Here is a 288,358-nt window from a genome sequence, read left to right on the forward strand (position 1 = left end):
TGTACAAAAATTAACTCAAAATGGATCAAAGACCTCAATGTAAGAGCCAAAACTATATAACTCTTAGAGGAAAACAGGGAATAATCTTCACAGCTTTGGACTTGGTGATGATTTCTTGGATATGACACCAAGAACACAGGCAACAAAAGAAAACAGATAAATTGAACTCCATCAAAATTAAAAACTTTTCAGCATCAAATGAGACTGTCAAGGAAGCAAAAAGACATCCCACAGAATGGGAGAGAATATTTGCAAATTACACATATGATAAAGATTTTATATCCAGAATATATAAAGAACTCCTAAAACTCAACAATAAAAAGACAAGTCAACTACAAAATGAGCAAAGGATTTGAATAGACGTTTCTCCAAAGAAGAAACACAAAGGGCCAACAAGTACATGAAAAGATGTTTAATGTCATTAGTTATTAGGGAAATGCAAGTCCAAACACCACGCGATACCACTTCACAACTATTATGACGGCTGTATTTTTTTTTTCAAGTGGAAAATAGAAAATCCTGGAAATAATGTGGAAAAGCTGGAACCCTTGAACATTGCTGGTAGGAATATAAAATGGCGCAGCTGCTGTAGAGAACAGTTTGGCAGTTCACATAGAATTACCCTACGACCCAGCAATCTCACTCCTAGTATATACACAACAGAACTGAAAACAGAGTCTCAGACAGATACATGTGCACACACGTTCACAGTAGTGCTACTGACACTAGCCAAAGGTATAAACAACCCAAAAGAGTATCAACAGATGAAAGGATAAACAAACTGTAGTATATCCACACAATAGATTATTACTCAGCCAGAAAAAGGAATGAAGTACTAACACACACTACATCATGGAGGAACCTCAGAAACATTATGCTAAGTGAAAGAAGCCAAATACAAAAGGCCACACAATGTATGATCCTATTTATATAAAATATTCAGAACAGGTAAATCCTTAGAGGTAGAAGGCATATAGGTGGTTGCCAGGGATGGGGGGAGGAGGGAATGGGGAGAAGCTGCTTAACGGGTCCAGGATTTTATTTTCACCCTGGAGTTATGAAATGTTTCGGAACTAGATGGAAGGGGTGGTTCACAGCATTGTGAAGGTATCAAGTGCCACTGTTCACTTTAAGATGGTTAATTTTATGCTCTGTGAATTTCACTTAAACCAATTGTTTAAAAAATGATGAAGAAATAAAGACTTTCTCAGACAAACAAAAACTGAGGGAATTTGCTGCCAGTAGACTTGCCTTGCAAGAAATGTTGAAAGAAGTTCTTCAGAAAGAAGAAAAATGACTTAGGTCAGAAACTCAGAAGTATTTACAGAAAACAAGATTGCCAGAGAAGGAACAGACGAAGACAAAACAAAACCCTTCATTTTTCATATTCTTAATTGACCTAATAGATTGATTATTCAATATAATAAAGAGGAGCATTATATTGAATTATTACAGCTTATGGGTAAGTGAAATGAATGACAGGAATGTTATATGGGACAGGAGGGAGGAATTGGGAATACTCTGTTATAAGGTACCTGCACTACCCATGAAGAAGTATAGTGTTGTTTGAAAATGGATTTAGTTGTAAATGTATATGGGAAACCCTAGGGCGACCACTAAAATAATTTTTAAAAGTATAATTGATACACCAACATGAGAGAGAAAATGAAATCATATAAAATGCTCAGTTAAAACCAGAAAAGGCAGAAAAAGAGGGGAAGTTTAAAAAGAAGAAACAAAAAGGTACAAAAAATAGAAAACACAAATATGATAGACATTAATCTAACTATATAATAATCACTTTATATGTGAGGGCCTAAATACATCAATTAAAACACAGAGACTGACAAAGTAGATAAGAAAACAAGACTCAACTATATGTCGTCCATAAGAAACAGACTTTTATACAAAGATGATGCTAGATTAAAAGTAAATAAACAGATAAAGATATACCATGCTAACAATAATCAAAAGAAAGCTGGAAAAACTACATTAATTTCAGACAAAGCCAACCTCAGAGGAAGGAAAATTATCAGCGACAAAGAGAAGCATTACATAATGATAAAGGGGGCAATTCCACAAGAAGATATAACTACCTTTAATGTGTATGCACCTAATAACAGTGTCAAAACACGTGAGGCAAAAACTTATAGATCTGAAAGAAGAAATAGATAAATCCACTACTATAGTTGAAGACTTCAACACCCTTCCCTCAGTAACTGACAGATCCAGCAGGCAGGAAATCATTAAGGAGACAGTTGAGCCAACCATCAGTCAGCTGAGCTTAATAGACACTTAACGGCTACTGCATCCAACAACAGCACAATGTACATTCTTCTCAAGCTCACGTGGAACATTCACCAAGATAGAGCACATTCTGGGCCATAAAACATACCTTAACAAATCTGAAAGAATATAAAGCATACAAAGTATGCTCTCAGACCACAATGGAATTAAACCACAAATCAATAATAAAAATATAGCTGGAAAATGCCAAAATATTTGGAGAATAAACAACTCATTTCTAAATAAGACAGGAGTCAAAGAAAAAAATCTCAAGAGAGATTTTTAAAAATATTTTGAACTAAATGAATATGAAAGTAAAATTTATCAAAACGTGTGGAATGCAGCAAAAGCAGAGCTTAAAGAAAACCTTACAGCATTGAATACCTATATTAGAAAGTAAGAAAGCTCTAAAATCAAGAATCTAAGCTTCCACCTAAGAAAACTAGAGAATGAAGAGTAAAATAAACCTAAAGCAAGCATAAGAAAAGAAATAATAAAAATTAGAGCAGAAATTAATAAAAGTGAAAGAGGAAAACAATAGAGAAAGTCAACAAAACCAAAAGCTAGCACTTTGAAAAGATCAATAAAATTGATAAACCTCTTGCCAGGCTAACCAAGAAAAGAAGAGAAAAGAAAGCTGGAGTAGCTACATTAATTTCAGACAAAGCTGACCTCAGAACAAGGGAAATTATCGGGGATAAAGCGAGACATTATATAATGATTAAGGGGTCAAATCTACAAATAAAAATTACGAATCTGAAATGAAAATGGGATTATCAATGGATCACTACTGACCCCACTAGACATACAAAAAATAGTAAAGGAATATTATGAACAACTCTATGCCCACAAATTTGATAACTTAGAGGAGATAGACCAATTCCTTAAAAGATACAATCTAACAAAACTCATAAATAGAGAAATAAATAATCTGAATAGGCCTATAATTTAAGATTTTGCATCAACAATTAATAACCTGCCAAAAAAAATAATAAAGCACCAGCCCCTTGGTGAATTCTACCAAACATTTAAGGAAGAAATGATACCAATTCTCTATAATCTCTTTCAGAAAATAGAAGCTGAAATTTCCTAACTCATTCTATGAGGTCAGCATTACCCTAATACCAAAACGCAGATAAAGAAAATACAAGAAAAGAAGACTACAAACTAATATCTCTCATAAAAATAGATGTCAATTCCTCAAAACAAATTAGAAAATAGAATCCAACAATGTATAAAAAGAATTACATACCATGACCAAGTGGGATTTACCCCAGGTATGCAAGGCTTATTCAACATTTAAAATCAAGTAATGTAATCCATGACATCAACAGATTAAAAAAGAAAAACCACATGATCACGTCAAAAGATGCAGAAAAAGCTTTGGGGAAAATTCAACACCAATTCTCAATAAAAATTCTCAGCAAACTAGAAATAGAAGGGAACTCCCTCAACTTGATAGAGAACACTACAAAAATCTACAGCTATCATCACCCTTAACGGTGAAAAACTAAGCACCTCACCCCTTGGATGGGGAGTAAGGCAAGAATATCCTCACTCACCACACCTATTCAACATCATACTGGAAGTCCTGGATAATGCAATAAGACAAGAAAATGAAATAAAACTATACAGATTGGGAAGGAAGAAATAAAATTACCTTTGTTCACAGATGACATGATTGTCTATATAGAAAATCCTCAAGAACTGGTGAAAAATAAATCCTGGAACAAATAAGCAGTTATGGCAAAGTTGCAGGATACAAAGTTAAATGCAAAAGTCAATCACTTTCGTATACACCAGCAACGAACAGGTGGAATGTGAAACTAAACACAGAATACTATTTATATTAGCTCCAAAAAATGAAGTGCTTAGGTATAGCTCTAATAAAATATGTACAAGACCTATATAATGGAAACTACAAAACTCTGTTGAGAGAAATCACAGCTCTAAATAAATGGAGAGATATTCCACGACCACAGATAGGAAGGCTCAATATGTTTAAGATGTCAGTTCTTCCTGACTTGATCTGTAGATTCAACACAGTCAATATCCCAGCAAGTTACTTTGTAGATATGAACAAACTGATTCTTCAGTTCCGTTGAAAAGGCAAAAGACCCAGAATAGCCCACACAATACAGAAGAAGGGGCACTAAGTTCACGGACTACACCTCCCAACATCAAGACTTATTATAAAGCCTCAGTAATCAAGACAGTGCAAGAATAGGCAGATCAGTGGAACAGAATGGAGAATCCAAAAATAGCCCCACACAAACACAGTCAACTGATCTTTGACAAAAGAGCAAAGGCAATTGAGAAAGGACAGTCTCTTCAACAACTGGTGCTGATGCTACGGGAAATTCATGTGCAAAAAAAGACAAAAGGAATCTAGACGCAGACCTTATACTTTCCACACAAATTAACTCCAAATGGATCATACACACAAATGTAAAATGCAAAACTATAAAAATTCTAAAAGATAACATAGGATAAAATCTAGGTGACCGTGGCTTTGGCAATGATTTTAATTACAACACCAAAAGCACAATCCATGAAATAAGAAATTGATAAGATGGACTTCAATAAAATTTAAAACCCTGCTCTGCTAAAGACACTGTTAAGAGAACGAAAAGACAAGCCCCAGACTGGGAAGTAATCTTTGCAAAGCACATATCTGATAACAGACTTGTATCCAAAATATACAAACAACTCTTACCACTCAACAAAAAGAAAACAACTTATTTTTTAAAATGGGCAACAGACATGAACAGACATCTCACCAAAGTAAATAGACAGATAGCAAACAGGCATGTGAAAATGTGAAAAGATGCCCAACATCATATGTCACTGCAGAATTGCAAATTAAAACAAAAATGAGATAGTACTACACACCTATTAGAGTGGTTGAAACCCAAATAACTTGCACATCGAGTACTAACAAAGACACGGAGCAGAGGAGCTCTCGTTTACCGCTGGAGAGGATTCAAACAGCACACTTTGGAAGACCATTTGGCAGTTTCTTAGAAAGCTAAACACAGTCTTCATATGATCCAGCAATCATGCTCCCTGGTATTTATCCAAATGAGTTGAAAACTTATGTCTACACAAATCTTGCCCACAAATGTTTACAGCAGCTTTACTCATAATTGCTAAAACCTGGAAGCAACCAGGACGTCCTTCAGAAAGTGAGCAGGTAAACAAAGCGCGATACACCCAGACAATCGAATACTGTTCAGTGATAAAAAGAAATGAACCATCTTCCTTGACGTTGGTCTTGGCAATGATTTTTTGGATCTGACATCAAAAGCAAAGGAAACAAAAGCAAAAATAAACAAGTGGGACTACACCAAACTAAAAAGCTTCTGCACAGCCAAGGAAACCATCAACAAAACAAAAAGGCAATCTACTGAATGAGAGAAAATATTTGCAAATCATATATCCAATAAAGGGTTAATATCTAAAATATCTAAAGAATTCATACAACTCAATAGCAAAAAACCCAAACAATCCAATTTAAAAATGAGCAGAGGACCTGAATAGACATTTTTCCCTAAAAGACATACAGGTGGCCAACAGGCACATGAAAAGATGCTCAACATCACTAATCACCAGGGAATGTAAGTCAAAACCACAATGAGAAATCACCTCACACCTGTTAGAATAGAATAACTATCATTAAAAAGACAATAAATGGGGCCAGCCCTGTGGCCCAGTGGTTAAGCTCATGGGCTCCACTTGGGCAGCCCGGGGTTTCACCAGTTCGGATCCTGGGTGTGGACCTAGTACCGCACATTGAACCATGCTGAGGCGGCGTCCCACATAGCTCAACTAGAAAAACCTACAACTAGAATACATTGGGGCCAGCCCAGTGGCACAGCAGTTAAGTTCCCACGTTCCACTTCAGCAGCCAAGGGTTTGCTGGTTCGGATACTGGTGCAGACCTATACACCATTTGTCAAGCCACACTGTGTTAGGCGTCCCACATATAAAGTCGAGGAAGATGGGCACAGATGTTACTCAGGGCCAGTCTTCCTCAGCAAAAAAAAGAGGAGGATTGGCAGCAGAAATTTGCTCAGGGCTAATCTTCCTAAAAAAAAAAAAAAAAGAATATACAACTATGTACTGGGGCACTTTGGGGAGAGGGGAAAAAGTAGGAAGATTGGCAACAGATGTTAGCTCAGGGGCAATCTTCAAAAAAAAAAAAAGACAAGAAATAACAAGTCTTGGTGAGGAGGTGGCAGAAAGGGAACACTTGTGCACTGTTGGTGGGAATGTAAATTGGTGCAGCCACTATGGAAAACAGTAGGGTGATTCTTCAAAAAATTAAAAATAGAGCTACCATATGATCCAGCAATCCTACTTTTGAGTATTTATCTGAAAAAAAAAAAACAGGAAAACACTAATTCAAAAAGATACATGTACCCCTATGTTCACTGCATCATTATTTACAGTAGCCAAGATCTAGAAGCAACCTAAGTGTGCATTGATAGATGAATGGATAAAGACATGGTATATACACACAATGGAATATTACTCAGCCATAAAAAAGAATGAAATCTTACCATTTGTGACAACATGGATGGACCTTGAAGGCATTATGCTAAGTGAAATAAGTCAGATAGAGAAAGAAAAATACCATATGATTTCACTTATATGTGGAATCTAAAAACAAACAAATAAATCAAAATAAACAAAAAAGACAAATTCACAGATACAGAGAACAGATTGGTGGTTGGGGGATGGGCAGTAGAGGATGAAGGGGGTCAGAATACAAGCTTCAAGTTATAAGATACATAAATCACGGGCATGTAACGTACAGCATGGTGACTATCTTTAACAATACTGTGTTATATATTTGAAAGCTGCTAAGAGAGTAAATCTTAAAAGTTCTCATCAGAAGGAAAAAAATTTTATAACTACACATGGTGACGGATGGTAACTAGACTTATTGTGGTGATCATTTTCCAGTGTATACAAATGTCAAATCATTATGTTGTACACCTGAAACTAATATGTCATTTATACTTCAAATGAAAAAAAGAAAGAAAGAAGTGAACCATCAAGCCATGAAAAGCCGCGGAAGAAGCTTAAACGCTTATTATGCAGTGAAAGAAACCAATCTGAAAAGTCTACACACTGTATGATTCCAACTCTATGACATTCTGGAAAAGGCAAAAGTATAGAGACAGTAAAATGATCAGTGGTTGCCAGGGGCACTAGGAGGAGGAGGGGAGCGATTTTTAGGGCTGTGAAACCATCTGAATGATACTGTAATGGTGGACACGTGGCATTATGTATTTGTCAACAGCTTTAGAAGTATACAAAACAAGGAGTGAATTCTCATGGAAACCATGCAGTTTAGTTAATAAGAATGTATCAACATGGGTTCACCAGTTGTAACAAATATAGCATACAAATGCAAAATGTTAATAATAGGGGACACTGTATATGGGAACTCTGTACTATCTTCCTAATTTATCTATATATTTTATTAAATAAATAGAATATATTAATTTAAAAAGCTTATCTGGATGCAATCAGGAAACAGCCTCCCCTGCATTGAACACTTCAGAGCACCAACTGATTCAATTTCAGAGAAATTATGCTTTAGCTGAAGTCGTCAGAAACCAGCACACCCTTACTTCCCAGGTCACTTCAGAGGTTATACTAGTAACCTAGCATTTGTAATGCTTTTACGCACCTTGCAGAACTCTTGATTAGGGCAGAAAAATCACAAATGTCTCAATAGTGTCCACATTACCCAATCAAACTCCTTCAATACAATGTCGACACATAATTGCTCTCGGCAAGATTTTTACAGTGTCTGGTACATGGTGATAACAGCATACTTAGCACCAATATCTTTATCATGTCCATTATTAGATAACAGGACACTGTTCTTCACCAAAGTGATAAATTGCTTCTAAATATATTGGATTCAACAACAAAGAATGAATTTGCTCCATTTTCTATTCAGAAAACAAGTTTTTAAAGGAGCTCTTTTGGGGGCTGGCCCCGTGGCTGAGGGGTTAAGTTCACACGCTCTACTTCAGCAGCCCAGGATTCGCGAGTTTGGGTCCTGGTGCAGACCTACACAGTGCTCATCAAGCCAGGCTGAGGCGGCGTCCCACACAGAAGAGCTAGAATGACCTACAACTAGGAAATACAACAATGTACTGGGGCTTTGGAGAGAAAAATAAAAGAGGAAGATTGGTAACAGATGTTAGCTCAGGGCCAATCTTAAAAAAAAAAAAAAAAAAAAAAAAGAGCTCTTTTGTTATGCCCGTGATGGTAAATTACAGGCAAAGAACTGAAATAGGATGGTCCCTCCTCCCTTTCTCCTGTGCGGGAGGTGTTTTCATCAGTGGTACTCTATCACTGTTTCAACATTAATGGGAATGATGTCATCATCATGCCTCTTGTCACAGATATTATATATGTGTGTGTATATATATTTTGCCGGAAGAGTTGAAACAACTAGTCCTAAGCTCTTTCTCATTTCTTTACCAAAAACAAAATAAAACTCTAGTATAATCTCCAGGAAAGGACATGTTTTAGAAGGTCTCACGGGTACACCTGAGTCTTTACCGCAACTGCCGCTGCAGAACCAGGAGCGACTGCAGATCTGCCGGCTACTGCGGGACCTCACCCATCGCACAGGAAGGACTTTGAGTTGTTTGAAAAAAGAAGGATTCTGGTGGAGGTAAATTTAGGAATAGAAACAGTAATAAATCTAGTGTTGGTGGAAATTTAAAGGCAATACTAAAGATTCAGAAAAATAAATGGAAGAAAAGGTGTTTTCAGTAAGAGTTAAAATTGAGAGCTAAATTAAAGAAGATGGACTCTATGCCACTGATTCCTGCTCCTCAGGTTCATTTTCAGTGGCAGGCACTGTGTTAAAGAGAGGCAGGAGAAGAATGTGCATTGAGTAGGATTAAGAATATTTTGCAGATAACAGGGAGAAATGCGAGAGCATTAAGATATTAACTATACGAGGAGGTGGATGCGGAACCGAGAAGAACCATCCTGAGCCTGCCCAGGTGTCCGTCAGCGCAGTGCATGGAGGCTACGGTGGGCAAAGCCACACCCTGTGGGCAGGCTGCAGTAAGGACCCATCCACTCCCAGCCCTTGTCTCTAGTGTAATCATGGGAAAACCTCATCTTCAACCAGAGGACAAACTCCAACTGCCAATTCTAGTATTTGGACACGTTTCCTGCATCGTTCCGACACAAGCAAGACACAGTATAAGATTCTCCCTTCATACAAATGTTTCCCACTTAAATAGCCAGCCCCTCCCATCCTTGGCTGCCTCTCCTCTGAGACGTGCAGGCATCATCTCCTTTCCTGTCACAATGTTTAGCCACGTATCTCTTAAATATAGTACCGCACATGACAGCTTATTGCACAAGCACTGCAGAGAACAGGAGCACAGCTCGTTCATTCTAAGCACATCCATCTCCTTCCCCAAGCAGCTAAGCAGAGCAACCAAACGCATCTTATCATCTACATGGACCTCTGATTTTCTCTTCGGGCTTCTTCAGCCCTTTCTCTTCAGACCATTCCCAGAGCCTCCAGTTCATGTTTCTGAAATTCTAAAATAATCATGTGTGACACAAAGGGCACCAAACAGTACCATGGAGAATGTACTTGATGAGGGTTTTCCAGAGATGCAGACGTGCTCCGCATACATGCGATATCCTAGGCCCATCTGTAAACCAACAGAAAAGCTAAAGGTATAACATTACAATATAAATCACGGAGAGCACAGTTTTGGGACAAAGACAGGTGAGGTATGCATGTCCTTGAACTCTGTCCAAGAAGGCTGCATTCTGATGATGTCACTTAGTCCAAGGATAGAACACACTGTCTTGAAGAGGGATGAGGAACATGTTCTTCAGAGCATCTTCTTCAAATATCCATGTCAGCTCTGCTTTTGTCAAGAATGACAAAGCAATAATTACAGGGTTAAATTTGCAAGCAAAAGCCTGCAGAAAAAAATTCTGTGTAGCTAACAAGAAAGACCAATTTCTTTTGGGTAGAAAACATGCAGGTATAAAACTGTCGTGAAACTTTAAACACTTGGATGGAGAGAAGGAATTAAAAGACGTGACTTTTTCTTAGAATTTCATGAAGTTCAAGAAAAATACCTTAACATGGATCTAAAGAGCAGCCATCACTGCACCAAGCAGTTCTCATACAGATGACACTTCAACCTCCCCACAGCCCGAAGGTGGGTATAGTGCACCTATTTATCACTTGAATTCTTCCTGTTACGGGTAACAGAAAACCAGACCCAAACTGGCTGGCGCGCACAGGGAATTCATTTACTCAGGTAAATGGGAAGAGCGGGAGTAGGGCTGGCTTCAGGGCTTCAACTACATCACTGGGGCTTGGACTCTGTCCAAACCTCTGCCATTTCCTGTACAATCCTCCTTCTAAGGTTGTGGGATGGCCCTCAACAGCTTCAGGCTCTCACCTTGTGAAGCCAAGACAGCCGCACAGCTGCAGCTTCACGTCCTTCCTTGTTTCTACATTCAGTAGGAGAATTACAGGAATTTTCCAGGAGCTCCCACAAACAGACTGAGTCCACGTGATGGGCCTCGCTAGGTCATACACCCATCCCAGCTAAGTCTCTGTGGCCAGGGCACTGTGACTTTCTGACTAGCTTTGATCAATGATCAAGTTTCAATCAACTTAAGTCAGTAATTTCTTTAGACCTCACTTTCGGGGAAGTTAAAAAAAAAAAAAAGACCATTTGCATTTTGTATGTTTTCTTTGCACTTTCAGCTGAACTTTATTTCAATAAAGGACAAACATAAGTTTAAATAGCACAGTTGAGTCACTGACATTAAAAAAGAAAAATCTCTATTGATTTCTGCTTCTGGGCATGATGGAGTGTCAGGGATTAGATTTCAGCTCTCACCTCAAACAACTAAAAAATCAGACAGAACATACGAAACAATGGTTTTCAGACACGACAGCAGGCAGCGCAGGACTGTGATCCTTAAGACAAGGGAAACAAAGTGAGTCAGGAGAGTTTTGGTGCTACAACCAAAACAGGGGACAGCAGTCTTATCTGAGGATGATACAGAGGAAAGAATTCTAGGAGGCCACGACAGAACGCCAGAGAGGAAAGACCCTCAGACGGAGAGCTCCGGAGACCTGGAGAAGACCCGTCTTGGGTCTGTACCTGAGATTTAACGGGGGTAGGCCTGCAAGGAAACCACCCACAGCTGGGGAACCAACCAGTGATGGGGCCTGAACAGCCCTCAGAGCTCACACAGGCCGGAACAGCCCTACAGCCAGCGCGGAGGCAGCTCCTAACACGTGGGCACTGGGTAAAGCACTTCCAGGGGTTTCGCTCAGGTAGTGGAAACAAGGTAGCCCAGGGCTAAAGGGAACAAACTGTTTCCAGGTGACTTACCTGTGTCACCCACAAAGCTCGAAATGAAAATCCAGCGCCCAAGAACATAAAATTCAGTGTCTGGCATCCAGTCAAATACGACCAGGCACACAAAGCAGCAGGAAAACACAACCCATAACGAGAAGAAAAAGGAATCAACGGAAAGAGGCAGACTATTAATGGGCAAGTATATAAGGACTGCGGGTATAAACGGATTCCACGTTCTCAGGAGCTGGAGGAGAGCCCCAGCATGGGTGCATCACCAGAGGGACGAAGACGTAAAGACCGGCTCTCGACTTCCGGGGATGAAAATCCCTCGAGATGGCACTAAATACTGCAAGAAAAGGTGAGCAAACTTGGAGGCATAGGAATAGAAATTACCCAAAATGAGAGGAACAGCAAACTTAAAGGTGCACAGAGCATCAGTGAGCTCTGATACGTATCTACATATCAAGAAGTCCGATATAAGCCTAACCAGGGAGGGTTGGGGCGGCAGGCAGAAAAGATATTTGAATGAGGACGGCTGAAATTCTGTCGAATGTGCTGGAAGGCAGAGATCTAAGCAGCTCAGTGGCCGCCGAGCGCGAGGCTCAAGAAGAAACCGCCGGGCTGTGATACGCACACCGCCCAAGACAGCGCGGCGGGGCGTGTCGCGGCCCGGGATGCTCGAACCCGCCAGCCGCACCACGGCCCCTCACCAAGAGCATGCGCGGTGCCGCCGTGCGCGGGGCGCAGCCCGGGAACATGCGCACTGTGGGAGTGCCGCCCCGGCAACTGAGACAGCGGTACTGTGCGCGAAGCGGGGCCAGCGAGCATGCGCAATGGGGCAGAGCCGCCGCTGGCGACCGCAACCTCGCGCCGAGCGCGGGGCGGAGCTGAGCGGTTGAGCATGCGCACTGGGGAGTGACCGGCGCGGCGGCGGTTGCTAGGCAACGACGAACTGCCTCGAGGCAGGGGCAACCGCAGCGTTGAGTGCACCGAGGGCGGTGGTCTGTACCGCCCGGGCACAGGTAGGGAGGAGGAACAGGAGGGGACGTCCGGGGGGGGCGTCCCGTGGGGCAGGGGTAGGAGGAGGGGCGGGGAGGGCGACGTCCCGTGGGGCAGGGGTAGGAGGAGGGGCGGGAGGGGACGTCCCGTGGGGCAGGGGTAGGAGGAGGAACAGGAGGGGACGTCCCGTGGGGCAGGGGTAGGAGGAGGGGCGGGAGGGGACGTCCCGTGGGGCAGGGGTAGGAGGAGGGGCGGGAGGGGACGTCCCGTGGGGCAGGGGTAGGAGGAGGGGCGGGAGGGGACGTCCCGTGGGGCAGGGGTAGGAGGAGGGGCGGGAGGGGACGTCCCGTGGGGCAGGGGTAGGAGGAGGGGCGGGAGGGGACGTCCCGTGGGGCAGGGGTAGGAGGAGGGGCGGGAGGGGACGTCCCGTGGGGCAGGGGTAGGAGGAGGGGCGGGAGGGGACGTCCCGTGGGGCAGGGGTAGGAGGAGGGGCGGGAGGGGACGTCCCGTGGGGCAGGGGTAGGAGGAGGGGCGGGAGGGCGACGTCCCGTGGGGCAGGGGTAGGAGGAGGGGCGGGAGGGGACGTCCCGTGGGGCAGGGGTAGGGAGGAGGGGCGGGGAGGGGGGTGCTGTGGAGCGCCCGCAGTGATGACAGCGTGCGTGGGGCGGTCCTCCAGTCCCGCCTCCCCCCCACTTAGCCTACTTAATTCCTGTTTCTTGGGAGGGCCCAAAAACGCTCAAGGTGTCTGAAATGGGTAGTTTTTAAACCTAACACTACCGTTACTAAAGGGAGCCCAGTCCGAAGGTATGGTTGAAGGTTTGACAGAGAACTTTAAGAATATAATTTTCCATCTGTTTGTGTGCTTCTGGCCATCCTAGGTGGAATCTCGTCAAAAATGTGCAAACAAGGAATTCATAAGTTATGAGAGATAAGAAGACACTGTGTCGAGCTATATTTTAAAAATTGTATGTTGCTCGTGTGTGTGTTTAATTAGCATGTTCATTAATTAGTTTAAAGTCACTTAGACAAATTGATAACTAATTACTTTGGCTCCACAATGATATTTTTTGTTACCAATCACGACCTCTTTTAACTAGTTGTTAATAATGGAATTTACAAAGAAAGTACATTCCTATTAATTTCAGTTCTTAATACGGGACAAGGATGAAGTTTCTAACCCTGCCATTCCACAGACGCATTATATCATCTTGAAGGAGTCACTAATGTCCCGCTGTGTTTTCTCATTTATAAGATGGAGCTGGACTAAATATTTGAACAGTTTCCAACTCTGAAATAGTGATACTATAGGACATACCAGGGGCAGGTCTTATCTTGATACTGTGAAAATGAGTAAACAGAACCTCATTAAAATGGGGTTGGGAGGCCGGAAGGGGGAGCCCCCCAACAGGACGAAAGACTTCCTCTTCTTGACCAAGAACTCAGCCAAAGAATGAAAAGCCACCCGGCATCAACTCTCCTGTCCTCCGGTGGACTTTCCTCTTCCCTCCGGAGTTCCTCCTCGCCTCGCGGCCCCACACGTGCAGGTTCCTCACCGTGGTTGCAGAACCCCAGCTGCAATTCTTTGTTGATCCCAAATAAACCCATTTTTGCTCGAGAAGTAACTGGCTGTCTTTTTGTTTAGGGTCAGCACTGTTACTCACCGTGGCCTGCCGTGTGGACACCTGAGATGAAACGGTAGAGCGGCTAGCCAGCTGTTCTGCCAGGTTACAGGCACTGTGGAAGTAGGAGATCCTGCTAGTGACCTTCCAGCCCTTCTCCAGCCTAGGCTGTTGTGAGAGATGTTGGATGGAAGCTTCTCTCATGCGTCTCTTGATGCCAGAACGGAAAGCGACCAGGGGAAGGTCGCAGTACAGACTACCCTCTGGCTCCTAAAGGGTCTTAGCAGCTCCTAAGCCCCGAGGTCTCGTTGGTTTGTTCCCACTGTCCTTCCTTTTCTGGTCTACACTCGCTCCTTAGTAAGTTTACTCTCCTGGACTAGTTTAATGCATGGGTTGATCCTGAGAAATATATTTTTGATTAATTCCTTTCTTGTCTTACAATTAGGCCCTCAATACTATTTCCAAGATTACTTCAATAACTTACTCTTTCTCCCCATTCCAGTATATTTTGGACTCTTGTCTTCATAAAATATACTCTTGTCTAAAAACTAAAAGGGCCAATTCCAAATGCTTCCACCAGCTTCGAAGGGAAGGGGCAAGAATGGCCATTTACGGAGTATCTTGTGTGTGAGCGGATCCATCTTAGACACCTCACAAAGGCGGCCTTCTGTAACCCTCCCCACAGCCCCGCAGGGTGTACTGTTACACCTGTTGTAAGGGGACTCAGGCCTGCGAAGCGTCTTGCCCAGCAGCAGGGTGCAAGGCTGGAACCCGGTTGGTCTGCTGCCGTGTTCTCTACCCCGTGCTCTGGGCCGGCGGAGGCCCCCCAGGCGCGCCTGCACGCCAGCCCCTTGCTGCTCCTTTCTCCCCAGAAGAGCGAACGCGCCCGCGGAGCTCCTGACGCCGTGCCGTTGCTCTCCTGGTCCCCGTGAGCGGCTCGCCGCGCCCCTCTACCCGGCGCTCCGGTCCCAGTCGTCTCGTGTCTTTGGGGGGTGTTCACTCGCGACTCGACGCGTGCACTCTGAGATTTCGTCGTTCTTGCGTGTGTCACGACGTCCAGCAGTGGACTGTTCTCATTCGCGGTGATACGTTCCCCCCAGCTGGCCGGTGCGCTGCGTGCGGGGGGGCTGCTCGGCGGGACTGCTTCCCTTCCAGGCAGCGCGCCGGCCTTGGTGCCGCCGGCCGCCCCACCCTGCGCTGTCACCGGGGTCCTTCATCTTCCCAGAGACCTCGTCAGAGTCTTCTGTCCGCTCTGACTCTGACTTTCTGTTGACTCTTTTTACAGGAGAAGAATTAGAGTGTGGTGTGACGTGATGACGTAATTTGACGTAGCCAAGCAAGAACTTTTCCTGATTCGGCATGTTAAAAAATAAGGTACACACACCTTCCTGAAAACATACACGTTGTTTTACTCATGAGTATATTTTAATTCAGCTATTTGAGAGTATAAAGAAATAGTTTGCAAACCTTGCTTCAGCTGTAGTACTTACTGCAAGCATCTCTTAGGTGCATGGCAATTTAATCCTGTATAAGTTTTCACCAAAAAAAGCATATATTTAAATGCAAGATTCTCTTTAGTATAATAGAGGCAAGATTTGCCTAGAGGCTAAATTAATTATAGTGAAACGGAATGTGTTCAGGAATGCACAGCGTTTATAGGTCATAATGAATTTATTCCTATTATGATTAAGGCCTCACTAATTAAATGAAAAGATATTGCTATGTCGTTAACATAAATGGTGAGATGGGCTTTGCTCCGACTCGGGTCACGGCGGGTCTGCTGCGCCGCCAGGCTGCGTAGACCCGAGCTTCCTTCTGAATGACACGTTCCGTAATGCTCTGTCTCTGCGGCTTTTTCCTGCTTTCCAGGGTCGTTCCTCTAAACGAGATACCTTAGCAGTCACTGCCGTTGCTTTACAAGATCACATTCTGCAGGATCTTCAACTGCGAAATCTCTCAGTAGCAGACCGTTCCAAGACAAAGGTGCAAAAGGAGAACCAAACCAAGTGTGTGAAAGGGAGTGCGAGATCACTAACAGACACTGGCCTTAAAAGACTGACCCGGGACCCTGCGGCGGAAGATCCAGAAAGAGAGTATGTGCTTGATCCCAAACCGCCACCATTAACTTTAGGTATGCTCATCTCGTCATTCATACTTTGGTTTGTTAAAGCTAATGAACCTCGTTGAGATTAATAGGATAATCTTTTCTGGTACAGAAAGAACTTATTTTAATTTACAATCTTACAGAAAGGTATATATGTACCGAAGTTTAAAAATGATGATGGGGACAATTTGAGCAAGATAATAAAGATAGCAATTATGGTAGAATAAGAATAAGTAAAAATAGGATAAAATAAATGTCCATTAATCCACACTGATAGAATAAATAACTGAATAAATAAATAAACAATGGAAAAGAAAAAGCTCTTTCTTATAGTAGAATGGCAATTAAATAAATATGGTAGACAGGGACTAGACGTAGAAAATCACCATTTGGCAAACACCATAGTAATGACAGCCATCAGTGGATGCTGGCATCAGTGGGGAAAGCACACTGACACACGGATGTGGACGTGATCCCACAGTGTCTGCCCACAGATGCGAACCCACAGCCAAGGGCAATTGTGGCTTTACAGTGGTGCACTGGCTAACAGCCCCTTCACCAAGTGGTCAAAGCTGCCATCACTGCCAGTGACAGAGGCCACATCATGTGTCTGCCGCCCGCCCCCACGCTCTGAGAAAGGGGCAGCTCCTCTTCTCTCGTATTCTTTTTTTCAAAGATTTTATTTTTTCCTTTTTCTCCCCAAAGCCCCCCAGTACATAGTTGTATATTCTTCGTTGTGGGTCCTTCTAGTTGTGGCATGTGGGACGCTGCCTCAGCATGGTTTGATGAGCAATACCATGTCCGCACCCAGGATTCGAACCAACGAAACACTGGGCTGCCTGCAGCAGAGCGTGCGGGAACTTAACCACTCGGCCACGGGGCCAGCCCCCTTCTCTCGTATTCTTGCCCAAGATGCATATCTGAGTTTAATGGTGAGGAAACGTCAGACAGACAAACCCAAACTGAAGGATATTCTACACAATTCCTGGCCAGTAGTCTTCAAGGAAGCAAATAAAGACTGAGGAACTGTCCCAGATTACGGGGGACAAAGGGGACGTGACGAGCGAGTGCAGTCTGTAATCTGCCTCAGGAGAAACGACCCCAGTGGGACAAGAAGGACCCCGGTGAGCAATGTGGGTTGGCTGACGGTGTCAGAGCAGCACTGACTGCCTGGTCTCGTCATCGTCCAGGCTATGGAAGATGTTAGCACTTGGGGAAGCTGAGGGAAAGGCACACGAGGATGCTTTATACTGGTTTTACAAACTTTTGCAAGTCTGCAATTATTTTAAACTGAAAAGTTAGAAATAGAAAAGATTTTTAAATGACGCTGGACATGGAAAAGAGGTTTGGCTGTGTCCCAGCGCAAGTGTGATGGAGCCAGGAGGCCCGGCGGGCCTGCCACAGTGACAGCCACTCGAGAGGTTAGTATTTCCCTCTGACATGCTCACAGTGCTGGCTGTCGTTTAGAAAATGGGGTAGTTCAAGACCACACAGAGGCCTGGGAGAGCGTCGTTCAATATAGTGTCTGTGTTCCACTGTGCACGTATGGTTTGTGAAGGTGATCAGACAGCTTCATCCTAGCCAGCCTGGCAGGAAAGATTTAAATTAGACATTAGGAAGAACTTCCCAATTTGGAAAATAAGGTTATAAAGGAGAGGAAATGAATCGTTCTTTAGGGAGCTCTTTATGAAAAAAATTATTTAAATTTTTATGCATATTTGTTACTAATGAGGGTGGACCATATGTTCTCCATTATTATCTAGACATCATATTGCACTCGGATTTTCTGGCTTTTCTTGCTGATTTTCTGGCGTTGTCTGTGTACTCTGCATATTAATCTCTTGTTGGCTTAGCCCGTGAGAGTATCTTCTCCTGGTCTGTCACCGTCTTTTAACTTCGTTTGTTATTTTACACTGAATAAAATCTTCATTCTGATTACTGTTAAACCCATCAGTTTTTCCCTTTATAGTTTATGCTTTGGGAGATTTAAGAAATGCTTACCCATTCTGAGATCACAAAGGTTTCCCCTCGTTTTCTGTATTTACCTTTAAACTTTGGCCTTTCACACTTGGATCTCGTCGTGGTTTACTTTGCATTGGTATTGGGAAGATCGATGGGTATAAACGGTTGTTAGATCGCTCCCTCAAATCATAATCCATCGTTTCTTCACTGCCTTGTGGCAACAGCTCTGCAAATGCCAGGTTTTCCACATCATCTGAGAGAGAGGCACAGAGACCGCGCGAGTGATTCGGGGGCGACTGTTTCTGTGTCAGTATCTCACCATGCTAGTTCAGTTTTATAATATGTCTTAATAACTGGTAGGAAAAGATCCATAATTCATCCCCAAAAATCTTCTCCAGAAGGATATTCTCTCAATACATTAAAATACTGTAGGCGATCCTTTGATTTTATCTTCGTGGAGACATTCCTTCTAGAACCTTCCATCACTCTCCCACCTGGACCAGTTACTCTGTACGTGGCTGGCGCAGAGCTGTCACCCCGGGCTCTCTTCACAGCCTCGTCCGTCCTGTGGATCGCCTGCCTTTGGCTCTCCTGCTGTTAGATCCTCATTCCCCGATTGCACAGCTGCTTCCTTCTTGGTTTCCTCCCTCATTGGGTGAAGTTGCTCCTCCAGGAGCTTCCTGAGACAGAGTGCATAAGAGACCAAAGTCCAAGCTTACAGACGTAGATATTTTACTCTACCCTCACATTTGATTGGTAGCTAATAAGGAATTGCACTATGGGAATCTTTTTCTTCTCAGAATTTTGAAAGACTTGCCTCCTGGTGTCCGTGTTGCTGTGGACGAGTCTGATGCAATGCGCTTCCTCACCCTTTGACAGCTGTTTTCCCTGCTCTCTCTGAAAGCTTTTAGGATCTGCTTTTTCTCTGCAGTTCTGAGTGTACGGTGACACGACTCGGCGGGAATCCTTTGCTCTCGGCCTTGCTGGGCCCGTCAAACCAGAAACACGTGGAAATGTTTGGGACTATTTTCTTTAAATGTTTCCGCTCCGTCCTCACCGTGTCCTTTCAGACGTCAGGCCTCCTCAACTCCTCCTTTAATTTTCCGTCTCGTGCTTTGTTTTATTCTCCTACTTTCTGTGAGATTGCTTTAACGTCATCTTCTAGTCTTTGAGTTGACTTCCACGTTTCTACTATAAGAATTCCAGGGGCCGGCCCGGTTGCGCAGCGGGTAAGTGCGTACGTTCCGCTTCTTGGTGGCCCAGGGTTGGCCGGTTCGGATCCCGGGTGCGGACATGGCACCGCTTGGCAAGCCATGCTGTGGTAGGCGTCCCACATATAAAGTGGAGGAAGATGGGCACAATGTTAGCTCAGGGCCAGTCTTCCTCAGCAAAAAGAGGAGGACTGGCAGTAGATAGCTCAGGGCTAATCTTCCTCAAAAAAAAAAAAAAAAGAATTCCAGTTTTCAAGAGCGCTTTTTTGTACTCGGAGTGTTCCTGTTACAGCTTCCTCATGTTGTCCCGTAGATGTAACGCTTGCTTCTGTCCCTGAAGACGGCCTTGCATGACGCTTTATCATTGGCCCTCCTCTCGGGCTTACATCCCCACCAGTGTTTTGCCTGGGCTTGTGGCCGAGTGAGTGTTCCCACTGGAATGTAAGCTCCAGGCTTGACCCAGAGGCGACAGGTGGTGGGTACTCAACTATTGATGAATTAAGGAATTGACCCTGACAGTAATTATACATCATAAGAGATTTTTCGCAAAGGAAGAACGTGATTGATATCCATGTTGTGAAGGTAACTGGTGGCAGGAACAAGCTACATTGGAAGGAGGCAATTCTGAAGGCTGAGAGAGAACTCAGGGAAGCAATGATGAGGACCTTTGGCCAATACCTGTGAAAAATTAGTATTCTTCAGTCTTTCTTCTGTAAAATTGGGTATCAGTCCCGCTTGCCTTGTAGAACTATTGTGAAAATGAAATAAGATATGAGGAATTCTTTGTAAATAAAAACATAAAACATATGTAAGGTACTATTGCCTTCTATGCGCCGTAGAAAAGTAGCATTCTATAGATGGTGGAGTACGGTACAGTCATGTGTCGCTTAATGATGGGGACACGTTCTGAGAACTGCGCCAGGCGATCTTGTCATCGTGTGAACATCATGGAGCCACTTACACAAACCTAGATGGTACAGCCTACCGCACACCTAGGCTGTGTGGTACTAGTCTATGGCAACACCGTTGTGTATGCGGTCCGTCGTTGACTGAAACCTCGTTGTGCAGGACTTGACTGTATGTGATATAAATGTTTTGCTTTAATATTTGTTTTCAAAATAATGTCATTAAAATTATATATGAGTACCATATTCTAAAATATATTTTAACTCATATTTTGTGTTGTTTTAACTTTAGCACAGAAGTTGGGCCTGTTTGAACCTCCCCCATTGCCACTATCATCAAATGAATGGGAAAAAGTGAAACAAAGATCCATCGTGCAAGGGGATTCCATGCAGCCGTGCCCGATATGCAAAGAAGAATTCGCGCTTCGCCCCCAGGTGGTTAGCCTGAGATGATATAAGCAGGCCTTCGCTAGTGTAGACTCAGAACTGGGCTGAGTCCAGACTGCTTCTTCCAGTTTCTTCCTCCTGCATGACCCTCAGACACTCACATTTTCTTTTCCATCATGTTTGTGAGAAAGAGCTATAAACACCCTCATTAAACAGTTTTATTTATTGACCAAATGATATTAATTTACAGGGTTTTTGTTTTTGTTTTTTTTTTGAGCAAGTTTAGCCCTGAGCTAACATCTGCCACCAATCCTCCTCTTTTTGCTGAGGAAGACTGGCCCTGAGCTAACATCCATGCCCATCTTCCTCTACTTTATATGTGGGATGCCTGCCACAGCATGGCGTGCCAAGCGGGACCGTGTCCACACCCAGGATCCGGACTGGCGAATCCCAGGCCGCCAAAGCAGAACATGCAAACAACTGCTGTGCCACCGGGCTGCAGTTCCCAAGTATGAATTGGTACAAAGGGGGTGTTCCCATCCCACTGGCCGTAAATAGCTGAGAAGCAAGTTGAGACACTGATGGGAGGAGACAGACGCATTTGGATCCCAGTGTGGGAGGGAGGAAGCAAAGAGGAATTTTTAAGTTGTTTTGTGAATTGAAATCATAAAAGAAAAACTATGCTTGAATATCTCCAAAGAATGTGTAGAAGAATCTTTAAGTAAAATCTCTCAATAACCTCCATTCATGAACCTTTACCGTAGTAGGACTGACGATGGTGCGTGTCACGTACAGTCTGGGTCCAAGTGTTCTCTGTACAGACTTGGCCTCGTTAAACTATCATCTCCTGATCGGAAAGGACACTCCTAGTCTTGGGATTTTTTTTTTTTTTGAGCTAATGGCTACCCTACAATGATTTCTCATGTATGTAGCATTATGCTTCTTACAGAGCAGGCACACGGAGGTTTGCTGAAAAACCACAGCAAATAGTTAAAATTCATAGCCCGGGAACCCCAGGCTCCGCTTACTACCCTGGCACAAAAACTCGCAAACTTAATTTGTTTTAATAAGTTTCATCATTGACAAGTTAGTTCATAGTCATGAAACTTTTGTTCTTTACTGATTTGAATTTACAAGTAATTTTAAACACACTTATATTCCAGCACTCTATCAGGGCCTCATCATACATAGTGAAAGCTGGGTATTTCGTAAAGATTTTAGACCTTAAACACAGAATTATCATCTAGGATAATTTAGTATTTTAGTGTAGCAAGAGTTAATAAAGCCACAAGGAGTCCTTCTGGCCCCAGCAAGCTCCTTCTTGATTATGCTATAAATATTTAGCCTGGAGAATGGAGAACTTAAATGTTGAATTACCCTAAGAGGTGGGATCAGGATGCATCGTGTCCACCATTTCTTCCATTCGGATTTTTATAAATTTCTCACTAAGTTCTGTATTTTTGTTTGGTTATAGATACAGACACTTGTGTTCATTTTGCATTTCTGGTTATTGTTCTCATGTTTAGGTTTTTCCTTAGTTATAAGCAATAGTTGGCATTTTCCCAACATTTAATGGTTTCATAGGTCTTCAGTCAATCTCCTGTCTCTCTGAGGTGGGCATTATATCCATTAACAGATGAGGAAATAAAACGATTCGAGTGATCCACAGTAGGCCAATACAGGAAGTGTGCTCCAGTCCAGCTGGAATCTAATCCTAACTTCTGGGACATCTTTAGTGTGTTTACCACCACCTCATCATTTATTTTTATCTCAGAGAATGTTTGCCAATAACAAATATTTATGCATATTTAAAAGTATGATCTTTAAATATACAGAAGTGTAATGTTATTCAATATAGATCATCAAATACCTGTTGATAAAACATTCTGAAAGATTATAAAGAATGAGCACACAAAAGATTGCTATTAGATTAAACAGTGATCATTAAAAAGGAACCATATGACTGGGTTTAGGCTTCTTGTTGGCAATAAGTTTTCCAGGAAAGGTTTTAAGAACTTTCTGAGTTCTATTTAAGCCAATTTTCTTCCATTCTTCCCATTTGAGAAGAAAAGTGTAGACTGACCGAAGGCGGGGGATGTTCACTTTGAAAGCTGGACAGTTTTACCCAGATCAGGCAGCCGGCCCCGGTGTCTGATGAGCTGCCAGCCTCACGCAGAGCGTTGGAGACTGGCTCCCCGAGGTCCGATCCCTGAGCAGGGACAGTGCTTCCCCTTGGGCCAGCGCTGCAGAGGGAAGCGGCGGAGCGCTCGCTCCGGGGCCACCTGTGCACGGCCTCGTGTCCTCAGCCCACAGTGCTGGCTGTCCTGGTCTCCCCTCCGTGTCTCCTCCTTCCAGAAGAACCACTACGTTTGTCTTTATTCAGTCTAAGCTTCTGTCTTTTGTCACAGCCCAGAATATCACTATTTGGTGGGGAATTTGTGCCACAGAGAAATGATACTTTCCTCTGAGCACACTTTCCCTGCATTTAAAAAAGAAAAAGTGATTCATATGTCTAGGATTCATTGCTATTTAAATCTGAATGTCTGAATTATATCTCAATAAAGCTGTGATTTAAAAAACATTTCCGAGTGCAGTTTCTGAACCAAGGCCTGGACAGAGGTGTCTGCCCCTCCTCCCCGCCAGTCTGCGTCCCGCTCGGGGCTGCCCGCAAACACACCTCTCTCCTAACTGGCCTCTCTAAGGATGCGCTCATTCTAATGGCTAATAGAAATTAGTGTGTTTGACGGTTTAGATTGTTAAGCTAGTTTCTCTTGTTGAGATTATATACCTGTGCTGTGCTAAACTTAAGCACTAAATATTATAAATTCGAGGTTATTAATCTGCTTAATTTTTCAAAGAAACACACTTACCTTTTAAGCATTCAGAGTTTTTCTTTTAATTAATGCATTTACGCTGCTTCTCTTTTAAACTAATTTAAACTTCAAACATTTTTCATCTTCCCGTGCACAGGTGCTGCTTTCATGTTCCCACGTGTTTCACAGGGTGAGTAAACCCTGCCTCCCCGCCCTCGGACAGCGTGCCACACGTCGTCCTTGCAGCTCGGAGGTGGAGCTGCTGTTAGTCAGTCAGTCTCCTAGAAAGAGCCACTTGTCTTATCCATAATCACCGTTGACAGTTAGAAATACGACGTCAGGCTACCGTACAGTTCATCCTGTTTTGAAAATCATGAACATTATGTGACAAGAGCCACAAATGTCTGTGTGGCCGACTGTTGCTAGTGACGGGCATCCGAGTGGGTGGCACCCCCTCCCTGTGAGTTAGCTGCGTGGCAGCCCAACACACGGGCCATCTGCCTTCACCCGGGCTGTCTGCAGGAGTTTTTGATGTAGCTGCATGTATATTCTTGTAAAGTATCACTTTTGGAGCAAGTTTCATGAGGAAGGTGTTAACATCTGATGAAACTTCTTTGCTTCATAAACTAAATTGGACTAAGTCTCATAATTATGAGAGAAAAGAACACTATAATTACATTAGAAGTAAAAAAGTTGTTTATAAGTAATCGCTCATAAAATTTTAAGTGAAATGTTTCTCTTCAGGCATGCCTTCAGGCTTTTGAAAAGTTCACAAATAAAAAAACCTGTCCTCTCTGTAGAAAGAACCAGTATCAAACCAGGGTGATTCACGACGGGGCCCGGCTCTTCAAAATAAAGTGTGCGACCAGGTGAGGGGAGCCCCTGGTCCTGCGGGCCCAGCCCGCGGGGACACACTCCACTGCAGCGTCCGCGTGGACACTGGAGGTCAAACCACAGAACTGGCTTAACAGGTGGGGGGTTTGACCACTCCCCATGGCCGTCGTCGCTGGGGGCTTCACAGCGCAGGCTCCTCGCAAGTTCTGGAACGCTTGTTAAAATAAAGCATCCTGAGTGAGTCGTTTCAAACGTCCGTGTTCTAGGATCCAAGCCGCCTGGAGGGGACACGTGGTTAGAAAGTGGTACCGAGAGCTGAGGAAGACGGTGCCTCCCACCGATGCCAAGTTGAGGAGAAGATTCTTTGAAGAAAAGGTAGGCACAGACCCTTAGTTCTCCCGACGGTGACTCGCTGGGTCAGAGGCGAGCAGAGGTGGGGAGGCTCCGAGACGCGCTTCCTGTTTAGGCTTTCGAGACGTGACTGAGACGCTGCTGCTGACCCTCTTCAACTGAAACTGCCTTTCCAATCCACATGGTAAACTATTTTCAGATTCTTTTCTAGTTAAATCATAAAATTCAAAAAATTGGAATAAGGTTAAATTCAAAGCAACTTTTGTTTGGCCATTTCATGACAAATGTTTAAATAAACTGATGTTTTCAGATAAAAGAATGGAAGCAAGCTTAAGTTTTTCACATCCCCTGAACTGCACGCAAACAAACGGAAGGAAACTTAGAACAATAAAGACCCACATGCTACTGTTTTATGAAGTGCCTCCTTGGGCCTCATGGGATCACCAAATTTGAGAGTTTTAGAAATGAATTCAGTTTCTACCCTTTTAACCATTTTTTTCTTTTATTTTTACTTTGTTTTGGCTTAACAATTTTCCGTTATTGTACCCCATGCAAAAGGACCGGCACGGCTGTGGAGGGAGTGGGGAACGGCCCACTCCCAGCCCCTCGGCTGTGGCATCAGCTGGCGCCAGCTGGCTCACCTGCCGCAGGCGGGTGTGATCCTCACCTTGCCGAGCTGTGCTGGGAGTGAGCACACTGTTTACTAAGGCCCAGTGCCCAGCAGGCACTTGAAAATGTGTTTACTGTAAATGCTAATATATGGTTTCAGTTCTTTCCGTCCGTCGTTAGATGTCGTGATGCTCCACGTTGTTCCACGGCGCTCTGTGAGAGATGGCATTAGCTAATATACGGTTTCAGTTCTTTGTGTCCGTCGTTAGATGTCGTGATGCTCCACGTTGTTCCACGGCGCTCTGTGAGAGATGGCGTTAGCTAATATACGGTTTCAGTTCTTTCCGTCCGTCGTTAGATGTCGTGATGCTCCACGTTGTTCCACGGCGCTCTGTGAGAGAGGGCGTTAGCTAATGTACGGTTTCAGTTCATCTTTCCGTCCGTCGTTAGATGTCGTGATGCTCCACGTTGTTCCACGGCGCTCTGTGAGAGATGGCATTAGCTAATATACGGTTTCAGTTCTTTGTGTCCGTCGTTAGATGTCGTGATGCTCCACGTTGTTCCACGGCGCTCTGTGAGAGAGGGCGTTAGCTAATATACGGTTTCAGTTCTTTCCGTCCGTCGTTAGATGTCGTGATGCTCCACGTAGTTCCACGGCGCTCTGTGAGAGAGGGCGTTAGCTAATGTACGGTTTCAGTTCTTTGTGTCCGTCGTTAGATGTCGTGATGCTCCACGTTGTTCCACGGCGCTCTGTGAGAGATGGCATTAGCTAATATATGGTTTCAGTTCTTTGTGTCCGTCGTTAGATGTCGTGATGCTCCACGTTGTTCCACGGCGCTCTGTGAGAGAGGGCGTTAGCTAATATACGGTTTCAGTTCTTTCCGTCCGTCGTTAGATGTCGTGATGCTCCACGTTGTTCCACGGCGCTCTGTGAGAGAGGGCGTTAGCTAATATACAGTTTCAGTTCTTTGTGTCCGTCGTTAGATGTCGTGATGCTCCACGTTGTTCCACGGCGCTCTGTGAGAGATGGCGTTAGCTAATGTACGGTTTCAGTTCTTTCCGTCCGTCGTTAGATGTCGTGATGCTCCACGTTGTTCCACGGCGCTCTGTGAGAGAGGGCGTTAGCTAATGTACGGTTTCAGTTCTTTCCGTCCGTCGTTAGATGTCGTGATGCTCCACGTTGTTCCACGGCGCTCTGTGAGAGAGGGCGTTAGCTTCAAGTTGCTCAGACGAAACTCCTCACAGGCACTTTCTTGAAATGGTCATTTGTGGAAGTGCCCCTGACACATTTCTTTGGATCTTTTCTATACATGTTTTTAGCTCGCACTCCCATTTGGAACAATGAGTGATAGAAAATGACTCTTTATTGTTTAAAGGAATCCCTTTCCTCCCCCAATGATGACTTCCTTGAGCACGTAGCGCATGACGAGCCTCCGTCCTGGGCTGTGGGTGGAGAAGCCGACGTCCACAGCTCGCTCCTGGTCCTCTGACTCCCAGTCTGGCTGAGGTGCTGATCCCTGTGCACCCTCATGTGCACCTCAAGCCTCACCGTCCCTCCACGTACCCGGGCTGAGGGGGCTTCTTGAAAGTGTCGCAGACCTGCTTAGGGCATGCTAAAAGTAAGTGATTTCAGCTGGACTATAAAGCAGTGTGATAGCAGATTTTTTCCAGTTCCCTTCCTAATCACTTAGGTGATGGTTCCAAGCAATGTAGTTTTCAATACGTGCAAAAGAAAATGAGAATCGTGGCTCGCAGCGGTTTCAGCACACCTCAGATGCGACCAAGAGAACACGCACGATTGTCCTCAGGAGAAGGTCGCCAGTCAATGCAATATGTGCACAAATTACCTCAAAATACTGTGTGTCTCAAAGACACAGAGGCTCACCCGGTGGTGGAGAGGTCAGCTTCTGCGGCAAGGGCAGTCTCAGCACGCCTAGAGGCACCAGAACCGCTGAGCCCGTCCTGGCCTTGCGAGGGGCCCTCCCTCCTGCTGTGGGGGCGGGGGGGGGGGGGGCGGACTGTGACTGGCTCTGGCAGGATGGGCGGCTCCTGCAGCGGCTCTGGCTGTGGGGGAAGTGGAGGGAGACAGGAGAAGGGGTGAGAGGCTGTGGATAGAGAAGCTGCAAATCTCTTTTTTTCTACATTTATATAAGAAAAGGTACATCCTCCAAGTCATTCATGCCCCTTCCAGCATGAATTGGGGTGCAAAGGACTTTCAGGGAAAGACAGAGTCCTGGGAAAGACCGCTTCCTATTTCTGGTTACAAGTGGTCATGTGAAAAGCTTTCCATTGTTCCGCGCCACCCAGTTCTTTTTCAAACATCCCCATTTTACAAAAGCAGCAGCAAATCAGCTGAAATTGCTGATAATTTGCTGGGTGAGAAGAATGTGTGCCACTCTCATTTTTTCATGGTCAGCGAGCCTTTCCTCTTTAAAAGCTAGACAGCGGGGCCAGCTCCATGGCCGAGTGGTTAAGTTTGCACTCCGCTGCGGCAGCCCGGGGTTCAGATCCTGGGCACGGACATGGCACTGCTCCTCAGGCCACGTTGAGGCGGCGTCCCACATCCCACAACTAGAAGGACCTGCAACTAAGATATACAACTATGTACGGGGCGGTGGGGGGGGGGTGGGCGGGGAGTTGGGGAGATAAAGCAGAAAAAAAATAAAGAAGATTGGCAACAGTTGTTAGCTCAGGTGCCAGTCTTAAGCTGGACAGCAGCACGCTGGCCTCCCTTCCGGATCTCAGCTCCCCTGAGTTTACCGTCTACATTTAAAAAGTCGTTGTCCATCGACCAGGATAACAGTTTCAACCTAACCTAGAGTCTCTATGCTCACTCCCTGTAGTCAACCTGGTTTTTGGGGCCAATTAGCATTTTCTCAGCAATGTCTTTCATCTCAAGGACTGGTAATCTCTTGTGTTGTCAGTCCTTCTCAAGTCAGGAAATGACTGCCTTCCACAACTGTTCTTCATCCTTCTCTTATGTTTTTTTTCATGCTTTTCTATATTCTGGACAGGAAGTCTTATTCTCTGAGTTACTTGTGGCAATTCTAATATATAATAGTGCATTGGATCTCAAATCAGAAATTATTCATTGTTTTCTCATACAAAATTTTAATTACAGATTTGATAGTCATTTTACTGTATGTGTATAAATATTTTCTTATTTGCATGCATCATCGTATAACTTTTGAAAATACTGGCTACACTTTGCTTTCACATAAAGAGTCAAGAGGCTCAACTGATTATACCTACACCATAATTCAGATCATTCTTCCCCGAAAGCATTTTAATTTAGTGAAGTTAGACTCATAATTTGTTGCATAAATAGGCATTTTATAATTGACTCTGCTTTTGATTTTTTAATTAACTCTAGAATCCCCAGCTCTCTGCCAGTTTCCTAACCTTCTCTGCAATTTCTTCACCCTCACTCAGCTCACTGCTCCCATGTGGCCGTAAACAACTGAAATCTGTAAGCTCCAACCTTCACATTGGCAGTAGGTACATACTCTTGTCACTGCTCCTGGTTGCCCATATGGGTATAGGCCTTAGATGCTTAAATGCCTATGTAGGCAGAGCCCAGAGGCTGCCCTTTAGGATAGAGTTCACTTCTTATCATTACTGAGTGACTCTTGCAATTTGACAATTTTTTCCTACCTTTTTCAACTTGATGGAACTCACTTGCTGAGCTATAGGCATGCTGTAGGAAATGTTAATCTACAATTTTAATCTATAGTTTTAAAATACCAATATGTTTTAATGGAATCTGAAAGATTTTTGAACTAGTTTACTGAATTTCACATGACCCAGGATTCTATAGATGCATCAAAACTATATGGATGTATACACAAAGGATAGTTTGAGAACTGAGGTCAATAAGTTAGTATAAACTATTGGGTGAAAGATTGTTGAGGAATAGGATATTCTCACAGTCTCGAAATATCACCCCACAGATCACTTATAATTTACAAAGAGAATGAGAAGTCTTTACATTGGAAAAGTGTGGTAGACATACTCTCAGCCCAGTGACCAAAATTACCAATAATTGGACAAATTGACACCATGCCCCTAATATACAGGGTGTACTGGGAGAAAACACTGCCTTTGCACCTTCATGCCAAAATGCTTAACCTGAACCTAATCATGAGAAAACCTGTAATCAGGTAAACCCAAAATGAGGAATATTCTGCAAAACAACTGGCTTCAGCTATAAAATGTCAATGTCATAAGGGAAAAAAATGGCTGCAGAATGTTCTAGAATAAAGTCTGAGAGATATAACCTTTAAATGTAATGAGACATCTTTGATTGGATCCTGCATCAAAACCAAAATAAAACAAGTGCTGTAATGGGGATACTTGGGAACGTAACTGTGGATCTTATACTATGCAGTGGTGACACATCACTGTGACATCTCCGTAGCTGTTCATGGCATTGTCACAATCAAGTAGTGTCCTGGTTCTTAGGAGAGGACACATGCTGAAGGGTTCAGGGGTGAAGTGTTGTGATGTTTGCAACTAATCCTTAAATAGATTGTGCACTCACACATATATACAGAAAAGAGAATACAAGTGCAGTGAAATGTTAACAATTAAAATGTAAAGATAAACTGTAGCAGTGTAGACATAGGACACACAGTTTCTAAATCCCAGGGAGTTGGGCTTGGCTAGGAAATGAGAAGGAAAGGGAGGATGGGAGAAGAAGGGGAGAGGGTAAAAACAAAAATGACATTCACCCTTATACCAAAATATATTCCATATGGAACAAAGAGTTAAATATAAAAACTGAAACATAGTAATTTTAGAAGAAAGCATTATAAAATAACTTATGATCTGGAAGTAGGAAAGACCTTTCTAGTAGGATTTTTTAAACAACACACACACACACACACACACACACACACACACACAAATACTAGAGGAACTGATTGGTAACTACATAAAATTTCAAACCTTATGTATAGGGAGAAAAAATAAAAAGACCAATGACAAAGCAGAAAAATTTGTATTTGTAATTAAAGGACTAGAAGCAAATTTCCATAATATGTTACAAGCAGTTTACTGAAGAAGGACTACAGATGTATGATTACTATATAAAAAGATGCTCAACCTTATTAATAGTTAAATAAAACTAAAATAAAAAATAACCTGTTTCACCTATTAGATTGGAAAGAATTGAAAAGTTTGATGATAATTATCTAGTGCTGATAAGAATAAGAGGGAAATGGACATTCTTATACGCCATCAGTAGAACCAAGAATGTACCATCCTACTGGCTGATCCATTCTCTAGAAAGTTACCCTACAGATAATACTCATAAATGTTTGCTATGGTATATTCATGAGTATGTTTAATATAGCAATGATTATCAAATAGAACCATAAACAACCAAGGAGTCCACCACCAAGGAAACATTCATACAATGATGACAACACAGCAGTTATAAAGACCAAGGTAGATATGTATGTGGATATAAAAAGATTTCCAGCAAAAGTCAGGAAAAAGCAACAAGAAAGGATAATGAGTAGAAAAAGTAAGATGATAGGATTAAAACATAACCGTAATTACAACAAACATGACTGAGATAAACTTCCCTATTAACAAACTCTTGAATTACCTTGCAAAAAAATCTACTAATAGCTGCTTCTGAGAGACACATTTTAATCAAATGAAACAAAAAATGTTCTATATAAAGGCATGCTCAAAAATAACTGAGGAGGAGTGGCGTCAGCATGGTGGCGGAGTGAGCTCTTCCCTTAGACTCTCCCCCTAAGGTACAATGAGAAGGACACTCATAAACCAGCAGAGGACATTCACACAACACAACAGATGTCTGAGAGATCCATGCAGCCACCCCTCTGAAGGTGGAGGTGCTGGACCCCCCAGAGGAAGAGGAAGGAGATAAGGGGATCTCCTCTCCCTCCCCAGCTGCGACCCAGGGCATGGGACTGTGCACAGCTCTGAGAAAAGGTGGGGGCAGCTCTCCATGGGAATGCCATTGCTATCTCAGTTTCCTGCCAGCCATGGGAAAGCTCACACAGAGGAGGCTAAGCTATTGTGGGGGTGTCTTCATCAAGCCAGCACCCCAGAAGGGCAAACAGCAAGGGCAGAGCGAGAACACCCCTGGGATCATGCACATGAAAGAAAGCGCCCCTCCCCCTGCCCAGTGCACCAGCTCGGCTGGTCACCCAAAGCAAGGGAGCCCCGCCAGAGCACATGCACGTGTGTTAATAAATCAGCATCTGCCAGCAGGCAATTGCAGACAGGCCCTCTCAGCACAGATGCCAAAGGACAGGCACTGATGCCAGGGAGCGCCACAGGTGCAGAATACACAGCTCCTGCCCCGCTTCCAGTGGTGGCAGGTGGAACCTGTGACCAGATACTACCACTATGCGAAGGCACAAATCTACCCCATCAAATAATATGAGGAGGTATATTAATACTCCAGACCAGGAGGGAAATGACAAGCACCCAGAATAAATCCTGAAGGCGCAGAAACTTACAATCTAAATGACAGAGAATTCAACATAGCTATCACTAAAAAACTCAACGAGTTACAAGAAAATTCAGAGACAGTTCAATGAAATCAGGAATACAATTAGTGAACAGAGGGACTTCTTCACAAAAGAGATTGAAACTATTAAAAAAAATCAGAAATGTTGGAGATGAAAAACACAATGAAGGAAATAAAGAAAAATTTGGAGTCCTTGAATAACAGAGCTGACATTATATAGGACAGAATTAGTAATTTAGAGGACAGAAATATAGAAATGCTTCAGATGGAAGAGGAGAGAGAACTAAAACTAAAAAGAAATGAAGAAATTCTCCAAGAAACACCCGACTCAATTAGGAAAGGCAGCATAAGGATTGTAGGTATTCTAGAAGTAGAAAGGAGCAGGAAGCTTGTTCAAAGAAATAATGGCTAAGAATTTCCAAAACCTGAGGAAGGAGCTGGAATTACAAGTAAAAGAAGCTAATAGAACTCCTATGTAAAAAGACCTTCTTGGGGCCAGCCCTGTGGCCAAGTGGTTAAGTTCACTTTGGCGGCCCAGGGTTTCACCAGTTTGGATCCTGGGTGCAGACTTGGCACCGCTCATCAGGCCATGCTGAGGTGGCGTCCCACAACCAGAAGGACCTACAACTAGAGTATACACCTGTGTACTGGGGGGCTTTGGGGAGAAGAAGAAGAAGGAAAAAAAGAAGACTGGCAACAGATGTTAGCCCAGGTGCCAATATTTGAAAAGAAAAAGACCTTCTCAAAGGCATATAGTAGTAAAACTGGCAAAAGTCAATGACAAAGAAAAAATAGTAAGGGCAGCAAGACAGAATAAAATGACCTATGAAGCCTATCAGGCTTTAAGTGGATTTCTCAGCAGAAATCTTAAAGGCTAAGAGAGAGTGGAATGATATGTGCAAAGTTCTGAAAGACAAAAACTTTCAACCAAGAATACTCTATCCAGCAAAAATATCCTTCAGAAATAAAAACTCTCCCAGATAAACAAAAGCTAAGGAAGTTCATCACCACAGACCTCCCTCCCCCAACAAGAAATGATCAAGAAGGCCCTCATACCTGAAAAAAGAAAAAAGGGTTTACAAAGCCTTGAGCCAGGAGATAAATAGGCAGACAAAATCAGAAAATTGCAGCTCTCTATCAGAACAGGTTAGCAAACAATTATAACATTAAAGATAAAGGGAAGGAAAACATCAAAAATAAGTATAATTTTGTCATTTTAACCACAAACTCATAGCACAAAAGAGAATAAGTTGTGACAACAGTAACTTAGAAGGGGAAGAGTAAAGGGATGGAACCTGCTTAGATTAAGGAAATAAGAGGCTATCAGAAAATGGACTATCTCATCTGCAAGATTTTACATACAAACCTCACGGTAACCACTAAGCAAATAATTAGAGCAGAGACGCAACTGCTATATAAAGAGAAAACTGAGAAAACCATCATAGAGAACTACCAAACTGAAGTGGCAGTCTGAAATAGACAGGACAAGAAACAAGGGAAATAAGAACGACCAGAGAACAAGGGACAGAACGGCAGCATTAAGCCCTCAGCCATCAAGAATCACTCCAAATGCAAACGGATTGACGTCTCCAATCACAAGACACAGCGTGGCAGAGTGGATTAAAAAATAAGACCCAACACTATGCTGCCTCCAGGAAAAAAAAATCTCAGCTCTAAGACAAACACAGGCTCACAGTGAAGGGATGGAAGATGATACTCCAAGCTAATCGCAACAAAAGAATGCAGGTTTTGCCATATTTATGTCAGACAAAATAGACTTCAAGATAAAAAAAAGGCAATGAGGCAAAGAGGGGCAGTATATAATGATAAAAGCGACACTTCACCAAGAAGACATAACACTTATAAATATGTATGCACCTAAGACAAGAACACCAAAGTACATACAGCAACTATTAACAAACCTAAAGGAGATTTTAACAACAACACAATAATACTAGGGGACCTTAACAACCACTTACATCAATGGATAGGTCATCCAGACAAAAAGTCAACAAGGAAATAGTGGACTTAAACAAAAATCTAGACCAGGCGGACTTAACAGATATATACAGAACACTCCATCCAAAAACAGCAGAATAGGGGCCAGCCTGGTGGCTCTGCAGTTAAGTTTGCACATTCTGCTTCGACGGCCCGGGATTCGCTGTTCACGTATAAAGTAGAGGAAGATTGGCATGGATGTTAGCTCAAGGCCGGTCTTCCTCAGCAAAAAGTGGAGGATTGGCAGCAGATATTAGCTCAGGGCTAATCTTCCTCAAAAAAAAAATGATGAAAAGCAAAAACAGCAGAATACACATTCTTCTTAAATGCACATGGAACATTCTCAAAGATAAGACCATATGTTGGGAAACAAGGCAAGCCTCAATAAATTTAAGAAGATTGAAATAATAAGCATCTTTTCAGACCATAATGCTCTGAAACTAGAAATTGACTACAAGAAAAAAGCTGGGAAAGTGAAATATATGTGGAGACTAAACAACGTGCTACTGAACAACCAATGGATCATTGAAGAAATTAACAGGGAAATAAAAAAATATCTGGAGACAAATGAAAATGAAAATACACCATACCATCTCATATGGGATACCGCAAAAGTGGCCCAAAGAGGGAGATTCATAGCACCGCAGGCCCACCTTAACAGACCAGAAAAATCTCAAACAGTCTTAAACTACACCTAACAGAACTAGAAAAAGAAGAACAAACAAAGCCCAAAGTCAGGAGAAGGAGGGAAATAATAATTATTAGAGCAGAAATAAATGAAATTTAAACAAAAAATACCAGTAGAAAGGATCAATGAAACTAACAGCTTGTCCTTTGAGAAGGTAAACAAAATTGACAACCCTTGGCCAGACTCACTAAGAAAAAAGAGACAAGGCTCAAATACAAAAACTTAGGAATGAAAGAGGAGAAATTACAATGGATACCACAGATATACAAAGGACTATAAGAGAATAGTATGAAAAAACTATATGCCAACAAATTGGACAATCTAGAAGAAATGGATAAATTATTAGACTCATACAACCTCCCAAAACTGAGTCAAGAAGAAATAGAGAATCTGAATAGACCAATCACAAGTAAAGAGATTGAAACAGTAATCAAAAACCTCCCAAAAAATAAAAGTCCAGGACAAGATGGCTTCTCTAGAGAATTCTACCAAACATTCAAAGAATATTTAATACCTATCCTTCTCAAACTTTTCCAAAAAATTGAAGAAGATGGAATAGTTCCTAACATGTTTTACAAGGCCAACATCACCCTGATGCCAAAGCCAGACAAGGACAGCACCAAGAAGGAAAATTACAGGCCAATATCACTGATAAACATAGATGCAAAAATCCTCAACAAAATATTGGCAAACTGAGTACAGCAATACATTAAAAGGATCATACACTATGATCACATGGAATTTATACCAGGGACACAGGGATGGTTCGACATCTGCAAATCAATCAGTGTGATACACCACATTAACAAATGAAGAATAGAAACTACATGATCATCTCAATAGATGCAGAGAAAGCATTTGACAAGATCCAACATCCATTTATGATAAAACCTTGCAATAAAATGAGTATAGAAGGAAAATACTTCAACATAATAAAGGCCATATATGACATACCCACAGCCAGCATCATAATCACCAGGGAAAAACTGAAAGCCATCCCTCTGAGAACAGGGACAAGACAAGGGTGCCCACTCTCACCACTCTTATTCAACATAGTACTGGAGGTTTCGACCAGAGCAATTAGGCATGAAAAGAAATAAAGGGCATCCCCATTGGCAATGAAGAAGTCAAACTCTCGCTGTTTGCAGACAGCATAATTTTATATAGAGAAAACCCTAAAGAATCAATCAGAAAACTATTAGAAATAATCAACAACTACACCAAAGTTGCAGGGTACAAAATCAACTTACAAAAATCAGTTGCATTTCTATACTCTAATAACAGACTAACAGAAAGAGAACTCAAGAATACAATCCTATTTACAATCGCAAAAAAAATATCTAGGAATAAATTTAACCAAGGAGCTGAAAGAGCTATACAATGAAAACCATAAGACAGTATCGAAAGAAATCGATGATGACATAAAGAAATGGGAAGATATTCCATGCACATGGATTGGAAGAATAAATACAGTTAAAATGTCCACACTACCCAAAGCAATCTACAGATTCAATGCAATCTCAATCAGAATCCTAATGACATTCTTCATAGGAATAGAACAAAGAACCCTAAAATTCATATGGGGCATCAGAAGACGCTGAATAGCTAAAGCAATCCTGAGAAAAAAACTAAGCTGGAGGCATCACAATCCCTGATTTCAAAATATACTACAAAGCTATAGTAATCAAAACAGCATGGTACTGGTATGAAAACAGACACACAGATAAATGGAATAGAATTGAAAGCCAAGAAATAAAACCATACATCTATGGACAGCTAATCTTTGACAAAGGAGCCAAGAACATACAATGGAGAAAGGAAAGTCTCTTCAATAAATGGTGTTAGGAAAAGTGGACAGCCACATGCAAAAGAATGAAAGTAGACCATTATCTTTTGCCATACACGACAAGTAACTCAAAATGGATTAAAGACTTGAAGGTAAGACATGAAATCAGAAAACTCCTAGAAGAAAATATAGGCAGTACGTTCTTTGACATCTGCCTTAGAAGGATCTTTTCAAATACCATGAATACTCAGGCAAGGGAAACAAAAGAAAAAATAAACAAATGGGACTTCATCAGACTAAAGAACTTCTGCAAGTTAAAGGAAACCAGGAACAAAACGAAAAGATAACCCACCAACTGGGAGAAAATATTTGGAAATCGTATACCTGACAAGGGGTTAATCTCCAAAATATCTAAAGAACTCACACAACTCAACAACAAAAAAACAAACATCCTGACCAAAAAGGGGGCAGAATATCTGAACAGACATTTCTCCAAAGAACATATACAGATGGCAAACAGGCACATGAAAAGATGTTCAACATCACTAATCATCAGGGAAATGCAAATCAAAACTACACTGAGATATCACTTTACACCCATTAGAATGACTACAGTTTCCAAGACAAAAATAACAAATGTTGGAGAGGATGTGAAGAAAAGGGAACCCTTATGAACAAAGCTGGTGGGAATGCAAACTGGTGCAGCCACTATGGAAAACAGTACGGAGACTTCTCAAAAAATTAAAAATAGCAATACCATATGACCCAGCTATCCCACTACTGGGTATTTATCCAAAGAACTTGAAATCAACAATTCAGAGAGACTTAATGCAGCCCTATGTTCAGTGCACCACTTTTCACCATAGCCAAGATGTGGAAGCAACCCAAGTGCCCACCGACTGATGACTGGATAAAGAAGATGTGGTATACATACAATGAAATATACTCAGTCAAAAAAAAAGACAGGGGCCGGCCCCATGGCCGAGTGGTTAAGTTCGTGCGATCTGCTGCAGGCGGCCCAGTGTTTCGCTGGTTTGAATCTTGAGTGCGGACATGGCACCGCTCATGAGCCACGCTGAGGCAGCATCCCACATGCCACAACTAGAAGGACCCACAACTAAGAATATATAACTATGTACCGGGGGTCTTTAGGGAGAAAAAGGAAAAAGAAAAATCTTAAAAAAAAAAAAAAAAACAAGACAAAATCATCCCATTTGCAACAACATGGATGGACCTTGAGGGTATTATGTTAAGTGAAATAAGCCAGAGAGAGAGAGACAAACACCATATGATTTCACCCCTATGTGACAGATAAACTAACACATGGACAAAGAGAAAAGATTGGTGGTTACCAGTCAGGAAGAGGGTTGGGAGTGGGCACAAGGAGGAAAGGGGCACATCTATATGATGACTGACAAATAATAATGTACAACTGAAATTTCACAATGTTATAAATTATTATTACCTCAATAAAATAAAAAATATATAAATTTTCAAAAATGAGGCAAATGAAAAAAATGAAATAAAATAGAAAATCACAATAAAATGAATTTTAAAGTGTATTTGGAAATTTAGAATCCAAATTAAACACTATTCTGGTGTTTGTGACAATGAGAACACTAGTATTCTGTGTAAATAGTTAAAAATGTACTCAGAGGACAGTTATTAGTGTCAAGTACATTTACTATTGAACAAGAGAGGTGAAAAATAATGAAATAACAGATCAGAAAGTTAAATAAACAACACTAAAAATTTTTAAATGTAGGAAGTAGAAATTATAAAGATAAAAAAAGTCATTTATTAGGAAAAATGTAAAACTGTTAAGTGAAGCCAATAGCTAGTATTTTGGGAAAAAGAAACTATAAGATAAATATCTCATCAGAGTTTAAAAAACAATAACAACTACAAGGTAAATTCTCACCAGAGTTAAAACAAATTAGATAAAGCAGAATGCAGACACAGAATGGAAGGCATAACCATCTATGTGGAAATCATTTTAAAATTATAAGAGACTATTGTATACAACTTCATGCCATTAAATCTGAAAAAACTACTTGAAATTACTTCCTATAAAAATAACAAACATGGAAAGAAGTATAAAAATTAGAAAAATTATATTAAAGCATCTCCATCTTTACTAAAAAGATATTAACTTTAACAGCCATTCCTAACAATGAGAATCAGCAAACTGGAACTAAATGAAATTCCCTTGTCATAATAAAGACTATATATCAGAAACTAAAAACACATTATTTTAGATAGTGAAACCCTAAAGATGCAAAATAGATTATCCACTATCATCACACTTTGGCCAATCCTTGCCAATGCCGTAATACAAGAAAACAAAATACAGTGTGTGTGTGTGTATAATTCATATATGTTTCTATACATATGGATTTAAAAATCTATAAAATCATTTGAAAAATTATTAGAACTAAATTATTACAAGATGTGCAAATTCAAGATAAATATGCAATAATTAATTGTTTCTTGTAAAGCAACAATAATCAGATATAAAATGCAATGGAACTGGATCCCTTTCATAATCATTAATACCTAAAAATAAACTTAACAAGGAATGTACAAGTACTGATAAGAAAAAATTTTTTTCTAGGGGTGACATCAGCAACGTAGCCAAATAAAATATCCCTTGCTCATATCCCCACCCCCAGCAACAACAGTTTAGTATCCATCCATGGGCAAAAGTGCTTTTGCTGGAGCTCTGGGATCCAGCACCATAGACCAAGGGACCCAGGAGGAGTCTCGCCCAGCCATCTGTCAGGCAATAGGCATACACACCCCAGTCCCCGCTGTGGGCCCTGACGTGGCCCATGGACCTGCTCCAGCCCCTCTCTGCCACAGTCTGGGAGCCCTGGAGAGCAGTGCCTTAGACTGTCACCCACAGATGAGAGAGCCTTAGTAGAAGTCCAGGTTTTCTGAGGAAAAGTTCCAGCACACAGTTGGAACAAAAGAATACAAGTTTGGATGCATTAGAGAGGGTCAGAGGAACAATTTGACTTTACCAACATCACCCATCCCCCAAGGAAGCTCAGCTCAACGCCGAGAGAGATCTCACCCGTGATTTCTCCCATGGGGGAAAGTGAGAGCATGAGTGAGCACCTGGCTTCTCCAGCTATGTGGGATGCTGCCCAAGAGGCTCATCTTTCTCTTGCACCATCCAGACTACTGAGTCATGAGCTGCATGACTAGGGGTGGGAAGAGGCTGGGATAACAGCAAATAGGACTCTCAGAGGACATTAAAGAGATGTGGATCCTACTGATGGTGTTGAGGACTCCATCAAGAAGCCTGCCCATGACCTGCTGGGCATACCTCACCTGCAGATCCCCTGCAACTGGCCCCCAGTGCTCCAGGCACCTCATCCACACCCTGTGGCCTGCTCCCTGTGCACACTCCTGATGTGAAAGCAAGCTTTGGCATACAGCTAAGTGAGCACATGAAGAAGCCAGCCCAAATCTGCAGGCCAGGGAGAGACCACAAACTTGGGCTTGAGCTTCACCCTTGGGAGAGCAAAAGGGAGGCTGTCAGTGTCCACCCTGGTGCCTTGCAGGATCGAGAGAAGACACACAAGCTTAAGAATTCTGCTAAAAGAGGGAGCAAGAAGCGTGGAGCAGGTTCATCCATGGAAGGGCTGAGAAAGGTTCAGAATACTTAGCAGGGCTGATGGAAGTTATCCCTCTCCTGAAGTCAGTCAGCGAAGACTGGAGGAAGCAACTGCTAATTCATATGCAAAGACAGCAACACAAGACTTTAAGGAACATAAAAATCAAGGAAACATGACACCACCAAAGGATCACATTAATCTGCCAGTAACAACCCTGAGACATGGAGATCTGTGATTCACCTGACAAATAATTCAGAATAGGTGTTTTATGGAAGTTCTATGACCTACAAGAAAACACAGAAAGACCATTCGACAAAATCATGAAAACAATACATGAACAAAGTGAGTTTAAAAGAGAGATAGAGACATTTAAAAAGAACCAAACAAATTCTGGAGCTGAAGAATACAGTGAATGAAATGAAGAGTTCAATAGAAAGCATCAACATCAGAAAGGATCAAGCAGAAGAAAGAATCTGTGAAGTAGAAGGCAAAACCTTTGAAATTATCCAGTTAGAGGAGAACAAAGAAAAAAGAATGAAAAAGAGTGAAGCAACCCTACAGGATCTTTGGGATACCATCAAGAGAAGCAATATGCAAATTATTGGAGTCCCAGAAGGAGAAGAGAGGGAGAAGGGAACAGAGAGCTTACTTAAAGAAATATGGCTGAGAACGTCCCAAATTGGGGAGAGATCTGGACATCCGAGTTCATGAAGCTCATAGGCCCCAAACAAACTCAATTTAAAGAGATCTTCTCCAAGATTCATTATAATAAAACTGTCAAAAATCAGTGACAGAGAGAATCTTAAGAGCAGAAAGAAAAAAATAAACTTATAACTTACAAGAGCATGCCTATAGGCTATCAGCAGAAACCTTACAGGCCCGGAGAGAATGAGATGATATATTCAAAATGCTGAAAGGAAAAAACTGCCAACCAAGAATACTCTATCCAGCAAAGTTGTCCTTCAGCAAGACAGAGAGACAAAGACTTTCCCAGACAAACAAAAGCTGAGGGAATTCATCACTACTAGACCTGCCTTATAAGAAATGCTCAAAGTTCTTCAAGCTGAAACAAAAGGACATCAGTTAGTAACATGAAAACATACATGACACACTGGTGACAGTAAGTATATAGTCAAATTCAGGATACTCTAATACTATTGTGATATGGTGGGTTGTTAACCACTTAACTTTCTTATAAAGGTTAAAGGACAAAAGTATTAAAAACAGCTATAGCTACAATAATTCATTAATCAATGCACTATATAAAAAGAGGTAAATTGTGACATCAAAAACATAAAAGGGGGCATAAAAGGGTAGAGTTTTTGTATGTAATTGTATTTAGGTCATCATCAGTGTAAAATAGACTTATATCTTTATGATGTTTTATGTAAGCTTCATGGTAACCACAAAGCAAAACTCTATAGGAAATACACAAAGACAAAGAGAAGGGAATCAGAGCATACTACTACGGAAAATCATCAATTCACAAAGAAGGCAGCAAGACAGGGAGAAAGGTACAAGGGAACCACAAAACAATAAGATCACATTAGTAAGTTCTTACCTATCAATGATTACTCTAAACGTAAGTGGATTAATTTCTCCAATCAAAAGCATAGAATGGCTGGTGGATAAAAGACAAGATCTAACTGTATGCAGCCTACAAGAGAGTCACTTCAGCTTTAAGGACACACATAGGCTTAAAGTGAAGAGACAGAGAAAGATATTCCATGTAAGTGGAAGCCACAAGAGAGCAGAGACAACTGTATTTCTATCAGACAAAACAGACTTTAACTCAAGGCTGCAACAAGAGACAAGGTCACTACAGAATGACAAAGAAGGCAGTTCAGCAAGAGGGTATAACAAAAATTAACTCAAAATGGATCACAGACTTAAACTTAAGACCTGAAACCACAGAACTCCTGAAAGAAAACATAGGGGGAAATCTCCTTGCCTTTGGTCTTGGCATTTTTTGGATATAACACCAAAAGCACAAACAAGAAAAGCAAAAATAAGTAAACACGACTACATCAAGCTAAAAAGCTTCTTCACAACAAAGGAAACAATCAACACAGTGAAAAAACAACCTACAAATTGGGAGAAAATATTTGCAAATCATATATCTGATAAGGGGTTAATATCCAAAATATATAAGGAACTCATAAAACTTTAAAAGCAAAAAAACCAAAAACTAAACATCTGATTAAAAAATGGGCAGAGGAGCTGAGTAGACATTTTTCCAAAGAAGATATACAGATGGGCAACAGGTACACGAACCGGTGCTCTACATCACTAATCATCAGGGAATGCAAATCAAAACCACAGTGAGATATCACCTCACACCTGTTAGAATGACTATTATCAAAAAGACAAAGGGCCGGCCCCGTGGCTGAGTGGTTAAGTTCGCGCACTCTGCTGCGGTGGCCCAGAGTTTCGCTGGTTCAGATCCTGGGTGCAGACATGGCACCGCTCATCAGGCCACATTGAGGTGGCGTCCCGTATGCCACAACTAGAGGGACCTACAACTAAAATATACAACTATGTACTGGGGGAGTTTGGGGAGAAAAAGCAGAAAGAAAAAAAAAAGATTGGCAACAGTTGTTAGCTCAGGTGCCAAACATAAAAAAAAAAAAAAGACAAGAAATCACAAATACTAGGAAAGATGTGGAAAAAAGGGAACCATTTGCAATGTTGGTAGAAATGAAACCTGGTCTAGCCACTGTGGAAAACAGTATGGAGGTTCTCCAAAAAATTAAAAAGAGGACTACTATATTCCAGCAATCCCACTTCTGGGCATTTATCCAAAGGAAGTTAAATAAATCTCAAAGAGACCTGAACCCCCATGTTGATCATGGCACTATTCACAGTAGCCAAGACATGGAGACAATGGAAGTGTCTGTCTATGGATGAATGGGTAATATATATTGTGGAATATTATTCAGCTGTGAGAAAGAAATCACACCTTTGCAACACATGGATGGACCTTGAGAGCCTTATGCTGAGTGAAATAAACCAGACAGAGAACGACAAATACTGTATGATCTCACTTATATGTGCAATCTGGAAAAGTAGAACTCACAGAAACAGAAAGTAGAATGGTGGTTGCAAGAGGCTTGGAGGGGAGAATGGGGAGATGTCGGTCAAAGGTACAGACTTCCAGTTATAAGATGTATAAGTTCTGGGGGTCTAATGTACAGCATGGTGACTATAGTTAACAATACTGTATTATATACTGGAAAGTTGCTAAGAGTAGATCTTAAATGTTCTCACCACAAAAAATAAATGGTAATTATTTATGTAAGGTGATTGGATGTGTTAACTAACCTCATTGTGGTAAACACTTTGCAATATATACATGTATCAAATCATCACATTGTACCCCTTAAACTTACATAGTGTTATATGTGAATGTCATATCTCAATGAAGTTGGGAAAAAATAATTATAATTAAAAATTTTTTTCTGATGAAATAAAAGCCTTGAATAAAATGATTGACATTTTATTTTGGATGTGACTAAAATGTGTTTTCCCCCATTACATAAATTTAATAAAATTTCTAACTCCCAAAGGAATAGGATTGACCATGCATTTGGAATTTTACGGGCACCCTGCCTGCACTCTGCTGTGCTGAGCAGCCCCAGCACAAGCTGGCTGTGCACCGTGGGCACTCCAGCCTACGGGGCAGCTGCCATGGCTTTCCCTGCTCTCCGAAGGCTGGTTTGTAGAAAAAAACACTAAGAAAACACTGGATGGTGATCTGTCCTTGTTGATAAGACAAAATGCACATCTTTATTTGAATTTTTCATAACAATGGAATATTTGCTTATACATATATTAAAGTCTAGGGGTTTTGACTGTTTTCTTGTGCTTTTTTTTGGGGGGGGGGGGAAGATTAGCCCTGAGCTAACATCTGTGGCCAATCCTCCTCTTTTTGCTGAGGAAGCCTGGCCCTGAGCTAACATCCGTGCCCATCTTCCTCTACTTTCTATGTGGGTCATCTCCACAGTGTGGCTTGATAAGTGGCATGTAGGTCTGCACTCAGGGTCTGAAGCAGCAAACCCTGGGCCGCCGAAGTGGAGCACGTGAACTTAACTGCTGTGCCACTGGGCTGGCTCCATCTTGTGCTTTTTTAAAAATGTAATCATGTGAGAAGAATAAATATTTTACAGTTAGAAACCAGAACAGCCTAATAACAAATAAACATTAGACATATGAAACGCCTGTCCACCCTGAGTTAGGAAAAAGGAATCCTCACCCAGAAGTGCCTTTAGAAAAGACTTTTATCATAGTTTAATAGTATACGCTATTTTATAAAAATAATTAAATAGCATTTTTCTAGTGATAGAAACAGAATTTTATTTTCATCAAGAAACAAACGTGTTTCCGTAAAAAAAATGTTTCAACTGATTGTTTTCCTTTAAATACCTATAAAAATATTTTGTTTAACATAAGCTTGTGTGTAAAAAGTGACTTTTGAAATCTAGAAATCACAGATTAAGATATTTCAGATAAAAATATAATTCTTGGTCTTGGTTTCTCATTATTTTCCTCCTTCGAGTTTTCCAGAACTGAACATGTGGGCTAAAGTCTAGCCTCCGAAGAATCAGCGTCTATAGGTTTCCTAGTAATACACCCATTAGAAAAACAAATAAATTCCAAAGCCAGAAGGAACAATGACTTTATCAAGACTCCTGTGGGTGGGAGACTAGCTTTGTGACATGGTCAGCAACATTCCAGAAATGCCAGGTTTTCCTACAGAGGCTGGCCTTTCAGCTCTGCCTTTTGAGACTCGTCTTTTCACACGCCTGTTCACCCTGTCACCCTCCGTACAACGTAAATGTGCACGGAACGTGAGACCAATGAACCACTACAGCTGTAGTGTTTGAATTTTAGAAACTGGAAAGTTTACAGAGCAAAATGTGCAGTAAATAATAATATTGGATATGATAAACTCTTAATTATCTGTGGAACAATAGTTCTTTAATATGGGGGTGACGTGCCACGAGTCACATTTCTAAGCTGTATCTCCATTCTGACTATTGGTGAATGTTAATGCGAATTCATTTAATTTTTAGTCTAAATAATTGAAATTTTTTAGTCAATTTGGAATGTCCAAATTGAGTTCCAAGGTCAAAGATAGATAAATGTCAGATCGCTGCCCCCATTAGTCAATGAGATCAAGAAACTGCAACAGTCTCCTTTCTCTCCCAACGATCCATTTCATTTCTGTATTCCAAAGGTTTCCAGATTTGGGGAGTCTAAAGAACTGTCAAAGAGAAATTTGGGGCTCCAAGAAAGTCATTCCCACTTTTAAAAACTTTCTCTTGCCAAGTAAGAGTTAAAAACCATATATTGTCAGAATCATCTCATAAAAGGAAGACTATTTGAGAACCAAAAGAGTAGGAAGCACTTGACCACACACTAAAGGATATTCCTTTACACTGAAGACATTTAGCTTTATAAAAATTTCACTCCATTGACTTGTTTTTCTTTGCTAGAAGATGGGTGAAAATGTCCTTGCCCTCCTTGGAAACCACTGTTTTAGACCAAAGATAAGTTACCTTAAGGGAAAAAGCAGTCTAATTGATAGAAAAGAAGGGCAAAGAGGGATAAGAGTGTGATATTTTTAGGCACAATAAATCAGGAAGTACTTCTTTCCTTTAAAGTTTCAAGATCTTGCCAAGATGGATTTGTTTTTAATAGTCTAGATTAGATTAGCTCCAGCCATTCTATTTTTATAAATTAATCTGTCTTCCTTGTCAAAGAACTGTGGCCTTGCATCTTCACTCCTCTGAAGTGAAGGGATTAACGAAGTCTTTGCTGACTTTAGTTGCCATGCATCTATTGGGGGTTCTAATTAATAAAAACAGAGGCCATCTTTTCACAAACAGTAATGCTTCCATACACTGAGAATGTATCTTCCCAGGTGTGCCTGGCTTTAAATATCATTGGCACGTTCCCAACGAGACTGAACCCGAGCAGTGATGTCGTGTTGCAGTGTGGTTCTTTCAGATAGATTGCTCTCCGGTGGTAGGAACTGAACAGGTCAAAGAGCGGGTTTTGTCCCCATGAGTAAGTGTCAGAGAATTCACCCTGAGTCAGCAGTGCCTTTGTCAGAGCGGGCACCAAGCTGTCCCGGGATGAGACAGTGGTCCTGTGCACTCCTGCATCCCGTCTTGGGGACTGAGATCAAAGCCCCCGAGAGGTCAGGGGAGACCTGTGCTCATGCCTGTCACCAGTGTGTACTGAAAGCCCAAGTGTTGCCCAGAAGGCAGTGGTTGGTCCTTGAATGCCTTTGATCCTTATCTAGAAATTCTGCTAGCGTATGTCATATAATTGAGGTATGGTCTTTTATTGCTGCAATTAAAACTTTTCAAATGCATTATATTATCTCCACCCAAGCTAAAAGTCCTGCCCATTGTTTAAAAAGTGAGGTTAGTGACTTGTCAGACTGTGGCTGACTTTAGAGGCTGCGCCCCACACCCTCGCAGGAGGCTGCTCTTGCTTTTTTCGTTTACATCTCGCCAAACAGCGTAATGGTCTTAACGTTTGTTTAGTGCTTTGACTTCCTTTATCACATAGAGATGGCAAACATTCTGTTGCTAACCTGAAGGGGCTCCAAGCAGGGACACTGGGAGGATATGAAACCAGTAAAAGCTTATCAACTGATTCATTGATATGCTGTAAATTCCAAGCTTTTCATTTTGCTTTTGAGGGTGGCCATAAGTCAACACATTAGTAAGCAATTTGCTGACATCAAGATGGATCACTTGGAGAGGCCTCCTGGGCAGACAGAGTTCACCTGGGTACTTTTGTTATGTTACTACATTTTTTTAACTGTTTAGCCTGTATGTTACTTGTCAATGACGAGTAATTGCTTTACGTATCAATAACCTGAACTCATAATTACTTATCAAATATCTGAAATATAAGACTTAAAAGGGAAAATATGTGAAGACATGCATTCTTTTGAAAACGGAAAATTTTGTGTATTGTCTGTTTCTCTAGAATTAATATTACCCATTAGTTTAAAAACTAGAACTCAATGGCCTTTTTTTTTTTTTGCCAGTTCTTGCCCTTTCGCTTACTAGGGGCATCTGACCCATATAACACTGAGGGAGTAAATAAACAAAGAGGGGTGCTGAACACATGAGACTCTGACATTTAAGAAATATTTAAGAATCGCTACACCTGGGACAGTGCTCTGAATTGGCCACAAAAGTATTCAATAAAGGTGGTTTCATTTTTTTAAATATTACCCTTGCTAATTTTCAAATACTTGAAGCTGCTTCAGAACCAGGACAGTCACAGCAGTTCACTCCGAGAAATCTGGCATGAGTATATACCGAAGGATTTGCAGTCTGTTTATTAACAAGCCAATGTCAGTGTAACGATATAGCTAAACGCCCAGGCTTCACTGAATCTGGCCACGGGAAGTAACTTCAAAGTCACTCCGCCCAGGCGTTGTTCCTTCTCTAACCCCCGGAAAGGGCCGTGTGCTTGACTCCGGTGGAATATGTCCTGTGGGGCGTACAGGCGTCCTCCTCTCTAACCTTCCGCAAACCTACAGGCAGAGTTCCTCCCTGCGCGCTCCGGCCTCCCCAGGATGAAGCCCAGGGCTCCTCGGGGCGCCGCTGAGCGCGGGAGCAGCCGGGCCGGCCAGCAGGAAGCCGCTGCGAGGAGGCTCCTTCTGCGGCGCCGTCGCGGAAACGCGGCCCGGACGCCTGTCCTGGGGACCCGTGAGCCAGTGTGGCCAGACGGTGGGAAAGCGGTGAGAGGAGAGGCGCGCAGGCCCCAGGACCTCAGCCTCCAGGCGGTTCGGGAGGGGAGGTGTGATGGAGCCGGAGGGGGCAGGCGCAGTTTGGAGGAGGCGACGCGGGCGTCGGAGGAAAGCTGGAGGAGCCTGGCTCCGCGAGGGGGTGCGCGTCTGCCGCGGGCCCCTCCCCGGGCCCTCCCGCTCCCGACCCCGACCCCGACCCCGACCCTCCGCAGGCGTCTCTGCGCCCGGCCTTCCTTCCGAGCGGAGGGGGCAGGTGACAGGAGGGCCCCGGCTCTGCCAGGCGCCGTCCCGGACGGGGTGAGTGGTTCCAGAGGCGCGTGCGGGGAGCAGGTTCAGGCGGAGGGGCCATGGGTGCAGAGGGTGCGAGCACCTGTAGGGCCACTTCTTGATAAGGTGAGAGCTGCAGGATGCTGCCCACCTTACCCACAAGAATTTTATACTGTACGAGGCCAGTTTTAAGTGCAAATATAAGAGCATTTAATTCGCATGTGGAATCACCAGAATCCCACCGTTGGCATTTCTGCCTGGGACACACATGTATTTCATTCTCACCAGAACCGCTGAAATGCTGAGGAACCCTGACTCCACCGAGATTTCACTCCTCAGGGCGCATGTCCTGCCAACACAGGGCCCTCGGCTTGCTGCTAGGGAGGCTCAGATGGCTCGTGTTCCCCTTTCCTCCTGCATTGGCATTCTCAGTGTTAGTGGCTCCAGGACCTGGATGTGGCTAGGAAAGGACCTGAGGGGTTCCATCCAGGAACTGGAATTCAGAAGGGAAGACAACACTGGGGCACAGGAAGTGGTGTGAAGCAGAAAGGCTAAGAATTTTCCAGAGCAGAAGGAAACACAGACTTAAGAAGCCCAAGGAGCCCCAATAAGATTTTTTTAAAAAAAGAAGGCATGTCCAGTGAAGCTGCAGAACACAAAGGGAAAGACGCCAGAGGCAGGCGGAGCCGAGGGATGAGGTGCAGGGCAGCAGTCCTCGGAGGGCAGGAGACAGAATTCTACAAACACCAGTGAGGGTCAGTCAAGAACAGAGGCAAAGGAAAGCCTGTTTCAGACAAACAAAAACCGGGAGAGTGCCACTCCAAGGCCTTGTGACAGGGAATTCTGTAGGACGCTTTCATCAAGAACGAACGTGATCCCAGATGCCACGTCTGTGACCTGAGAAGGAGGGAGTGGAGGGCCGTGGTGGAAGGGAGGGTGAGTCTGCTCCATACCACTCGGCAACACCAGGGTCCTGACGTCTTCCAGGGTCAACTGAGGCCGAGAGCGAGTGAGCAAGCTTAAGTACACGACAGTCACATAAATCAGGAGAAGAAACTCAGGCTGAAGCGCTTGAAGATCCTTGTGTTGAGTGAGAGGATAAAAATTCTGACTGACTTTAGACATGAATGATCTAAGTACGCGTTTCTTGGGTAGCAGCTAAAAGAAGAGAAACGGAGTTTTAACCTTCAAAGTAGTAAAGAGAAAGACAGAGATAAAACATGTCACTTGAAACGAAGAGCAGAGATAAAAACAACCAACGGCCGGACAGTCAGCAAACAGAACAGGCTGCACGCACCGTGGTGTGTCAGCCCCCACACAGACGCGTGACAGAGTGTGCCGGTCACAGTCAGGTCCGACCACAGGCTGCTTAGAGGAAATGCTTATGCATGAAAACGTAAGAATACAGTGTGTGTAGACACATATATTTACCAAGAAAACTCGACACAGAGAAAGCTGGGGTGCTGATGTCAGACAAAGCCGCTTTCGAAGCAAAGGCCTGGACACAACGTGGAACCCCGCAGCTCGACGCAGCACACGTGGTCTTTCAAGTACAGACGCGTCGCCTACAGAACTGACCGGAAACGTCGTCATCGTTGTCTGCGCTTAGAACACGTAGACCACAGTGGACTTAAGCTGGAAATAAAAAATGTTTCAAATAACTCAAAATATCTCACATTTGGAAATTAACAAACAGTTGTAAATAACCCACTCGTTAGTCAAAGAAGAAATTCTAGAAAATGTTTTGAACTGAATTCATAGCAAAATAGATATCAAACTTGTGGAATATAACTAAAGCAACATTTGTTTCTTCTGTGCTAGGTATCTTTGCAGAATCAGCTACCTGAGCACAGAAGGAGTCTGTGATTCTCACGTAGTCTAACATATCGAAGCATTTATTAGCTTTTTTGCTACGTGACACCAACTGGCATTAAGATTGGGGTATTCAGCATTGGAGGCACCTCCCCAGTGTTACCTGTTGTATTTGCAAAACTGACAAGTCCGTTTTGTCAACAAGTATTTATTAAGTGCCTGCCACTTCAACGCACCTCGAGAGATTTAAAGATGGGGTGGAGACCCTTGGAAAACACTGTAGGGTGTTATCAATATGAAGTACAGGACTCCCAGCCCCAAATTGACAATAACAAAGGAAACATGGCAAGGTGAGTGCCAACAGCACTGCTGAAGCAGATTCCGACCCAGTAGGGCTGGGCAGGCCTGAGAATCTGCATTTCTAACCCCACTACCACCACCACCACCACCAGGGATGCTCATACTCCTGGTCTGGGATGCACTTAAGAAGAATACTGACTGCGACCAGGTCACACTAGCGCGTCTTCTCCAGATAGCACTCCTGTGTTCGGAATTTGAGAACAGGCCTCTTAACCTAAAATACTTTGTAAGGTCTGGAATAGAATGTGACCTCTTTTTCTTCTGAGATCTAATTTTGGAGGAAGGAAAGATCTTACCTTTCAGGTATATATGGGAAATATCTCACAATTCAAGAAAACCCAAGGTAGAGAAAACTTGATTATAAAACATTAATTGGGGACTGCCTGTGGCGCAATGGTTAAGTTTGCATGTCCTGCTTTGGCGGCCCGGGGTTCGCCAGTTCAGATCCCGGGAGTGGACCTATGCACCGCTTGTCGAGCCATGCTGTGGCAGGTGTCCCATGTAAAATAGAGGAAGATGGGCACAGATGTTAGCTCAGGGCCAGTCTTCCTCAGCAAAAAGAAGAGGATTGGTGGCTGATGTTAGCTCAGGGTTAATCTTGCTGGAAAAAACCCTACATTAATTGGAAGGCAATTGTATATATTTCCAGGTAATTCTTCCTTTTACAAAGTACAGAGAACTCTTTTACTTTCAATAATTTAGAAATTATCAGATATTTGAAAGGCTGAGGAACAAAGAAATGACCATCAGAGTCCTGGGAAACACTGCCCGTTGAAGACCGTAAATTAAGAGACAGCTGCCTGGCAATTATAATTAGAGTCAGCGTGAAGCAGAATTTGATTCATCACAGGAAAGCATCTTTGCCCAGTATGCAAGTATGGCTAAAAGACAGTTGCCCACAAAACCCCAGAACACAGGTGCCTGGCTTCAAACTGCCAACTGTCAGCCATCAGGGCTGCATCACAGCATGGCCCCTCACTGAAACCCAGCGCCCACCCTTGTAACAGCCCCGATGAAGGCCAGGACAAAGGTCAAAGGCCAGGCTGGGGCTCGCTCCCACCGCCACTCCCTCCCTGAGCCGTAGGAGGGAGGAAAACTGGAAGGAAGCACCACGCCCAGGAAGGACCTTCTGAAGTCTGACCTTAGATACACAGCTTCTGGAGGGGACTTAAACACTGCACTCTGCCAGGTTGCTCCACATTAAAAAAGAAAAAAAAATACACGTGGGATGTCCAGCAGATTGGAATATTTGAAAGCTAGAAAGTCCTACACCATCTAGAATGTATCTTCTCCATATCACACACACACATCTAAATGTCTTCCAGATTCTGACAGGCTTAGTTCATTTCATCCAGCCCAATTCCATGAAACAGACGTAATCACTGAATCAGGATACTTCTAATTGCTGGAACAAATAGCCCCCGAATTTCAGTGACTGAAAATAAAAGCTTTGGTCTCACCTCTGAGTACAGCATGCCCCTCTGTGGGATGCAGGCACTGTTCCCTCCATCTTTTTGCTCTGCCATCCCCCGAGCCTCAGGGACCTGTGTGTCATGCTTGGAGACCCCATTCCCATTTGGATGGGCTCTGTCATGTGGCCCCACCTAGGACAGGGGGATGGCAAATATGGTTTCTGGATGAGACACCAACTTCTATAGACAGCTCCATGCTGGGGAAAGACGAGCAAGAGAGCAAGAAGTTACAGCCACCACTGTCACGACCCTTTACCCAACAGATCATTCTATGCCATTCTATCAGTCTTCAAATGTTGAACCAAGGAGCTGGCCCTGGATTAGCGACCTCTTGGTGCCTCAGATGCCATGGTCACTCTGCAATGATCCAGTTCCTTCTAGTTCATTTCTTCCTGAGCCTTCAGGCTGTGCTGTCCTGTCCAGAGAGCCACGAGCCACGTGTAGCTGTGAAGCCCCTGAGGTGAGGCCAGTCCAGATGGAGATGTGCTGCAAATGCACATGGGACGTCAAGGCCTGTTTAACGGGAAAAAAGAACGTACAAGATCTCACTGATAGTTTATTCAATTGATACCTTTTGAAATCATATATGTGATACATTGGGCTAAATAAAATATATTATTAAACTTAATTTCACCTTTTTAAAAACTTTTTAAATGTGACTCCAGCGAGTTTTAAGATTACAGATGTGACTCCGTTACATTCCTGTTGGACAACGCTGATCTAGAGTGGCTCCTAAGTCTTACATTTTAGAAAGTTCTAAAACAATTATACTAAACGGTTTTTTCTAAGTATATCATACACCACTTAGAGAAGATTAGGGAGGGGAAAATAAAATCAAACACAGTCCTACCCCCAAATCTCTTTAATAAAAACCATTCACTCTGCCCCCACCCTTGCCTTAGCTGTTTCTAGTCTTTTCTCATAAGATTCCCTCAACAGCGATGCCCTTCCTCCTACTCTGATCATCCAGATCCTTACAACTCAGTTGAAATCCATGAAGCGATTCTTCCTTCCCAGCCCATCGAAGGAGATTGACTCCTGGACTCTTGAAGCCCTCTGTCATCACAATATCAGTTACCTATCCAGGCATTTCTGCTAAGGTGTGTGGTCCTGAAAAATCATGCAGGACTTATGGGAAAACCATCTAAAACCTGTACAACCGTAACCAGAACAATAATTATCTTACTAAAATCCCTACGAAAGTTTAAGACACTTTAAATTTCTAATAAACCAATAACTACAGGATTTTCCCTTTTTAAAAAAGCAGTGATGGCATCTTGACAAAGGGCATATATAGAAGGGTCGAAGATTCCTAATTTTGGAGATTAAAATTCACAGAGATGAGGGGAATCACATAGTAAATATTTCCACATTGGAGCACCAGCCAACCTGAGAGGAGGGAGGGACCTCGGCCCCGCAGTCAGCAATGTTCCCACTCAATGGTGCAAAACCAGCGTGCTGGGGGCCCCCGTGAGTCCCGGGACTCCACGCCATCCAGGCACATCTGTCTTTATAGACGCATCTGAGTGGGCTCCCATGGCACATACATGCTTCGGAGCAGCAGGGTCTGGAGCGACTTTTGGTCGTCCTGGCAATTCAGGCTTGTTGCCATCAGGAGGCAACAGCACGCCATGCCACCACCGCCAAGGACTCCAGGTCAATCACACGTCATAAGATCACTGTGCTTTCCTAAATAATTTTGTATCAAAAATATAGTACTTTATAAAAAGAACTAGTATGAGGGAACATTAGAGACTGTATTTAAGGCAATGCTTTGAAAGCAAACTTTTTAAAAGTTTGATAAAATGTAATATGCTGCCTCCATATTTATGGTAGCAGTGAAAACAGAATTTTAAGTCCTAAAGATGTGTTCTGTAGCAAGGGGGCACACCACTGTCCACAACTGATCACCTCAGCTCATGAAAACATATTTTTAACATCCTTAGGCAATGGGGGTTTTCAAATTATGAGAAACGCAGAATGAATAACTAGCTTAAAAGAAAACGATAGTCTTTGTCTTGGATTCCTTTTTTTTCAACGGCCACACCAAAGTGCTAATCCGTAATCTGCAAGCACGGGGGAAGACGGCTGGAAGCAGAGCCATGTGAACCAGCTCTAGTTACGAAACGCCTGGCGGTAGCATACCTCGTCAGTGACAGTCCTCCTTAAGATTAGAATAAATGATGCCCAAGCAGGATGATAATGTGACGAATTGTGTAAAGTTTTAATTCCTCTCTCTCAACTATTAATCCCAGTTCCTTACTAACAATAACCAAGGCTTACTGGTTTAGATTACAGATGTGACTTTTGTGGGAATCTCTCTGCACAAATTATCTGGACTTGGAGTTATTAAGTAAATAAGCATATGTCTATTTCCCCAGAAAGTATTATCCGGAGGCAGAGAATTGAGGAAAGTCAGTAAAAGGGGTAGTGAGGACTCAAGAAAGTGCTTCGCTTGCACCTGCACCCGGAATTCTACTCTCGGCCCGTAAGCTCGTTCCCTCCTCTGTCCTCCTCAGTTCACAGAAATCAGCCACCGAATGCTGTGCTCCTACCACACGGACATCGACGAGCTCTTCTCAGAGATCGACCACTGCCTGGCCGTGAACCGAAGCGTGCTGCAGCAGCTGGAGGAGAGGTGCGGCCACGAGCTCACCGAGGACGACTGGGAGAGGATCCAGACCCAGGTAGGCTGGGGGAGCCACGCGGCCACCAGGCCTGGGCTCCCTGCCCTGTGTGCCTGCACCCGCGGGGGTACCCCTGACCTTGGTCTTGTGCTCCGGGGTGAGTAGCATGGCCCTTCAGTTTGAAATTCTGCTTTTTTTGTGCCATTTTGCGAACAATGAAAACACCAAAGGGATAACACTGCCTGACGTGTTACCTTCCTGAGGGGTTTGCTGCCAGTGCTGGCCGGCCCTCCCCTGCGTCTGCAGCAGCCACGGAAGAAAGGGCGACTCCAGATCCCCCCGTGGAGAAACTCACTCAGAAAATCATAGAAACAGGGAAATCTCTAAGGTAGTTTAGCAGCTACATAGTTAAGTATTTTGAAAAAGACTACTCTGTATTGTTTAATTAAAAGGAATTCTATATTATTAATGTTCAGCATTTTACAAACCATTTTTGTCTTAAAATTTTTTATCACAGGTGGGTTTCCATCCATTTCCATTTTTCACAAGAGTAAGAGTATAGATATAATTAGTGTTATTTTAACACAGAAGGAAGCTGCTTTATTTTTGGAAGATCCTTGCCTCTTGGTATACAGTTCTCCTGAGATCTAGGATGCGTCCTCGGCGAGGATCGGGCACCTGCATGACGCCCCGCTCTCTTGTTGCAGGCTCTGCGCCGTGAGGCCCCCGAGTGCCCCATCTGCCTCACACCGCTCTCCGCCCGCAGCGCCGGTGGCCGCCCGCCCTCCCGGGAGACCGCGCTCCTGTCCTGCTCACACATCTTCCACCACACATGTCTCCTGGCCCTGGAGGAGTTCTCCCTGGGGGACAGCTCTCCTTTCCACGCCTGTCCTCTCTGCCGCTCTTGCTATCAAAAGAAAATTCTTGAATGTTGAATTCATAGTCAGGAAAAATTATATAATTCTGGGGCAAAGTTACCTTAATTCTGAACAGATTGTGTGAGTTTGGGGTTAAATACTACAGTGAAATCTGTTCTCCAGTGAAATAATCCCTTAGTAGTTGTAACTAGAAAACCTAACTATATTTTAAAAGCTGACAACCCATCCAGTTTTAGTCTTTAGTTTAATGAGTTGAAAAAAGTGAGGAATGGATGAAAACTTGAGTTTGAGAGGCTCCAGAGTGAACTGACTTGCTACGCGTCTGGTTAATCAGTTGGGATCGCTCCTAACAGTGGAATGACCCCGTTTCTTTCGCGGGGATCTGATTGACTGGCCTATCTACATGCAGCTCTGACTGGCACCGGGAGGGCCTGCCCTAGGGTCCAAGCCCAGGTCTTCCCCGGCTCTGCCGTGCGCCTGGTTCCTTACACAGCTAGTGTCCGACAACAAGCTGGTAACCTGACAACACTCTTGAAATTAAGTGTCTTACGGCCTCTGCCATTCCTAATGCTTTTCTTGTAGTAATTGCTTTATTTCTATGTGATAAATTGCTGCTGTTCTTCAGCGTTTGAATCTGTAAACCCAAAATATACAAATAAAATATTCAGTAATCGTCAGCATCAGAAGATGGTAAATCACCTTGTATTGACTGAGAGCCACACGTACTGCTTTAGCTCATACATGAAGAAGTCCATGAAACTGCTTTGATCAGAGCACTCTGACCCTGGTTTACTCTTCCTGGGATCCTGGTCGTTTACAATAACCAAGTACAGTTGTATCTGTTACGCAGTCCCCAAGGCCCCAAATCTCAGTGGCTTAGAAAGAAGCCTGTTGTCTCTGAGCCACTCAGCCCGTCAGCAGTTGGGTGAGGGGCCAAGTGGTTGCTCCAAGTGGCCTCTGGCTTTGTGGCTCCTTCTGGCTTGTGACTCACAGCTCTGCATCACCCTAAGTCCCAGTGAATGCCCTCACCTGCTGGGGAGGAGCAGGCAGAGATGCTGGCAGGCCACGCTTGGGCATACGGGCACCCATCACTGCAGCCCCAGCTAACTGCAGGCCAAGGAGACAGTAAGCCAGCGCCCAGGAGGAGAAAGACACACAGGTTGCCAAGCCTGTGTCGGGGTGCAGAACACTCCCGAGACCGTGTGGGAAGAAATACAAAAATGCATATTCCTATTATCTCATTCTTTTAAAATGCTCATCTGGTATGTTTTATTTATATATAGCTGTATATATATGTATCACTTATGAGTAAATACACATATGTTGGGGTGTGCTCAAACATTCTTTTTTTTTTTTTTTAAAGATTTTACTTTTCATTGTTTTCTCCCAAAGCCCCCCGGATACATAGTTGTGTATTTTTAGTTGTGGGTCCTTCTAGTTGTGGCATGCAGGACGCCACCCCAGCATGGCCTGATGAGTGGTGCCATGTCAGCGCCCAGGATTTGAACCAGCGAAACCCTAGGCCGCCGAAGCAGAGTGCGCGAACTTAACCACTCGGCCATGGGGCCCACCCCCTCAAACATTCTTTAATGATGCAGTATCCCATTACAAAATTTGGAGACGAATTTGGAGGAAGCTTTAAGCAACGCACAAACACTTGGGTTGTGAGGTAGCAGAAGAAAGCTAGGTCGCGGATCTCACTGTTCCATCAAAAGGCCAATGAGGCACACGCTTCTCTCCCCGTGCCCTGACAGGCACAGCAGAGCCATGTGACAAGGCCTGGGCAGCGTGACTGCACTGCTCCAAAGCTGGAGCCTGGAGGGCGGGCCCCAGATGCAGGAGTCACTCAGTGACAGTGAGAGTCCACTCAGGGCCGTGCATGGCCACGTCCCAACTCTTGTTCCTGGGCACGACGTCTGGGGGTTGCTGCGCAGACATCCTGCATTCCTGCCTGCTGCTGAGCCCATTTCTCAAGCTTTCCCACTGAATCTGTGAGCTGTCACATTTCCAGTAAGTTCTTTTGTGGCTCAAGCGGGCAAAGTCCATTTCTGCTCTTTGCAACCAAGTACCTTACTGACATAGGAATTAGTTGTAGGCAACAGACACTCAGGAAACTCGGGGTGCTGGAAATTGGGGATTGGTCATCACTGGGAATGAATGACGAAAATCCTGTAAGTGTTCAGGGATGAGTCTCAGGCAGCTGTGACAGTCAATGGCAAAACAGGTAATTTTCTTATTAAAAAGCCTTCTGAAATGGCAAGCCCATCAAAGGCTTGAGGAATCCAAGTTGTGCCCACAGAACCATTAAAAAGGGACTTCAGGGGAGTAGCTGCTCCTCTGGATGGTTTGAAGAGGACAGCACATTCTCAGGTCAAGTCACAAAAACCATGCACACTTTCATATGATTCTATCAGAGCCGCGTCAGGTCTCTCATATGAAAATTGGGTCACTGACCAAGAAAGAATTGAGGCCCTGAGAAGCGTGAGTTGGTGGAGGACTCAGAAGAGGGAAGATGTGTGATGCTATTTAAGTCCACTGTCATAATCCATAAGTCTCTGGAGTTATTTAAAAATATCATTTTGGGGGAGGGGGCCAGCCCCACAGCCAAGTGGTTAAGTTCATGCGCTCCGCTTCAGCGGCCCAGGGCTTCACCGGTTCAGATCCTGGGCGCGGACATGGCACCACTCGTCAGGCCATGTTGAGGTGGCATCCCACATGCCACAACTAGAAGGACCCAACACTACAAATATACAACTATGTACCGGGGGATTTGGAGAGAAAAAGCCAAAAAAAAAAAAAAAAGATGGGCAAGTTGTTAGCTCAGGCGCCAATCTTGGAAAAAAATATATATATACACATCATTTTTACATTTCCAGGTGGTTGGGTATTTATTATCATTCTGTTAGTAAATTCCAGTTTCGTTTCATTTGATGAGGGGATATGATCCTGTCAGTCCCATTGCTGTGATAATGCTTATAACGACAAGCGTTTGTCTCCTGTTTGTTGGATGAGGTTGGCCGGTCTGTGGTGGGCTCAGCTGGGCTTGGCTCCAAACCTGAGTTAGACCCGGATGTGTTCCCTGAGCTTTGTGAATTTGCTTTCTGGCACCTGCAACCTAGGAGTTCTGATGAGTAAAAGATAGCACAAACCAGGGTGGAACCAAAGAAGAGGAAGAAACAAGAGTGGGAACAAACCAGGGCAAGAAAGAGGCTGAGCTACACACTGAAAACACGTGTGCCCGCTTGCTTTGGGAGAACTGCACGTTTGGCTCTGAGCTTCCTAGTCATGCACCCAGAGGAAAATCGTGTCTGCTACACAGTCCATCATGTCTGTGAGTTAAAAACAAGGCAAGTATTCAGGAAACAGATGACTACTCTCTGTTTCTCCCTGAGAAAAGTGTCTTTCTCTTTTATTTTTTGAACGGGTGACTGGAGTGGCCATGGAGGAGCATCACTCAGATCTCTTTTCGAGAGAATGGCTGTGGGAAGTTAGCTTAGTGCTCACACCAAGGCCACGTGCTCCCGGCTCCTCTTGAGCACAGCAAGGGTCCAGACCCCCACGGGGGTGCCATTCACACCAGTGTATGCTTTCCTCTCATGGACAACCTCTCCTTATACTCAACCCAGACATGACTTTTCCCATAAAAAGGCCAGTTATGACATAATAAAATGGCGCTCACCTCAGTGTCCCTTGGAAGATGCAGTGGTGAGCTTCAGGGGCAGATTTTGTAAAATGTTCCTCAGTAGGAGGTGATGACCCCACAGCAAGGTCAATGACAGCAGCTTCTCTGGTGCAGTCTGCAGGGCGTGCTCTCTGTGTATCACGCTTGCTCCAGGACTTTCTCTGGACTATCTGTAAGGCTGTGTTGACTGCGTGTCCTTCAAGTAATTCTAATGGAAAATCATTCCTATTGCTTTTTGGATAAATACTGGTTAGCAATGCCTTTAAAATTTACCCCATAGTAAGTACCAGGAGTGCTTGCTTCTTCCATACAAGACTATTTGTATGTATACTGATACGCCTTAATGGACAACAGGGTGTGGAATGGAGTCAACTCCTCCGGAAAGCTGAAAGCCTAGAAGAACACCTGCTGACAAGACCATGCTGACTCTCCTCTGGGGCGAGCCACAGGAGTGCCCAGATTCCCATTTAAAACAAATAGATAACACACGGATCTGAGCTCTTATTTCTAGCGGTGGCAAACTCAAATGCCTTCTGCGACCAAGCAGGCAACAGACAGTGAAGAAGGCAGTTGGTTATTGCCATGATTTCTAAATGTGGAATTAATGTTGCCAGATTTTCTAATTTTTCAAGAGAATATATCTCGTTCAAAAGACACCAAATCTTTTGACACTGACAACAATATAGTACTGGGATAGAAACAGGCATATAGCTCAATAGAACAGAATACAGAGCCCACAAATAAACCCACACATATATGGTCAATTAACTTACGACAAAGGAGCCCAGAACACACAATGGGGAAAGGAGAGTCTCTTCAATAAATGTTGTTGGGGAAACTAGACCACTATCTTACACCTCACACAAAAATTAACTCAAAACAGATTAAAGACTTGAACATAAGACCTGAAACCATAAAAGTCCCAGAAGAAAACATAAGTGGTAAGCTCCCTGACACAGGTCTTGGTGATGCTCTTGGATTTGACACCAAAAGCACAGGCAACAAAAGCAAAAATAAATGAGACTACATGAAATGAAAAAGCTTCTGCACAGCAAGGAAATAAGATGAAAAGGCAACCTACAGATTGGGAGAAAATATTTGCAAATCATCTATCTAATAAGGACTTAACATCCAAAATATGTAAAGAACTCATACAACTCAATAGCAAAAACAAACAATCTGAATGAAAAATAGGCACAGGATCTGAATAGACATTTTTCCAAGGAAGACATACAGATGGACAACAGGCACATGAAAAGGTACTCAACATCCCTCATTATCAGGGAAGTGCAAATCAAAACCACAATGAGATATCACCTCATTAGAATGACAATCATCAAAATGACAAGAGATAACAAGTGTTGGCGAGGATATGGAGAAAAGGGAACCCTTGTGCACCGTTAGATGGGAATGTAAATTGGTGCAGCCACTATGGAAAACAGTATGTAGGTTCCTCAAAAAAATTAAGAAATAGAACTACCATATGATTCAGCAATTCCACTTCTGGGTATTTATCCAAAGGAAATGAAAACACTAACTCAAAAAGAAATCTGCAGCCCATGTGCATTGTAGCATCATTTATAATAACCTAGATATGGAGACAACCTAAGTGTCTATAGGTGGATGGATGGATAAAGAGAATGTGATACATACACACACACACACACACCCTGGAATATTATTCAGCCATAAAAAGGAAGTCCTGCCATTTGCGACAACATGGATAAACCATGAAGGCATCATGCTAAGTGAAATAAGTGAGACAGAGAAAGACAAATACAGTATGATCTCACTTATATGGGGAATCTAAAAAAAAAAAACAAAAACCAAACTCATAGATACAGAGAATAGATAGGTGGCTGCCAGAGGCAGGGGTTGGGGGTGGGCAAAATGGGTGAAGGGAGTCAAAAGGTACAAACTTATAGTTGTAAAATAAAAGTCCTGGGATGTAATGTAGAGGATGGGGACTATAGTTAATGATCCTGTGTTGTATATATATGAAAGTTGCTGAGAGTATATCTTAGTTACCATCAAAAGAAAAAAAATTGTAACTATGTGTGGTGATGGATGTTAAACAGATTTATTGTGGTGATCATTTCACAACACATATATATATTGAATCATTATGTTATGTACCTGAAACTTAAGATGTGAATTACATCTCAATTGAAATAAAAGAAAGACACTGAGATTACAGTAGTAAACTAAAACACCTATGCTCTCACACAACTATGGCATTGTGGAATTTTTGTGATTCATTAATGTTGACTCAATTTTAAAAATGTTGAACTGGCAAAAACACATGTTTGTAAATTGAGCACAGCCCTCAGCCCACTTGTTTGCCATCCATGCCTTACAGAGACACGCTGGGGACGGAGGCCCTACAACACGACCAGAACACCCTGGGCTTGAAAAAGTTTTCTTCTAGATAGAAGCCCACTTTACCACAATGAAACCCTAGTAAAGTATCCACAGAATAACTGGTTTTGAGTAATGCTATTTCTTAATGTACTTTTCTGAAACCATTTACTAAGATAAACCAAAGTAACTTGTTGGATGTGGTTATTAAAAGTTGGGAAACACCGACCCCAAAGAACTTAATTTCAGCAGAGTTGATCAGTAGCCAACAATTAGGTAGCAAGAGCAGTTGTCTCTTCGAATCCATCTTGGATCAAGATGATGAAACTTTATCAACTGCATTTAAAAAGTGTGTAGAGGAGGAGAGTTTTCCCTGACGCTTTTAGGGTCCCCAGCTGGGTCTGAAAACTAAACTGGCAAAGACGATTAACAGGAGAAAAGCACACAAATGTATTTAGTGTAAGTTCACGTGCCACGGGAGCCTTCACAAAGAATGAAGACCCAAGGAAACACACCTGAGGGTTTCAGGCGAGGAGTGGGCAGCCGCCGGGGAGGGTACCGCAGGCTAAGGAGGGTGAGGAGCGTGGTCAACGGGCTTCAGCAAGACCTCCTTGTCAGCATTCTGCAGAGAGAAGGACGCTCCTCTCCTCCGCTGTTCAGACGGCATCCCCACAAGGGGGCCTTAAGACCTGCGTCAGGGAGGGGGGGTGAAGGGCAAGGAGGTCTGAGAGAAGGTCCTGCTTCTGGCGTTTTCGAAACCTCCTTCAGCTTTAAACAGTCGACACGCCGAGCCGCTATGTCCTGGGGTCCTGAACGCCGCCAAATGCTTACTTGACACTTGCTACAGGGAGTGACGCACACCTAACTTATCTAAAATGGTGCAAGAATCTTAAAAACCTTATTCTTGATTATCATGCTCATGTTATGGGATAAAGTTCTCTTGAAGCCCCAATAATCAGGAGTAATGTGAAATTCACGAGCCTAGGCCACGATGTATTTCCATCCAGAGTGAGACCTAAGATCAAAGATTACACTGTCTTTGACAGATTCTCTGTTAGTTTTGTGGAAAAATAGCAAGGTTCTCAGGCCTACATACGGACACACTGCCGTTTGTCAAGGAAACAGCTGGGGCACAACATGAAAGGAACAGCTGATGAGCAGTGGAGCCTGTGCTGGGGGGTGGCGAGCAGCACCTCGTCTTTTTTGTGAATATATGATCACCTCTGTTTGGATTCAGCCTGGCTGGACCACATTTTCAGGGCTGACACTCCGCCCTGGAGATCACGCACATCTTTCTGCTCCACCCTCCTCAAGTGCATGGCTTCCATCCTCAAGGGCACCTTGCAGATGAGTCACAATTTTTAGTTGAGGTGTTTCTGAATTGAATTATTTTACAGCATAATTCTTTGTTACACAATGTCACTGGGATTTTGAAATAATTCAGATGTACCAAAAAAGTTGCAAAAATAGAATTCCCACGTACCCTTCACCCAGCTTCCCCTCATGTTAACAAACCATAGCAAAATTATCTAAACCAGCAATTAACATTAATACAATACTGTTAACTAATCTATAGACTTTATTCAAATTTTGTCAATTGTCTCTAGGATGTTTAGTGACTAAGAATCTTCTTTGCCGACATGAATGCTAATCTGTTTAAAAGAATGCATCTTCCAAATTATAAGCCAAGTGTACATAGTAAAGTCACCATATTAACTGGAAGTTTCCAGATAGAGGAGAATGAGTCACTCACAAGAACTCCATGAAACCAAGACTCAGTTTAAGCATTCATGATTCAAAACACAAGCTTACTGTTTGGTACACTGAGGAGAATGTTCTTCAAAATCAGTTTATAAGATACACTAATCAGAGGTTTAAGATACAAAGTCTAGAAATAAACTCGATTTTTATGGACATTCAGTTCATGACAAAGGCACTGGAATCGCACATAGTGTTTAATATACAGTGTGGCCACAACTCGCCTGTCACTTGGGGAAAAGTAAAGACGAGTTGAAACTGGATTCAGGTGCTCGTATCAGACCAGACTGAATGGCCACACAAGCAGTCGCCACCTCCTCAGAAGCCCAAGGAGGGCGGGCAGGGCAGCGTGCCCTCAGTGGGCCCCCCAGCTCTTTCAACTGTCGGTCTTCAAGGCAGTTCATGGTCCCAGGTGGCTCTTAGCGCCCCAGCTTCACATTGCCACATCCATGGTCAGAGGAGGGCCCAGGGGAGGTGGAACAGTGCTTCTCCTGGCAGACTAGCTTCCTTGAAGTCATCTTTCTGGAGGTGCCACCCAACATGTCTGCTGAGTCTCCCTGGTCAGATCCAAGTCACATGGTCACACCCGCCTGCAGGAAGCTTGGGTACACTGCCACCCTGAATAAACTAGAGTCGTGTTGCTTAGCATGAAGGAGAGAACAGTTGTCATGTGCCAAGTGACAGTCTCTCATTCCTTTCATCAAGATAAACTCCAGGGGGCCAGCCCGTGGCCGAGTGGTTGACGTTCTGCACACTCCACTTCAGCAGCCTGAGTTTGCAGGTTCAGATCCTAGGCACGGACGTGCTCCACTCATCAGCCATGCTGTGCAGGCGTCCCACATACAAAGCAGAGGAAGACTGGCACAGATGTCAGCTCAGGGCTAATCTTCCTCAAGCAAAAAAAGAGGATTGGTAACGGATGTCAGCTCAGAGCTAATCTTCCTCACACACACACACAAAAAAGGTGAACTCCAGATAAACTGATGATTGATTATGAAAAAATAAAGTAAAAAAAGTAGTTAGGCTTGGGATAATGAAAATGATCTGGGACTAGATGGTGGTGATGGTTGACAACCTGTGAATATACTGATTTTATATTAGTATAGAAGAGAATGAATTTTATGGTTTGTGAATTACACCTCAAAGGAGGGGCAAAAATAGGTAAATATTTTTTTAAATCTTCAAATAGGGAAGGCCTAAGTATGACACAAAAAAACTTATGAGAAATTGCACATTTTGACTATTTCAAAATTTAAAATTTCCATATGGCAAAAAACAATGTGGACAAGTTAAAAAAAATAACCAGAAAAAAATATTTACAAAATATCAGAAAGACAAACATTTAATATCCATAACACGTAAGTTTTATAAAATAAGAATATATTAAATACCAAAAAAAATGGGCTACATATGTTTAATGATAATTCACAAAAGCAGAAATAGCTGCTAAAATTAAAAATGTCCCCTATTAGTTCTATTAAAAATTCCAAGAAAACCAATTAAATATTTGTGTCTCAGTACCACTACTGTGAAAGACTGGTGCAATGCAGTGCTAGCTAGAGAAAGCCATCCTTGCATGCTGTTGATGGGAGTATGTATTGATACGGTCTTTCTGGAACTAGTTTGGAAATGTGCATTGTCTTGGATCCAGAACTTTCATTTCTAGGAATTACGTGAATTTGTGATTTATTATAAGACATATATATTTGGTCTTCCTCCCCATTCCTGGGATAGAGCTCCTAAAACTCGTTCAATTTCTTAAGTGATACGAGTGATAAAGGTGTCTTTGATATTTATAACAAGCCCCTTTCAACCACACGTCAGCTTCTGTAAATGAGGTGACTTTTGGAAAGTCCCACAGGATGGCCAGGGGAACCAGCCAAGTGATTAGAGGGTTGGGACGTTCAGTCCCACTCTCCTGACCTCTGCGGAGGGAAGAGGGGCTGGCGGTTGAGCCATCGCTGATGGCCCATGATTTAATCAATCATGTTGATGTAACGAAGCCTCCGTAAAAAACCCTAAGTGAAGGGGTTCAGAGAGCTTCCGGGCTGGTGAACACTAGAGGCACCGGGAGGGGGGCGCCTGGAGAGCACATGGGAGCTCTGTGCCCTTCCCACATGCCCGGCCCTGTGCCTCTCCTCCATCCAGCTGTTAATAAACCAGTAACCTAGTGAGAAACTGATTTTCAGAGTTCTGTGAGCTCCTCTAGCAAACCACCAACTCCGAGGAGGGGCTGTAGAAACCCCTGACTGCAGCGGGTTGGTTGGAAGCACCAGTGACAACCTGTACTTGGGATTGGCATCTGAAGTGGGGTGGGGGACCAGTCTTGCGGACTGAGCCCTTAACCTGTGGGGTCTGCACTAACTCCACGTGGATAGTGTCAGCATTGAATTGAACTGTAGGACACCCAGGTGGTGTCCACAGAGAGTTGGAGAATTGCTTGGTGTAGGAAAAACCCATACACATTTGGTGACCAGAAGTGAAGTACTGAGAGTAGAGAACAGAAAAAGGAGTTTTTCAGTACAAATTTCTAAGGAGACAGAACAGTATACTAACATATCTGTAGAAAGCTATTCGTTAGTACTTACTGTAGTTAGAACTTGGGAATAAACTAGAGACCATTACTAAGGAGTTGGTTAAAATAGTGGTCCGCACGCACCCAGAGGAACACCAAGAGCCATCCCATGTAGTGACGTAAATCTACATCCACTGGAGGGAAGGAAGTCCACAGACAAAGGAGGTCACACACATACAACACTATCCTGTGGTGGCGTTTGGTCTGTCACCGAGCAACTACATGGAATGACAATGGCAGACACATTTAAACACTGAAATTTAAGAATCAGATTAGGTGAATCAAGGGAAACATTTCAATGACCCAATGCCATTGCCCTTTGCAGACTTACATTTGGCTTCTAATTCAAAGACAAAGCCACATAAGGAAACGAATGTTTGACACATCTAGACTTTCAAGCATAACCAAATAAAACATAATCAGCACGTAGAGACTCAAAAATGTTTTCTTGCTTGTTACAAGCTTTTAATATAGACAACATCAATCCAAAATCCTCATCGTAATTTAAGACACTATGATTTAGGAAATTACAGTAAATGAAAAACTTCCATTAAGGTACTGAGGACTCAGTCTGAAAAGCCTCCTATGAACTAGACAAATGCTGTGTGACTTCTAAGGAGGTGGCCTCAGTTGTTTCTCCACAGTCCCCACTGTTAAAAATTTAAAACGATTATTTCAGTCCCTTATAGTATCTGCTACAACTAATTGTGACATTACCTTAAAAATGTCAAGGAACTATAAGAGAACATTTAAATAAATTATTTAAAATAACAGCTAACACTTACTGAGCACCTGACACTTCAGGCACTGGGCTAGCGTCTGGCCCGTCAGGCGTGGTCAGGGGGTGGACATGTCAAAGCCAGGCAGATATAAAAGCCACCCAGCTCCCACTGCACAGCACACATGGCACACAGACGTGACTTTTTCTCCCCGTGAGGTCTGGTCACTACGGCTGCTGTTTCCTAATACTTTCCCATAACCCCAGGCACTGCCCCATTTTACACCTGGGAAGCAGAATGAGGAAATCCTGAGAAGCTGAGGCCCAGGATGCGTGAGGCTCTGGCCAGCTTGCCCCGGAGCTCAGCGTCCCCAGCCCCAGGCCCGTGCTCTGAACCAGTAAGCACAGTGCTCGCGGCGGCTCCGTCTATACCCTCCCCAAACATGGAGCATGCTGGCACGCCGGGAGACGGAGGCTGAGAGCTGTGACAAGCAGAGCAGAACCCTGCTCTTAAACAACCTCTCCAAAACTGTTTTTCTTCCTTTCAAGGCAATCGAGCCGAACTCTTAAAACCCAAGTATCTCACCCTGTCCTCTTACCTGGTCCACTGTCCTCACCAAGACAGGGTGACAATTCTAAAACAAGTCCCTTTACTCAGTTCTTAAAGGAACTAAAGATGTTCTGATCTTAGATAAGGCTCTCCCATCCAGTCATGGAGCACTCCCGTATGAAAATAGGTGCTTTTGTCTCATAGGCTATAATTGACAAGTAAAAGATATCTGAGAAGCAATACATATAAAATGGTTAGTGGTAGGGACTCAGGAGTCAGCCAGCCAGCCCAGGGTTCAAATCCCAAGTCCTGTGGGTCCTTGGGCATGTTACTTAACCTCTCTGTGCTTTAGCTTCCTCATCTGCAAAGTGGGAATAACAGTCCCTCCCTCACAGAGTTATCATGAGGATTAAATAAGTGACATAATTAAATAAATACACACGCACATACATAAAGAATGTCAGAACACCACCTGGCACAGAGAAGCACTATTGAAGTGCTTGCTGCTGCTATTGTTGCTGCTGGTACCATGTTAAAGCACCAAGTCCCTTTTGCAAGCTATATACATAAAATTGGTCTGTTAGAAACACATCTTAGATATGTATTTATGTTATCTGAATAATTAAATGTTTAGCTGCATTTATCTAGAAAGAAGTAAGTTTGCTTGAGTTTATAAGGCCTGGAAATACGGAAACTGGGGCTCTGCCACTTTTTCAATCCCCTATCAGCACATAAGACAACTAGGAAGAGAGACAGTGTTTAAACACTTGATTATATTTTCTGATGAATGATTCATTATCTGGTTTTTGAAAATTCTGAACCAGCTGATGGGAATCACTAAGAAATCATAAAGCCCCACACCAGGCAGGGGTGAGACTGGACTGGTACTGATCTGGTTCACAGCCAGTTCTTCAGTTCACTAGTTGGGTGACCTCAGGCAAACGTCCTAATCTTGGTGTGTTCTGGCCTCTCATCTGTAAAGTGAGGGGATGCATTTTCCCATCTTCCAGGTGATCCAACGGTGAGAACTAGAGCAGAGAATGTCCCCACCCCCGTCCCCACTTCAAAGTCTGAGGAGATGCCAAAGTAAGGACTAAAAAGGAAAAAAAAAGTGAATCAGACTGAATTAAAGATAGGGTAAGCAAGAGAGAAGGTAAGCAGAAACTCTGAATACGGAAACATAAGCAGGGGAAGAGATAGGCATTGGCATCGGCAATAATATCTTTGTCATCTCATTCTCCAATTCTACTGTTAGGCCAATACAGAAAAAATCGTGAAGAATTTCAAGAGGCTGTGACAGCAAAGGTGCAGAATCAATAGAACAGCTATGGTAGTATCCCACAGCTTCGACTCTCAGGTATCATCGTCTGTAAGCAGTACATTCTTTTAATAATAGCTTTTCAAAGGAAAAGACATTACAACATTCACATAGCGTTTTCAGTAACCGATAAAACTCTCCTCTGTCAGATGCACAGCGCACGTGTGAATCTCTGCCTCCCCACATTCAGGCACCAGAGCCCCTTCTGTTGCACTGCAGTCCTCAGAAGTCACGCACATCGGGTGCTGCTGCCCCGCTCTTCCTAACCCGCGCCTGTCGACCTCTTCAGGACACTTAGAAGAGCACAACACCAAAGTCAAATCTGAGAATAACAGTGTTTTGTCTGAATTTCCTATTTGATTACATTTCAACTTGTAAAATTTTTACCTAATTTAAGTATACAGAATTGGAAGTCAAATAACTTCTCTCAAAAACTAGCTCCCAGCTTTACTCCTTCAACCACGTAGTTTTGAAGTTTTATAATCCATTTTTTAGTTTTGGCAATTTCTACTGATTTTAGTTACATTTTTTGCAATGTAACAAGTAATTTGCATACACTTTTGCTTCAGTGATATTTATAATAATGAATTTTACCTGAACAATATTCAAAAGCCAGAAAAAGGTCTCTGTATTCATTCATCTTTCAACTGGATTCCAGAGTCATGTTTACCAAAGTTTCCCATCCCTTAGTGGGTCAGCAAATGACTTGGCGGTTTGTGTCTAGTATTTTGAAAAATAAGAACAAAATAGAACAGAAAATGCCAGCATGCATTCCACATAGTAAAAGCAGGCACTATTTTGTTAAATTTTTGTTTATACGTGTAGAAGCACGTGTGTCTGTGTGTACAGCTTACACTGTCAAACATACTTCTTCCTCTAGTCAAAAAGCTTGAAAGCCACTGGTGTAATTGTGTCTGTCACTGAATTAGCCCGATGCTGACGGCACCCGCTCTTCAGAGAACTCGGGATTAAGCTGTCCAGACCAGTTAGGTGTGGCTCAGTCCTTCTATAGGAGAAATTAGAGACATCAAACAAATCTAAATAACTCACACAAATAAGATAACACACATTTCAGTTATTGATGCTGCATTGTAGGTTGCAAGAAATTGATCTACCAGTAACTCCTTAACAAAAAGAGAGAGAAAAATATCTACTTCTTCCTCAATTCGACATTCTGCCAGAATAATCACTGCCCTTCATAGAACTGAAATGAAGTTTTCTATGTATATCCTTAAGTTTCAGACATGATGGTATTTAAGACAAAAAAAAGCCTATTTGAGTGCTTGTAAACCAAAATAGGAAATCACTTTTTGTAAAACTTTAATTTCTAAGACATTTAAAAAGTCACACTAAAAGTATCTCATAGAAACAAACAAGACCGACAGATAATTTGTAAACAAAACACTCTAAACAAAAATAATTTACCAGTGCATCCAAATATCATTTTAAAAGTAACATCATACCAGTATTTTTTAAAGTTTAACAAGTCAGTACTGCATAAAAAAATTATCGTAAGAATTCTGCTTGTATACATTAAATACTGTGCTAACAACAAAGAAAACCACATAGGGCTTTCAGACAATGTAAGCCTATGTTACTGCAGACTGAGTGGTGACTGAGGCCACAGGGAGGTCTGCTGGGCTCCAGCAAAGTGAGGCAGATGGCGATGCCCCTGAGATCAGGTGTAGACGCACCTTTCAGGCATCCGAAAGTCAAAACCACACGGAAGGGTTCATCCTTATCCACTAATCAACCCCTCAGTGTGGCAGTGAAGGAGCTAACATCAGTGTGTGTTTGTGTGTGTAATTTTCACATAAAGTCTCATATTGAGAGCAGGTCTGTTCTTATATAGAATGTACATAAAGTTAAGTAAATATTAAATCTAAGAAATATCTTGGAAAGTCAGTAAAAATCATTACAAATGCTATCTGTAAAATTTACAATTTAAAATAATTTATTTAAATATTGCAGAACCAATTAAGGATAAGAATTGGCTAACTCTCCTCAAGAAACTTTGTAACTACAGTGCCCAGGGCCCTTTTAAGACTGATTCCGGGGAGCACTGCATTTAACTCAGTCACTGATGTACTGCGGTCCAATCAGAAGGGAAATGGAAGGTCAGAACCCCTCTGACCGCTGGCATCTGGAGCTCTCACGGCAAGTCTGGCTGCGTCCTCCTTCACTAGCACACCAGCTGCAATAAAGGGAAGACCCCAAGGCGCCTGTCCTTACCAGTCCTCACGTGCTTGGGCTCAGTGTGCTGCCACCCATTTCTGCCATAGGTTTCATACAGCCAGCCTCCAGCATGTGTCCAATAGAAACACCTGCATTTAGAGTCGGTCTCTCACTCAAGATTCTTATGTTACGTGACCAGGAATATACAAGCTGTCTGTGGGGCCTCAAGTGATAGTAATTATGCCACAGACTGAGTATATAACCACCTGTATTTCTTTCCATAAAAGGCATCTGAGACCCAAGGTTCAAAACCGTCTCTCCATGTGATGTGTATCCTCTGTTTCAACAGCAGTGAAGGCGCATCCAATAAGAGCTTTAGGAATTTATAATACACTCCACTGCTTATTAATCCAAACCAGGCTTAAGTCCTCAGATGGAAAGAAACTTTCAAATAAGCGGAGCTGATACAGACACTGAAAAGTTTAATATCTTACTCGAAAATTTCAGACATCTCACAAATACCCAGGAACTCTTCCTCTGGATGTGCCCTGAAATTGGTAGAAGTTAAAACGGATACTCTTTTATTTAAAGAAGTTTCTTTCTCTTCTCCTCTTGATCTGGTCTGCTCAAAGTATGGACTGCAAGCAAGTTTCAGTAAAAAAATCAAAGCTTGAAATTAATTAATGTTGAAATAGGTATAATTACCAGAGAAATTAGAAAGCAGCCAACTTTTATTAAGTTTTTCAGTATGCAGTAGATCTTATGCTGAGAAATTTACCAATACTAGACTGGGGGTATTTACTGAGTATTGTTTAGAATCACAAAATCTTCTTTTATTTTAAAACTAAGCTGCATTTTAATAAGAAGAGAAGCTCAGAAGGAAATGTAGACCTACAAATAAAAACTAAGTATATTCCATGAAACTTACAAATATACAGATTAACTTTTCTTATTTTGGCTTTAAGTGGAAATTTTTTATGTCAAATATATACAGCCTGTTTTTCATAAATTTCCCCCAAGAAAACCTTTAAATTCAACAATTTAAGAAAAATGTTCTTTTACTTTTGTCTGAACACAGACAATCTATTGCCATACACATAGTGCATATGATCATATGTATTTATAGAGACTGCATAACTCTAAGTTCTGTGCAAATGGGCCTACCTCATATTTTTGCATGCACAATTTTCGATACTCTATCCTAGTGGATGGTAACACAGTGTAATTTTATAGTTTTTATTCAGTCAAGAAACCATCCCAAGAATTATTTACAATTTAATAACTGAATGATTATCAGATGCATGATACACTGCAAAACTATTCTTACATTGTGAATGCTGATCCTGTGCGTTTTTGGTGTTAAACGGGTAACTTTTATAAGTCTGAGGTTTAAATTGACATATACAAAAGTAACCAAAGCCTGAAGAATGTGGCAAAAAAAGGAGCTGCTACCACAGAGCATTTATATTTATAACGGACACAGGAGTACAGGGAATTAAGGGATTTTTGAAAAAAATGATTAAAAATATGGAGTGTACATATAGCCTATAAGGCAAAATCTAAGTTCCAAGTGTACTCAACACTGGCAACTCCATTATGAGCAGTAACACTGAAGTGTATGCACACACACTGCCAGAGAACTGGTTCCCACGATTCCCACCACAGTGCACTTCACTGCACAGTAGAAGGTACTCCAGGGGCGTCTACCAAGGCTCACGTTTGAAAAGAATCTCCTGTTTTTCCCTTGACTCAAAGTCCAATCAATATCATTCATAACAGAAATCAGAACTATGCTTTTGGGTTTTTTTTAAGGAAGTGAAAAATATAATCTGCAACCATTACAGTTCTAACGCACCCACTATAATGATAATCTATCAACACGGATTTTTTGCAGAACTTTCACTCACATCCAAGTACCAAGGAAGCCTTTCATGTAGCCTTCTACATTTTGAATAAAACACATAATCGGATTTAAGTGAATCCTTAGAAAGCTCCAAAGTCTGCCTTTTCTAACATTCTCAGATGGGTGATTGTATCAACAGATGCAAGCAGATGTGTCCACAGAAGAATGTGCTGCCCAAGGAACCTGCATTTGGCTGGAAACTACAGGGTCCACCACAAAGTTAAATTGAAAGAAGACCTGTGATGGCCAAGTTCTTAGTAGACTATGAAAAAATGACAGGCTCAGGCCCTAACTGCGAAGCCCAGTCAGTGTGACGCGTTCCTGACTGACAGGAATGTCGTGAGTTTGGGACTCTCGGGGCTCTTGATTGCAGAGTGCTGCTGTGTGTCTTACAGTGCTTTCTGATGCCCGTTTGCAGAAGGCTTTGTTGTTTCTGAATCCCGTGAAGTATCTGATAAGTGAAGTTTATGAAGGCCTGCAGGAAAATGAAGAAAATGGTGAGGAATGCCGTATTGTTGAGTGGTTGAGCAAAGGGTCCGGAGGAGACTAACAAGGCAGAACATGACGTGTTACTGTGCAAAGTGTGATGCACTGGCCAGACCCCCTTTACGATGAAAGACCTCTTCCCCACTGGCAGCTCCTCGGGGAGGCCTAAGCTGAAGACAGTGCCCATCAGGAAGTCATGCCTTCTCCTCAAGTCAGTGCAGCTCTGGGGACCAGCCCTTTGTCACAACGTCCCATAGGGCCAGCTGAGGCCTCTGGTGAGATGCATGTAGCCACTTCCTCTCTCCTCCCCTGCCCTGCCATCTGCATTGATCCCAGGAGTGCCCTCTAATAAACCTCCTCCTGCAGGCTTATTGCCATCCCAAAGTGCACTTCCCAGGGAACCCAACCTGAGACAAGTATGACCCCATTTTTGTTAAAATACACACAGACATATATACACACAGGAAAACATATGGAAGGACACACCAAAATATTAACATGTAAAAAGAAAAAGCAAAACTTTACCAAAAAGAAAGGGCAAAAGAACAAATTGAACATAAATTTCATTACCCAAAGATACTTCACAGAATAAAAAATGATCACTCTTTTTAAGTGATATTAATTTCCCTCTACATCATACAGCAATTATTTACATAATATACCAGATATATAAAACAATATCGTGCCCCCACGGGGAGAAAAGGTGGAAGAAAGCTCAAGAGTTTATATGGCACTAAAGCTCCAAGCACTTTAATAAAATGAAGCACAAAAATGTTCAAGAACACAAAAGCAGAAATCTATGGAAAAGATTTTGAGGAAACAATTTTTATGAGGCTCAGACCTTTGTGATACTTCAAAAACATACTTGAATAAGATTATTTTTCCCCTAAAATTCCAGATGGTTATCTACCTGTTATGCAATTTTACACCAGTCTTAAACCAACATAGCACTCCAAATTTTAAAATTTCTATCACCTGCATATCTTAATGAAAGAAAATGTAAAATTGAGCCTGTCTGTGCTGGATGATTGGGAAGGAAAAAAGCAAGCAATCCAACATAGTTCTGGTCTCAGGAAAGGCCATGCTGCTGAGTGACAATAGGAGCCCACCGCTGTTAGAGGTGGGAAGAGTGTCGAACAGGGCCTGCTGGAGAGGGAAGTGGGCAGAGGGAACCAGGGAGGTGAGCGGCACCCTAACTGAAGCGGAATCCCCTTTTAAGATAGCTTATTTCAGCTAGTTACTGCGAACCCCTGGAGCAGGGCAGGCTACGCACTCTGAAAAACTACAGTGTCTCCCTTGTGCAGTGACAACCGCCGCCTCCACACCCCGCAGCTAAATTCTGAGTGTTCACTATGTGCAAGATACTCTATGACACGGGTACTGTTACTGTCAATGGACAGAGCAGCAGAGGGGAAAAGCCTACAGAAAAAGAGAGAAAAGGAAGGAGATAGTTAAATTTTATAATCAAATTATGATTCCCAGTGAAATCATCTTAAGATCTCAGATCATTCAAACATTCTATGTACTTAATGGGGATCTTTTTCTATGTGTAAGACATTGCTGCCTTGGAGCATTCCAAAAAGTACAAGAAATCACTTCAAAAGAATCTAAATCTATCAATTAAAAAGTTTTACACAGGGCCAGCCAGACGGCCTAGTGGTTAAAGTTCTCGCTCTGCACCTCAGCAGCCTGGGTTCACTCCAGTCGTGGAACCACACCACCTATCAGCTGCCACGCTGTGGTGGCAGCCCACACAGAAGAACTCGAAGGACTACAACTAGGATATACAACCATGCACCGGGGCTTTGGGGAGAAGGGAAAAAAAAGAAAGTCAATTTACAAAGCAAATAAAAAATTTCATAAAAAAGTTTTACACAACTCTTAATAACTGCACTGCCTCTCATGATCAACGAGCTGACACAACAAACGTGACCTTCTCCTGAGGTTAAGTTATATTTTACTACTTTAATAAAAGCTTCCTGAGCAAGAGGAGATCCAGGATACCTAACTCAAATGCTAAACTGGCTGCCATTCATTCACAATCATCTCATTTTAGTGAGTGGTAAGTGGGGATTTATCTGAGACTACGGCTAGCTAATCTTGCTGATGCTACAACAGGCTTAAAAATGAAGTTGTAACTCTAGACATTTGGCTGAAAGGACTATTTGATTCCCACTCCATCCTGCAGATGGTAATCTGGCCAGTATGATGAATCCAGACATTAAAATCCATAAATTACCTGATGCTTCAACTGAAATGAAACCTAACTTTTCCCTTTCAGGCCAATATTTCATCAGCCACCCCCTCAAAAGGTGAATTTAAAGTAAAATACATATGAATAGATAATCTGAAATCTTTTTTCCCTTCCCAAAGGTCACCCTTCAATGATCAGGTCTGGAAAGGCTCAGTGGTGTGCGAGGCCTTACCGTTGCTCATAGGGTTTAAGTTATCTGAACACAGGACCTTAATGAATTGATCATTACGTTGCCTTCTGCAGTAGCTAAAAGCCACAATGGAATATGAAGTATAAGCATTCAAATGATATCAATTCAAGTAAATGAGCTAACATAAGGACTTGCTACAATAAATCACTGCCTATCCCTTCTTTCATTATAAAATTACATATCCCAAACCCAAGAAGATTTATATAGCAAGATAGTCTATATTGTCCTGGTATTCCTAAAATATAAAGCCTGAAATATATTTAGTACTAATATTGAAGCAAGCATAAAAAATACATTCATAGATTACATTTATAACCTTTATATGTTAGACAAACCTAAGAGTTTTCAATACTGTCACAATGCATATAACTCACAGAATACATGATAATGAATGCCCTCTCTCCTATTAATGCCAAGAATACTAATATTTTTATCCTGAATTATTATTTGGCTTAGTGAAGAGAATTATGGGTCAGTCTGATACTTGTAAAACCCAAGCCTCAAAAAATCTTTAACTAAAAAATAGCAAGTGGTATCATTACCGAAAAATAAGCCTTTAGCCTATTATCATCTTCACCTCTCCACAATCACCATCATCATAACAATAAAAAGAGCTAATATTTACTGAGCTCTTAAAATGTGCCAAGACTATGCTCAGGCCCTTACGAGAATGATTTCAACTTATACTCACAACAGTCCCCAAAACAAGAAATTATCACCATTTTACAGATGAGGACCCCAAGGCTTAATGACATAATTTTACAGAAGAGGATAACCAGTAAGAAGTGGGTCAGAAATGTGACCTCTAAGGTTTTACACATTTGGAAAAATGATTAGGTGAAGACTTAAAATGAACTCACATGTCAAAACTATTAATTAGTAGAAAGAGAGAAAAATACCCATAACCCTCAGGATTACCTAGGGCCTTGAAAAGTTCTTCTCGTACAGCAGAGGTGAATTTTCTGACCAGACACAATGTTGTCACAATAGCAAAAAGCAAATTGTAGGATAACACAATATAGAAATTTCCCAGCCAATTAAACCTTCCAAAGTCTCCAAGCAGATCAAATCTAGTGATTCCTGTTAAAACAAATAAAATAGCCCTTAATAAAATCAGGTATGATATATTTATAAAGGTTACAAAATAAAGTACAAATCAGATCAAACTCCACGAACTTTCTCATTCCTGTTAGTGGGCATCCTAGTTTAACATACACAATTGTTATCTCATGGGACACCCTCAGCCAACCCTAAACCCCTTTACCAGCATGCCACAGTCACGTGGAAGTTAGGAGCAATGAGGCTGGAACGAGTGCCCTGTCACTCAGAATTGACTCCTACATGGACAAGAAACCTCCCATCCTGCTCACAGGAGAGGATGGGCGCAGCAATGCTCCACGGAAATAGGAAAGACAGCTGACAAACCCCCACCACTTGTCCCCTCTCTTCAAACAGGTCCCTGTTCAACTGTCACCTCCACGGAGAGGGCACCTGTTTCCTCTACCTAAAATAGCTGGACCCTCCATGGCCCTCTATCCTAATTATGTTTCTCATAGCACACATTACCTGAAATATTTCTTTTCCTTTTTGGCCTATTTGTTGCCTACCTTCCTTACCAGAATGTAAGTTCTATAAGAATGAGGACTTCATCTTTTTCACTCCTATAATCCCAATGCCCAAAGCAATGCCTTGCACATAGTTAATACTTATTACATAAATGAATAAACATATAGGGTGATTCCTTTCCAGGAAAAAAAAAAAACATTATTAATCTGAATGCTACATTAAGCTGGATGGTACAGGCTCGTGGAGTAAAATGGCAAAGCTGAAAATGCAGTGTAGGTCTATCACCTATGCATTTAGGTTAGTTCAATTCACCTATACACATTCTTTTAACAGTCTTTTTATTTAGAAAAATAATTTAAACAGGCATTCTATTCAACGAGCATGTGCCGTGGGCCCGATACTCACTGGAAAGCATGTGTGAGTGGCAGGACTTTTCTGACCACTGGTAAATAAATACAGAAGTAAAACAGCACTAAGTGGGCTGTCAAGTGAGAGATGACGGGGTTGTGGATGTTCTTCAAGGAAGAAGCTCAACAGCTACTTGGGGCCATACAAGTTCTAACCACAAAGGACTGCACACACAAAATCATGTGCTTTTGTTTTATGGGTGGTCTAAGGATCTCAAGAATAACTTTGATAGGGGCCAGCCCCGTGGCCAAGCGGTTAAGTTTGCGCGCTCCACTGTGGCGGCCCAGGGTTTCAACGGTTTGGATCCTGGGTGCGGACACGGCACCACTCATCAGGCCATGCTGAGGCGGCGTCCCACATGGCACAACTGGAAGGACCCACAACTAAAATATACAACTATGTACTGGGGGGCTTTGGGGAGAAGAAGGAAAAATAAAAAAAATCTTTAAAAAAAAGAACTTTGATAAACTCAATTTCACCTTATCAGCTGCCTTTGAACTTAACCCTCATCCCCACCACCCCAAGGCAATCCCATCACCCACCAAAGGGATACACTCCACAAAAGCAGCTTATAGAAACAAACAGAAAAACCTTCATATCTAAACAGTGTCGTAAAAAATAGGAGGTTTCAAAAAGCAGTTCTTTCATAGCCACATCTACCCAGGGCCCATGTATTTGAGTTTGAGAGACAATAATCTACCAAAATATTTTAAAAAGATAGAAGACTAATGAAAACATACAACAAAGTAACTTGTTAAAGAAGGTGAAAGGGACCCAGACCACAGTGTCATATGTGGCACAGGTCACACATCATGAAAGCACGGCAACACTCGTGGCTGCAGTTTCTCAGATGGAAGCCTTCATAAAACTACACTTTGTTAAAAGGAATACATACACCCAGTTATATATTTTATTTTTCAAATCAAGTACCATTTAATTTAACCTAGGAAGTTACTGTAAACAAGATATAGTTATTCCAAAACAAACTTCAGTGGTTTCAGCCCAGGGATCCCAAATAAGTCTTTTAGTTGATCTTTAGGGTCAAAGACTCCTTTGAGGTGGCTGGCCTGGTGGCACAGCGGTTAAGAGTGAAGTTGGGCCAGAATGTACTTGCACAGTGAGAACGAAAGGTATACTATGAACACTAGGAAAGTGATTTCACTAGAACTTGTGAGTGGACTCAATTTAGTATCTGGAGAGTCAGGGTCAAGACCTGATTTGAAATAGCAGGCAAGAGCAATCTCTCTCATTAGATGTTTGGGTCCCCAGGACATCTCAGGTTGACCTCACAGACAGAAATCCAAGAGCCTGCTGCACTAAGGCACTAGACTAACTATTACATTATAGGCACTAGTTCTAAAGACATGTTGTTTCAAAGTTAATTCAATATTTTAAAAATCTAATATTGACTGACTAAAAGATTACTCTGGACAATATGCACAGCTCTTCAATTATGGAAATCTTCTCTAAGACTGAACAGCAAGAAACCTTAAACAATCACTTCTCTAAACTTCTGTCTGAGAGGTTTTTGTCACGGCAATAATTAAATTGTAGAGTGTTCTTTTCTATTAAAAGCACCAACACTAGGCGCCAGCTTGGTGGCGCAGCGGTTAAGTTGGAACCTTCTGCTTTGGCAGCCAAGGGTTTGCCGGTTCGGATCCTGGATGCAGACCTACACACCACTTGTCAAGCCATGCTGTGGCAGGCGTCCCAAATATAAAGTAGAGGAAGATGGGCATGGATGTTAACTCAGGGCCAGTCTTCCTCAGCAAAAAGAGGAGGATTGGCAGCAGACGTTAGCTCAGGGCTAATCTTCCTCAAAAAAAAAGAAAGCACCAACACTTAAGAAAAAGTAACAGTTAAAGTTTTAACTGAACACTTATTATATGCATACCTCTTTTTATTGTGCTTAGCTTTACTGCATTTCACAGATACTGCATTTTTTACAAATTGAAGGTCTGTGGCAACCCTGCATCGAGTAAGTCTACCAGTGCCGTTTCTCCAATAGTGTGTGCTCATTTCATGTCTCTGCGTCACATTTTGGTAATTCTCTCAATATTTCAAACTTTTTTACTTTTATTATATTTGTTACGGTGATCTGTGATCAGTGATCTTTATGTTACTCCTGCAATTGCTTTGGGCTCCACAAACTGCTCCCATATAAGACGGTGAACTTAATCCGTAAACGTGTGTGTTCTGACTGCTCCACCGACTGGCTGTTCTCCGTCTCTCCCTCTCCTGGGCTTCCCTGTTCCCTGAGACACAGCAATATTGAAATTAGGCCAAGTAATAACCCTACAATGGCCTCAGAGTGTTCAAGTGAAAGGAATAGTCACACATCTTTCATTTTGAATCAAAAGCTAGAAATGATAAAGCTTAGTGAGGAAGTCATGTCGAAAGCCAAAACAGGCCGAAAGCTAGGCCTCTTGTGCCAAACAGTCAAGCTGTGAACGCAAAGGAAAAGTTCTTGAAGGAAGTTAAAAGTGCTACTCCAGTGAACACACGAATGATAAGAAAGCAAATAGCCTATTGCTGCCGTGGAGAAAGTTTCAGTGGTCCGGACAGAAGATCAAACCTGCCACAGCATTCCCTTAAGCCAAAGCCCAGTCCAGAGCAAGGCCCTGGCTCTCTTCAATTCTGCGAAGGCTGAGAGAGGGGAGGAAGCTGCAGAAGAAAAGTCTGAAGCTGGCAGAGGTTGGTTCGTGAGGTTTAAGGAAAGAAGCGTCCCCAGAACACAAAAGTGCAGGTGGAGCAGCAAGTGCTGACGTAGCCGCTGCAGCCAGACGTCCGGAAGATCCAGCTAAGATCACTGATGAAGGTGGCCGCACTGGCAGATTCTCCATGAGGATGGAACAGCCTTAGTGGAGGAGGATGCCGCCTAGGACTTCCATAGCTGGAGAGGAGAGGTCAACGCCTGGCTTCAAAGCTTCAAAGGACAGGCTGACTCTCTTGTTAGGAGTTAATGCAGCTGGTTTGAGTTGAAGCCAATGCTCACTTAGTGTTCTGAAAATCCTAGGGCCCTTAAGGACTATGTTAAATCTACTCTGCCTGTGCTCTATAAATGGAACAACAAAGACTGGATGACAGCACATCTGTTTACAACATGTTTTACAGCCTATTTTAAGCCCACTGTTGAGACCTACTACTCAAAAAAAAATATTCCTTTCAAAATATTACTGCTCACTGATGATGCTCCTGGTCACCCAAGATTCTGATGGAGATGCACAATGAGATTGATGTTGTTTGCATGCCTGCTAACACAACATCCACTCTGCAGCCCATGGATCAAGGAGTAATTTCAACTTTCAAGTCTTCTTATTTAAGAAAGACATTTCATAAGGCTGTAGATTACACAGTGATTCCTCTCGTGGATCTTGGTAAAGTAAGTTGGAAACCCTCTGGAAAGGATTCACCATTCTAGATGCCATTAAGAACATTCGTGATTCATGGGAAGATGTCAAAACATCAACATTAACAAGAGTCTGGAAGAAGCTGATTTCAACCCTCCCGGATGACTTTGAGGGGTTCAAGGCTTCAGTGGAGGAAGTAACTGCAGATGTGGTGGAAACAGCAAGAGAACTAGAATTAGAAGTGGAGCCTGAAGACGTGACTGAATTGCTGCAATCTCATGATACAACTTTAACAGATGAGGATTTGCTTCTTATGGACAAAGGAAGTGGTTTCTTGAGATGAAATCTACTGGTGAAGATGCAGTGAAGGTTGTTGAAATGACAACAAGGGATTTAGAATATGACGTAAACTTAGCTGATAAAGCAGCAGCAGCAGCAGGGCTTGAGAGCACTAACTCCAATTTTGAAAGAAGTTCTGCTGTGGGCAAAACGCTATCAAACAGCATCACACGCCACACAGAAATCATTAGTGAAAGGAAGAGTCGATCGATGCTGCAAATTTCACTGTTGACTTATTTTAAGAAATCCCACAGCCACCCCAGCCTTCAGCAACCACCACCTTGATCAGTCAGCAGCCATCAACATGGAGGCAAGACCCTCCACCAGCGAAAAGATTACAACTTGCTGATGGCTCAGATGATGGTTAGCATTTTTTAGTAATGAAGTATTTTTTAGACGTAATGCGATTGCATACTTAATAGAATACAGTATAGTGTAAACATAACTTTTATATATACTGGGAAACCAAAAATATTCATGTGACTCGATTTATTGCAATATGTGCTTTGTTGTGGTGGTCAGGAACCAAACCCACAGTGTCTCCAAGGTATGCCTGTATAAGAACATATAATACTTCAAAATATCTATTTCTGGAGACAGGTATAAAAGGTTATTACAGCAGCAAATTTTAAAATACTACTAACTATAAGAAAATTCAATTATCAAATGTTATTTAACACTCCTAGTCAAATATCAAAATGCTTATTCCTATTGAGAAGTCCATTTCTTTAAAAGATATGTAAAACATATACCAAGAAAGAAGCTTAGTTAGTTAAGCACCAGCTAAGCATAAGGCTACATTATCTGGATTATCTATCAAAATACTCCATACAAACCACATATCAGCTCCCCCCAACTAGCATTCAATTGAAAATATTCTATGCATAATTCCTTGTATAAAGACCTTTTTCTGTTCATACCTATAAAAGAACAAAGGTACAAAACAAAACCCTGTTTCAAGAGATTGTTACTCCATCTACAATATGAGTCAAGAGAATTTGTTTGTTAGTCCACCCGAATCAACTGAGACTTTTAGCAAGCATATTCATGTTCCTTAACTAGCAAGTTGAGAGTTTATAAAGCTTGACACACTTGGGGCCGGCACGGTGGCACAGAAGTTAAGTGCACACATTCCGCTTCATGGCCCAGGGTCCCCCAGTTTGGATCCCAGGTACAGACATGGCACCGCTTGTCAAGCCATGCTGTGGTAGGCGTCCCATATATAAAGTAGAGGAAGATGGGCATAGATGTTAACTCAAGGCCAGTCTTCCTCAGCAAAAAGAGGAGGATTGGCAGCAGATGTTAGCTCAGGGCTGATCTTCCTCAAAAGAAAAGAAGAAGCTTAAAAATGGCGGGGTGAGCTGACCCGGGATTCTCTCCCCTGCAAAATACAACAAAAGATTGGAAGAACTGAATTTCAGAGAATAAACATAATGCCAGCTCGTTAGAGACCTACAATACCAAGAAGGCGGAGATCATAACCTTGCTTACACCCTCCAGGCGCTGGAACGGTAGGAGAGAACATCGCTCCCTCCCCTAGAGTCTGCAATCGCTGCGGCGCGGGTCAGGAAGGAGCGGGGGAGGGGCCGCGCGACCAGGGGATCATCCAGGACTCCTGCCGCTGATTCAGTGGAGACCCGCTGACAGGGGGCAAAGCTTCCGTCCGCGGGGACCCTATAAATCAAGGGCCTTGGGAGACCAGAGAACAGAACTGATCTGAACCCAGACCGGCGCGTGTGAGTAACAGCCCCTCCCCCCCAGCAAAGCCAGTGGGCGCAGCCATCTTGCCCCAAGGTGGAGAGCTAACACGCCGCTCTCGACCCCCATCTAGTGGCAACAGGCTGTAACTGCAACTGAATTCTAGCACCATGCGAAAAAACCGCTCCTCTACCTTCCAGCAATTTATAAAAGCCCCAGACCAGAAGAAAAACAATAAAAACACAGAATTAAGTCCTGAGGACTTGGAATTAGGTAAACTAAGTGATAATGAATTAGAGCAGCTATAATCAAAAAACTCAATGAGGTAGAGAGAAAGATAGAGAAACAAGCCGAGTTCTGGAGTTACTTCACAAAAGAGATTGAAATCATAAAGAATCAAACAGAATTACTTGAGATGAAAAACACAATGGACCAGATAAAACAAAATACGGATTCCCTGAATGCCCATGTAGACCACATAGAGAAGAAAATTAGCATAATCGAGGATAGACAGGCTGAATGGCACCAGACAGAGGAAGAAAGAGAACTAAGAATTTAAAAAAATGAGGAAAATCTCTGAGAGATAATGGATTCAATGAGGAGTAAGAACATAAGGATCATAGGAATTCCTGAGAATATGGAAAAGGAAAATGGAGCAGAAAGAGTGCTTAATGAAATTATAGAAAAGAACTTACCAAATCCAGGGATTAACGGAGAAATGTGTGTAGAGGAAGGTTTCAGATTTCCTAGATTTGTCAATGTAAAAAGACCCACCGCAAGGCACATAATAGTAAAGTTGGCAAATAGGAATGATAAGGAAAGAATACTCAGGGAAGTAAGAAAAAAAAAGAGAATAACCTATAAAGGAGCCCCTATCAGACTGTCAGCGGATTTCTCTACAGAAACCCTACAAGCTAGGAGAGAATGGAGTGATATATTCAAAGCTTTAAAGGACAAAAACCTTCAGCCAAGAATACTCTATCCAGCAAGAATTTCCTTCAGATATGAGGGAGAAATTAAATCTTTTCCAGACAAACAAAAGTTAAGGGAATTTGTAACTAAAAGCCCTCCATTACAAGAAATCCTCAAGAAGGCTCTCATACTTGAAAAAAGAAAAAAGGGAGAAAGGGGACACAATCCACAGACTAGGGAGACCAATGGATAGAACCAGAACAGGATAGCAAATATTCAACTATAGCATTAGGGTAAAAATAAGGAAACTACCAAAACAAGGACGATCTTAGCACTCTAACTACAAATTAATAAGACGAGTTGGAATAAAAAATGAAAATAATTATTCACGAGGGGAAGAGCAAAGGGTCTAAATCAGTATTGGTTGAGTAAGTAAGAGACCACCAGTGAATAGACTATATTATACACGAGATTCTAAATACAAACTTCAAGGTAGACACTAAAATAAAGTACAGAAAAGAGTCACAAATCATAGATAAGGAAAAATCTAAGAAACCCAGCATAAGAAATTGCAGTATTAAATGGGTAGTCTAAAGCACACAGGAAAAGAAACACAGGAAAACAAGATAATGAGTGACAGATTGACAGCATTAAGTCCACATGCATCAATAATCACTCTCAATGTGAACAGATTGAACTCTCCAATAAAAAGACACAGAGTGGCAAAATGGATTAAAGAACAAGATCCAACAATTTGTTGCCTCCAGGAAACACACCTCAGCCCCAAGGACAAACACAGACTCAGGGTGAAGGGGTGGAGGACAATACTTCAAGCAAATAGCAAGGAAAAAAAGGCAGGTGTTGCAATTCTCATATCAGACCAAGTGGATTTCAAAATAAGACAGGTAAAGAGAAACACAGAGGGACAATATATAATGATCAAAGGGACACTTCATCAAGAAGAAATAATGCTTATAAATATCTATGCACCCAACACAGGAGCACCAAGATTCATAAAGCAACTATTAACAGACCTAAAGGAAGATGTTAAAAACAACACAATAATAGTAGGGGACCTCAACACCCCACTCACATCAATGGACAGATCATCCAGACAGAAAATCAACAAGGAAATAGTGGAGCTAAATGAAAAACTAAAACAATTGGACTTAATAGACATATATAGATCACTCCACCCTGAAGGAGCTGAATACACATTCTTCTCAAGTGCACATGTAACATTTTCTAGGATAGACCATATGTTGGGAAAAAAGGCAAGCCTCTACAAATTTAAAAAAATTGAAATAATAACAAGCATCTTCTCAGATCATAGTGCTATAAGGCTAGAAATTAATTACAAGAAAAAAGCTGAGAAAGGCACAAAGATGTGGAGACTAAACAACACACTACTGAACAAGCAATGGATCACTGAAGAAATTAAAGAAGAAATAAAAAAATACCTGGAAACAAATGAAAATGATAGCATGCCATACCAACTCATATGGGATACAGCAAAAGCTGTATTAAGAGGAAAATTCATCGCAATACAGGCACATCTTAACAAACAAGAAAAATCCCAAATAAGCAACCTTAAAGCATACCTAACCGAACTAGAAAAAAAAGAACAAATGAAGCCCAAAGTCAGCAGAAGGAGAGAAATAATAAAAATCAGAGCAGAAATAAATACTATTGAAACGAAAAAGGCAGTAGAAAGGATCAATGAGACAAAGAGCTGGTTTTTTGAGAAGATTAATAAAATTGGCAAACCACTAGCCAGACTTACAAAGAAAAAAAGGGAGAAAGCTCAAATAAACAAGATCAGAAATGAGCGAGGAGAAATAACAACAGACTCTACAGAAATACAACAGATTATAAGAGAATACTACAAAAAACTATATGCCAACAGAATGGATAACCTAGAGGAAATGGATAAATTCTTGGACTCCTACAATCTCCCAAAGCTCACTCAAGAAGAGGCAGACAATTTGAACAGACCAATCACAAGGAAAGAGATTGAAACAGCAATCAAAAACATCCCAAAGAATAAAACCCCAGGACCAGATGGCTTTCCTGGGGAATTTTACCAAACTTTCAGAGAGGATTTAATACCTATCCTTTTCAAGCTATTCCAAAAAATTAGGGAAGATGGAACACTTCCTAACACATTCTATGAGGCCAACATCATGCTGATACCAAAACCTGACAAGGATACCACGAAAAAAGAGAACTACAGGCCAATATCACTGATGAACATAGATGCAAAAATTCTAAACAAAATTTTGGCAACCCAAATTCAGCAATTCATCAAAAGAATCATACATCAGGATCAGGTGGGATTCATACCAGGACACAGGGATGGTTCAACATCCGCAAATCAATCAACGTGATACACCACATCAACAAACTGAGGAATAAAAACCACATGATCGTCTCAATAGATGCAGAGAAGGCATTTGACAAGATCCAACAGCCATTTATGATAAAAACTCTGCACAAAATGGGCACAGAAGGAAACTACCTCAACATAATAAAGGCCATATACGACAAACCCATAGCCAACATCATACTCAATGGGCAAAAACTGAATCCCATCCCCCTGAAAACAGGAACGAGACAAGGATGCCCTCTATCACCACTCTTATTTAACATAGTACTGGAGGTCCTGGCCAGAGCAATCAGGCAAGACAAAGGAATAAAAGGAATCCAAATAGGGAGGGAAGAAGTGAAACTCTCGCTGTTTGCAGACGACATGATCTTATATATAGAAAACCCCAAAGAATCCATTGGAAAACTGTTAGAAGTAATCAACAACTACAGCAAAGTTGCAGGGTATAAAATCAATTTGCATATATCAGTGGCATTTCTATACTCCAGTAATGAACCAACAGAAAAAGAACTCAAGAATACAATACCATTCACAATCGCAACAAAAAGAATAAAATACCTTGGGGTAAATTTAACTAAGGCAGTGAAGGAGCTATATAATGAAAATTACAAGGCCTTTCTGAGAGAATTGGATGACGACATAAGGAGATGGAAAGACATTCCATGTACATGGATTGGAAGAATAAACATAGTTAAAATGTCCATTCTACCTAAAGCAATCTACAGATTCAACGCCATCCCAATCAGAATCCCATTGACATTCTTTACAGAATTAGAACAAAGAATCCTAAAATTCATATGGAGCAACAAAAGACCCCGAATTGCTAAAGCAATCCTGAGAAAAAAGAACAAAACGGGAGGCATCACAATCCCTGACTTCAAAACATACTACAAAGCTACAGTAATCAAAACAGCATGGTACTGGTACAAAAACAGGTGCACAGATCAATGGAACAGAATTGAAAGCCCAGAAATAAAACCACACATCTATGGACAGCTTATCTTTGACAAAGGAGCTGAGGGCATACAATGGAGAAAAGAAAGTCTTTTCAACAACTGGTGCTGGGAAAACTGGAAAGCCACATGTAAAAGAATGAAAATTGACCATTCTTTTTCACCATTCACCAAAATAAACTCAAAATGGATTAAAGACCTAAAGGTGAGACCTGAAACCATAAGGCTTCTGGAAGAAAACGTAGGCAGTACACTCTTTGACATCAGTATTAAAAGGATCTTTTCGGACATCATGCCTTCTCAGAGAAGGGAAACAATAGAAAGAATAAACAAATGGGACTTCATCAGATTAAAGAGCTTCTTCAAGGCAAATGAAAACAGGATTGAAACAAAAAAACAACCCACTAACTGGGAAAAAATATTTGCAAGTCATATATCTGACAAAGGCTTAATATCCTTAATATATAAAGAACTCTCACAACTCAACCACAAAACATCAAACAACCCAATCAAAAAATGGGCTGGAGACATGAACAGACATTTCTCCAAAGAAGATATACTGATGGCCAATAGGCACATGAAAAGATGCTCATCATCGCTGATCATCAGGGAAATGCAAATCAAAACTACACTAAGATATCACCTTACACCCGTTAGAATGACAAAAATATCTAAAACTAATAGCAACAAATGTTGGAGAGGTTGTGGAGAAAAAGGAACCCTCATACACTGCTGGTGGGAATGCAAACTGGTGCAGCCACTATGGAAAACAGTATGGAGATTCCTCAAAAAACTAAAAATAGACCTACCATACGATCCAGCCATCCCACTACTGGGTATTTATCCAAAGAGCCTGAAGTCAGCAATCCCAAAAGTCCTGTGCACCCCAATGTTTATTGCAGCACTGTTTACAATAGCCAAGACGTGGAAGCAACCTAAGTGCCCATCAACAGATGAATGGATAAAGTAGATGTGGTGCATATATACAATGGAATACTACTCAGCTGCAAAACAGAACAAAATCATTTCATTTGCAATAACATGGATGGACCTTGAGAGAATTATGTTAAGTGAAATAAGCCAGCGAGAGAAAGATAATCTGTGTATGACTCCACTCATATGAGGAATTTAAAACTATGGACCAAGAACAGTTTAGTGGATACCAGGGGAAAGGTGGGGTGGGGGGTGGGCACAAAGGGTGAAGTGGTGCACCTACAACACGAATGACAAACATTAATGTACAATTGAAATTTCACAAGATTGTAACCTATCAATAACTCAATTAAAAAAAAAAAAAGAAACCCAAATCTTTAAAAAAAAAGAAAAAGCTTGACACACTAAAGGAATGGTTAAAGTAACTTTATCAATAAATTATGTGTGCTGGCATATCACACAAATGGCTGACATGAATAGCCATGGCTTTAGCCTAAGATTACCAAAGAGAATACATATATCTTATTATAAATTAAATGTTCTTTGATGAAACACTGGAATTCACACATTTTTTTCCCTCTGGACTCTCACAATGATTAGTTTAAATTATTATCTCGCTAGGTTTTCAAATTCCCTTCTCTAAACTAGACTTCTGAAATAAATTTACCTAAGAAAGTGTCAAAAAATAAATGTGATTTAAAGAATATGAAATAATAAAATCGACAATAATTTTTAAACATCATTAATTGCAAGATTAATGTAAATAGGCTCACTGCCACTTGTTTTATTCATTGAAAAACAAAGCCATTCTAAAACCAAAGAGTGGTCCCACTTTTGGGGTGGAATGGAAGATGATGCCACTAAAGCAAAGACTTTAACTTTTGACCAGTCTTACTGTGCAAGTAGATGTTGGTTAAATTACGTCAGTTAGAAATATGTTTATTGACTTCATGCTCCAGCCAAGATGGAGTAAAAGAGACCAGATTTTACCTCAGACTTGACTCAACCAAAAAACTGGACAAAATATCCAAACCATGGTTTGCAAGATCCTGGACATCTAGCAATGAAGCTCAATGATGTTGAGAAATGAGAAACAGGCGAGCCAAGTCCTATGCCTGCCACAGCTCCTGCTTGTAGAGGCTTCCAGGCACAGTGTGGAGAGGAACAGGGACAGGTCCAGCCATCTTGGTGAGTTGAAGAGATGCATCTGGAGCTTGGGGACAGCATGGTGGCTAGAGAGCTACACAGGGTGGGAACACACACGGTGTGCAGAGGATGTCTCAAGTATTCAGCAGGGAACTACCAATGCATGCTTGTGGAAAACAATCAACCCCAAAATGACACAGATGATAGAATAAGTAGCGAGGACATTAAAAGAACTATAACTATATTCCTTATATTTCAGAAGTTAGAGGAAACATTGAACTTGTTAACTAGAGACATGAAAGATGTAAAACAGACCTTTTACAGAGGAAAACTTCAATGTAAGATGTGAAAAATACACTAGATGGGATTAATGACAGATTAGAAACTGCAAAACAAGAGATCAGTAGACATGAAGACACATCAATAGAAACTATTCAAAATGAAATGAAGAAAGCAAAATAAAGCAAAAAAATGAATAGAGCACCAGTGAGCTATGAATTAATTTTAAATGGCTGATACGCTTGCGGTGAGAGTTCCTGAAGGAGAGGAAAGAGAGAATGGAAAAGAAAACATATTGGAAGAAATAATGGCTGAATATCTTCCAAATTTGATGAAAACTATATACCTATAGATCAAAAGAAGCTCAATGAACTCAACAAGAATCTGAAGAAAGCTATACCAAGGCACATCATAATTAAACTGCTTAAAATCAGTGATAAGAAGAAAAATCTTAAAAGTAGTCAAATAAAAAAGATCACATAAGAACAAAGATAATGATCACAGAAGATTTCTTGTCAAAAACTATGCACATGAGAAGACAGTTAAGTAACATCTTTAAAAAACTGAAGGGGAAAAAAGTCAGTCTAAAATTCTATACCCAGTAAAAATATCTTTAAAAAATAAGGCAAAATAAAGACATTTCACAGACACAAAAGGTGAAAGAATCCATCACTAGCAGACCTGCATTACAAGGAATGTTAAAATAACGTCCTCCAGGCAGAGGGAAAATGGTATCAAAAGAAAATCTGGATCTACACAAAGCAATAAAGAGCAAACAGAAATGATTACCACGTGGGTAAATATGAACGACTTTTTAGTTTTAAATCTCTTTAAAAGATCATTAATGCAAAAATAAAAACAATGTATTATGGGATTTATAACATGTGTACAAGTAAAACATATGACAATAGCACAAAGTCCAGCAGGGAAGAAACGGAAGTATATTGTTGTAAGGGCTTATACTCCAGTGCTGTAATAGCACATGAAGGTAGGCTGTGATAAACTAAAAATGTATACTACACACCCTAAAAAAACTATTCAAATAACACAACAAAGAGTTACAGCAAATAAGCCAACAATGAAGATAAAATGAAATCATTTTTTAAAAATGCAATTTATTCAAAAGCATGAAAATAAAGAGGAAAAGGGAAACAAAGAAGAGCTGAGACAAATGGAAAACAAATAGCAAGATGGTAGATTCAAAGATAATCATATCAATAATCCATTCAATGTAAATGGTCTAAACATCCAAGTTCAAAGACAAGGATTAATAGACTGGATAAAAAAGCAAGACTCAACTCTACAATATCCACAAGAAATTGTGTCTTTCAATATAAAGACACAAACAGGTTAACAGTACAAGAATGGAAAAAAGCATACTATGTTAACCCTAATCAAAAGAGAGCTGAAACGGCTGTATTAATGTCACACAAAATAGATTTCAGAGCAAAGAATATTGCCAGGGATAAAAAATGTCTCCATCATTATCATAATTTTAAAGGGGTGAATCCATTAAGAGGACACAGCAATCCTAAACATTCATGCATCTAATACTAGAGCTTCAAAATACATGAAGCAAAAACTGGCAAGACTTCAAGAAGAAATAAACAAATCCACAATTATAGTAGATTTCAAAACTTTTCTTTCAATAATTGATAAAACAAGCAGTTAGGAAATCAGTAAGGATTCAGAGAACTTGAGTAACATTACAAATCAAACTGCCCTGGCATTTATAGAATACTCCACCCTTACTAGAGTTTACTGTCTAGTTTAATTTTAACATTTTAATTAACTTTTTAAAAATTACATCTTAAGGCTCCTTCCAGCTAAATGATCCTAACTGGAATTATTTTCATAGAAAAAACACTTTATAACAAACTAAAACTTAAGGTATTTGAACGTATGTCAACAGGTGGCTAAATTATTTAGATAATGCGTGGCCAACGTGACATTTTTGCAGACAGCACAATGTGCCCTGAAACCAGAGCAGTCTCAGAAGAACAGGACAAGTAGACAGTGGGAGGAGTAAGAGCACTTAGGAAGTGAGCACTAGTTACTCTCTTAACTCTTTTAGACATTTGACACTGAATACTTTTCTTTATTATTAAAAATCCTAACTAGATATACAAATTTACTGTTCAGATATAAGAACACTACATTAATCGAAATTTAATTAGTATCACTCATTTATTATTTTACGCAATACAACTGGATATAATTAAGTCATATATAAACTTTTTACTGAGAAATTTGCAACATGGGCTTTGGAATTATTTTTACATCAATATCCAATTAGGAATATGTATTATGATTTATACTTTTATTTCACATTTGTCATTTGTAAGCATTCCTGTTTCACACCGAGAACTGGAGAGGGAAGCCCAGGGTAAATACTAGTAGTATACTTACAAACCCCAAATAAAGGCGTCTCCAAAAAGTACCAGTTTTTAAACAGGGTCCGTTCATCAAGGAACAAAAGAGAACAATCCACTTTCTCTCCTGCAAGATGATGGACTATATGGGACCCAGATGAGAAATACATGGAAATACTAAAAATAAATTCAAGCTGATTTGAAAGGGTATTTCTGATTTAATATCGTAAGCACATTTTTTTTAAATATCTGCAATTTGGGCCTTGCATAACTTATAAGTCACAGAAAAAACTTCAGGATGAAAAAAATAACTAGAAAAATAATTTTAAAATAGAAATTAGTAAAAGTATTGCAAAGTCTGTTGGTTGCAATCGAGAAAAATTTTCCCCCTCAGAAGATTTCAAATAAAGAATTATGCAAAAAATGTCAATCTCCCAGTTGTTTCTTGACTAAGCACAATAAAGAACATTTCAGCAATCATACAAAATCTATTCTTACAAAAAAATCTATTTTATTATCTATTTATTTATCTATTATCTATTCTTAGAAAATTCATTGCTACCTTTAAACTACTTTATTATAGAAAAGTTCAAGCATCTATAGATAATTTATTAAGCTAGATCCTGTTCTATTTTCACCTTGTCAATCATCTCCCCTGGAGAGTCTATTAAACCAAACTGCAAATTGTTTACTAAAAATATGAACATCAAATCCCCAAAAATGTCAGATTCTTCAAAACTGAAGTATCAACAGGCAGCAAAACAATGTTTTGGAAATCATATCCACTGGCATGGCATTAAGGGCTTTAATAAGAATTTGAATAAAAATTATTAAGCACAGATTCTTCATGTATCCTATGGACAACCAAACCATCAATCTGTATCAATTATATTCGACTAAAAATACATGGTCAAAATTTTCCTCATAACCTAATTCCTTCCAGCAAGTGACAGGCTTATAAAATCTACTTACTGGTAATTTTTCAATTGGTATGAAATTTTCCATATTCAAACCTAAGAAGCTATTTCAAAGGAATTCTTTAATAAATGTGTCACACCACACGAGGCATTTAGGTCTAAAGCTATGGTTTATGCCTATGACGCAGCAACAACAGCAATTGGCATATTAAAAAAAAACCTCACAGAACACTTTCATTTTTGAAGCAAAAATATCACCAAATTAATTATTTTACACAGGATTCAATGTATTTTCAATTTACAATTAAAGTGATAATCATCACTAAAAATTATAATAGAAAAATTGTACATATACAGGTAAATTATGCTTTTTCTCATTACTTTATTCCACATTTAACTGTAAGTGATGGGCTGCTGCTGGTTGAATTCACGGGAGCAAATGAGAACAGCCAAAGGTCAGGATCTCCTTGTGAGAGGCAAGGAGAAAGAGGGAAAAATTTCACAGCCTGGAATTTGGTAGTTAAATACATCCTCTATTCTAGTCTTACAAGCTTTTCAGCTAGTAAACCAAAATCCTGTTACACACTAGGATAATATTCATGACAATTCTCTATATTTTATCTTCTTAGAATCAAAGACTCAATTCTAAAGGGTTAATAGAGGAATTACAAAGTAACTCTCTAGTTTGCATTTCCCATAATACTAAAATAAAGCTTTTTCTTTTAGTCCAGAAATTTGCTTTTTTAATACTGTGAAAAGCCTCTATGAATCTGTTTAACGTATTTATTTCTTTTCATCTATTCAGTGCCACTGGGCATAACATGTAATGCAGTGCGTGTTGATATTTTGCAAAGCACCACATGACTCACTGTACCCTAATGCACTCCATTAATCCTGTTTGGACAGCTGGGTCCAGGCATTTGTTAGCTGCATTTTAATTGTTCCATCTTTCTTTTTCGTCTTTTTATTTATCTCTATGGCAAACTACTCAGGAATTTAATTTGTTGATCTTCAAAAAGCAAATTTTGCCATTAATTTGTTTTCTTTGTATTAAAACTACATTCAGCATGCAATTTTCTTCCATAAAATCAGTAAATATTACTATTAACAATTAATCTTAAATAACAGAGTACGGTGAGTTTCATAAATGATAAAATTGTAGAGTGGCTGTAATATCACAGAAATTACTTTTTGGACTGTCATAATACAAAGGATAACATTTAGCTACAAATCAAGTTACTAAACTGCCCATTTTTGGCATTTTCCAGATCAGCCCGCCTTAATCAGATGTCAAACAATACAGGTCCTACAAGGCAGACACAAAAGAAAGAAGACCATGACGCACCCGAGCTTCGCGTTAGTCTGTCAACAGTGGCCCCTTTACAGTCACACTTAGATTTCACTGTTTATAAAAACATGAAATTCTCATAAGAATTATGAAGAGAACTATAAAGCTTATACTTTCTGAGCACAGCCTGCAGCCCTGCTGGCTGTGAGTCTTGAGTAAATAATGGCGGCATAAGAGCTAAAAGAAAAGCAACTCAAACTCACTAGCAGTTTTTGCTACGAGCAAGGTGCTGAGGTTGAAGGACGGGATTTTTCTCATCATTTGTGAACACCCTTAAGTTGAAATCTAAGTTTAGAAAACTGAACAGAACTGTCTAATGGGAATTTTTGTCGAAATAATATTTAGCCAAGAACTGAGAATACAGTCTGCAACAGTGCTTTATGAAAGATAAGAAAGCCAAATGAAGATTTATTCAACTATTTTAATGACAGTGGAAATGTTTTACTTTTAAAAGATAAGCACAATTCTCTGTAAATTGAAAAATTAAGAAAACTATATAAATGACAGGCAAGTAAAAAACTAAAGAACTAAAGGATGTCCTTTAAATCATTGTGTGCACTCAAAGATCTCACTGCTTTCAAGTCCATTTCATGGACACAAAGCAGCTTAAAATAAACTTTACAGATTTTCAATTTTTAAACCATACATTGAATTATACGTTTTTAAAAACATTTCATATAAGAAAAATTAGGTTAATATTTTCTAGACATTAAACATTTCTCTAAAAATCACAATTTCCTAACTACGGGACTCAAAAGCTTAACTAATCAGTGGGGGGAAAAAAGAAGTCCATTGTTTGGAGAAGGAATGTTTTTAAGTATTTAGGAAAAAAAGGGTCTTTATTTGATAAAAGTACTTGTTTAGGTATGGCCCTATACATAAATGCAGTATAGAAGTAAAGGTATAAAATAATGTGGGAGGAAATCTTATTATTTCAAACGGTGATTTTTTTTTGAAGAAGTTTAAAAACTAAAAGTCAAGGAAGAAGTTTAGAAAAGACATCTTAAAAAGGTATGGACTTCAAATGAAAAATTCTCATTTAAACTTACCCAGTGTTCTTGACATCACAGGCAGTGCAGAGCTCAAGACCAAGATTGACACACAATTCCCAATGATCTGTTATGAGAAATCAGAAAGAATATTGGGCAGTTAAACAACAGGGTGATAAATACAATCCACTCACATTCTGGGAAGTTCCTGTACATTCTAGTTACCTTTTGTATTTCGCTAACTTCTTACTGACACTATTCAATATAGAATTTAGAGAAAATAAGAAACTTTTTCTGTAAACATTTAAAGTTCTTATAAGTTCTAGAAGATATTTACAGTACCTGGCACAAATATACAGTTATAGAACACCTAAATTACACCTCAGACAATGTATTTTACATTATTGATTAATGGTGCCAATTTCAAATAGGTTTCCCTGTGAACTAAAAAAAGGATTAATACATCTAATACTTCTGACTCTATTTTTAAAGCCAGACTTCTGCTCAAGATACATAATATCTACTTCTCATATGTTTAACTATTATAAGATTTAATACCAAAAAGCTAGAAAGCCAAAACACTCAAATTCTAGTCATTCATTTTCAATGTAACCTATGCATATCTTTCATATTAAATAAAAGGAGCTGAAAATATTAATTAACATGTATGATCATAAACTAGATGCTAATTATCTCAAGAAGTCATAGCATTTTATAGACAGACAGATAAGATAGATAAAATAACTTCTCCGTTTTAAGAGAGGCTGAAAATATGGAATATACAATAAAAAGAAAAGAAGTCAGCAGCTCTTATTAGTTACTCTTCATTGTCAGCCTCTGGGAATATTCTACAAAGACGTCACTATACAAAATAACAGCCTTTGCTAATTCCGAAGCCAATGACATACTGTAGAAAGTCAAATTAGCCTCAGACTACAAAATGTTTCTGAATAAAACTCTTCCGTCTTGCTTTAATTATTCAAATTTGAAATACTTTGTCTCTACTACTTGTAGCAACCAAGTTCTTCAGATTTCAAACAAGCCCCCGAAGGACAGTTAGTGCAATCAAAGTTACTCATTAGCAATACGTTTTCTTTAGAGGAGAAAGAGTCCTTTCAGAAGCCTTCTACAGCTAGTTAACAAGCTGCAGTTCTGTGTATTTACAAGTGAATGGATGCCGTCCAAATTAAACAGAGCACATCCTTTTCCCACTCATTCAGCATTTTGAAAATCTTCCAGTTTGTGTTTATGCAACTTACAAACAAATACCTATCACGGCAAATAACCATTCAGGGCGATTACTAAATAAAACAGTTCGTTTGTCTTGGAAGGCAAAAAGGAGGCAGGGTCACCTAAAGACTTTACCTTACCTTTGTCATAGTTGTGTCATCCTTCTTGGGAATAAAGTTCCCAAAAAATCGGAGGCTATAGAAACCGACAACAGAGGACACCATAAGATAGCTGTGAGAATCAAGGAAAAACTCTCCACAGAATGGCAGTTTCCTCAAGTTCTCAGTAGTCTCCAAAGTCTTAAGGCCCCAAGGAAAAACAAAGCAAAACAAAACAAAACAAAAAGCCACTCGGAGTGCTTGAGGAAGACTGACTTGTTTTTTCTTCCGGGCAAGTGTCTTAGTAAATTACCTCTGTCCCAAAAAACTAGACAGAAAACTTGTTAACAGACCGAATGTTCAGTTAAAGAAAGGATACAAAATCAAAATGATTTCAAGTGCAGCTCCCACAAAACCAAAAGCAGAAAGAGAAGCATTTCCTATTCCAGGTCCCTGAGGGGAAAAAAACACTTTTCAGAATTCAATGACACCATTATATTTGGTTTCCCTAAAATTGTTGTTTCATAAATATTGGACAGTTGAAATTAGGAATGTTTAATACCCTGGAATAACATCTAGACTTTCGAAGGACAATAAAACATGTCACTACTGAGTGCATCAACTAATTCCAACCACACTAACAATTTTAACAAGCTTAAAACATTTCTGATTTATCTCAAATGTAATTTAAGTTACTTATCAAAATGATATGATGCTTGTTGTTAAATCCTGAATATTCTTGGAAGAAATTTTTTTTAAATATAATAGTACAACAGGAATAGAAGATTTAATTATCTGAGCTCTCAGGTAACCTAAAAAAATTATACAATTAAAGTAGGTCAAAAGTATGCTAAGCAGAGAAAGTGAATGTGCACATCCTGTTTCTAAACTTGAAAGTTTCCTTTCCCCAATCTTCCTCGGGAATTCAGACTTTTAAAAGATATAACTTAACTAACACAGATTCTTTAAAATGTAATGCTATAAACTTTTTCCTAAACAGTATACCTATTCTCAAAACGTATCTTTACCTAAAACTTAAAAAAAAAAACAGAAAAAGTAATATTTATTAATGAGACTAGATAGGCAAAAAAACATTTCTTATTTAAGGAGGAACAATATTTTCAGAGGTTACTGATTAAACGAATTATCTGAATATGAACTACTACTTTACTATCAGTTTTGATTACGTGTAACAGAAATACTAGGATAATTAAGAATGTGTAGTCAGCCTAATAAAAAATAAACCAATAAACAATATCATACATATTATATACACATTCTAATGTAAGCGTAATAGAAAGTTTATTGACCAAGATGGAAAACGTTTTAGAAACATTCCTGTCTCAAGAGAAGGCCTACAGGCAGGAGTAAGATCATCTGACTTCAGACAGTCATACAAGGAGCCTACAGGTACAAGCCCCTCTCTACTATGCACTAAGGGGATGGTACAGAAATGTACCATGGGGCTTGGGACTTACCCAGTGTGGAGTATGTGAAAATGGGTTAAAAATGGGTAGAAGGCAACACAGTAGGTGACTTCCTGTTCTATCAATGGATTTGGGTCTAAACGAAAGACAAAGACCAGGCTGTAGACAGAGGAGGACTGTTAATTACTGTTGCTGTCTGTCAGTGGAATGGGGCACCTGGAGCAAACAGGGAGGCTCACACTGGTGGACAGACAATGGCAGTAACAGATGGTACAAGGTCATGGAAGGGGGGGTGGGGGGCGGGGGGGACAGTTTAAACTGAGAATATGGCTAAAGGAATTAGCTTTTGAAAGAAGAGAGTATCTTCATCGTGGACTGAAGGGAAGGAATTAAGATAGATATTGGCTTTTTATATGAGAGAAAAGGTACAACATCTGGTTCAGAGAGACAAGTGGTATCAGAAGTCTGGAAGAGGTGAAGTCATTTCTATGAGGGATGGGAAAGCCGCTGACTTAGAAAAATATAATGAAATGTCAAAACTTAAATGCCACTTTAAGTATCTGAAACTTTACAGAGATACCTAGAAAAAGTATGCCAAATATGGATATTTAGTGGTAACTATCTTATGGAGAATATATTCAGATAGGCTAATTGATGGAATTTAATAAAATCATCAATTTTGAAACAAGAGAGAAAACTAAGTTAATTCATGAAAAGAGTACATCTGACTCTCCTCCAGTAACTGAACATTTTGCCTTAGTTTCATAAAAGGTGTCACTTTTAAAGCATGAGTCCCTACAACCACACATTTGGATGTTTTTCAAACCCAACGAATCCATCTAATAATAAACTCTTTATGTGTCACTATTTCACAGAGTATACATTTTCTTAAAGAATCACAAATATACATTTCAGCAAAACAAAGATAAACTCTGATACGAAATATAAAAGGAAACTCTATACTTGATAAAAGGCCTGGCCAATTCAAAGTAAGAAATCAGAAACAAAAATCATGGCTTATAAACACTGTTTATGAAGGCTCAGTGTATAAACAAATTCAAAGAACTTGAAGAATATACATGCAGAGAAGTGAATGTTTTAATCTACTTATTGAAACACTCAGGGTATCTACACAGAATACTTTTGGAAAAGAAAGGCATTTAAAGCGTTTTACTTTACCCTTGTTCCTTTTGGCATTGCTGTTTCATCAACCAACAGGCAAAGAATATTACAAGCCACCAAGAGGACTGAGATGGACTACAACACAAAAAGTAAGCTATCAGTTCTGAATTTCAAAGACATTAAAATCTAAGTAACCAACCAAATGTATGCTTCAGAATAGAAGAAAAGCAGTCAAGACCAAAACTATACATATAAATCTAAAGTAAACAGACTATCTACAAAGACTCCAGAATAAATTCTAAAAGATTCCACAAATTATTATAATTTCAAAGCTGTGACAAAAGCTAATAACATAGATCCATTTCCTAACAGATTTCAGCAACTGGAAACCCACAACTCAACAGATTTAAAAAGTTAAAATGTTATCAGAACTAATTTAATAATGTAATTTTCATATCCTATCACAGATTATGAAGCAGAGTATCTACAACACCCTGTCTCTTAATTTTCCATTAAACAGAAGAATGAATTTCCTGCTTTCATGAGGAAATAGATAATCTTGAGGACTTTTAAAAATTACCACTAATTTCTGTTTTGGCTCTATTGAGTTTTTACAAATAAAGGCATAGATGGATTTTAATCCTGTGGAGAGAAAACCAGTTTACTTGAAACCATTTAGCTGAGGGAGTTGCCATATTCAAATGCTAAAGCAAATACAAAATAACTTCTTTCTTTAACTAGGCAAATAGAGTCTTACTGTCTCAATAAGGAGGAGAACCATGACAGCAGGATACACCAAGTTTCTTTCCCATGCTGAAGCCTTTTTTCGTCTCTCTATTAGAAGGAAAAACAAAATACAACAAAAGACTTCAGTAATTTCCAAAAATTCTGTCCAGATTCACATTTTCATTCCTTACTGCTCTACAGTATGTATTATTTTTTCGTAATTTCTTTTTGAAAAAACATAATTTTTAATTTTCCTCTACAAAATACAAAAATCAGAGTTTTAAAATCAGTTTGCTACACTAAACAGCTCAATCCTGTGATGTTTAAATTTTAGCTCCATAAAGACATTTCAATTGTTAATGAAAAATATTGTTAACACATGCTTACTCTCAAAATGCGGAAATATCTGTATTTGATATAGATTTGAATAAATAAAGTAACATGAGTAAAAACCCGTCTAATCCCATATCCCAAAGACAAACACCTCCAGTTTTCTGAAGGCTGGAAGCAAACTTCCACTTCTAGCTCCAAGGGTCTACCTCCTATCACCCAATCCTCATGCCATAAACAACTGGAAAAGATGGATCACACAATTTTTTTTAAAAAACCTGTATGAAGGTTATCAGAGAGCTCCCACGATGACCAAAATTGAGGGGCCAATATTCTGTGAAATAAATTGAACTGAGCCTCTGACTTGCACTACCTTTCCTTGCATGGCATTTTCCATATGCAACTGGCCTGGACCCACAAGTCTGAGAAATCAAGATGAAATCACCGGGTAAAAGAAAACGATGCTAAAACACAGCTTTCAGCAAACTCAAAGAGCCAGGGAGGCAAAAATCAGAGTTTGGAGCCAGCAAGGCAGCCAGAATTTAGGAGTCTATGATCACAGGGAAAAGGAAAGAGGAAAGAACTAAGCCTGACATGCAGCCACTTTGCCCTTCAAGGCATCAGTGGCTCAGAGGCTGAGAAGAGGAACAGAAGGTACTGCCAAGAGGCAGAGATGCGAAACAAAGCTTCATCAGGCTCACGTCTCTTGAGAGGCAGAAACCAGAGTTCAGGATGCACGAAGAAGATGGGGTCATAGACAACAACAAAACAACCATGCTTTTGGTTAGGACCAAGGAAAAGCTATACTCTAGGAGTAAGGCCAAACTGGAAACAGAGCAGCCCTCATAAAGACCAAAACCTAATCTCAAACAATCCAAGTGCAGACCGATTAAACTGACCTGTCCCCACTCCAACTGCCGACCCGAAGCAAAAGGAAATCGTCCCAAAAGAGAAGAAAACATCACCCAGAGTTTCCACAATTTTGCACAAGAAATGTCTGGCATTCAATCAAACATTACCAAGAGAGAGAACAAAGGAAAAAAAAACAATAGAAACACACTTTCAATTGATCCAGATATTGGACTTACCAGAAATAGCCCTTAAAATAGCTGATTAAAATGTTCAGTAAGATAACTGGCAAGATGGCAAATGTCACAATTTGAATCTAGAAAAATAATCAAATGGAAATTCTAGAACTGAAAAATACTGTAACCAAAATTAAGAGTTCAATAGATGTGTTTTTTGAGGAAGATTAGCCCTGAGCTAACATTTGCTGCCAGTCCTCCTCTTTTTGCTGAGGAAGACTGGCCCTGAGCTAACATCCGTGCCCATCTTCCTCTATTTTATACATGGGACACCTACCACAGCATAGCTTGACAAGCGGTGAGTATGTCCATGCCCAGAATCCAAACCAGTGAACCCCGAGCTGCCTAAGAGGAGCGTGCGAACTTAACTGCCACGCCACCAGGCCGGCCCCTCAATAGATAATTTTGACAACAATTATGACATAGCTGAAAAGACTGTGAAATCAAAGACAGATCAGTAGAAAATATCACAGAGCAAAGCACATAAATAAAAAAGGAGGGAAAATACAGAAAAGAATGTAAGAGTAAAAGGTCTAGCATATCTGTACCCAGTGTGAGGAAAGGAGAGAGAGCAGGTAGAAGCAAAATTTGAGGAGACAAAGGCCAACAATCTCCCAAATGGATGAAAGACAGTAAGCCACCCACTCATGCAGTGCCACAGTCTCAAGAAGGACAAATGAGAAGAAAACAGAACCTGAGCACACTGCGGTAACACTGCTAAACAAAGACAAAATGAAAATCTGAAAAGCCTTTCCAAAGGGCAACAATGTAACTTTTAACCAGAAACCGGAAGACACTGGAACAATATCTTTACAATGTTAAACTACCAAGTAAGAATTCTAAATTCTGTAAAAATACCCTACAAATGAGAAGGTAAAGCCAAAATGTTTTCAGATAAACAAAAATTGAGAGAATTCAATGCCAGCAAACCAGTACTAAATGAAATACTAACAGATGTTTTTCAAGCAGAAGCTAAAGGAACACAGGAAACACAAATCAGGGACATAAAAATTAAAACACCAATGAAAACTATTCCACATCCACTAAATTGGTAAAAACTTAGACGTCCAACACTGTCAATTATTGACAATGATGTGGAGGAACAGGAAGTCTTACTCCTGCCTAGCAGGAATGCAAAATAATACAACTACCGGGGAAAGTGGTTTGCCATTATCTCAAAAAAGCCGTACATGCACATACGCAATGAACTTGTAGGTATGTATCCTGAAAAAACATATGTACCAAGAGATATGTAGAAATGTCTATAGCAATATTATTCATAATAGAAAAAGACTGGAAATATATCAAACATCCATCAACAGCAGGATGAATAAAGTAACTTTAGGCAATATAATGTTGTTTACAAAAATTAAAATGAATGAACATACACGATTTTCAACAACATAATACTGAACTTGCACTCCTGAAGACAGAATTTAACAAAAGGGACCAGATTTACTGTCCAACCTGAAACAAGTAAGAAACAAAAAACACATGTACATGAAACAACATTTTTCAAGACACTGCACATCTGATCAATGAAGGACAATAATCTCTCAGACATGGGAAACAAACAATGCAAGCCCTGTGTTTGCCCCAGGTTACTGTCTTGAGTTTCCAGGCCATGGTGCAAGGAGGAGGAACCCAAGCAGAGCTCAGCTCAGCCTTGAGTTGAGGACATGAAATGTGAGTCTGGGGAGACCAAGTCAGCTGGATTTTGCAGAGCAAAGTGCCTGAGAGGAGACTGCTACACAGAGAAAGAACTCCAAGCACCTGTAAAGGGTTACCTTGGAGTCCAGTAGGGTAATGATCAGCTCAGGAATGTGAGGAAACAACCCAAGGCTGAAGAGAGAACCACCCAAAAAAGATTAGAGATAACAGTATCCAATAATCACAAAGGGCCAAGAATAGTGCTGCTCCCACAAGACAGTACCAAAACCTCATAAACCACAGGATAAAGGACTCAGAAGGGTCTTGCCTCAGTAGTGGAGAACACTTCAGCCCTAGATGAAATGCTGCTCTGGTCCAGCCTAACAAGTCTTCAAAGCAAGACCTGATATTATTAAACTCTTTCTAAGTAACTCAACTGTATCCCACTTATAGCAACACAGGTGTCAGCGCCCAATAATGTAAGATTCACAATGTCTACTATCCAATCAAAAATTGCCAGGCATACAAAAAGGCACAGAAACACAACCAACGCTGAGGAGAAAAAGTCAATCAATTGAAAATTTCTGAGAGCTAACGTAGATGTTAGAATTAGCAGACAAAAACATTAAAAGTATTATTATAACTGTATTCCATTATTTTCAAAAAGGTGGAGGACATGAATCGAACATGTTAATTAGAGACACAGAAGATATAAAACAGGTCAAAATAGAATGTCTCAAGATAAAAACTGCAGTGTCCAAGAGAAAAATACACTAGATGGGATTAAAGGCAGACTAGACACTCAGAAGAAAAGATTAGTGAATGTGAAGACACAGCAAGAGAAACTATCCAAAATGAAACACACAGAGAAAAACCAGGAAAATGAAGGACCATCCCTGAGCTATGGGGCACTGTCAAGTGGGCTAAGTTCACCTTCAGTGGACTCCACACGTAACTGGAGTCCCCGAAAAGGAGGGCACAGAGAGGAGAAGAAAATATATTCAAAGAAGTAAAGGCCAAAAATTTTCCAAATTACATAAAAACTATAAATTCCCAGATCCAAGAGACTCAATGAACCCAAAGAATAAGAAACACAAAGAAAACTACTCTGAGGCACATCAAAATCAAATTGTTCAAAATCAGTGATAAAAATCAGTGATAAAAAAAAAGTGTTCAAAATCAGGACATTTTAAAAACAGAGAAAAAAGACATACTAAAAGATAAGGATGACAGAAGATTAGCGTCAGGAAATAAGGCAAGTGAAAGACAGTGGAGCAACATCTTTGAACATCATCATCTGAAGTCATTTTGCACACATACGAAACAAACAAAAAAATGAGAATATATGCTTATCCTCTCCCCAAACTAAAAGACAGTCCTTATCAATGGCTTTGAACAGACTGAAAGCTTATAACATAAGCTAAAGATTTCAAACATTTTTGAATGTTTCAGACTATAGTAAAGTCTTTAATAAGAAACCAAGACTAATACACAAGTCAAGAAAAAAATTTACAATACCTAATTTTGTCTTAAGAGTCTTTACATTTTCAAGTTCTTGTTCCAACTCCATTACATTATATTCCACCGCTGAAGACATTCCTATCGAAAGCAAAAATATTTTAGAAGTATAACAACAGAAACCCTACCAGCAGAGAACAGGTAGCCTCACATTTAACTAAAATATAAAATAACACATTACAAATCCTGATCATTAAGAATAAAAACAAATGCTGCTGCAATTCACAGAAAAGTATACCCGTTTCTTCACCACTTAAAACTTCCAAGTTCCTGCTGATTAAACACCATATGTTTCCTAGAAAATGTCTTACTTTGGTAAAATCCCTATTTAATCTATTATTAATTTTTATTAATTACAAAAGTTTCATGCACTTCTTATAGAAAGTGAAAAAAATCAAGATCTCCTCTTTTCCATCCCTCCGCCCTCAAGTGGCAATTGTTAACAGCTTGGTTGATGCTTTCACACCTTTCTTCATATTCATGTACATATTCCCACACACATATATATATCACATATATGGTTTTTATTAAACATTTTCTAAGAATGGTTCAAATTATTTTACTACTTGCTTTCCTAGTCAATGATACATCCACATTGACAGATAGTGCCAACTCTTTAACAGCTGAATGATATTCCATGGTATGGATGTACTTCAATTTTATTCAGAATTATTCCATTTATTAATATTCAGGTTTTCCTCAATGTTTTTGCCACTATAAACAATGTTGCAATAAACATTTTAGTATACACATCCACGACATCCTGGTTCCCATAGAACAGATTCCCAAAATTCAGATTGCTGAGGTAAACAGTAAGTCTTGACAGTTTTAAGAGATATTTAAAGGTTATTTCCCCCAAAATATTATAATTTATTATAAGAAATTATTGTAATAATTTACATTTCTATCAATAGCTTTTGAAAGTACTTTCCAATATCTTCTCTAGTACTGATGATTATAACTCCTGAATTTTTCCCAAATATGAGTAAAAAATGTTTTCCTATTCTTAGTTTAACATGTATTTCCCTAAACTTGGTTAAGCATCTTTTCATATGTTTATTTATCACATGGATTTTCTCTATTCCTATTTTCTGCTTGTTTCTCTAATATTCTATTTGTATATCTCCATATTCTATTTTATCTGTTGAATTCTGAAATGGATAAATTTAAACCCCCCACTACAACTGTACTTTGACTGATCAAGCTCTCTCAGTTTTCAAGAGTTTTTCCATTATGTGTTTGTATTCGTCTGCTAAGTTTTTTGGGTTCCCATAAGACTGTTACATCTTCCTTATGAATCATACCTTTTATCATTACATAATGACCCTCTTTGTCTTTGATGCTTTTCAACTTCAATATTGTTTTGTGGACATTAAGTTCTACTTTTTTTTGTTTTTCCCTGTTTTACTTACTTACATATGAGACAAAAAAAGATTAAAATTAAAGGGATATATATATATATATATATATATATATATATATATCAGCTAAATCTTATTTGAGGTTTCACTTCTATCAGTTAGAGTTCATTGGTTATAAGCAACTGAAACTGACTCTGACTAGTTAAAAAGAAAAGGAATTCCTGAGAGAGACGGCATCAGCAGGAAACCTTCCAGGAAAGAAAGGAGAGAAACGAGGCAGTCGGGAGCTCCAAGTGGCAGCCACAGATGGACAGTCTCCTCCCAGTGTCACAGCTGGGATGAATCAGTCTTAACTATTTTCAGTCTTTATATCACTATGATCAAGAATAGAATTCCAGGGAGCAAGTGTCCTAATGGCCTAGCTTGGAGCCACAGGTCAATTCCTTGGCTGGGGGAGGCAGAGAACTTTGACAAGCAGTTCTACAGACCTGACTGAATAGGGGGAAACAGCAAGGCCAAATCAGGTGCTTTACTAGAAGAAAAGCAATAGGTGCTTGTAGCAAAAATTATAAATATGTGTTGAATACCCCAATCTGATAGGCTCTGTTCTTTAACAGTGGAATTGAGCCCATTTACATTTAGTAAAATACAGTATTTGCTTCCCTTGTATTTCTTGATTTTCTAGCTTTAGGTGTTAACTATTACCTTCCTGCGACGGAAGATGAGGATTTAAGTCTGTAAGCCACACATCTTTTCATTCCTCCCTTTCTCCCAGTATGGTCACACTGGTAATTTTGGTTGGATCAATATTCAAAGTCTACATTACTACAACAGAAATTCGATTCACTGCTTACTCAAGGAATAAACGATAATTAGCTTTCCTTTCTTCCATAACATTCTTCTTCCCACCTCTAGAAATTAGTCATTTTTTTCATATGCTTAGTTTTCTACGGACTTATCACTAGTTCAAAGCCAAACTTTCCTCCCAAATGTCTCTATTTTCTCCTGGTTTTCAAATTCTTTTTTTCTTTTTTATCTCCCCAAATCCCCCCTGGTACATAGTTGTATATCTTAGTTGCAGGTCCTTCTAGTTGTGGCATGTGGGACGCCGCCTCAATGTGGCCTGATGAGTGGTGCCATGTCTGCGCCCAGGATCCGAACCAGCGAAACTCTGGGCCGCCGCAGCAGAGCTCGTGAACTTAACCACTTGGCCACGGGGCCGGCCCCTCAAATTCTTCAGTAATACTATCCACTTGATTTTCCTGAGGAATTTCCTCCTGGAGTGCATGGGCCTGCCCCAGCCTGGACTCGCTGCTCTCTATGCCTAACACCACTGTCGCCCTGGAGACCCCCTTTTCTTCTCTCCTGGGGGCACCCCTTCTTTCCCGGGTAGCCACGTCTTTTCTTTCTTGGTTATTCCTCTACTTAAGTGGTGCATGTCCTCCAGTAGCTTGCTAAGAAAAGGTGAATGGGAGGTAATTTTTTTGACTACACAAGTCTGAATATTTTACCTTTGCTCTCAAAGTTTGGTTAAATATAGAAATCCACATCAAAACTACACATCCTTCTGAATTGTGAAGTCATTGCTCCACTGTCTTCCAGCTTTTAGTGCTGATTTTGAGATGTCTGACACTCTTCTGCTCCCTGTCCCTTTGGGTATGAACTCCTCATTCTCCCTATGGGCTGTGAAGGACCTCTGTCCCCACTGCTCCTGGGGAGAGTCATTTCCATGTATTATGTTGGGCATTAGGTGAGCCCTTTCAACCTCCAAATTCATGTCCTTCAGATCAGAGTAACTATCTTCATTTTGTCATTTCCTCCATCCCATTTTTTCTCCTCTCCCCATTTGGAATTCCTATTAGTTAGATATTAGATCTCCTGAATTGGTTCTCTAATATTCTTAAATCTTTTCCCCTATTTTTGTCTTTTTGACCTATTTTCTGAAGAGTTCTTCTTTATCTTATTATTTCTAAATTTCAAGAATCCCTTTCTAGGGGCCACCCCACGGAGTGGTTAAGTTGATGCACTCTGCTTTGGTGGCCCAGGGTTTTGCCAGTTTGGATCCTGGGCACGGACATGGCACCACTCATCAGGCCATGCTGAGGCAGCATCCCACACAGCACAACCAGAAGGACCTACAACTAGAATATATAACTATGTACTGGGGGGCTTTGGGAGAAGAAGAAGAAAAAAAAAAAAGATTGGTAACAGATGTTAGTTCAGGGGGGAAAAAAAAAAGAACCCCTTTCTGGGGTTGGCCTGGTGGTGCAGTGGTTAGGTTCACACACTCCACTTCTGCAGTCCAAGGTTTGCAGATTTGGATCCCAGGCACAAACCTGGCACTGCTTGTCAAGCCACACTGTGGCAGCATCCCACACAAAATAGAGGAGGATTGGCACAGATGTTAGCTCAGCAACAATCTTCCTCAAGCAAAAAGAGGAAGATGGGCAACAGATCTTAGCTCAGCGCCAATATTCCAGACAACAAAAAAAAAAGAATCCCTTTCTGTTCATTTTTGTGGAATCCCAGCCTTTCTCACAAATGCGATCTTGGTCTCTCTCGAGACACTATCGATATTTACTTTTAGACAATCAGCCCCCAAGCACATGCTGCCTCTCGAGAACACTCGCTCTCCCCGACCTTCGCTCTGGCCCCTCCTTTCCCAGGGAGGCTGTCCGCAGCAGCCTGGTGAGCCCTCGCTGTCTGCTCACAGCTAAGAATGAAGCACTAAAACTGCTGATTGGAAACTCAAGATTGTGTGGGTGGAGCGTGATGACAGCGAGACTTCCTGTCAGACAATCCAGCCCGGTTTTCCAGGGCAGACACCCTATCGCTGCTATCCATGGGGCTTTCCTCCTGGCTACACAGATTCCCCAGAGAGGGCTCTCCTTGGTATTACAGCTCAGCTGTCCATGTGAAGGGAGATGAGAGCCCATGCGATGGTCTGAAAGCACTCACACACCAAACTGCTTCAAACAGGCTTTCAGCCAGTCCTCCTCATCTTAACTCGCGTCACCTCTTCCCCACCTCCATAGCTATCTGGTGGGGCCACTTTCTGAGACTTTTGGGGATTCTGGGATATAAATAAAGCACAAATGGCTCAGGATTCAGCTTCTTTAGATCTGCTAAATTGGTTACTTCTAAAATTTTCTCAGGTCTACTAAACTCCAAGATTTTATTGTGGTTTTCTCCTCTCAGATTCTCATTCTTTTAGGTTTATGCTTCTCTGAACCTCAGTGTTCTCATCTGTGAAATGAGGTCTATCTATTAGGATGCTTCTTAATGAATCAGAAAACTCAACTTGAAGTAGCTTAAAAAAATAAGGAAATAATTTCATGTAAATTGGAAGTTTACACACAGAGCGGGCTTCCAAGTGGGTTTTCTAGCAGCTCAATAGTGACATCCAGGGACCAAATCCTGCCATCCACTAGTTGGCTTATTATGAAGACTGGTGCTCTTTCCCCTTTCATGTAATATTATAATTTCTGCTTCTTTTATTTTGCTATTTCTTCTTTTCCCAACTGGTGGGATTTCTGTTTATTCTTTTTCCCCATGTTAATCTGGCACTTTAGTGGTTACTTTCTCATCCTCAACACTCAGATGAGACATATTTTCTTCTACTTAACACAGTCATGACCCCACAGGGATGCCTTACTGGGTAACTTACCCCACACGTGGGTGAAGTTTTCACACACTTATCTATCCATTCTCTCACTGCTTTCCAGCCACCCCTCCTAAAGCCTAGATTTTGCTGAGATTCTTTTAAAAATATTTAGTTGGGGATTATTACTAAATATTTCTGTCAGTATGAGAGCTGCCATATCCTTAATGACTAGAACAGTACCTAGCACAAATTGAATACTCAGTATACAGATATAAGGTGAATGAATGATACATGACATATTTGGATATACATGAGTTTTTCATTGCAATCATCCCCCACTTTTAGACTAAAGATATTATTCAATAACGCTTATTCAAATAGCAGGTTACAAACAGAAAGTTTGATGTTGCCCTCTCTCTCCTTTGTAAGTAATCTTTCTATGCGAAAGCTTGTACGGTTTTTATTATTATTATCATTATTCTTCAAATTCAAGAATCTTATAGGATAAATCTGGATCTTTTTAATTTCCTGTTTAATAATCTTGCCTAGGACTCTGTGACCTTTTAATCCTCACTCAAGTCTATCTTCAGCTCATTGACATTCTCTTCTATTATTTATTTACTTACTTTTTTCCTACTTCTTTTTCTCCTTTTAGATGCCTATTATTTAGATTAGGTCTCTCAGCACTGTAGTCCACATCTATTATTTCACTAGTGATTTCCTTCTCTTCGTACTTTTTGTCTGTGACATGAAACAGTTCTCAAACTTGATTCTACCAGATGATTAATTCAATTTTCAGAAGGACTGTATTACTTTCCTATTGCTGCTATAACAAATTACCATAAACTTCATGGCTTAAAGCAATACAAACTTGTTATATTACAGTCGTGGAGGTCAGAAGTCTAAAATCAAGGTGCCAACAGGACTGTGTTCTTTCTGGAGACTCAGGAGAATCCATTTCCTTGTCTTATCCAGCTTCTAGAGGCTGGCTGCATTCCTTGGCTCACGGTCCCCTCCTCAGGTCACTCCACCCTCTGCTTCCATTGCCACATCTCCTTCTCTGACCCTCCTGCCTCAACTTGCACATGTAACAATGCTGTGATGACAGGGGGCCCACCAGCTCATCCAGGCTAATCTCAAGACCCTTCACTTAATCACATGCAAAGTCCTTTTGGCCATGTAAGGGGACAGAATTACCACCTCTGGGGACCAGGACTTGGATACCTTTGTGGGACCACTATTCTGTCCACCACAAGGACTATCTCATCTTTTGTCTACAGAATTTTTCATTTTTTCCCCACATTCTAGGCAGTCTTTTCTCTGCTCTAACTGTATCTCCTTGAGCGCCTATACTACTTTCAGGGGCTAAGTACAAATTCTGATTTGTCTCTCCCATTAATAGTTAACTTCAGTGAGAATCACTTGTTCTAAATATTCATCTTAGCCTTCATCACTCAGCCTTAAGTGAGCGGTCATTTTTCCTTACCTGCTGCTATTGTTCCCTTCATACCTAATCAGATCAGACAGTCTCTCAAACAGTGACAAACCACGGGGAGGGCCCCCGTCCCCACCTCCCTCTTCCCCTCCCCCCGAGCTGAAGGGACTGAGTCAGAAACACCGACTCGACTGGCAACTGGCGAGGAAGAAGGCTCAGTGCTCTGGAGTCACTCCTCTCGCATAGGGAGAGAGACTGAATGAGGGACTCAGGTCAGCAATGCGAGGTGGCAGGCTGCAAACGCAGTAAAGGAATTCAGAGGCCTCTTCTAAGCCCTCTTGGGGAATCACAAAAGTCCCGTCTCAGCCCAGGTTTCCAGGAAAGGTAAGTACGGCCCCCTCTGCATCTCCCTTCTCCCTTCTGTCCATCGCTGAAGAAAGAAATCCAATAGCCCTTCTTGCGGAGGAGCTGAGGTCTTGAGTGCACTGAACTGTTATACTGTATTTCTAGAGCTCATGAATTTAATCGTTTTACTTGTCAATATATAATTTATGAGAGAATGGGGGTAAGGACAGTACAGAGATACTCAGATACTGTGACCCAAAACTACTAAACTTTGACTGCAAATTTAGTTTAGAGTTTCTGGGAGCCAAAGCAAAAAGGGAAAAAAGTTACAGAATTAATGGATATAAGAAGGAGATTTACAGTAAGATGGCATAGCATTATATGATTTTCAAGTGTCTTAGAATATAATAGTCTTAGAGATAAGTACATTTTACTTTTTAACCCATTTCTTTATAAATTATATAGCATGTATCTATAGTTAATGTTCATTTAAACTCTATATCTGATTAATTACAAATACAATTCCAGATTACATTTCATTCCCTATACTCGCAAAGAAGTACTATTCCAGTAACCAGTTGAGAGCTAGAAAAAATAATCTGATGAGTATTCAGAATTTTCAAAGGGAATGGGTACCAAAATAGACAGTATTCCTGCGCCAATTTAAAATTAAGTGAAAAGACATAAATGCCTACTTTGTGGGTATGATGTCTACAAAGCTCAATACAAATGTCTAGACCAACCGATGTATTATTTTTCAAAGGAAAATAACTAAAGTGATATTTCTGAAATGCTGTGTTTTTATTTCGGAGTGACACAATGCTAGGCACAAAATAGGCAGTTAATAAATTCTGGCTGATATGCATACAAAAATCAAGAATACATTCTTATTGTCCTCAAAAAAATGTTTTCATTAAATGACTAGATTCATCTGGAATAATACAATTTTCAAAGACATTACCATCCTTTACTGTATATATCATTACCTAAGTGAGAAAAGTAAGCTTTTTGGGGCAGAATATTCCATTATAAATGACCAGAAGGAAATGAAGGCTATCGTAAGGGATCATGACACACTGCAAACAAATACTGGACTATTACACAAATTTAAGTTGCACCAACAAAATCATCAAAATATCCTGAAGAACTATTTTAGAATTACTTTATTTCAAAATGAATCTAAAATGTTCAATGTCAGCACTGTCTAGTCAACAAGCCAAACTGGTAGAGACAAAACCTGTTTGGACTAGTCATGAAAAATAAAAAGGGATTCTCCAAGAAAACCACAAAGCAGCTCATTTAAGGTCAATTTAACGGTATTATTCTGTTTTTCTTCCAGCCTCGACATAAGATTTCACTACCTCAAAGGAAATTGTAAGAGTATCTATATGCATTCCCCCTAGGTGATTGGCAGTTCAACACCAATTAGTTCAAAATTACACTGTTACTAGCATGCAATAAAAACAACACCTTTCATCTTTCTTACATAGGTAAGAATACCTTCAGAGCCAATAACTTTGATCAAATAAGTATTTTTGATCCTGCCCCACCCGTCTCTTTGGATTCAGGAAAACTAATAGCTGAAGGCAACTTTTCCCAGCTTTATTCTTAAGCTGAAAAACTAGTGTGGTATTGAAAATATTTTGCTTCCAAGATAACAGAATTTCCCAAAGTCCAGCATTTCTTCAATAACTAAGCTGTCCTTATACCTTTTCTTAATACATAAGACAGCCTTAACTGACATTCATATGTTAAAAGGCAGATATTTTTAATTTAAAATACATAATGTTATGTTTTTTAAAAAACACATAAATCTCCAAGTTGGTATATAAACAATTCAAATAATGTGAAGCAATAAAACAACCTCCCTAAACAATTCAGTACCCTAAACACTCAACGTCCTAAACTCAGTCTCATAATGAATACTATTTGTAAGTAGACACCTCTAGTATAAACAGATTATTTTTTCATTTACCTTTTTACTTTAGCATATAACCCAAAAAAAGTTGATTGGAAAATCTCTCATCTAAGGTAAGTTTAAAATTTTGATTATATTTAGTACTTTAAATTGACCAAAGTGATCTCTATCACCAGAATGTGAAGTCACTTAAGTACTTTCAATTATTTCTAATCACTAAGGCAAACAATTTTGTTGTTAAAGCCCAAGAATCCTAATGATTCATAGAGTGAACAGTCTCCTGCCCTAAGCAAACACTGCACACCACAGAGCCATGCTGATTAGGCAGACCCCAGAAAGCTTGGAAAACTGAAGTCTGGCCATTCACATCTCTAAAGCATCTATTTCAGCACAAACACTATTACTATCTACAGAGGAGACAGACAATCCACACAACTCAAAAACTCTATTTCTACTTCTATTCCATTTGCAATGCTAATATTTATTAAAATAATAGTTTCTATTTACTTCTGACATATCCACAAAAATATGGCTAAGTATGGAACAAGTAATATGAGACTTTCAATATCCAACACAATTTTGAAAATGCAACTATACTTTCATTATAAATGACCACAAGCAAGATAAAAAATATTAAGCAATCAGCTTTAGGAACATTATATAAAGTTATGTACAATTAAAGTAATGGTTTAGCTTTTTTTCTACTTTAGATATAAGTGATTGGTAGATCTTAAACTAGGTAAGATGTTAAGATTATTTTTAAACTTCATATTTATATGCGCTACTATCAGGAATACCATCATCCAAATAGGTTGTGATTGAAGAAGTAGGTTGTGTATATTAAATTCATCTTCTGCTAACAAATTTGGATCATTTATAATATAGAGGAGCATCTCTCTCTAAATTTCAGATAATATATGATAACCTGACTCTTAAAATTACTCTGTAGTTTTTTATTCTAAAGTATTCCTCATCTACTGATATTATGCAACAGCTTACATCTCTTCAGTCACCTCATTTCATCCTGCAACAAATAGTTAGTGTGGGCCATATTTTATTGTCATGAAAGTGATTATACGGCCTAAGAAGCTGAATAAATTGTAACAAAGTGTCTCTCACTGTTTCAGACCCTTGGACCCAAAAGTTGATATCTTATTAGAAAGAAACCATTAGTATTACCAGTAAAATTCATATTCTTTTCCATTATCTCATGAAGTCAAGATATCACTGAATACTTTCTTCTATCATAGTCTTGCCAAAAAAGGGGTCAGTCAGTGTCAACAATTTTTGCTAGGTATGTTCTTGATGAAAGCTGACATTTGATCACCTTCAGTCTATCTAACTAAGCCCAAACATTTCTCAAAGTGGCCCAGAGTCTGACAAATTTGAGATATACTCACTTCAGTGATATAACCAACAGTAAATAGTATTCTTAGAATAACCATTGCTAGACTATAGCAGAGTACCTAGAGAAAGTCAAGATGAAAGTAATGTGGAGGACATAAGATAAAATCTGATGTAAGCTTCCTTATATCATGAAGAGTGTTACATGAAAGACATCAGATTAAGTGATGACCAACGTAGCAAATCGTCTTGCCAATGATGATGGGCAATGCCTCTGATAGGATGCTACTATTCTAAAGCAAGCATCAATACCACCCGAGACTTTGACATCATCATAAAATTGCCTGGCAAACTCAACTTAGTTATAAATAGCAAGATTCAAGGACTAATGGTGACAAAATGTTTCTAACAGGTCACTAGGTTCCATGAAAAGGTAGGGTGTATTGTTTTCTTCAATCTTTTATTTTTCAGAATACAAAGGTATTGAAATCTGACATTCAGCAAAAATGAAACAAGTACATCTCCTGTGCTGTTAAGAATAAAGAATTAATACAAGCTTCAATAGAAAATGCTTTAAAAAAAGATTAGAATCACGCAGGAAAGTAATTGCTACTAAAAGTGATATACTTTTTATCATGAAGATGAAAACAGTACCTAACAAAATTGAATTGAATCATTAAGTTCAAAGGCTACAATATTTTTAAATAACTTACAGTAAAAGAACTGTGAAAGTTTTGAACTTAAACAACAAAAAGTAATTCCTATTCATTATGGTACTTCTAAAGTTTCCCAGTACACCCGTAGGCTATACACACACGAAAGCTAATTATTTCAATTAATGCTGGTGCATTACTTAGACATTTAAACATGCTAATGATACATGTATCCTCTTAATCCTGGGAAGGAATTACAAAAGATTTTCTACCACAATAAATGCAATGGGACTTTCTGTTGGGCTATTCTTCAGGGGTCGTGGCGTAGAAATGGATCTTGACTGCCCTTATTTCGCGGCTGAACAGGGAAAAACTGCCTTACTTCTGCTTCTTCACTAACACCCCAGGGTGCACGGTCCTCCAGCTCCCCAACCTTGGCTTGTCTTCAGAGGTCTCTGGTACAAGCCTTCCTAAATGCTCTCTCCATTTGATTCTGTCTTTTATCCTATCACCAAATTTTACTTCCTCTTCCTTCTTTAACTCTACAGTAAAATGACAACTCTCCATCATGCATGTTTTTCACCTATTCATTTATGCACGCAACAAACATTTACTACCAACACACTATATCTCTGGTGATATCACAGGATCAGGGGTCCAGAAAGGAAGAAAAAGAACAAAACTCCCTGTCTGTGTGGAGCAACCACTCCAGCTCGGAAAGGCAGGCAATACGTAAAAAGTAACATGTCAGAGTGGAAAGTGGTACAGGAAAACATAAAGCAGAAAAGGAGAACAGAAGTGCCAGGGTGGAGGCAGGGCTTGGCAATGTTAAATCACATCCACAAGGCTCCCAGTGTAGGAAGCCCACCCAGAAGTGGACCTTAAGTAAAGACCTGAAAGACAGCAGGCAGAGGGAACCAGTGCTTACAGATGCCCTGAGGCAGGAAGGCCAGTGTGAGGGGAAGGACAGTAAGGAGACTGCAGGAGAGGAAGTTAGAGGGGTGCATGGGGGGGATGCGGAACCAGTGGAAGGACTTCAGCTTTTGTTGGGATTGAAACAGGACACCACTGGAGGACTCTGAGCAAACAAGCGAGAACGTCTGACTTACACTTTCAAGCACTCTCTCTGACTCACTAGGCCAAAGATAGATGCATGAAGGCCAATTAGGAAACTACTGCAAAATTCTAACCACGAGGTGACTGTCACTCGAACACGGTGGAGACAGGCCAAGTGGTGAGGCGTGGTCAGACTCTGGAGATACTTTGAAGCTAGAGCCGAGAGCTTTGCTGAAGGACTCCATAGGGGAATTAAGACAAAGAGACTTCAAGGAATTGGCCTGAGCACCTGGAAGAATGGATCTGCCACCTACAGAAATGGGTTGACCCTAAAAGACACAGAATTGAGGACTAAGTCTTTAGTGATTTTGGACAAGATATGTTCAAGTGGAAATGTCTACTAGACAACTGGATCTACACAGCTGGAGGCTAGAGGAGAGGTCAGCAGTATATACTTGGTATTTAAAGCCATGAGACCAGATGAGATAACCAAAGGAGGGCAGGTGAACAGAAAAGAGAAGAGTTTAAGGACTGAGACATGGGGCATTCCAGGGTGAAGAGGTTATGGATACAGAAAAACCAGCAAAGTAGACTGAGAAGCAGCTCATTAAGTAAAAAGACAAGGAAAGTGTAGTGAACTAAAAACCAAGTGGAACAGAAAACAGTTCAAGGAAGAAGGAGGGTAAGATGAGGACTATGAAGTCACTGGCCAACTTGACAATAGCATTTCAGTAGAGTAATGGAGGCAAGAATGAGTTCAAAATCAAATGTGAAGCACAGAAATGAAACTGTTCAGTATACAACCCTTGTGAGTTCTGCTATGAAGACAAGCAAAGCAATGAGGTAGTGAGCTAGAGGGCATAGGAAATCAAGACAGACTGATTTATTTTTCTTCTTCCCTTCTTTTCTTCCGTCCTTCCTTTCTTTTCTTTTCTTTTTTTTTTTTTTTTTTGAGGAAGATTAGCCCTGAGCTAACTGCTGCCAATCCTCCTCTTTTCCCTAAGGAAGACGGGCCCTGAGCTAACATCCATGCCCATCTTCCTCTACTTTATATGTGGGATGCCTACCACAGCATGGCGTGCCAAGTGGTGCCATGTCCGCACCCGGGATGTGAACCGACAAACCCTGGGCCGCCGAAGCAGAACGTGCACACTTAACCGCTGCGCCACCAGGCTGGCCCTCTTCCTTTCATTCTATTGAAAAGAAACTACAGCATATCTCTATGCTGATGGAAGTGATCCAGTTGGGGAAAAACTGATTATGTAACACAGACAGCATAACGGCTAGAGTTTTGTCTCTGAATCTGTGAGAAGGGATAGCACCCGGTGCATTAGGCAAGGGCTGACCTTAGCCAGAAGCATAGACAATTCAGCTAGAGCATTAGGAGAAAAGGCAGTGTGCAGGGGGAATTTTAGGTAGGTGAACCATTATAAAGGAAAAAGCTGTGAAATTTTTTGTCATGATTGCTTCTATTTTCTCAAGAAAACAGGAAGCAAGCTTATCAGCTAAGGGTGACAGAGAAGATATAAAGCAGTCATCTAGGAGGATGTAAAGCAAATTTAAGATCTCGGTCACACATTTAAAGAAAGGCCAGGCAGTTATGGTCAGTCAGCTGAACAGATGTGAGTGCAGAGTGAAGAGCTGGCCATACGCAAGGCTGGAGTTTGGCATAAGTACAGTAAAGGGAGAGAGGGAAAGGGAATTCTAAGTGCACATGAAGGACTGGTTATAACGACGACCGAGGATTTATACTGTGTGAGAAAGTGAAGGGGTGAAGAAAACGAGCGGGGAGGGGTGACAAAAAGTTATGAGGATAAGTAAATAGGACGTGAAGTCTCAATACTAAAGAATTGTACAAAATGGAGCACTAGAGGAAGTGAGCTGGAAAATAAGAGCTGGAGAGCGGGGTGATTGATCTTGAGATTATGCAAGAACTTGAGCTACTGCTCAGGACCAGGCCTGGGTTAGAATCCCTCTGAGGGAGCGCTGAGGGAGATGATCGGAAGACCGAGGTCAGGGAACTTCCCAGGGGGCTAGAAGGGTCATCCACATGGACACTGAAATCACCAAGAATTATGACAGGTGTCATAGCAGAGAGAATGATCATGAACAGGGAGCTAAAATCCTCAAGGATGGAGCAGGAATAACCTGGGAGGGTGAAGAGTGACTGCAAAAGGAAAAAGGAAGAAGTAATCAGTTCACAGTCTAATGACACGAGATTCAAAGTGTTGAAAGCAGCAATAGAGAACACGAGGACACTACCCAAACTCCAGGAGTGGTAAAATGAGAGATGTGGGAAAGAACAGAGCTGCCACCTGAGAGAGTTCCAGGAGAAGCAATGTGTGCTACGGGAACCACGTTTCTTCGAGCCAGAGTCAAGGTTGAGGATCTAAGGGTTTGGTAGCTAGGTTAACTCTCAGTTCCAAATGGTACAAGCAGAAAGTTTCAGGAGTTAGGGACAGTGAGAAATTAGGTCAGAAATGGGAAGCACAGAGACCTGAGGGACAGCAACTCTGAGATGCCAAGGACCTAGATATGCTGGGCTCCCTGTGCTGACTATCAGAAAAGGGGGAAAGGGCAAAATGCATGGATCACTGCTGACCGCCTTGAGGCAGACCGCAGGGTGAGGCTGCATGCTGGGGGACCAGGAGGAGCGGGAGTCTTGCCAGGATCGTGGTGATTTCTGGAGACATCTCTTTTCTCCTGCCCTGATGATGTGGACATCAGGGAGGAGCCATCTTAACCAGATGGTACAGAACTCTGGGGCTCCCTCCTGCTCCAGGAACACAAAGAACGCCTCTCCCTCAAGTTCTTTTTTGAAGTGTTTCAGCACTGGATAAAATCTTTATAGATTCTTACCCTTTTCTGTCTCTTCTTCAGTCAATTAGTCTATGATCTGGAGACTCAGAGTCTAAATTCATCTACAAAAACGTCTAGTGCTTAGACAAAGATATGTAGGAAACAACAGGGAGGAGAAACAGTGGAGGAGACTGTAACAGGGCGGCTTCTTTAGGACACGGATTCACATTCGTGCTGCACAGGTTAGCTTTATTTTATTAACATATCTTATGAAGCAATCACAATATCAACAAGAAGCAAACCTCTAGCACCATCAAGTGTCAAACAGGAACAACGGAGAAGTCCCAGGCAGGCACTCCATCATAAAGCTACACACTGACATTTTAAAACTGGGACTGAAAATGCAACTCCAGTAATATAGTAACCACCACAAGTCACATTATCTTTCAGAAAAAAAATAGTGTTATTCCTACAGTAAAGCACTTCTTTTTTTTATTTTTTTTTTTAAAGATTTTATTTTTTCCTTTTTCTCCCCAAAGCCCTCCGGTACATAGTTGTGTATTCTTCGTTGTGGGTCCTTCTAGTTGTGGCATGTGGGACGCTGCCTCAGCGTGGTTTGATGAGCAGTGCCATGTCCGCGCCCAGGATTCGAACTAACGAAACACTGGGCCGCCTGCAGCGGAGCGCGCGAACTTAACCACTCGGCCACGGGGCCAGCCCCAACAGTAAAGCACTTCTCAACAGTAACTATCATGTTTTTTCAGATAGCTGTAAAGCTGGGCTCAGAGCAAACCATGTAGAAATCCCAAAGACTCCTGTGCGGCGTGTCACATCTCCACACAGACCAAGACAGTACACTCAATGTGCCATTAGCAAAATATCACCACAAATTCTGGGGTATTTTTTTAAAAATCTTTTATTCTCATCATTCTGCAAATCTTTTCAACAGCCCAAAGTAAAAAAAAGTAAAAACTTCACTTTTTAAAAATAATTTAAAATAGGGGCCAGCCCAGTGGCACAGTGGTTAAGTTCATGTGCTTAGCTTTGGCAACCAGTGTTTGTGGGTTCAGATCCTGGGTGTGGACCTACACACCACACATCAAGCCAGGCTGTGGCGGCATTCCACATACAAAATAGAGGAAGACAGGCACAGATGTTAGCTCAGCGACAATCTTCCTCAAGCAAAAATAATAATTATAATAATAATTTAAAAAATATAAAGTAACCGTTATAACAAAATACATTTGACACAATATTAGATTAAATAAGATCCATGGAGATGATTTCTACTACTAACCTCCTAGGATCTACACTTTCTCAAAAATAGCAAATCATAAAATACTATTTTGTTCCATCTTAGTTTGTTCCTCTGCACATGATACACTCTGCAGAAGCTCACAATTTTTGCTCTATATTACTCAAAATGTCCATTTTGCCATAGAATGATTTATGTTACAAGCCTATTACTTTTCACTAGAAATAGTCCACAGTGTTAACCAGCAGCAAACAGCAAAACTAGAGCAATCATCTCAGCATATCATTAAACAGCCTCACGGAAAGATTTTAACAACAACCTACCGACAGAGCAGTCAGAAGTGGTGCACGGCCTACCAAATTCGTAGAAAATAAAATTACACTTACCATTAGCTATCATATCATCCTTAATCCTTAATCTCCAAACTATAACACTTCTGTGCTAGTTGGGGTGTTTTGTTTATTTTGGCTTGGCTTCAGTTTATAATACTTTAGCCTTCTGGCAAGTATTTCCTTTTCAATTTCTTTAGAGATGAACCAATTTTGATCTGAGGAGCCAAAAGATCTAGAGAGATTCTAGAGGGACTTTTTTTTCCTAGTGTGGAAGAGCAAAGTGAGAAAAGGCTCTATTTTTTATTTTGTTTTGATTAGACTTAATCCAAATTCTTTAATTCAGGAGCACTATATTTCATCCTTCCTGGATCCTAGCCTCCTGATCTGTAAGCTAGAAACAGCATACACCTCAGGTGGACACAGAATCCTAAACCGCAGGTGGCAGCTTGACGTCTGTTCTTTATAATCCAGGGATGTTTATTACACAACAGCACGATTATCTAAATGAGACAAATTTATTATAATATTGACTACTTCGATGAACTGTTATAAAGCTGAGAGTACTGATTAAAGACAATTCCGGAATTAACAGGCCTAAATGTTAAAATAGTTTTAATGAAGTTAGGGGAATAAAAAGTACATGTAGTTCTAGTCTAAAAATTATCAATATACCAAAGTATACAACATTACTGACGAGAATTCTCTAGAATAGATACAATCTGAAATTCCTGGATGTAAGAACAAAGCTCTCAATGTTATCAACACTTTTAGGTTGATGATTTAAATTTGCTATTTGTAATTTAAGAAAGTAGGTATATTTCTTCCTATTTCTCAGTATTTTATACTTCAAGTAACCTATTTTATACCTACTCTTGAATCATGATTCTGAAATACAGTGAACTATTAATAATCTGATCTTGGTGGTGAGTTTTCAACATTAAAAAAATATATACTTGGGCTGGCCCCGTGGCCGAGTGGTTAAGTTCGCGCGCTCCGCTGCAGGCGGCCCAGTGTTTCGTCGGTTCGAATCCTGGGTGCAGACATGGCACTGCTCATCAAACCACGCTGAGGCAGCGTCCCACATGCCACAACTAGAAGGACCCACAACAAAGAATATACAACTATGTACCAGGGGGCTTTGGAAAGAAAAAGGAAAAATAAAATCTTTAAAAAAAAATAAAAAATAAAAAAATAAAAAAATACATACTTTGCAAGAGAAAAGAGTGTAGGGTGAAATCACTTAAGTAAAATCAAAAGAAAATTTACTCAAACTATGTCATTTCTCTATTAAACTATGTCATTACTCTTGTCTTCATTGGTTCTTCATTTGAAGCCACAAATGATTAGTAATTAAAAATTAAATTTTAAAATCTCTGACATGCTTACTCGGTTACCAGCTGATAATGAACACCATTCCCAAATAACAACAGAGTTCCTAAGTACAACGTATTTACAGAGTCAAACTGGGCACCTTAGTATCCAAGAAACACACTATGTTTTTTCCGTTTAATTAAAGATTTCCAGAGGCGAGAACTGCAGGAGGGATATCACAGTTGCTAAGACAGCACGCGAATCTGCAAAACCTCAGCGCTGTAAGTCCCAGTGCTTAAACACAGCAGGACTTGTGAGCGGGGGGACACTTCAGTGGCCAGTGTCTCAGAACTGAATTGACCTTGCTAGATTACAGCTAATTCCAGTCGGTAAAACACGGCAACTTTCCCAAAATGCCGCTAGTCTTCAGCAAACCATTCCTCACCTAGGAAGTTCACACGGCTCTGAAGTCTTGACCTCATGCAACAGCACAAGGTACTCAGAGGCTTGTATTTTTCCTCCTCAATTGTCTGTCTTTTTTGAATTGAATATTTTTTATTCTGGCCTAAACATGTTAATGTATACACACCATTTAGTCGTCTCTGAAGCGCTTCTTCCTCCAAGGTAATAATATAAATTTGTTCATCCAGGTCTTCAAGAATCTAAAAGATCAAATAATTGAATAACACAAGATTACAAAACTAGTGCTTATGAGAATAATTAGGCTCTTTGGCCTATAATTTAGATAATCATTCAAATTACTAGGAATCTAAAATAAAAATGCTCAACCTATTCTATTTAGTAATTAAGTAAAAAAAATTTTTTTTATTTTCTTGAGATTATGATAGTTTACAACCTTGTGAAATTTCAGTTGTACATTATTGTCTGTCAGTCGTGTTGTAGGAGCACCCCTTCACCCTTTGTGCCCGCCTCCCACCCCCCCCTTTCCCAGGTAAACACTAATCTGTTCTCTTTGTCTACATGTTTAACTTCCACATGTGAGTGGCGTCATACAGAGATTGTCTTTCTCTATCTGGCTCATTTCACTTAACATAATACCCTCAAGGTCCATGCACATTGTTGTGAATGGGACGATTTTATTCTTTTTTTACGGCTGAGTAGCATTCCATTGTATATATATACCACATCTTCTTTATCCAATCATGTGTTGATGGGCACTTAGGTTGCTTCCACATCTTGGCTACTGCAAATAATGCTGCAATGAACAGAGGGGTGCATGGGACTTTTGGAATTGCTGATTTCAAGTTCTTTGGATAGATACCCAGTAGTGGGATGGCTGGGTCATATGGTATTTCTATTTTTAATTTTTAAGTAAAAATATTTTAATACATAACTAAATCCATCAAAAGCTGATTATCACAAAACTGACATTTAAATTGGATATTTTTTAAATTTAAAGAATTAAAGAACTCTGCAGCTCTCTCAATGCCAAACAAATATATGAATTCTAAACACCCAAAAAGCTAAATACCGTAATATCTCTTTATGCCCAAGCCAGTATTTTAGCACTGGAAGGAATACATCACCCAGCCCAACATTGGTTTCTCATCTATATTTACCTACAAAATGTTTAAAACAAGAAATCCATAAACTACATCACTACCGTGCAATACTTTCCATTTACATCATCTTTGTATACTAAAAATTTTCCACAAATACTGAACGCTGGTATTATCAAAATCATCCTATATGGGGCTGGCCCAGTGGCGCAGCAGTTAAGTGCGCATGTTGCGTTTTGGCAGCCTGGGGTTTGCCGATTCAGATCCCAGGTGCAGAAACGGCACTGCTCATCAAGCCATGCTGTGGCAGGCATCCCGCATATAAAACAGAGGAAGATGGGCACTGATGTTAGCTCAAGGCCAGTCTTCCTCAGCAAAAAGAGGAGGATTGGCAGCAGTTAGCTCAGGGCTGATCTTCTTCTTCAAAAAAATCATCCTATGGACAGAACCCTAGAGAAATTGTATGCTTACACATACACACTCACTACCACCCACATAACACTAACAACAACCAACCAAAAAACCACTAATCAATAACCAATTATAAGGGATATTATCTGCACTGTCTTCAAAACTGAAAAAACCTAAAATTTGTTTAATTCTAGTTTTATTAACATAGCTATCCTTCTTGAAATGATCCCAAGTATCTTCTTAGCTTTGGGAAAAATCTGAAAGAAGCCCAGAGCTGATATCAATGGTCTGTATCATTCAAACCAAACTACTTATTCCCAGCAAAACAATCATGATGAGTTGATGGGCAAAATAAAATGATGGGAACTCTATGTATGTATATCCTTTCAGCTCCCTGATGAGGTATTTTTAGAAAAAGGAGTCTCAAATCATGCAATCCCTACCAGGTATCAAATCTGCAGAATTTATACAAAATTTACTTAAAGTAATCCAATAATTCCCAGCATTTCAACAAATATTGATAAACTCCTATGGCCTAAGCACTGATAACAAAATAAAATAATAAAATAAGAACAAATAATAATAAGCAAATACATAATTACAAAAGACGAACATCCTGTGAGCAAGGGAGGGACAGGAAGAAAGGGGCAGGGGAGACCTACTTCAGCAAAGCCCCAGCGAGGGCCTCTCTGAGCAGACAACACCTGAGCCCCGAGTGGGAAGAACAGTCACGTTGAAAGCAGTGCACTGGAGGCAGTGAACTCAGGGCTGAGTAACCCACGACTGACTCCGGCATGAAGGCAGAAACCTCATCTTTGTGGGCCATGATATGAAGTTTCTTTTGCAATCACTTTCTACTGTTTGGATCCAATTGACAATGTTGACATTTCCTAAGGTCTAACACACACCAAAGGGTCTCCTCTTACTGTGCAGGCAGTTCAAGAAGGCCTCACTGCCAGAGGTCTGCCTGGGTGTGAGTGAGGGCCAATGGGCGGCTCACAGGTATTTGTGTTGAGTGCATCATCCCTGTGATGCTCTTATGAACCCTATGGAAAACACACTATTATCAGCCCCATCCCGGAATATGCCAAGAAACAAAGGATTGGCAAAGAAAAGCTATCTACCTTCAAAGCCTATGCTCGTAACTACTCTGGGCTGATGGAGACCTAAATATGGGTCTGACATATTGACATAGTCCTTGACCTCAAACAGCTTATATTCTAGTGTCCAGGAGAGATAAGATGAATTCAAAAAAATAATTATAGGATTAAAATAAATGTCATAACTGAAGCGAAAATAAAATGTTACGTTAGTTCAGATGAAAGATTCCCAGCTTCTAGCTGGGGAGGAAAAAAGTTTTCGCAAGTGTTCGTGTGGTTTTTTCGGTTTGTTTTGTTTTGTTTTTTGGTGAGGAAGATTGGCCCTGAGCTAACATCCATGGCCAATCTTACTCTTTTGTTTGAGGAAGACTGTCCCTGAGCTAAAATCCATGTCAATCTTCCTCTATTTTTTGCACATGGGATGTCACCACAGCATGGCAATGGACATTAGCTCAGGGCGAATTTTCCTCACCAAATAGTAAATAAATAATAAATAAAAAGAAAATATGAAGAGATTGTAACTTATAAAGAAAAACTTTCAAAATTAAGCAAGCATTTACTAAAAGAATATCTAGTATACTATTTCCTCAGTTTTTTCCCTTCATCAATCACCCTGATAAGGAAGAAAAACATATAACCATAATTATTTAATAAGGACTACTAGAGAAATACAAACAAAGGGGAACATGAAAAATGCAGAGGAAGGAGCTTAATTATTTTAGCTTAAAGAAGGAGATATGGTTCAAAGATAGGCAGTGAATGTAGCTGCTATGAGAGCTGGGCCTTCGGGAGGCTGTCAAGTGGCTGAGCAGTTAAGAAGCACTGGCGGGAGAAAGCTCCAGACACGCCTGAGTAAGAGAAAGCAAACAGCCTGTTCCAAGCACAGCAAGGCAGCTGGTGAGTCCAGAATTAAGAGTCAAGGTGGGGGGAGGCCGGAGACACGTGGGGACAGCACAGGGAGGAAGCTGGCGGTAAATTCAGTGTGGGAGGGTTGTGAAAGGCCCTGTCACATGAGAGTAGTTTAAATTTCAGTTGGTAGGCAATGAGGATCCATGAAAATCATTTAAGTGGCAAATTACCTAGAAGTAGCTAAAAATTATTTTCATATTATTAAATATTTGACAATATAGCTTGAAGCCAAGAAACTTCGGAACAAATCATTAGCATTACTACCAAATGAAAATCATTTTTAAACGAATATATAGTATAGTATTTCTGAGATTAAAGAGAAAAGTATAATTCAATTAATCAAGATATAACATACAAATTCTCAGAAACATAACTGCTTTGTAAATCAAAGAATATATGTGATAAATTTTGACACATAATAGAGCTACTATTTGATATAAGATAATGGACACCTAAAATACCTGTAAACATTTGTAAATTTTGTCTTAAAATTTGCTAGATGAATTTTTACCTGAGTGCCTACAGTTAGTATTTTAAAAGCAAAAACAAATTTGGGTTCCAAAGGTGAAAAAGATTAAACTAAAAACAACAATTTGGGGCATAAACCCACAAAAATATTCTTATGTTTCTGAATGCTGGTTCGAAACCTAACAGATGTTCTAATGTAAACACATTTATGATTTACAATGACATACTTACTGCTGGCTTCACCAACAACTGGCCCATTACTGTGAACATGCGGGAGAGGCCAACTGGGGTGCACACTGCAGAGCGAGAAGACACCGACAGACAGAAAGCTCACGTCAGAGTCAGACAGATAACTGCCAGTCCAAAAAACAGAGCAAACTCAAAGATCATTGTTTTAAGAAAATTCTTGTCTCAAACTCAGCCTCTCTCGTTTTGTCAGAGGGCTCTTCCTCGTCATCAATAAGGCAGCTAGAGAGGACAGCATGCAGAGGATGGGCCCTCCTGTGTTTAATGAAAGATATATGAAAACTAGAGAAGGCTTAGGATGTGCAAGACTCTAGCAGTTGAATATTAAGTATTTTCACCTAAATGAAATTAAATAAAACCACTAAAAAACTTTAAATTTCAAGTACTAATGGAATTGAGAACCAGACAAGAATATCTAACAGTGACAACTACAATCTTAAAACCTTTTAACTATATTTACCTGTTTATAACATCCCTGAGATATATTGTGATGTCTCAAGTAAAACTAAACAAATTTTCAAATAAAGACCACAAATTCACCATACAGAATTCCATCATTATTATTCAAAAGTAGAATCTAGCGTTGTGATGATGGGGGGTGGGGTGTGCGCGCACACGCACCTCTCTCTCCCTGCCCCCAACCCTGTGGAAGAGGCTATCCTTAGAGAGCAATACAGTGTACTATTATTTCAAGGTTTCTGTTTATCAAAATTTCTCTTGAACATAAAAAAAAAGTTAAGGGTCAACTTTAAAAAAATCTCCGAGCTTAAGGAATCTCATCAGGAAACTTTCCCATAATTTTCTAGAACACAGAATGACTCTACTCCACCATCAATATTAAGTCAGAAAAATACTTACAGAGAAGTAACAAACATCCCATCAATGATATGCAGGAATATAAATAGGGTAGGTAGAACTCCCAGAGGTCTATAAAAAAATGTAAATATATTTTGGTAAATACAAAATAGTGTACATTAAGACACAGGCTGACTATAAATGAATGTATAATAAACATGATATTGCCTATTTGAGTCTACTAAACCATGTAATTTCTAAATTGTACAATAAAAAGATGTAAAATAGAACAGGAAATAACTCTTCTGGCAAAACCTGTTCAGAGGGAGAAAAAAAGCCTCCATGGAATTTCAGAACAGAAACCAATTAATCAAAAAAAATAAAATAAAACAAAACTGAAAAGCTGCCTGCTAGTTCTGCATACAGGACACACACGAACACTCTTCATAAACATGTCTAAAGACTTCTTAATTCTATAAATTAACAACAAGGGTTAACTATACAAAGAATTATTAAAATCTCTTAAAAAGTGAATGTGTAGCTATATCCCACACTACAGCCACCATCAGAGGAACTGGCCTACACAAGTCATCCGTACCATACAAGGATTCCATGCTGGCAGCGTCATTGTCAATGAGCGCCGAGGCGACCCACACTATCCCAAGAATAAGTAATGCGAGGAGAATAAGCATCACCAGAGTTTCTAAAATTCGGGCTCGGATTCCCTGAAAAACATAATAGAGATATAATTTCAATATTTTATTTCATCTCATGAACAATTAGGTTTCTATCTATGTGAAAGCATAAAAATTCTTCAGAAAGCGAGGAAATTAATATTTATTAGCAGGACAAAAAACACTAAATGCTTATAGTTTGTAATGTTTAGACTGACTCTTCAAAATTAGGTAAAATACCATTAAGCTTTGAAGAAAGTACCAAAAAATTCATAAAAACACTTTGCAGAACCACTTTAAACAATTAATTACTTTCCTAACACTTTCCACCAAGAAAGAAGAGTAACGAATTTTTCTCTGTGATTCTAAAGCAGGGATGAAAGGCTGACGAAGGCACACGCCCGTCAACGGACAGCCAGCCTGGCGCAGCCGCATGCACCCATCCACCAGAGAGCATAGGAGTTCTCGCAGCCCCACAGCCTGCAGAGCCCTCTGCCGCGCAGCCGGAGAACTCCTCACGGTCGCCCCGCACCAGAAACTGAGCAGATGGATAGGGTTTCTATCAACTATCCATCATTCCTTTCTTCACATTACACGGAAGTGTCACTAATCCACGAGGCTGCAATATAATAAAGAATCATTATGCACAATTTTCTTATAAATATAAAAAGAATTCTGACCTCAGGGCTGAACTAGAGGCCAGACTTTTAAACTTGAAACCTATTGGACATGGCAAAAAAACAAAAATAACTTTATTATATTCTTAAAAAGCCACCAAATGACTGAATCTGTACCTGACCTTAAAGATTCATAATGATATTTTATCATTATGCACTCATCTACAACATCTAACACAACAAAGTATAAAAATATCCACGTTTCTCAACAAATCATGCAATCTTTCCTTCCACATTAAAAATAGTTTAAAGATACAAGTTATAAAAACACACACTTCTTTCCATTTTGCCCTAAATATCATTTTCTGGTTTCTGAATTAAAGGAAAAGGTTGCACTTGAATCACAGCACCCCAGGTTCTCAAATTCAAGAGATAAAAGGGCATGTCCTAAACCAGGGAGGGGTGAGTATTGCCAGCCCTAAACAAGGACTCAGAGTTGAAGCGGCCTTTTCTATTAGTCTAGTCTCCCCATGGGGCTGCCCTTGGCAGGTCAAAATCCATGCTCAGATGTGAGAGTCAGCGCCCTTACGTGTTCACGGCTCAGGAGGCCAGTGAACCAGAGTGAATGAGACTTGCATTTGATTGAACACACGAGATCCAACAGCAGTTATTACTCAAGTGAGATGAAACATGAACAGTCACAAAACACACTATTAAAAACATACTCCCATTTTACTGAGAGTCTCTGAATCTTCATTGCACAACTTTCAAACAATTTAGGCACCAAAAGATGCCCACCACCTTCTAATGGGGATTTTTTTTTCTTTCTTTCTCTCATTCTAAGCAATAATCTTTTTTTTCTAAGCAAGAACCTTTTTACCGCACATCAAATATTATGTGGAAAGCCTATAAAGAAAACAAATAAAAAGGGTAAGTGCTCTGGTGTATGTGTGTTATACCCTCTCAGCTTTGTCCTTGCCTGACTCTGACAGGAGCCCAAATCCTGCCTGCCCCAACCAGCCCCAAGGATACTGGGGCTCCAAAACATATAGCACATGTGTCATAAGGGTTATGCTATATGAGCTAAACAGTATAACAGTGCCATAATGCGCAAGCTAGACAGCAGTGCTCCTTGGAACTATTTGAGACCCGCTGTCCAAAAAAAGGTGTTGAAACAGTATGTGTTATAATTATTATCTTAAACAATTATAATAACGTAACAATAAGTGTGTTAGGATAATAATAAATGTTTGGGAATCAATCACCATAAGATTTACATACTTCCTCTGACATTTTGGTGAGAAATATTTCTTAGCAGTTAAACTTGTTTTTCTTCAAATACATCTCTCTGTGTTGGGAGACAACGCTCCATAGGTCTCTCCCATTTCTGCGCCTCTCACAAGCAGAGACAGGGACGGTCCTTGTTCTGGACTGTCTTCTCAAGGACATTTGTAGAGCAAACAGCCTTGGAAGATAGAGACAGTGCCTCTCTGAAGCAGAAGCAGATCTGCTTCCTGTCTAGTATAAGAAGGTAATGTCCCCTTACAGAGCAAAGGGCAGACAGGTTCACCTGCAGCCCATTATAAATAATGTGGGTTCCCTATGCTCAGGGTGCCTCAGCTGTAGACACGAGCCCACTGTGGGGGCAGCCTCCACCTAGGCCGCATGGCCCCATGGGGCTGGGAATCCTGGGGAACTGACAGGAACAGGAAACTCATGCGCTTGCTGTGCTGTGAGTAGTGAGGTCCTTTGTCTCTAACCCAGGAGTCTCATGTCTACAACCAACATCCACGAATCTGGCAGACTAACCCATCAGCTTGGAAGTACCATAAAACCTCAGACTCTCCACAGTTCTGGACAGCTTTGGGTGACAGGGTGAGAAGCCAATATGGGTTTCTGGAGAAGAAAAAACAAGGGCCCACACAGGCTGGGTTAAGAAGAAGAACGAGCTTTCTGAGGAAACTCCTGGAATCTAACAGTGAACGCTCTCACCCAAGCGGTAGGCAGATGGGAGAAGTAAGGGGCTCCAACCACCTGACCAGCAGACCATGCCTGGGAGCTGAGCTGTGAAGGGGAGCGCAGCTTGGTTACAGTGCCCTCCCCTCTGAGCAGAAGCAGGAAGGGATGTTTTCGTGATAGTGTAACAGCAAGCCCTGCAAGGCCAGCGAAAAGGTACCGTCCTATCTCCAGGATTATGGTTACAAGGAACTAGTTTTCTTATATACTTTGTGCTTTTCTATATTTTCACATTTTCTAGAATGCATGAGTATAACTTAAGTAAGATGAGAACTAATGTTGTTTTTAATTTTCAACTTTTTTCCTAAAAGAATTAACTTCCAAGAGATTGGCACCCACAAGAATAACTTTTTAAAAATATCCAAGTTCAGTTTCTGAGACAGACAGTATAGTGAGCCAGTTAAGAGCCCCAACTTTAGCAGCAGACTGCTCGGGTTCAATTTCTGGTTCCATCACTGACCAACTGTATAACACTGGGCAAATTACTAAACCTCGCTGTGCCTCAGGTCCTCCTTTGTGAAATGGGTTTATTAACAACACCCCTACCTCATGGGGTCGTTGTAAGGATCAAATGAGTTAACATACATAACATGCTTAGCACAATGTCTGGTGCCTAGTAAGCACAATATATGGATTAACTGTAATGATTCAAATTATTCTTTTATCTTTGAAATCTCCAAGGCTTAGGAGTTAACATATCATTTGAGTTTCTGAATTAAATTTATACCACCCTCTAATGCCAGCTTATCACTCTCTTCCCATCTTTGTGAACTACCATCTACAGACCTATAAGAAACAATCTCATCTTTTCTTGATGATATGATCACCTGGTTCACAAGTACTTCTTATCACATCCCCTGCCATCATAAGCAACATTCAAGCTCATAATTAACTTAACCTCCATTCTACTGTAGCCACCCACGCACGCACTACTCCAATCCCATCATCTCTCAGGCCCATCTCTAAGATCTTAAACTTTGAAAACTGCTTGCTCAGTCCACAGCTTCCTGTTTTCTCTGATACTCACTCCTCTAACCTAGCTCCATGTCCTCATCGTTATACTCTTCACTCTCTTGATCCTCCCTTCCCCTCCAATCAGTCTTATTTTTACTTGCCTAAACCCTATGGTGAATTAGTATACTTTAATGATAATCCATTATTAATAACATCCTAGTATTCCTGGTCCCCTTGACTACCACCAGACCAGCTTAATTCCACTGGTGGCTCACTCCTCCAATTCTCAGCTCTGTTAAAGAAATTTACAAAATCATGAGAAATTTTTGCTACTACATTCCAAAGTGGGCCTTCAATGTTACATGGCAATCCTTGTATCTCTAGCTGACTAACAATTCCCTGAATGATTTTTAAAATGTTTTCCATTCTTTGATCCTAATCTCATCCCCTCCTTTCTTACAACTACAGTGGATCTCACTTCTCCCTTAGTAGGACATAGCTGGCAGCCTGCATGTCCTCTCCGCTTCCTTCTCCTACCCTTTGGTTTCTGTCTCCATTCTTATCTCTTTTATTCTATAAAGGAAAATATCTCAGGTCCCTTTACTCCCATGGCTCAATTTTAGATGTTCATCCTTTCACATGCTGTATCAGTGCTTCTTAAACTTTAGCATGCATGAGAATTACCAAGGGGCTTGCCAATTGCTTTAGCCAATTCCTGGGGCCTGAGTTCCAGCCCCAAGTGGCAGCTCCATCAATTCTGATGTAGATGGTTCACCAGACAGATTGCTCTGTTCTTCCCCTAGGTAATCTTGCCTCTTCATGTGGCCAAAGACTCTGAAATTTATATCTTTATTCCAAATCTTACCGCTGAGGCCCAGTGCATACATCTCAACTGCCACCTCCCCTTAGATATCTCACAGGAACCTTAAATTTAATTCTGAAGTCAAACTCATCCTTCTACCCGCTAAACCTGCTCCTCCTTCAGTGTCACATACCTCAATAAATGGCACCATTATTGTTTTTGCCAGACACTTTATAAATATCCTCATCACCTGCTTTCCTGTTGCACCCCGTCCCCCCATCACACACCCCCCCCCCACCACCCCTAGACCCTGGTCCAGTCAACCAACAAGCACTTCTGATTCTACTGTCATTACAACTCAAATTCACCCACTTCTCTTCCTCCTGCCATCACATCCATCTTGCCTAAACAACTCCCTAGCCTCCTAGCTGGTAGTCCTGCACCCACACTCTTGTCTCTCTCTGACCTGTTGCCTACATCACAGTGGGAATGTGATCTTTTCAAAACACAAATCTGATCATGTCACTCTTAGTCATAACTTGCTAACAGAGGTCTGAAACTGGCAAACAGATGCTTTAATGCAACAACAAATAATAAAAGATGAATCTCATTAGCATCCTTCTCTAACCAACTGAGATGCTACACAAGTCTCTCTTTAAAGCTGGGCCTTGCTCTTTCTTCTGCTGTTTAGATAGTGAACAAAATAATTACAGATGAAAGGAAAATTATTTACGACTTAATAGCATACCACAGCACTGTCCAATAGAACTTTCTGTGATGATGGAAATGTTCTATTCTGTACCATCCAATGCAATAGCAACCAGCCATACGTGTTTGTTCAACACTTAGAATGTGGCTACTGTGACTGAAGAACAAATTTTTGGTTTTATTGACTTTTAAATTTATATAGCCACACATGGTTAGTGGTTACCGTATCGGTCAGAGAAGACTATAAATAGCCTGCTTCTAACAAAATATGATAGAAATATTCTCTGTAGTTTCAAGTACTTTCTGGACACTTTTCTAAATTTAACCTTGATATAAAATTCTTTCAAAAACAGCTTGGCTAAAGTAACCTCCTCATTTAACATGCTATACCCCTAACTTAGTGTTTTAAGTAGCATTTATGGCAAAAAAGATGAAATTTGACACTAAATTTGAAAACTACCCCCTTCTGTTTACATTAAGAAAAAGTACATTCTCTCATTAAGAAAAATAGGTAGTATTTAAAATGTAACCTAAGTATCACCCTGTCTGAAAGTCATGCTAGGGTTAAATATCCACATACTTATCCAAATATACTTACAAACTAAGTCCTAAAAACACATCTCTTATGTGCCAAAATAATTACATGTGAACAGTCTTTCTAAAAAGAAACAAGCTATATAATTTCAAAAGGATGCTTTTTCTATTACTGATATAAGAATAATATCAAGAAGAAATATGTAAAATGTATATTCACATGCTTAAGCAAATAAGAAACATTTAACAAAAAAACTGTCAAATCATATAAACTTCAAAAATTTATTTCAAATTGACTGATATTTCTTTTGAAAGTAAATAATTCATGAAAATAAATTTGCTCACTCTCAGCTCTCAATCTAAATTAAAAAGAGTAAATCAGCAATATTACAACAGAAAAGGCTGCCAGAGAGCAAGCCATCAAAATTACTGAATATGGTTATGCCTGTTTATGAAATACTGAAGGTAAGTGGATACACTAAGAAATAACTGTTATTCTTACTTAATCCACTAGGAGGCTAGGGCAATTACGTTTTCCTTTTGTTAACGTTACTCTCTTTCAGCCCAACTTGAAATCAACTGCGTCACATTTATGAGCCCTAGTGAAAACAATAGAAAAACTTACCAAATTTGTTCATTAAATGCAATATGGCAAATTTCTTTTTACTCTCAACAACTTTAAGATAGAGAGAAGAGACGTGATGGGACTATAAACAATCAGACTTCATTTGTTAATTCAGCATCGACTGGCTCTTATAAGCACCAAAAATATATAAACTATTATCACTACCTTTCTTGAGATCATAAAAATATTACAAAGCCTACAGAGTACAGGCTCTGTGGCATGTAATGCGTGAGGTTTTTAAACTTTTGTATGAGATTCTGTTTGCAAAGTAATAAAAAGCATTATGAGAGCTTTTATCACTACCATTAATCACCAGCAGGACAGCATATAAGCAAAAAAATACGCCTACTGCTCATTTTTCCATTAAGAGTCAGAATGGGAGCTAAGAAGCCCCAAGGGGGAAGGCTCCTATCAACTCCATTCTTGCATACGCTGAGCTAAAAGATGCGCCAGATGTCAGAATAACTTACTGAAATACCCTGCAAACAACAAAGTGGGAAAAACACGGTCAGAGCGAAAGAAGGTTCCCATTGTTCATCTTAAAAAGTAAAAAAAGTCTCCTGAATAGAATCACGGAACTATAAGAACATCTGCTTATCATCAACAGTTGTACTTCCTTCAGATAATTTTGAATGCTTATGCTATGTCATATATTACTAGGATTTCAGAAACTTTACAGTATTTTTATCCCCATTATGAATACTTATCCTAACCCCTCCCCCAAAAACATAAATCTAATTTACTTTAAGGAAACTTCACCCCTTTTATTAAAATTATAGTGCAATAACCACTTAGTATATTAGTAAAAAACACCAGCGAAACAAAGCATTTTCTTTCTACCAATGAAACACCTTACTGTTTTTAAGAAAAGTAAGCTATATAATTAATTACACTAGTTTCATATCAGTAGTATTATGGAAATTACAACTATCTCAACATCATAGCAGTTTGAATTGGATTAAATAAGCTAGTAAAGACTAAACACATGTAGACTCAGACTTCTTTTTAGATTTAAATAAGTACTAAATGATGAGTAAAATCTAAAACACTAAAATAGTTATAATTGCTTTTTGAAATTTTTGTGCTAGTCAATGAGACATTTAATTGCTCTGTACTGAATATCAATGAAGTGAAAATTACAATGTACTTACAAAAGCTCTAACAATAAGCTGATATGTTTCTATGGTGATGAACATTTAAACAAGATTTTGCCTGGACATCTTGACCTCTTGGAAGGTATGTAAACACCACTTTATATACTACGTCTCCACCCATCAGGAAAGCCTGGGAAAATTTTCTACATTCAAGGAACTTTTAAAATAAATATCAAGCCATTGTTTTCATCTGACAAAAAGGGTCTCTTAGTAACATTAAGATAAAGTTTGTTCAGCATGACATCAAGACTGCCCCAAACATACATGCAGTCATCTGGGGAAGAGCGAGAGAAGCACTAACCAACAACAGAAAATAAAGACAGGTATTAATTATTTTAAACCATGAAAAAACCACAAACAAGCATCTCTAGAGAGTGTCAAACATTTCCCCCTTTGCTCCAAAGTAATCATTAAGAGCATGGACAAAAAGAGTTTTTGTCCCAAGTCAAAGAAAACAGCTTTACAGAAGGCTTTGTTAAGCTCTATAGTGAAATGTCTTTTAATATTAATATTTTCTGCAGTCTATTATATATATACTTATTTAATGTAGTCTGTACAAGATGGAAAATCTAAAACTATAAGATGCTGAAGTTATCACAACTTGACAAAAAGAAAGCATTTTTGTATAAGTCAAAATAAAAGCACCAACATTGCTAGTTCACTGAACTAAGATGTTCTCTGTATTCAAATTTATAAGCAGAAATTTCTCATATTAGATAAATAAAAACTCTCCAGATTACAAGGAAATAAATTAATATAGCAAATTTCCAAGATGTAAATGAAAGAACTGAATTGTAGAAAGACCACAGAGACTTTATACCTAAATTTTTAAACAGAGTTCTAAAGTTGGAAAAAAAGCACTTCTTAGTACACAGCATCAAAATCAAAATAACTGAATAGTCATCTAGTAAAGGTCTTTTCTTCTCAGTCTGTTCTAGTAATTCTTTAGCTATAAGTTTCATGGAAAAGAAGAGATTGGAACTAACATTTGCAGAGCTCTACTAGTTGCTTTATATATGCTCATTGAATCTTCACAATAAAGGTGAATTGTATTATAAATAAGGAAGCTCATGTCCAAAAATGTTAAATAATCTGGCTATAGTCACCTGTTCAAGGTGCCAAAACTCACTGTAAATTCAGGTCTGTCAGCTTTTGGAGCCTGTGCTTTCCACCTCCCCACACAACAGAAATAAGACACAAAAGATAAATGATGTGGAAATAGGGAGGTGGGGGAGAAGGCTCACAGACTTAAGATAAACCTATAATTTTAGTAAAGGAACCAAAGCAAAATACATAAAAGCTTCTTTTACTACAACATTAATTTTCAATTCCATAACAGCAAGCTCATGCTGAGGTCAAACGCTCAGTCCTATAAGAAAAGTAATACAATAGAACATTGTAGCCAATACCTTACTATTGGTTTCATAAAACACCCAGGCACAAGCTCCAGTAAAGACACAACAAAAATAAGATCATTAGAGTTACTATTTATTATGTTACTATAGTGAAATGTACAAGATATTAAGGTGCAGGATATAATATAAAGCAATGCCACACAATAATTTCTTATGCAGCAAAGAGTACATTTACACAAAAAGCACTAGGAATTCCAAAATGCCACAGAAGAGCTATCCTCTGACAGTGAACAAAACAGGAAACATACACATGAAAAGCTCAAGGTTGTCTGCCCTCACTCCAGACCAATCCCCCCATCAGCTGCATTTGGTCCACCTTCCTGACTGCCACATTCCCTCTGGCTCTCACTAACAGCTTTGGTTTTACATATCAGCCTCTGTTTGGTTAATATGAGCCTATCACCAAGAAATAAATCACCTTTTTTCCTTTCTATTTTTAAATAATGAAAGTACCCTGTTTAGCTTTGTATATCTATTAAACATCTGTGGATATACCATTCAACTTAAAGGAACATGACTACAACTACTGTGGCACGCACGTGGCCCTCCCAACTGCACCAACCTGCCCAAAGGTAACCACCAATTTGAATTACCATGTTCATCATTTATTTACTTTTTTTTTGATTGTGGTAAAATATACATAACATAAAATCTACCATTTTAACCATTTCTAAGTGTACAGTTCTGCGGCATTAAGTGCATTCACATTGTTGTGCTACCATCACCACCATCCATCTCCATATTCTCCAACAGAAACTCTGCACCCATTAAACTATAAGTCTCGCTCCCCCCTAACCCCTGGGCACCCACCATTTTACTTCCTGCCTTTGTGAATAACTACTCCATGTACCTCACATAAGTGGGATCAAACAGTATTTGTCTTGTTGTGTCTGACTTATCTCACTTAGCATAATGCTCTCAAGGTTCATCCAAGTTGTACATCGTGTCAGAATTTCCTCCTTTTTTAAGGTTAAATAATATTCCATTGTATGTATATACCACATTTTGTTTATCTGTTAATCCACTGATGAATACTTAGGTTATTTCCACCTTTTGGCTATTGTAAATAATACTGTCACAAAAATGGGTGTCTAACTATCTGCAGAGTCTTTGCTTTCAATTCTTTTGTGTAAATACCCAGGAATGGAATTGCTGGATCATATGGTAATTCTATTTTTAATTTCTTGAACAACCTCCACACTGTTTTCCATACTGTCTGCACCATTTTACATTCCCACCAACAGTGCACAAGAGTTGTAATTTCTCTACATCCTTGCCAACACTTGTTATTTCCTGGGGTTTTTCTGCTAGTAGCCATCCTAATAGGTATAAAGAAGTACCTCACTGTGGTTTAGATTTGCATTTCCCTAATGACTAGTGAAGTTGAGATCTTTTCATGTGCTTATTGGTCAGTTGTATATCTTCTTCTAAGAAATGTGTATTCAACTCCTTTGCTCCTTTTTAAATATTTGGTAAGTAAGTTCCATCACCATGTTCTTCAAAATTGCTTTGGCTATTCTTGGCTCTCTGCTCTTCCATAAGAATTTTACCACGTGCTTGTCACATTCCATAAGATAACCTCTTGAAATTTTTATTAGAATTGCATTGACTCTAAAGACCAATTTGAGAACTGATGTTTTTACCATATAAAGAAATTCATAAACAGAATACCTATCCATTTATTTAAGTCTTCTTTAACAACTTTAAATAAGATTTTTTGTTTCCATAAAGATTTTATGCATCATTTCTAGGATTTATTTCAACATACCATAGGCTGTCTTGCTATTATAAGAGGTATTTTTAACAATATTTTGTTTGTGGCTATTTATTGATTTTTCTATATTAATCCTACATCCAGCTTTCTTGTTGAATTAATAATTTATCTTTAGATTCTATAGGATTTTTCCAAAAGACACTATCATCTATTAAGAACAAGTATTTTGTTTGTTTGTTTCAATATTCCCTTTTCTTGTCTAACTGTACTAATAAAGAACTCTACTACAGTGTTATTTATTATTAGAAATAAACATATTTAAGATGGCATCCCAATTTTAAAGTAAATACTTTTAACATTTTACCAGTAAGTACGATGTCAGTTGTAGGCTTAGGGTAGATATCCATTATCATGTTAAGAAAGTTCCCTTTAGAATTACGTTAAGTGAAATAAGCCAGATAGAGAAGGGCAAACTCTGTATGACTCCACTCATATGAGGAACTTAAAAATGTAGACAAAGAGAACAGATCAGTGGCTACCAGGGGAAAGGTGGGGTGGGGGTGGGCACACAGGGTGAAGGGGTGCACCTACAACATGACTGACAAACAATGATGTACAACTGAAATTTCACAAGGTTGTAAACTATCATAAACTCAATAAAAATTAAATTAATATATAAAAAAAGAAAGTTCCCTTTAGTTCTTAGTTTGCTTTTTAATCATGAATAGTTATTAATTTTATTGAATGTGTTTTTTCTCATTTGAGGTGCTCACTTGAGTTTTTTCCTAACTCACCTAATATGAATTATAGTCATAGATTTTCTAATGTTAAGCCAATCTTGCATACCTGAAATAAATTTTTTGATGATGATTTTTTGTGTACATGGCTGGATTAAGCTTAATATTTTCTGACTCGCAAGTATCCATGAATAAGAATGGCCTATAATGTTTCTTTCTCCTACTATCCTTGTCTGCTTTCAGTATCAAGATTATATTAGTTTCATAAAATAAAACTGTGAGTGTTCCATCTTCAAATCTCCAGGCAACTTTATGTGAAATTGGAGTTATCTGTTCTTTGAAGTCTGGTAGAAATATCCTGGACTTGATTTTTTTTTTTTAATCAGAATGACTCAGTAGAACTTCCATTTCTGGCAATACTGAGGACAGGATTTCCTTAATTACTTCTGCCAAAAAATATATAAAATGCTAGATCAACTATTTAAAAATCTGCCTGAAATCTTCTCTTTGCCTATCAACTCTGAGTAATAAATTGAGTTTGATACCTCCCACAGTGTTGGCTTTTCCCAATGTCTGGTCATCTTATGAGTCCCTGCTCATCTTTCTATTTAACAGTTTTTGTCCTACTTGTTCTCTTTATCACCTCCTGCCTCTGGTGATGGTGGATCTAGACAGGCAGGATCTAGTTTTGGGTGAGGTGTCTCAGTAGCTTGTACCCTGGTGGACACGTTAAGTGTTTGCCTGACTCTCAACCACCAGGGCCCACATTCTCTACTTCAGCCCATAGCAAGTGTTACTGTTGCTTGCTGACTGCAGCTCTCCTCTGAGCACCCTGCTCCTTTCTTTTCCTCACATCTTTTAGCAGCAGTCACATGGTTTAAGTTTTTGTTAAAATCAGGAGAAAGGAGAATTTGAAGAACACAGATAGACAATTGGAAATGCTAAAATTAATGTGCTAATAGATGTAAATCTAAATAATATCCTATGGGACAATCAAACAAAATATCTGGGGCTATCTTTTGTATAGGGAGGAAATAACTATATTTCTATCAGACAAAATGCATTTGCATTACTCTCAGTTTCGTACAAGTTAACTCTAATCCTAAGGCGATGTAAAATAGCCAAGTCAACAAGAAATCAGCCAAAGGAGCATACCCCATATAGGATTAGATAATCCCCAGGGTCCACGACACAATACCCAACATTCCACTGATAGAACACCCAGGATCTCTTCTTCCCATTTCCAAGTCCGGACAACTTTTCCTGGCACAAGAAAATTTACATACACAAAATAAATTATTAAAGTAAGAAGGACATAAAACATATGTACACACTAATTATAAATAATAATCCAAGTACAAATGTTGACAGGTAACTTGGAATGACATAAAATACAAAGCAAGGTTAATTGGCTTTCTATAAAATTGTTTAAAGTAAAATTAAAATATAAATGAAAAACCGATAAAAGATACACAGGAGAATCAGCCAAAATCATCAGCCTCATGAGTATGCTTTATGCAAGCCAAATAGGACATTAGAAAATTAAACAGTAAGGACCCTGGAATACAGGCACACTCAGGAAGGACTTGTGCATTTGCAGAAATCATCTTGGAATCTCGAGAAAGAGTTTCTGAACACTAGATTGGAAAAGATCTTCTTTAAACAACATTAAGGCCAAGAGAGGCCAAAAGAGCTTCAAAGCTAAAGAGGAATGGCCAAAAGAAAAGACTGGGCCCCATATTTGTCAACGAAATCGGGGCCAACTGAAGCAGGGAAAGCCTCCCAGAGCTGGAAAAAAAGGCCAAAGAATGCCCCCAAATTAACAAATAAATGAATTACTACTATGTTCCAGATAAAGAGCCAGTAAAGTTGACAGGTAGAGAGAAAAAGGAGTCAGGGACATTGGTTCAAGAATGATGGATTAAATGTTTTCTTTTTTTACCATAGAAGACAGAAAAACATATATAATAAAGAATCAATCTATCAATCTGCACTGTCCTTAGAATCTGCAATAGCACCTAGCGTACAGTAAGTGGTCAATAGGAATCATCGGGATGAATTAATTATGCTAGAAGACAAGAGGGCTACAGCAGACCAGCAATGTTGAGAAATCCCCAAGAGACAGGAAGTGGATAAGATCAAATCTATGGAGAAATGTCCAGGAGAAATTATAGACTAAAAAAAAATAAAAAGAAAATAAGAAGAGTAAGAAAAGAGCGGTGATTCCAGGTGCTAACAAGCTTCCAGTCAAAAAGTCTAGGGGCCAACCCGGGGGTGTAGTTTGGTTAAGTCTGCATGCTCCACTTTGGCGGCCCGGGGTTCACAGGTTCGGATCCCAGCCATGGACCTGGCACTGCTCACCTGGCCATGCTGTAGTAGCACCCCACATAAGGATGCTATTCATCCTTGGGTTTTTTAAAAGGATGATAACTCTTTAAGAACTAAACCAATTTCAAATTACTAAGAAAGAGTATAAATTCAAAATGTAGAAAAGTTAGTATAAAATGAAATCAGGTTTACCACACATCTATGGACAGCTTATCTTCGACAAAGGAGCTGAGGGCATACTATGGAGAAAAGAAAGTCTTTTCAACAAATGGTGCTGGGAAATCTGGAAAGCCATATGTAAAAGAATGAAAATTGACCATTCTTTTTCACCATTCACCAAAATGAACTCAAAATGGATCAAAGACCTAAAGGTGAGACCTGAAACCATAAGGCTTCTAGAAGAAAATGTAGGCAGTACACTCTTTGACATCAGTATTAAAAGGATCTTTTTGGACACCATGTCTTCTCAGAGAAGGGAAACAATAGAAAGAATAAACAAATGGGACTTCATCAGACTAAGAGCTTCTTCAAGGCAAATGAAAACAGGATTGAAACAAAATAACGACCCACTAACTGGGAAAAAATATTTGCAAGTCATATATCTGACAAAGGCTTAATATCCATAATATATAAAGAACTCACACAACCCAACAACAAAAAATCAAACAACCCGAGCAAAAAATGGGCTGGAGACATGAACAGACATTTCTCCAAAGAAGATATATGGATGGCCAGTAGGCACATGAAAAGATGTTCATCATCGCTGATCATCAGGGAAATGCAAATCAAAACTACACGAAGATATCACCTTACACCCATTAGAATGACAAAAATATCTAAAACTAATAGTAACAAATGTTGGAGAGGTTGTGGAGAAAAAGGAACCCTCATACACTGCTGGTGGGAATGCAAACTGGTGCAGCCACTATGGAAAACAGTATGGAGATTACTCAAAACATTAAAAATAGAACTACCATACGATCCAGCTATTCCACTACTGGGTATCTATCCAAAGAGCTTGAAGTCAACAATTCCAAAAGTCCTATGCACCCCAATGTTCATTGCAGCATTATTTACAATAGCCAAGACGTGGAAGCAACCTAAGTGCCCATCAACAGATGAATGGATAAAGAAGATGTGGTATATATATATACAACGGAATACTACTCAGCTGTAAAACAGAACAAAATCATTCCATTTGCAATAACATGGATGGACCTTGAGGGAATTATGTTAAGTGAAATAAGTCAGTTAGAGAAGAATAATCTCTGTATGACTCCACTCATATGAGGACTTTAAAAATGTGGACAAAGAGAACAGATTAGTGGATACCAGGGGAAAGGTGGAGTGGGGGGTGGGCAGAAAGGGTGAAGTGGTGCACCTACAACACAAATGACAAACATTAATGTACAACTGAAATTTCACAAGATTGTAACCTATCATTAACTCAATAAAAAAAAAATGAAATCAGGTTTTGCTTAGGTCAGCTTATATAACATTTGCTGATAAGTCCTGAGTTTTCTCACACAATTAATTTAAAGGAAACTAAACAACACGTCATAGTTAAATATGACTAGGTCAAAAATTTATATGTATTATCCATCTTAAATTATATTAAATCAACTTTCTAAAGCCAACCTTAATTACATATTTATATAAAGCTTTTGTGTGTGTGTTTGAGGAAGACTGGCCCTGAGCTACTGTCGCCAGTCTTCCTCTATTTCGTATGGAGGACGCTGCCACAGCATGGCTGGATGAGTGGTATGCAGGTCTGCCCCAGAGATCTGAACTCACGAAACATGGGACTGCCAAAGCAGAGTGCACGAAACCAACCACGACACCACTGGGTGGGCCTATATAAACAACTTTTAAGTAAAATTTACTTAAAAGTATTATAGAGTAGGTTAAAATGATGAAATGATACATAATACTTGGAGAGAACTTTTTTCTTGATTTGGGTTTCCCAAAAGCACTGGTAGCAAATATTGGAGCCCAGGTGCCGGGAGAGGGAGGCCAAGGCCTGTGGATGAGTCCTCAGGATGAACTCTTCTTCTGCCCAGAGCCAAGGCTGACAGTCTTCCTCTAGCAGTGGGCAAGGACAGTGTGTGTGTGTTAAAAGAAGCGTGCCCTTTCGCTGGGGGCTTTCAGCAGGGCCTCGGCTCCAGCTCCTAGGCTCCACGTACCTATGGTCCTGTGTCACCTGTAACCAGCTCCCTGCCCTGACAAGGGTAGCCAGGGCATCACTTATTTACGTACCATTCTAGTTTTGTTGTGCCTGTTCGGTTTTGGTCCTAAGAGACTTCTTGCTTTCTTGAGAACTTACCTATGCATTTAATAATACAGGATGTTGGTTATACGGTTAAATTTTTGATTTGGTCCTATTTAACAATGACACATGCTATTTAATTTCCTTTAATTGTGTAAGAAAACTCATGAATGGACATCAAACATCACATAATCAGACCCAAACAAAGCCTGATGTATAAAATATAAAGACCAAAATTTCTCTATTACAACTTCAAATATTTTTGAAACTCTAACATCTTGAAATTTTAAAAAACTGATTTTTTAATAATTTTCATATTTTATTTCTACAAATCGAAGAGAAGATTTCAGCCAGTTATTTGCAAATATTTTTCAATAAATAACATTCTAGGCCCAAGTTGTCTATTTTTAATAACTAAAAAAACTAAACTGGATATAATTATTACTCAATTTTCTCTGGTTAGCATTAATTTTGAAGTTCTGTGGCCATCTTGATGTGCTATATACAAGTTTTGATAAGCCAAACACAGGACCGAGCCATGGGGAGGGTTCACCTGTGGGTCTGCGGCATCGTGACTTGTGTCATCATGGACGCTCTTCAGCACCTTGAATTTACAACTTTAGTCCCCTTATGTTTACAGTATTTACACAATCATCCCTTATGGCATTAGTTAAATAACATATGACTAGGAATTTTTAAAAACAGAAAACATATAATGCTCAAAACCACTACTGTGGCTTGTGGGGCTCAGCTGAGTGATCAGTCAAGTACTGGAACCACAAGCATGCCCCCTGATCTCTACTAAAACCTGGCAAACTCACCAAATACACATTCACAGCTCTCAGCATGTTTTGCTTTAAAGGAAAAATATACAGAGTTATTGATTTTTTAAAAACAGAAATAGTGTGAAGTATCTTTATAGAATTGAACTGCAAGAAGCCTTCTGTAATCTCCAGAAGGTTTGAGAACTATCTGGTTCATAAATACTAGCACAGGGCAAAAAACACTCTTTGGATTCTAGTACCAACTCTGCCACTGACTATGTAGCCCGGAAGTTTCATAAGAAAACTGAGGCTTAAAGACATTTTCTATAAAATATGTGCACTAAAACTCACCTCGGTTACCTCTCAGATATTTAACAGAGCAAATGAAATAAAATACGTGAAAATAGTTTAAAACAAAATAATAAACAAATATGAGTCTTTAGTAATAACTGGCTGGCAGGGAAAAAAGATGCTAGCTCCTATTCTATGTAAGAATTAGATCTAGCATATAAGATATTAGGTTAACAATATTAACACTACTCTCAAAGTTTCCTTTAACTTTTCACCAATTTATGTCACAACTAAACACCATCAGCCATCCTTCTGGCTTAGAGGAATCCAGCTCAGAAGGCATGCTAGACCTCAGTTTAGAGATTCACGAAGAGGAAAGGAAGGTGGGAAGGGAGCACTACAGTCAGGAGAAAATTCACTTGCTGGACAAGTGGCCCTTGAGGGGAATGGCCTGGAAGAGGAAGATGGTCAGATCTGGGTAGCTGGTCAAAGTCCTGCCAAGGAGGCTGCAGTCACGTTAGCTCCAACCCAGCAGGTGCCCTGGTGCTACCAGACCCACCCAAGGGCAAGCACAGCAGTGTCTGTGGGGCTCATTCCTGGCACACCAAATCCCAGAATTAAACAGCTAGCTGGAGAATCAGGGTAGGGGTGGGGAGGTCTGGTTTTGTAAACAAAGCTAAGGAGGGTCAGGATACTGTAAAGACTCATTTCATTTGTGATAAGCTTCACTATAACATAACCTGAAGGTTCTGGACCAATAGCCTAAGCTGTCCCAAAATAAAGCAGTGTCTCTGTCTTCATTTGCACTGAGGTTCTAAGGAGGTTCTAAAAATATCACAGCCTGAAAGATAACCAGTGTAGGAACCCATGACCAGCTTCCTCTAGAAAGGGCTGTACTGAAGCACTTTCCGAACCACCCCGCCCCTTGACAAATCAAGGGGACCTAAGACCTTCTTAGCTTTCATGCTTCATTTTCCCTGTTCAAGACATCTGTCCACAGCATACTAAGTATACATGTTTGGGAACACCAAGGGAAAAAGGAGAAAAAGACACATCAAGAAATAATCACAATATAACTGTGATCACCACTGCGGGAGGAGGAAGCAGGTCGCCCCTCCAGAAGGCCCCTGGAAGGATGGTAGGCCCACCCAAGAGGCAGCACTTGAGGACAGATTTCACCAGACAGGGAAGTGAGAAGAGGGCTTCCTGGCCAAGGAACACCATGTGAAGACATGGGGCTGTGAAAGAAGCCAGCATGTTCTGGCTCAGGTGAGGAGCTCAGTGGGGATGCAGCTTACAGTAAACAGGGGAGCCTCTTGAAAAATGTGGCCTAAAAGACAGACCGAAGACAAATTTCCAGAGGGTTTTATACGTGGTGTTACGAATTTTAGACTTCATTTTGTTGGCAGTCAGAAGCTATCACAACATTTTCTGGAAGTGAGTTACATAAACAACAGCAGTATTAAGAGCATAAGGCTAGGAGGCAGCATAGAGGTTACTTTGCATGGGAGTGACGCTGGAAGCAGAAAACAGATGGACAGTGGCTTAAATACTCCAAGTAAGAAATGAGGCAGCCTGAACTAAGGTAACGACAGAAAGAGAGGTCTTATTCAGAATACTGAGTCTAAGTACCTTTAAGTTATCTAATACAATAAGGTCTCAGCACAACATAAGTTACTTCATCAAATCTCTTCTAAATAAATAGATCAGAAATGTAATTTAATTATAGGCATTTAAGAAGGAAACAAAAATCATTAAGAGATCAGATCTTTCTGATACCTCAAAAAGTCTAAAATAAAGTTTAACCCCTTCACAAGTCTGTTTTAAAAATTGACTGCTTATAAAAATTAATACTCACTAATGTGAAGAAAAATATTAAATATCAAGTAATCCCAACTAAAATATGAAAGTATAAAAATATTTAAACCCATCAGTATAAAACAACTTAAAATTTCTTCTTTCTGTTTCAAGAAAGATACAGGAAATGTTTCCTTAAAACTGATCATTTCACTATAATTCTAACTTTTTCTTTGATGTATCCTTATTTTTTCAGTTTTTGCCTGCTAATCTTATTTTTAATCACTAAAAGAACATAATTTTTATATTTTTTTAACAATTCAGCTGCTTTGAAATTCAGTCACTCTAGAACAGTAAGAAAGTGTCTTTCTAGATGAGAATTTCCTTTCCTTAACAGAAAGTATGCAAATCAATACATTCTTAACTAGTATAACTGTTAATGACCTAAGTCTTAAAGAAAAGTAGATATACTGTAACCCAAAATATTACCTAATGTCAAAAGTATCAAACAATCCTATTGCCTTTGATGTGTCTGATAAGCAACTTTTATTTCTGGTACAAATGAGCCAAATAAATGGGTTGTAGAGTAATATACCAAGTTTCAGCTACATATTGGCAAACATTTCATAGAGATCAGAAGATTAACACTATGATATGCTGAATAAATGATTTTATAGACAAATAAATACGAGTTTAAATGCCTTTAAATAAATACAAGATTTTTAACAGTCAAAACTCAAGCCTCTTGGATGAGCTCTCGTCCTCCATGCCTGCGGGTTTCTACCATCTTATGTAAGATGCTCTCCATCAGCATCAAATCTGACATTTAGTTTTACTTTTTAATAAAGTTCATTCCAACCAAGAGTGGGTAGTTTTCAATTCCCCCAAAAAGAGTTTTGGAAAAAAGACTCTATTTGACAATGATTATTTCTATAAAATTGTTTCATGAACATTAGAAGTATTAGGTCCTGTAAAAGTATAAGTACTTTAAAATTTGAACCTGGTGATTTTTTATTTCCTCCTTACCAAAACTTGTCCTCATTTAACAAAGAGCCCTGAGTTATGAGACAGCAATTAATAATTTAATCATCAAAGCTTGAAGTTTAGTTATCGATTAAACATATATTTTTTTTACAACCTATACTACTGTAAGATAAAACAACTTCTATTTCAAAAAGTAAATAAAGCCAAATATGTTGATGCCACTATAATTTCTTACATCATTTTGGTATCATATATAAAAAGTAACTCTACACACATCGTCCTCATGTTTCATTACCAACTTTCACATAGTTGATACATTTAAGCACCTAATAATAACTGCTGCTTTGTTTTTGCTACTTTACAAACAAATTAGATGAGGTAACCCAGCCCTCAGCAACCGGATAAGGTATATACTGCCAGCCCACTTTACAGACGGGAACACCAGGAAACGTGTCGGAGTCCCAGGTGAGGAAGGAGAAGAGTCAGCATTAAGTCCAGGTCTTCGGAAGGCCAAAGCTCACCATTCTGCTCTACACTAACATGCACATAAAGACACACTCTAGCCTTAGAGTAGAAAGCTCTCAGTATTTGAAAAATGGAGAGAAAGACAAAAGTGCTATATAATGGTCCAATTCAGAGTATCACACCATCACAAAATATAAAGGGACTGAGTGTTTTAAAAACACAGCAGCTACTGGACAATAACAGATACTGCTACTCAAGTTAAATAATGTAGTTCCCTCCAATATGCAACTGTACTAAGAAGAACGACAAAATTAATGTCACTTCATTAACTAAATGATTGGTAATTCAAAATCTTTATAAATTTAATTTTTAAATGAAATAAATGTACTCTTTTCCTCAAAATAATACTTTTATACGTCTTTCTCTGAGATCCTATGTCTGAAATGCTCACTTTACATTGTTATAACCACGCCTTTTACAGTAGAGTAACAATTCCAAAAAGAAACCTTGAGTATAACAACACTACCAGAATTGAATGTTTTGAAAATAACCATTCTTATCCATGTTGTTTCCACAGAAAAACGAGTGCTCCTGATTGGGGGAGGGTAGAGGAATTCTATTAAGAAATTACTGAATGATTTTTTTTTCTGGAAGGTGTTGGGAAAATCAAATTAACACATAACAATAGTTAGTGAGATATGACTCCATTTTCTGCTATAAACAGCAAGATCAAAACGCGACCCAAGGTAAATTTCCTTGAAAGGGTCCCAGCAGGAGTTTTCCTTTTTGTACGTGATTTCCTCTCACCCACAAAAAACATGCCAAATATGCGCATGTGCCACTAACACTAAGCAGCACTTCCTTAATCACTCATTTCCAACAATTTATGGATGATCAGTGGCAAAAACGAGCAAAAATAATGAAAGAATGCAATGAAAGCTCACTGAGACCGAGCTGGACTTCCTACTTATTTCTGTGTCTCTTTAAGATGGAGGCCTGATACAAATTAGCCACTGGGGGGAAAAAGTCATCTGGTCATAAAATACAGTACAAGGTCACTTTTATGTAAGTTTGCCAAAAGGGACATAAACCAGGACAATTTCAAACTGTGACACAGGATAGAGACATATTAAAGCAATCTCTGTTCCTCCTCTATTGTGCCGTCACGGCGCTCAGCTTTATAGGCCTCCAAGCACCGGCACCGAGCGCTTCGCTTCCACCTGGTCAGTCTAATTAATTAAGAAAGGAAGTTACCTCAAATTTTGTACTTTTTGCTTTTATTATCAAGCACTTCGTTTGAAGTTATAGGAGTTAACCTCTTAATCCTACAGACCGTGTGCTATGTTCTGGACATTTGGGGATGTCTGGATGGTTTGAGTAATTGGTCAGGATGTTGCTGTCACTTATGTTAAACTTTATGCATGACTTCAAATCAAAGATAGGCATTAAGGTGAGGCAGAATATAGTTACTCCCAGAAACATCTTTGGTTTATGAATTAATCTGTTACTGATGAGATTCTTTTCACTTTCATTAACTTGTTGAATTTTTTCTTCATAATATGTTAATTCAAAGTAAGATGTTAAAATATAATATGAAACAAACACATTCCTAACTCCCATTTAAACCCTGGCCAGAGGTTAGACGTTCAGAGTTTATTATGCAATCAGAAAACATCTTCTGACATCATCCCAAATAATTCAGAGGTCTCTCAGAGGCAGGCTGGGGAGAGAAATGCCCACCGCTGATCTGCGTGCGGTATGACAGGAACCGCAGGGCTGTCAGCCCCAAGAACCTCATATGCTGGTATACAATTGAGTCACTGAGATAAAAACTGTGGAGAAACTATCTCCACCACGAAATGAAACAAAACAAACCCAGCAGACACAACCTTTTTATCAGAGTTGAAATCTTAAGATGTAAGCATGGGTTCAGGTTCAAACACACATAAACATATATAATGCTCGATATAATATACATAGGTGACAGTGAAATAATCTAAATTCGATAAACATTTAACTGCTAACAGTAAATTAGATCCCAAAATAAAAGTTACCTTCTTACTAAAAAAAATTTGCTTTATCAAAACCATTTACATTCTCCTACCTTGAGAATTACAAAGAATGGAAATAGTGAGGAGATGGTCCTAATAAAAAAGAAACATACACATGGTAAGGAGAGAGAAGAAAGGCTATTTAAGGCCCTTAAAAGGACATGGTCAATCCCCCAGGCCTAAAATGTCCTGTTTGAATTAACATAGTGGTTTAATTAAAAACTAAGCAGAGAATTCTGCTTAATTTGATTTTCAATTCAAGCTCTGCATCCGCCTGTGGCTAGTGGCCAATTTCCGCATCTCGGCACAATATGCAAGGGGCTGTTTTAAAATCGATTGCCCAGGGGAATCAATGGGAGTATGGTGGGGCCATATGCCACTTAGGGACTCTACCAGACTTAGACACAGTAAAACAGCACCAGGAGGGTGGCCAAAGGAAAAAAAAGGAAATTTAACTTAACCATATTACAAGTTTGTTACTACTCAAATTATTGTGCAGAATCTACCAATTAGAAGAGTTTTCTAAGATCTCGTCAATATTGCCCTGGGATTAGATGTGTCAAATGTAACCAATAAGCAAAGAGCTTTAAAGGGATATACACAAATATATAACTCGCTCACCAGCTGTTGATTGTGGTCAGTGACACATTCACTTCAACAGAGCAACAGTTAATGACTATGATACAATCTACTGCTCTGTGTAAAGAAAAAGAGGTCTGAACACACATTATTTAGGATCTGCACAAGTAAATACCAAGACAGGTAACAGAAAGGCATAATATTAAAAGGCTCAAACATATACTTTACACATTTAGCCTTAACTATACAAAGCTAATAACTCTTGAAACTTTCATGTATTTGATTTTAAAACTGAAAAATATGAATATTTTAAAATAACACGCCATGATTACCCTAATTTTAAAGCTTTCTAAACATTCCTAATAGGCTCTAGAACATACCTAATCTTCAAGTAGGTTTGATTTTGCTTCAGTTCATGCCATTTCAAAATGGGAAAAATAGTTTGGAATCTTAAAATTGCCTAGGATAATAATATTTGAATAATCAAGAGCTAATTATACTGTATTCAGTTGCTTTCTGATGATATCATGTAACACTGATATTTTCTAGAATACTTATTAGTCAAATGCATTAAGCTCTAAGATTATGGCAATAATAGCTAACGTTTACTGAGATAAATCCTGGGCTATGCACTTTACATGAATAATCTCCTCTCATTTAATCCTCTGAATAATACAGTAAGGCAACTATCATTATTATATCCATTTTACAGAAATATCACCTGAGGTTTCCATGAAGTAACGAGCCCAGGCAGTCTGACTCTAAAGACAAACTTTCTCCCCTTAGTACCCTCAATCTTTCTCCTTAGGCCCCCTCCCCTGAGCACACTAATAGTAGAATTATTCTACCTCCAAGCTACAACCCCACCCCACTCCTTCCTTTAACAGTTTTATTAAAGACCAAATTCCTTATATGGATTTCTACAACTCCCATTGATTCTCCAGCTAACTCAAGTCAAATAAATGGTAACCATCTTGAGCTCTGCCTTCTTGCCCTCTTCTTAAATCCTTTGCTGTGTTTGAGAATTAATTGGTCATGTTGATTATATCCTACAATCCCTCAACACATGAGTCCCCTCTGAGATCATAAAATGTAGCTGATGGCCTGAGGGATTTTGAGGTAACTAATATAGTCAAAGATGTGCTTAGAAAAGAATATTCTTTTAATCATGTACAGAGAGACCAGAAGCAATAAATTTAGGGGGAAGAATTGCTGTACAATTGTAGGTGCAAAATATCTTTAATTACCTTCTCGTATCCCTCCCCAAGCTGATTCTCCCTTTGACCTTAGTCTACAAGGGGCAACAGGAGAGCAGTGACATGTCACTGGGTTTTTGTGTCATTTGTTTTTAATCTAGAGACAGTTGCTAATTCTGCTCCAACAGATATAGCCAAGTCCCTTTTCTAACTGGTTAGGGAGGAAATTAATTTGGAGGTAAGGGATTCGTCCATATTGCACACTGCTTTTAAAAATAATCTATTTAATAACTAGATTTTTATAAAAAGCATAACCTAAGTAGATACACCTACAATACCAACTATGAAAATATATTTAATATTGAGCTTTACCAGTTGTTTTTGCACTTAGTTAAGATTACACATGAGGCAGAGATGGAAGAGGGGAGAACTTTGCACATTTAAAGCAAACATCAACATGGAAACTTTAGTGAAATATGTTGAACACTGTTTAACAGAGCCAGGTACATGACTGATTCAGTATGGTGATATCGCTACAAAACACAGCGTTTCACATTGTGTGGTGCATGTACTTCTTGCCTTAGTGACATACAGTGAAAATCAGATGTGTATTTATCTCTAAATATACGTAAATAAAACAGTAGATGCAAAAATCCTCTTCAAAAGTCCTTTACCAACTCCCTATTGTCTATAGCGTAAAATCCAAACTACCTGGCAGAGGACTCAAGGCCTCCAGGAGTTCACCCCAACAAGCTTCCCGTGCACCCTGACCTCACCATTCTCCATTCTACAGCTAAGTTTCAGCCATTCCCCCAATTCCATCAGAACGCATGCCTTTACTCAGGCCTGGCATGCCACACACTAGCAACGCCCGCTCAGCCTTCAAATGCAGGCTGACTCCTCCTATGAAGCCTTCCAGAATTCTGAGGCAATCAAGACAGCCACTCCTACAGTGCTTCCCATAGCAGCTTGTTGTATAAAAGTTCATCACACTGCATGCTATTTGCTTGCATCTCTGATTTCTCCTTCTGTCCATCCTTTGAAGGCAGGAGCCGTGTCTTTTCATTTCTGTTCCCAGCAAGCTCCTATAGCAGCATAATGATTATTACTTAGTAAGTGCTTAGTAAAACTGTCAAATGAATGACTATCCACCAAAAGCCTCCAAAATTCTAGAGAAATTGCTTTCTCAAGTGTCTCTAACGATCTTGATGTTCTTTCTTTCAAGTCTCTTTTTAATATAATAGTTTACATTCCATTCTCCTAGAAACTGTCTTTTGGCTTCGGGAGAGATCATTCTCCTTTTGTTCTCGCGCTATCTGACAGCATCTACTCAAAATTCTTTCTTGCTCCTTTGCTCCACAGCATTCCACGGTCCTCTCTTCTTCTCCATCCCTTTTGTCCTTGGCCGTCTCATCCACCTGGTTGGCTTTAACAGTGCTCTCCATAGGCTGGCGTGGGAGGAACACGCACTTTGGGAAGGTTAGAAACAACTCCTGGGTTTCAGTACTACTAGTTCTGCAATTGTGCTTACGTGGTTTTTAGACAACTTAATAACATTTAATATCTTTGGACCTCAGTTTTCTCCTTACAAAAAAAGGGTTTGAACTAAATCCCTTTCAGCAATAAAACTTCCTATGATTTCGTCAAGAAATTATGAAAACTCAAAGATCTTTCAAAATTGAAACTATATAATTATTTTACATTACATACATGACTTAAATAATTTTAAAACATCATGATAAAAAAGAATTCCTATATATAAGCCAGTTTTCTCAATGTCAGCTTTGACTGCCAGACACAACTGTCCATTCTCTTCTTGGTACACTTACAAATACGAAATCAACTGCTAGTTTTCAGCTACAGACTGTTCAAGTATGGAATAATATCTAGAAAACAGAAAGGTGAATCCACTGAAACAACACCTTAGCTATCACCTCTCAGTGTTCTTTCATGGCATCCTTCAATGTATAGGGCTAAAACGTACTATACTTAAGGTTTAAAATCAGAAGAGCTGTCAAAATGTTAGACTAAACAATTTCATTCCTAAGAACCCACAAAAAGTTATATGAAGTTTTAAAAAACAATAATAATAATAATTCACACACAGTTTACAACTTCTTATGCCAAATTTACTTAATTGGCATTATAATATTACTCAATAATATGTAGGTAGACTTTCACTCCATATATCACAATATGAATATAACTAAAAATTTAAAAGATGCAATGTGTCCATAAACCGTAACATTAGAACTCATTTTGTCAAGTTTAAAAGTCACCCAAAAAGCATGAACTTAAATCTTTGCATTAGATTCCAAAATTTTACAGCAAAGCTCTAAATAGAAATGCTGTTCCTTTCACTTTAAAATATTATATTCAAGGATAAATGAAGTTGTTACCACTTATAAAGTCTGAATTAAAGTCTCCCGTTGTGCCCACTTCTAACCCTCTCACACTCGCCTAGGATCAGTGAGTCGCAGTATTTTGGGACTTTGACTATCTAACGGAGCATGTTTGATTTTATGACATGCTACTCTCCTGAAAATACTGATGTGAAATAACTTTTACATCAAGATATATTTTAAGATTTTTAGAATTTCATGTCATGCTTTAAACTAAATGAAATAGCCTAAGAAAGGAATAATAGTTATCATATCAGGTTTATTCACTCCACAAAAGAATACTCCAACTCTGAACATACTATAAAAACATTCAAAGGCTGAAAGATGACTTCCTCCCTATGGGCACACAACATAATTCAATATGGAGTATTATTAATATTATTGTTCACATTATTAATATGTTTTATTATTATTAATTAAACTTTTTACATTCCAATCAAATGGTTGTTTAAGCCTACATGTTCTAGTTCAACATGGATGATATTTAATTCCAAAACACGATTCACTTACCTTTTTCAGGCCAGCAAAACCTTCTGATTCCAGAAAGAAAAAGGCAAAGGGCATCAATACAAATAAACAAAGATTGGAAAAGAGAGAAGCAAGGTTCCACAAACCTATAAGGAGGACAACGAAAGAAGAAAGACAGGTTAGATGTTGATAGACCTTGTCCAAGAAAATTACTATGCTAAATTGTGAGATTAGCCTAAGAGCTATAATTTTTAATAGTAAAAATAAACATAAACTTGAAGAGAGTGGTCTAACAAATGACCTAAACTTAGAAATTAGAAAATAATTGCATATTTATTTAACATTTCTATAACTGTAACCTGAACCTGTTGGGAAAAGCCAAAATAGAAACTAATGATTTTTCCTCATGCCCTAAAATAAACTGACTAAAGATATGACAAATGCAGAGACCCAAAGACATAGCCTCTTTAGACACATTGGCACCTGAATATTTAAATTAGAGCCACTAGCATTTATTGAGCACTTAATAAATACCAGATATTCTACTAAACATTTTACATGCGTAATCTCATTTAATTTAAGCTTCACAAAAACTCTGAAAGTAATAATTAGCATTTGTTGAAACTTTATGTGCCAAGAACTATTCTAAGTGATTTACAGACATTACACAAACTCATTTACTCTTTCCAGCAAATCCCTCAACTTGACAGAGTAGCACAGGCTGGTCATATAACTCACCGAGGGTGCAAAGCCTGCAAGTAGTAGCACTAATTCCTGAGATTTTTAAAAACTACTACATCACAAAAGTTCTAGTAAGCAATTCCAAGTGGGAAAGAAAAAGGAAGAGAAGCAGGCAAGCTCACATCACCTGCTCCCTTTCTGGCACACTCTGCATGCTTTAATAAAACCACAATGAAAAGCAACTAGAACAATAATAAGAACAGATTTGGAAAAAGAACTTTACGTATGTCATTGGGATAGTATTGGGCCCAACATCTCACACTTTTTAAGGTAAAACACTCAAATTTAAAACTGATTGTCAGAATGATGGCTATAATCTTTATAAAATTTCTAAAATCAAGAGTCAAAGATAAAAATTAGCTAAGTATAAATTCAATGAATTACATCTAATTATAAATCAATGCTTTTGAAAACAGGCAACTAATGTTCTTTCAATGCCCTCGTTTACAAGGCACTGTTCCAGGCTCTGGAGATACAGTAATGAACACAACACAAAGCTCTGCCCTCACAGGGCTTATGCTCCCAACAGACGAGCACTGCAATAGAGCAGTCAGGGAACCAAAGTGAACTAGTCCCCAACTGCACTGGTTACAAATTAACATATGTTTCACGACTGCCCTAAGCCCTTTTTGGAACAGCATGGAGTACAAACAAAAAGAATGAATGTAGCATTTTTACAGGTTACCTAGAGAGACGAACAGCCTTCAGTAGATAAAATGATGTAATTAACAAAATTAGTTTATAGTTTCTTATTCAAAAATCTAGATACATTTAATAAATTTTACAATATACTTAGTAGTAAATAAAATGTTTTACAAATCTTTCTGAAAAACAATCTTATATCTTTCAGTGGAAAAACTTTAATTTGAACTTTTTAAAATAAAAATTGTTCTAAAACACTTTTCTACTTTCCAGTCTTTTAAAAAAAAAGATGCTGAACATCTTCACCCTTTTCTTTATTCAAAGGGGTTCTAATGACCGCCGATGGTTTTATCGTTTCAACAGCAGGCAAGAGCACATGGAATGGCGGCTAAACGCACAAACGGGTTTCAGAGGGACCTGGGTGTGAGCCCCATCTGCACGTCCACGTGACAACCTTGCTAGGCCACAGGTTCGTCGTCTATAAAGCAAGGCGGAGGACCATGCCCATGAGTGGTGTTGAGATTTAAGTGAAATAATGCCTGTAGGACAATCAGCACCCCGTCACAAAACAAGCACTTTATGACTTTTTGCTTTTAGTAACAGTCACATCCCCAGACGCTACTAACACACGGTGCTGTAGCTCCCGTACCATACTTTCTGAGACCCCAGGCTCACTTGCTAGTTTTTCCTCTTATCTCCCTTTCTGCCAGGTGTCTCAGCTCTTGTTTTTTGCTACTGGCAATTGACAGGTGTCCAGCAACAATCTCTCCCCTCCCTCAAGAGGCAAGGTAAAGGCACCCTCTACACCACTTCTTGAGAATTGTACCTAAGAACCAATGGCCCTGGATCAAAGCTGTGTCCTCCAGGTTAAGTTCATAAACTTGAATGCATGGTCTTTAGCCTCTACTTTGCTCAACAGCATTTTATCTTCATTATGGTTTCCAGGTAAGTTACTTCCAGATACGTGAGGTACAACTATAATCAGTACTATGCAAAGTCTTACATAATAAATTATTATCCTTTTCGGCTGGAGAATGATGACTGTCATATGTTACTCTGTCTAGGCACGGTGGAAAATAGAGAAATGCCCCGTTTTAAATCATTTGTGTTAAAAAGATAAAAGTGTATTCAATTTAAACAAGATAGTTTTAGACCAATGAAACATCTCACAGTACTTGAGAAAACTATAAAAAACAATCTACCATTTGTTAAGTACCTAACATCTCAGGTATTGTTCTGGATACTTTAGGATTCTACCCCGAATGCTTTCTGATAAGGCAGGTCCTCTCTTTTACAGATGGCCTTCAAGTTCAGAAACATGCCCTTGTCCCAGAGCTAGAAAATGGCTAAGCCACTCTTTCTAATACACTGCAATGTTTTTAAGCAACTATAAACACCACCATTTCCTACATTTCTCATATTCTTTACAAACGCCTACAAATTTTATCATTATAAATCTCCAGATCTATGTTCCATGGGGCATGCGTCATGTTTCTACCATGCTGGTTTTAGTGCTAAGGAATCAGTAACTAAGAGTTCCATGAACGAACAACATTACATTCTATATAGCTAAATGTTAACACATTCAGGAAGGAAACATCCTCTAAGGAAAAGCTTATGGGCCAAACTAAGGAAGCAGTTTGAGAATTAAGTCTTGATTGTCAGTGCAAAATGAAAAAAATCACAACATATATAAAAAGTAAGAAAATTAATTTCAAACGTATTGAGTTATAAGTGAAAAAAATAAACTACACGCTTAGATGATTTCATAAATTGTGACATAAGTATACACCCGTGACGCCATCACCATAATCAAGATAATGAACATGCCCATCACCCCGAAGTTTCCTCAGACCATTTTACAGTCACTGTCTCCTTCCACTCCCCACCTCACTCCTTGTCTGCCACTGATTCTGCACTTCAGAAAGGACTGTACTTTCCAGAGTTTTATACAAAGGGTGTGTGTAGTATGTACTGCTTGGTTTTGTCTGGCTTCTGTCACGGAGCACAGTTATTTTGAGATTTTTTCAACACTGTGATATGTATTAGTAGCTTGTCCCTTTATCAGATTGAATCCAGTTACAAGACTGCATCCATTCACCTGCAAACTGCTAGCTGGGTTGTTCCCAATTTGTGGTTATTACAACTAAAACTGTTATAAACACTCACGTATGAGTCTCTACATGGACATATGCTTTCATTTCTTTTGGGTAAATGTGGGCATGGAACGGCTGGGTCATATGGTAAGCGTATGTTGAACATTTTAAGAAACTGCCAAGATGTTTTCCAAAGCTGCTGTGTAATTTTATATTCCTCCCAGCAGAGTTCAAATTTCATCCACATTTCACCAAAATATGGTATGGCCAGTCTTTTTAGTTTCAGCCATTCTAATAGATATATAGTGGCATCTCATTATTATTTTAATTTGTATTTCCCTAATGAATAAATAATGACAGGAACATCTTTTCATGAACTTATTTGCCATCCATTTATATTTTCTTTGGTGAAATGTCTCCTCAAATCTGTTGCTCATTGTTTCACTGGGTCATTTGCTTATTTATTACTGAGTTTGGCAAGTTCTTTATATACTCTGAATACAAGTCCTTTATCAGGAATGTGATTTGCAGATATTTTCTGCCAATCTGTGGATTGCCTTTTCATCCTCTTAACAGCATCTTTCAAAGAACAAAATTACTTAATTTTGACACAGTCTTATTTATCAATTTTTTCTTTTATGGATCATGCTTTAGCTATCTTACCCAAGAAATTATGGTCTAGCACAGTGTCACAAAGACTTTCTCCTATGTTTCCTTCTATAAGAGTTACAGTTTTAGGATTTACATTTAGGTCTATGATCCTTTTGAATTAATTTTCATATATGGTGCCAGGTATGGATTGAAGTTTAGTTTTTGTCTATGATTATCCTATTACTCCAAAACCATTTGTTGAAAGGAATATCTTTTTTCCACCAAATTGTCTCTGCACCTTTGTTGAAAATAAACTAACAACATATGTGTGGACATATTCCTGGACTCTCTGTTCTTGAGTTGATCTACCTGTCTGTCTTTACGCTGATATCCCAAGGTCTCAATTCCTATGGCTTTAAAGTAGTCTTTCAGTCAGGTAGTAACTCCTCCAACTTCGTTCTCTTTCAAAATTGTTTTGGCTATTCTAAGTCCTTTGAATTCCCATCTGAATTTTAGATCAACTTTTCAATTTCTACAAAGAAGCCTGCTGGGATTTTGACAGGGACTCACTGACTCTATAGATCAATTTAAGGAGAACTGGTATCTTAACAGTATTGTCTTCTAATCCATGAACACAGTGTATCTCTCCATTCACTGTGGCACTCAGCAGTGTTTCATAGTTTACAGTATATAGGTCTCATACATCCCTAAGCATTTCATGTTTTTGATGCTATCGTATATAAATGGCATTGGTTTTTAAATCAATTTCCAATTATTCACTGCTAGTATATAGAAATGCAACCGAGTTTTATATTTTGATCTTGTATCCTGCAACCTTGCAAAATTCACATATTAGTTCTAATAGCCTTTTTATAATACATTCTATCCGAATTGCTATACAGACAATCATATCATCTGTTAACAGAGACAGTTTTACTTTTTCCTTTCCAAGCTGAATATCCTTTACTTTTTAAAAATGACCAGAACAGTGTTGAACAGAAGTTGTGAGAGGGGACGTCCATGTCTTGTTCCTGATCTCAGGGAGAAAGCATTCAGTCTTTCACTATTAGGTATGAGGCTACCTGTACGGTTTTCATAGATGCTCTTTATTAGGATGAGGAAATGCCCTTTCATGCCTAGTCTTCTGAGAGCTTTTATCGGGAACAGACATTGAATTTTGTTATATGCTTTTTCTGCATATATTGTGATGACCATATAACATGTTTAGCATACGAATATGGTAAATTACATTCAGCGATTTTTTTCAAATATGATGCATTATCCTTTTTATTTGTTTGATTTGATAAATTTTGTTTAGAATTTAGGCATCTATGTTCATGAGGGATATTGGTCTGTAGTTTTATTTTCAAGAAATGTCGGTCTGGTTTTGGTATCAGAGCAATGCTGCCATCATTGAGTTAGGAAGTATTCCCTCGTTTTCAATTTTCTGAAAATCCTTGTAGAATTGGTACTATTTCTTCCTTAAATGTTTGGTAGAACTGACAGTGAAGTCCTCTTGGCCTATAGTTTTATTTGTGAGAATGTTTGTAACGTTTCCACAATGTCTGAGAGGGCTTCAGTAATTTTTGTCTTTCAAGGAACTCTCCCATTTCTCTTGTGACATTTATTGGCATGAAGGTGTTCATAATATGCACTAATTATCCTTTTAATAACTACAGAATCTGTAGTGATGTCACCTCTCTCATTCCTGATATTGGTAATTAATGTCTTCCTTTTTGCTGATCAATCTGGCTACAGCCTTATCAATTTTATTGATTTTCTCTGGTTTCTAGTTCACTGATTTCTCCTCTCATCTTTTTTCATTTCCCATCTTCTTCTTACTTTGGGCTTCATTTGCTCTCATTTTTCTAGTTTCTTAAGATGGAAACTGTGGGAAGCAATTTGAGAACTTTTTTTCTTTTGTAAAACAGGCATTTCAGTGTTATAAATTTTGAAATGTTTTATTTTCATTTTCACTCAGTTCAAAGTACTTTCAAATTTCCTTTTTGATTTCTTCTTTGACATATGAGTTATTGTGAAGTACGTTATTTAGTTACCAAATACTTAAGGAATTTTCCAGATATGTTTCTGTCACTGATTTCCCATTTAATTTCATGATCGTTAGAGAATATATTTTGTATGACTTAAATCATTCTAAAAGTATTGGGACTTATTTTATGGCATAGAATATGGTTTTCTTAGTAAATGTTCTCAGTGTACTTGAAAAGAAAATGTATTCTACTATTGTCGGGCAGAGTATTCTACAAATGCACATCAGGCCAGGTTGGTGAAGAGAGTGATTCAAGTCTTCTAGATCCTTAATCTTTTCCTGTCTACTTGTCCTATCAATCATTGAAATGGGGATACTGATATATCTGAATAGAACTGTGATTTTGACTACTGATCCTTTCATTTCTCTAAGTTTTTGCTTCATGTACTTAATAGATATTTATTAGGTAGATAAGTGTTTATTATGATGTTCTTTTGATGAATGAACCCCTGTCATCACTATGAAATGATCTTCTTTATGTCTGGTACTATTCCTCATCCTTTTCTGATAATAATATACTAATTCTAGTTTTATTTTTACTAGAGTTAGCATGGTATTTCTTTTTTCTCCTACTGCTGTTAACCTATTTGTGTCTTCATATTTAAAGTGTGTTTCTTATAGGCAGTATAAACTTATGTCTTTCTTCTTTATTCAATCTGACAACCTCTGCCTTTAATTGGGGTTTTAGACCACTGATGTTTATTGATATGGTCAGGTTTAAGTCTATCAATTTGCTCTTTGTCTTCTATTTGTCCCACTGTTCTGTAGTCTCTTTTTCTGTGCTCCTCTGGATTAACTATTTTTATGATTCCATTGTATTTCCTTTGTTTGCTTACTGACTATATCTCCTTGATGAGCTATTTTAGAGTTAGTTTCAGGTTTGTCATGTACACCTTTAACTCATCACAATGTGCCTCCAAGTGATATTATAACACTTCAAGTACAGCATAAGAACCTCACAACAGTCTATTTCCAGTTCTTTCCTCCTGCCTTTGTGCTATTGTTATACATTTAACTTGTACAAGGTGTTATAAAACTCACAATACACTGTTTCTATTTTTTTTGCTTAAGCAGCCAATTATCTTTTAATAAGACTTATATAATAAAGAAAAACTCTTTTATATTTACCCACAAAATTGCCACTTCTAGTGCTCTTCATTCTGTTTCGTAGATCCAGATTTCTATCTCCTACCGATTTGCTTCTGCCTAAAGGACTTCCTTTATGTTTTGTAGCACAGGTCTACTGGTGATGTATTTTTACCTTTTGTATATCTGACACCATCTTTATTTGCCTTTGTTTTGGAAAAATATTCTCAATAGACACAGAACTAGTTTGGCAGGGTTTCTCTCTTTTAGTACTTTAAAGATTTTGCTCCACTGTCATCTGACTTGCATTTTTTCCCCTTAAGAAATAGAATGTGACTCTTACATTGCTCCTCTGTACTTTATACATCTTTTTCTCTGAATGCTTAAGACTTTCTCTTTATCACTGCTTTTGACCAATTTGATGATACATCTTGCTATAGTTTTCTTCACATTTCTTGTATATAGGGCTCGGTGAGCTTCTTGGATCAGAAGGTTTATAGTTTCATCTAATCTCAAAATTTTTCTGCCATTAATTTTCTAAATATTTTTTCTTAACCCTCCCTCCTTCAGAACATCAATTATATCACTGATGCTCTGGTCAGTTTTTCAGTCATTTTCTCCTCTCTCTCTTTCTTTTTTGGACAGTTTTCTCTTGCTATATCTCTTCTGCAATATCTAATCTCCTTTTACTACGTTCAACATATTTTCATATCAGACATTATGGTTTCATCTCTAAGTTTGATTTAGTTCTTTTTTATATCTTCCACCTCTCAATAAGTTCAATCTTTCATCTAGTTTCTGGAACATATGAAATAGAGCTATAAGAAATGTTTTCATGTTCTTGTCACTAATTCTGAATCTGTGTCAATTGTGAGTCAGCTTTAATTGACTGATTTTTCTCCTCATTATGGCCTGTATTTCCTGCTGTGTACGCAGCTGCAGACTCAAGGTAGGTACAGTGGATCGCCAAAGATATCCAGACCTCAACCCCTGGAACCTGTGAATATTTTACGTTACACGGCGTATTCGTTTTCTAGGGCTGCTGTAACAACGTATCACAAACAGGATGGCTTCAAACAACAGAAACTTACTCTCTCACAATTCTGTAAGCTAGAAGTCCAAAATCAAGGTGTCAGCAGGGCCAGCTCCTTCTGAAGGCTTTAGGGAAGAATCCTTACTTATCTCTTCTGGTGGCAGCCTGTACTGTGTGGCATTCCTGGGCTTGGAGACACATCACTCTAATCTCTGCCTTTGTCTTCACATGACCTTCTTCCTGGGGTGTCCTGTTTCTGTTTTATCTTCCTATAAGGACACTAGTAATTGGATTAGGACCCACCTTAATCCAGTATGACCTCATCTTAACTAATTATATCTGCAAAGACATTATTTCCAAATAAGGTCACATTCTGAGGTTCCAGGTGGACCTGAATTTGGGGGTTGGGGGACACTATTCAACCCAGTATACATGACAAAAAGGATTTTGCAGATATAATGAATAGAGATAGGGAGATCCTCTTGGATTAGCCTGATGAGTGCAACCTAACCAAATAGGCCTTTAAAAGCACAGAACTTTCTTCAGCTGGAGTAAGAGAGATCCAGCAGAAAGGTAAGTCAGGGAAGAATTCAACCCACCTGAGGAGGCTCACTGGAAAACAAGAGAAAAGAGGCAGGCAGCTTCTAGTACAAAGACCAGTACCTGGCTGAGACTTAGCAAGGAAACGGGAACCTCAGTCCTAAAACCAAAAAGAACCAAATTTAGCCAAAAACCTGAATGAGCCTGGAGGTAAATGCTTCCCCAGAGCCTCCAGCGAGGAATGCCATCCTGTAAAAATCTAAACAGAGGGGCTTTTTTTTTTTTTTTGGCCAAAAACAGCCCATCAGTTTAGTAAGATTTTACTAAGGGAAATATTTTAACTGAGAATATGATAGCCCATTAATTCTATCCATCAGTGTAAAACAAGATGCTTCTCTGTGTCACTCTCTCCTTTCCCTCTGCCCAGTGAGCTCGGGCCACCGTGGCCTCTCAGAACTCCGAGCTTTTCTCCTCAGCCCAAAGAACCACTCAGGCCACCCTGGGCCTCCTATGCTGCAATGTGGCCTGCACTCCCGTCTCTCCAGGCAGCACCTTGGAGCGCTCACGGCACTCACCTCTCATCTCTCAGGGATTAGGGATTACTATTCTTCACTGTTTATGTTTTCTTTAAAATCTCATTTCAGGTGAGAGGGGACAGTCACCGCTCAGTATCCACAGATGCAGAACCTGAGAAAACCAAGGGCCAACTGAGGGACTTGAGCATCTGGCAGAGTTTGGAATCCACGGGGTGTCCTGGAACCTGTCCTCTGCAGAGACCCAGGGTTGACTGTTTATCTAGTCTCTCTTACTCCACCTTGGCCAGACTATATTTAGCCTTTAAAGTATTTCCTTACCAACACTTGAATACTGATTTTCTTAATTTTTCTTACTCTATGTCTGAGTCTTAGTTCTTGATAAGACAAACACAGGAAAAGCTCTAGGCATAAAACATCACAGCAGAGAGTACTTCTTCTTTACTCATTATCTTCATGGATTTGTTAATCATTAAAGAGTTTTTTAACCTATAGTTACCTACTCTATTTCAAGCTGACCTCCCCAAATACTTATTGATAGCCTTGTCCCCTTTTTTAATCCTTTCAACATACAACTCAACAACAGAATAAAGCCTCAACCTCAACTGATACGTCTTAGTTTTCTCTTAATAGATAAAATTGTTCCCTATTGTGAAATATCCACTTTCTTTATTCTCTTGCCATAAATTCCTATAATTTAACTGTTCCAGTGTACATTTCTACAATGGGTCTCTAGGATACTTTACAAAAACCATCAAGCTTATTCTTTTCTTTCCGTTTTTCCACACCCTTTCCATTATATTCTTTGATACATTTAGAAAGTGCACTCTAATCAAATGATGATGTCCTAAAAGAATTTTAAACATAGTAGTGAAATCATTGCAAAGCCTCACTTTGTTAAGCTCCTTCCTATTATGTTGTTCAATACCTGCTACTTTCAACTCACACTGAGAAAAAAAAAAATCACCTAGGAAAAAATATACTAGTTCCATATCTTCAAAGAATTGTTTTAGATTGAAAGGACCTCTCTCCTGTTTCTGATACACTTAACAAAGATCTTTATTTCAACAAAATACTTAAGCAGAACAGATACAATATTTGTAAGAATCTGAAATTAAGATCTGTTCAAAACAAGCTGGGTTTAACTTTTATTTTAGTGCACCAAGAATAACACAGAAACAGAATTTTGGAGCAGAAAAGAACTCTAAGATCCCCTTGTTCAACTCACTCAGAAACTGGACTCTTTTTTTAAAAGAAGTTAAGTAAATTCCCCCACAAATTCCAAAACTTAAAAATTATAAACCTGGGATTAGATCCCAGATCTCTTGCTCTTTCTACATTACTGTATATCTCATACGACACTCTGGGTAAAAAGGCACAACATTTTGAATTGTGTTAATAGCATCTGCTGAAAAGAGCCTATCAGTTTAACAAGATTTTACTAAGGGAAATGTTTAAACTGAGAATATAATAGCCCATAAATCCTATCCATCTGTGTAAAACAAAATGCTTAGTTGAGCTTCTGATCAGTCGGTAAGACACTGAAGCAGAACTAAACACTCCTACATTTGTTTATATTCGTGTGCACATGTACACCCCATCTTCTTAAAACACCAAAATATCTTTCAAATACAGAAAAGTTTTAACAATACTTCAGTGAAACATTGACTGTATTACACGTCCTTTACGTACTATAACATCCTCTAACAGAACTAGGAAGTCACACCATTCATGATTTAAAGGACCTTCCCAGCCCTCATGGCAGACGTCTGAGTGAGTGGCACTTTATCTCTGACCAGCCTGCATTTGCATCTATCAGCTACATATGACCTGGAAAAGGGGCTTCGTCTCTGTTGTTCTGTTTCCTCACGTATAAAATAGGCTGTAACTTAACTCATAGGGCTCCCATGAAGAACAGAAGAGAAATAAATTATCAAAATGTTAAACAAATGTCAGTGCCTCTCCCTGCCCTGTCTCAACATAATGCAAATGATCCAAAAAAGTGAAAAATTCTAATGCACACCAGCAATTAGATCAGATAAAGACAAGACAGTGACATGAGTTGCAGCTAAAATTAGCTTTCAACCCTTTTCTTAAAGAATTATTCTCATTAATTACACCCCAAAAAAGGCTTATTTAACAAAAACCTGTATATATATATCACATTAAAAATATATTAAAACAATGACAAAAATAAGCATAGAAAATAAATTGCAAAGAAATACACCAAATCATTAACAATGTGAACATGGACGAATTATTGGATGATTTTTTCTTACATATTCTAAGTTTTCTATAAGGACCACAGAAGACCCTTAAAAACGATGAAACATATACTTAAACTCCTCTGTGAAACTCAAAATTCTCCACACCCCAATGACACACAACTTCCCCAGAACATGCTTACGAAGGGCAGAAGACAGCAAAGCCAAACTGAGATGGCGATGCTGGGCAGCTGCCATCAGCCACGTGGCTCACTCTTTTACTGCCCTCACTGACTGCACAATTCACACTCTAGCCTCAGCAAAATCACAAATTACCACGTGGCAGGGAGCTTCAAAGATTGCTCTCAAATAGTTGCAACCATGAATATAAAGCCTTGAATGCTTAGAGTCCACTATACTTTTATAATCAGTGGGAAAAAAACATTTATCATTTGTAGCACAAAAGGAGACCTTTTTATTGTTACTGATCTATAAATACACATACTTCCAGAGTTTACCTTTCCGATTATATATGTCCGTTTCATACAGTGAAAATTACAAATTCAAATTCTTCTCTGGAAGTCAAAAGTTAAAAAAAAAAACTTTGCTTAGGCAAAAGTTCACAAATCAGTAAAAGTTTTTAACCAATACACTTAAAACGAAGATAGGAAAAGCTCAATAGAGAAGCATGTATCCACGACAGTAACAAGCAGCAATGTCTGCTGAGCAAGTGAAGAAAATGATCAGGATGACTACAAAGGTTCTGAATACCAACTCGTTTAGTCTGTCATGAAACTAGATGCCTTCCGTATGCACTAAACTTTAAATATATATAACTTTTAAAAATTATTTCCCCCAACTGCCCTTTTGCCAGGAGACTCAGTGTCATTGCTGATGATTTGGACGACCACAACCGTAGAAAGGGATATAATGGAATCGAGAACCTCCACTTATTTATTTTTGCAAGAAATATTCACTTAACACAAAGAATTTGAGGATTGACAGTCTTATCCTACCTAACAGAATAATCATCTAGATAAATAACCAGCTTTTTTTCAGTCTAAATAATTGAAATAAAAAAATTAACTTTATTAATTACAATAAACGTGAAAGTTTCAGACCTAGCTTGTGCTAATTACCAAATTTGCAACATATAGAAAGTTAAAGTTACCATGAGAAGACCATTTAATATATAGAAAACTAACATCTAATATACCTTCCTAAGTAGTAATTACATTCTTAGAAACTATATAAAACTTAAATTTCCAGCATTTTACAAACATACTGAGATATACACACATAAATATGCCTTAAGAATATTCCGTAATTTTGATAAAACATTCCTAAATTAAAAATTAGGGCTAATATACATAACATACTACCACTACTTTTATTTTATTATATATGGTTATACATATTAACTTGTAAAATAAAAAGAAATACTGTCAAATTTCTGTACTTCAGAAAGCTAAAATTACATGCTTCAGTACAGTAGTACATAGCAGAACTCTAAAAATCCTGAAACCTTGTAGTTTGTCTAAATCAGGAGCAATGACAGCCTTTTTGAAATAAATCTAATGCCTATCCCCAAAAGAGGTATCTGAACTTAAACAAAGATTCAGATAATCCAGAATACTTAGTTTAAAACCAAACCAAACTGAACTGCCAGATCACCACAGGATACATTAACTTCTGGCTCCATCTGCTGGAGTCACAAAATATTTCAAAATACAACATACAACACTAAGAAGCAAATAATCTATCACTTCTCATCACACAGACAAAAAACTTCATGAATTTAAATAAGAAAATTAGTTCATATTCAATAATTTCCAAAATGACAAAATTAAGTTAAAACCAATATTTCGGTGGAACTGAGGCTCTGATCCAATTGTCAAAAAGTGACTTATATAATAAAAAAAGTTCTACCAAGAAAGCATAAGCCTCAGAGAAAAGACTACAAGTTTGCTTTTCAATAAGAAGTGTTGCGAGAACTTCAAAATTAGAATAACTTCTGCATGTTTCCTCAGAAATAAAGCAAAAAATAAAGAACAATTTTAGCAATGAGTTATGAAACTTTTTACCTTAATATACCTCTTATTAACAAAAAAGCAGTACATATTCACTGTAGAAATATTATACAATGCAAATACCAAAAAAAAATTCATATCATATAATCCTACCACCCAGAGAAAAACATTTTTTCCAACATCTTTCTATATCAACCAATACTCATCTACATCTATAATCACCAAAAAAGCACTCCACTGTTTAGCTCTACCAAAATTTAATTAGGCAAATTTCCTACTTTGAACACTTAGATTGTTTCTTATTTTTATTGTTATAAACATTATCTCAATACATACCCAGTAACTATAGTGAGGCACATTATAATAAATGACTGACTATTGAGACCAAGTAACTAGTATCATTTACCTAACCATAGCACATTAAAATTTATTACGGACTGACTTTTGATTTAGTATTTATACATAAGTAAATATAATACCAACTTTTTTTAAGTTTGATTGCTTATAATCTAAAAGTTTGATTTTTTTTTGATCTTCTGTGGGACGTGAAAATGGATAAAACAAAGATGGATTTTGGATTGCTCCTTCATGATGTCCAAAATAGCATACTGTCTATTCTTGTTGACAAATCAAAATAAAGCACACATACCTTGCAAAGACTAGTCAGACAGATTCATTGTGGTTATCTTTTAACTGACTGAATCTCAAACTGGGCAATCATGTTATAAATGTGTGTCTCTCTCTGGTCTGAAGTGAGTAGGGATAGCCTAGCAAAACTTGGGCCCCACTGGGGAAAAACACCTCAAAAACTGAAGAATTCTTTCCTGACTTTAAGGCTGCAACTTTAATTCCATCATTCTCCTACCTTCCAAAGATGTATGTTATTTGGTTTTTATTTTAATTTTAAACTCACATTACATAAAATTATCACTTTAAAGTAAATAATTCAGTGGCATTTAGTGCATTCACAACGCTGTGCAACCACTACCTGCATCTAGTTCCAAAACACTTTCATCATCACAAAAGGAAAACTCATTGATCAGTTGTATCAGTTTTTCAATTTATGGAACATAAGAGTTTCATATTTTTCTACTAATTTTCTAACACTATACAAGATATAAAAAGTGAATACAAACAGGTACTTTCTTACCCTTTTCCTATTTTAACAGTAAAAATAGCAACAATACAAATTTTAGCTACCATTTTGATTTGTCATCTCTGCCCACTTTGTACCATCCTACAATAAATGTAGTTGCTGGCATGTCACAGCCCATACCGAGCAAATGATGGGACATGCCTCACAGCATCCAGCGGACAAGTGACAAAGACTCCTGGCTAAAACTGTTAATGACCAGAGGATCACCATTCTGCCTCACTCCAGCTCCAGTACCTATTTTTGCGTACTACATTTTTTAAGCTGTTTGAATCATTTTCTCACTGTAGACAGAGATACATCTTGCTACATGATACAGAGATTTAGGACTGATTTTTATTTTCCTACTTTACCAAATTCTGGCCCAGAGAAGCGAAGTGGCATTCCAAGGTAATATGGTTAACATGTAACATCTCAAACCCATGTGTCCAAAATCCAAACACTGTATTTAAGCCAAACTAAATATATTTACACATGCTAAAGCATTATTGACACATATTTTAGCCTCTAATCCATATGTGATTTACACATTAAAGGCACAATCAAAAACATCCATACTGACAACTTTTTAGGCTAAGTCATTAAATTTCTTTTCAAATTAAGTTTGTTTTTCACCAAAGTATTCCTAATGATACAATTAATAACTGTTATTCATTCAATGAATCTTTATTGAACATTTCCAGTGTGAAGTACTGGAACAGGTGCTCCAAAAGAGATCAAGAATTTAAGACTAATCTGAGTCCTCAAAGAATTCAGCATAAATTCAGGAATAGTTTTACCAAAAGAAATAATAATTCTAAGAAAATCTCATGTCACAAGATGATAAATGACTGACAAACAAATATGGATGATATAACTGCACTGGGGTAAAGGAAATAATCAGCCTTTTTGGGGACTACTAAACACTGGCCCTGAACTGACACTAACTCCAGTAGACCAAAAATGTCAGTGTGGTCCACCAGTCAGAGCAGGGGCTTACAGAGTTAGGTAGGCAACGGAGTTACAGCTCAGCTCTCATGTGTCTTAGAGTGGGTCCCTGAACCCTCTCTGTAGTTCCAGTTCCAGAATGATAACGGGAATAGACATTTCAAACTCTGCAAGAATCTCCACACTGACCTGGGAAATGAGGGCTATTACAGTGGGAAAGGCCAAGCGGAAGCCACCAGAACTGCCTCTAATTGGGAAAACAGTAAACCAAAAGCAATACTGCATCCCTGAAGGGAATACAGAGACGAGTGCCACCATCAAGGACTTGAAAGATGCAGGGGTGTTGATTCTCACGTCCCCAAGACAGATGGATCCTGGAGAATGACAGTGGATTACTGTAAGCTTAACCAGGTGGTGACTCCAACTGCAGCTGTTGCACCAGATATGGCTTCACTGCTTGAGTAAATTAACACATCTCCTTGCATCTGGTACGTGGCCACTGATATGACAAATGCTTTTTTCTCCATCCCTGTCCATAGGGCCCACCAGAAGTGGTTTGCTTTCAGCTGGCAAGGCCAGCAATGTACCTTCACTGCCCTACCTCAGGGGTATATCAACTCTCCAGCTCTGTCATAAATGAATTCACAAGGATATTGATTCCTTTTACCTTCCACAAGGTATCACACTGGCCCACCATATTGATGACATTTTGCTGACTGGACCTAGTAAGCAAGAACTAACAACTCCTCTAGACTTATTGGTGAGACATTTTCATGTCAGAGGGTGGGAAACAAATCCAACAAAAATCCAGGGGCCTTCTACCTCAATGAAATTTCTAGGAGTCCAATGTTGAGGAGCATGTTGAGACATCCCTTCTAAGGTGAGGGCTAAGTTGTTGAATCTGGCCACTCTTACAACCAAAAAAGAGGCAAAATGCCTAGTGGGCCTCTTTGGATTTTGAAGGCAACATATTCCTCATTTCAAGGTGTTACTCTAGTCCATTTAATGAGTGACATGAAAAACTGCTAGTTTTGAGTGGGGCCCAAGAAAAAAGGAAGCGCTACAAGTCCAGGCTGCTGTGAAAGCTTCTCTGCCCTTGGGCCATATTATGCAGCAGCTCCAATGGTGCCTGAGGTTTCAGTGGCAGACAGGGATGCTGTCTGGCCCTTTGTCAGGCCTCTACATATGAATTGCAGTGCAGGCCGTTAGGATTTCAGAGTAAAGCTAAGCCATCCTCCGTGGATTAACTACTATCCTGAGAAGTGGCTTTTAGCCTGCTACTGGGCCTCAGTCGAGACTGAACACCTGACCATGGGCCACCAACTTACCATCCAACCTGAGCTGCCCATTGTGAACTGGGTGTTATCTGACCCACCAAGCCATAAAGTTGGGGACGCACAGCAATACTCCATCATCAAATGGCAGTGGTACATATATATACAATCAGGCCCAAGTAGGCCCTGAAGGCACAAGCTACATGAAGAAGTGGCCCAAGTTCCCATGGCCCCTACTCCTGCTACACTGCCTTGTCTCTCCCAGGCTGCACCTGGAGCCTCATGGGGCGTTCTCAATGTCAGCTGATCTGACAGAGGAAGAGAAGCCTCAGGCCTGGTTACAGATGGCTCTGCACGATATGCAGGCACCACCTGAAAGCAGACAGCTGCAGCACTACTGCAGCCCCTTTCTGGGACATTCCTGAAAGACAGTGGTAAAGGGAAAACTCCTAGTGGGCAGACCTCCCAGCAGTGCACCTGGCTGTTCACTCTGCGTGGAAGGAGAAATGGTGAGATGTGTGATTATACACTGACTCCTGGGCTGTGGCCATGGTTTAGCTGGATGGTCAGGGACTTGGAAGGAAGATGATTGGAAAATTGGTGACAAGGAAATATGAGGAAGAGGTATGCAGACAGACCTCTCTGAATGGTGAAAAAAAAAAAAAAAAAAAAAAAGTGAAGATATTTGTATCCCATGTGCCTGTTCATCAAAGGATGCACTCAGCAGAGGAGGACTTTAACAATCAAGTGGATAGATGATGAGTTCTGTCAGCACCAGTCAGCTTCTTTCCCCAGCCACCTCTCTCATCACCCAAGGGGCTCATGAACAAAGTGGCCATGGTGGCAGGGGTGGAGGATATGCATGGGCTCAGTATGACAGACTTTCACTCACGAAAGCTGATCTGGTTGTGGCCAAAACTGAGTGCCCAACCTGTTAGCAGCAGAGACCAACACTGAGCACCCAATATGGCACCATTCCCTGGGGTTATCAGCCATCCACCTGGGGGCAGGTTGATTGCACTGGACCACACCCATCCTGGAAAGGGCAGCGTTTTGTCCTTACTGGAACAAACACTTAATCTGGATACAGATTTGCCTTCCCTGCACACAATGCTCCTGCCAAAACTACCATCCACAGACTTATTCACCATGTGGTATCCCACACAGCATTGCTTCTGGTCAAGGAACTCACTTAATAGCAAAAGAAGTGCTACAACAGGCCCATGCTCTTGGAATTCATTGGTCTTGCCATGTTCCCCACCATCCTGAAGTAGCTGGCTTAACAGAATGGTGGAATGGCCTTCTGAAGACTCAGTGACAGTGCCAGCTAAGTGGCAATACCTTGCAGGGCTGGGGCAAGGTTCTCCAGAAGGTTGTATATGCTGAGTTTGCAGTGAATATACGGTGGTGTTTCTCCTATAGCCAGTTTTCTCCCAAATTTCAGGAATCATGGGGTAGAAATGGGAGTGGCACCACTCACCATTACCCCTAGTCACCCACTAACAAAATTTTTGTTTCCTGCCCCTGTGACCTTATGTTCTGCTGGCCTAGAGGTTTTGGCTCTAAATGGAGCAATGCTTCCACCAGGAGACATATCAATGATTCTGCCACCCATCCACTTTGGGCTCCTGATGCCTCTAAATTAACATCAAGGAAGGGAGCTACAGTGCTGGCTGGGGTGATTGATCTTGACTACCAGGGGAAATTGGACTACGATTCCACAATGGAGGTAAGGAAGAGTATGTCTGGAACACAGGAGATCCCTTATAGTGTCTCTTAGTATTTCCATGCCCTGTGATGAAGGTCAATAGAAAACTACAACAACTCAATCTAGGCAGGATTACTAATGGCCTAGACCCTTCAGGAATGAAGATCTGGGTCATCCTACCAGGTAAAGAGCTACAAGTAGCTGAGACGCTTGCTGGAAGCAAAGGAAATACAGAATAGGTAGTGGAAGAAGGTAATTATAAATACCAGCTATGACCAGGTGAACAGTTACAGCAATGAGTGCTGTAAGTGTCATGAGTATTTCCTCCTTAGTTTTATTACAAATGTTTGTGTGTGTGTGTGTGTATACACATATATTAGGCAAATTACCTTGTTTTTGTGAAAGATGAAATGAGTGGAGCATATTAAAACAGAACCAAAGCAGCCATTTCAGAGGAACTGCCTTGCACATCTTGTCTGCTCTCTCTTCCAAACTTGACCAAAACACCAACACTGCAAGAGGTCAGTAAGGATTCCTGCTTATAAGGATTGATGAAATTGAACTTTGCTGATGACCAAATCGCTAACCAACCAATGAAGTACAAACCTAGCCTTACCTCATCTAGCACCAATGAACTCATCTTTAATATAACTTATCTCACCTTCCTCCCTTTTTCCCATAAAAACCCTGAGCCCCTCTCCTGTAATTGGGACATTATTTGGATTTCTACCTCAATCTATGCTCCCTGAAGTCCAATTCTTTGATCCCAAATAAATGCTTTGCCTCTTAAACTGGCTTCTGTTTTTGTAGGTTGACATATGGTGTCAGAAGTGAGATCTGAAGTGATTTCACCTTCGTAGACCAGCATCCCCTGGAAACAGGTTTGGTACCAACACAAGCCCCCTTCTGTGCTCAGCCGCTTCCACAGACAGCCAACTCCTCTGATCATGGGAACTCTCAGGCTCAAATCTCCTTCCCATTGGTTGAAGTCAATGCCCTTTTTTTAGGGATTGGAAGCAAGTGCCCAGGAGACTATTGTCTCAGTGCCAGCATGACAGTCACTGCTGCAGGAGGGGACTCCTTCAGCTGTTTTCCTTAGTCGGTGAGTGCTCTAACCAAGTTAAGAGATTTTCCTGTGGTCATTTTTGTTTGTGCACTCTTCTTTACCATGGAACTTTCATTTTCTAAAGTTTCCTGAGAAAAGCTTCTCCCTCCAGCTGGTTTTATATTTAAAAACGACGGTCTTTCCTCTTGTAAATTTCTGTCCCAGTGGACCAATAATACTAAAGATAATTTAAAATGACAGTGGCCACTTTGAAGCTCCATCTTTAATTTCTAAAGAGTCAAGTGCGCCACCCTGCAGCACACCTGCTTAAAACTATGGTCTTGGAAACTGTAAATATTTACAAAGAACAGTAAAATCTTACTAAGCTTGTTTAGTGCTCTGAGAGCTTGGCTTTGTAACCATCAGGTCGGAGGCCCCAAAATATGGTCCGACAAAAATGTACGTTGCATCCCATTTGCATTCAAAATATGGCTGGACAGAAGTGCGAACTGGACTCCATTTGCGGCTGGCATCCTACCAAGCTGCTGCCAGCCTTAGGGGAATTACACTGGCCATCAGAAGGAATGTTCCAATTAGATAAGAGCATTTAAGAAATGCACTTAAAAGTAAAGGCTTCAAAATTCCAAAATAGCCTTATTGAAAGTTTTGTTGCAAAATGCTAATGAAAAATTAAGATATAAGAGGTACCTAAAAGAAAAGACCATACAAAAGTCTGTTAATGGCTGTACAGACCCTCTATATCTACCTTGAAAGGAAGGCCCCTGTATGGGTTCCTTCCAGAGTTAGGACTCTGAGAGGTTTTTCTGGTAAACTGCTGTTATTCCCTTAAATAGTCAGGGAGAAACTAAAATTAAAAATTAATGGAGTTATTTGATACTGCCAGGAATATTTACTGTTTGTCCTGGCTGAAACCTGATAAGATATTTGAAAGGATTTAGTAATTTATGATGAGAAATTTGGCCAAATTGGAAGCTGAATTCACAGCCCGATAGTTTTTTTTATAGGCCTTCTTTCCTAATTTAAAATAAAACTATGTACCCAGAGAGAAAGAAGCAAATTAGGAATGACGTAGTTGGACAGGAAGACCAAACTATAATGCCATTTAAGTTACAATTTCTGAGGAATTGAGGGCAACTTTCCTTATCTCGCAAATCTTTGCAAAACCAGAAATGCAGCTCTAGAGGCAGTTCAGATTCCACCCAGTCCCTTTGACGAATTCCAAAAACCTCTCTTATTTATCTCAAAAAGCTTGCAACCTCTCTGGGAACTGTCATCCAGATAATCACCAGTTTCTAGGACTGAAGGAAAAAGAAAAGAAAAAAACGGTTATAGAAAACACCCTTGCCCAAAATCTAGCATCTTGTGTCTTCTCCATAAATATTAGCAGAAAAAAGCTCTAGCCAACTAAGCAGAGAATCTTAATTTATTCAATCTGCCACAAACAAAATTTGGATTCAATTATTCTTTCATAACTAGTGATCTCTGTGTTACTGTACCTGATTTATGGCAGTATTTTTAAAACAATAGCTGTGGGATCTCTATGTATGTGTCCACATATATGTATGTTATACATGTGTGATAGTTTTCTACCTCCAGACGGTATAATTTCTAAAGGAGCTCTATTAAATTGGCTTAAAGTAAGCACTTACATAAATTATTTCTAAATGTAATAGAAATTAGCCCATATGAATTTCAATATCAGGTAATCTAGGAAAACATTTGGCACTAAAGCTAATTTAAGTTTGTTATCTTCAGAGTTATAAGCATTAAATATAAAACTTTTGTTCTACCGAGGTTTACCAAAAGCCAAATAAATTTATGTTATCTATGTTACAAAATTTGGCAACAAAAAATTTTGGCTGCCTTTGTCTACTGTCTCATGAAATTTTTGTAGGTAATCTAAACATAATTATTGGGAACAAGTAAACTAAATAGTTGTAACTAAGATTAAAGGGTTTTTAGGTGAACTTTTTAATAATAATTATGTGTTATGGTACATGTACTTAAAAATTAACTTCAAAACCTTTTGGTAACTGGAAACCTCACAGTTTTGCTAAATTAAGTTAAATTATAAAAACTTACTGAGTATCTAGATCATTTCCAAATAAGATAAAATATTAGACATTAATCCTGAACATAAGTTTACCTACTTTAGGATTCTTATTGCAGAAAAAGTTAAAATATTTGGGTTTATTAATAAATATGCTTTGCACCATGCTGAGAAATTTTCTATGAGAATGCACATGTTTCTAGAAAGTATTTATAATTCTGCCAATCCACAGAATGCTAATATAAAAGACAATTCATAATTGCTTCTTAGTTTTCACTAAAAATTAAGGCTTCAAAGGGTTAAGAATTCTAATCAATATAGGTGACTAAAGCTACTAAAAATTAGTAAGGGAAACATTTCTGTATACAAGGAAAGTAAGATGTACATTTTCAGTAAAAAAGGTATAAGGAAGGGAGAAATTTCTGCTTGTTTTGCTAAGAAAGTAAATTGTCCTCAAGTACTAGGAAGGAGGAAAGGTGTGGGACAAATTCTGAATGTGAAAAAGAAAGTTATAAAAGGTCTGTGGAAGACAAACCCTGAGGAAAGAGTTTTGTCCTTGGTCTAGTTGACTAAGATTGAAATGAATTAAGTAGATGAGTTTTAATATCAAAAGTAAGCTAGTGAAAAATTAAAATTTGGTTTTCTCTCTCTTAAAAAGACAGTTTTCTTGAACTTTTAGTCTGTTCTTGATAAAGAGATTATGACGGGTTTTTTTTTCAGCTTTGAGTAGCCTACCAAAAAGTCAGGGATTCTATGTTTTATCAAAATAAATTTCCTGTACTGTTTTTATCAGGTCTTTAATCACAAGAGTTAATGGTTTTCTTACAACTATTTAAATTTCTGTATTTGCCTGAAAATCTTTTACTGTCACTTTGGTTAAACAGATAATTAAGTACTGTTTCATACTGATCTATGATCCTATTTGACCAAGCATTCTAAAATCTTTTGATATTTTTGACAAAGCTACCAAAATTCAAATTTTTTTAAAAAGTCTTTCTTTTGATCTGAAAGTAACTTGGAGAATTTCCAGCAGGCCCCTGGGACTTCTCAAAGAATATGACCACTCTTCTTATAAAGAGGGAAATACTAAACTACTTAGGCTTGTTTGGTATGTTAAATTACATGGGAAACATTGTCAAATAAGTGATGATGAGCCTCCTTTATGGATATCTTGCATGCATATATGTTATTAGCATAAGCATTTTAGAAATTATGTGAAATTTTAAAAATTTCTAGTATGTCCTGGCAGAATGTTATCACTTGCAATTCTAGTTATCTTAAAATGTTATATGTCACATAAATAACCAAACTTCCTTGTCAATTGCATTATAATTTTAAGTCTTTTATCATCTATAGATAGTTATTGTTTATTCTGATGCTTTTGCAAATATGTTTTCTTCTCAGAGAGATTCATGGCAAGGCCTCTGACACTCTAGAATACAGGTTTCTGATAAACTGTCAGATCATAAAACTGAATTGGGTAAGAAATTACAGAACTGTAATGGAGAAACTGATGGCTTCATATAACTGCTAACAAAAGATCAAGAACTGATTACGTGGGACTACGTGAACCAAGGAGGATGCTCTAACATTTTATTTTTCCAGATTTAATGAAATCTTTTCTCTTAAGCTATCAAAAATTTGGTAAGATATACCTTTGTGAACAAATATGAAACATTTACTTTTCTCCCTACCTGATCCCTTTAGAATCAGAAACTCTTAGTGAGCATTCTTATTTTCACTTAAATAATCAGGCCAAGTTTTTTTTGTTTTTGTTTGTTCGTTCATTTGAGGAAGATTAGCTGTGAGCTAACATTCACTGCCAATCCTCCTCTTTTTGCTGAGGAAGACTAGCTCTGAGCTAACATCTGTGCCCATCTTCCTCTACTTGATATGTAGCACACCTGCCACAGCGTGGCTTGATAAGTGGTGTGTAGGTCCACACCTGGGATCCAAACTGGTGAACCCTGGGCCACCAAAGCAGAGCACACAAACTCAACAGTTACACCACTGGGCCAGCCCCAGGCCAAGTTTCTAATATAAACAAATTAGTTTTACCATGATTAACTTTGGTTAAAAAAAAAAAAATGATGGTAATTGTGGAGAGAGAAATTATGTTACACCTTTGTAGATGCTGGATTCTAGACCTATTAACTGTATTTAAGGTTTTGTTACATACCTATAGACTGGCCTCAGGTATTGCCTTTAGTCTTGCAGTGCCCTCTTTAGAAAACATGAACTGACACCACATGGGATGGTCACTAGCAGGATCAGTGTCTCTTGGTATGCTACTCATGCTACTGTGACCAGCTACTGTAAGTCTCTGATGTCTTATGCTCAAGCCTACCATCAACAGGTTAAGGAAGCTTTCCTGGATTCTAATTTAAAGAATGCTATTGGTCAGAGTCTGGAGCCTGCTGTCTGCATATTCTGGATATGAGACCAGAAGAAGACAGCCCTAGAGCCCCACTGGAAAGGACCTTATGAAGTGCTCCTAACTACTGACACTGCTGCAGAACTAGAAGGCAGTGAACCTTGGAGATACATCTCACATTTAAAAAGGTCTGCACCTGACATCTGGTCCTGTACAAACACTGGAGGCTTCCAAATCAAACTGACTAGGAAAAGAAGCTGCCAACATCTGAGGCAGATCGCTTTCCCAAGATGGCCAGACCAGGCCTGCATACCTTTCATTTGCTGTTGTTTCTTACCTCATTTTCTCCTTCTCTTTCTTGGAAAGACAATACTATTATCCACATCTCCCAACCTATCACAAAAGGTGGAAATCTTTCTGACTGTTGGGTTTCTCATCAAAAGTCTCATTCTGTCCACGAATCTAGAGAATCCTCTAGTACATTTAATTAACAATCTCTCTTCCATTCCTCCCCTGATTCATTGTACTAAGTGTCTAGAACTTCTCATCTAACTAATCAAACCTCCAGAGATTTAAGAGGTGACATTTGTAACTGTTGTAAATACCTCATTTTACTTGGGTGAACACCTCTGGAAAGGCAGAAACAGAAGCAGACAGAATATGGGCACAAGCCAAATGGTTAAATGCAGTGCCCACTGACACCCTGTGGTTCTTGGATCTCTAGAGCTGGCTGCCCTCAGACACTGCCTCCTGGTTCAGGTCTATTCCCCAATTTGGACTTAGTATTTTGTTTACTATTTTAGAATTCTTGTTGTTGTAAAACTTTGTCTCCTCTGTGTAGCCTGACATTATAAAAACACCAGTTGGGTACTGATCACTCAGCACTTTGACCTGATTACTAGGGCTTGTGAAACTCAACATGAGAAACTTCAAGGAACTGAGAAGATATTTACCCTTAAAGGAACTTAATTGGTAGAGCCTTTCTCTGCCCTGGAACTCTTGTTGCTCAAATGTGGCCTAATGGGTCCTAAGGAAAGCACTTTCCCTTTTATGTGGAACATGACACACCAGGAATGAGCCTTCATGGCAACAAGGGACCAATGCTCCTGTGACAGCTGATCAGCAATGCTTTCCAATAGTAGATCAGTGATGCTTTCAGAGAAAGATTTTGATCAAAAGGGGGAAAACGTGAAAGATGACATGAGCGGAGCCATATTAAAATAGAGCTAGAGCAGCCACTTCAGAGGAACTGCATTGCACGTCTTGTTTTCTTTACCTTCCAACCTGGACCAAACCACCAACATTCCAAAGAAGTCAGTAAGGGACAAGGTTACCTTACCTGTTGGACTGATGGAATTGGACTCTGCTGATGACTGGATCACTAACCAATCAACAAAGGACAAGTTTAGCCTTTTGCCTAATGATCGAACCTCTGGCCAATCTATGAAATACCAATCTAGCCTTACCTCATGGAGCACCAATGAACTCTTCTTTAATACAACTTACCTCATCCTCCCTTTTTCCCATAAAAACCCTAGGCCCCTCTCCTCTAAATGGGACACTATTTGGGTTTCTACCTGAACCTGTGCTCCCCAAAATGCAACTGTTTGATCCCAAATATACATTCTGCCTCTTAAACTGGTTTCTGTTTTTGTAGGTTGACAGAACCATTTTTTAAAAATGAGGAAAAAAGGGAGTATTTGTCACATTTCAGGAAGGGACAGGATCTTCTAAACACAAAAACAATTAGAGAAATCAAAGGGAGACGAAGACTGGACAACATAAAAATGTAAAAATTCTGTAAATCAAAAAAACAAATAAAATTAAAAAGCAAAATAACAACTAGAAAAACATATTTACAAAAATCAAATACAATGCTGCTGTGCTTCACACATAAAGTAAGATCACATAATTCAATATGAAGAAAAACGAGGGGTAAGGGGCAATGAAACACATAAAGAAGATCTATGCTTAGGTCTTTTATACATTTTATAAGTTAAAATTCAAAGTCCTACCTCACTAAAAATTTTGAGAAAATGGCAGAGCCAAGATTGGAAGGCAGGTCATTTAGCTTCCAAGCAATATACCATATCGCCTAGAGTAAGTAACTCATTATTTTTTTTTTAAACCACATTAATGTTAAAGTTTGCACTTGACAAAAGAGTTTTTCCCCCTTTTATCATACATTTTGAAAGGACTAAAGAAACTAATAGCAAATAAATAAAAAGAAACTACAGCTTTTTTTAGGTTTTAAATGGAGGTTGAATTCTTCTGACATATCTAGATGAACCAAAATTCTCTCGAATAAAGTTAAACGAAAATGTATTTATCAAAATCATTCTAAGTATAAAAACTGCTTCTTGATTAAGTAAAACAGAAAAGCCATTCACTACTAATGAAGAATAACAATGGTAAGTAAAATCTGATTTTCTGATTTTATTAAGGACTTAAATGGTTTACTGGAGGAATATGCAAATTACAAAAGAAACTAAGAAAAGAAAAATGTAAAAATACAGTACAGTAAAACATTAAAACAGGGGCTGGCCCTGTGGCCGAGTGGTTAAGTTCGCGCGCTCTGCTGCAGGCGGCCCAGTGTTTCGTTGGTTCGAATCCTGGGCGCAGACATGGCACTGCTCATCAAACCACGCTGAGGCAGCGTCCCACATGCCACAACTAGAAGGACCCACAACGAAGAATATACAACTATGTACTGGGGGACTTTGGGGAGAAAAAGGAAAAAAATAAAATCTAAAAAAAAATTAAAACATTACCTGTGATTACACGAAGCAATAAATACTAACCATGAATGAGGGAGCCATTCAGCCACTGAATGTAGTAGTTCTGAGGAAAGGAGAGCAGGATCTCATTGCTGATGATGGAGAAGGGGAGGAGCAGCACAGCGCCAGCGGAAACCGCTAGGGTGAAGGTGCTCAAAGACAGCCTGCAAGAGAAGGGCCGCGTCAACCGGGGGCAGGGAAGACGGAGGGGGCTCAAACAGGACAGGCACTCTCACGCTTATGCTTACTGTGTAATCCAAAAGGAATTACATAAGAATTTCATTAACTACATGTAGTTGGGGGCAGGGAAGACGGAGGGGCTCAAACAGGACAGGCACTCTCACGCTTATGCTTACTGTTTAATCCAAAAGGAATTACATAAGAATTTATTAACTACATGTAGTTGGGGGGCAAACGATATACATACGACCCCAGAAGTTTAACTAGATGAACTCTAAGACTCCTTACTCTGAAAATATCATTTAGGCTAATGACCAGGCCCTAAAAGACAGATGTACTGAAGACAGAATACTTGACACACTTTACAAAGAATAAATTGTAGCCTCATTCCTCTTTTAACTGTAAGCATTTATTTCACAATTGCATTTAATTAGCAACTCTGGCAATATGTGCTAACAGCAATGCAACAACTGCTTCAGGTGAAAACAATACTGGTGAAAGCAGTATGAAAAACAAATTAATTTAAAATGGTTGTTTCAGGGGAAAAAACTTACAAAGCCATTGCCCTGCTACCTCTTAAAATGGGTAAAGGTTAAACAAATTATATCAGGAAACAGTGGAGAACTATTAAACAATATTTAAAACACTGTTTTGTCATTTTTTAAAATAAGATCTCTCTAATATGTACTAATATGGAAAGATGTCTAAAATAAATTAAGTCAAAAAAGCAAACTGAAGAAAAGCATAGACAATAAACACAAAACATGCTCTCCTCCCCCCACCAAAAACATGCATATATACACACAGGAAAATAGAGGTACAAGAAAAATCTAGCATAATATATGACAATCCTATAAGAGAATGGGATTATAAGGGGCTTTCACTTTCTCAGTTATATATGTCTGATGTGTCTAAAATGTTATATCTAATTTTTTTAAAGATTTTAAAAAGACTAACATGGCAAAGGAAAAGTGAACCTGATTAATACTAGAGATGTAACCTTAATTCAATATCCATCCATTAAAATTAATATAGGAAGAGTGAAATAAATGTAAGAAGAGGCAAGAAAAATCACACTAAATGCTCAAAATACACATCTGGTAGAGTAACTTTGAGGCCAATGCCATCTTGTGGCAAACAATAGAAGTGTTTTCCTAACTTAAAGGCCAAAAACAACCATGAAACCTCCTCTGTTCAGTAAATCACTGATAAATATTTAAATGCAGACCATATGATACATACCAAAAATACAATTCGAATCAGACCTGGGTGAAGTCCATAACTGGTTTTCCTGAATGGACAACCTGTACCCTGGGAAAAGCACTAGGACAAGTCTTTGTGTCAAGTCCACTGTCAACTCTGGCAGTGCCCAGCCAGTGACCTCAGAGAGCTTCTTTACTTTTGTCCTCGAAAGTCAAACGATGCAGTTATCCTGATCACTCCCACTCCTTCCTTCCAATGCTAAAAGGAAGATCAAATCCACAATCTCACGATTCCAGGTCCTGCACAGCCATCCCAATACACTTTTCCAGGCTCCTCTCTCACCATGACAGGCTCCCACACACAGACTTACCTAACTTCCTCACACTTCCAACGTCCATGGGTTTTATGGCTCAGTAGGCACAGCTGGTTCTCTCCCTAGGGTCCCCCTGTAGGTCACTTGCCCTGTGAAGCATTCCTCAGCATCTCCCTTCTCGCTCCTCTCAGTAAAGTCAGTCCCTCTCCTCCCGGCTATCGTGACACTCTGACCACATACCCAGCAATGAATGCCAACCACAACTTCCAAATCAAACACTGAGACCTATAATGTGACAAAGGAGTAAGCTTATAATGGCAAACAGATGAAGTATTTGAAATTACAAGTGACCCAGAAAATCCTGAACATATGATCACCATAACTATAACGTTGGCTCTTTCAACAAAAAACTTTTAGAATCTATTGCATTTCAGGTATTGTGATTGGCCCTAGAGATACAAAAAAGATAATACCATACTCCTAACCGCCCTTGAGCAGCTATGAAGAGAGCTATTCATAAAAGATTGCTGTGATGGAGTTAAATGCTTGGCAAGGGGACCTTATGTAAGGCCAAGTCAATTGGAAAAAAGGTAGTAGTGGTCACTGCTCAGAAAACTAGAGAAAAGTACCCCTCAGAATTGAAGGGCAGTTCCAGAAATGTCGCCTTCTGAAATGGACTTCCTGGTATGGGGTGAAAGAGAAGGGTCTGAGCTTTCAACCTGAGAGTGGGAATGGTGGAGGTGACATCAACCGTGATGGAGAAGGCTGCGGTTGGAGCAGGCTGGAGGGGAAACAAGGAATTCAGCTGTGGACATATGGGTTAGACATGTCCATGAGGCAGGAATGTCACAGAAGTGACACTTCATACTTCTCTGCAGGCTACCAGGTGGCCTAGGACTTCTGTCTGCCCCATTACTGGTCATGTTCTCTCTGAGCACTGGTCACAGTGCTGTCTGCCAGGACTCTCCATCTAAAGTTACTCTTCCAATTTTTTTTTTTTTTTTGAGGAAGATTAGCCCTGAGCTAACATCTGCTGCCAATCCTCCTCTTTTTGCTGAGGAAGACTGGCTCTGAGCTAAGATCCGTGCCCATCTTTCTCTACTTTATATGTGGGACGACTGCCACAGCAGGGCTTGCCAAGCGGTGCCATGTCAGCACCCGGGATCCAAGCCAGCAAACCATGGGCCACCGAAGCGTAACATGTGAACTTAACTGCTGCACCACCGGGCCGGCCCCACTCTTCCCTTTAATTAGTAAGTGTTTTGTGGGAAGCTAAGTGTGAAACTAGGAAAATATCCTGTTACTTGTCACATAATTTATTCACATTGACTTCTGTCAGTTGGACTCAAGATTTTCTATTTATTCTGTGTAGGATCCATTACAATCATTGTTTTGATGCTGAGATTGCCCTGGATTTAGCTGAAAGCCCTTGAAGGCTTCTGTGTCTTTTTGACATGCCTCCCCCACATCCCTACCCCATCATTCTTTGAGCACTTTCCTGTATTCTGGCACTACAAGATGTACAAAATGAGCCTGGAACTTTCCCTATCCTAGCCCTGCAATCAGCCTTTTCCCCAAGGAGCCCTGGTTCCTTTCAGTGGAAAACTGTATTTAGAAGCGAAGTTTGGGGTGCTAAATATACTCATTGCTACTGGGGTGCCATGCTCCCAGGTGCTCTCAGCGGACAGGCAAAGCTAGGGAATATAAGCCTGCACTATGCATACCTGTACATACACGTATCCACATTCACATCCAGATCTGATTCGATAACTTTCTCTATATTGAAAACCAGGTATGCACACTGATACCTCCAAGTCCAATGCATCAACTCAGTGTTCATTTTCGTTTTCTCCCTCTCCCCTAACTGTAACTGGCTCCCATTATCTTTAATGGACCAATCTCCCATATGTGATCAGTCTCCCAACACTCCCACCCTATGCAGAGGTGCGCTCTTGCTCAGGTGACTTCCCAGACACCCTCCCTCCCCACCTCTTGACACCTCATGCCAGGCCATCCCTCTGGGGACACCCTCCTTAGTCTACTTGGGCTCTGCCATCCTGCAAGAATGCTGTCCCCACCCTGCATTAGCTCTGACTCCCTATAGCAGAGCACCCCCTACCTCGTGCCAGGCGACAACCCCTTAGGACAACAACCCATGCCAGTATTTCACCCTGCAGGGAAACTTCCCTCCCTCCTCTCAGATCCTCAGAGCCCACACCAGGTTACCCGCCGGGCTCTGACGCCTGTGCCACGTCTCCCTCCTGCATGGAAACCCTCCTCCCTTGCTCAGGCTCATAAGCCATCCTTAAAAGCAGTTTCAACAGTTAGGCACTGTATTTCTATACCAATTACTTTAACCCAAATAAAATCAAATAACTAGCTGAGAGTAGCTCTCAGAAAATGTAATTTTTGGTTGGGAAAGGTAGAGGGGTTATTTTGGCAGCATAAGTAGATACAAAGAAAGGACAGAACGAAGGCACTCGAGGAGCAAGAGAGAAACCAAAGGTGGATTCTAAAAGGGAGGTGAGAGAGGTTAAGGAAAAGACTTCTCAGTCTGACGTGGGTGCTTGAGTCAGCTGTGGAGAAGCATCTCTCACGTGGCCACACGGTGCTCGCAGTCACCTACACTCAGGAACTTGGCTGAACTCGCTCTGAAGACTGAGCACTTCCACTTTTTTCTCCTCGTCAAGCACAGCCTTGCATTCTTTCTTCCCCTTCAGTGCCCCCAACAACTCCCTTCAGTGGGAGGAGGTAAGGGGAAGGAAAGAGGGTTAGGCGAGAAGGGAGACAACACCGAATTCACACCTGCTATGCACCAAGCACCCTACCCTAAGTAATTTTTTTTCTTGTTATTTAATCCACACAACAGCACTAAAAGGAGGTGGTAGCTGTAGTTCACATATGGAGAAAATGAATCTTTGCTTCTCAATCTCTTCTGGATTCAAGCTAATCTTGAGTTCAGAATTTGATCCCAGATCTGCCTAACTCTTCAGTTCTCACTCATTCTATCACAGCAGGAAAAAAGGCAGTGAAAGACAAAGAGACCACTGGGTGGGGGGGTTAGGGGGACGGACCAGGTCAGATTCATTCTCTCAGGTGCCCTTCTCCTCCAGGTTTCCCCCTCCTGACTTTACTGTAAGTGACACCCAACTACCTTCAGGAAGAAGAGGTCTGTGTGTGCCACCATGATGCAGAAACCACCTGCTGGGAAAACCCAGACCCCTTGGACATGCCTCGCCAGCCCATGTGAAAGCAGGTAAAGCAGGCAGGGCCTCTGCTGAGCACTGCCACAAGGAAACAGCCATATTTTCATAAAATGCACTGCCAAGGGTAAAAAGCCAAAGTGATGTGTTCTTGTCTATTTATAAATTATTGATCTACAAATGCATTTAAGTAGATTTACCACCAAAAGTGGAACACAGACTAAATGGAGAGGAAAGAGGCACATATCTCACAGGCACTTCATATCTAGAGGTTTCACTGAGAAAGAATTAATATCTGCCCTTTAGTCAGTCGGTGATTCACTATGGCTTTCAGAGGTAAGTGAAGTGAATTATTCTGTTTCCACAGGAGCAGTAATTTTGACAGAGAAAAATGATTCACTTAAGAATTTTCACAAATGTCATGGTGCTAGGAATACAACTAAGACCCCTAATCCTGTAAATTTAAACCAAGTTATTTAAACCAAGTTATCCTGTAAGTTTTAAACCCACAGAGCAAGATTTCCCAGTATGAAGTTACAGTTGTTTTCCCTAGGGCATTTAAAATAATTTATATTACCCAATCTAGTAAAGCAGAGTCCATTTATATTCATTTTTCAGTTGTAAATCAAATCTGCCCTACTAAAGTCATTTATTTCTTCAAAGTTTTTATTTTTTGAGGTGAAATTCACATAAAATAAAGCATCTTAAAGTGAGCAATTCAGTAGCATTTAGTGCATTCACAGTGTTGAGCAACCACCATCTCTTTCTAGTTCCAGAACCTTTTCATCACCCCAAAACAAAACTTCATATCCATTAAGCACTTGCTCCCCATTCTCCCCTCCCCTCAGCTCCTGGTAACCATCAGTCTGCTCTTGATGAGTTTACCTATTCCAAATTTCTCATAAATGGAATCACACACTATGTGACCTTTTCATCTGGCTTCTTTCACTTAGCATAATGTTTTTGAGGTTCAACCATGCTGTGGCAAATGTCAGTACTTCACTCCTTTTTATGGCTGAATAATATTGCAGTGCACGTGAAAGCATGCATGCAGGTGTGCGGGTGTGTATAAGTGCGTGTGAGTACATGCAGTCTCTCTTTCCCTCCTCCCCTTTCCTCACCTCCTGTCTCCTGCCCCTGAGCAAAAGATGCAGAATCTAACACTAATCATGAAGAAACATCAGACAGAGCCAAATAACTGGCCTGTAGTCTTCAAAAGTATCAAGGTCAGGGAAGTCAAGGAAATACTGAAGACGTATTTCAGTCTGCCAGCAACTAAAGGGAGGTGACAACTACCTGCAGTGTGTGATTCCAAACTGGATCCTTTTGCTACAAAGGACATTATTGGGACAACTGGTAAATTGGAATGGGGCATGAGTGGTACTGTATAAACGATGATTTCATGATGTTGATGGTTGTATGGTAGATTCATAGGAGAATGCACTATTTATAGGAATTATTTTGCAACCATCCTGAGGAAAGGGAACATCAGGTCAGCAACTTCTCAAACAGTTCAGATAAAAAAAGGCTCTTTGAATTACACTTCCAACTTTTCTATAAATTTGGGACTCTTTCAAAAAATTTTTAAAGTATCAACCAAAAATTCCTGGAATACAAACACTCTCCTATGTAGGTATATATCTACATAATTTCAAACTTTAATCAACCAAAATCTGATAGAAAGGAATTCATTGGTTTCCATCCAGTTTGATACCTCAAAAAAATTAAAGAGTATTTCTATCACATATCATCAGCATACATAAGTAGAATGAGAGCAATAAGGAACCTAAAAAGACTGTCTGGGTCCCTCTCCCTGTCCCAAGACCATCACGGTCTTCCCAGTAGACCACCCAAATAGCTGCGAGCTTTCTTTTTATGGCTCAGCAATTTTCCCAACCTTGAGCCTATTTCCTGACTAAATCCTCTGAAGATAAAATCTGTTGGCTCCTTAAATAAGCAAATTTTAACAGGAGATAATCAATCCTCAATTATTCATGTATATTTGGTTATGTGTGCTTTCTGAGCACAGGATTAATATTGATAAAAGGTGTTGAAATAGTTCAGATGAACTTTTTCCATATTTCGGCCCAAAAGGTAGAATTAAATTTTGAGAATTTACGACTTCAGAATTAGAAACAGAACAATTAAACTTTAAAATACATACGAAATCCTGTTGACTATGGCATCTTCATCTTCTTGTTCATCTGCAAAAACATTTAAGGTATTAATTTTTTTTATCATCCAACAAAATGTTTTATTAATTTACTAAAAATATAAACTTAAAAAAGCAATTACTGAATAAAAGCAATTTTCAAAAAGTAATGTGTTTACTTCAGCACAGATCCAAAATTAAATCTCATTAAACCAGATAGGATACAATATGGTTAGAGAATAGAGTGTTTTGATTAATCAAAAGTTCTCATTAACAAAACTACCATATGTAAACTAAAATTTTCCATTTATTTAGTGCTCAAGAAAATAAAACTTAGTGGACCTTTAGAACCACTATCAAGTTTATTGTTATACAATGTAAATGAAATTGCTAATAAATGAAATTTTCTGGTTGATAACAGCCAAAAAAAAATTTTACTATAAAATTAAAATTCAGAATCTTACAACCCATGTACCTTTCTATAATTTGAGTATGTCATTAGTAACGGTAATACTGAGGATTCTCTCGGACCATCCCAAACTACTGTGGATACCATGGCCTCAACATTCCACCATGACTGTTAAGCTACAGACTGAGCTATACCAAGTTTGACATATCCTTTAATAGCAGATGGTCCCTGCTCCAGTACTCATTCACCCTCCCTCTCCCTGTCTCTCATGCTGCCAGCCATCTTTTTTGTCCTCCCACACAAACTTACCAGCTGGAGAAACTATGATCCAATTATAAGAATATTGCACAACACCTCTGGCCCCTCCTTCTTCTCAATACCTAACTAGGGCTGTCCTCAAAGCCTCTCTCTGTAGGTCTCTGGCATTTTGAGCACCCACCTGCTTCAGTGTCATGGTGTATTTGGGCCATTCTCTTAGTCCAGTCTCCAGTCTTAATTATAGGCTACCCAAAATAGTTTTACAGCCAAAGGGACCACAAAATAACACAGTCACAGTTAATTTTTATACTGTTGTGCCCACATCCAATCACCCATCAAATCTTGAAGAATGTGTTAATAACTCCATATCCATTCCAATTGTATTCCCAACACTCTACCAACCAGGTCCACAGTCCTCACCACCTCCACCCCACAATTACTCTAAAAAGCATCTAATAAATCTCCAAGTTTCCTGCTCATCACCTAATTTCCCCTAAAATATTGCATTTATATTCATTCATTCTCTCTCTCTCCCTCTTTCTGTGTCCATAATCTATGAAACCAGATGCCAAAACATCTTTAAAAATAGCTAAGATACTGTCTTGGATCCCAGGTCTTCAAAATTTTGAGAGATTATAGAATCTAAGGAGTATTTCAGTGTAGTCACAGAGCCAAGTAAATAGTACTAAAGTAAGGCACTAGACTATTTCCTGATTTCTTTCAAAAATCTGACAAGTTTAGGGGCCAGCCCGGGGGCATAGTAGTTCATTTCACATGCTCTGCTTCAGCGGCCCAGGGTTCACAGGTTCAGATCCTGGGCTCAGACCTACGCACCGCTTATCAAGCCACACTGTGGCAGGCATCTCACATACAAGATAGAGGAAGATGGGAACAGATGTTAGCTCAGGGCCAGTCCTCCTCAGCAAAAAGAGGAGGTTTGGCGGCAGAGGTTAGCCGAGGGCTAATCTTCCTCAAAAAAAAAAAGAGTCTGACAAGTTTAATATGATAACATAAGGAATCTTTAACATATGGAATCCTTAAGTATTCAAATGGCACCTACTATTAGCCCGCATCACAGGTGGAAAATCCTGCAAGGATTATACAAGATAATACATAACTGAATACTAAATGGTCTTATGGAGATTCTAAATTCTACATCGCTTTAGAGAAAGGAAAGATATTCTGGTAGTCTGAGACAGGATGGGGTGGGGGTGAGTATGTTCAAAGTCAGAGCCAGTCACAAGGAACCAAGTACCCTCATAAACTGGAATGCCCCTCATACTGAACAGCCCCACACTCTTCTTAGCTGGACACAAGAATGCTGATAAACAAGGGCTGTGGTCTAAGAGGATGACCTTATGAGCAGTCAGAGTCCCTCGACGTTATTCTTAGTGCTCTTCACACCAGGCAACTGCTGGCTTCAGTCACGAGCACACTGAATATACTACCACACTGACAGGCACTGTACCATAGACCTCAAGCACAAGAATCAAAGTTTTAATTACAATGTTTCTACTTGCCTGATTTTCTCTTGTATCTTGTAATGATGAAGTAGGAAACTACATAGAGAATGGCAAAAAGAAGGAAACATATCTGAAAGAAAACAAAGTTAACAGATCATTTACATTTTTTGCATATCTTTTCTTAAATAATAGAAGACACATCTTTGGTATTTATAGAAAAAAGGATTCTATTACAAAGTAAAAACTTCAGATATTTTGCTAATGTAAAGTTTTGATGAAATATTAATTTACATAAACTAGTCAGCCCAGTTTAATTACAGAAAAAAAAATGTCAAATGAAGATTTTTCTTTTCTTAACTTGACCAAATTGTTTTCAAAATCATGTGGAAACATAAAGAAGCAGACCATCTCTGACAATCCTGAAAAACAAAGTCAATGAGAGGCTACTATCCCTACCAAATATTAAAACATATCAAAAGCCTCAATCACATTTAAAGAGTGTACTGGCACCAAAACTTGACAGATCTATGAAAGAGATTCTATTATATAAAAATTTATATAATTGGTTATACATACAAGAGGCATCACAAACCAATGCGGGAAGGGAATAATTATTCAATAAATATACCATATATCAAAATAAAAAAATCTCTTGTTGAACTGCTGTTTAATATTAAATTCCATTTCATTTCAATCAGATCTAGGGAATGATAGGCAAAAAAGGATGGGTCAAGGACTAGAGATCTTACGATAGTCAAAGACCAAGTGTGCTGGAAATAAGGGCTTATTAGAGCTGTGGACCATGGTAAAAATACTTTGAAGATTCTCAAATGAAACCACTGCAAGTGATAAGCAAGTCTAGGGAGCACCCCATGCATGAATTTCTGAAGAAGGGTTGGTGGCCATATGACTGACAACAACCCTGGATCTAGGTGGTGGACATCCACCATACAATGTCATCTGGCAAATGACAAAATGAGAATGGAGAGGAAGACTACGAGCCTCATGCCAAAGCCTTCCCAATATATGTAGGAAAGTGACAAGAGCAATATTGACACTGACCAACAGGAGCAAAGCATCAAGAGCATCAAAGATGGCCCACTGCTGGGAGCCTGTAAGGAGTTCCAGGTAGGTAAGCGAATGTTAACACCAAGACCAACTCCTCCCAAAATCCTTTGGAGTATGAGATGGGTCAAAAAGGAAAACCAGTTATTGCTGAAGAAATGTAAATAGAGGGTCTTCTGAGAAGAAGTTGAAGATCAGGGGGAAACTGTTTACAATGGAATGGAAGTCTGAGTAGGGCTAGAAGAGCAATGGAAGGAAGAGTGACTGGGCATAAATACAGTGAATTATGACGTTAAAGTCACAGAGATCAGATGACCAAGGGAATTAATATTTATGACAAAGGCTGACTAGAGTTTATTCATTCAACAGTTACTTATTGTGGGCTTACTATATACCCACCATTCTTCTAAGAACTGAGGACACAGCAGTAAACAAAACCAAGTTCCTGATCTCATTAAGTTTACACTCCATTAAGAAAACAGAGAATAAATAAATAAATATGCAGAGTGTCAGATGATGATTAGCGCAGGGTTAGGGGAAAAGGGAGTGCCAGCAGGGGTGAGGGGGCATGACTCACTAATAAGGTGACATCTGAGGAAAGAGTTGTGGGAGCAAAGAGAACAACATGCAGATATCTGGAGGGACAGCATTCGAGGCAGAGAAAACAGTAATGCCCAGGGTCTGAGACCAGAAAGGCTCTGATGTGTTCAAACGAGGAGTTAAGAGATGAGGTCACATAGGAGTTTGTAGTAAGTGTTGGTTCTTAGAGGTGGTATTTTGTTGGGGTCTCTTTCGTTTGTTTGTTTTTGGTGAGGAAAATTGGCCCTGAGCTAACATTTGTGCCAAACCTCCTCTACTTTGTATGTGGGATGCCGCCACAGCATGGCTTGATGAGCAGTATGCAGGTCCGGGCCGGGGATCCGAACCCATGAACCCCAGGCTGCCGAAGTGGAGCACATGAACTTAACCACTACACCACCAGGCCAGGCCCTAGTTATGTTTTTTATCCTGAGTGAGATGGGAAGCCACTGGAGGATTCTGAACAGAGGAGTGATATGATCTGACATATTGCAAAAGGCTCACTCTAATCGTACTGTGGAAAATAAATGAGAAGTGGGCAAGGGCAGAAGCAGCGAGAGCAGTCACGAGTTTACTGCAATAATCCAGAAGAGAGGTCACTTAGAGCCATGCAGTGCAGGTGTTAAAGTTATCACGCTCTGGGTATGCTGTGAAAGCAGACTTGGCAGATACAAGGTTCTTGGCATGAAAAGACAGGAGCTGCCACCACCTGAGTCAGGAAACATTACGAGGATAGTTCTGGGTGGCAATAAGCAGTACAGTGTGCACTGCTGAATTTGAAATGTGTATTACTCACTCAGGTGGAGAGGTTGGATGGGCAGTTGGATATAAAAATCTGTACAATTCAGGAGAAAAGGCCAGGCCGGGTGGGGAAAAAAGGATCATCAGCAGATAGATGATATTTAAAGCTCTGAGACAAGACAAGATTTCCATCCTAGGAAGTGAGTAGGAAGTCTCTCCCCTTCATCCCAGGGGAGAGAAGTCTGAGAACAGAGCCCCGGGGTTCTCAACATTTAGAAGTCAACTTGACAGAAGAAATCAGCAACAGCTGCCTGAGGAGAAGCAGTCAGCAGGTGGCAGGCAGACGAGACTGAGAGTCCTGCAAGCCAAGTGAAGAAAGTTTACCTAGGAAAAGGGAATTATCAACTGTGTCAAACCTGCTGACAGGCCAAGTAAGATGAGGACAGAGAACTGACAACTGGATTTAGCAACAGAGAGGTCATCGGTGACCTTGACAAGAGTTGTTTTTCTGGAGGGATGGAGGCAAAACTGATTGAAGAGGATTAAGAGAGCAGAAAAACTGGAAACAAAATGTTAAGTAGACTGTTCTTTCCAGGAAGCTTATGATAAAAGGGATCAAAGGGAATGTGAAGTCAAGAGGGTTTGTTTACGAAGAGAACAGTTACAGATGGTTGTAGGAATAATCCAGTAGAGAGAAAAATTACTGATGCAAGAAGGAAAAGGGAGAATTGCTGAAAAAATGTGCTCAAGTTGAGGGGCTAGATGTAAAATTTATCCACAGTAAGGAGGAGGAGGAAGAGTAGAAGGAGACAGAACCTTTGAGTTCGTGGCAGGTAGGTAAGTAGATGTGTGGTGGAAGCATAAAGACATTCTCTTGGATGGCTTCTGTTTTTCCACTGAAACAGAAGCAAGTTCATCAAATGAGAGTTACACATGGAGAGAGGGGAGAGAAGACGGGTTAAGTCACACAGGACAATGGGAGAATAAATGGAGTAGAGAAACACAACAGAAGGGAGAGGACAGGTGAGATGAAATGGCCCTTAACATTCCAGGCAAACCCAAGCCAAAACTCTAAGAATGCAGGAGGCCTGATGGTGCTACACAACATAAGAGCCTGATTCCTAGATGCTGAGGCAGATGCAGGCAGAGTCCCCCACAAATATCAGAGGCTTGATGATTCTAACACATACCCTATTCTCTCTCCCCTTTACAACATGTACTTGCAAACTTCTACTTTTTCACCATTCACTTACTCTTCCAACTACTAGTGTGACTTCATGCCCACTCATTAACTCAAAGTGCTCTGGCAGCAGTCAGTAATGACCCAACAGCCCAATTACACTTTCATGATCTCACTTGACCTCTAAGCAGCAACTTCCATGTCAGCAATCTTTCTCCCTCTCTGATTGCTCTCTCAGTCACTGTCACTAGCTTCCCTTTTCCTACAAGCCTTTAAACATTATTCTTCTCTGTGATTTCTGGCCTGAGCCAGAAACAGATTCTCATTCCACAAGCTCTTCATAGGTAACCTCATTTGCTCCCAGGGTTTTAACCACAGATCCCTGGACCACTGTTTGAGAATCACTGGTTTAGGCTATCAGAAAGAGTGAGTGCAATGACTGGCCATGAAACCTAAGTAGATTGGGAGAAAAGTGAAGCCAAGGACAGGGTGACGTATAGGAGGCTCCTGGTAGAGAAGCAGCTGCGATAAAAGTACTTAACCAAGAAAGTTGGAAAATAGAAGGTTGTGATTAAAGGATGCTTTAGGATTTCTTAAATTAGCAATTAAAGGTGGACAACAGTAGTTTCAGGAATTCCAGGGAGTTAGTGCAGAAGTGGTCAATGGGAAGGCATGAAAGTTAATGGACAAAAAAGGAAATCAAGGAACCAAAATGCATGGCATGGAATGAAAAGACTAATGGAAAGCATTAAATGGAAAACATTTAAGAGTAGAAGTAAGGCTAACAATTATAAAAAGTAATCTAAGTATTACTGACTTGGAAATAAAAGCTACCTGAATATGAAAATGAAAATACAACTTTAACAGACGGTTGTTTTTCCAGTTTCAAAGGTGGGAACTAGGAGCAGGTGCTCCTCCTTTAAATGAGTGTGTGTGTAGCAGACAAACAGACCCACAGGGATGAGAGAAATGAAAGCAAGCTGTAATGATGCAGCCTATTGTCCTACATGCAGTGGGGACAAAAGGAAATTCCTAACCAAAAAAAGGAGAAAAACATTCCAGCTCCTCACCATAACAGTGAGGAACAGCTGATAAAAAGAGACAGGCTGGGCTCTCATGGTTCCCTGAAAAGACTGAGCTGCTCTCCTGGCCAGGGAAGGAAGGGCTGAGTGCTCACAAGCAGGAACAAACACGAGTGTGTTCCTCTGTGCCAGGTGAGCCAGAGAGTAGGGAATTCATCCCTCTCAGGGCCACATGGCTTTAGTCCTGATGTTGATCAAGAATGACATTTGGGAGCTGAGTTACCCAGTCACAAGTAACCTAATAATACATTTAAAATACGTTGTGAAAAGCTACTGTCCTTAAATTCCATGTGTAAGATTTGAACCTAAATTCAAACTGGTGCATCACAATCAAATTGTACTACCTAGCTTTTCATATAAGGCTGATGGGCTTCAACTAATTTAGGGTGACTAAAAGGAATCAGTATCATAAAAGAGTGACTGATGTAAATGGACTCAAGGACTGCTACCACCAATACATTTCTAACAAAATCCTGGGAGAGAAGATAAGTAAACCATAATTGAGCCAATAATCTCATTCCACAGCAGAGAGCCAAGAGACACGGCTTTATTTTAAAATTGCTAAATCAAAAATTAGAGATGTTATCCTTTAAAGTTACAAGCTAACGACTAAAATAATTAAAATTATAATCTTTCAAATTACCCTAAGAGCCAGGAAAATGAAAATAAAAAAAAGAAAAATCTAGACTATATAGTAAAAGGCAAGAAAACACATATAGTTACAAAAATAATAAGATAATAAGGATGAAACGTATTAAAATTATAACTGTAAATGAGACAAACTATTAAAAGAAAACACTCAGAGACTGAGACATATCTAAAATAGTGACTCAGAAAGGTTGCAAACAAAAGGATAAACAGAGACATATTAGGCAGATGCTAACACAAAAGTAAATTAGGCTGTCCATCTTTTTTTCTCTCAGATAAGGCTGAATTTAAGGCAAGAGGTGTCAAGTAAGACAAAGGACGGCACTTTATGAACAGTAGTATAACCCACCATGAGGAAAACATCTTCAAGCACCAGAATACTTCTTTTTGTGTGTGTGAGGAAGATTGGCCTTGAGCTAACATCTGTTGCCAATCTTCCTCTATTTTTTATGTGGGATGCTGCCACAGTGTGGCTTGACAAGCGGTGCTAGGTCTGCACCCAGGATCCAAACCTGCAAACCACAGGCCACCAAAGCGGAGTATGCAATGCTAAACACTATGCCACTAGGCTGGCACCCAAAATACATTTTTTAAAATTGAATATGCAAGAAAAAATAAAACACTTTAGTTAAGAGACTTTAATTCACCATGGAAGAAAAAGTAAACCCAAACTAAATACATAATAAATGTGAATTTTAACAAGTACTAAGATTGCTCTACTAAATAAACGTGTTTGTCATGCTCAATGCTCTGAACCCCCAAATACCCTATATCTTGCCATCCCCCTGCCCCAGCCACTAACAACCACTACTCTGCTTTCTGTTTCTATGAATTTGCCTATTCTGGATATGTCACATGAATGAATCATACAATATGTAGCTTTTTGTGTCTGGCTTCTTTCACTTCACATATTTTCAAGGTTCATCCCTGTTGTAGCATGCATCAATACATCATTTCTCTAGGTTTTTTATGAGAAAAATAAAGCCCTATTTGATTAAAAACACATTGAATATTTTGTTGCTAGCAGCTAAAAGCATTCCTTCAGATATATTTGCATATGCACACAAAGATGTATATATAAAGATGCTCATTGTTTCCTTGTTTGTAATTCCAACAAACCACCTTTCAAAAGAGAGAAGAAAAACTTACCATTGCTCTATCTCCAGAACAATTAATTTGAATACAAAACACCAGCTAATATCCACTCTTCTAACATGACTAGCACTATCACATCAATTGCCCTGTCTTTCAATTTGTGCTTCAATAAATGTAAAACAATATTTCCTCATAAACAAGTAACACTGAGACCTATAACAACGGGTAAATATTCCATTTTTCAAGACTATCAAAGCAAATTTCAGGTTCATTAATGTCATCTACAACATTACACTTTACTACTTGAGATTTTTCAGATTCTACATATTCTTACAACACAAGTCACCAGAAATAAGTTCTTTAAATCCCCTCTGCGATACAGACTTCAGAAAACATATACAGAACCACTTCATCTGAGAGGAGCCAGCACCAGTACCAGCTGTCATTCACCCTGTATCCTTCCAGCGCTTCACCCAATCACAGCTATTCTACCCACAAAGCCTCCCTCTTTCGGAATCCCCACAATACTCCTAGTCCACATATTTTAGCACAGCAATTGATTTCCTTTATATATTTCATGTAAATAAAACATCTCCTAAACTAGCCTAATATATACACATTATAAATATATTTAAATATAAAACTATAAATATCATAAATATATATTACACATTGATCATATATATATATATATTTAGGTATATTGGAGGTACTAACACAAACAGGGACTATCTTGCACATCTCTTGAATCTTCTTAAGTGCCTAGATAAACAATTTTAAAATAAGCCAAGTAAATCACACTCCCTTCTCCCTGCTGGTTCCTTAGCCTGAATCAAGTGTGACCAGGTCAAAGGGAAGACACTTGGAACTGGACAAAAGGTGGAAGTTTAGATTAGACTGGACTCAACTTTTCAATATGTGAAAGTGACTACAAAGCTATGAGATGAGCCCACGTTGTCATCAAGGGTAGGGAACAGAGCTCCAACAAAACATCCTTGTGAGCAGCCATGAGAGAACATTAAGCCTTTTTTTTTTTTTAAAAGATTGGCACCTGAGCTAACAAGTGAGGCCAATTTCTTTTTATTTTTCATTGCTTTTTCTCCCCCAAATCCCCCCAGGACATAGTTGTATATTCTAATTGTACGTCCCTCTGGTGGTGCTACGTGGGATGCTGCCTCAGCATGGCCTGATGAGCAGTGCCGTGTCCGCGCCCAGGATCTGAACTGGTGAAACCCTGGGCCGCCGAAGTGAAGCGTGCGAACTTAACCACTCAGCCCTGGGGCCAGCCCCTCAATCTTCTTCTTTTTTTCTTTGTAAGCTTCTTTATGACTATTTCCTACCAATTTTACCCATGCAATAAAGTACTGACATCTTAATGATACTGAGTCTTCCTTCCATGAAGATGGACTCTTTCTCCATTAATTTAGATCTTTGATATTTTTATCAGAGTGTGTAGTTTTCCTCAGATCTTGTGCATGTCTTGTTGGCTAAGCATTTTTTTCTTGGTTCTAATGTAAATAGTGTATTTTTAATTTCAAATTCCAAATTTTTGTTGCTGGTATATAGGAAAACAATTACCTTTTTGTATAATAACTTTGTATCTTGAAAGCTTCCTATAATTTCTTATTATTCCCAGACTTTTTTTGTTGTTACAGACTCTGGGATTTTCTGCATAGACGATCATCTCATCTGAGAACAAAAACAATTTTATTTCTTCCTTCTCAATCTGTATACCTATTATTTCTTTTTCTTACTGTATTAGCTAGGACTTCCAGTACAATGTTGAAAAGGAGTGGTGAGAAGGAACATCCTTGCCTTGTTCCTGATCTTAAGTGGGAAAGCTTCTAATTTCTCACCATTAACTATGATATTAGCTGTGGATATTCTTTAACAAATTGAGGAAGTTTCCCTCTACCCCTGGTTTACAGAGTTTTGTCATGAATGGGTGTTAGAGTTTGTCGAATGCTTTTTCTGCATCTACTGATAGGATCATGTGATGTTTCCTTACTTTAGTCTGTTGATGGGATGGATTACGTTAAGTGACTTTCGAATGCTGAACCAGCCTGAAACAAATCCCAACTGGATCATGCTGTATATTTCTTTTTAACACTGTTGGATTCAGTTTGCTAATATCTTCTTGTAGAACTGTGCATCAGGCTCATGAGAGATATTGGTCTGTAGTTTTCCTTTTTTGTAATGTCTTTGTCTGATTTTAATATTAGGGTAATGCTGGCCTCATCCTGTGAGTTAGGAAGTATTCCTTCTACTTCTATTTAAGATTCCAGAGAATTGGTATCACTTCTTCCTTAAACTATTGGTAGAATTCACCAGTGAAATCACCTGAGACTGGTATTTGGAGGGTCAGTTGCTTATTTAATTTCTTTAGTAGATAAAGACCTACTCAAATTATCTGTTTCACCTTGTGTGAGTTTTGATAGATTGCGTCTTTGAGGGAATTTGTCCATTTCGTCTAAATTTTCAAATCTCTGGGCACAGAGTGGTTCATAATATTTCTTTATTTTTAATGACCAAAGAATCAGTATAGGCCTCTCTTTCATTTCTGATATTAATAATTTGTGATTTCTATCTTTCTTTCTTGGTTAGCATACCTAATACCTAGAGGTTTATCAATTTTATTGATATTTTCAAAGCAGCAGCTTTAGATTTTGTGAAGTTTTAAGATTGATTTTCTGTTGTCAGTTTCATTGATTTCTGCTCTATTTCTTATTTCTTTTCTTTTGCTTACTTTGGAATTACTTTGCTCTCCTTTTTCTAGTTTTCTAAAGTGAAAGCTTAGATTATTGATTTTAGATCTTTCTTTTCTAATATGTCCATTCAATGCTACAAATTTCCCTCTAAGCATTCCTTTTGCTGCATCCCACAAATTTTGATAAATTATATTTTTATTTAAAAATATTTTTAAATTTCTCTTGAGACTTCTTTGACCCATGTGTTATTTTTTGTTTAATCTCCAAGTACTTTGGAGCCTTCCACTTATAGTTCTGTTATTAATTTGAAGTTTAACTCTACAGTGGTCTGAGAACAGACATTGTATGTTTTCTATTAAGTTTGTTAATGCGTGTTTTATGGCCTAGAACGTGGTCTATGTTGGTGAACATTCCATGCAAGCATGAGAAAAATGTACATTGTGCTCTTGACCAAGGAAGTACTCCATAAATGTTGATTAGATCCAGTTGACTGACAGTGCCGTTCAGTGCAACTATATACCCTTACTGATTTTCTGCCTGCTAGATCTGTCAATTACTGATAGAGGAATGAAGTGGTCTGCATCTACAATACTAGATTCATCCATTTCTCTTTGCAGTTCTATCAGATTTGCTTCATGAATTTTGACACTCTGATGGTAGGTGCAAACATAGGAAAGATTATGCCTCCCTGGGAAGTTGACCTCATATCATTTTGTACTGTCCCTTTTATCCCTGGTAATTTTCCTTGCTCTGAAGTCCACCTCGTCTGAAATTAATACAGCTACTCCAGCTCTCTTTGGATTAGTGTTAGCATGTATATTCTTCTCTGTCCCTTTACTTTTTTTAATTTTTATTGAGTTAATCATAGTTTACAATCTTGTGAAATTTCAGTTGTACATTATTGTTTGTCAGTCATGTTGTAGGTCCACCCCTTCACCCTTGGTGCCCACCCCCGAGCCCACCTTTCCCCTGGTAGCCACTAATCAGTTCTCTTTGTCCACAATTTTAAATTTGTCATGAGTGGAGTCATACAGAGATTGCCCTCCTCTGTCTCGCTTATTTCACTTAACATAATTCCCTCAAGGTCCATCCATGTTATTGCAAATGGGACGATTCTGTTCTTTTTATGGCTACGTAGTATTCCATTGTATATATATACCACATCTTCTTTATCCAGTCATCTGTGGATGGGCACTTAGGTTGCTTCCACGTCTTGGCTATTGTAAATAGTGCTGCAGTGAACATGGAGGTGCATAGGACTTTTGGGATTGCTGACTTCAAGCTCTTTGGATAGATACCCAGTAGTGGGATAGCTGGATCGTATGGTAGTTCTCTTTTTAATTTTTTGAGAATCTCCATACTGTTTTCCATAGTGGCTGCACCAGTTTGCATTCCCACCAGCAGTGTGTGAGGGTTCCTTTTTCTCCACAACCTCTCCAACATTTGTTACCATTAGTTTTAGATATTTTTGTCATTCTAATGGGTGTAAGGTTATATCTTCGTGTAGTTTTGATTTGCATTTCCCTGATGATCAGCGATGATGAACATCTTTTCATCTGCCTATTGGCTATCCATATATCTTCTTTGGAGAAATGTCTGTTCATGTCTCCAGCCCATTTTTTGCTCGGGTTGTTTGATTTTTTGTTGTTGGGTTGGTGAGTTCTTTATATATAATGGATATTAAGCCTTTGTCAGATGTATGACTTGCAAATATTTTTTCCCAGTTAGTGGGTTGTTTTTTTGTTTCAATCCTGTTTTCATTTGCCTTGAAGAAGCTCTTAGTCTGATGAAGTCCCATTTGTTTATTTTTTCTATTGTTTCCCTTCTCCGAGAAGACATGGTGTCCAAAAAGATCCTTTCAATACTGATGTCAAGGAGTGTACTGCCTACATTTTCTTCTAGAAGCCTTATGGTTTCAGGTCTCACCTTTAGGTCTTTGATCCATTTTGAGTTTATTTTGGTGAATGGTGAGAAAGAATGGTCAATTTTCATTCTTTTACATATGGTTTTCCAGTTTTCCCAGCACCAGTTGTTGAAAAGAGTTTCTTTTCTCCATTGTATGCCCTCAGCTCCTTTGTCGAAGATAAGCTGTCCATAGATGTGTGGTTTTATTTCTGGGCTTTCAATTCTGTTCCATTGATCTGTGCACCTGTTTCTGTACCAGTACCATGGTGTTTTGATTACTGTAGCTTTGTAGTATGTTTTGAAGTCAGGGATTGTGATGCCTCCTGTTTTGTTCTTTTTTTCTCAGGATTGCTTTAGCAACTCAGGGTCTTTTGTTGCCCCATATGAATTTTAGGATTCTTTGTTCTAATTCTGTAAGGAATGTCATTGGGATTCTGATTGGGATAATGTTGAATCTGTAAATTGCTTTAGGTAGAATAGACATTTTAACTATGTTTATTCTTCCAATCCATGTACATGGAATGTCTTTCCATTTCTCTATGTCATCATCCATTTCTTTCAGAAAGGCCTTGTAATTTTCATTGTATAGGTCTTTCACTTCCTTAGTTAAATTCACCCCAAGGTATTTTATTCTTTTTGTTGCGATTGTGAATGGTATTGTGTTCTTGAGTTCTTTTTCTGTTAGATCGTTATTAGAATATAGAAATGCTACTGATTTATGCAAATTGATTTTATACCCTGCAGCTTTGCTGTAGTTGTTCATTACTTCTAACAGTTTTCCAATGGATTCTTTGGGGTTTTCTATATATAAGATCATGTTGTCTGCAAACAGCGAGTTTCACTTCTTCCCTCCCTATTTGGATTCCTTTTATTCCTTTTTCTTGCCTGATTGCTCTGGCCAGGACCTCCAGTACCATGTTAAATAAGACTGGTGATAGAGGGCATCCTTGTCTCATTCCTGTTTTCAGGGGGACGGTGATCAGTTTTTGCCCACTGAGGATGACGTTGGCTGTGGGTCTGTCACATATGGCCTTTATTATGTTGAGGTAGTTCCCTTCTGTGCCCATTTTGTTTAGAGTTTTTATCATAAATGGCTGTTGGATCTTGTCAAATGCTTTCTCTGCATCTATTGAGATGATAATGTGGTTTTTATTCCTTAGTTTGTTGATGTGGTGTATCACGTTGATTGATTTGCAGATGTTGAACCAACCCTGTGTCCCTGGTATGGATCCCACTTGATCATGATGTATGATCCTTTTGATGAATTGCTGAATTTGGGTTGCCAAAATTTTGTTTAGAATTTTTGCATCTATGTTCATCAGCAATATTGGCCTGGAGTTCTCTTTTTTTCCATACTGTCCTTGACAGGCTTTGGTATCAGTGTGATGTTGGCCTCGTAGAATGTGTTAGGAAGTGTTCCATCCTCCCTAATTTTTTGGAAGAGCTTGAAAAGGATAGGTATTAAATCCTCTCTGAAAGTTTGGTAGAATTCCCCAGGAAAGCCATCTGGTCCTGGGGTTTTATTCTTTGGGATGTTTTTGATTGCTGTTTCAATCTCTTTCCTTGTGATTGGTCTGTTCAAATTGTCTGCTTCTTCTTGAGTGAGCTTTGTGAGATTGTAGGAGTCCAAGAATTTATCCATTTCCTCTAGGTTATCCATTTTGCTGGCATATAGTTTTTCGTAGTATTCTCTTACAATCCTTTGTACTTCTGCAGAGTCTGTTGTTATTTCTCCTCTTTCATTTCTGACTTTGTTCACTTGAGCTTTCTCCCTTTTTTCCTTTGTAAGTCTGGCTAGGGGTTTGTCAATTTTATTTGTCCTCTCAAAGAACCAGTTCTTTGTTTCATTGATCATTTCTACTGCCTTTTTTGTTTCTATAGCATTTATTCCTGCTCTGATTTTTATTATTTCTCTCCTTCTGCTGACTTTGGGCTTTGTTTGTTCTTCTTTCTGTAATTTGGTTAGGTGTAGTTTAAGATTGCTTACTTGGGATTTTTCTTGTTTGTTAAGATGTGTCTGTATTGTGATCAATTTTCCTCTTAATACAGCTTTTGCTGTATCCCATACGAGTTGGTACGGCATGTTATCATTTTCATTTGTCTCCAGGTATTTTTTGATTTCTTCTTTAATTTCTTCAATGATCCATTGTTTGTTCAGTAGTGTATTGTTTAGTCTCCACATCCTTGTGCCTTTCTCAGCTTTTTTCTTGTAATTAATTTCTAGCCTTATGGCATTATGATCAGAGAAGATGCTTGTTATTATTTCAATTTTTTTAAATTTTTAGAGGCTTGCCGTGTTTCCCAACATATGGTCTATCCTTGAGAATGTTCCATGCGCACTTGAAAAGAATGTGTATTCTGCTGTTTTTGGATGAAGTGTTCTATATATGTCTATTAAGTCCAATTGTTTTAGCTTTTTGTTTAGCTCCACTATTTCCTTGTTGATTTTCTGTCTGGATGATCTGCCCATTGATGTGAGTGGGGTGTTGAGGTCCCCTACTATTATTGGGTTGTTTTTAACATCTTCCTTTAGGTCTGTTAATAGTTGCTTTATGAACTTTGGTGCTCCTGTGTTGGGTGCGTAGATATTTATAAGTGTTATTTCTTCTTGATGAAGTGTCCCTTTGATCATTATATATTGTCCCTCTGTGTCTCTCTTTACCTGCCTTATTTTGAAACCCATTTTGTCTGATATAAGTATTGCAACAGCTGCTTTCTTATGTTTGCTATTAGCTTGAAGTATTGTCTTCCACCCCTTCACTCTGAGCCTGTGTTTGTCCTTGGGGCTGAGGTGTGTTTCCTAGAGGCAACAAATTGTTGGATCTTGTTCTTTAATCCTCTGTCTTTTTATTGGACAGTTCAATCCATTTACATTGAGAGTGATTATTGATGCATGAGGGCTTAATGCTGTCATTCTGTTGCTCGTTATCCAGTTTTCCTGCATTACCTTTGCTTCTCATCCTGTGTCTTTCAGCCTATCCATTGACTTCTGCAATTTCTTATGCTGAGTTTCTTAGATTTTTCCTTATTTATGTTTTGCGTCTCTGTTCTGTTTTTTAGTTTAGTGGCTACCCTGAAGTCTGTATTTAGAATCTTGTGTATAACACAGTCCATTTTCTGGTGGTCTCTTACTTACTTGGCCTAGACTGATCTAGTCACTTTCCTCTTCCCCTCCTAAGTTATTATTTTCATCTCTCATTCCAACTTGTGTTATGAGTTTGTGGTTAGAGTGATAAGATTGTCTTTGCTTTGGTGGTTTCCTTCCCTTTATGCTAATGCTATAGTTGAATATTTGCTATCCTATTCTGGTTCTATCTATTTGTCTCCCTACTCTGTGGTTTGTGACCCCATTCTCCCTTTTTTCCGTTTTTCAGGTATGAGAGCCGTCTTGAGGATTTCTTGTAGAGGAGGACTTTTGGTTACAAATTCCCTTAACTTTTGTTTGTCTGGAAAAGATTTAATTTCTCCCTCATATCTGAAGGATATTTTTGCTGGATAGAGTATTCTTAGCTGAAGATTTTTATCTTTTAAAGTTTTGAATATGTCATTCCATTCTCTCCTACTTGTCAGGTTTCTGCAGAGAAATCTGCTGAAAGTCTGATAGGAGTTCCTTTGTAGGTTATTTTCTTCTGTCTTGCTGCCCTGAGTATTCTTTCTTTGTCATTCATTTTTGCCATTTTTACTAGTATATGCCTTGCAGTAGGTCTTTTTACATTGACAAACCTAGGAGATCTGAAAGCTTCCTCCACACACATTTCTCCCTCAATCCCTAGATTTGGGAAGTTCTCTTCTATAATTTCGTTAAGCACACTTTCTGCTCCATTTTCCTTTTCCACGCCCTCCGTTATTCCGATAATTCTTAAATTGGTTTTCCTCATTGAATCTGCTATTGCTCGGAGATTATTTTCATTTTTTTAAATTCTTAGTTCTCTTTCTTCCTCTGTCGGGAGCCATTCAGCCTATCTTCAATTATGCTAATTTGCTCCTCTATGATGTCTACACGGGCATTCAGGGAATCTGTATTCTGTTTTATCTGATCCATTGTATTTTTCATCTCTAGTATTTCTGATTGGTTCTTCTTTATAGTTTCAATCTCTTTTGTGAAGTAACTCCAGAACTCGTTGACTTGTTTCTCTATATTTCCCTTTACCTCATTGAGTTTTTTGATTATAGCTACTCTGAACTCATTTTCACTTAGTTTACCTATTTCCAATTCCTCAGGACTTAATTCTGTGTTTTTATTGTTTCCTTCTGGTCCGGAGCTTTTATAAATTGCTGGATGGTAGAGAAGCGGTTTTTGCACGATGCTATTATTCGGTTGCAGTTACAGCCTGTCACCACTAGATAGGGGTCAAGAGCGGTGCGTTCTGAGCCCTCCGCCTTCAGCTACGATGGCAGCGCACAGCTCAGGTTGGGGAGAGGAGAGTCACTTTCTCTCGCACGCCGACCTGGATTCTGATCAGCTCTGGTCTCCCAGGGCCCTGGCTTGATGTGGCTCCCATGCGTGGAAGCTTCCCCACATTAGTGGGTTTCTGCTGCACGGGCGGTGGGAGTCCTGGATGATCCCCTGGATGCGCGGCCCCTCCCCCGCTCCTTCCCTCCCCCGTGGCAGTAATCTCAGTCTCTAGGAGCAACAGTGAAGTTCTCTCTTACCCCGTTCCAGCTCCTCTGAGGCCAGCTCCAGCCTCTCTACCCTCCATCGTTTTGCTACTGTGGGTCTCTGACGATCTCTGTATTAGAGTTATTGGTTGAAATTCAGTTGTTCCGGGTTTTGGTTATAGTTTGGAGGGGAGAGAGTCCCAGGTCAGCATACCCCGCCATTTCGCTGACGTCACTCCTCTCTGTCCCTTTACTTTTAATCTATCTGCACCTTTATATTTAAAGAGGATTTCTTAGACAACATACAGTTGGGGTTTTTTAATCCACTCTGACAGTCTTTGTCTTTTAAATGATGTCTTTAGACCATTCACATTTAAAGGGATCATTGATATTGTCAGTTTAATATTTATCATAGTTTTAACTATTTTCTATTCATTGCCCTTGTTCTTTGTCTCTATTTTTGTCTTGCAGGTTTTTTCTCCTTTTTGATTTTAATTGAACATTTTATATGATTCTATTTTCTTTCCTCCCTTAGCATACCAATTACACTTCTTTTAAAATATTTTTAGTGGTTGCCCTAGAATTTGTAATTTACATTTACAACTAATCTAAGTCCATTTTCAAACAACACTATACTGCTTCATGGGTAGTGCAGGTACCTTATAACAGAGTATTCCCAATTCCTCCCTCCTGTCCCATATAACATTACTGTCATTCATTTCACTTATGCATAAGCTATAATCATTGTATACATTGTTGCTATTACTTTCAATAAACTGTTATCTATTAGATTAAGAAAATAAGACTTTGTTTTACTTTCATTTATTCCTTCTCTATTTTGCTCTTCTTTTATGTAAATCTGAGTTTCTCACCTAAGTAATTTTCCTTCTCTCTGCAGAACTTTTAAAATTTCTTCCTAAGCAGGTCTACCAGCAACAGTTTCCCTCAATTTTTGTTTGAGAAAGTTTTTATTTCTCTCCTTCATTTTTAAACAATAATTTTGCTGGATACAGATTCTAGGTTGGTGGATTTGTTTTTTTCTATTAACACTTCAAATATTTCACTCCTCTCTTCTTGTTCACATGGTTTCTGAAGAGCAATCTGATATAATTCTTATCTTTGATCCTCTATTTGTAAGGTGTTTTTATTCCTCTGGCTTCTTTCCTCTGTCTCTGATTTTCTGCAGTTTGAATATGATACACCTAAATGTAGATTTTTTGGTAATTCTCCTGTTGGTGATCTCTGACCTTGCTGAATCTGTGGTTGTGTGTATTAATTTTTGGACAGTTCTCAGCCATTAGTTGTTTCAAATATTTCTCCTGTTCCTTTCTGTCTGTCTTCCTTCTGATCTTCACAAGAAATCTCCCACAGTTCTTGGCTATTCTGTTCCCTTTTTACAATCATTTTTTCTCTCTGCTTTTCCGTTCTGGAAGTTTTTACCTACATATGTTCTAGCTCGCTCCCTCTTTCCTTGGTCACATCTAGTCTCCTGATAAGCCCACCAAAAGCATTCTCCATTTCTATCATAGTTTGATTTCTACCATTCCTTTTAATTCTTTCTTAAAGTTTCCATCTCTTTGCTTACATAACCCACCTGTTGTTGCATGTTCTGTACTTTTTCCATTAGAACTCTTAGCACATTCATCAGTTACTGTAAATACTAGCTTTATAATCCCCAAATCTCTGTCATATATGAGTCTGAGTCTGATGCTTGCTTTGTCTCTTCCAACTGTGTTGCCTTTTAGCATGCGTTGTAATTCTCTTTCTAAAACTCAGACATTACATATAGGGTAAAAGAAACTGAAGTAAATAGGCCTTCAGCATGAGGTTTTGTTTATCTGGCTGTTGGTTAGGTTATGTTTACTTTTGATGTGGCTGTAGGTGTCAGAGGCTACAATTTCCTCTAGGGTCATTGTTTTTGTCTCTCCTGTTGCCTTTGGTTTTCTCTAGTGACTCCTTCTTAAAGAGAGCCTGAGCCTTGCAGTTCTTTTAGCCGTAATCCCATTATTACACAGAAGCCTGATTGATGTCATGGTAAGGAGTGACAGGTAAAAATAGTTTCCCCTGAGGGAAGGCCTTTGTCAAGGCAAAGAGAATGAGAGGGCATATTTCAAAATCGTTACTTTCCCCCTCTCCCTGCTGGAAACACAAGGGGACTTTTTCTGGTATTTTACCCTGAGAAACTGGTAGAGCTCCTGGGGGTAAAACTCATGAAAGTGTGGGGGCACCCTCTAAGCTTGCCCCTCCAGAGTTTCTAACTCTCTTGCTAGTCCACACTAAGTGTCCTGCAATGAAATGAATAGAGTAAGTGTTCCCACCAGTACTGGCCACAGCAGCAGGCTTCTGCTATAAAGGATTTTGTTCTAGGTAAGCTGTGATTGTAGTAACTGCCTCTCTCTCTGGTTTTCAAGGCAGCAATCTCCCCTACGATCTTAATTATCTGATGGATCTAAGAAAAGTTGTTGATTTTCGATTTGTTCAGCTTTTTTTGTTGTGAGGATGGAAGTGATAACTTTCGAGCTCTTTTCATGTTAAGACTGAAACCAGAAGTCACTGTTATCTTTTATCATTTTACCTCTTACCTTTAGATCTTTGATTTACTGGGAATCACTTTTTGTGTATGATGTATATGATGTAACACACTTTTTAATACTTTATTCTCTGTGGGGACTTCCCCCAGGTTCATTTGGAAGCTGCTTGGGAATCTTCATCTGATATCCAGTCTCGGCATAGATTTACTCCAGAGGAGCTATTCCAGGACTCTTTGTAACTAATTCTGGTTTCCTTTTAATTTTAAATATAGTTTTTGGTTGACATGGTAAAAATTTTCATCTTTCTTTAAAAAATACAAGGTGTTGGGGCCAGCCTAGTGGCATAGTGATTAAGTTCACGCACCCCACTTTGGCAGCCTGAGGTTCACAGGTTCAGATCACGGGTGCAGACCTACACACCACTCATCAAGCCATACTGTGGCAGCGTCCCACATACAAAAAAGAAGATTGGCACAGATGTTAGCCCAAGGTCACTCTTCCTCACCAAAATATATATATATATTTATATACAAGGTGTGAGATCATAATGGGAAGTGGGGTTTTTTCTCCCCTTTTAACATTACGTAGTTTGGAATGATCTAGCCTTTAATCTCATAATGTGCCCCCAAATCTTTTTCAAGGAGAAGGGAATTTGGTTATCACAATATACCAATTAAATTAGTATTAACATTCCCTACTATGGCAACTCATGATAGAAGATGAGCATTACTTGTAGGAGGCTGTTCAAATTGTGTCTATATCTAACTAATTCTGTGCTTAGCTTATGTACTTTTGTGGCAGTTAGTCTGATGACTAGAGTTCCTCAACCTTGGCACTGTCAACATTTTAGGCCAGATAATTCCTTGCTGTTGGAGGGCCATCCTGTGCATTGTAGGATTTTAGCAGCATCACTGTCCTCTACCCACTAGATGCCAATACAGGATCTCCCTAGTTGTGACATTGCTACATGTGTCCTGGGGGGGCACTGTCACCCCAGTTGAGAACCACAAGTCTAAGAACTGTATTCTAAATATGGAAAAAGGCAATAATGTAAAAATTGTATTACTTGGTGTTAATTTTTTCAAATAATGGAAATTTTTTTTTTTAAAGATTGGCACCTGAGCTAACATCTGTTGCCAATCTTTTTTTTCTTTTTTTCCTTCTTGTTTTCCCCAAAGCACCCCTGTACATAGTTGTATATTCTAGTTGTAGGTCCTTCCGGCTGTGGTATGTGGGACACCGCCTCAGCATGGCTTGATGAGTGCTGCCACATCTACGATCAGGATCCAGACCGGCGAAATTCTGGGCAACGGAAGCAGAGCACATGAACTTAACCACTTGGCCACAGGGCCAGCCCGATCAAATAATGTAAATTTTCAAGCGAAGGAATGGTAGATAAATCTCTAAGGGGTGACTTGAAAATTACTATGTCAAAGAGATAAATGCATGTGACGATAGGAGACCTTAAGAAAATTAAGTCTCCCATCCAACTCTCTATAGGCAATCTCTTGCTTTTGCAAGTCATTTCCATAATGCTAGGTAATAGTTTTTGGTTTACAAACATTAACAATATATACTGACTTCCGAATACGGAAGTTGAGGATTTAGCTACTAGCTTTCTGATATTGAGGATATTTACACTATAGTAAATATTTCCATTGCTACTTGTATTGTACTTCCTCCTCTTATGTGTATTGTTCTAGTATTACTCTTTGTTATTCTCTTGGGTAACCTTCTAAGGACTTAAATCTTTATTTCTTATCAATTTATTCGCAGAGGTATAGCTGACAGATATTTCCTGTTCTTAAATTCTCAAGTGGTAGCTGCTACTACTATTATTATTATTATTTTCAGTAGTAACAATAACCTAATTATCCAACAATAGAGAAATGGTTTTCTCTAGTTTTTCACAATTTTTTTTACATTCTTTTTTGGTGAGGAAGACTGGCCCTGAGCTAACATCTGTGTCAATCTTCCTCTACTTTGTATGTGGGACATTGCCACAGTATGGCTTGATGAGGGGTGTGTAGGTCCACCCTCCAGGATCCAAACCCACGCACCCTGGGCTGCCAAAGCAAAGCGCGCAAACTTAACCACTATGCTACCAGGCCAGCCCCTTTCACAATTTAAGATAATGTTACAGTGAAAATCTTAATGCATGTAGCTTTCTTCTTGGAATTATTGTAACATAAATTCCCAGGAGTAAGATTATTAAATCAAAGTGTACAAATATTCCATCATATTGCTTTTCAGCAGGGTTATTAGAATACATTTTATTCATATTGAAAATAGTGTTATTCTTTTTCCCAATTATATAAATAAAAATCCTTATTGTTAAAAACTGAATTTATTCACAAAAGTATAAGAAGGTAAAAAGGTAAAAGTAACCTGCAATTCCACTACTCTGAAACAAGCACCATTCTCTCATACCACTCTCTTTGTATATCTACACAAAAAATTTTATCTTAGTCAGATTATACATTTACTGTTCTATGTGCAAAATATCTTCAGTATCAGGGCCGGCCCAGTGGTGAAGTGGTTAAATTTGCGTGCTCCACTTTAACAGCCCGGGTTTCACTGGTTCAGATCCCGGGTGCAATCTACACACTGCTCGCTCATCAAGCCATGCTGTGGCAGCATCCCACATAGAAGAACCAGAAGGACTTACAACTAGGATATACAACTATGTACCAGGCCATACCAGAAAGACAAAAAAAAAAGAGGAAGATTGGCAACAGATGTTAGCTCAGGGCCAATTTTCCTCACCAAAAAAGCATACCTTAAAAAGAATCTTCAGTTTTTTCTCACCCCCTGATTTTTGGCTTTTAGTCATACCTTCTTTACACGCACCTCCTCCCCCAACTTTACCATCTCCTCAGGTAATCTGGATCAGTTTGGTGTACAGCCTTCCTTTCTTATTACTGGATCCAAAATATTCCACAGCATGTATAATCAGCTGTATAAGATTATGTCTCCTAAAATTTTTCGTGTTTTTCTTTTTTTTTGACATTTAAGTCTCTAATCAATCTGGAACTTATTTTCGTATATACAATATAGGATTTCAATTTCATATTTTCTTATATTAGGCCAACACAATTTATTAAGTAAACCATCTTTCCCCACTAAAAATAACTGTTGTTGTATATTAAATTCCCAAGTATACTAGGAAATATTTCTATTATATTTCTTTGTTCTCTTTGTCAATTTCTATAACAGTGACATGCATTTTTAACATGATTATACAGTGTATTTGCTCTCTGGGAAGGCAATCTCTCTCCATGAGTCTCATTTTTCATAATTTCATACACTAGTTCCAGGTTTTTTTATTTTTTTATTTTTGGAGACAAAAATGCAGACATTTAACCTTCCATATGAACTTCAGTATCACTTTTCTTCAATTCTAAATAAAACTCTGATTCTAATTGCAAGTGCATTAAGTATATATATTAATTTTGGAAGAGTTAACATTTGCACGATATTTTGTCTTTCCCTCCAGGAACATGGGATATCTTTTCATTTGTGTGGGCCACCACAAATCAGAATCATCAGAATTGGCCACCTCAAAATGTGTCTCTTTGGCTTATTTTTGAGAACAAAAGACTCTAAAACAAACCTTAACCTTCCCCCTAACTGCCCAAAAGAATTTAAGATCAAAGGCCATCACCATCGATAACTCTGTGTATTGATAGACTGTGAGGGTCCTTGTAAAGCCAATTCTTATCAAAGTTCTGTCTACTAAACATTTGCTTTTCCATCTCCATGTGAATTGTCTTCCTGCCCTTTGAAGCCCCAAACCACTACCCCCAACCTCCCGCTTTGTTTTTAGCTGAAGATGATGTTTAAGCTGGCAGCTCAGCCATTTTGGGGAGCTGCTCAGTCTTCCTGAGTGTCTCCCATGTGTACATGCTATAAAGCTTTGTGTGATCTGCTCTTGTTATCCTGTCTCACGTCAATTTAACTCGCAGCCCAGTCAGAAGGACCTAGAGCGGGTAGAGGAAACATTCTTCCTCCCCTACATTTGTTAAATCACACTTCATATCCTTCAGTAAGCTTTTTATGGTTTTCTACATATAGCCCTTATTCCTTTCTTGTTAAGTTTAGTTCTGTTTTATAGTTTTTGTTGCCAATGTGAATAAAATATTTTTATTTTTACTGTGGCTGGTTATCGCCAGTATAGAGAAAAGCTCTTGAGTTGTGTACACTTATATTGCTTCTAATCAGTTTACCAAACTCATTCATAACTTCATAATCTTATGGTTTTTCTAGTTATATAATCATATCACTAGTTAAAAGAGATCATTTTCTTCTTTTCTAATAATTATAACCAATATTAATTTTCTTATCCCTTTGAATTCCCAAGAACTTTGAAAATAATTGTCCAATAATGATAATAGCAAGCATTCCTGTCTTTTTCATCATAATAATGGAAATAGCTTTGAGTTTCCACATTTAGTATAATGCTTTGTGTTGGTTTCTGACAAATATTTAAGTAAATGTCATTAATTTCTATCTTATTTAGCATTTTTGTTAGGAATGGTTGCTTAACTTTATCAACATTCATTACAATAATCAATTTTCCTTTTAAGTTGTTGAAATGATAAATTATCTTGATATGTTTCATGGTTATTAAGCCATTCTGATATTGACCCATTCCTGGAATAAACTCATTTCCTATGTATTAATTCTTTGATACAGTATTGTACTGTAAATTTTTATTGGTATTTAAAAATGACATTATTTGATAATTTTTTTTTATTCAGATTTTACTGAGGTTATGGTAACTTCATAAAACGAAATTAGGAGCATTTCTCCTTTTTGTGTGGGTCACTTTAAATAATACTAGAATTATCTCTTCTTTAAAGGAGATACAGAATTCAGCTATAAGCCCATCTGATCCATATATTTTATATAATGATAGATTTTTAAATATGTCTTCAATCTCTTCTATGATAAATAACTGATTCAAGTTTTTAGATTTTTCCTTGGTTAAAGAAAATGAATCTAGACACACATCTTCTATCTTTCAGAAAAATTACCTCAAAATGAATCACAGACTTAAATGTAAAACTACAGAACTTCTAGAAGAAATAGGAGAAAAATCTAGGTGATCTTGGGTTTGGCAATGATTTTCTAGAGACAACATAAAAAGCAGGATTCACAAAAGAAAACAATGATAAATTGGACCTCACTATAATCAAAAACTTCTGCTCTGCAAAAGACACTATTAAGAGACGAAAAGAAGCCACAGACAGGCAGAAAATTTCTGCAAAACACATATCTGATAAAGGACTTGAATCCAAAATATACAAAGAACTCTTAAAACTCGACAATAAGTAAACAACCCAATTAAAAAATGGGCAAGGGATGTGAACAGACAGCTCACAAAAAACATATGCCCCTTTCTTTACCATACAGAAGAATTAACTCAAAATGAGCCTAACAGTTAAAACTATAACATTCTTAAAAGAAAGTACAGGAGTAAGTCTTTGTGACCTTAAGTTAGCAAGGCCTTCTTGAATACGACATAAATATACAAGTGACAAGAAAAAATTTTTTTATAAATTAGACTTCAACAAAATTAAAAACTCTTGTGCTGCAATCAAGAGAGTGAAAAGATGGACCACCCTGGTGGCGCAGCAGTTAAGTTCGCACGTTCTGCTTTGGCAGCCTGGCGTTTGCCAGTTCAGATCCCAGGTGTAGACCTACACACCACTTGTCAAGCCGTGCAGTGGCAGGCATCCCACATACAAAGCAGAGGAAGATGGGCACAGATGTTAGCTCAGGGCCAGTCTTCCTCAGCCAACAGAGGAAGATTGGTGGCAGATGTTAGCTCAGGGCTAATCTTCCTCAAAAAAAAAGAAAAGAAGAAAGTGAAAAGATGACCCACAGAACAGGAGAAAATATTTGCAAGTCATATGTCTGATAGGGGTCTTATATCCAGAATACATAAAGATTTCCTATAACTCAATAACAAAAATAAAAAGAACTTAATTAAAAAATGGACAAAGGATCTGAACAGACATTCCTCCAATGAAGATACACAAATGGCCAATAAGCACACAGAAAGTTGTTCAACATCATTAGTCATCATGGAAATACAAATCAAAACTACGATGAGATAACACTTTGTACTCACTAGGATGGCTAAAATTAAAAATTAAAAAAAACATTAATTGGGCCAGCCTGGTGGTGCGGCGGTTAAGTTTTACATGTTCCGCATTGGCAGCCTGGGGTTCGCCAGTTCAGATCCTGGGTATGGACCTACACACAGCTTGTCAAGCCATGCTGTGGCAGGTGTCCCATATATAAAAAATAAAGGAAGATGGGCATGGATATTAGCTCAGAGCCAATCTTCCTCAAAAGAAAAAAATTAATGACAAGTGTTGATGAGGATGTGGAGAAACTGGAACTCTCATACATTAGTGATAGAAATGTGAAATGGTGCCATGACTTTGGAAAATAGTTTGGCAGTTCCTCAAAATACTAAACATAGAGTTAACACCATATGACCCAGTAATTCCACCCAAGAGACATAAAACCTTACACAACATGGAGAAATGAAACTTACACACAAATGTTCATAGCAACATTTTTCATAAGATCCAAAAAGTGGAAACAACCTGAAGCTCCATCAACTGAAGAACAAAAAAACAAAATGTGGCACATCCATACAATGGAATATTATTTGGCCATAAAAAAGAATGGAGGGGCCAGCCCCGTGGCCGGGTGGTTAAGTTCTTGCACTCTGCTTTGGCAGCCCAGGGTTTCACTGGTTCGAATTCTGGCCTCAGACATGGCACCAGTCATCAGGCCATGCTGAGGCAGCATCCCACATGCCACAACTGGAAGGACCCACAACTAAAAATACACAACTATGTACCGGGGGGCTTTGGGGAGAAAAATGAAAAATAAAATCTTTAAAACAAAACAAAAAAACAAGGAGTACTGATGCATGCTACAACACGGATGAACCTTGAAAACATCATACTAATTGAAAGAATCTAGACACAAAAAAACATATATTGCACGATTCAATTTACATGAAATATCCAGAAATAGGCAAATCCATACAGACAGAAAGCAAATTAGTGGTTGCCTAGGACTGGAGGGAGAATTTGGGGGTAAATGAGGAATGAACTGATAATGGGTACAGGGTTTCTTTTTATACAATGCAATGTTCTATAACTAGATAGACTCTGGTGATGGTTGCACAATTCATGAATATACTAAAAACCATTAAATTGGGTGAATTGTATGATATGTGAATTACATCTCAATAAAACTTTAAAAAACAGTTAAGTTAGTTTTGTGCAGCATTTCCACTGTTCCAATGAGAAAAAAAATACATATACATGTATGAACTACTAAATATGAACTGCATAATTTCAGCGATTCTATATACGAGCTAAATGTTCTTACATTTGCATTTAAACTAGCATTGCACAATATCAAGATGAATGGTAAAATTCATGCAATAAAATTTAATTTTTTTACTTAGAACAACAATGAATAGCAAAAAACACTACAACAAGTTGGGAGAAAAACCACAGAATAAAGAAAAAAGCTTTATATTTTATTACCTTTAACAGCATTTTTCTCCTGCTTTTTGAACAAAGAGTATATATTTTCATTTTTACACAGGGCCTCAAAAATTATGTAGCCAGCCCTAGCACAAATTTGATACCACTGCATGGGACTTCCTGAAAGTAAGTACAGAAGCAAAATCAGACTATGAATAGGAAGAAAAAATTTCGCATCACCTTGCTCTTTTAACATCTAGATATCCCTCAAGTTAACAAAGTTACATCAAGTACTCTTGGTAATTAGTAGAACTCTGCAACTTGTTCAAAAATCATCCATTCTTGAAGAAGCTTACTTCAATACACCAAAGTCAAAAGAAATAATAAATAAAAATTTGCTATGTAACGATCATGTGTCAAGCACTGTGCCAGGCACTCTCCTATCTCATTTAATTCTCACAACCTTGGAGTATTACAATTCCCATTCTTATAAATGAGACGATTAAGGTTTCAAGAGATTAAGCAACTTATCCAGTATCACCTAGCTGGTTAACAGCAAAGATATGACTGGAACCTACACTGCCCCCACCCAAAGCCAGCGAATCTGCCTCCTCGTTCAGCTTTCAGTACTGCTGTGCAGTAAAGAGAAACACAGGTTCAACAGACAACGGGTAAAATTTTGAGTTTTGAAAGAGTATTAGACAATGGATAACAACAGTTATAGGCCTCAATAATACATCTGATATTAATACACAACGTCAACGAATTCACAGATCAACTGCATGAAATCACCATCTCACGAATTAGCATGCTGGTGAAACAATCCTGTTCACAGTCCTAAATGCTCAGCTTTTTGTCAAATTCCTTATTTGGTTATGGTGCTATATGAAAGATACATAGTAAATTTAAAGTAAAATAATATTAGATGAATGACTTCTTAAGGCCAAAAACTGTACTTTGAATGTTCCTGAATCTCAAGCCCCCAAGAAGACACATATGAAAAACTGATATTAATTAAATATCAGAGTAACTTTCACAATTCCTATCTAGAAGGTCTATGGCCTACACAACTGAAACACCATGAGTTTTAACATGAGTCCTACCACAAAAAAAAAATTATACTGTATTCCCTCTCCAGCTTCAAGTTCCCCCCACACAATTTCAAGTTTACGCAAATTTAGTTCTACAAAGCTCACTAAAAACCAAGAAATTCTAGCATTCCCAAATTTCATGTCACTCCTGGTGGAGATCAGTTGGTCAGCAATGGAAAGACAGCTAAAGCGGGATGACAGAGAGGAATGGTCTTTCCAATGACACCTTGGGAAGGCTGTGGAGGGCAGCCCACCACTGTCTGTGAGGGCAGCAGGAAGACAGGTACCTAAAAGACAAGTGTTCCAACACGGAGTCCTCCAGGGCAGAGCGAGGGTTCTAGACCCAGTGTCTGGGAAAGCTCACCCAATGCTTCTTCCACCTCTAGCACACAAGCTCTTCTGTATCAGGGGAATGAAAGCAAGCAGCTGGGTCCCAGGAGTCAACAACTCCAAGTCAAAAATCAGAAAGACACTAAACATCTGGAAGGAGGAACAGACATAAGGAAATACTTCTCCGAATGCATATTATTGAAAACAATTCAAAATGAATTTACAAGGATTTCATTGAAATTCTAGGGAAGACGAGTCTGAAAAGATTCTAACGCACAAAAGATAACATATTAACAGTGTGAAATTAAAATTTATTGTCTTTATTTGGTGTCCTTTCTGGATTGTTTTAAGTATTAAAACATTCATAAGGGCTTTCAAAGATAAATTCCAAACTTTATTTCCTCATGTCTGTTTTTCCCTGTAATGACTTAAATTGTTTGAATTATCTTACTACCAAGGTCTTCAAGAAATTAACCTATACTATTATATTTGGACATAATTTTCAAAGCCCTAACATCATCATGAGTGAATATCTACAGATGTCTACTACAGGCACTGTGGAGAATAAAACAAAAGCATACGGCTCTCAGAGATTTTATATTCTATCCCACTGCATACCTTTGGCTTGGCAACAAAAGGAAGACTAACACTGGAAATCACGCTGAAAGGATATGACGTCCTCTGGATGGCTACACCTCTCAGGACATATACTTCTAATGGTCACTTAAGAAGGAAAGAATAGGAAGAAAAACATCTCGAGTGTAATCAGGAAGGCCTCAGTACAGAACTAGGGAGACACATGAGGTATACTCACCAGGAGAGCAGGGTAGCCCAAAGCTGTGGTTACTAATTACTACAAACTTAGTAACTTCAAACAACACATATTTATTACCTCATAGTTCTGGAGGTCAGAAACCCAAAACGGGACTCATTGGGCTAAAGGCAAGGGGTCAACGGGGCTGGTTTCTTCTAGAGACTCTAGGGAGATTCCATGTCCCTGACTTTTCCAGCTTCTGGAGTCCAACCACGTTCCTCGGCTTGTGGCCCCTTCCCCCACCCTCAAAGTGCATCACGCCAACCTCTGCTCGTCATCATATCGCCTTCTCTGACTCTGACCCTCCTGATTACACTGCACTCACCCAGATGATCTAGGATAATCTCCCTTTTAACATAATCACCTCTGCAAAGTCCCATCTACCATGTAAAACAGCGTATTCACAGGTTCCAGGGACTACCTCATGGACATCTTTATGGGCCACTGTACTGCCTACCAGGGAAAACCAATTTAACACAGTTTAGCAAAATCAAATACAAAGAATCCTCTATATCTCTATCCCATTCCTTTTTGCTCACTGGTATAAAACGTGTTATAAAATCATTTCAATATATGTTGGCTATTGGATTTGTGTCTACTACACCATTCCATTATAAGACTTTATGACCATGATGAGAAAGAGAAAAGCAGCCCCCGATATCTGGGAGCTGGGCTGCTGCTATCAGCTAGGCCTTAGTGTTGCTACAAACTGGCTAGCAACTCAGAGCGAGGCACTCACAGCTAGGCCTGGATGATACTGCTGTTGAAGACGAGCAATGTCAGAGACCATCAGAGAAGGCCACTCCATCACCACAATGGATAAAGAACAAATAAGACTACTCCGTATCATGCCCGGACAAAGGCAAAAAACAGGAACACTGTTCAAATCATAAAAATGGCAAAACATCTCCCCACCCTGGCTAATATGAATAACTTGCTTCTTTATCAAATAACAGTTTTAGCCTCACTATAGTCTTCTTTCCTTCTAGGTAAGATTTATTAAGATACCCAATCATAGAATTATCTCTGCTTCCTAACAGCATCCAATACAGACCAAAGCCCCACTTCCTTAAATTCTTCTCAAATAACCTAATACAAGCCCAAATCCTACTTTAAAAATTTCCTTTCTGATACTGAGATGCCCCACGGTTCCCCACGGTATGCATTTTCTCTCACTGCAACACACAATAAACTGAACTTGTCCAACTACAGGTGCGTTCCTGGTGGTCTTTGGCTGGAGGGTAATGACAAAGGTCAGAAAAGACCATGGACCCCCAGACAACTGTAGTCCAAATTTATATACAAGATTGGTGACTGGCTCCCACCTTCTCCCCAATTCCTTTCCCAAGTGGGAAGGGATAAAGTTTTTATCTCCAGGACAAGGACCCATGAAGGTAAGAGATCGACCCTCTGGGAAAAGCCAGGTAAACTCACCTAGGGAAGCACTAAGTGAAGGATGATTCCTGGCATCCTCATTATTTCCCCACCCCTATTTGGCCAAAAGGGAGCCAAATAAATGGGAGGGTCCTAAAATCTCTACTGTTGTAAAAGTCCTAGTCAACCCCAGAATTGTCCCCAAAAATATTACAGCCAAGTGAGGGAGCTTAAACCATAGCCACGATAAGCAAGAACTGAGATTGTGCAGCCAGACCCCAAAACTCCCTGCCAGCTAGGTTCATAGGCTCCCCTGGTCTTTTTGTTAGCCTTACAGTAAGCCAACCCCGCATTTTATGTAACCAACCTAGCTGAACCCCACTTAACCCTGTCACGGTGGTTTAAACTTTACAGACTGTAAATATAGCACAGGCTGTGGAGCCGGCCTGCCTGGAGTCAGACCTTGGTTGCCCTGCACACTGACGGTGCCACCTTGGCGACGTGCTGTGAAGGACCTACTTCACAGGGCTGTTGGGAGACTCAAATAAGATAACCTGGTAAGCACTCAATAAATATTATTTATTACTAATTTGATGAAGGGATTATGGGGACTTTTTGGTATGGTTATATATTAATCTATGATCATTTTAAAGTAATAATATATTAGTGAAAGTGGCATCAATGTAAGAAAACCATTTTGAAGCTATTATCTAAGTGAATGCCTTCAAAGAACAGCTGTACTGAAAGACAAGTGTTGCTGTGCAACTAGACAGGCATAAAGAAAAGGCATGTATAAATTACTTTCAATGTTTCATTCTCCTACTGGATATTAATAAACTAGAGTCAGTGTTTTAGTATCCTGGGTGATGGTTCATGGGTGCATATTATTTAAAATAGGTTAATCAAAAGCAGGTCACACACAGACCAATGAAAAGTGTGCATATGAACCAAGGATTATAATTAATCCAATTCTGTGCACCTGAAGTCCAAAAAAAAGGGGAAAAAGATAGCAAAAAGAAGAAAGGGAATGGATCATTACCAAGTGATATTAATAAAGTCCAATGTGACAATTAAAGTAACTGACAAGAGAACTGTGAGATATTAAAGACAAAATAAGATTATTACATAAGTATTTAAAAGTTAAACACCGCATCACACACAAAAATTAACTCAAAATGAAGAAAAGACCTAAATGTAAGAGTTAAAACTATAAAACTTAGAAGAAAACATAGGGGGAAATCTTCATGACACTGGATTTAGCAATGATTTCTAGGATATAGGATAAATTGGACTTCATCAAAATGAAAAACTTTTGTGCATCAAAGGACACTATAAACAGAATAAAAAAGGCAGCCCACAGAATGGGAGAAAATATTTGCAAATCACGCATCTAATAAGGGATTAATATCCAGAACATACAAAGAACTCCTAAAACTCAACAAAACAACCACCCAATTCAAAAATGGGTAAAGGACTTGAATAGACATTTCTCCAAAGAAGGCAAACAAACAGCCAATAAGCACATGAAACAATGCTCAGCAACACTAATCGCTGATGTTGATGTGATCTGATATCACTGTACACTCATTAGGATAACCGCTTTTTTAAAAAAACAGAAAACAACATGTGTTGGCAAGAATGTGGAGAAACTGGAACCCCAGTACACTGCTGTTGGGAATATAAAATGGTGTAGCCACTGCGGAAAACAGTAGAGTTCCTCAAAAAATTAAACATAGAATTACCATACAATACAGCAATTCCACCTCGGGGTAGATATCTAAAAGAATTGAAAGCAAGGTCTCGAAGACATATCAGTACACCCATGTTCATCATAGCAGCATATTCACAATAACAAGGAAACAACCCAAACATTCATTGACAAATGAATAGATAAGCAAAATGTGGTTTATACACACAATGAAATATTATCCAGCCTTAAAAAGGAAAGAAATTCTGACACACGCTATAACATGGATAACTTGAAAACATTACGCTAAGGGAAATAAGCCAAACACAAAAGGACAAATACTGTATGATTCCACTTATATGAGACACCTGGAATAGTCAAATTCATAGAGACAGGAAGTAGAATGACGATTACCAGAAGCTGGAAGGAGGGAGGAAAGGGGACTTATTGATCCATGGGGACAGAGTTGCAGTTTGGAATGATGAAAAAGTTCTGGAGATGGATAGTGGTGATGGATGCGCAACAATCTGAATGTACTTCAAGCCACTGAACTGTACACTTAAAAATGGTAAATTGTATGTTATGTATATTTTATCTCAATAAAAAAGTTAAACAAAAATTATAGCATTATATGGCAAAACCAAAGAGATGAATAACTAAAAGAACTGGCAACGAGTCCTAGAGAAAAATCAAGCATTTTTCTTCACTCTAAATATGAATAATTTGAGGAAGGAATACCAAAGACTGGAAACGGACTAAGCTTGGTACCTGTCTGGACTGGTTCTGCAGAGTGTGGAGTATGCTCACCACCCAAGGCTGCTGGGCCAGGGGAAGCGGTGATGACAAGGAGCAGAACTAAGGAACTCTAAAATCAGTACCAAACGGAATCGTTTCCAGGGAGTAGACAAAAGTAATAAAGCTCCTAGCTGCTATAACATGGATCCCTTTCTCCATCCAACGACAGGAGATCTAACTAGTTTAAAATAAAGCCAAAAACCAATACACTAATGGAACAGCAGAGTCCAAAATTTACCGCAAATATACAGTTACCTAACTTGTGACAAAGGTCACAAACAGTGCTGAAGCAACTGGACATCTAAGTGAAAAAAACATATATGACTCCTACTTCACAACATTACACAACATATAAATCACAGAGGAACTGCAGATCTGAATGGGAAGAGTAAATCTACAAAGCATTTAGAGGAAAGCACAAGAGAACATCTTCATAACCTTGGAGAAAGCAAAGATTTCTTAAAAGGACATTAAAAAGTATTGAGAATTAAAAAAAAATTTGACAAAGTGAACTACATTAGAATTAAGAATTTCTGCTCATTAGAAGATATCATTAAGCCAGCGAAAAGGCATCCACAGACTGGAAAAAAAATTTGCAATATATGTATCTGACCAAGGTATCAGATCGAGAATAATTAGAGAACTCTCACAAATCAATATTGAAAAGACAAACTATTCTAAAACTAGGAAAAAGATGAAGACACTTAAAGATTTCCAAATGACCAATAAACATATGAAAAGGTGCTCAAACTCATTAATCATCAGAGAAATGCAAATAAAATCTTTTATGCAATAAATACTATGACACACTTACTAAAATGGCTAAAATAAAAAAGGAGAGAAAATACTGTGTTGTAAAGATGGGAAGCAACCACATCTCTCATACAACCACTCTGGCAAACTGTCTAAAAGTACCCACCAAAGAGGAACAAACGTACAATCAATAACCTAGCAGCTCCACTCCTAGGTACATACCTAACAGAAAAGCATACATATGTTCACCAAAAGCGTGTATAAGAATATTCATAGCCAAAACCTGGAAACTACTGAAGCACCTACCCACAGTAAAATAAAAATAAATTGTGCTATAGCCACACAACTACAGCACTGAAAATGAATTATAACCACACACAACATGGAGGAATTCCACACTGCTGAGTGAAAGAAACCAGGCACCAAAGAGTGCATTCTCTAAGCTTCCATTTATATACAAGTTCAAGACTAAGCAAAACTCATCTATTAAAGTAGGGAAGGGGTTACTCGTGGTGGAGGGGAGAGTAACCGGAAAGAGAAAGAGGATAGGCCTCCGGGATGCTAGTCATACTGTTTCCCAATCTGGGTTCAAGATTACACAGGTGTGTTTAGTTTGAAACGCTTCAAGCGTACACCTACGATTATGCCCTTCTCTGTTTATTCTAGCTTCAATAATAAAATTAAACTTAAGCTAAATATGCTGTATCAAATTCCACTAGTTCAGACTCTGTATCTCCTCTTTATTTCAAGGTATGACTTGGCAAAGTGATTCTCAATGTTCAACAGCAATAACTACACAAACTAGGCAATTCTAACCCAGAATTTTTTCACCTCAAACCGAGAGTGTGACTGAATTTGAGAGAAGTTGGTTAGAAGAGGGGAGGGGTAAACAGAAATACATAAAATTGACATATTTTACACTGTTATGAAAACATAAACAATTAAAACGTGTTCTCGTGCATCAGGAAAAGGGACAAGCATCAAAGCAGATTTCTAAGGCCACGCCTGCTTCCCGACCCCTGCCAGCAGCACAGACCAAATAGGGGACCAAGTAAGGATGCCTCCCACAAGAAGTCGCTTCCAGAGCACAAAGGACTTCTGGTCAGCCCCTCAATCCCATAAATCGCCGGTCTTCCCACCCCAAACGGCAGGTTTCGGCCCTCAGGCAAGCTAAGCTGGGCTGCCACGGCGCGGGGGGCCGGAAGGGGTGCGCTACCGCACCGGGACGGCTGGGCTGCGAGGCCCGCGCCACCCCCGCCCCCTAGCGCCTCCACCTGCGCCTCCACCTGCCTCCCGCGCCCGCCCGAGCGGCCCCCGCCCGGAGGTCAGGCAGAGCGCGGGCGGTGAGGGCGCAGGGGGCACCGCGGCGTCCCCGCGGGAGGACAGGCGATTCGACCCGACCCTTGAGGGAGGGCGTGGGGCGCAGGACGGCGGGCGGGATGAGGCGCCGAGGGCGGGACGGGGCAGAGGGGAGGCCGCCGCGGGGACCCGAGGTGGGGGACGGAGGATGGCAGCCGTCGGGGCGGAGAGGGGCACGCCCGGGGAGCCAGGGGGCCGCGGGGACCGAGCCCAGGGGGCGGGGTGGGGCCGCTGGGGACATAGGGGGCAGCAGGGGCCGAGCCCAGGGGTCACGGGAGGCCAGCGCGGGGGCTGGAGGGAGCCGCGGGGGCACAGGGGGCGAGCTCGAGGGCGGCGAGCGCGGGAGGCGGGCGGGCGCCGAGGGGGGCGAGCGCGGGGGACACGGGGGGCGAGCCGGCGGGGCGGGCAGGCGCCGCGGGGGCCCTGAGGCGGGCTTGGGGGACAGAGGGAGCCCGGGGGGCGGGCGGGGCCGCGGGGGCACGGCGGCGAGCCCGGGGAGGACGGCCGCCTCCCGCCGCTCACCGTGGACTCCCGCACTTGGCTGTGGAAGTGCTGCTCCCGCGCCGACACCTCGTCCTGCCCTTCCATCCTCCCTCATGCCCGCCGCCGCGCCGCCCGCGTCCGCGCGCTCCGCCGCACCATCGCCCGCCGGCCGGGGACGGGAGCGGCTCACCGCAGCCGCAGCAGGGACCGTGACCACGACCGGCCGCCACCTCACGCTAAGCCGCTCCGGCTGCGGAGGGCGGGCGCCGCGCGGGCCGGGGCGGGGCGGGGTGGGGCCTGACGTCAGAGGAAGGCGCCACGCGTCAGAGGAGCGCGCCGCGTCCTCCGCGGGGCCTGAGGCCGCAGGCCGGGAGGCTCAGGGGGCGGGGGCCTGGAGGGGCGGGGCCTGGGCGACTAGGGGCGGAGCTTTGGGCCACGCCCCCAAGGGCTGAGGCTGGCAGAGGCCGCGGGAGGCCGGCCCGGAACCGGCCAGGATGCGATGGGGGCGGGTTTGTGGGGCGCGTTCTCCCACCCGTTAGGGTCGAATAATGGCAGTGGGCGGGCCGGCGCAGTCTCGGCGCTCTCGTTCCCCAGAGGAGTTAATCGTTTATGGCAACTCCAGTGAGTGCCCCCAGCCCGGCACCCGGCACTCAGCACTCAGCACCCAGCACTCAGCACCCAGCTCAGCCTGCAGAGCCCTTGGGCAGAGTCGAGCGGGTCTCCCACGGAAACTCACTCAAGCGCGGTAGGCACAGGTCAGAAATCGGTTGTTTCAGAACACGCTTTGGGCGGAAACCCCGGAAACCTGGCTTCTCTGCGTCTGATAAGGGGTTGGGCTGCCACAGGTCTCGGCCTCCCCCAACTGGAAAACGTAGATAGCCTCGAATGTGAGGCCCTTGCCCAGTCGTAGAGTAGCCCGCTTCCTAGAGCGGTTTTATGACCTTCCGGAGACCCTCGAGAGCACGTTTAGTTGGGGGACTGCCAACCATGCACAACACAATAATTCACGCCCATCCTGCATTAAGTATCTTTTTGTTGTTGTTGTTTTTGCTATAAAATTGAGTTGGAAGGAATAGTTATCATTTTACTTTTGGATTTATTTGGCTAGAAGGAGGTCATTTAAATTTCTATTGGCTGTGAATTTTTTTTGGCATCTCTAACTGAGAATTCTTAGGAAGCAAGAAAATCTACAAATTGCTTTCAAATGATTCTTATGATATATATTTATTTAGGTTTTGCGGTATCTTTTTGCAATCTTGAGTTAAAATTTTTTTCACAACTCAAACTTTTTTATGGCCCCTGAAAAGCTGTGCCAAAGACTGTGCCTGCGATGCGCTATACCTGAAAATGTGGGTAGTGGGAACACTCAGAGAACGTGAGACTGGTTCGGTGAGTGTCCCTGCTGTCATAGGCTGATAAGAAACCGGGAATAACTTCCAACTGGTTAAATTCAGTGTTCACCTTTATTTCTAAAATGTCTCCGTACCCTGGAGAACCCGGGAAAGACACAGAAGTATCTGAGTCTGTTTTTCTGGACACCCGGGTTCTGAGAGCTGGGTAGATACCCACCTGAACTGACCTGGATAATTTCTGGGTTAATGTCTCCAAACCAGAGGGTCAGCAGATCAGCTTTTAAGGTGTGTGGCATTCAGACACGTATCCCAGAAAGTGGATGTGTGCGGCATTTCTGATCTTTCTAACCCAAAACTCCAACCATCTAGACCTTTTCATTTTCTTTAATGCAGTTGTCTATAGAGGCTCACCCACCTTTGATCTTAGTTGTTTCCCTCTCTTTGGTACTTACAACACTTAATCTAGGATAGCAGATTTCAAAAATGGCTATAAGCTTACCCCTCCCTATGCACTTGCCTGTTCGCCTCATGGCTTTGCCCCTCCTTCATTGAGAAGTGGAGTCTAGGGCCAGCCCCTGTGGCCTAGTAGCTAAGTTCAGTGTGCTCCAGCAGCCGAGGTTCAGTTCCCTGGCACAGACCTACACCACTCTATCAGTGGCCATGCTGTGACAGCAGCTCACATACAAAAAAAAAGAGGAAGATTGGCACAGATGTGAGCTTGGGGTGAATCTTCCTCAGAAAAAAAAAAAAGTGGAGTCTATTTTCCACCCTTTGAATCTGAGCCTGGGCATGTGTCTTGCTTTGGCCAAAGGGACATTAGAAAATAAATAGCTATTGAGAAGTGCTTGTACATTAGGCCTTGTCCCTTCTTAGGACCCCTGCCACTGTGTCTATGAGCCCCAACCAGGCTGGAGATGGGTTGCCTGGTTATCTCCATTGGCCCAGCTGACACCCTCTTTTCTGTATCCTCTAAAAGATGAATCTCCCCAAAACACAGTTTTTCTCCCCTGCTGAAAGCACTGCAATGCACTTATTCCCATTAACTGTAGAAGAGAATCAAACTCTTTAACTTGGCCTTCAAGACCTCAACTTCTGGGCCCCACGCTGCCCTTCCAGCCATCCTCCCCACTTCTTTCCTAAAGAGCCCTTTCCAGGAGCCTGGCTTCCTCCTCTCTCCACCCCCACTGTCTGCCCGGTGCCCAGGCCCTTTCCACGTTCTTACCCATTCCATGTTCCCTTTCATCCTGTTTGGATTCAGTGTTACCACCCCTCAGTGTTCACACCGACACCTGCTCTCTCCTCAGAGTCTCCTGACAATCCCGGTCTCTTCATTCACTCATTCACTCAAAAACACAGACACACAGGGAGAGGAAACTGCCTCAGTCCTGCTCTCATAGAGCTTACAGTCCAGGGAGAAACAGAAAACCCACAACGTTATGTTCTCAGCCCTTCCTTTGACACTTAGCACATGTGCCCTTATATTTTAAGTCAAATTTTGTGTGTAGGTGTCTATCTACAGCCAGAATATAAGCTCTTTAAGGTCTGGAGTGTCTTTTCCTGCATCTTGCAAACCCCTGCGTGCCTCCTGCAGTACCTGTTAGAATACCGTGCACAGGGGCGACACCTAACACATTTTTATTGATCTGGAGATCAGCTGCCCTGAGAAATTTCCCGAAGCTCTTCAAACTTCAGTAAGTCTTCAAATTTCTGTACCAATGTAGCTGGTTGTATGGACATTGCCAACATTTCCGCCATTACCCATGTGTCCACAACTGAGAATACTGTGTGTTACTGTGTACTCCACTATTACGTCACGTCCTTGAAACTTTCAAAATTCAGGATAAGTCCCCCCACTTCACAAGGCCTTGCTTTGATTCTCTTGGTCACAATAAGATCAAAGTTTTGAGACAAAAGGAAACAGGGACCTTTTTTTACCCCTCTTTATGCTCTATACAAAACCAAGCCAAGTGATACTCGGGTGTAACCTGCATTCCTTCCAGCCTCTGCCAAAGGGGTTTTTTTCCCTTTTCCAAACACTCGCAGCAGGAGATATGAACAAGCGAAAGTCTGGAAACAACCCAGCTGTCCATCCACAGTGGAATGGGTAAATAAACTGTGACGTGTTCCTGCAGTGGAACATTATCCTGGAGGGAAAAAATCGGTGAACTACAGCTGCGAGGAACAATAGGGATGAACCTCGGAGACAGTGTTGACAATAGAAAGTCAGAGAAGAACGCACACAGTATGATTCCTTTCACATAAAGTTCAAAACCGTGCAAAAGAAAACAAGGTATTATTTAGGGATACAAACGTGAGTAGAATTATGAAGAAGAGCAGAGGCATGATAAACCTCTAAGAAGGGAGAGCAGAGAAGAGATTGGTGAGAGGCATTCAGGGGACTGCAAAGAGAATGATAATGCTCATTTCTTAAACCTGGGCGAGTGTAGTTCACAACTCCTTGTTGTATGGTTCTTATGCATTCTCTTTCTATATATGCATTATATATAGATATAGATTAGATGAATCATGTCTTAATAAAGGAATTGTTTTAACAAACACCACTGTCTGGTAGCCTAAACTGTGGGTCTCTACCTCAACTTGACCGCTTGCTAAAGGGAGCATCTTACAGTAGAATAAGCACTAAGCAAGGATTCTGGAAACCAGGTGCCAGTTCTGCTATGAACGGGCTGTGTGACCTTCTGGGCCTCAGTTAAATTAACGATGCCTCAGTTGCCTATCAGCACTAAAATTCTGCTGACGGTCTTAAAAATTAGTTTGGAAACTTTCCACGCAAACCCATGTTTCTGTTGGAGTTTTAATGGGTTAGGAGGAAGAAGAAGATGGGCATCAGATGCTTCACTCCACACCCGAGGGCCGTCCTGAATTCCACACTGCCCCTGGCATCCGACAGCCAACCCACCAGCAAAATTGCTGACCCTCCCACCGAAACATGTCTTGAATCCAACCGCTTCTCACACCTCCCCGGCTGTCTCCTGGTCCAGGCCGCCTCATCTCTCAAGTGGCCCCTGAGCTGTGTCCCTGCTTCTGCTCTTCCCAGTCTCTCATCAGTTGCCCACAGCAATGCATTCCAAGTGAGAAGTGTGTAATCAGATTCGCCCCTCCCCCAGAGATCCCCATCACACTTAACAAACCCTAACCCCCCATGAGACCTGCAGGGACCCCAGTACCCGCCCCTGCCCACCTCTCCAGCCTCCTCTCCACCACTCCTCTCCCCTCGCCCCGCCTCAGGGCCTTTGAACTTGCTGTCCTTTCTGCCCAAAATGCTCTTCCCTGTCACAACTGCCCCCTTCTCCTCACCAGGCAGCATAAATGTTACCACCTTAGTGAGGCCGTCACAGACACTGTAGCTACAGCAGCCACCCACACCCAACCCAGTTATGCTCACTTGCTCCACCTTATATAACCTTCCTCAAAACAGGACCATCGACATGATTTATGTGTGGGTTTGTTTTCTGTCTGTCTAGTCTAGACATGGCACAGACTTTGACTTGTTTACTATTTTCCAACACCACGCACAGTGCCCAGCACACATTAGGAGCTCAGTGAGCCATTGTTGGATAAATAACTAAATACGCGAATGGGAGAAAGATGGGGTAGTGGGGCACAAGCTTTTGTAGAAGAACCATCACATTCCAGGCATCTCACATTCGTTTTGTAGTTTAACTATAACAATAACCCTGCAAAGCAGGTATCATCAGCTCCATTTTACCTTTGAAGACACCCACACAGGGGCTCCCGGGGCTCAAGGCTTGGAGAGGGTGAGCAACCTGACCTAGTTTCCGTGGTCCACATTGGCACCTCCGCCCGTCTGGTTCATTCGCTCCTGCTTTTTTCACAGTCCCTTGGCTGCCCGCCAGGCACTCAGACCAAAACCTTGCATCCTCACGGGTGACACATCACAGAACTCCTGGGCTCCTCTTTGGTGATTCTGCCCTAGCCACTCCCTGCCCACCCCCTGGACTCTTCTGCACTCACTGGTGTGCCTGAGGAGGTGCTTGCGTTCGGTCTGTGCTTAAGTACACCCGTAGGTCCAAACCCCGCTCTGCCCCCGGCTCCAGGAGTAGTGGCTGGTCAGGCCACCAGGGCAGGAGTGCCGCTCCTCATTTGATGGCCTCGCCTGGGGAGCTGGACTCGTCCCAGCGGGAGCATTTACACCATGGGAATCAGCAAATGCTACACTTTGTCCTCCTCCTTGGAGAGCCCGCTATTGAAAAGTTACAGCACACCATGGGAGTCAGCTAAAGGGAAGATTTTCCAAATTGTGGGCCAAAGGCAAACAAACAGATGATAAAAGATGGCCATCTTTTCGTGAAAACGGAGGAAACTGAACAAGACCTCCACCTGATGGCTGGTCATCCCAGGTGTCTGGAGAGCTGGACCAAGGGGGTTGCTGAAGGGAAAACAGGATTTTTCTTAAGAAAACAGTTCTAAATGCATGAAAGTACATGTGAGTTGAGGAACGCCCATTACTTCATGCTAATCAAAAGTCTCACCAGCAGTTTGTACATTTGTTGATTTTCTACAGGGGTGAAATAAATTCATTGTTCCTTATTACAGAGGGGGCAGCGTATGTGGATCCAGGGGCAGGGAGGGGAGAGAGGTGGTGGGGTGGGTGTACTAGTTTCCTGGGGCGGCCATAACAACGTACCCCGGACTGAACAGTTTAAACAACAAAAACTTATCTCACGGGTCCAGGGTCTGGAAGTCTGGGACCAAGGTGGGGGCGGGGATGGTTCCTCTTGAGGCCTCTCTCCTGGGCATGTATGTCTGTGTCCTAATCTCTTCTTAAATGGACACCAGTCACATTGGATTAGGGCCAGCCCATGTGACCTCATTTTACCCTGTCTCTTTAAAGGCCCCATCAGCAATACAGTCACGTCTGAGGTCCTGGGGGTCAGGACATCAGCATGTGAATTTCGGGCGACACAGCTCAGCTCACAACAGGGAGCACGTGAAGGTTCCCTTCTGTTGGCCAGTCTTTTCTCAGGGACATAAGGAGCAACGTCAGCCACCAGAGGGAAGGATGCAGAGCAGTGTTTGAGGTCCCGGGAGAGAAAAGGTGTGGCGTGGTCACCTACGGGAGCAGGCAAGAGTGGACAAGGGAAACACACTGTGGTCTCCGGGCAGCACTAGGCTCCCAGTTTGCACATCAGTCTCGGCGGCAGGACAGGCGCCCAGCCCTGCCTCTACCCACCACCTCTGCTGTGCCGCCCGCGGGCCTGGCTCAGCAGCGTGTTGCATTGAGTGCTTGCCTGGCCTCTTGTTAACAGCATTAGAGGAACTGATCCTTTGACAATTAGGCAGCATAGAGGTTAAGAACACAGTCTCAGAAATCAGAGTACTGGGTTTGAATGCCAGCTTCACGACACCTCAGCTGCACGACCTTGGGCAAGTCACTTATCTGCTCTGTGCCTCTGTTTTCTCATCTGTAAAATGGAAATGATGGAGATGCTTACCTGACACGGTTATTGTAATTAACTGGCATATCCATAAGGTGCAAAAACGCTGTAAAAGTTAGCTATCGTCATCATCATCATCTGAAAAACCAGGATCTAAGCATGGATTGTGCTGACGTTTACACATTGGGTTATGTATCTATGAAACATTCACAAGTTTCTAAGGAATTCAGGGCAAACTTGTAACTTTTACACTGGGGATTAAAGACTAAACAAACGCTTAAAATGGAAGAGAGGAGCTTCAATTTGCCAAGAAATTGTGTGGCCATTTTATCTGTGAGAGTTGAGACTCATGAGAACTAATCAGAGGAAATGAAGGGATGTGGCCCTGGAATTAGCAGGAGGGAATTACAGAGAATCGTGGAGAATTTAAATCCGTAGATGGAAATAGCCTGCCCCCCCCATCCCCCACCTTTGGTGTCAGCTTCTCATTTTAACAAGATTTTTTCTTGGGTAAATCCTGTAAATTTCACACATCCCTGATTAACTGAAGTGTAAATAAACAGATGATCAAGACTCTGCTGGCAGAAGAAAGAAGGAGAAGAGGCAGGACTCTTCTGAGTGTAGTTGAAATTTGGCCTCATTTGTCTATGTACAGTAAGGCGCCTACCTCTTCGCACAGCAACGTGCCAGACGGTCCCAGGAAAGCGGGAGCCCCCCTGCATTCCAAGAGAAGAGACCTGTTCAGACATCTTTAAAGGTTTTCACCCTTGGCAGTGGAGACATCCAAACCTCATCTCTGGGATTCAGACTCAGCTCTTGAGGAAATGATCCTTCTCCCAGAGGTGCACACTGAATGGCAGGAAGTGAAGCTGCGGCAGGAAGAACAGCCTGGGCCAAGGCGGCCGGAGGCCAAGCAGACCGGACAGGCCGAGGCTGCAGGAAAGGAGTTGGAAAGAAGACGGGACGCCTCATCTCACTGTAGAGGTGGTTTTGTTGTGAACACTTAATGGTCTGGATACCTCCCAGGCCCAAGGAGACATCAGCAAGCCAAGGACATGGAGCTCCTGCGGCCTGCGGCCGGCCTCATGGGTCTCGTCTGGGCCTGGGTGATAAGCAGGCCGCAGCCCAAGCACAGAAACTGTGGCTGAGAAAATACTCAGAATGCAGAGCCGGCTCAGAAACTGCTCCAGGAGAGGAGTTAAGAGCTTTGGAAAAATGGATGCTGAACTTACACTTTCTATATTAGCTTTTCAATTATACTTTCCAAGGAGGAAAAAGATGGAAATGGTGAGGAAAGTGTACTTAAGAAGTTAGTTTTTCTCTCCTCACCCTCAGGCCCGTTCTCTGGGTGCACCCAGGGGTTAAGGGTTGCTAGCCATTCCTCTGGAACTTTCTACACACATGTAAGCATTTTTTTATTACACATTGAAATCCATTTTGCCACTTGATATTTTTATTTAACAATAGATCTTGGCTATCGTCCCACAGCATGTGCAGATCTGTTCTGTTCTCTGCATGGCTTGATTAGTAGCACATTGACTGGTACTGATCTCATTTGTTTAACCAGTCTCATGGGGATAGACGTTCAAACTGTTTACGGTTTTGCTTTGCTTTGCATTTCTCCCTGAATGGTGCTGTGCCATCTCTCCTGGCACATATTTCTTTGTGCACTTGCACAAGTCTTGGAGGCAGGCAGCCACCTGGGAGCATCCTCTTGTTTACTCCAGATGAGGCCGAAGCAGCCCAGGTGCTTTTGGAAACAGCTTCACTGTGCCCAGGCCCCATCACAGCAAAGGGGTCCAAGAGGGACCTGGTAGGGGCAGAGCCAGAGCTGCCTGGGAAGGAGGTGGGTCGCATTTTGAGACTTCACCTGCCACCAGGCCTGGTAGGGGAGACAGTACCTGTAGGAACCTCGGGGAATTCACCCAGGAGAGCACAACCCTCATCCGGGCCCCCCCGGGGGCTGCCAGCCCCAGCACCAAGCCCTGGCAGGGGCCCACTGAGAATAAATAAAGTCAGCAACACCTGGGGGGGGGGCAGGGGGCGCAGTTGGGGCTCCCCACTTTGCTGCTGAGATTTAACCCCTGAGAGCCCAGGCCACGTGCTGAGAAGTGGGCCCAGAAGTGAGCAGGTGGGGATGGGAGGAACAGTGGGCCAGGATGGGCTGAGTCCGTTAGGAGTGCCCCTGACCCCATGGTAGGATTTCCCGGTTACTCTCAAATGTTTATTTTTCCAGATGGACTTTGATGTCATTTGTCCTTACCTCCCAAACCCACAAATCCTCCTGGTATTTGGTCGGAATTGAGTTAGAGAGAATTGACATTTTTACAACGCTTGAGTCTCCCTATCCAAGACAAAGAGTCTCTTTATATGTATTTAAATGAACTGACGTCTTTTATCAGCTCTTGTGTTGCCAGCCACACCAGGGGACAAAAACACCTGAGAGTTGGTCTCAGACCACACCCACGGTGGCAGCCTCGATTTCTCCACGCCCTGCGGGTTATCTGTCACAACCAGATGCTGCCATGCAAGAACCGGTTCCCAGCTGTTGGCTGTACCCTCACAGGCTCATGCTGGTCCCTCAGCCAAGAGTTACTCAAGGAGCTGGGAAGGATAATCCACGAGGCTTGTAAACCTTGACAGAAACATCCTGGTTGCCTTTATGAGCTCCTGAGCTGTGACAATCCTGAACATCCTGCTGCTAATGTTCCTCTTTTACAGCATTTTTAAACCCATTTTCGAGTGAGTGTCATAAAATCACTCTATCCAGGAAGTCAGCTCAATAGTCTCTACGACATAAACTTTAAAAGCAAGATGTGAAATACTGTCGGATGCCCTGACGTGCTTCCCCACGGTGCTCGTTTGTACATTTATTAGCAAACCATTAGGGTGGAGGGCCCCCCCCCCCCGGGGAGCCGACTGAAGACAAGGGCTCTTCAGCTGTAGTGGGAGGCGTGTTAGGTTCTGTGGGAAACTGTGATGCGGAGGACAGAGCAAGAGCAATTGCTCCATCTGTGCAAGGGTGGCCAATTTCGAAAGTGTCTGCCTTCTGGGAAGGTTTCTATGACTGTGAAACAGCAAGACAAGGACACCAGCAGCCCGAGGGCCTGTGTGGCTCGTGCTCCACTGTGGTGGATGGCACAGCAGAAGCTCCTGCCGTCACTGTCTGTCTCTCCGTGTGTCAGTTCTCCAAGGGCAGGGACCACACGCTGTGATTTCTCTATCAGAGACTAACACTTCTCACCTGGTCCTCAGGAAAGGCTTATTGGAGCCTGCAGACGGTAACAGACTCATACAATGATGCCTCATTTTTCACCTGGTCAAGAAATCTCCAAATGAGGCACATGTCCTCCTAACAATACACGTAGAAATTCGACCCAAGACCCACACACACGCGTTTGCTTGGAAAATGCGGCCTGTGGGAAGCACTTTATTAGCCCCGCATTTGTGCAGAGGTGAGGTGGCCCGGGCTTGCGGCCTCCAAGATGTCAACAGAGGCTGGGCTCTCCCCGGACCGAGAAGCCTGCGCCTGGGCTCCCGCTCCACGCCGCTGGCCCCTGAGAAGTGGGCTCCGGCCTCCTCCTGCCGAAGGGCAGGTGGGGAGGATGCTGTGGCCCGCCGGCCGGCCAGCACTAGAGGGCAGCAACGCGACACGAACCGCTCCCAGCGCGACACCCGGGCCCCGCGCCACCTGCAGAGCCGCTCAGGCCCCCGATTGGTTCCCTCCTCCTCCTCCTGGTCTCGAGCTTCTCTCTGGGGTCCCAGGTTCTCAGCCCCGGAGCCCATTTCAAATCAAAGCACAGGCATATTTTGGCCCAAAGGTGATGCTATTTATCCTACTTCTCTCTGCACTTAATTTTTCCTTAATCATAGACTTATTTTGACTTGAGAGGGATCTTAGGGCAATGTCTTTTAATGGAATCAACTGAGGATGTTACAAAAAAGGAAACTGAGGCTGAGAGGGGTGAGCTATCAGCACACAATCACTCCACGGAATGGCCTCAGCTGGAGGCCAGGCGGCCTGCTCCTTGCGCCCCCTTTCCGCCCCACAGATTCTCCCAATGGGAGCAAAACATGGTAAACTACCGTTGTTCACTGGAGAATGGGCCTTAAAATGCGAATTTATCTAAATTTATTATCACCTCCCAAACTGGATCTAAAAATTGTATCACTAATAATGTTTTACTGTGATGTGGTGTTTGTAGCCAACAAAGCATGTATTATCCATAATTTAAATTCCCAATAACCCAACAGGATAAACTAGGATCATCATCCCTTTTTAACAGATGAGGAAACTGAAATATAAAAGGGTAAAATAACCGAGGCTAGCACAATCAACAAACGGTAGAGGCAATGCCAAACTTCCCGTCTCTGCTCCCAAACCTGCGCTCCCTCTTGTGCTCCACAGTCGTTGCGGCAGAGAGAGAGTCAGAGACACAGACACGGGTGTAGACGTAGATAGAGGTAGACAGAGTTGTAGCTATGGATAGGACGCAGATAGTATAGATGTGCTTATAGTTTACTGGTGTGGATATGAGCACAGACATGGTGAAAGTTCTGGATGCAGGCGTAAACACACAGTTACAGACAGACAGTGGAGACAGACAGGGACAGAAAGTGCCCCTTGGAGCTGGCCGAATTAAAAATTCTAATACGTGGCTGGAAAGCCCTAGGTCTAGATAGTCCGGCTCCTGGCCATTCCCTTCAGGCCACAGAAGGTCTCATTTAAGGGCAATGATGCCATAGGGGTTATCTCCAGCAAGCCGGAGAGTTCTGGGATCGCTGGTTCCAGATACTGAGAGGGATGGTAAACTCCCCTTTCTCTTGTTCATCAAAATCAGCCGTTTATATATTTGGAAAATTTTGGAGCTTCCTGGGACGGTCTGGGAATTAATTTATAAATAGTCCTACTTTGTCTTTATATATGTGAGGATAAAAGGTGAAACTCAAAGAAAAAATTAACAGTAAAAATATTTATTATATTTTTTACTATTATAAAATTAAATTATAATTTAAGAGCTCCAATACATTTCTAACAGTGGTAGATTTTAAGGTAATTATGTGTCTGTTCAGTAATATATTTGCTATCAACTTATTGCATAAAAGGATTGCTTGTGAATTTGAGATTATTTTTAGATTTATGGCCCTTTCAAGTGAAAAAGGGGTTTTTCAGAAGTACTTCCGATTTCCAGTGTCTGGAGAAGATTCTACTTGCCATCAATAATGCCACATACAGAAATCCTCCTTCGTATAAATCCAGCCTGACATTCCTATAATGCACAGTGCAAAGACTGCTCTTAGGGCAAGAGATAATATCTGTGTGAATTATATTAGGCCAGAATGTGGAAAAACATTCATCCCACAATTTATGAATTCAGATGCTCCCAGGACATGTTTTGGTATTCTAAAGAGATGCAGGTGTTTTTATATTCATTGGCTGTCTTGATAAATGTTTATTGTGGGCACTGTGAAAACTGCTGACTTGAAAAAATATTTTTTAATCATTTTTTTGGCTTACCTCTAATGTTTATTACTCACATTATCAAAATTGTATTGTATTTATTACTCACATTATCAAAATCCATTACCCAGTCTAAGGTCATTTTTGTTGTTTTGATTTTTCCATTGTAAAGACTTTGTTAATGATGTCAGTTGACCTTGGAGTTTGGCTTTCTCTGTACTCTGCTCCCAGCCTCACCATCAGTGTACCTCTTCACCAATGCCTGGGGTCAGTCTGTCCAGGAAGATTTTGAAAAGGACCTGAGGAGGCAGCAGAGATCCAGTTAAAGATATTATAGTACATAATGTTATGTTGTGTTACTTTAAATTACGTTATGTTACATGACCCTGTGTTACATTGTGTTGTGTTGCATTATGTTGCTTATATTACATTGTCTGAGACCATAGAGCTATAGTTGCAATGCAGAAAAATAATAATTTTGTCGGGAGGATGGAGTAGGTGGGCCAAATGTACACACTCTACCTGTCTACATTCACGGAATAGTTACTATTCTCTTCACTTTCTGTCCTATAACTTTATCATTAAAACATGGGTTTTGATTTGTTCATTTGGTTGTTTTAAAAGTTAAAGGCTGGGGCCAGCCCCGTGGCCTAGTGGTTAAGTTCAGCACACTCTGCTTCAGCGGCCCAGGTTCAGTTCCTGGGTGCAGACCTATACCACTCATCTGCGGTCATGCTGTGGCAGCAACCCACATACAAAATAGAGAAAGATTCGTGCAGATGTTAGCTCGGAGCCAATCTTCCTCAGCAAAAAAAAGAAAAAAGAAAAGAAAAAAAAGTTAAAGGCTGAGACCTCAAAACTTACCCAGCCTCCTGCCTTCAGGTAAGTGTGTGTGTGTCTGTGTGTGTCTGTGTGTGTCTGTGTGTGTCTGTGTGTTCTTGAAGATCTCAGGAAACTGGGATTTTGCAATTTATCTTAGTGACTAGTTCACATGTGTAAGCTCCTGAGTCATCAGCCTTTATTAATACAAACATTGAAGGTGGCACATACTCTGACTTATACTCTCAGGTAGTATATTCAATTCTTTTTACAATGGTGTCTGTCTAGCTTAGTTCCTGGCCTGTGTCTGGAGGTGGAATTTGATCTGTTATTTGAATAGCAATTACAAGAAGAAGGGTACAAATAAACTTGTAGCAGTAAAAGAGGAATTATTTTTGAAAGTCAGTGACTTTCTGAGGTTAGGTCATTGAAAAGAAACCACACACTATTCTCTTTCTAAAAGATTTGTGTCAGAAACACTAAAAATCCAAGTGGGAATAAATCAGATTAATTTTCAAAATTAACAGGGATAAGCTCTATTCTGAAACCGTGAACGTTCTCTTCTAATTAAATTCAAATGTGGTTAATTCCTCTTAGGCAAGTTACAATAATAAATAGTCGATTTGTGGGGGTAGGGGGGTGGTGATGAATATCCTTGATCCCTGTAAATAATTAGGTTGGTTGGCTTAAAAAGCATAATGTCTAATGTTGTAAAAATCCCAACCTTCTACTCCTGTCTCATTAGCAAAAATAAATAGGTTTGTGTTGGGCACACAGACTAACACAGGAATTCAGTACTGTTCAAGGACCTGCCGAAGGGGGCGCAAGGCTCTTGTTGGCTGGCGACGCTGTATCAACCTGGTTTTCCAGTTCCCAAAGAGAGGGCAAGAAAAGGTGATTAGATTCGCAGCTGTCTCGGTTACACTACTGGTTGACCAGGTCATGGCCAAGGGGTGGGGACAGGAATCAGCTCTCTGGGGTGCCACAGGGACTTGGCAAAGAGCTTCCTTCTGCTTCCCTGGAGGTGGGCGATGAGGGTCCCGTGAGATGATGGCAGCGGTCAGTGTGAACGTGGCTATGAGCCCAGCCAGGCCCAAACTCACCCCTTTCAGTGCTTCCAAGCAGAAACGGGCATAAACCCACAGACATACCCATGCCCCGCTCTTTCCTTGTATTTACAGAGTCAAAAGGGACGTTCTTCCATGTTAACGATTCAAACAAGAGGAGAATCAAGCTTGCTCTGTGAGCAACAGCCACACTTGCCTGATCCGTCGTAGGAAACTGGTGTCCTTTCTTCATGCACTAAGCAGGGTGACCAATACCTTGTTTGGGAGTGAAGACTTCTACAATCAATCTTCTGTTTTCCTTTTTAGTTTCACTCATTCAGTTCACCAGCATTGACTTTCTCTGTGCTCAGCGCTATTTTAGGCACTAAGAGTATTTACATAAATACAGTTTATAAATAAATACTTACATAAGTACAGAACAATACTTACAGGTCCCAGTTGTCCCACACTTACACTATAAGACAGAGACAAATATAATTATCATCAACTAATTAAAGTATCAGGTAATGACTGATAAATGCTATACGGAGAATTAAAATCGGCTCTTGTGACAGAGCAGATTAGGTCAAGAGATCCAACAGAGAACTCCAAAAGATGGAAAGAGGAAGGCAGACCAATTAGGGGCCCAAACCAGAGGAGCAGCACGGCAGCAGGGCATCTTACAACCCCCAGACCAATAGCACCGGTGACCCAGGCTGGTATCTCCTGACCCACAGCCCTGAACAGAAGGTGGCCGGGTAGGCCCATGCCTCCCCCAGATCAGATGGAAGTCCCACCCGCCAACAAGACCAGGTGACCAGCAGCACCAGCAGGGAACTGAGGGGAGCCCGCTGGCAAGAAGTGACCAGGGGAGAGACCCCCTCCCCAGCCTAGAGGAACTGGGTTGCCTGGGGCTCCAGCAGGGAGGAACCCACCATCTGGTCCAGGAAGCACTCCAGGGACTGGGACTGAGGACTCTCCCCCACCACAGGGGCACCAGGTGGGCTGGCCTGGGGAAGGTCCTTCCACCTCCTTAGGGGCACCAGCAGGGAGCAGTAGGAGCCCTGTCAGCATTAGATAATAAGCAGACTGAAATCACACCACAAGGCTCCGAATGTTAAATTGTCACTGGAACTACAGCCCACAAGAGTAGGCCAAGACCTGGTGCTAAACCTACATGGGGCGGCTGTCTGCTAAAGTGAAAGATTTAAGTAGCACCCAGAGTCTCCTAATATAATAGCTAAAACATCCAGGATACAATCGAAAAGTCACCGGGCATACCCAGAACTAGGACTCTCTCAGCCAGATAAGACAATCAACTGGTGCCAACGCCAAGATCGGTCAGGTGTTGAAATGATCGGACAAGGATTTTAAAGTAGCCATCAATAAAAATGCTTCGGTGAGTAATTACAAATTCTCTGAAAACAAATGAAAAAAGTAGAAACTTCAGCAAAGAAATAGAAGTTATAAGAAAAGAACCTATACCTATCAATAACTCAATAAAAAAAAATTATCATCTTACTGACAGAAAAAAAAAAAGAACCTATGAAAATTATAGAACTGAAAAATACAACAAAACAGAACGGAAAACTCACTGGACAGGCTCAACAACTGAGTGGAAATGACAAAGGATAGAATCAGTGACCTGGAGGACAGACCAATAGAATTTACCCCATCTCAACAACAGGGAGAAAGCAGACTGAAAAAAATGCCCAGAGCTTCAGGGACCTGTGGCACAGTGAAAAAAGACCTGACCTTCATATCATAGAGTCCCAGGAGAGGAGAAAAGAGTGAAGCTGAAAGAGAATTCACAGAAATAATGGCTGAAAACTTGGGAAATTTGGTAAAAGACATAAACCTACAGATTCAAGATGCTGAGCTTATCCTAAACAGGATAAACCCAAAGAAATCCATCCAAGACACATCATAATTAAACTTCTGGAAACTAAAGACAAAGAAAAAATCTTGAAAGCAGCCAGAGAGAAATCACAAATTACAGACAGATGAACACCAATTCGAATGACAGAGGATTTCCTATCTGAAACCACAGAGGCCAGAAGGGAATAGCATGACGTTTTTCAAGTGCTCAAAGAATAGACCTGCTAGCCACAAATCTTATACCCTCAGTGAAGCCATCCTCCAGGCAGGAAGGGAAAATAAAGACGTTCTCAGAAGACAAAAACTAAAAGAATTTGTCACTGAGACCTACCCTTCAAGAATGGCTAAAGGAGAGGCTGGCCCGGTGGCTCAGCGGTTAAGTGCGCATGTTCCGCATCTCAGCGGCCCGGGGTTCGCTGGTTCGGATCCCGTGTGTGGACATGGCACCGCTTGGCACGCCATGCTGTGGTAGGCTTCCCACATATAAAGTAGAGGAAGATGGGCACGATGTTAGCTCAGGGCCAGGCTTCCTCAGCAAAAAGAGGAAGACTGGCAGTAGTTAGCTCAGAGCTAATCTTCCTCAAAAAAAAAAAAAAAGAATGGCTAAAGGAAGGAAGTTCTCCAAACACTAAGGAATTCAGGAACTTTAAGGGTTAAGGAATGAATCTTGGAGCATCAGGAAGGAAGAAGGAACAGGACATATGGGCAAATACCATAGGCTTCCGTTTCCTCATGAGCTTTCTAAATCATGTTTGATGATTGCAATGAAAATTATAGCACCATTTGATACTCGAGACCATGCTACTTAGAAGCGGGGAGAGCAGAGGAACCTCGATGGGAGTAAGGTTTCCACACTTCACTTGAAGTGGGAAGAGGGGCCACCATACAGCAGACACTCACAAAACGCTTATGGAGAGAAACTGGCTCTGAGCTGTAAAACGGCAAGCTCATACCAAACTGGGGAAGCCCCTCGAAATCTGCTTTATTAGTGCTGTATCACTAAGACCCGGTGTTTGACTGGACAGGACCTAAAATGTGTGTGTACTTAAATGTGGGGACAAAATTTCCTCTTGCTTATTTTTTGTCTGATGTAACAGTAGTCAACCCTGCCCGTGCACACGTTTCATTACTGCCGATTACAAAGACAGCACCTGGAGCAGGACGACTGCCCGCACGTCTGCAGCCACGGTTTTAAGAACCGCTAGGGAATAAGCCATCGTTCTATAGAGCACGCACATCCAAAGGTCGGAGTCTGCGGTGAAGGTGGCTTGTGATTCTCTGTGTTACCTGAGCGTTGCCTCCATTGTTTGTTCTTTGTTCCAATAACAGTAGCAGGTGCTGCCGTCTGAAAGGAGATGGATTCCTAAGCTGGCCACCAAGAAGCAGAGAGATGGCCACAAATGGGAGACGGGAAAACAGACAAGAGACACCAACAGAGTGCAGACCAGAGAGGCAGCCTGAGCTGAGCGTTCTGGGCTGTGTGAGATGCTGCAGTGGGATGGGGCGGGAGGTGACCCACTTGAGATGCCACGGTGGCATGGGGCGAGGAGGTGATACAACGCACTCGAGAACCTGTGGTCTTGTGACTGGGCCACCTTCCCCTTCATGTGACCTCCCTGCTTGGCCTCTCAATTACAGATGGGCCATTTCATGGGGTTCTTCCTCCAAGAGGCAGCATAGGGTAGGGGGGATCCTGGTGAGACGGGGGTGGTCTGAACTCCTCCGTGTCTGGTGCCTGGGAATGGCTTTCACTTGCCCCACTTCTGCAGACGTCCCAGCTCCACGTATCCCCTGACCTAACTGTTTGTTGGCCCCTGCGGTGTGAGCTTTTTTGCCCCAGTAGGACCTGCATGCCCCTGGCCCCCCTGAGCCCTTACCTGGGTCTGTCTCTCCCTTAGGGACCCTGGCCTCTGCCAAGTCAGGGAGAGCCACGGCCACCACATCTTGCGTTGTGCTCTGGAACAGAGAAACTTGCCTGATGAGCAGGACGCCTTGAGTCATTCTCTGAAGTTCCAAGTCCTGGGCCATCCCATCCGATTGGCTCAACTGGGGGTCTTGAGGCCACATTCTGGCTGCCAAAGGCAGGTAGAGGGACTGTCTGCCCCTCCCACCTCCTGAGTGTGGGGAGGCCTTGCCTCTGTCCCTCTTGGGATCAGGCAGCCATAACAACAATACAATGCTACAGAGGCCCTCTGAGAGCCGCCTGCACCCGTCACATAGCCGCAGCACCTTCATTCTCTCTCAGTAAAGGGCTTTTCTTCCTGAGCCCACCATGAAACCCCAAAATAGAGCAGAATCCTTCCCACCTCCCTAGAAAAAGTGGGCTCAATAGTGTCCAAAGGGGACACTCCCTCCCAACCCCATCCTTAGCCTTTTGCATTTTTCTTGCTCCCTCTAAAATAAGAGATAGGCCTGTAAGAGATTCTGGACAATTTTTAGCCAGTTTTAAGCCTTTAAATATCTATCTGTGAACCTTGAAGACATTATTGTAAATGAAATAAGCCAGACACAAAAGGACAGATACTGTATGATTCCATTCATATGAGGTCTATAGAGTCTCAAACTCATAGAGACAGAAAGTGGTATGTTGGGTGCCAGGGGCTGAGGAAGGGGGATGGGGAGAGAGTGTTTAAGGGACAGAACTTCAGTTTGGGAAGGTGGAAGGTTCTGGAGACGGACGGTGGTGATGGCTGCACAGCAATGTGGATGTGCTTAACGCCACTGAATTGTACGCTGAAAAATAGTTAAAGTGGTAAATTTTATGTTATGTGTATTTTACAACGAGAAAAAAGAAGTTGCAAAAATACCTATCTGAAACACACTGAACTATTTCCTAGATAAAATTATATAGTGTCAGAGATTTGCCCCAAAATAATCCAGTGGGAAAGATGGAGGTTTGGATGGGGGTGTAGATGAAACAAGATGGGTTATAATGTTCAAGCTGATGGTCGGTACATGGAGGTTAATTATACAACCCTCTCTACTTTAGTCTATCGTAAAACTTCCCATAATGAAAAGTTAAGAAATGAGATACGAGTCTGTCTGTTGTTTTTCCACCGCAGGATGTTTCCTTCGGGATCCCCCTGCGGTTCAGCATCAGGCCCGAGACTGTACAACCCAAAAGTCAAGAGTTTTATTTGTGACAGTTTTACATGGAGCAAAACATCATCATCTTCCTATTTGCTATGGATAAAGGACAGTTGTTAGAGAGTAAGAGGGCTCACCTGAGAATTTGGCAATGTGGGAGACAGGAGATAAGATGTCCCTCTCAGAGATAAACAGTGAAATCAATACACAAAAAAAGGGATGCGCCAACAGACGGAGCTGCTGCAGGCATGCAGGATAGAATCCAGCCAGCCCTGGCCTGGGTGAGAAAGGCTGAGACTCAGAAGGAGAGACCAAAGAGGTCCTAGGCCTGGGCCCTCCTTCCTCGCATTCTCCTTTGGGGTCTGGAGTGTGTGGGGTGTGTGTCGGGGGGTATCTGTGTGGCTGTGTCTCTGTGTGGCTGCACTGTGCTTGTATCTATATCTGCTCACGGACCCTTCGGGTTTGGGTTACCTGGGGATGCAGGAGTCTTCTGGTCAGGGTAACTATAAAGTAATTGAGTCTGTTAGTATATCTAAATGATCAGTGCACTCATCAGAAAAGGGGCTGGCTGGAAGTTTTGGATAAGCCATCCGGGCACTGCCCACACATGGGTGGCTCACCAATGACCTCCTAGTCCCAGAGAGCCCACCGTCCTGGCTTCTCTTGTTGGGACATGGGCATAGAGGGCTGCAGGTAGTGGGCTGGGTACCATGGGGCTACAGGCAAGACTGTTCCCACGTGGGACACCTCCAGCTCTCTTGGCCTCGTGCCCCAAAGCACATGGGTGAGCAGCCAGCTCCCCTCTCTCCGGTCCCTGCTCTCCAGGAGCCCTCGATGGCATTTAAGCTCCCGTGGAGCCTGCCTCCAGACAAACAACCACTGTGGTTCCAACTGTTTCACTGTACATTATAGACCGACATCTGTTTTCAACACCACTTTCATGAACGTGGCTCCTGTGATGGGCCCCTGAACTGATTTCCTCCAGGGCTGCTGCTGAAATCGAGTTTCCGAAACTGAAGCTCAGGGCAAGAGCCTGAACTGTGAAAATCTTACCAAGTTCCTGAGTCTGACCTGAAGGCCCTTCCCAGGAAGAGGTGGGCTCTTGACCGAGCCTCTGAGCTTCTGCAGCAGGCAGCCCTCGATGGTGAAAGCTAAAAGGGGGACAAGCAGGAGGAATTAAAGGAACACGCTCAGCTACGGTCTCATTTGCCTCCCCGAGATGATCCTAGACACACTGAAAATGTGCCTGCGTCCCGGGAAGCCTGGGCCCCTGCCGCCCTCCCTGGACCGTCCTGGGCGACATCCACTGGCTATCAACAGAGTTCTGGCGTCCAACGTGCCCCCTCCCTCACCCTCTGCCAGCGCCTTAGTTTTTTTGCTTTAGAGCTCATTGTCATATGACATGTGTCTCTCTTTGCATCTATTTGCCACAAATAAAAGAGGTAATGCCACAAAAAAAACAGTAAACGGGAGAGTTTCAGAGAAAACAAATAGAATCCAGAATATTCTGAGCCACTTAAACTTCTCTGGAGAAGTCGAAGGGACGATGTGGAAGTGTTAATATTTATATCATATCGAGACCACATTTTAAAATGTCACGTTTGTATGTGATTGTGAGATGTATATTAACAGAAGAATTATTATAATTCTATCATAATTTACTACTTGACCAAAATAAACTAAGATAAATAAATACTGCTGCTCATGCCCAACTGACTAATATGACCTGAATAGAAATAAAATATTGGATGAGCCAGAGAGGCCAAGTTTGAACTAGATTAGCAACAAAAATCTCAGTGTGCCGTTTCGATACAATTAACGTGATGATTTAATGTGTTTTTAGCCCAGAATCGTGGTGAGAGGTTTTTTTTGTAATAACGTAGAAATGAGTACACACTCGTCCGAACTGCAGAGGAATAAAAGGTTGTAATATTTTTGAGTTCTCTTGGCAGAGCGATCCATCCTCATCAATCTCACTCTGCGGGAGAACATGAGGATGTTTTTCTTCCAGTCATTCACAGCCGTTATTTAATGTAGGGGAGCAGCCACAGTCCTCATTAATATATTAACCTATGGCTCAAAAAGGCCTTGCAGTAAACCAACCGAAGACTCCTCGTGACAGGTTTATATCATAGGGCTTGGAGATATTAGCCGTTGGAAACACTGACCTCAGCGATAAGCCTGAAGTTAATAACCAATTGAAGGAGCCTGGCCAACAAGTGAGAAAGAGGAAGTCAAGGGCTCTAGCTCCTGGAAACCGCTTACCTGCTATTCAAGAGGGACTGGTCAAAAACAGACAGGATCCGACCTTATGGTGGGATATTTTGCAGCTTCAAAAAGAATGAGCATGTTGCAAAATGGAACAAGTGCTAAATACACACTTAATGAAAAAAAAGGAAGATAGTACATGTAATAAGCTCTTATTTGCTCAGCATTCTAGCGTTCAGGGGTCCCCAGAGGAACAGCTGACGCCCGGCCTGATTACCCTAAAGCAAAACCCTCCCAAGTCTCCCTGGAAACACACAGCACAGTCTCTTAATGGTCCCAGCTGTCAGTCCTGTTAAAGGAAATCATAGACCCTTGTAGAAGTGTAACTACACTGCACAGCATGTGTCCATGGATTCCATTTCTTTGTTTTCAAATAACTCGCAGTGCAAGGCTCTTCACACAGCAAGCCCGTGGGTCTCCATCCTGCTCACCCTGAAGTGAAGCCTGACACGACGAGCCGCGGCAGGAAGCCCCGCGCCCTCACTAACATGCTGCTGCCTCTTTCTTAGCTTGAAGGTCAACAAAGAGCTAGCAGACATTTCCTGGAAAACAGAAAGATGGAGAAAGAACAAGAGAAACAAGAAAAAAGGCAACCAAGAGACCATATGTACCTATAATTCCACAGCAATTAAGAACACACACAGCGTGTTTGTAAACGCATCAACATACGTGTGTTTATACATGTACATATGTGTGTGTGTATCTGGAAAGATACCCACTCAGATGTTAACAGTGCTACTCTCTAGGTGGTGTGAACATGATTTTTTCATTATTGCAGCTTTCTTTTTTTTCTTTTTTTTTTAAAGATTTTTTATTTTTCCTTTTTCTCCCCAAAGCCCCCCCATACATAATTGTCTATTTTTAGTTGCGGGTCCTTCTAGTTGTGGCATGTGGGACGCCCCCTTGGTGTAGCTTGATGAGCAGTGCCATGTCCACGTCCAGGATCTGAACTGGCGAAACCCTGGGCCACCCAAGCGGAGTGCGTGAACTTAACCATTCAGCCACGGGGCCAGCCCCTATTGCAGTTTTCAATTTTCATTTTCCAATTACATAAGTGTACAATGCTTCTGAAATTATAAAAAATAATTTTTTCAAAATAGAAATAAATTAAAACAGTATTTTAAAAACCTAGAATGCAACAGAACAGGAAACAAAACAGAACTTCAAAAAAGTATCCACACAGTATCCTTCAGGAAACTGGGGAGAATGCATTCATAAGGCAAGAATAGGACAATACGAAAAGGAAAAAATAGAGAACAAGAGACTTTTTCTGCTTTTTTTTTTGAGGAAGATGGTCCCTGAGCTAACATCTGTGCCCATCTTCCTCTATTTTGTATGTGGGATGCACCACAGAATGGCTTGATGAGTGGTGTGCTGGGTCCACACCCGGGATCCCAACCTGTGAACCCTGGACCGCTGAAGCAGAGCATTCGAACTTAATCACTACGCCACTGGGCCGGCCCCAAGAGACTTTGAGAAGAATGCTGAAACTGAAAAATCAGTAGAAAAGTTGGAAGATAGAGTTGGGAAAAAAGACAAAGAGATGAAAAATATAGGAAGCAGTAAGACTTAGAATATCAATCCAAAAAAATCCAACATCAAACCAAGAAGAGTCCCAAAAAGAGAGCATACAGAAACTGAGGGGGGGAATGTCGTTGAAGAGACAATATAAGAAATTGAGCCAAGAGGGGCCGACCCAGTGGCACAGAAGTTAAGTGTGCACGTTCCGCTTCGGTGGTCTGGGGTTTACAGGTTCGCATCCCAGGTGCAGACATAGTGCCACTTATCAAGCCATGCTGTGGTGGGCGTCCCACATACAAAGTAGAGGAAGATGGGCACGGATTTTAGCTGAGGACCAGTCTTCCACAGCGAAAAAAGAGGAGGATTGGCAGCAGATGTTAGCTCAGGGCTAATCTTCCTCAAAAAAAAAAAAAGAAAAGAAACAAAAAAGAAATTGAGCCAAGAGACACAAGGCTTCAGATTGAAAGTTCTCGACATAGTAAATGAAGAAAAGACCCACAACTCAGCACATCATATCAGAACACAGAAAGGGGCCAGAGTCAGACTGACATCTGATTTTTTATTAACAGCACTAGGTGCTAAAAAATAATGAAACATCTTCAAAGTTCTGAGGGAAAAAATTATATTTAAAATAAACTTCTGAGGCTCACCCAAATGCCAATCAAGAGCAAGGGAGAATACCATCCTTTTCAGACATGCACGTATACGGTTTGCTTCCTGCCATCTCTGCCCCTTTCTGGGAAGTTATTCAGAGAGTGGGGGAGAGAGGGACACTTGCCCCTCCACTTCCAGGAGGCAGCCCTGGAGCATGATGAAGGCAGATCCCGGATAATGGCTGTGCAGCAGTCCAGGTGTTATCTACCGAAAGAGCAGAGGAAGGAAAGACTGTATCCGACCTGTCTGTGCACAGGGTCAGCTGAGGAGGAGTCCGGTGGCTGGTTGAGTTTTCCAGAAACGGGAGCTGGGATGGAGCTGGATGCACAGAGATGCTGTTAGGGATCAACAAGAAGGAAGAGAAGGAAGAAGCAGGACCAGGCAGCTGTGGCACAGGCCGAGAGTCGACAGGGAGGCCCATCAGAGGAGCCCCCCGAGTCCCCCTCCCCCAGCCTGTCACTGGACAGGGACCACCCAGGGGAGCCTGTGCCCTTAGTCAGGGAGGCTTTCTGCAGCTGAGGCCCAGCCTAAGGAGCTTCTAGTCAACGGAGTCTTGATCAGCCCCAGCGCGCTCCGTGGGAAACCGCTGGAGAGCAGAGATGAGCTCCGGGGCTTTATCAACCTGCTGCAAGGTCCACCGGCACGGGTCTACAGACGCGACGCTAAGGGATGGGTCTGAAGAGTTTTCTGTTGGGGAGGAGGGCAGAGTGAGATAGTCCGAGTGTGCAATTTCCTCAAAACGAGTTAACGAAGCTTAAAGGATGGAAAAACTAAAGCAATTTTTTAAGCCATTCATCACCAATACCCATTGCCTAGGCTAAGCTTCTTTTTAATGACTTTACTTTTTTAGAGGAGTTTTAGGTTTACGATAAAATTGAGAGGGAGGTACGGAGATTTCCCATGTACCCTCTATTATATATATACATGTAGGATAACAGTCCTTCATCAAATGTTTCTTTTGCAAATATTTTCTCCCAATCTGTGATTTATCTTCTAATTCTCTTGATACTGTCTTTGCAGAGCAGAAGTTTTTAATTTTAATGAAGCCCAGCTTATCAATTATTTCTTTCAGGAATCGAGTCTTTGGTGTTGTATCTGAAAAGGCATCACCAAACCCTAGAGCATCTGGGTTTTTTCTCCTACGTTATCTTTTAGGAGTTTTGCATTTTACATTTAGGTCTATGCTCCATTTTAAGTTAATTAGGCTAAGCTTTTGACAGTATATTATAGACAGCTCAAAATTAAAATTAGTAAGGTTAATCAGGATCTCGTACAGCTAACTGCATTCCTATGTCCTTTGCAGCATTACTTACAACAACCAAGATATAGAAACAACCTAAATGTCTATCAATGGATGAATAGATGTTTAAAATGTGGTGTACACATACAATTGAATATTATTCAGCCTTAAAAAAGAATGTATGTTATATTTCGTTACACACTACAGCATGGATGAACCTGGAGGGTATTATGCTGAGTGCAGCAAGCCAGTCACAGAAGGACAAATAGTGCATGATGCCTCTTATGTGAGGTATCTAAAATAGTCAAACTCACAGAGGCAGGGAGCAGAAGGGTGGTTCCCAAGGGCTGGTGGGGGCAGGGAGAAGTATGGGGTTGTTGTTGAATGGGTATAAAGTTTCAGTTATGCAAGATAAGTAATTTCTAGAGATCTGCCATACAACATAGTGCTCATAGTTAACAATACTGTATCGTATACTTAAAAATGTGTTGAGGGTATATCTCATGTTAAGCGCTCTTAACACAGAAAGGGAGGGGCACAAGGAAACTTCTAGAGATGATGGATACATTTGTTACCTTGGTTGCGGTGATGGTATCATGGGTGTGTGCACATGTCCAAACTCACCAAATTGTATATGTTAAATATGTGCATTTTTACATATCAATTGTATCTCAATAAAACCATTAAAAAGTAAAATTAAGAAGGTTACTATAATACACTCATGCTGTTACTTTTTGAAAAGAGATCCATATGCTTTAGGTATCAGCAGACCAGGTAGTGCTGGTATTTAGATAGCGTGGCTCAGGTTGTATTCTAAATGTCCAAAATCCTGAAATATATTCCTCTCCTCATGAATTACAGCTCTACCTTCCCGTTGAACAGGATTGCAGAAGTACCAAAGACAAGTTATTTTTCAAAAGAGCAACTGGAAGTTTATTTAAATACCCAACAAGTACTCAGTTATAGAGCCCTTATTCTGTTTCAATAAGTAGAGTAATAGCTAACATTTACTGAGCAACAGGATCAAGCCCAGCTCTAAACACTTACACTTCTTATCTCGTTTAAGGCTTTGTTAAGGAATATTTAAGGGCATCCTCTTCTGTCATAAAAGAACTGAGCAACGTTCCTGGAAATGTATACCAGTGGATCCACCAAATAATCAAATAAGTTAATCCATTAAATAAGATTTCTTAGTATATTATCAAATCAGATGCCAATGCTAGTCTGACAAGAATGACTATTTTGGCGTTGACGTAACTGGTATTTTACTGTTTTTCTCGACAGTAGTTGACAGTGGGTTTGTTGTTTTCTGAGGCCTTCTGGGAAGACCACAGCCTTTCTACTTTATCAGCCTGAAGGAGGATCTTGCGTTTATTTAATTTGAGAGGCCACATGACCAGATTGGCTAGGAACTATTCTAAAATCTTTAGACGTAAGGGCTGTGTAAAACAGAGCCATCTTAACATAATTAAACATGGAACTTGATGTCAGAAGGCCATTCCTACCCACTCTGATTTTCTCAGTGACATTATGATAAAGGCAAAAGGTGCATTAAGAGCTTTGGATCTATACTGAGGTCATAAAATCTCACCCATAGACAGATCCTGTCTAGGGAGTCACGTGCCAGAAACAGATCAATAAACGCTACGAAAAATTCTGCAGTATTTCCAACCAACTGCTCTGTAATGTACCAGTGAATGTTTGCTAGTTGTTGAACACGAAAGCATTCCCGTAATTCCAGGATTAAATATACAATTTACCCAAATAAAATAATTTGTTTTCTGTTTATTTTCTTAGGAAAATTAATGGAGAAATGAAATATTAGACTTGCCTCGTTTTCCAGGATAGAATCCTGATAATAACCGCTGGTCCACACCAACCCCAGACGGGTGCCCCTCCCCACCTGCCGCTTGAGGCCTCCTCTCGAGCAGCAAGGGTCAAACCTGACATTGTGAAAGTCCACGGGTGGTACAGCTGCTGCCAACTGGCTAGAGAAAAGACAAAATAAGCAAACAGGTGTTAGTTGACCCTTGAAAACCTGTAAAAGTGCTCTCTGAGTGACAGAACATGTACAGATTTCCATGATCCCCAGGCAGGCAGCAGACAGCTGGATCAAACCAGTGCTAGCAAGTGTCCCCAAGGCGAGGGGATTTTCTGATCTGCGCCCATCTCTCCAACAGGAAGGATCACTGTCCTGGCACAGAAAGATTAACCATACATTTCACAAAGGAGACTCGAAGTTCGGGGATGTGAGACCCTGATTTACAATGGTCTCCTGATTTATTGTGGTATATTTTTAAACTACACTGTTTAAAACACAGCTAATTTAAAAGCCAGTGTTTAGGCACCGTTTGATTGTTGCTGAAGATTTACTTTATGCTAATAAGAAAATTACTCTGTCTACAGTATTTCCAGTTTTCCAAAGCCACAATCCAATCTCCAATAAAATTGCTTGTCAGCTAATAGATACTGGTTTTCTTCTGGGTAGTTATTATTTCTTTGTCTTATTTTTCCTCAAATGCAGTTTAAATGTTACAGGAGCAACATAAGAAGGATGCTTCATAGCAACAGCTTTGCTGGGTGAATACAAATTACAAGTATTTTTAAAGGAGCCCTTCTCACCAGCGTAACTAACACCGTTTGTGCAGCTCCTTATGTCTGATGAAGCACTTGCAAATGGCTTGTTTCAGTTGAAGGGTAGCCCACAGGTCATACAACCAACAGAACCAACAGTGTCCTTCCGCGGTGAGGACACTGACCTTCCCGACTCGGCCCAGCAAAGGAGGTGGGCCACTCTGCGATTCTGCTTGTACTCTGCAGCCTTCCCCTGCTGCCTCCTGGGTTTCGGGGACACTAAATGAATTGATATTTTTTAAAAAGCTTGGAGTAGTGCCTGACTCATGGCAAACGTGCAATAAATGTTAGCCATCCTTATTGTGACTGACACAGAAAAATTAAATTCTATCCAAGCTCATTATGTGCTAACTATCGCTAGTACAAGACTTTAGTACAACACCAGCAAATGGTTTTTTTTTAAGACTGGCTCCTGAGCTAACAACTGTTGCCAATCTTCTTTTTTTTTCCTTCTTTTTCTCCCCAAAGCCCCGCAGTACATCGTTGTATATTCTAGTTGTAGGTCCTTCTGGCTCTGCTATGTGGGATGCTGCCCCAGCGTGGCCTGATGAGCGGTGCCGTGTCAGCATCCAGGATCCCAACCGGCGAAACCCTGGGCTGCCGCAGCAGAGCGTGCAAACTTAACCACTCGCCATGGGGCCGGCCCCAGCAAATGATTTTTTTTTTTTATTGAGTTATTGATAGGTTACAATCTTGTGAAATTTCAATTGTACATTAATGTTTGTCATTCGTGTTGTAGGTGCACCACTTCACCCTTTGTGCCCACCCCCCACCCCACCTTTCCCCTGGTATCCACTAAACTGTTCTTGGTCCATAGTTTTAAATTCCTCATATGAGTGGAGTCATACACAGATTATCTTTCTCTTGCTGGCATATTTCACTTAACATAATTCTCTCAAGGTCCATCCATGTTATTGTAAATGGAATGATTTTGTTCTGTTTTGCAGCTGAGTAGTATTCCATTGTATATATGTACCACATCTTCTTTATCCATTCGTCTGTTGATGGGCACTTAGGTTGCTTCCACGTCTTGGCTATTGTAAACAGTGCTGCAATAAACATTGGGGTGCATAGGACTTTTGGGATTGCTGACTTCAAGCTCTTTGGATAGATACCCAGTAGTGGGATGGCTGGATCGTATGGTAGTTCTATTTTTAATTTTTTGAGGAATCTCCATACTGTTTTCCATAGTGGCTGCACCAGTTTGCATTCCCACCAGCAGTGTATGAGGGTTCCTTTTTCTCCACAACCTCTCCAACATTTGTTGCTATTAGTTTTAGATATTTTTGTCATTCTAACGGGTGTAAGGTGATATCTTAGTGTAGTTTTGATTTGCATTTCCCTGATGATCAGCGATGATGAGCATCTTTTCATGTGCCTATTGGCCATCAGTATATCTTCTTTGGAGAAATGTCTGTTCATGTCTCCAGCCCATTTTTTGATTGGGTTGTTTGATGTTTTGTGGTTGAGTTGTGAGAGTTCTTTATATATTAAGGATATTAAGCCTTTGTCAGATATATGACTTGCAAATATTTTTTCCCAGTTAGTGGGTTGTCTTTTTGTTTCAATCCTGTTTTCATTTGCCTTGAAGAAGCTCTTTAATCTGATGAAGTCCCATTTGTTTATTCTTTCTATTGTTTCTCTTCTCTGAGAAGGCATGGTGTCCGAAAAGATCCTTTTAATACTGATGTCAAAGAGTGTACTGCCTACGTTTTCTTCCAGAAGCCTTATGGTTTCAGGTCTCATCTTTAGGTCTTTGATCCATTTTGAGTTTATTTTGGTGAATGGTGAAAAAGAATGGTCAATTTTCATTCTTTTACATGTGGCTTTCCAGTTTTCGCAGCACCAGTTGTTGAAAAGACTTTCTTTTCTCCATTGTATGCCCTCAGCTCCTTTGTCAAAGATAAGTTGTCCATAGATGTGTGGTTTTATTTCTGGGCTTTCAATTCTGTTCCATTGATCTGTGCACCTGTTTTTGCACCAGTACCATGTTGTTTTGATTACTGTAGCTTTGTGGTATGTTTTGAAGTCAGGGATTGTGATGCCTCCCGTTTTGGTCTTTTTTCTCAGGATTGCTTTAGAAATTCGGGGTCTTTTGTTGCCCCATATGAATTTTAGGATTCTTTGTTCTAATTCTGTAAAGAATGTCATTGGGATTCTGATTGGGATGGCGTTGAATCTGTAGATTGCTTTAGGTAGAACGGACATTTTAACTATGTTTATTCTTCCAATCCATGTACATGGAATGTCTTTCCGTCTCCTTATGTCGTCATCCAATTCTCTCAGAAAGGCCTTGTAATTTTCATTATATAGGTCCTTCACTTCCTTAGTTAAGTTTACCCCAAGGTATTTTATTCTTTTTGTTGCAATTGTGAATGGTATTGTATTCTTGAGTCCTTTTTCTGTTGGTTCATTACTGGAGTATAGAAATGCTACTGATTTATGCAAATTGATTTTATACCCTGCAACTTTGCTGTAGTTGTTGATTACTTCTAACAGTTTTCCAATGGATTCTTTGGGGTTTTCTATATATAAGATCATGTCGTCTGCAAACAGCGAGAGTTTCACTTCTTCCCTCCCTATTTGGATTCCTTTTATTCCTTTTTCTTGCCTGATTGCTCTGGCCAGGACCTCCAGCAAATAATTTTTAAAGGACCTGCTAAAATTCTCCAAAGAACTGAAATGTTGCAGTGTGACTAATTAAAATTACCAAAATGAGCCCACAATTTCCCATATGAACCTCAAGATCTAAGTGACTAGACTGGGGATTCCCAACTCTGCTGTTGTAAAAACATAAAACATCTCCACTCCAAGCAACCAATGAACAGGTGTTTTCCAAAGACCTTTATGCCAGGCCCTGAGAAATCAAAGTATGGTCTGGGTCCCCGTCCTCGGAGAAACAGGTAGAAAGCATGCATCGGCCATCACAGAGGCTCGGGCCATCGGCCATCATGAGGAACGCACTGGAGAAGATGTCGCAAAATTGTGAGTGAGGGGACATTTGGGAATGAGGAAGAAGAAACTGAAGGTCAATCTCCAAACAGAGGTCATATTTGGTTGGGCTAGATGGGTGAGAAGGTGCCACCACAACGAAAGAGGCAGAAGCCGCTGGGCAGAGGGGAGGATGAGCTTTAAGCTGGAATGTAGCACTGGTGACCCCGGGGATGGTAGGGCAAGGAGGAGCCACCTGAAGTGTAGAGCCATGCTATCTGCCTGCTGGCCCTGCCTCGCCCTCCCAGGAATTCATCCTCTGCTGCTGGAGCTCAGCTGCTGGAATCCTCACCAGGGGCCAGCCGCACGGCTCTCTTGGGCACAGCGAGGGCTTCAGGGAAACAGAAGGAATGGAATACGACACCTCCCTTCCCAAAAGTGTGTGTGTATGCGCACATATGTGTGTGCACTCAAGAAAGAATTTCATGCTGAAGAAGGAAGAAACCAAGTTTGGGCTTAGAAAGATGGGAAGAGCACTCTACGTTGCTTAGTTCTGGATAATTGTTTGATTATTATTACTAGGTGTTTAAAAAAAAAAAAAAACTACTGTGTTAAGTTAGATCCTTCCAGAAGCAAATCTTGAGACAAGGATTTCCATGTATGATGTCCGAGGCCCTGCGGTGAGGCTGGGAATTGAGACAGGAAGGCAAGCACTCCCACCAGGGTGTGGAACAACCAGCTCTCCGCTGTGGGCAGCCAGGACTCGGTGGATGTGTCCAAGAGTCCTGGGATGTAGGTGGGTGAGAAGCTGGGTGTTGACATCCCCGGGTTCATCCATGATGGACGGAGGGCTGCTCCCAGTGGTGCCCACTCTCCGCACTCGGCTCCCCTCCCTGCCCCTGGTTGGACCCAGAGAGCAAGACGCTTGCCCCAGGATACCCCAGGCACATGCTGCTGGAGAACACAAGGGAGGCACCAACGAAAGTGTCTTCTACAACCTTCTTTCCCCAACTTTTCAATATTTTCTGAAATTTTTACATTGAACTTTTTCATAATAAAATGAAAAAACATTTCCATTTAGAAAAAATAAAATATGCCGGGGCTGTGATGATATTGTCAGGGTTTCTGAAGGGAGAAGATGGTGTCTGCATTTACTTTGTGATCTGAGCAATATTACAGCGTTGGTGACTTTAGCCAGTGATGATACTAAGTAGCATTTTATGCAATTTGAAAGAGCTGCAGTCAAATTTTATCGGTTTGCTCTAATGTGAGCAAGATACAGTATCAGAAAGATAAGACAGCTGTGAGGAAAGACTAAGAGTTTTATAAGTACGTGTAAAAGCAGCAAGACATCTTGGTCTAAAGTTGATCAAAATCACAGTAGCTACAATGCATTAGGAGAGATTGTCTCATGCAAGAATATCAACAGGAAACACACTGCATCTGGGATTGCCCTGCAGGAATGCAAAATTGCCTGACCATAAAGCCTTGCACAGAAACAACAAAAACAGAGACAGTAATAAAAAGTAACGGGAAACCTTACATAACTAATGAAATAAGCTTAACTTTGATCAAGAAGGTAAAGTGATTCCATGTCGAAAATATAACTACCTTGAATTCAAGAGCATTTAGGTTATACAGGGTACAAACGGGGGAGGAATCTCTACATAACAGAAAAGTACACTGAAAATGGGGAAAAGGGTACAGAAAGAACAGGAAGAGCTAATGAAAATTAATGATGCATCTGAAATACAGCCAGAAGTAGATGCAACTTTATGTTACTCAAACGCACAAGAGCTGCCCGACGGGGCCCACGCCAGGGAACAAAGGTTTTGGAGGACTTTGGTAATCGGGAATGAGATTGATAACCAAGTGAAAGTCACGCCATTAATAAAAAAGGGATCAATGACACAGACAAATATATTTACAGATCATTGCCTCAACTTGAGGCCTGCGAAGGCCCAGCCGTATCACTGCCTTCAAATTTATTTATAGATGAATGTCTTAATGTGATAAACAGTTGGCTTGTAAACTAAAAATACTAAAAATCACAACATATGACTTTTTTCCTTTTCTTTACTAAGAGATGTCAGCACAGGTCTGCGACCCAGGGACAACTCCTTAGTCATCTGGTGAACAGTGTCAAGTGGTGAGCTTCCCCTGCAGCTAACATCTAATAAACAACAGACTGGGCCCTGTTGACACGCTCAGCAGGGAGCCGAGTCACACGAGAGGCTCTCCGACTAAACTGTGCTCCACCCCTTCTCCCCCAAGCACACTGCTGCCGCTTCCTGCTGTCCGAGGTCGGTCCACAGAAAACCCGGACCTGCAGCTCTTGGCTCAGCCGTCCCATAGCTAATTAACACAATAAAAGGAAAAGACTGAGGACATGGTGGCTCTGAAGGGTCTTTTCTGACCCAATGTGACCCAACCTGGGTGCTCTCAGGAGTTTCTCAGTCGTTCATTCGCTCACTTGTTCATTCACCCAACAACTGTGTGAGTGCCCACCTTGAGCCAGGAATTGGAGTCGGCCTGGGGGTAGAGACACGCGCTGCAGGAAGTCGAGGAAGACAGACCTGAGCTCACCCCTTAGCACACAGAGAATCTAGTGTGGGAGACGGAGGGGACCACAGACTCCCACCCATGAGGGTTACCATAGGAGCAGCCAACAGCCTCGGGAGCAGGGCAACTCTGAGCAAAGTAGCAGCTCCTCAGACAGAAAAGGGAGCGTGTTCCAGCCAGGGGGCACATCAGGGGTCAGGGGTATAGGACCTGAGTGTCCTGGCAAACCCAGGCTCCATGGGAGGAGGAGTAGGGGAGACCCAAAGGGCTCTGCCTTCCCGGCAAAGCCTTGCACTTGCTCTGCAGGCTACAGGAAGCCACGGGAAGATCTTCAGCAGGAGAACGGCAAGGAGAGATTTAGGTTAGAGCAAGCACTCCGGCAGCCAGCACAGCCAGCAAATTGGAGAGCAACAAAGGGAGCGGCCCGGCGGGGGCCTGCGCAGGGCAGCGGCCACAAAGACCAAGCAGAAGGAGACTCTGGGTCGGGGTAGACGGGGTGGGTGCTGGGGAGGATGCTGGGTTGTGGCCCCGAAGCTAGTGAAGGATGCTGAAGAAGGGGGTTTGCGGAACTTCGCAGCCAGGGGTCCCTCACTCCCAGGGCCTGCTGCAGGCTGACCTTTCACCTCTCAGACGGGCAAACAGGAAAACCTGGAGGCTCAAGGAAGTGTGGGCAGGAACAGGCGCTCACACTCTCCTTTTGAGCACAAGCCGGCACAGCTTTTCATAAGTTTGGCATTATCTGTTAATTAAAAAAAAAGATACTTACACACTTTCTCTAAACAATGTCTAGGACGATAGCCTTGTGCAACACTCACACTGTCCTGCACACACAGGGATGTTTGCGAGAGCATTTTTTAAAGGTGCAAAAAATACCTGTTTTTAAAAGGAAACAATAAAATATTCACCATTAGCAGATTGGTTACATAAATTACGCCCATGAAGCCACTGAAAAGAGTGAGGGATCCCTCAGCGATTCTCTGACGTTAAGGTGCCCCGAATCATCCCAGGAGGCTGTGACATGCAGATTCTGACTCGGTGTGTCTTGGGGGCCACGATGCTGCATTTCTAACAGGCTTCCAGGGAACACCGCCACCAGGCCCTCGATTACCGATGTGGAAAGAAATGTAAGCTGTATCATCAACATCAAAAGGGAAACTGCAAAGCAATATACCCTATTTTACTAAAAAATATTCATAATGCAGGTTAACATATGCGTGAAATATCCAGAAGGATATGTATTTCTGGAAGGAAGAGCTTATGGCGGACTTCCCCTTTCTACACTACATATATAACTATAATATTTCCAATTTTTGTGGTGAGCATGTTATTTTTGCATCAGAAAAAAACCAATATTTTAAAATAATAAATTGATGCATTGAAACACAAAAAAGTTTGTGAACCTGAGTATTATGGACTAAACATTTGTGTTCTCCCAAATTCCTGTGTTGAATCCTAATCCCCAAGGTGACAGTGTGAGGAAGTGGGGCTTTGGGAGGTGACGAGGTCCTGAGTGTGAGGCTCCACTGCACAGGATTAGTGCCCTTGTAAAAGGCACCCCAGAGAGTGCCCTCGCTCCTTCCACCATGTGAGGACACAGGGAAAAGACGTCTGTGAACCTGGAGGCGGGTCCTCACCAGACAGTGAACCTGCCAGCACCTCGTTCTTGGACTTCCAGCCTCCAGAACTGTGGGAAATAAATGTCTGTTGTTTAAACCACACTGTTTGTGATATTTTGTTATAAGTAACCCGAACAGACTAAGACACTGAGCTAAAGCTTACACTTGAAATTGTATATTATATTACTCTTAATAGATCATTCATGCTATTATTTTTAAAGAGCTGTCAGGCAGAGCCCCAAGCAGCTATTTTTTCCAGGCTGGAGGACAAGCGTCTGATGCAGCAGGCTTCTGTCTGCCCATCAATCCTGACCCGCCTCAGCCAGGCCTGCCAGCAGCAGGGCGACCTCCTCAAAATGAGGATCTATTTAGGTCACTCCCCTACACCTGCGTCCACTTCTCCACCTGAAACACTTGACTGGCTTCCCAGTGCCCCCAGAATAAAAATAAAACATAGCACAGGTCACGAGAGCTTTCACATCCGGCCCCTGCCCGCCTCTCCTACCACGTCTCTTGCACACACACATGCACACACGCACGGTGCACACCAGCACACTGACCCTGCTGCTTGCCAAGTGCCCTCTGTTGCACAGCCTCCAGTCCCTGTGTCATTGATAGACTGTTGTGAGCTTGCAAACAGACGGTGATGTCTCCTCCTGCGCCCCCCACCCCCAGCCTCTCACCAGGGCCAGGGAAGCAGAACTTCCTCTGCACCAGGCCGTGGGCTGTGGCAGTTTGCAGGCTTGGAGACGCAGAGCTCCTCTGAATGAGAAATGGCCAGAGTAACCGCCAAAGGCCTCCTTCATTAGGATCTTGAGGTTGAAAAATACCCCCAAGATTTGCCCACATTAATCCCCTGCAAAGTCTCAGAAGTGGTGACTTCAGAGCATGAAACCTCCACCCTGAGGGAGCCAGAGCCAGCACAGCATCCGGGGCTCGGAGTGTGAGCCAGGCACAGAGGATTCGCGGATGCCAGCTGATTCGGGAGGGCACTGACATTTACAAAGCAGTTACTGTGTCACACCCCTTCTAACCACTTTGAAGAAGAATGAACTTAATTCATGGGGTTCCTGTTAAATGGGGTAGTAGACAGGGTGACTGGCTCCCTCTCCCCAGTTAGTACCAGGCAAATTATTGAATGAGAGAGAAGCATGGGCTCCAGGGCAGAACAACAGAAGCGAGACCCCTGGAGAGATCTGGGCAGGGGGAGGGGGGCTGAGTGGGCAGCAGGCAAGCAGCAGTGGAGGCGAGCACAGGCAATGACAAGCTCTCTCATTCCTGCCCCTGCCTCTCCCTCACACAGCCTTGCACACTCATCCCCAGCCCCTCTGGGCGGAAATCAGCCACAGCCCCACCACCAGGGCATGGGACCGGGGGACCCAGAAAGGCAGGGGTGGACCAGCGCCCCAGGCACTCTTGTCTCCTGCTCCTCACCCCAGACCCCCAGGACTGGGGGCTACAGCCAGGATGACCTGTCTCCCCTGATGCTTCTTCCAGTTTAGGAGACAGCGGTCTGGGTGAGTGGATGATGCCTGGGGCTCCCCACACCCGAGCTTGTTCATCAGGTGCAGCTCACACCTCAGCCTTTGAAATACTCATCCCCAGACACAGAGGTTGATACCCCAGGCAAACAAGCCCTCACAGGCCGGTATCTGAGGAGTACAACAGCCCCAAAATACAGGTGACACAGGGGGCAACTAGCAGCAGTGGACACAGAATTGCAGAGGAGACAGACCAGGAACCTAGAGCCTACCAGAGCCACTTAGGGAGAACAGGGGAACTGGAGTAATTTTCAATATGAAACCAAAAAAAAGAAGCTACTCCTTAAAATCTCATTAATTTTTATAACAGTCCTGTGGGATAGGACTTTGATCACCCCATTTTGCAGAGGGAGAGAGTGAGACTCAGCAAGGTTGAGCAAGGTCACACAGCTGTAAGCAGTGAGGGCAGGCTCTGAACCCAAGCCCTGCAGCCCCGGCTGTTGAACACTCCGGGTTCTGAGATTGTATTTGGTTGTCACTCTTGTCCTGCCTGAAGTTTTCTTCTGTCTTCACCACTAAGGCACGAGGACCGTCTGCTTCCACTCCTGCCTTCCCATCTACTGAATTAGTTTCCTAGTACGAATTACCTGGAAACAATGTACCACACGGTGGGCAGCTTCAAACAACAGAAATTTAAAGTCTCAGTCCTGAGGCTAGAAGCTGGAAATCAAGGTGTGAGCAGGCTTGCTTGCTCCTGGGGGCTCCAAGAAAGACCCTGTTCCACGTCTCCCCTGTAGCTTCCGGTGGTTTTGCAATCCTTGGAGTCCTTGGCTTGTAGAGGCTTCTCCCCAGTCTTTGCCTCCGATGTCACATGGCCTTCTCCCTGTGTGTGAGCCCAAATTTCCCTCTTATAGGACACCTGTCATTGGATTTAGGGCCCATCCCAATCCGGAACACCTCCTCTTAACTTGATTACATCTGCAAAGACCCTATTTCCAAATAGGGTCGCATTCACAATTTCCAGGGGACGTGAATTTGGGGGCACTAATTCATCCCAGTAGGCGTCTATCAATTGAGGAAGAAGTATGGAGCATCTTCCCAAGAAAAACAGGCAACCCTAATAAAGAATGAGGTGGTCATTACAGGCACACGCAGAGATCCGAGGCCTGAGGTTGACGGAAAACAGGAAGTTTCGGAATAATAAGCTTAGTATGAAGATTCCCCTGGAAAACACACACAGAAAGCATTTCCTATGTTTCCTATGCACGTACACGTGTAAGTGCGCACACGTCTGAAAAGATTCGGGCCATACCCGTCGTTACGGGGCCTCTTTACCGCCATCTGTCAGGTTTCCATTCATTAAACGAGAATGCACCTGCGAACTCGTTATGAAGTTCAAGGTCACCGTGTTCCGAGAGTGGGCACCCTTGGCCGCCATGCAGGTCCCTGCGTTGTCGCCCTCCCGCCAGCAGGGAGCGCCACCGCACTGCCCCGCGCCGCGCGCCGCTCTCCGCCCGGAAGCCCCGCCCCGGCGGAAGCTGGGCGTACGCACATCCTGGAAGATGGCGGCGTCCACGAGCACGGGAGCGGCGGGCCGTGGCGGCCGCCGGGAGCGCGTGGCCCGCAGGAGGCACGGGGGCGGGCCGCGCCGCGGGCCGGGTGGCGGCGGGGATGGGGCCCTGAAGCGGCTGAGGCTGGCGGTGGAGGAGTTCGTGCAGGCGACCTCTGAGGGCGGGCCCCCCGGCGACTGCGCGGCGCCCCGGGCGGAGGGGCGCGTGCGCCCGGGCGGGAGGAAGAGCCGCAAGGAGCTGAGGAGGGAGAAGCGGCAGCTGAGGAAGGCGCGCCGGCTGCAGAGGGCTGCGGGCCCCGCGCAGGGCCCGGGCCCGGGAGAAGGCCCAGCCGGGGGAGCGAGCGGCCCCCGGGCAGGCGAGGAGGAGGGCGAGGGCGGCCCGGCGCCCCCGCGGCGCACCCCACGGCCGCCCGCGCGGCAGCGCGCTCCCCGCGCCCCGGCCGAGGCCGCCCCAGCCCGCGCCCAGGCCAGGGGCCCGCCCGGGGGCACCGGGTCCGCCGCTGCCGCCGCCGCCCGGAAACGAGCACTTCTGGCGGCCAACGAGGAGGAGGACCGCGAGATCCGGAAGCTGGAGCGCTGCCTCGGCCTGAACAAGCGCCGGAGGAAGGGCGACGGGAGCGCCGTGCCGCTGAGCTTCGCCCGCGATGGGCTCGACTATATCCTGGGAGCCCTGGAGTCTGGGAACAGTGGGGGCTTGTATGAAAGCAGTAGTGAGGAGGAGGAGGGTGCCGGGGAGACGCTGCCCGAAAGTGACGTAGAGAGCGACCCCGAGGACGAAAGGGAGGAGGACCGGGAGGAGGACGAGGAGGAGGATGTGGAAGAGGAAAAGGAAGAGCAGGACGCAGAGGCGGGAGCACCGAGCGAGGAGAGCGAGGAGGAGGAGGAGGAGGTAGAAGAGGAGAAGCGAAAAAAAGCCGAAGAAGCTGAAGGGAGAGCCAAGGAGAAAAGGGGTGAAAAGAGAGTCCGTTTTGCAGAAGATGAAGAAAGGAGGGAAAATTCCTCGGAGGATGTTGACACAACAGATCAGGTATCTGACATCAGCTATCATGTGAACTATCTAAGGTGTCTGGGATTTCCCTCGAAATAACAAGTGGGGGCGGAGCCTAGGGCAGGAGTGACGCAACTGATGTATTGATACTTGTTTGCGCTGAATGTGGGTAAACTGGGTTATTCCGTCTACTTTTATGTATTTAAATTTCTATAACAAAGGTTTAAGGGAGAAAGCATAACTTAATGGCTGTTCCCACCCTTGTCCTAAGGCAACATCTCCTTCCTTCACGTTTTCTGCCTCAGTCTCCAAACCTGAGTTTGGCTCCCCTCCCCACTTGCTCTCTTGTGGCCTCTGGTGTGTCCTGAGGACAGTTGCACCCCTGACTCGCCTCTGCCCTCACCTCATCCTTTTCCTGTCCATCTGCCCTGGAGTGGATCTTTCTAAAACACAAAGCTGATCTACAACACCTCCTTGGATGAAGTCTCACATCGGAGGACAAGTTCAGAATCCATGAGGTAGCAGTCCGGGGCTTCATGGGCCAGCTCCTTCCCTGTTAAAGCAGCTTCCCCTCAGTATGCACCTTGACGGCAGCCATATGGAATTGCTCGCATTTTCTTCTCCGCACCTCACTATTTCAGCATTCTGCTTCTAAATATGTTATTCCTTCTGTTTGCACAGCGTTTTCTCATTTTCTCGCTGTTGGTGTTTATCTGTTAATATCAAACATCTGTGGGATCCTCCTCATCTTAAGTATATGAACTGTCTTTCATTTCTGTCCCTAGTGTCTTAGCACCTGGCACTTTGTGAGCCATCCCTAAATGCTATCAGTTCTTCTCTTAGGACTTTATTTTTTAACTGTTCCTAAGTTTTTTTTCAAAGCTTGTTGAGCTGTAGTGGACATACAGTCTGAACTAAGGGTGTCTCAAGAGTAACAGTTTCTGTGTAGTACATGAATGTGCTTTCTCCAACTAAATTTAAACTCTGAAACAAGGGTCACGCCTTACAAATGTTTGTCTCCTAAAGGCTTGTCACTTAGGTGCCCAGGGTCAGTGATAATGATTTCTAACCCTCCCAGTTGGTAATCTAGGGAATGCTGAGCAGTGGATTGGTTTTGATTTTATCATGTAAGTTTAGATGTTAGTTTTGAACAAGTTTGAAGTTATTTTAGAACACTTTTCCTCCAAAACTGGTGGTACATTTGATTTAGGTGTTTGTGTTCTGCCTGCCTGCCGTAAATTAAGCCTGGGTAAAAGTGTAGACTGTAGGGCTGGGTTGGGCACAGCCAGATCTGAAGAACTCCAGAGGGAAAACACGGTGGTGAAGTGTATTGCGTTAACGTAAACGAAGACGTCCAGCGGACTGGGGCTAGAGTGCTTGCCCAGAACATACTAGGCCCTCAGTAAATGCCTGATATTTAGTGGACAGCAATGGTCAGTAGTTACAGCTTCTACCAGCTCTTGGGAATTTAATATCTAAAGGTGACTATAGCAAGGGGAAAAGTGGAATTTGTTCAAAATAAGCTTCTTATAGTTCATTTCTGTCCTTTCCAGCAGAGTCTGTGTGAAAATGGTGGAAAATACATCCCACCTCATGTGCGGCGAGGTGAGGAGACAGCAGATGCCCAGAAAAAGGAAGAACTGGAGAGGCTAAAGAAACACGTCAAAGGTCTCATTAACAGGTGGCCTCGCAGTGTTGTTACATTGTGTCATTCAAAGAGATTGTCTCTTTTCTAAAAGTATGAAAACTACCCCAGAAATTAAACCATAAGTGACAGGGGCGGGGACTGCAGCTGTTGACTGGCTCCTTTCTGTTCCAGCCAGACCTGGAAAAGCAGGATGGCCGCCTTTTCTGTTTGGTGCTTTGAATTCTTAGAGTTTGAAAGCAAGGCAGGTGCCCGTGTGGTTATTCTGAGAAGTCCCGGGAATGGGGTGGAGTCGTGGTCGGTCCCAGGAGCAGTGGTGGCGGGACCCGTCCTCCTCCCTGCAGAGGCGAGTGCACGGCCCCGCGGTGGCACTCCCAGTCAGGAACACGGTCTTCCGTCCCCCTTGCTCATCACTCCTGTTTGCGTGTGTGCGGCTCTGTGCAGCGTCTCGCACAGGAAGCTCCTGGGACCTACCGCACAGTCAAGACAAAACTGTCCCAGCACACGCGGCTCTCTTGTGATACCAGTTATGAGCACTACACCATTGTTTTTCTTTATTATTTCTCTTCAATTGAAACAAAACTAGGGGCCGGCCTGGTGGTGCAGCGGTTAAGTTTGCACATTCTGCTTCTGGGCGGCCCGGGGTTTGCCGGTTCGGATCCCAGGGGTGGACATGGCACCGCTTGGCAAGCCATGCTGTGGAAGGCATCCCACATATAAAGTAGAGGAAGATGGGCACAGATGTTAGCTCAGGGCCAGTCTTCCTCAGCAAAAAGAGGAGTATTGGCAGTAGTTAGCTCAGGGCTAATCTTCCTCAAAAAAAAAAAATTTAGAAAAAGAAAAAAAAAAACTCTTTCCATGGTCCATCCTGGAATTTTACCAAACGTGTTGCTTTGGTGTTCAGTGTTAGCACAGGAACAGTGCATAATCTTCCATGTGCATGTATATCCTTCCCTCCCCTTTCAGGAAACCAAGCACCCTCTTATCAGGGTTAGGAACTAAAGGTATTTATGGCAACAAAAAATTGGAAAAGTTGTCCTTTTTCCTAACAGCACATACTGATGTGTCTGGGATGGTTCCCTGCCTCTGCCTGGGGACGTCCTGTCAGGATGCCAGTGGAGCGTCCTCGTTACAGTCTCAGTGGCCTGAAGGAGAATCCTGCATGTGCCTCTCTGTGGCCACATTTCAGCTGGAAAGACGACAGTTAGATCATTTCAAGGTTCCACAGGATTATGTGTTACATAGGGTACATGCTAGGTTATGGGGGCAGGACAAGAATTGTTCATGGGTCGTGTGTACATAGAATAGGATGTATTGGTAGTATTGACAATTTTTTCATTTTTTTAAATTGTCCTGAGAAATAATTCCTAGTTTGAAACATCCTTGCTGCTGTCTTTACGATCGTTGGCAGGTTGAGTGAAGCGAACATGGCCTCCATAAGCGGACAGCTGGAGGAGCTGTACATGGCCCACAGCAGGAAGGACATGAGTGACACTCTGACAGCCGTCCTGGTGAGCGCCTGCGCCCCGGCTATGACCATGCCCAGCAGGCTGGTGATGGAGCACGTCCTCCTGGTCAGCATTCTCCACTGCACGGTCGGGATCGAGGTGGGGCTCCCTTCCCTCCAGTCCGGTGACGTGTCTACAGGATGCTTGTTTTAGTGACAGGCCTGATAAGGTCGATACTTGTCACTCTAAACGGCATTCCAGAAATCACTTGATTTTGGTCAACTTTTGCTTTTGTGTTTGGTCCATTCTAACATGTCTTTATTATTCTATTAGTTTATCTTCCTCCGGACTGACACCTTGGACTTGAGTTCATTTTCTGTGTATTCTTTGTATTCCGTTACTGTTAGTGACTTATTCCAGATGTTCAGAGTACAGATGTTTGTATGGTCTCACTACCACAGTATTCGTATTGGGTGGGAGGTCGTTCCTTCATAAGTAAGAGGGCTAGCAGAACGTGAGGTATTAAGGGAGAGACAGGGCCTAGGCTTGGAGCCGCCTGGGCTGCTGCCAGGGGGGCACAGAGCTCCCCATGTTCTCTTCTGTTAGTCGGGCTGCAGCTGCTTCCCGTCGGGCCTTTGTCAGGATTAAATTGGATACATACATAAAGCACCTGCACGACGCCTGGTGTCGAGTAGGTGTCCCCACTCCTCCGGGGTGCTTCATCCTTGCCTGGTGACCCTCGGGGTTAGTGTCAGCCAGGCCCGGTGGTGACAGCTCTGGTTCCACAGTCACACACACCTCTGGGGTTGTCTTCTGTCGCCTGATAGGGTGAAATCATAACCTTCCCTCCACGTGGCTGATTCCAGGTGCTTGAGGGAAATCGGTCTGATGCCAGGAGTTTAAACTGGAGTGGGCGAACGGGTGGGCCATGAAGCGCACGAGGCTTGCTTTTCCCAGGTGATGTTTGTGTTCGGTACACGCACTCGTTGACCCCTTTGGATCTTTACGTGGTACATACGGTATCTTTTAATGTTAGCTTTTAGTTTCTTTCCCTTGTGATGGCCCTCGCCCCGAGAACAGGCCTTGGCAGCAAGGCCTGGCTGAGAGGCTGGTCACTGGTGTGAGTCTGCCCACTTGCTGTCTTACATCAGGTCCTCAGGTCTCCTAGCAAGATGAGCAGGGCAGATGTTTATTTAACCGCCTGTGCAACTGCAGCAAAGCCACGAATTGCCGTGCGATGTTGCCGAGTTCTGTGCCAAGCACTCTGGCCCTTGTCTTCAGCTCCGGGCTGGCCACCAGCTGCCACAGCACCCTTCACTCAGCTCGTCTTCCTGGTGTTTGCTCTCAGTCACAATCTTAAAGTCATTTGGAGTCTGAGAGAGTGGACCTGTCCAGGGATTACTTTAGAATCCTCAAATTTGCGAACAAAGAATCCTCGTTCATGTGTTAGGGCTCTGTGGTGAGAGCAGCAGGGTACGTGGGGAGGATGCTACCCACGTCCAGAGCGCGGCTGTACTGTGTGCCGCTGTGGCCTGGGGAGCTCTGCCTCCGTGTCTTCCTCTGGAGAGTTGGTTTAGTGAGTTTTACGTGTAGTGTGTCTCCAGGAGCCTGGCCCATGTAGCTGCTCAGAAAAGGTTAGTCCTGATTGACTTCTGCACGATACAGAAGGGCGTTTTCAGGTTGAAATTCCGCTCTTCCTCCCACGTTCTCCTCACTGGCCTTTCCTGCCACTGCAGGCTTCATCGCTCTTTGTAGAGAACCTTCTGAACCACATTTCTCTCATCTAGCCGTAGTCACATGGTGGGACTCTTGAGGGGCCTTTGGGGCCTCCTGGGCATTGGTAGGCAGGGACAGAAGAGAGAGACGTAGGCCCCGGGTCTTCTGAGCGGCAGGACTCTCCTCAGCTACCTCCTCACCAGCGATTTAGGGCATCGCTCTTCTGAAGTAGCTTTTATCTCTAAGAGCTGTGCTTGCTCTCACATGACGCTGAGTCCTTCTCTCCATCGAAGTGTGATGGCATCACAGACCCGGTCCTGGTGCCCTGTGATGGCCGTGATCCAGTGCTGTCGTAAGGCTCTTAGGGCACCCTGTCCCCCTGGATCGTGCCACGGTGCTTCATAATCAACACGGTCTCACAGCAGATGGCATTTCATGGAGTTAGAGTAAGAGCTGTGGGCCGTGACCGCCCACAGCATATCAGGAATTCCTGGACCTGAGAACATGGGATTACTCATGAAACCTTCACTGACGGCATGAAAGGCGCTGAAATGGCTCATTCCAGGGAGTCGTCATGGCGCTTTAGCTGATGACGTCCACTAGAATTTCTACCCGCGTCTGATGAGCTCTCAACGCTGGTTCCATAAACAACTTCCAGTTCTAGAAAGAAAAACATCCTCACAGGAGTTCATGGAAGGAGAAAAGTGAGTTATGGAGACCATGGTGTCATCACCGAATTGCTTCTGAGTCATTTAAAAATCAAAAGTCAGGTCTTTGGTCATGAAGCACACGGTGTTGATCATGCTGTTGCTCATAGCGATACGCTCTGTGACATAGCAGGCGGTGAGGTGGTGCTTGTCCTTCACAAACACAGTGGGGCAGAAGTCGCGCACGATGGTGAAACCGTAGGAGGGCGCCCAGCACAGCACGGAGGCTGTGAGGATGCATATGAGCACCAGAACCGTCTTCCGGCGGCAGTGCTGCCGCTTCCGGATCTGCTCGGTCTGGAGACCAGACACGGCCTTGAACCACAGCTCCGAGAGATCCTGGCGTAGCACAGGGTCATGGTGACCACGGGGCCCATGAACTCGGTGCCGAAGAGGAAGTAGGACTTGTAGTAGAGCCGCTGGTGCACTGGCCAGATCTGACCACAGAAGATCTCTTCCTGGCCTTTGACAATAAAGAGGACAGTTTCTGTTGCGACGTAGGCGGATGGGATAGTGATGAGAATGCACCCCATCCAGACCAAAGCAATCAGGAAGGAGGCCGTTTGATAATTCATCCCTGGTTTCAAGGGGTGAAGGGTAGCGAGATAATCTGGTAGGGGAAGGAAGCCAGCAATAATAAAGATGTGTACTTGGAAACATTATTAGTTTTTAACTAACCCCAAACACGCACGAAAGCAGACAAAATGGCACGAGTCTCCGTGTGCCTGTTATCCAGCCTCAACAAGCTTCGTCTTGTTTTAGCAACGTCATTTGGCATCTGGAGTGGTGGAGTGGTTTAGTGGAAACAGCACAGGCTTTGGGTCAAACAGGTGGAATAAATCCAGCCTTTCCCCCTGATTGGCGATGGGGTCTGGAGTGAATCAATCTCTCTGAGATTCACTTCATCAAATGCAGCTTGGGATAAAATAACACCTACCTTGCAGGGCTGTGTGCACATTAGATGTGATTTTATAAAATGCTTGGCATGTAGTAGGTGTTCAATAAATACACGTGGCCTATTAGTAGTAGTATTAAAAGAAAAAGTTAGGACTTTACAGATTTGTTAAAATCCCCAAGTCAAAATTAATGTGTATGCTTAAATATCTGGAACAAAATAAATAGTAGTCCTTTTTTAAATGTTATACTAAGTTATATTTTACTTTGAAGTCATTAAATGAAATCTAAAACTTTGATATAGTTAAATAATTCTGTTCATGTGATTGAAAACCTACCTGGGTATATTTTATGCCTGAATTGTTTTTGCTGTCTGCAGAATTTTTATTTCTTAAGTTATATTTGAACATTATATAGTAGTCATAATGGGTCCTCAGGTTTATCTTTAGTGAAAGGACTTGAATTGGCAGTTTACCAGTTAAATGTATTTGTTGGGTCTCAGGTCTTTAGAAACGTTCGTTCTTTAGAACATGTCCACTTGGTCAGAGCCGGCCTCCGTGAAGTCACTGCTCCCTCCTGCCCAGCTGGTGCCTTTCCTGGATTCTTGTAGCATTTATTTCTGGCAGTTTATCCGTGATCTGTGTGTGTTTTCCCATTACACCCCGACCTGTCTGCTTGATCTCGTCTTCACCCACGATTTTGACCACCACTCACACATGTACAGCCGGCCCTCCCTGGCCGCCCTGCAGTTCAAGCTTCATGTCTTAAACCCAGTTTATCCAGCCCCACCAACCTGCTCTTCCTCAGAGGTTTAGTCTTCCAGTTAGAAGCTCTGTCATCGCCTGTTAGCCAGACATTTAATCTTCCACATCCAGTGACTGGTCACGCTACTGGTTCTGTCGCTGCATCCCTCTCGTGCCCGGTCTTCCTTCCTGGGTCCAGCCTGGCTGCGTTGAGTCATGTCATCATTTCTCCACTGGAGTGTTGACGTCACTCCATGCCACCACCATGTCCCTGCTTCCAGCTTCTCCACTCTCAGCTTGAGCTTGAGACCTGAGTCTTGTTTGATACTTGTATGTTTTTAGAGATGTAGATACATTCTTAACATTGTTAACAAGGTTACTTTTCCAAGGAACCAGAATGTCAGCTGGCCAAGAATACCACACTGTGGATTTTGAAGACGGGCAGGTGGACTTACAGTGGCGGCTCGAGCGGTGGTGCATTGCTCTGTGTGGTCGCTCACTGCTTGTGTCCTCACATGCAGAGCGCTGTACACGCAGACTGATGTTTTCAAAGTCTGCGTCCGACCATGTGCACATTTCATGCGTTAGTTTAAAAAAGACTAATTCTTTCCACATACGCTCAAGTTTGTTGAAAGAGGAAGAGAGTCTCTGAGAACCTCTTGCTAATGTTTGATGTTTACGTGTTTCCAATGATATTTTTCCTGCCTCCTTTGTCCAGGTCGGCGCTCACTTTCTGGAAGCTGTGGTGAGGAAGTTTGATGACGTCTATAAAAACAGGAGTGAAGGCAAAGAGTGTGACAACCTGTTTTCCATCATTGCCCATTTATATAACTTCCATGTGGTACATTCTCTCCTCATCTTTGACATTTTGAAAAAGCTTATTGGAACTTTCACAGGAAAAGATATTGAACTGATTCTGTTAATGCTGAAAAACGTCGGCTTTTCGTTGAGAAAAGATGATGCTTTGTCACTCAAGGAACTGATTGCTGAGACACAGGCCAAGGCCAGTGGGGCGGGCAGCACGTTCCAGGACCAGACCAGGGTACGAGTGCACCACTTGACCTGCTTCCTAAACGCTCACAGACTGGCCAGAACGTAGAAATAAGTATTGGGGTAAATACCGTGTTTAATTTCCTGGTGATCCCTGTCATCTTCTGCCTCATCTGATTTTGTGGCTTTGTCTTTAATATGTGAACGAACCTTGTTTATTTACTAAGAACTCAGGTATTCTGTGAATTTAAGAATTGATTTATTTAACATTTATCCATTCAAACAATGTTCACTGAGGAAGGCCATGTGTACAGGGCTCAGGTACAGGGCTCAGGTGCCAGTCCGCGTGGCTGACCGCTGGCTCTGCTGCTTGACAGTGACAGGCCTGGGCGTGGCTCCTACCTCATCTGCTGCTCTGCAAGTTGAGAGGTACCACGGTGAATGTTCAGAGGTCAAGTTTAAGACACAAAAGTTGGCGGAAACGGAAAGTAGACTTGTGGTTGATGAAGGCTGGTGGAGTTGGGGAATGGGTTTGGAATTTCTTTGGGGCTGATGAAAATGTTCTAAAATGGATTGTGATGATGGTTGCAGAACCCTGTATGTGTTAATTGTACGTTTAAATCGGTGAGTTTTATGGTATATGAATTATATCTCAATGAGAAGTTAGCATTTGGGGCCAGCCTCCTGGCGTAGTGATTAAGTTCACACACTCCCCTTCAGCGGCCCGGGGTTCACGGGTTCAGATCTCAGGTGCGGATCTACACACCACTCATCAAGCCATGCTGTGGCGGTGTCCCACGTACAAAATAGAGGAAGACTAGCACAGGTGTTAGCTCGGGGCCAGTCTTCCCCACCCAAAAAAAAAGTTAACATTTGGCGAAATCTCAGAGAAGGGTATATGGGATTCTTTGTACTGTTCTTGCAACGTTTCTCTCAGTATGACGTTATTTCCAATTTAAAAGTTGAAAAGTAGTAAAAAGGCCAGGAGTGGGAAAGAAGTTGAAAATACAGTGGAGAGGAGGGGGTAACTCAGAGCAGGTCCCCAGGAGGCAGGAGAGCACAGGTGATCGGACAGGAGGGGCAGTGGCTGATGACGATGGGAGGACAGCCATGGAGGGAGAGGTCAGAGGCGGTGGGGAGTGGGAGTGCGAGCTAAGATCTTGGGGTAGTGTTCAAGGTCCCAGGTGAGGCCGGGTGACAGTTTTATATTAAAGTATCGTGTAGCCCTGAGCAAGATGTTCAAGTTAGTGGAGTCCATTTCCCTGAAGACCGTCTCTGATTTATCATCAGCAGTGAGGACCATGTGCACAGAGTTGCTTTATTTCTTCCCAAGGTGAAGGGTCAGTTGTTGAGATAATTTGAAATGATGGTTTTTCTTGTTTTGTCTTTTTTAAGGTTCGGTTCATGCTAGAGACAATGCTGGCGCTGAAGAACAATGACATGCGTAAGATTCCAGGCTACGACCCTGAGCCTGTGGAGAAGCTGAGGAAATTACAGAGAGCTTTGGTAAATCACTTCTACTTCTAGCTTGTTTTGAGCCTCCACGTCTATGAGAACCTATCGTGAAAATCGAGAAGGTGATTGGAGCCAAGTTGGGTGCCACGTCTGGTTAATAAGGTTCCAGGAAATCAAAAGGGAGTCTCATGTTTCTGCACTGAGACCCTCTGAGTGGTCTGTGTGCAGGGGAGTCCCTGTGAGTTAAACATCCCCACGCTCAGCCTGTGCTGCTATAGACAGCTGCCCAATAGAATCTTCTGGACACTGTGAAAGAGGCCCCAGGCCAGGGTCCCACCCAGACCAGTGAAGTTAGCTTCCTGGGTGTTCCTAACATGGAGCCACAGCTGAGACCCACTGACCTCCCCCATCAGGGCGAGTCCTTCAGCCCAGGTCTTTGGTCAGATCCAGAATCGCTGACTCTGCCAAATCCTGGGCCCCTCCTGGTATCCCTGCCAGCCTGACGGAGCTGTCCTTGTGGCCTCTGAGTCTGAGCCTTCCCCTGGTGTGACATTTTCCAAGACAGTGGTACGTAGGGTGGTAGACCACAAGCCTCAACCATAAATCCTGGGAGTTTACCTCTCCCTTTAGCGTTATTCCCAACAGGTGAGCTCTCCCAGTTGTCAGTGACTCACACAGTGTTCATGCACCAAAAATGCTATTATCCAGAAAAGGAGAAGCCCAGGGGTGACGGCATTACAGACTGAGCCAACTAGAGCGCCTCACCAGCGCCTTTTCTCTCTCTCAGGTTCGCAGTGCCGGCTCAGGCACGGAGACTCAGCTCCGCGTCTCCTGGGACAACGTCCTGAACGCCGACCAGACCGGGCGCTGGTGGATTGTGGGGTCCGCGTGGAGCGGGGCCCCAATGATTGACAGCGGTCAGCAGAAGATCCCGCAGAAGCAGCTCGCAGGGACGGTACGAGACCGTGCTCACCACCGCCTGGCGTGTTGTCTAGGTCCCCCGCGGCGTCTCACTGCGCCTCTCCCTGGAGTGACCTCCTCATTATTCGTGGGGTGGTCACCGAGATGTACGGACAGGGCTTTATTTGAAGACCGTGTAGAAGTTGCCATTATTTTGTGATATAATTTAATTCGAGTTCTTTTTTTTTTTTTTTTTTTTTTGAAGTCCCAAAACATGTTACATAAAAGACTTAGAAGTTGAATAGAATGAGAGGAATGTACGAAACTCAAAACGCTCCTGTTGCAGATACCGTTTCTTGAGACACAGAAGCAGTTTCCCAGGAGACGTGGCTTGTGGTCCATTAACTTCAGACTTCAGATTGCCAGAATTGTTTGCACTTCTTTGTATTTTATTATTAACTAAAGTCCGTATGTTACTCAGATTTCCTTCATTTTTCCCTAATATCCTTTTTCTGTCCCAGGATCGCCATCACACTTTGTCGTCCTTGCTCCTCTGGCTGTGGACACTTATCTCTCTTATTTTGTTGTTGCTTAGACTGACCGATCACACCACTGCTGAGAAGTCTCTATCGCTTGCACTGTCCCTTGAAATTTTTTCTCTTTCTAAGGGGCTGCCCAAGAACAAAAATTAAGTATTTACATACAATTTGTAATTGTGCATCAGTCAAAGCACAAAATATTCATGTTATTTTTTAGAAATTTAACTTCAGTAACTACAGTAAACCAAAGCAGCAGATTTCATTGAGACATTTGTATGATCTGTGCCTCAATCATCCCTCTTTTCAGGTTAGCTCAAAGATACTAGAACTCGCCCGAAAGCAGAGAATGAACACCGACGTCAGGAGAAACATATTTTGTACGATAATGACGAGTGAAGATTTTTTGGACGCATTCGAAAAGCTTCTAAAGTAAGCATTTGTGTGAGCGTTTTCACTTCCACGTAGTTAGATGTCGTGGCAGAAGTGAGGGGAGGTGCGGTGTGCACTTGGAGGGTTGGTCAGAGCAGCTTGGGAGGGGCTGGGCTCTGCCTGTGCCTCCCGCCCGGGATCAGGTGTCCCCTGGGCAGCACTCTTGCTCCTACTAATTGGCCACCGGTGGTTCCAGATTAGAACATTTTGGGATATGTTTTGATTAAAGGTGTTAGATGACCAGCTGGTAATTCTGAGACTGTTGCTTGTCATGAATTGCTTAAAATCTTCATATTAAAGTTGTCTTTCTAATTACTTCTAAATTAAAAACTTCCTGGTATAGTTTCTGTAAGTAGTTGTGATAAGATTTTAAAAGTATCTGTGACTTTTACAAAGTACTTCGAAACAAATCTGAGATTAGTTAATTTTCCTTTCTTTCTTCACGTTCAGAGTGAAGTACTGGGGAAGCATTATGGGACTGCAGACACTTGTCCACACTCAGCACTGTACCCTGAGAGGATGGGTGTCACCGTGTAAAAATTAGACCATAAGTGTTCAAAAAGAAAAAAATCCAACAGTGTGGCGGCAGGACCCTCACTTGGAGGCTCGCGGTTGAGTGTTGGTCCTGTGTCCTCTCAGTCAGGAGCCAGTTTCAGCCCTTTGTAGCTGGCACAGGACTCAGGCCGGGGTCTCTCCCAGGTCTTGCTACTTTGTCAGAAGCACTGAGGCCGGAGAGGTTAGGGACAGGGCTGGGCCTCGAGCAGGAGCCACACCTGCTCTTGTTACCACACCTCCTCTGCCCAGCTCACTGCTAACCACACTGCCAGGCAGGCTGTGTTCCTCTGAAAGAACTCTGCCTTGAAGCTGTTAAAACTGGGCAAACTGAGGATTTCTGAGGCTTTGCGGTTTCTGTTTTACAGGCTTGGCCTTAAGGATCAGCAGGAGAGAGAAATAGTTCATGTTCTCATGGATTGCTGCCTTCAGGAGAAGACATATAATCCTTTCTATGCCTTCCTGGCCAGCAAGTTCTGTGAGCATGAAAGGAGGTTTCAGGTAACTTACCTGGAGGGCCACCGTCACCCATGTTTTCTCTGAGCTGTCTGCCGGGCTCAGCCCGCCTAAAATGAGTGCCCAGAGTCAGGAGTTGATCGGGGTTGGAGAGCTGTGTGCAGTGGGTCGGTTATGGTCCACGCCTGCTACCAGGCCCACCTTCACAGGGAGCAGGTGGGCACAGCTGAAGTGGAGTGCCCGGGGTCCAAGATGTTCTCCATGTCACCTTTTCCATCACAGATGAGGGAGTTTCACGGCCGGTTAACCAGTACCTCTCCTCTCTGGGTTTGTACTGCATCATCCTTCTCTAATGTTCTTCTCTAGTATTTCTGCTGATTTGAAGGAAGAGACTCCAACAGAAAGAAATTATTGTGAAGCCACTTCAAACTACTGTATATAGGAAAGGAGAGGGTAGTTGCCCCTAAAAGTCTTGATTTTTTTAGGATATTACAAATAAGTGAATATATAGAATAACTTTAGATTACATTCTTAGTGATTTATTCTTTACATTTTAACTTTTTTTCTTCTTTTTAATTGTTATATTAGATGACTTTCCAATTCAGCATATGGGACAAATTTCGGGACCTGGAAAATTTGCCAACCACTAATTTTTCTAATTTGGTTCATCTGGTGGCCCACTTGTTGAAGACGAAATCACTTCCACTTTCCATTTTAAAGGTTTGTGTAATGCATGAAATTATTAAAAGAAATAATAACGATAGTGTAATTGCTTGTATTTGGTACCTTAAAAAAACCATTTCCTTAGATTCTGACTTACCTGAAAAGAGTTTTCGTTATCGTAGCCATCATAGAAAACAGCCAGGTCAGGATAAATTTAGCTGGTACAGTGAGGCACAGTGACGGTGGTTCTGCTCGCCTAGGTGAACCCGTTCCGGGGTCTGGGCTTCCTGTGCAGGTCCTGATTATAAATCCCACACTGGCTGCTGACCTGTTGGGAGTGAGATGGGGAGATGTGGGAGCTGGTCTCAGGGCTGTGGTGCTGGCGCTCGGCGCTCTCTCCCTCCATTGCAGGCGGTTTTAAAGCAGTGGTGGGACACAGATGCCCTGGTGTTGGTCTGGAGTGGACACAGGAGGTGGGGTTCAAGGTGGCCAGCAAGCCCTGGGTAGTGGGACCACTGGGGGCTGGGTGTCCTGAAAATGTGGACGATGGGAAAACCTGGGGGTCAGAGCCTGTACTCTGAGCCTTCTGCCTGATCTCAGGACGGACTGCAGCCTCTGCTTCCGGTTTCCGTTTGTGTGCGCTCCCCAGGGCACTTCCACAGGTTGACCTGGTGTCTCTCTGTGGTGTGGTGTTGGGTTTTGGCCACTGTACTGAATATGAGGGTGCTGGAGTGTTATACCACATCCCAGAAATGGGAACAATTTAAAACATGGAGAGTACACGCCTTCTCCCTGCTGGAGTAGATCTTGCCTTCAGTTCACTCCAGTTTTGAGCTCGGAGTGGAGTGGGACCCATGTTTTCCTCAGACGCAGTAGAGCTGCAGGGGCCTAGAGGTGATGTCCTTGGCACTGCCCCTGGGCCCTCTTGTTCCCAGGCAGGCTTTTGTGCTCTTACTGCACCTCTGTCAGCAACGGCTTGTAATCTCCTCTGCACGCGTTTACCCTCTGCCGGGTGAGGTCGTGCTGTCACCGTGCTCGTGACACCCTTCCACAGTTCTTTTTTCATTCAGCCTAGGTTGGAGATTTATCCATGTTGGTATCTGTAATTCTATTCTCTGGTTTTATCACTGCTGTGTAGTATTCTACCAAGGAGGTATACTATCGTTTATATATGTTGTCTCAGGAATACAAATGTCTCTGTATGTGTGGGTGAATTAGTCCCTCCCAGATCTAAATTCTGTATATGTGTGTGTGCGTGTCTGTATGTGTGGTTTTAACTAGGGTGTAGTTTCTTTAAGGCATGGAGATAGTACAAGTTTCAATTCTGGCTGTTAAATTCCAGATTCATAAGGTATGCACCCCGTAAGCTTACTTCCATTGTCGAGTGGCTCTCAGCAGTGCTGGCACCCACTGCCAGCAGCGCCTAAGAGGTCCCATGGCCCCACGTCCTTGCTAACAGCTGTTCATGTTATAAAACTAGAAATAGCCTTACTTGGAGGGGGAGTAATTTTTTCTCTGATTAACTGTATTTGGAAATCACTGAAGAAGTTGGTAAGTCGGTGTAACTTTATTTTTCTTTCCATCCTCACTCTGTTAGGTGGTTGAATTCAGTGAATTGGACAAACCCCGAGTCCACTTTTTACGGAAAGTGTTATACATACTGTTAATGGAAACAGAGGTTGAAGACCTTGGTTTAATTTTTGCAAGGTATGTTCCCAGCTTGTTCTGATAAAACATAGGGGAAAGAGGTGAGGAGAAATTATTGTCACTTATGTTGATTTATAAAAGCAAAGCGGTTGTCCTAAAAAGTCATTTCCAGTTAATTTTAAGCTAATATCTTACACGTTAGACTTGAGAAACATGGAACTTGCCTAATAGCAAACTGATAATGATTTCTAACACAGAGGGTATGTTACATTCTCAACTGAGAGTTCTGTTTGTAGGAGAACCTAGGTTACGTCTCCCTGTTTGAGATTCCTAGGCTGAGATCTGGGAGAGCCTGTTTCATCCCTCATAACGTTCCTGATTCCTTTCCAGAGTATCTGACAACCCAAAGCTCGGCATGTTGCGAGAAGGCCTGAAGCTTTTCATCAGCCACTTCTTGTTAAAGAGCACGCAGGCCCACAGCAGCGCGGAGGAGGCCAGCACGCTGAGAGAGAGAGCTGATCTCGCGGCAAAGTCTCTGCAAGGAAAGGCTTCCTTGAGAATGTAGTCCAGAGGAATGGGAGCACGGGCGGGTCATTTGTCTGTGAGATTCCTTTTAAACCCAGGAGGCCTGTTGTTGTGCTGACTGTAAAAGCTTAGTGGAGCTGTATCGGGGTCGTTGTATTTGAAATATTTTGAGAATTTTGGGATCCAGGGTTATATTGTATTTGTATTTTAAACCATTTTTAAATAACTATATATATGAGGCAGGGTGGACGAGAAGGCAGGAGGGGCAGACAGGACAGTGATCTCTGAGTAATGAGACTGGTGTGTGGGGTGCAAGGGTGCGCACGTGCATGTTTGTCTTATATTTTTAATAGACAAAATGGGCCACCAGAGGGTGCAGTTCTTATAAAGAAACTGATGTATTTTTATTTTTTATATATTGGTTAAAAGTTCAAAAACCATCAGTTAAATGTGGTGCCTCATATTTAATTGATTATTTAAAGTATTTGGAGCACAAGTGTTTTGGAAAAGTCAACGGTCAACTTAAGCCTTGCAAATATCGGTGCAAGATAGTATGTATGGGAGTTTTTCTTCATTATTTATCCAAAAATCAGACTTGGTGAAGCATGTTCCCTCGTTTGTGTCCATCGCCGTAGTCGTCAGTCCGGGCTGTGCTGCACGCTCCTGGACCAGCCGAGACGGCGCTTCGGGGGCGCTGCCGGCCAAGCTGGGCTCTCGGAGGCGCGTGCGGAGGAAGCGGAGCTGCTCCTGCAGGGGCAGACGTCCAGTGAGACACACACCACGCCTCCTCCAAGTCCGGCAACTGATTCTCCAGGAAGTGAAATGCCCTGGCACACCTTCTGTCTGCTGCAGATTCAGACGTCTGTGGTTTCTCCAGGCCTTAGAATTTGCTCCTCTCTCTCAAATGCTGCAGACTTGGCTTAAACGTCACCTTCGGGTGTTGAAAAAAGTCACCAAGACATGAGTATAGGATAGTGTTCTACATACCGTGTGCGCACACGTACCCGACAGCATACCCGGAGTGGCCCCCTGGGAACGCTGCGTGAGCAGAGTGAGGTCGCTCCTGTCCAGACCCCCCATTGGTCATGCGCTTTCAGTGAGTCTTCACCCTCCGTTCAGGAGGCACCGACGGCCGCGCTGTAGCCACAGCCCTGCGTCTGTCGGCCGTGTCCGACCCTAGAGGACAAAGGAGGCACCTGCAGGCGCTGGGGGTGCGCGGCGTGAGCTCCCGCAGTTCATTAAGGGGCTTTATTAAAACTGTCTGCTGGGTGGTGCTGGGGTGCAGGAGGCCGGCTCTGCTCCCGGTGCCTGCCCACGAGGCCAAGGAGCCGAGCTGGAGTGCAACAGCACGCGGCTTCCGTCATCCAGAGTCCTGCTCTGAAGAAGGAAGTGCCAGTTCAGTGACTCTGGCCTTACGTTCTGGTAAGCCCCTGTCTCCGAGCCTTCGCAGACTGGCGGCCGGTGCGTGGCCCACCCCTGAGTAGCGCTGAGGTAGCAGACTGAGTCAGAATCAGTTATGGGAAAATGTCACTGCGCTGCTGCCATCTAACTTCATGCGTCTTGTGGTCACTAAACCTTGTTGAGGTGTAGCGGAGCTCGAGCTGACTCCTGTAGAAGATAAACTTCTGTAAACTGAATCCCATTTTTATCTTGTCCTTTATTATTAAAATAAAAATGTCTTGGGGCCGGCCCCGTGGCCAAGTGGTTAAGTTCCCATGCTCCGCTTCCGTGACCCAGGGTTTCGCTGGTTCAGATCCTGGGTGCAGACATGGCACTGCCCGTCAGGCCATGTTGAGGTGGCGTCCCACACAGCACAACCAGAGGCACTCACAACTAGAATATACAACTGTGTACCAGGGGGCTTTGGGGAGGAGAAGAAGAAAAAAAAAGATTGGCAACAGGTTTTAGCTCAGGTGCCAATCTTTAAATAAATTAAAATGTCTTTCTCTTTGCCATGCAGTCTGTTTGTGTCGTAATTCATTGCCTAAGTTTTGCAGTTGTTATATGGCAGGTTATCCATAAATCTGTCCTTTTTAAGTGTAAAACCCCTTTTTAACAACAAAACGTCATGGGTTATCACATGATAGTTACACTTTCAGTTGTATAAGTAGATCTTGGCCAAAAGCTACTGTGAATTCAGAATTGCTTTAAGTATGGCCACGCACCACATGATGACGTTTCAGTGGGTGACGGAGCACAGAGACGACGGCGGTCCCAGAAGATCAGCGCCACAGCCCAGGTGTGTAGTCAGCTGCGCTGCAGGTTCGCGTGAGCACAGTCTGATGTTCGCACAACAACAACGTCGCCCAACAACGCTTTTCTCATCGTATCCCTGTCATTAAGTGACTCGTGACTGTACACAGGTTTTTGAAATTCATTACAATAATGGTCTGCGTTTGAAAAATACTGCAAGGTGCTTAGACAATGCTTGGTGTATATGTGGACTTTTGGACTTCTGTGATGCAGGCTGAGAACTGCTAATGTATAACATTTCTGAGAGGGAACTTTTCAGGAATTAAATACATTTAATACATTTAATGTATTAAAGTGTGTGAATAAAATCTATTTTTTATATTTTCTTTAGAGTACCAGTGAAGGTTTATTTTGAAAGAAGAGGTTTGCTGGTTTACTAAGGTCTACACCTTATCTTTCTATTTTTAAGAACTCCACCTAGCATGTGGTTTAGGCCACATCTGAAGTATCTGTGTGTGTGTCTCTGTCTCTGTCTCTCCGTGTCTGTCTCTCCCCCACCTCCTCCCCTCCCCTCCCCCTTTGCCTGCAGACAGACATGGAGCACATGAGGCAAAATGTTAACCATTGGCGAATCTGAGTGAAGTTTATAAGGATGGAGGATATTCTTGCACCTTTTCTGTAAGATTAAAAGTATTTCAAAACAATTTTTATAAAGCATTCGTAATGCAGAACTCGTTCTTCAAAGGTCTAAAATATTCTCATGTTTTTTCACAAAAATAATTAAGCTGACTAACTCAAATCTCCCTCACCTCGTGGGACAGTTAATTAGGCCTTCCTGTAGAACGGGTCCTGTGTGCGTCGCTGCCTTCGGCTTGTTCTGGGGCAGCCTTGGCTCCCTGTGCGCTGCGCCTGGGTCAGCGGGAGCCAGGGAGGAGGGAGGGAAGGTCCCGCGTGAACTGAGGTCACGGCGCACTGTGACCAGAGCCTCAGGATCAAAGCTGGCGCTCCAGGCCTGGGAGCAGTGGGCGCCAGAGACCGAGCTCTCCAGGCACTCGGCTGCTGGCCAGCATCCAGCGCGGGACTTCTGTAAGGACTGAGACGGGGTGTGCTGCAAGACGCCAGCACCCTTCATGCCTATGGCGGACGCCCTGAGCTCGGGGTTGCGTGGATTTGTTTCCGGTGGTGGGTTGGTTGGTAGGTAGGTAGGTAGGTAACGAGGTCCAAGGATTTTTTCTGAACCTCTTGAGAGGAGGCTGCATCATCAGATCCCTTTGCCGTAAGTGACTTTGTGTTCATTTCCTAAGAACAAGAACACCCCCTTCTCTAACCACCGTCTAGTTAGCAAAATCAGGAAACTAATGCTCATGGAACTCTGGGGACAGGGTCCCATAATTTGGGTTTTTGTGCTGTTTCCTGATAATCTGGGTTACACTTTTGTTTACGTTCTCCGTGGGTCCCATCAGGAGAGACAACGGCTTTGCCCTGTCCCGTGACGGTGACTTTGATCACTGGTGAAGGCAGGGTCTGCTAGGGTCCTCCACTGGGCAGCGAATATTGTTCCTTTTGCAATTAACAAGCAGTGTGTAGGAACTGTATCAGTCTACTGCTGCCTATCAAGTCACCCCACAGCTTAACCGTTTAAGACAGAAGTCACTTGCTCTCTGGGTTCCTGTGCGTCACGTTCAGGAGCAGCTGGGCTGGGCAGTTCTGGGTCAGTCCTCACGCACCTGTCATGTCACCTGCAGCCGCATCATCTAAAGGCTTGATTGGGGCTGAGCAGTATTTCTGTTCACTCTGCAGCAGACACAGGTCTGTGCTGTGTGGCTTTGGGAAGTGTGACTGATTGCCCGCGGAGGGGGCTGCGTGCCTGCCTGCGGCTTCAGTCACATGAGAAGCAACAGCTGTGGGCAGCACGTCTCAGGTGCCGATCAATGGCAAGCAACCACAGTGACCGTCTCAGCTGGCATTTCACGGCACTGCACCCATGTCTGCCACTGCGTCCCCTCCAGAGGGGTTTTGCTGAGATCAAATGATGGGAAAATACTTCAAAAACTGTCCTGCAGAATAAAAGTGCTTATAAATATACTGGGTTTTCCCAGTGTTCTCTTGGTTTTTATTATACGTGATCACGTTAAAATCAGCCTGTCTTACTTGAGGCCCAGGATCTGAATGCTTTGTCCTATTCTCACCTCTCCCAGCCCACTGTGCAGGTGCCTGCCAGGGACACTGCCTGCCTCCGAGGCTTCATCCTTTCATGCCCCCCAGGCCCTGGATGGACTGAGGGGACCAGGAAGGGGAACAGGCTGGCAGACAGGTATGGCCTGGGAGCTCTGCTCTCCAGTGGCATCCAGGGTTCTGGGTTCTCATTGGGTCCGATGCTCTCTCTGGGTTCAGGATGCAGGGGAGGATGAGTGGTAGTGATGGAGCAAGCATGGGCCGAAGGAAGGCAGTGAGCAGGCACCGTGGGCTGGAGGGCAGAGAGAAGACGGCACGAATTCGTCCATCAGCAGCACCTGGGTGAGTAGAGGCCGAGAGTAGCCAAGTCAGCACGGTGGTAGCACCCTAGAGTGGACTCCAGCAGAGGACACCCCCTTCTGGGGCGTGATGGCCTGCAGCCCACCCCCGCCTGGTGCTCCTGCCTCTGCTGCCAGACCAGGGACAATAGTAGGGACCTGCGTCTCAGGCTCCCCCGCAGCAGGGGGCTGGTGGTGACGAGCCTGGCGTCTGCAGCATTGGAGAATGTCCTGCTTGGTATTACTGGTCCCGGTGAGGCCCCCAACAGCCTTTTCTTTGCCTCATTCCTCCTCTGATTGCCCCCATCACCGACAACTGGACCGCGCATCTCTTTATTGTCGGTCCTGTGAGGACAAACAGCATCCTAAGGAAAGACGTGACAGTAGCAGGGTTGCCCTCAGGGGGCTTCAAGTGTTATTTGTTGTGGCAGGATTCCACAACGGGTGTTCTTCTCGTGAATCTCACGCCTGTGGGTAATTCACCCTCAGCTGTCGACGCTGTGTGTGGATGTGTTTGCTCCAGAGGCCGTGGTGTCCCTGAGTTACATCAGTGCGAAGCCTCTTGTAAGGAGGACCAGGCAGGAGTGGGAATTGGCTGATCCATCCAACAATTGCCGGGCACCACCCTCGCACTGAGCCCTGGGACACGTCAAAGAGTTCAAAGACGTCACTTACGTTTGACAGAACATGTCCTGTGGCGAAAACGCACCAAAATTGTGCCAGGACAGCCGGCTATTCCCAGCAGGACGGGATGGAGAGCCGTCCAAGAGGAGCCGAGAAGCGGGCTTTGGGAAGAAGGAAGGGCACAGCAGAGGAGAGGCGGCCACCAGCGCAGATCCTGGGCACAGAGCCCGGCTGTGGCTGGGCTGGGGACACAGGACGGCAACAGCAGGTGGTGCTCGAGAAACCTGACCCGGAAGGGCTGCTTTTTCCATGCTGAGGGGTCAGGGTTTACCTAGCCACTGACGGGAAATGATCAAGGGATTATTGGCAAAGGAGTTAAAAAAATCAAAGTTGTTCAAAAACATTGCTGGACAAAGGAGGGCGCTGGATGGCCGAGGGTTGGAATGCCGGCAACCAGGACGCCGGTCAGTGGACTCCTGTCACCTTCCTGACGCACCGGCTGAGAGGGCAGCTGAGAACACAGGTTTCCAGGGACGTTGCTGATGGACCGCATCAGGAGTTGGTGCCTTGACACAAAGGTCCAGGGAGAGGGAGGGGGGATGGGATGACTCCAAGGACGTGGTGCCTCTTCAACATTGAGCGTCCTGGCGCCTGTGGAGCCCGCGGAGGCCAGGGTGGAGGGGCGCAGACACACCGCCTCCATGTGGTAGCCTCGGGGCCCCAGGAGTGGGGATCCCTCGAGGACGGTGAGGTTGGGAGAGGAAGAGGACCAAGAACACAAGAGGGAAGCCCAAGGGGGGAGTTGGAAACAGGTCATGGAGTTTGGCTTTGGGAACCATCAAGAATCGATTCAGGCTCCTCCCAGCGGCAGTGGTTCTGTGACAGTGGAGGCAGCTTCACCCAGACATGGCACATTAACTAAAGCACTCTGAGCTTTTTGACACCCTCACTGTGTCTGCCCGAGTACAATGGTTTGGGCCGTCCGTCCGGGTGCTCAGGCAATACCCACACGTACATTTGCACAGAGTGTGCCCACAGGTCTGCAAAACTTAGATTTTCTTGGGAAAGCAGTCCTGGCCCGGGAATTGAGAGCTTTTCTTTTTCTCACCCTCAGGTTTCTAGTCGTTTGCTACGCTGAACGAAACCCTCTGGAGGGGGTTGGCTGCTCGAGGGGTCGAGTTCACAAGAAGGTGACATTTATCTTGAGTAGAGCTGGATAAATGATGAAAAATGGTGTTTGCACGATAAGATGATGAAAGGGGAAATCGGGACCAGTGTAAAGTGTTCTAAGGACACAGAGGGATCTCAGGAACACCGAGGGCTGTGTGTGTTTGGAAAACAATGCCTTATGTGTGTCCATGGGCCGCTGGAGCCGAGCGATTTTGACCTTGAGCGTGTCCACACGAGGATGTATGGGCCACCGACCTCCCAAGGGTTATCAAGATGACACTTTCCCAGTCCCCCAGGCATGGAGTGAGGCTTCTGGAGAACACTGACTGCCCCCGACGTGGTCCGGTCCTTTATTCCTGCTCTGGGGAACCAGCTAGTGATCCGTTTCCTCGCCGCTGCCATCTGCTGCAGGTGGACGTCGTGCACAACCACAGCCGGGCGGTCACCTGGCACCTGGGTCTGCTCCTGCCCGGCCAGCTCCGACCAACCAGAGCATTGAAGACAACGCCCCTCACAGGGCAGAGGGAAATATAAACTGGCGTGGCTAGGCTCAGGCCGAAGTAGAGATGGTTAAGGGCATTTCAAAAATTATTCTCTACAGAAAACCACTTATAATGGACGATTTGCTTTGTTTTACTTTGTCGGAGTGTTCCCAAAGAAAGAGGGAAATTCTTCCTCTTTTCGTTTTTGGTTTGCCAGTTGTTAACATTTGCCGCATTTGCTTTTTCTGTCTTTTTTATGTGTGCATGCACATACATTAATACACGCTCACGACCCGATGGAATTGTTGAAGGTGCAGACATCTTGACACCTAACTCCTAAACCATCAGCCTGCAGCTCCTGAGAATGAGGACACGCTCCAGCGAGTGTGGTATGTGGTCGTGCCTGGGGGCATGATCATCAATTCAGTGATGGAGTCTATCAACACTCCAGTTTCAAGGCTGCCGGTTGTTCTCCAGCTAATTTTCTATAGGTGTTTTTTTCCCAGATAGAATACAGTCAAGGTTCAAACGTTACATTTCCCTCCTATTTCTCTGTTAATATAGAACACCCCCCTCTCTGCTTCTTAAAATTCCTCATGACACTGGGTTTCGAGGAGTCCCGGCCAGTTGTCACAGCGAGCCCTGGGTGTGTCCGGCGAGCTTCAGAGGAAACACGTTTAGCCAGAAAGCCCTGATCGCATGGCCTCCAGACACACAGCACTCGACTCAAAATTGGCGACGCTCAGTCACTCAATTAAGTTGAGGCCCCCAGACCTCTTCACGTACAGGTACATTCTTACCTTTGTAATTATTACGGGAAACTAATCATCAAAAGTTGAGGACATCTTACAAGGGAAAAAATGTGGCAAACCCCGTGGATTTCCTATTCCCCGCCAATACTCTGCCTGGCGGTATAGGAAGCCTTGACAACCAGTGACTACTTGCAAAATGGTCATTTTCTAATCCTGTCGTTCCTCCTACATTACTAGTTGGCACTCCTATAAAAATAAGTCTCCCTATACCCTCTCCCCTTTTCCCGGAAGAGCTCCTCTTCTACCCGTCTTTAGACTACTGAAGGCGTGCCAGTGAGTCTCTGAACTGCTAATCTTCAGACGCATCCTTGGCTGTGGCGAGTGCACAGGCCGTGTTCCAGCAAAGCCTGCAGGAGACCCCAGGCTGGAGTGGTGTCCAGCGAGCAGGGCTTCTCCATCCTCCGTGGTGGAGGCCTGGTCTCCTGCCTGTCAGGGGTGACATCCTGCCAGGTGGAGGGGAGCCCCAGGCGCACTTACCAGCTTCCATAACCGCCAGCTGCATTGCCTTCACACTCCAGGAAATCCCCCTTCACGGCCCAGTGTCCGGGCTTGGGTACGGTTTCTTCTTACATCATCAGCACAATTTTGTTGGATTGTCCATGAGCTACTTTAAAAAAAAGCAGCTTAGGCATCACACCCAGACAGTCCCATTTCAACTAGGTAATGACGACCCTCTGTAGCATGCCAGTTGGTCAGTCATAAGCTCTAGAAGGGACCAAGTACGTCAGACCTGGCCAGTGCTGACGCCAACCAGCTCAAGGCCAGCCTCCTCCTCCACACCCCGCAGCGGTCCCCCACCTCTGAATTATTATTGTGGTGGAGTCCAGTGGCCATTTACGTTTTCTCTAACTGTTCGGTAGGTTCTCGAGCATCTGGAATGACAGCAGTCATCGCTCTAGGACTCAGGATGAGTCACTAACAGCTAGTGAAGTCATACTCTTCTCATTTCTTCTTCCTTCTGACCTTTACTCTGTCCTTTGAGAATAGCAGGCAAGGGGACCAGCTGTGCTGGTTCGTCCAGGACTGGGGGCGGTTCTCGGGACACGAGACTTTCAGAGCTCGAACCAGGAAAGTCCCAGAAAACCAGGATTGGTTGGTCACGCTACGTACAGGAGACAGTGCATCAACAAGATCTCTGGTGACGTCTAAGGGACAAGGGGGCGGGTACTGAAGTGCAGAACAAGTGAGCTGGACCCATTACCGCTCAAACAGCAGCGCCCTCGGGATGCCTGGTGCCTGTGCCGAGGGCTCCCAGAAGCAACTTGGGCTCTGTTTCTGCCCTCAGCGTTTCTTCTTCCCCCATATTCTCATCAATAACTTGCCCAAAGAGAGGGAAGTCATGCTTATGAGTTTTGCTGACACAGGACATCAGCAGGAGTCTGTGATTTTAAGACCCGTGGTGCTTCCTGTCTTTCGAGGGAGCTAGTCCAACATCGGGCACGCAGTGGGTTCTTAGGTAGGTTCTCATTGTGTGGGAGCAGAACCTACCTGCTTCTCACCAACGTGCAAATGGGAGGGTCTCTAAGTCACTCTCTCCCAATCCCCAATCTGCCGTGAATATCGTTCCAAGGTCTGTATGAGTATCTACTTCATAACTCTTGAGGGCTGATGGATAACTCAGGACGCTTTTATTGTCTCTGGGAAAATCATCCCTAATGGAAGTAAAGCAAAGCATGCAAAAAAGTGCAAGGCGAGACCCAGGTGAGCGCGCCAGCCCATGTTGAGCTCCGCCAGGGCGCCGGGCACCCGCACGCCTACACACTGAGGGCTGGGGTTCTTTCTATTGTTGTCATTACTTAATGTTGCCCAGCCTTGGCCAAATCTGATTCCTAGAAAGAGTCCACTCCACACAGATGTGCCCCAAGGCGCAACTATCAGCAGAGATGCAGAAACCCCCTGTGACAACGCAGAG

At 41.5% G+C, this 288,358-nt stretch overlaps 3 protein-coding genes and 1 long non-coding RNA gene across 16 annotated transcripts; 3 read left to right on the top strand and 1 right to left on the bottom strand.

Moving 5' to 3' along the window:
* Positions 1–11,307: 11,307 nt before the first annotated feature.
* RNF32 (ring finger protein 32) lies at positions 11,308–55,951 on the top strand. Of its 4 annotated transcripts, XM_070618073.1 has the most exons (10): positions 12,581–12,700; positions 14,320–14,653; positions 15,582–15,670; positions 16,166–16,427; positions 20,771–20,913; positions 23,836–23,868; positions 24,423–24,547; positions 24,779–24,887; positions 54,283–54,450; positions 55,098–55,951. In XM_070618073.1, the coding sequence occupies exons 3-10, from the start codon at positions 15,656–15,658 to the stop codon at positions 55,323–55,325; spliced, it is 1,083 nt and encodes a 360-aa protein (XP_070474174.1). In that variant the 5' UTR covers positions 12,581–12,700; positions 14,320–14,653; positions 15,582–15,655; the 3' UTR covers positions 55,326–55,951. The 4 variants fall into 4 exon arrangements, 3 of the variants coding, with proteins under 3 accessions (XP_008528805.2, XP_070474176.1, XP_070474174.1); XR_011539655.1 differs by lacking the exon at positions 14,320–14,653 and having other exon boundaries at positions 11,308–12,700; positions 54,145–54,450; XM_008530583.2 differs by lacking the exon at positions 14,320–14,653 and having other exon boundaries at positions 11,308–12,700.
* A 12,326-nt stretch (positions 55,952–68,277) lies between these two features.
* LMBR1 (limb development membrane protein 1) lies at positions 68,278–225,193 on the bottom strand. Of its 9 annotated transcripts, none has more exons than XM_070618066.1 (18): positions 224,855–225,110; positions 190,534–190,606; positions 188,359–188,398; positions 181,320–181,459; positions 163,259–163,359; positions 154,463–154,566; positions 127,478–127,604; positions 126,943–127,011; positions 126,070–126,134; positions 122,020–122,092; positions 104,018–104,098; positions 99,466–99,542; positions 98,766–98,843; positions 96,539–96,612; positions 96,202–96,292; positions 94,892–94,958; positions 76,154–76,315; positions 68,278–72,780 (listed from the first exon to the last, which is right to left on the bottom strand). In XM_070618066.1, exons 6-18 carry the CDS (start codon positions 154,514–154,516, stop codon positions 72,695–72,697), a joined length of 1,104 nt encoding a protein of 367 aa, XP_070474167.1. In that variant the 5' UTR covers positions 154,517–154,566; positions 163,259–163,359; positions 181,320–181,459; positions 188,359–188,398; positions 190,534–190,606; positions 224,855–225,110; the 3' UTR covers positions 68,278–72,694. The 9 variants fall into 9 exon arrangements, with proteins under 9 accessions (XP_070474167.1, XP_070474169.1, XP_070474165.1 ...); XM_070618068.1 differs by having other exon boundaries at positions 225,006–225,073; XM_070618064.1 differs by lacking the exon at positions 163,259–163,359 and having other exon boundaries at positions 224,855–225,170.
* Positions 110,081–128,223, top strand: LOC139083092 (uncharacterized). Its single transcript, XR_011539656.1, has 2 exons — positions 110,081–110,801; positions 127,925–128,223. It is a non-coding gene; the product is annotated as an uncharacterized lncRNA (long non-coding RNA).
* A 37,143-nt stretch (positions 225,194–262,336) lies between the features above and the next one.
* On the top strand, positions 262,337–281,231 carry NOM1 (nucleolar protein with MIF4G domain 1). Of its 2 annotated transcripts, none has more exons than XM_070618076.1 (11): positions 262,337–263,382; positions 264,897–265,024; positions 266,400–266,595; positions 271,215–271,538; positions 272,882–272,992; positions 273,729–273,896; positions 274,688–274,809; positions 275,730–275,862; positions 276,406–276,537; positions 278,078–278,187; positions 278,518–281,231. In XM_070618076.1, the coding sequence occupies exons 1-11, from the start codon at positions 262,348–262,350 to the stop codon at positions 278,690–278,692; spliced, it is 2,634 nt and encodes an 877-aa protein (XP_070474177.1). In that variant the 5' UTR covers positions 262,337–262,347; the 3' UTR covers positions 278,693–281,231. The 2 variants fall into 2 exon arrangements, with proteins under 2 accessions (XP_070474177.1, XP_070474178.1); XM_070618077.1 differs by having other exon boundaries at positions 264,900–265,024.
* Positions 281,232–288,358: the final 7,127 nt, after the last annotated feature.

This window comes from Equus przewalskii, chromosome 4, assembly GCF_037783145.1.
Source record: "Equus przewalskii isolate Varuska chromosome 4, EquPr2, whole genome shotgun sequence".
NCBI lineage: Eukaryota > Metazoa > Chordata > Mammalia > Perissodactyla > Equidae > Equus > Equus przewalskii.

What these genes read in the sequence shown, in the direction of transcription:
- RNF32 (XM_008530583.2), top strand. An exon ending in AATTCGCGCTTCGCCCCCAG is followed by an intron (nt 20,914 to 23,835) that starts GTGGTTAGCCTG and finishes TCCCGTGCACAG; the next exon opens with GTGCTGCTTTCATGTTCCCA. An exon ending in GAAGATTCTTTGAAGAAAAG is followed by an intron (nt 24,888 to 54,282) that starts GTAGGCACAGAC and finishes TGTCCTCCTCAG; the next exon opens with TTCACAGAAATCAGCCACCG.
- LMBR1 (XM_070618064.1), bottom strand. Translation starts at nt 224,920, where the DNA reads ATGGAAGGGCAGGACGAGGTGTCGGCGCGGGAGCAGCACTTCCACAGC. An exon ending in GTTTTGCTGGCCTGAAAAAG is followed by an intron (nt 127,605 to 154,462) that starts GTAAGTGAATCG and finishes TATGTTTTTCAG; the next exon opens with GGAATCCGAGCCCGAATTTT. An exon ending in GCTTCAGAGACGACTAAATG is followed by an intron (nt 104,099 to 122,019) that starts GTGTGTATACAT and finishes TGCTTTCGATAG; the next exon opens with GAATGTCTTCAGCGGTGGAA.
- NOM1 (XM_070618076.1), top strand. Translation starts at nt 262,348, where the DNA reads ATGGCGGCGTCCACGAGCACGGGAGCGGCGGGCCGTGGCGGCCGCCGG. An exon ending in ATGTTGACACAACAGATCAG is followed by an intron (nt 263,383 to 264,896) that starts GTATCTGACATC and finishes TGTCCTTTCCAG; the next exon opens with CAGAGTCTGTGTGAAAATGG. An exon ending in ACTGCACGGTCGGGATCGAG is followed by an intron (nt 266,596 to 271,214) that starts GTGGGGCTCCCT and finishes TCCTTTGTCCAG; the next exon opens with GTCGGCGCTCACTTTCTGGA.